Source organism: Gopherus flavomarginatus, chromosome 13 (genome assembly GCF_025201925.1).
Source record: "Gopherus flavomarginatus isolate rGopFla2 chromosome 13, rGopFla2.mat.asm, whole genome shotgun sequence".
Classification (NCBI taxonomy): Eukaryota; Metazoa; Chordata; order Testudines; family Testudinidae; genus Gopherus; species Gopherus flavomarginatus.
This window is the reverse complement of record NC_066629.1, coordinates 25,669,444-25,907,576: the sequence shown is the minus strand read 5'-3', so window position 1 is coordinate 25,907,576 and position 238,133 is coordinate 25,669,444. Positions and strand designations below refer to the sequence as shown.

General features: G+C 43.3%; 2 protein-coding genes across 5 annotated transcripts; one reads left to right on the top strand and one right to left on the bottom strand.

Annotated features, from left to right (window-relative positions):
• Positions 1-5,172: 5,172 nt before the first annotated feature.
• LOC127033583 (nicotinamide N-methyltransferase-like) lies at positions 5,173-8,066 on the bottom strand. The gene is made up of 3 exons (XM_050921506.1): positions 7,901-8,066; positions 6,165-6,372; positions 5,173-5,608 (listed from the first exon to the last, which is right to left on the bottom strand). The coding sequence occupies exons 1-3, from the start codon at positions 8,064-8,066 to the stop codon at positions 5,173-5,175; spliced, it is 810 nt and encodes a 269-aa protein (XP_050777463.1).
• A 61,020-nt stretch (positions 8,067-69,086) lies between these two features.
• On the top strand, positions 69,087-237,015 carry ZBTB16 (zinc finger and BTB domain containing 16). Of its 4 annotated transcripts, none has more exons than XM_050921805.1 (8): positions 69,087-69,237; positions 71,974-73,292; positions 76,853-76,906; positions 151,436-151,533; positions 175,469-175,555; positions 223,572-223,742; positions 232,098-232,265; positions 235,179-237,015. In XM_050921805.1, the coding sequence occupies exons 2-8, from the start codon at positions 72,046-72,048 to the stop codon at positions 235,406-235,408; spliced, it is 2,055 nt and encodes a 684-aa protein (XP_050777762.1). In that variant the 5' UTR covers positions 69,087-69,237; positions 71,974-72,045; the 3' UTR covers positions 235,409-237,015. The 4 variants fall into 4 exon arrangements, with proteins under 4 accessions (XP_050777762.1, XP_050777764.1, XP_050777765.1 ...); XM_050921806.1 differs by lacking the exon at positions 69,087-69,237 and adding an exon at positions 70,333-70,604; XM_050921807.1 differs by lacking the exon at positions 76,853-76,906.
• Positions 237,016-238,133: the final 1,118 nt, after the last annotated feature.

Below are 238,133 nucleotides of genomic sequence, written 5' to 3'. Positions count from 1 at the left end.
TAAGTCTAAGCAGAGCTGACAATTTGAATTTCCTACCCATGGATTCTAAATGAGAGATTTGGAAACAATGACAGAATTCACTCCTGTGAAGAGGGGAGATCAAAGGATATAAGCATCACATCATGTGCGCCTAAGGTTTGGGGCTGTTCTTCTGCACAGGATGAATTTCACCCAAATCAAAACACTTCTGGAAATGTGTGTTTCAAAGCAAAGAATCAAATTAACATTGACTCTACTCTGCAATGATAATGCCTCAGCTGGAGTACTTGTGTCCAGTTATGGGCATCACACCTTCAGCAGGATGTGGACAAATAGGAGAACGTTCAGAAGAGAGCAACAAAAAGAATTAAAGGTCCATAGATGATTGACACAATTGGGTTTGTTCAATCTGGAGAAGAGAAGACTGAGTGTGGGGGGGACATGATAGTCTTCAAGTATGTAAAAGGTTGACATGATAGTCTTCAAGTACGTAAAAGGTTGTTATAAAGAAGAGAGTGATCCATTTTTCTCCTTATCCACTGAGGGCAGGGCAAGAAGCAATGAGATTAAATCTCTCCTGATGCAATTTAGGCTAGACATTAGGAAAAACTTCCTAACTGTAAGGTAGTTAAGCACTGGAACAAATTACTTAGGCTGGTTGTGGAATCTCTTTCACTGAAGTTTTTTGAAACAGTGATGTCAGGGATGGCCTAGATAGTACTTAGCCTTTCGTCAGTGCAGGGGACTGGACTAGATGATCTACTGCGGTCCCTTCCAGCCTTATATTCTATGATTCTATCAAAATACGAATGACCGTGACAATGAAGCAGTGCAAGTCATATTATATCCCTTTGTAGATAACCTTCTCCCCCACTTATTCTTTAAGGGATTTATATTGCTTTCTCTTGGTGAACAACAACGAAGTAAAATCCAGAGAAATCACAGGTGCCCTCCCTGATTTTATCATCGCTGAAGAGAACATTAAACTGCTACATGATGCAGCCAGTTGCACTGAGGGCTTCCCTCAGGAATTCCTCTCTTAAAACCAAAGAAGAGAACCTTTTTGGATCAACCATGTAGAAACTGCAGCCCAAAGCTCTGCTCAGCACCAACTGCCTTTCTGGTGTTTACAGGGAGCTAATGTTCTTCAGAGCAACTTAATAAGTGCTCAGATCTTTGCAAGCAGCTTCCAAGCACAGAGATGAGACCAGGCTGTCAGTTGGAAGCAAGATGACTGTATCCAAGGAGTTGCTTTTGTGGAGATCACATTTTAGAACCTGTTTGATGATTCTGCTTAACTTTGCCTCCTTCTCAGCCCAGTTTTCCCTAAAAGAAAAAGCAAAATATGGACCAGCCTCGTTAACTGAAAATTCAATGTCTTTTTATTCCTTTGCAGCATGTGTGAATATTAGAGAACAAATTGCTTACTAGAGTGATGTCTATTTTCAGGGTCTTTGGGAGACCTTTTTTATTTTTGGTTTGTGGATCAGGTTTTAACAAATGACAAATCTCCAAGTGAAAATAAGCCCTAACTTTAATGCCAAATTTTGCTCAGAACACATCCCAAGGTTGTTGATGCATCCTGAACCCTTGCAAACTTTTTAGCAGGGATTTGTAACAATATTTTGAACTAGGTAAGGTTGCTTTAGCATCTCAGCTTAATGCTTTCCCTGTTGATATTTCAGTTTGGATACGCTGCCGTTCTCTGCCAACAGCTTCCACCCTCCTCAAGACTTTGCTGCTGAGCCCCATTGGGGACCTTAAAGAGACTCTGAACTCCTCCCCACATGTAGTTCCCCTCAATCTCACTCCCCTTTTTTTCCCTTGAAATTTCTGCCTGCATTCTGTACTGCTCAAACTCATCTGGCCTGTCCACAACAAAGTTTTTCCCTGAGGATCTCTTTGTTGATAAATTTGCATTTGATCACTAAGAGTTGCTGGCCCTGTCAAAAAACAGCTTTGCAGTACTCAGGGGATTTAAATAACAAGCTCCTTCCAGCCCAGTAACTGTCCTGTCCAGCTCATGCACACAGTTCAACCCCCGAGTCCGACTCCAGCTCCTTCTTTAGCCAGTTCTGCAGTTCCTGGCAGTTCCGGTCCCTGTAGTCTGAAGCAGTGATCTCCTTGAAGATCTTGCAAGGGCCTAGGAGCTGGTAAATGATGGGGCCACTGCCGACATTCATTAAGGCGTTTTTTACACCTCCTGGTTCAGACTGGGGAATTCTTCAAGCTCATCATATCCTTACCAGGCTAAATACAGCCGCATCTCAATTACACTGGGCTGTTTTTCCAATGCATTTTTTTTCTTCAGTTAAAATCATACTCTGCTTCCATTGCAGACAATAGCCAAACTTCCACTGATTTCAGTGGCCCAGGGCTTTGCCCCTAAGACTTTAAAGCTTCTTAGCAATCTCGGCTCAGTTGATGTTATGAGTGGTGACAGCTTAGATTCTGCTCTGGTTCTTCCTGTGACCTCCCACCCACAGTCAGAGCCAGGAATCTGAACTCTGTCTGCACTAACCCAGCATCAGGACTCTGCCTCTTAAAAGGTTCATGGCCCTACCAGTAGCAGAGGAGCAGATGCTATTGATCTCAGTTGTTCAGATTGGCATTTTGCTCTTTTTGTTTTTTCTGCCTTTTTTTTTTTTAAATCTCATTAGATTTCAAGGTAACAGGTCAAATGACTTGAAACAAGATTAGATACAACCTGTGTGTTCTGTCAATGAACCCTAGTAACATGATAGGGCAGCGGTTCTCATACTGTGGGTTGGAACCCCATGACCCAATTTTAATGGGGTAGCCAGGGCTGGCATTAAACTTGCTGGAGTCTGGGTCTGAAGCTGGAGCCCAAATCCCCCTGCCAGGGCTCAGGCTTCTGTCCCCCATCCCGGGGTCACGCAATAATTTTTGTTGTCAGAAGTGGGTTGCAGAGCAATGCAGTTTGAGAACCGCTGTGCTAGGGCTTCCAGCCATGATCCTTTAGGGTGACAAGATGTCCCGATTTTATTGGGACAGTCCTAATATTTGGGGCTTTTTCTTATATAGGCTCCTATTACCCCATACCTTCCTGTTCAAATTTTTAATACTTGCTATCTAATTACCCGATGCTCCTTCCACCACACGTGCACAGTGAGAGACAGCTAGGTCCCTGTCACAGACACCAGTACGCCAGTGTGTGGGTGCAGAGGCCTAATTCAGCTTCAGCAGCATACTCGTGTCAAGCTGCAGCATCAGGCCCAATCAGCCCTTTCTCAGGAATGAAATAGCCCAGTCATTTCATAGGGTACATGGGCTGTGCACCTCTGTCCCACCTAGTCTCTGGTGTCATTTCAGACATTGGGTTTAGTGTGTGGGCACTGGGTGGCGTTGGTGGCCTGTGGTACGCAGGAGGTCAGAGGAGTGGATTCGGTGGGCCTTTAAACGCATAGAGTGACACAACTCTCTGTTATGCTAGAGCAGACTGGACACGCTGTGTGTCCTACTGGTACAGCTGTGTCCTCTTCCAGCCTCTCCAGCCAGAGGAGTGCATGGGGCTTTACAAACACAGCGCCTCACAGCTGGAGCCAAGTGAAATATTCTCACCCCCTCTCATTCCCTCTTGATGAGCCAAAGCTGGGAGAGTGGCTGCCTTCACAGAACCTCAGCCCGGACTCATATAAGGTTGGTGGACATAAGCAAGTTCTCAGGGCTTTTTTGTTTGGGGGGGTGGGCGGAGGGTCAGAGCTGAAAGGCAACTGGCTGTGGTGGTTGCCATTGGAGGTTTCAGTTCATCAAACGTCCCGTTGAACCTGCACGTTGGTTTGCCTCCAGCCCCTACCAAAGGAACTCTTGCTCTGAGTCCAGCCCCACCACCAGCACTTTGCATACCTCCGCTCAGGCACAGAGAAGAGAACTGACTTTCAGTCGTGTGGTTAAGACCTGGAATCGTGTTTGGCAGCTCAGGCACATCTCTGAGGAGATCTGACACAACCAGGTGCTTCAACCTGAAGCTCTGAATGCCCCTCCCAGCCCTAGATCTGCAGTCCATTCAGATTCTTATCTGGAATTCTGCCCTATCTGACCAGTCCAGCCGGTGACCTCCCACTTTGTGAGAGCAGCCGCGAGAAACTGGGGAGCATAAAACCTTGGTAAAATCCAACAACATGTGGCCCAGACCCATAGAACATTACAGAATTATATGTAATATTACAGTTGCATTGTGCTTTGCTGGTAAAATAGTGTGGATGATACATGTGGCAGAGACTGGACCATGGTGGGGGTAATGACCAGACTATCTCTGGGTTCCAGTATTCCTGGCTACTAGAACAGTCCTTTGCATGCTCTTACTAGCCTGTGCAATTTAGAGTTTCCCTGCAGCTGCTCTAACTTTTGCAAAGGGCTGACCTGGCCGCCAGTCAGTTAAAGGATCAGGAGGTAAAGGGGTGGGGGAAAAGAAGGAGGCACAAAGACACGTTCGTCTCTTCACTTCAGTTGGGTGCTGCCTGAACACAGACTGGCTGGACCCGAAGACCATGCCCATGTTGTCTAATTCTATTTAAAATTACATTTCTGGAGAAACCTGAACTAGGGGACAAGAAATTAAGATTAGAGCCTATGAGCTCATGTTGATTAAAGCAATGGAAAGCCATGCACATTGGACAGGGTTCGAACAGAGCAAATCCACCTCAGTATCCTCACTGGGAACATCTAATGAGGCCAATTTTTTGCACAAAAAATACACATTTTTCATAACGTAAAACAGAAGATTTCAAGAAGTAACGCGACATTTCACTAACACAAGAAGAGCACCCATCAAACTAATATAAGATGCTAAGTATGTTTACAGAAACAAAACCATTCCTCTCAGTATGTAGCTCAATGGAGCTTTTCTTTGGCAAATGTCAAGAACCAAAGCAGAACTTGGGCAAAAATTGTTCAAAAATTGCAATAAATTTAAAAAAATAGCAACCAAAATTGTCTTTCAGAGCTCATCCTGCAGGGAAGCATTTCCTCAGTTAAGTGCCTCCTGCAGCAGCAATTTAGATGCTTATATTCTCCTGCATTTGTCATGGGCATTGTGTATTTCACAACAAAGGGTTAATGTATTTAACATTGATGGAGAAAATACTGCATTCATTTCATTGTTATGTTTATTAATAATATTAGCTCTGTTCCTTCAGAGAAGGTTTGCTTTACCCGTACTCCCCAAAGGATTTATATTGCTTCCTCTTTCCGAGCGAGAATGAAGTACATCCCAGAGAAATCAGAGCTGTCATCAATGATATCATCACCCCTGAAGAGAACCTCAAACTCCTCAATGATGAAGCCAGTTTCACTGAGGACTTCCCTCAGAAATTCCTCTCTCAGGACCAAACACGAGAACCTTTTGGGGCCAACCATGAAGAAACTGCAGCCCAAATCTCCACTCAGCACCAAGTGCCCTCCTGGCTTTAACAGGGAGTTGATGTTCTTCAAAGCATTGCGGTAAGTGTTCAGATCTTTGCAAGCAGCTTCCAAGCACAGTGATGAAATGAGGCAGTCAGCTGGAGGCAGGACAATTGGATCCATGGGGTTGCTTTTGTGGACATCACATTTTAGAACCTGTTTGATGGTTTTCCTTAATTTTGCCTCTTTCTCAGATGCCTTCTCCCTACAGAGACATACACATATACAATACAAGATGAACTCCAAAGGGTTATCTGTAATTTCATTGTCTTTCTATGATATAGGTGTGAATATTAGGAGGAAAACATTGTTTGCTAGAATGATGGCTATTTGTAGGACCTTGTGTTAACTTTATCTTTAGTTCCCTTTCCCTGGGTCAGTTTTAAGATATGCCGGAAAGCCACCACATTTTGCTCAGAACTCATTCCAATTTGCTAACAGGGTCATGAACTCTGGCTACTTTTTCAGTGGCCCCCCTGATTGAATTGTGGTTTTGCAAGAAAATCAGAAAACAGGTGAATTTACTTCAGGAACACTTTACCAGTTGACAGCTGTCTCCGATACTGAGACCCACCGGGGACCCTATGCAGACTCTGTCATGACTGAAAACCACATTCCTCCAGCTTTCTATTTTCTCCCCAAAAATTCTACCTGTATTCACCACTGATTATATTGCTGATCAGCATAAGTGATGATGCTGCATAGACAGACTAAGCAATACACAAAGGGTTTAGGCAATCTGTTTTTCCCAGCCCCTGTACCTGTTTCCCTCTAGCTCACACACGTATTCCACCACTGGAGTCCAGTCAAACGCTCCTGGCTCATTCTTCAGCCATTTCTCCAGTTCCCAGTGGTTCCGGTATGTATAGTCTGAAGCGATGATCTCCTTAAAGGACTCGCAGGCGGAGAGGAGCTGGTGGATATTGGGGCCACTGCCAATATCAATCAGGGTGTCCCCTTTCACCACACCTGGTTCAGAATACAGAATTTCTGGAGCTCATTGCATCTTAACCAGACTAAATGCAACTTTGTCTCCATTAAACTTGGTTGATTTAGTTTTAATACATCTAGAGCTAAATCTTGCCTCCATTGAAGGTAATGGCCAAATGCCTAGTGACTTCAGTGTTACCAAGCTTTGACTGCAAGTCCTCAATGCTTCTTGATATGCAAATTAACATCGTATACTCTCCTGCAAATCTAAACTAACCCAGAGAGCAGTAGAGAAGATGACAATGTTGACACTGCATGGAAGATGTATACGGAATGAGTGCTCTTTTTGTAGGTGTAAGAATACTATTGTACATTAGGCAGAGGTGTCCTCAATAAGAATTATTGACTAGGCTGTTATAGGACTTCACACCATGGACCTGATTCAACACTGACTCTCACCTTGTGTCGTCACATAAACTCTTCCTCTGCAATGTATAAATTAATTGATACAGAGCAAAGACATATTAATATTTCCAATTAGCAAGTGTTAGTCATTTTCTTCTGTCTAGTCTTCTGCATTCAGTTCCATTTCATTCTGGTTTGATACTTAGTATGTGCTTTTTATTGCACTTACATTTCTATTCAGTTTTAGTTTTTCTGTAATGCAAGATGTTCTAATTCTATTACCAGTCCCCTGAGCTGTGCAATACCAAACTCAGAAGTTGCTTTGTACTTAAAGACAATCCCCAGGCTTACACCACGTGCCTCTGGGGTTGCAGTAATTGTTAGAAATAGAAAATGTACAATGTGATGCATTATAGCTGGCATTTGCAATCCAACAGCTTTGTAAACGGTATTAAAATTTGCATCACATCTACTTCGTAATAAGGGATGCAAGCAAGTATATTTAATAATTTAACTGCAGGGCTGATTTTTGAACAGAATTGGAGCTCTTCATAAAAAAACTAATTTCTACTCCCAGGAGAAGGCTATGGGGAAATCTGCTAGATAATAACTAATAATAACCTACTTTTCTGTCTAGTGCTTTACATTTATACAGCTCCAAGCACTTTGGACCGGAACACTAATATCGTTATCCCTGTTTTACAAATGAGGCACAGAGCAGTGATGTGACTTGCCCAGGATCAAAGGGAAGGTCAATGGCAGGCATGAGAACAGAACTGAGGTGTCCTGAGTCTCAGTCCAAGGCCATACTGCATGGATGCTTGCAGAAAGGGGAGGATGGGGAAAGCTTCCTGAGGACCTGTGGTACTTCCAAAGGCTGAACAATAACATTTAGCCTATTTAATGGGCTTTTTAGCTAGAAACACTTGCTGAAGGGTTCTCAGCCCCCCTATGCCGCAAGGTGAGACTTGATGAACTGCCCTAGCATGTTTGTTGCACATCAGATAGGAGTGACCATGGAAACCAAATAACTAATGCATATTACAGAATACTTCACCACAACCCAGGCCAAAAGCAGCCATGATAATAACCTGATTTCTGATGTCAGAGACAGGGATAGACAAGCCAGGGATGAGTCCCAAATCCCACTTCCAGGTCATACCTGAAGTGAAGGTTTTACAGTATTGTTTCAGGATGAAGATAAGAAAGTCATCTCTCCAGGTGTCCCCAAACTTAAAATATTCCAGAAAGGCTTTTGGGTCAAATTCTGCCTGGTAAACGTCGCCTCCGGTGAATTCAGTCATGATGCTCACTCTGAATCTGCACATACAATGTATTGCTTTTCCCTAGGATTCTGTGCACAGTCAGTGGATCCTGATAGCCCAGAATGATCATACCTCCTGCTTTTAACTCTTTCCAGAAGCTTTGTAAACAGTGTTGAAAAATTGCATCACTCTGCCTTTTAACGCTTTCTTGGGCCTGAAACCTGAGAGCAACCGTGGATCGCAGCCCAATGGTATTTACATTTAGATGTACTGCTTTCTGTTCTTTTATACCTTTTTAATCCCATTTGCTTTTCACAACTACTGAGCAGGTTGCAGGGCCCTAAAGGAATCCCAAGCTGCAGCAGGTACAGCGTTCTGTGAATAGCTCATATCACCATGCCAGCCTCACCCCTTCCAGAGCTCCCAAGTTGGGTACGTGCACAGTGGGAGGGTCCTGAGATCAGGTGAGGGTCTGTCACCAACTTCAGTGCTCTAGTATGTGGGTGAAGAGAGAAAGGAGAGTCATGTGAAGATCAACTTCAGCTGCACATAGATGATCATACCTCCTGCTGCAGCATTAATATGAATTAATATGAATCAACCTCTCATTGACATACAGTGTGTCAGAAATATACAGTGTGTCTTCACTAAACCGGTGTAAGCAGTAGGGATTGTGGCAGCATGAGATATCTACTGAATGAACAACCTGTTTGTAGACTAAAAAACCCTGCTGGATCTCAGGTAGAACAGTGTCTGGTAAGAACTTTCATAGGAGTATTGCTGATCTGCACGTTTGGCCCTGATTTACAGTTACCTGGGACCTGTATATATTGCATAGAAGATATATGTGGAAGGAGTTCTCTTTTTGTGGAAATAAGAATACTCTTTGTGACAGGATCAGGCCAGGTGTCTACAGGAGAGTGATAGAAGGCAGATATATTAGCCCCAGATTAAGTAAGTCCCCTTTCCCTGGGTAACATAACAGGGAAGGTTCCAGAACAATCGGGAATTTTCTGGAAACAATTAAGGCAGACAGGCTGATTAAAGCATCTGCGGCCAATCAAGAAATTGCTAGAATCAATTAAAGCAGGCCAATCAGGGCACCTGGGTTTAAAAAGGAGCTCACTTCAGTTTGTGTGTGCGTGTAAGGAGCTGGGAACAAGAGACGCAAGGAGCTGAGAGGGAGAGGGAGAGAGTGTGCTGCTGGAGGACTGAGGAGGACAAGTGTTAACAGACAAAAGGAGGAAGGTCCTGTGGTGAGGATACAGAAGGTGTTGGGAGGAGGTCATGGGGAAGTAGCCCAGGGAGTTGTAGCTGTCATGCAGCTGTTACAGGAGGCACTATAGACAGCTGCAGTCCACAGGGCCCTGGGCTGGAACCCGGAGTAGAGGGAGGGCCCGGGTTCCCCCCAAAACCTCCCAACTCCTGATCCAACGCAGGAAGATCTGTGAGGCTAGCAAAATCCGCCAATAAGCACAGAACCCACCAAGGTAGAGGAGGAACTTTGTCACATCTTATACATCAGATAGAGGTGTCCTCCATAAAGATTATTTACTAGGACCTGATTCATCACTGACCATCTTGTGTCATCATATACACTCTTCCACTGCAATATATAAAATAATTAATACAGAGCAAAGACTTATGTTTCCAGTGGTTTCCTCCTGTCTAGGCTCCTAATTTCAGTCCTGTTTCATTCAGGATTCATACCCTAGCGTGTACTTTTTATTGCACCTATATTTCTATTCATTTTTAATTTTTTTCATATTGTGAGATGTTCTAACCAGTCCCCTAAACCATGCAATCCCAAATTACAAGTTACTGTACTTAAAAACCAGAATTAGGATTATGTTCTGTGTCTATTGGGCTGCAGTAATTGGTAATAATAATAATATAGCTGTCATTTGTATTGCAATGGCTTAATAGACAGTATTAAAGATTGCATCACTCTATCTTTTAACACTTTCATAGCCCAGCAAGCTGAGATCAGCTGGGGAATTCAGCCCTACTGTTTTTAATTATAGCTGTACAGCTTGTTATTGTTTTAAACCTTATTTTTATCCCATTTGCTTTGTTCAAATCCAGGGCTGGTTACAGGTCCCTAAAGAAATCCCAAGCTGCAGCTGATGCAGAATTCTGTGAACAGTTAATAGTGCTGTGCCAACATCAGCCCTTCCAGAGCTGACAAGCACATATACAGGGGAAGGGTTCTGCGATTAGGTTAGAGTCCTGTTAACAGACTGGGGTGCTCTCTTTGAGGAAGTAAGAATACTGGTGTATTCTCATGAGTGTTCTCAACATCAATTAGTTACTAAGGCTTCACATCAGGGACGTGATTCACCGCTGACCTGTACCTTGTGTCATTGTATAAACTCTTTCTCTGCAATATATAAATAATTAATATAGAGCAGAGACGGACGTTCCAATTAGCAGGTGTTATTTTCTCCTCTCTAGTCTTTTGCATTCAGTCCTGTTTCATTCATCATTCATCCCCCAGCATGTACTTTGAATAGACATATAAATGCAATACAGTTTTAGCTTTTCCATAATTGTCAGATGCTCTAATTCCATTCCCCGTCCCTGAGCCCCAGTTACTGTACTTAAGAACTATCTATAGGATTACACAATGACTGTGTCTACAGAAGGATACAAAACCTACAGCGGACTCAGATTTGTGAGACTTGGGCTTTGGGGCTGGAAAATCACTGTGTAAGTGCTCAGACTTGGCTTGGAGATCTGGGACTATGCAAAGGAGGAGGATTCCAAAGCTCAGGGTTCAGCTGAAGCCCAAATGTCTATGCAGTGATTTTTAGCCCTGCAGCCCATACCCCGCAAGCCTGAGTCAGCTGAGGTAGGCCAGCCACAACTGTGACATAGGTCCTTTATCCCTGTGTAGACATGTCCTTTGTGTCCCTGGGGTTGCAGTAATTATTAGTAATAAAAAAAATACAATGTGATGCAACATAAATGGTAGTTGCAATCGAAAGCTTTGTAAACCTGTGTTAATAATTGCATCACTCTGCTTTTTAACGCTTGTATATCCCTGCAAGCAGCTATGGAATGTAGCCCTACCGTATTTCCCCTCAGACGTACAGCCTGTTGGTGTTTAAAACCTTCTTCTAAATCCCATTTCCTTTTCACGACCACAGGGCTGGTTACAGGTCCCTAAAGGAATCCCAAGCTCTATCTGATACAGAGTTGTGTGAATAGTTGTTAGTGCCATGCCAGCCTTTGGACCTGATTTAATTTCCCTGCACCTGCGTAGACACTGCATGGAAGATATATATGGAAGAAGTACTCTTTTTACAGGAGTATGCATACTACAATACCTCAGACAGGTGTCCTCAATAATGATTATTTATTAGGCTGGTACAGAGCTTCACACCACAGACCAGATTCAAACCCTGACCTTCACTTTGTGGCACCATATAAAGTCTTCCTCTGCAATGTATCCATAAATTGAGACAGAGCAGGCATATATTAATGTTTCCAATTAGCAAGTATTAGTTATTTGCTCCTGTCTAGCCTCCTACATTCAGTCCTTTCCATTCAGGATTTATACCTCAGCAGATACTTTTTATTGCACTTATATTTCTATTCAGTTTTTGTTTCCATACTGCACAATGCTGTAATTCCATGATCAGTCCCCTGAGCCATGCAGTCCTCTTTAACATATTACTGTATTTAACAACAATCCTTAGGTTTACACTGTGTGTTTATGGGCTTGCAGCAAATGTTAGTAATAAAAAATAAAAGTGATGCAATATAGCTGGCATTTGTCCTCCAAAACTTCTGTAAACAGTATTAATTGCATCACTCTGCCTTTTAATGCGTTTGTATACCTGCAAGATGAGAGTAGCTGTGGAACTCAGCCCCTACAGTCTTTAACTTTAGATATGCATCTTGCTGTTGTTTAAAACCCTTTTTTTAAAATCCTGTTTGCTTTTCCCAACCGCAGGGCTGGTTACAGGTCCCTGAAGGAATCCCAAGCTGCAGCTAATGCAGAGTTCTGTGAACAGTTAATAGCGCTGTGCCAACCTCAGCCCTTCCAGAGCTGACAAGCACATGCACAGGGGAAGGGTTCTGCAATTATGTTGGAGTCCTGTTACAGACTTAGGTGCTCTAAGTGTGTGGGTGAAGAGAGAAAGTCACATACATATCATGCTGCAGCATTAGTGTGAATCAACCCATTGTTGACATGTCAGAAACTCTCCAAGGTGTCTTCATTAAGTCGTGTTAGCTGAAGGGATTGTGACAGTGTCAGACACTGCATGTAAGATATATACCGAATGAGCATCCTGTTCATCGACTAAAGAACCCTGTTGGATCTCAGCAGAGATGTCTTTGGTAAGGATCTTCACGAGGGTATTGCTGAGCTGCACATTTGGACCCAATTTACAGTTTCCCTGAACCTATGCAGAGACAGCATGGCATGAGTACTCTTTTTGTGGAACTAAGTACTCTCTTGTACATCAGGCAGAGGTGTCCTCAACATATATTAGTTACTAGGGCTTCACAGCATGGACCTGATTCACCACTGACTTCACCTTGTGTCATCTTATAAACTCTTCCTTTGCAATATATAAAGTAATTAACACAGAGTATAGACAAATATTAATGTTTCCAGTTAGCAGCTGTTAGAGATTTTTTTCCTGACTAGTTTCCTGCATTCAGTCCCCTTTCATCCTGCATTCACCCCCTCCTCCCGAACGTACTTTTTATTTCTATTCAATTTTAGTTTTTCTGTAATGCAAGATGCTCTAATTTCATGACCAGTCCTTGGAATCTTGCAATCCCCCATTACAAGTTACAGTTCTTAAGGACAATCCTTAGGGGTTGCAGTAACTGTTAGTAATAAAAAATACAGTGTGATGCAAGATAGCTGGCATTTCTAATCCAATAACTTTGTAAACAGTATTAAAATTGCATCACTCTGCTTTTTAACACATTTACCTCTCTGCAACCTGAGAGCAGCTATGGAACTTGTCCCCATGGTGTTTACCTTCAGGTGTACAACTTGGCCTTGTCTTAAACCGTTTTACTCCCATTTGCTCTACACAACTAAAGGGCTGGTTACAGGTCCCTTAAAAACTCCCAAGCTGTTGCAGCCGATACAGAGTTCAGTGAATAGTTAAGAGCACTAGGCCAGCACAGCTCACAAGTGGGAACCTGTACAGTGGGAAGGGTCTGAGATTAGGTCATGGTCCTGTGTCAACCTTCAGGGCTGTAAGTGTGTGGGTGAAGAGAAAAAGGAGGGTCACATAAAAATCATCATCAGCAGCATGTTGACTATCATACCCCGTGCTGCAGCATTAGTGTGGATCAATCTCTCAGTGCATTGTCAGAAACTCTGCAAGGTATCCTCACTAAACTGGCACTAGCAGTAGGGATTGAGACACTGAATGGAAGATATCTACTGAATGAGCATTCCATTCATTGACAAAAGAATCCCATTGGACCTCAGGCAGAGCTGCTTCTGGTAAGGGTCTTCACAAGGGTATTGGGGAGCTGCACATTTGGACCCGATTTACAGTTGCTCTGTACCTGTGTAGACACAGCAAAGAACTATTATATGGCACGAGTACTCAGTAGGCATACTGTTGTACCTCAGGAGAGGTGTGCTCAGGTTATTTATAGGGCTTTACACCACGGACCAAATTCACCATTGACCTTCACCTTATGTCCTCGTGTAAACTATTCCTCTGCAATGTGTAAAGCAATTGATCCAGCGGAAAGACAAATATTAATGTTTCAGTGTTAGTGATTTTCGCCTATCTAGTCTCCTGCATTCAGCCCTTTCATTCAGGATTAATACCCCAGCAGGTACTTTTTATTGCACTTATATTGCTATTCATTTTTAATGTCTCCATAATGCAAGACGCTCTAATTCCATTACTAGTCCCCAGAGCCTGCAATCTCCTCTTACAAATTATTGTCCTTAATGACAATCCCCAGGATTACACAGTGTGTCTATGGGGTTGAAGTAATTGTTAGTAATAAAAAATACAAGCTGATGCAATAGAGCTGGCATTTGCAATCCAACAGGATTGTAAACAGTGTTAAAAATTGCATCATTCAGCTTTTTAACGCTTTCGTGTGCCTGCAAGTTGAGAGCAATGGTGGAACTCAGCCCTACGGCCTTTACCCTTAGGCATACATCTTGCTATTGTTTTAAACCTTTATTTTAATCCTGTTTGCTTTTCACAACTACCAGGCAGGTAGCAGGTCTCCAGAGGAATCCCAGGTTGCAACTGGTACAAAATTAGAGAATGTAGAAATTCAGTGCTTTGTACGGACCCTCAGTGTGTGTGGCAAGGACATGCACACAGAGCACAAAGACAGGCTTTAGAGATTTTTATTAAAATAAAGGAAAGAGTTATCAGAGCCACAAAGAAATAGCACATTTCTATAGATCCTGGGGGTACCATCCCTTTACAAAAGCTATTTAAACTAACATACTCACACCCTTCCTTGGGGACCCGGTAGTGGGAGACAAAGGCCCAGGCTCATCTCTGGCATGCCCAATGAGATGTATAGCCTAAGTTCCTCAATCCCGAGATGTTGGTAATCAAGTGTTGAGTGGCTGAGCTATATTGCAAAAGCTGAGCTGATAGCTTGGAGCTCGAAGAGGGATGCCTCGACATGGTGACACTATGGAAGATATATACGGAATGAGTGCTCGTTTAGTAGATGTAAGAATACTATTGTACATCAGGCAGAGGTGTCCTCAGTAACAATTATTGAATAGGCTGTTACAGGACTTCACACCATGGACCTGATTCAACACTGACCCTCACCTTGTGTCATCACAAACTCTTCCTCTGCAACATATAAATTAATTGATACAGAGCAAAGATGAATATTTGTTTCCAATTAGCAGGAGTTAGTGATTTTCTGCCATTAGACTCCTACATTCTGTCCCTTTCCACTGTGGACTGATACCGTAATATATGCTTTTTATTGCACATACATTTCTGTTCAGCTTTAGTGTTTCCATAATGCAAGATGCTCTAATTCCATTACCAGTCCCCCAAGCCATGCAATTCCCCCTTACAAGTTACAGTATTTAAGGACAATCCCTAGGATTATACCATGTGTCTATGGGGTTGCACTAATTGTTAGTAATAGAAAAAAATGTAGTATGATGCAGTATAGCTGACTCTTGCAATCCAAAAGCTTTGTGAACAAAACTGAAATTTGCATCACATCTACTTTGTAATAAGGGATGCAAGCAAGTATATTCAATCATTTAACTGCAGGGGTGATTTTGAACACAATTTAAAGTTATTGATAAAAGATCTCATTTCTGCTCACAGGAGAAGGCTAAAGGGAAATTTGCTATATAATAATCAATAATTAATTTTTCTGTCTAATGCTTTACATTTATACATCTCCAAGCGCTTTGGATCGGAACACTAATGTCATTATCCCTGTTTTACAAATGAGGCACAGGGTGGTGATGGGACTTGCCCACGGTCAAAGGGAAGGTCAGTGGCAGGCATGAGAACAGAACTCAGGTGTCGTGAGTCTCAGTCCAAGGCCGTACTGCATGGATGCTTGCAGAAAGGGGAGGATGGGGAAAGCTTTCTGAGGATCTGTGGTACTTCCAAAGGCTGAACAATAACATTTAGCCTATTTAATGGGCTTTTTAGCTAGAAACACTCGTTGAAGAGTCCTTAGCCCCCCATGCCGCAAGGTGAGACTTGATGAACTGCCTTAGCATGTTTGTTGCACGTCAGAAAGGAGCGACCATGGAAACCAAATAACTAATGCATATTACAGGATACTTCACCACAACCCAGGCCAAAAGGTACCACTACAATAACCCGGTTTCTCATAGAATCATAGAGTTAGAAGGGATCACAAGGGTCATCTAGTCCAACCCCCTGTCAAGATTACTTCTGGAGAAATTCTGCCCCACTGCGCAGGCGCAGAATTCATATTGTCCACATATTTCTTTGCTCACTCACAGAAAAATGAGGAAGCAAAGAAATCCGGCAGCCAGGGCATGTCTGTCTGAGTCCCTGGAGCAGCTGGCAGAGACTTAAATCACTGTGGGATGGGAGGGCTGGGGTGTGGGTGCTTGGATGCGTGGGAAGATCTTAATTCCCGCCAGGCGAGTGGGCTCGCATGGGAACAAGGGAGAGAGACTCTGCTCACTGGTATGGAGGGGTAGGGCTTTGGTTTGTTTGCAGATAGGCGTGAGGCAGGCTCTGTCCCTTGAGGCAGAGCAGAAATGCAGCAGCCTGCCTGTGCAGTTGTTAAGGTTACTATTATTAGTCCATTCTCCCAGGAGCATAAAGCAGGTGTAAAAGTTTTAAGGTTCCTTTACATTGCCAGAGTGGTGTAGAGCAGTGGTTCTCAAACTAGGGCCGCCGCTTGTTCAGGGAAGCCCCTGGCGGGCTGGGCCAAATTGTTTACCTGCTGCATCTGCAGGTTTGGACGATCACGACTCCCAATGGCTGCGAATCGTCGCTCCAGGCCAATGGGGGCTGCAGGAAGCAACTCAGGCTGAGGGACACACTGGCTGCCCTTTTATAAATGACGGTCCGCTAGGAAGATCTATATGCTCTCTCCCTTTTTCCTGTGTCACCATGGGGTTAGATTACAGCTCAGGAGATATTTTATTTATCCATCTGAAAAAAAAGAATTTGGGGGCAAATAAATGTTTGTCAGTCAGTCCAAAAAATGTCCGGAGAGTCAGAACCAAGCACTTCCCAAAGTAGCCAGCCAGGATTATAACTGGAATGGACGGTATTGTTTACTAAGCATTTGTAATTTAACTTTCATGTGCTTATGAAATTCTGAATAGTTATTGTGACTTTTTTTTTCTGTATTGTAGCTTAAATAAATTACCAAAGTAATTGAACCTGGTGTGATTATATTGCATTATTTTGAAATAAAATAGCATTTTCCATTTTTTTTGGCACAGAATTTCCCCAGGAATACAAAGTGCAGACTTTGTTGTGTCTAAACCATCGAAGGAAGATGACTATCCAGCCTCCTTTTGGGAACCTCCAGGGAAGGAGCGTTCACAATCTCCTGAGGCAGCTATTCCATTGCCCTACTGTTAGAAGTTTTCCTGAGATTTCATCTAAATCTGCCGTGCTGTAGTTTGAACCCATTGCCTCTTGTCCTGTTCTCTGTGGCATGTCACAGAAACTGATAGACAAGCCAGGGATAAATCCCTAATCCCACCAAGAGGCCATACCTGAAGTGAAGGTTTTACAATGATGTTTCAAGACAAAGTTAGAGAGGCCTTTGGATTAAACTCCGCTGGGTAATCACCTCCTCCGGTGGACTCAGCCATGATGCTCGCTCTGAGAGTGCACAAACAATGTGCTGGTTTTCCCTGGGTCCCCTGCCCACAGTGAGCTGCCCCTGGTGATGCACTATCTGAACTCTGCCTTTTAACACTTTCATGTCCCTACAAGAAGAGTGCAGCTGTGGAACTCAGCCCCTATGGTCTTTAACTTCTGAAGTACAACTTGCTGTTGTTTAAAACCTTTTTTTAAAAATCCTGTTTGCTTTTCACAGCTCCAGGGCAGATTACAGGTCCCTAAAGGAATCCCAAGCTGGAAGTTGATATAAAGGTCTATGAATAGTTAATAGCATTATGCCAGCCTCTGCCCTTCCATAGGGAACAAGTGGGAGGGTTTGGGGATTTGACCAGGGTCCTGTCACAGCCTTCAGTGCGCTAGTGGGTGAAGAGAGAAAGGAAAATCATGTAAAGATCGACTTTAGCAGCACATAGACTCTCAAACTCCACGCTGCAGCATTAATATGAACCAACCCCTCATTGATATATGTCAGGGACTCTGCAAGGTCTCTTCACTAAACTGGTGTAAGCAGTAGGGATTGCAACAGTGTGAGGCTGCATGGAAGATATCTAGCAAATGAGCATCCTGTTCATGGACACAAGAATCCCATTGGATCTTGGGCCTGGGCTGTCTTTGCTAAGGATCTTCACCAGGGTATTACTGAGCTGCAGACCTGGACCCAATTTACTATTTACAGTTGCCTTGTACTTGTGTCTTTATCTCCTACATGGCTTTGAAAACATCAGGCTAAATATATATAGTCCAAAAAGATCCTGCTCAGCCTCCTGGGGTTTCATTAGATGAGATTTTACATGGCTTTCTCATGTCCATATTGCATGGGTCTCTGAATTTTTATATTGCACTTTTACCTTCTTTCCAAAAAGCACACAAAATGCAGTCTCTGCCTGGAGTTGGGACTTTTTTCCTTTTCTTGTTCTATTTTACTTTACTTTCTTCCTCAGAAATGTCTGGCTTTGTCATTGTTTATGATTGACTGATGATATTATAGCAGTGCCTAAGAGCCAATGGAGAATGGGATCCCATTGTGTTAGGTGCTGTATAGAAACAGCATAATACACAGTCCCTGCCTCAAAGATTTTACAATCTAATATCATTGATACAGCAACTAATACAGAACAATGACAATTCTTCTGCATGAAGTCCATTCGTATTCGTGACCAACTCCTCAGTACCCCGGAACATACTTTTTTATTGTACTTACAGCTTTATTCAGTGTATATATGCAAAATACACTAATCCCATTATCAGTCCTCTGAGCCACCCAAACCCATTTACAAATGACTGTGAATAAGGACAATACCTAGGATTACAACATGTTTGAGCACAGAGCGATTGGTGGTAATAGACCAATACAATGTAATTTGGTATTACTGGCATTTGTTATGTAACCGCTTTGTAAACAGTATTAAAAAGTTCTTTACATTTCCTTATTAAAAATAGATACCAGTAAATACAGTCAAATAACTGAATGGGGTGGAGGATACTAATGAATCTGGGTCTTTTAATGATAGACTCATGTATTCATTCCTTCAGGAGAGCTTGGGGGGAATTTGCCTAATAATAATGGTGATAAGAACAAACACAAACCACTTCACAAAGGGTTACAATTAAGGTTTACCAAATGTTTCTTAATGAAAAAAAAATATTGTCAGAAATGCTGTTTGGTTGCAGTAAATAGATTTAGTGAAAACAGTTCGTTTTCTTTGAAATTTCCCTTTTTTTAAGAAATAAGAAATGGTGTATTTTTACCCCCCAAAAAATGACAATCAAAAAGATAAATTGTTACTTTGCAACTTTTGGTTGCAGAGTTTGTTTTGTCAGATGTTGCCCTGTGGTGATTTTTGACTGGATGTTTGTAGCCATACATTTTTGGGGATTGTGCAATTGGGTGAGTTGATCCACATGTCGCAGAGGTCCCTTGACAGGCTAAGGGTCAAGCTAAAATGCTGCATGATCAGACTGTTGTTGCCAGACTTCTCTTAGACTTTAGCCAGAAGAACTGAATCTTTCTCGAAACATAAATCAGTAACTGATAACCTCCTGAACTACTTTAGTTCAGCCAAAGCTGTTGGGCTCTGTAATGTTTCACTTATGTAGGAGAGTGTAGGAATAATTCTTCCACTGTAGGAGTGACTGGGTGAAATTCTATGGTCTGTGTGATGCTGGTGGTCAAACTAGATGTTCATAGTCATCCGTTCTGGCCATAAAATCTGTGACTCATGAAACTTGATTGATGCTCAGTGGGACTCAGGCTTCTAGATCACATAGGCACTTTTGAAAATTTTACCCATCTAAACTAAATGTGTTTATGTTATGGGGTGATCACCCCACGCTGGCCCAGAAAGGGTCAATGCAGAGTGAGGATGGGGCTAATTAATTCAACAGGCCACAGTGGAGAGCAATCAGGTGCCTAAGCAATCCCCTGATTGAATGAGGGAGCCCAACTGAGGAGGAATGAGCTGGGCTATTACTCTGAAGATAGGAAATTGGCAGGAAAAAGGAACAGCTGGGAAAGGTGATAGTTACTCCGTGGGAGAAGGAAGGTGTGTTTGGGCTGGTAGACCCAAACAGGAGAAGCCAGGAAGATAGGACAGGGCTCAGGGAAAGGCAGTAAAGTCCAGAAGGGAACAGACTTTGACTGCTGGCCTGGAGTAGTGGGCAGGCAGGCAAGCAGGCCTGGGTTCCCCTGCCAGTCACTAAGGGAGTGGCACTATGGGGAAGTGAATAGGAAGAATGCTGGAGCCTGTTTTGTGGGAAGAGACTTTACAGTGCTGGAAGGGGAAACCATTTGAGGGCCAAGTCATGAAGAGGCAGCATCAGCTTGTGGTGCAAGAAAGGGGCTGCAGACCCAGAGAGAGGGGGAGAGACAGTGTGCAATCATGGGAATGGACATTGACCTTGCAAGCTATTCCCCAGAATGACCAGGAGGAGGTGCTGTCCTAATGGTGAGTGGAGCACCCTGTCACAGGGCACCAGTACAGGTGGTGGTGATGATGACACAGTATGAAAAGAGAGGAGTATTCCTCTTGTTCATGGAGGAACCCTATTGCTGCTTAGTTACTGCTGCCATATTGAATATGGCTTTCTTACCAAAATATCGTAGAGCTATTGATTATGAGCCAATAAATAGGCATAAACAAAAGAAGTGCAGAGTATGAGCACGTCTGAAGTATTGTAGAGGAACAACTCCAGGGAGCGGGAAACAAACTCTTCTGAAAATTAAGTAGCTGAATTTAGATGCAGGAACTGTCTGGCTTCTTAGTATACTTCTGCTAAGGTCACCTAGAATAAGCTGTAAATCAGGTCATTTAGGATATTGCACACAGCTGCTCAAAATTTTCCCCATATCCTATAAGGTAAGGTTGAGCTTTTCAGAGCAGTCTAACTCCACTGTAAAAAGCAACAAAGAGTCCTGTGGCACCTTATAGGCTAACAGACATTTTGGAGCATGAGCTTTCGTGGGTGAATACCCACTTCGTCAGACGCATGCGTACGAAAGCTCATGCTCCAATACGTTTGTTAGTGTATAAGGTGCCACAGGACTCTTAGTGGCTTTTTACAGATCCAGACTAACACAGGCTACCCCTCTGATACTTAACTCCATTGTGAAAATCAAAACCTAAATTTCTCTCCTATATCCAGCCCCTCTATACCGTATACAGAATAAGCCTGCCCTGGCCCTCAGGAGTTGGGCTAGATGAGATTTAGACTATCTCTTCCACCTCCCTGTGCCAGGGTTGTATGAGTATTTATCAGACGCCTTTCCCTTCCCTCCAGCAGAAGCACAGAAAATACAGTCTCTTCCTGAAGTGGTGACTTATCGTGTTACTTGTGATATTTCACTTGCACTCATTCTCTTTCTCTGGGTAACTGATACAGAGCAAAGACAAACATTACAGTTTTCTGTTAGAAGGTGTTAAATGATTTTTTTTCCTGTCGGTTTCTCTGCATTCTGTCTATGATTGATGTCCCAGCTCATGCTTTTTATTGCATGTCTATTTCTGTTTAGTTTTAGTTTTGCCATAATGCAAAATACTTTAATCTCATTACCAGACTCCTGTGCCATGCAGCTCCCCCCTAGCCCCAGCCAAGTTACTGTAATTAAAGACAATCCCTAGGATTACAATTATATGCCTTTGATTTCTCAATAACTGATAGTAATAAAACAAAACAATGTGATTTTTTTGTAGAGCTGGTATTTACAATCCATCAGCTTTCTAAACAGTATTAAAAAGTGCATTCTTATTGACTTATTAAACAGATCCAAGCAAGTCCATTCAACAATTTAATGGCAAGAGGGAATTTGAATGAAGTTGAGTCAATTAATAAAGTACTCTCGTGCTTTTTCCTGCAAGAAGGCTGAAAGGGAATTTGCCATGTAATTAGAGCAAGTTGGGAAACGATCATTCCCATGAGAAAATTTCAACTAAAATTTTCATTAAAATTTTCTTTGAAATTTTTCAGGTTTTCGCTGGGGATTTTTTTTAGCAACTGAACTTTTTCAGTTTGAAACTAAAAAAAAAAAATGCAGTTTTCATTTTTCCCATGAAAACCTAAAACTTTTCAACAAAATATGACAGCTTTCTCAAACAATTCCATTTTTTTTGATGGAAAAGCCATTTTTTCACTAAGAAAAGACTGTACTGGAAAATTGTTTGATCATCTCTGCAAATCGTAATAAAAAAACTTTTCTCTTGTGCTCCTCTCCATAGAATTTAAGGTGCTTTACAAAGAGAGGTCCATGCACTATCCCTGATTTAGTGGCTGGGCTGGGCTGATGCATACAGAAGGGAAGAGACTTGGGCAAGGTCACATAGCAAGTCAGTAGCAGAGGCAAGAGCTGATCCTGGGCTTGCTGGTGGTACAGTATTCCATTTCAAGTGGATACTATGCAGAAAGGGGAGGGAGGGTCAGATCTCACCAGCTAATAGCACTTATAAAGGGCTTCTCTTCTTCAAAGCAGTGTAACAAATACTAGCTAATGAATCCTCAAAGCAGCCCTGTGCAGTGAAATAAGTCTGATGCACTGCCACAATGAGCCAGACTTTTTACTACAAAGTGCTCTCCTAAAGAGATGTCTGTATATGTGTAGCTAGTTCACTGATAATGTGCTATTACTTGACGCTCAAGAATATGTAGCTTTGTACATAGGTTATCTAAGACCTAAAAAAGTTGTTGTAGTTATGCACTTCAAATTGCTTCCACTGTGCAGCTCTTTCCATCAGTACTTTTTGTTCTATAGGTTGTTTTTTGTTACAGACCAGTTGTGAGTGGACACCAGATAACCAAAGCACATGATAGGGGTAGTTTTCCCCAACAAAGAGCCACACAGAACCTGGGTTTGTGTCTCAGACAAGGATAGACAAGCCAATGACATAGCCCAGATAAATTAAGCGCTGGTGTCCAGTCCCCATGAATGGATCTGCAGGGTTTTCACTGCCCTGATCACAACACCCAACATGAGCATAGTGAGGTGGCTTGTCCCAAGATCACACAAGGAGGCAAGGGAAGAACTGAGATTAGACACCCAGAATCCTAACACCTAGCCTAATGCTTGGCCTTATAACCCCTTTGTCCTGCTTCATAAGGAAATCTTGATCTGCTGTGAAGGCTCATTACGCTGGGATCAGGCCTTCCTAGTGCTGACCACTGCAGGCATTGGCTCTGCATGTGACTTTCTTGCCACCTGTAGGCACATAGACAGGTGATTACACTGAATTAGATGAGGATGGGGAAGTAGGTTAGCTGCTTGTTGATGCATCCTATCCAGCTTTCATCCTGCTTTCTCTTTTCTCACCACTAAGGGGAAGTACAGGATCATGTTAAGGAGAATCATAGCAACTGATGAACTGGTCTCAAACATCTCATCCTATGAGCAATTACAGCAGGCACCAAAATGATCCAACTACTCTAGGTTCATTACAAACTCGAAATATATGTCATTGGCCTTTATTTTTTAAAGAGCTGTCATTGGCAATGATGGTTAGATGAGCTGCTATGTCATAGCCATACTGATGGCTCTGTTCAATATCTTCATCAACGATTTAGATGTTGGCATAGAAAGTACGCTTATTAAGTTTGCGGACGATACCAAACTGGGAGGGATTGCAACTGCTTTGGAGGACAGGGTCAAAATTCAAAATGATCTGGACAAATTGGAGAAATGGTCTGAGGTAAACAGGATGAAGTTCAATAAAGATAAATGCAAAGTGCTCCACTTAGGAAGGAACAATCAGTTTCACACATATGGAATTGGAAGAGACTGTCTAGGAAGGAGTATGGCAGAAAGAGATCTAGGGGTCGTAGTGGACCACAAGCTTAATATGAGTCAACAGTGTGATACTGTTGCAAAAAAAGCAAACGTGATTCTGGGATGCATTAACAGGTGTGTTGTAAACAAGACACGAGAAGTCATTCTTCCGCTTTACTCTGCGCTGGTTAGGCCTCAGCTGGAGTATTGTGTCCAGTTCTGGGCACCGCATTTCAAGAAAGATGTGGAGAAATTAGAGAGGGTCCAGAGAAGAACAACAAGAATGATTAAAGGTCTTGAGAACATGACCTATGAAGGAAGGCTGAAGGAATTGGGTTTGTTTAGTTTGGAAAAGAGAAGACTGAGTGGGGACATGATAGCAGTTTTCAGGTATCTAAAAGGGTGTCATCAGGAGGAGGGAGAAAACTTGTTCACCTTAGCCTCCAATGATAGAACAAGAAGCAATGGGCTTAAACTGCAGCAAGGGAGATTTAGGTTGGACATTAGGAAAAAGTTCCTAACTGTCAGGGTAGTTAAACACTGGAATAGATTGCCTAGGGAAGTTGTGGAATCTCCATCTCTGGAGATATTTAAGAGTAGGTTAGATAAATGTCTATTAGGGATGGTCTAAACAGTATTTGGTCCTGCCATGAGGGCAGGGAACTGGACTCGATGACCTCTCGAGGTCCCTTCCAGTCCTAGAGTCTATGAGTCTATGATCATTCCTATGTTAGATCCTAAGGTGGCTTTGCTTAATAAACCCCACTTTACAGACAGCATGTGGGGTGAGTCCTGCTGGTAAGAACCAGCTACCAAAAAAGGGACGCTAAAAAATAAAAGTTGCAAACCTGAAAGGTGAAACTTTGAATTAGGTTGCTGTCTCTGTAGTGCGAAGAGCACGGCAGCTCTGAGCTGCTATTCAAACGGACTCAGATGATTACAGTGACACTCATACCAAACATTATTTGTCAGTGGAACTCAGCACTTCATAAACATTCATTAAATAAGCCCCGCGACACCCAGGGGGGCTGGAGGCTGATACTGCCAGCATCTTTATCTTGTTGATGGAGAAATGAAGGCACAAAGAAGGGAAGTGACTTCCTCAAGTCTCTTAGCAGGTCAGTGGCAGGGCTGGGAATAGCCCCGCGGCCCAAAAAAGCACAAATAAAAACCGTGTGAGCTTTTCCCACACTGATCCACTGGTGAAAAGGGGAATAGGATCTCCTACACATAGTCTATTTCCATATTGGCAGTAAGTAGTATCCAAAGCAGGCACTGAAGGCCTCCTCTGCACTAGGAAAACTGCTACTCACTATTCGGCACTGGAAGAGCCAGGATAATGCTCCCAACAGTGTGCAACAGAACCTGGCCACAATACATGGATATTTTTATTCCTTGTTGTCTAGCTCTGCTCTGAGTTACAGAAGTCCCTGAAATAGATGCACCCTGAGAAAAAGGAACAAAATGAAGGTGAGATGAGGTGGCCATCTCAATGCAATTCCCAGAAGGACTGCTATCTTGCCATGAGACTCACCAGCACGGGTCTCTCAGAAGAGAGACCATAGATTAAGTCGTAGACTTGAACCTCCTCTCTTACCCTTAGGCCTTGTCTACACTGGAATTTCAGCCACTAGCACAGCTGCACTGACACAAACCATTATTGTAAACAAGATTTGCACTGTTGCAACTTAATCTGGTTTGAAACCAAATTGTGTCCACACTGGGGGCTTTGCACCAATGCCTGAAACCCCAGCACGGACAAGGCCAGAGAGGGTATTCCCTGATGGGGGAGGCATGCCCTGATACTGTGGGGTATCTCTGAGGGACTCCAAGCACTTCCCTCCCAGCAAGGGACCTTGCATCTGCCCCACAGTGGAAAGGTTCATGCATCTTCAGCTTTCCCTGCAAGTGGATGTAACACAGAGTTCCGTCCCCTCACCCCTCCATACCTTGCACAAATCCAGGGGGAGGTGACAGCACGTGCCTGGCTGCATGTGCATTTCTGGGCCGCTCAGGAGCTGCCACGATGGTCTCACTAGATGGAGCTAGAGCACTGGTCATGGTGGGGCTGGTGAGATGTCACTGTACCGAGAGCCAGAATTCATTCCAGCTGGCTAATGGCAACTGCCTTTCTCTGTGAATTAGGTGCAGCTTTCTGGCAGAGGACGGTGGGGAATCATCCACTTACACCATTTTTGGGGTGCTCCAGCTTATCCTCTGCATAAAGCAGGGAGGCACTTTGCATGGCCACGTGCCCCTCCGGCTGTGAGCACTGCTCTTTGCACCTACTCTGGCCTTCAGCAAGGAGACAAGTAGGCACCACCTTCAGCAGACGTGGGGAGCCTGCTCTCCATGGCTGTGCCTGCTCTGGAAGGGGATGCCCTAAGGCCCCACAGTGAGGCCTTCATCATGTTCGGGACAGAATGAGCACTGATGATGATGTGCCGCACCCTACAGCTCCCCCAAAGTGGGAACTTTCAAACTCCTGTTGGATTCATGGACATATCCACTGAAACGCTGCAGAGCAGGTCAAGATGCAACCACTGTCCACACCTCCAGTGCTGCCTGGGATCCGTTCTCATTGAAGTAGAAATGCCAGCAGCAGAGTTAAAATATTAAAACTGAAAATTATATTGTGGTTTTGGCTTCAGTCGGTCTCTGCCCACTGGACAGGGTGATCACTAACTTAGCCTTGCTAGCGCCTGTGCACTGGGTGTTCCCCAATGAACCCCTTATTCTACCCCCTCCTGGTTCCAATTACATTCTCTTTGAAATTGACTTGGAGCTAGCAAGTTCACTCCCCCCATCTCCTGATCCCCAGGGACAAGAACAGGCTGAGGCTCTGCAGGACTGCTCCCGACAGGGGGGACTAGCTTCAAAGGCAGCTCCAGGGGGAAGGGGTAACTCCATCAGAGTGGGGCATTAGGCAAACTCCATTTCAAACATACTGAATAGGTTCACAACTCCCCCTTCAGCATTTGTGCAGTGCTCTAGGCCCGGCTTCACGGAGCGCTCCTCCAAAGCATCGCTCAGAGTATGGACCCCCTATCACTGAGAATGGGGCAGTCACAGGCTGCGACTTTGCTCCAGGTAGAGAAATGCCCCTAAGAGATGGGGAGCTGCTAGAAGTGTGTGGCTTAATTTCCGGGAGACTCTAGGCAGGGTGAGAGAGAGCCAGGTGTTGCCTGAGCAAAGAACTGGGAGCCAAAGAGCACCTGAGTTTAATGCCAGTTCTGCCACTGATTTCCTCCATTGTGGCAAGTCACCTGACTATACTCTCTCTCTCTCTCTCTCTCTCTCTGAGTGATCTGTCCAGAGCCACAGAGAGAGTCAACAGTATGGTTGGCATTCGGGTGCCTCCTGGCTCCCAGTCCTGTGCTCAGACCAGTTGACCACGTCTTTCTCTCTGTGGTTCCCTGTAAATGTTCAGCTAGGTAACACTGCAAAACGCCAGCATTCCAAGGGCTAAAGTGCACCGTGCTTTTGAAACTATATAGAAGGGCGGGATTCCATGTGACACAGTGAAGAACTGAATGCTGGCTGTTTCCATTCCAACCCTGCACTGCAGTGCCTACTGGCCTCCTGAAAGAGCAAAGTGCTCTGGGTAGCAGGCCTGGCTCAGACACTGAAGGTTGAAGACCACCTGTTTCACCCTGTGGATGGACAGATGCTCATGTCCTGGGGGTGAAAAGGAAGCCTCCATTTGCACGCTGAACTGATGAATTGTTCAGCCACTCCCTCTGCTGCTGTAAAGGACCAGGGGAAACTGCCTTCCCTTGCCCTTGTGCACACTGCTGGAGCAGGATTCCAGAATGCGACCTGCTTGAGCCGGTCCCGTGCAAGACCAGACACTGCATCAGATCCAACACCGGAGGGTAATGATATCATGGTGCTGCTAGGGGGAGGATTTCAGAGACAGATGGGTTTCCGTGAGAGACTAGCTTCTGCACAGGCTGTGTCAGGCCTGGGTCACACAGCAGCGGGAAATGGAGCTTACTGCTGCCAGGAAGCAGAGTGCAACAAGCCCTTCTCTCTCTGGTCACGGCTCCAGTTGGTGGAGTTAATGGGCTCAGTGATCCATAGGTCCTAAGCTCATTTTCCCATCACCATCACAGTTCTCTTTCTCTGCCCTGTTAGAGCAGGAAGCAGAGAGATTCAGCAAAAGCCTCAGGCATCCCTATTCTCGGCACAGGGCAACGTAGGTCACATGACTGTGGCATGAGCCCCACAACTGAGCAGCGATGCTCCTCCAGCAAGAGCTATGCTGAGATTGTGATGTAGGTGCGTGCTGTGAAAGCAAACAGCGCTGTGGGCATGAATAGCCTTGTCTTCCATGAGTTAGACCTAGTTCCCTTGGGTATAAATGCAACGCCATTCACACGTGGTGGAGCCTGACTGTCTACACACAAGATAGAACCTTCACTTGAGGCAGGGAAAAAGTTGCTGTGTTAGCATGAGGCATTACAATATGCGGAGAGTGCAATGCAAATCTGCCGTGATACTGCATGGGCTGCCGTTTGGTTTCAGAGTCTTCTCATTAATGCCTTCAGTCTGGTGAGATATTAACGCGGCGCAATGGATCAGACCAGCAGTGAGGTTTTCTGAGCAACCTGTTTGATTGCAATCCTCTTGTGGGATTCCAAGAGGTATTTCCATCACTGAACCTTACTCACTGCTGCACTCACTGGGAAATGAGGTCAGAAGGCCCAAAAGGCATAATCTCTCCTGCACTGGAGCATAGGATAATGTCTTGCATGGGTCTGGAAGGAGATGCTCAGTGCAGGAAAGCCTCACATATCAGGCCGGGGGCACTGTGGAAGAATTCCACCTGCAATTGAAATGTCCGGTTTCTAGGCTGCACCTGGTGTCTGGTTCCTAGCCCCTTTCAGTCCTGGATCTCAATGCATCTTACAGCATGAATTAGTTGAACATTAAACCTTAGCTATGACGTAAGTATGTACTGTCCTCGTTTTACAGAGAGGCAAAGTGGTTTGGCCAAGGTGTCACAGTGAGCATGTGTAATAATCAGGAATAGACCCCAGGAATCATAGCTCCCTGAGTCTGTATCATGTTGTAGAGAGAGGTCTGAGCAAAACCTCAGGTCCAAGTACCCTTGAAGGTACCCAGATCCAAAGTGCTTCATGCTTAATGGACTGGACTGAAATATCAGATGAAAACAACCCTTCACTTTGGGAGAGATGGGAATCAGCTCTGAGGCTTGGGCTCATTTTTTGGTCTTGTCCCACAGAGCAGCTCCAGCGTTTCTGTCAGGATAGTCTATATGCATGAAATTGCACAAAAGCAGGTTGGGGATAAAAATGAATTTGCAAAAGACCAGAGGGGTCTAGTGGCATTTGTGGCTGCAAAAACTCAGTGGGCCATGGGGGACTTCTCCATCTTGGCTCCAGATCCAACACAGTGTGTCACCATTACTTGACTCTGTGCCAGCCTGGTGGTGTTATGGAACTGACCTTCTCCCACCTCTACGCAGAGCCATCCCTTCTGCAGCTCCTGCTTCCTGGAACGCTCTCCCTGTATCTCTCTGCTTCACCAGCTCTATTCAGATCTCAGCTGTAGGCATCTGCTGATTGCCATTTTCCCTAATACTTTTAGTTCAACTAAAGTGTATGATTAGGGCTCCATTGTCTTCTCCTCCTAAGTGCTTCTCTGCTTGATAGAAACAGCATTTTGATATTTACACTGTGTTGAATGGAACTTATTTCTCTGGTTAGTATTACAGGATAATGTATTAAATCTGTCATTAAAGTGGGGGGGAATCTCACCCCCCCCCATAGGCTAAGGGATCAGAGCTCTATGCGGCATCTCATCTTAGTCACATCGAACTGATGCATAACGCCATCACCCCACCCCCTGGATTCAGAAGGAGCAGCTTAAAGCAGCTTGATTTTCAGAGGCACTACGTATCTACAGCCCCCATTAACTTCAAGGAGATCTGTGAGTACTCAGCATCTGTGAATATCATGCCATTCATGACTCTCGCTCTGTCGCTGACATAGAGAGGGAGGGATAGAGAGAGATCAGAGAGAAGGATGACACTGGGAAGTCACCATGTGGCAAATCATCGATTTTTTTTTCCCAGCTTAAATTAAAAGCTCGCTAAAAAAACCCACAAGAAGCAGTAGTGGAGCAATCCAGCCCTTTTGTCTATTGTGAGGCAGTGGCTTTCCTATAGGCCAGTGTCATCAGGTCTTTTCATGTTGGAGGTCATAGGGAAGGATTTCCCATAGGTCAAAGGTGAAACCCAGCTTGATCTTGTAGAGTTTTATTATACAGCATGGACTTAAAAATATCTTTGCAGGAGGTAAAATATTAAAGTGCAAAGAAATATCTACACCAATGACAATGATGCTTTTGATTTAGATAGCACTTATTACCAACATATAATAGGAACTCGAAGGAAAGACAAATACAGATGAAATGCCACTTTATCCCCTGCTAAAGGCAATTTACTGTGCAGAGGTGCAAGGCTCTGTAGAAGGCAATTGAATGGTGCAAACTAAGTGTAAAGAGAAATGAGGTATTTGCTAAATTTGGTGGTAGAAAACGGCTCCTTTCTGTATTTTAAATTTTCCTAAATGGATTAAGATTCAAGAGCCCTCTCCTTTTATTTGCACAAAAAGCATAGATAATGTTTCTTAAAAGCAAATATTTCCATTAATAAATGTTTTTTTTTGGAAAAATATCTTTTGTTGAGTTCCCTTTCCCCCCCAAAAAAAGAATATATCTATTGAGATGATAGTGCTTTTAAAGGATACAGAGCATTTAATTTCACAAGTGAAACTCTCAAACAGCTTCTCAGGGGCTTCTCAAGAACTCCAGGTCACCCTTCAATAAGCATTGGTGGAAAGCTGCATTGCCATTTGGGGAGTTAAAACGGTTGGTCTATTGGCAATACGAGACCATGTCTAGAGGGGAGACATCAGATGTTTGTTAATTTTCATCTTTGCAAGTCATCTTTATGAGGGTGTGCTAGAATGGGATAGGGAAGGTTTCTTTTTCATTTCTGCTGAAAATTTTCAGGTTTTTAGGAAAAGTTGTATTTCCCCTACAGCTCCCCCAGCCGATTTTTGGCAGCTGACACCCCCAAACTTTTCTACAAAACCAGAACTTTTTCTGAAAAAAACTCATTTAGTCAAAAAGCAATTTTCTGTTGGAAAAATGTTTGAGGGAAGATTTTCCAGCAGCTCTGGTGTGTTCTCTCGTATGCTGCTTTGAAAAGGATAAGGAAAGCCTGATGATGCAGAAGTGGAAGGTGGTCAAGTTTGTGATGGTCCTTCGCTCCTGTGGGAGTTCGTGCTAAAGTCTTAGATCAGCCACCGAGAAACCACTGTAGGTTAAAGCTACTTTTGCCTACCCCCATCTTCTCTGTTTCATCCCCACACCAAGGAAATGACCAGAGCAATTGAGAATCGGACCCAACAAATTTTATATAATCTGAACAAAAATCTATACCACTTCAAATCAAGTTTCTTCTGCCTTGGTGTGTCTAATGTCCTAAACCTGCTCATTCTCCATTTGTTCTTAGTCAGAATAGGCAAGATCTGAATTTCTAGTATAAAGACAGAAACAGAAAAATCAAATTTAAAAAAAAATAATTTCAGGCCTTCTCTCTCCACCGTAAAGAAACAAAAAACCCCACCCCATATTCTTCACAGGGATATTATTGTGATATGATTATGGCATAATTATGATGCATTTTGTACAAGATGGATCATGTGAAGTGTCAGTGGAATAGTTATAATTTGCTGAATACTATTGTCCTCTTTGTGTTCATGTATCATTTTTGTATCTGAAGTTATGAATGTTGACTATATATCAGTATTTCAAATGTAGTTACACCTGGGCGATGCGCACTGAGGCGCCTGTCAGGGAATTCATATAGTTGCACTAGGACTGATGAGGGTACGGATCGGAGGGGGATCTCCAGAAAGCTTGGCTGTGCTGCATGCATGAATACAATCACCGTTCCACGTCCCAGCTGGTGTAAATAATACGCAGACGGGCAACCTTTAAAAACATAGCTAGACAGACCAAGGAGAAGCAGTGTGGTCTTGTGGCTACAACACTGAACACTGGTTTAACCCCTCCCATGTAGACAAGCCCTAAGAGAGCTGATGTCTGTTCCCAGCTCTGCCACTGATATTCTGTGTAATCTTGGGCAGGGCACTTAATTTCTCTGTGCTTCTGTTTCCCCTGCTACTCTTTGGCTAACCTACTTAGGCTGTAAGTTCTCTTGCTATTTGGGTGTGCAGCGCTCAGGACGGTGGCGCTCTGATGTCCTCTGCAGCCACTAGGCATCAGTGTGATACAAAGAGCTAATAATAATAAATCTGCTCCATAACTGATGTCTCGAATATCAAGACCTGCTGACGATCTGACCCAAAAGATGAGATGGTGGAATGGTGTCATAGGCCAGCACAGAGGCACCCATGTCAGGTTAGCGTCAGCGATACGGGGGGGGGTTATGACGGATAATGACAACTGTAGATGTGCTTGAGGAATTGGGGATAATCAGATCTTTCTCTCAATCTCATCACTGCAGGGCTCATAAAGGAGTTTGCAGCAATACTCAACAGGCCAAGGATTTACACTTCCCACGAAGCATCAGGTATGGGTTGCTGCTGAAATCAGGATACCAGCTGTAATGAAGCAATACTCTGCTCTGGCAAAATCTTTGTTCCTACTGTAACCCACACTTACACAGTGGGACTCTCTGCACCCCTCTGGTGGCAGGGCCACAAAAGGGTACGTCTACACAGGGATGAAAGCCTTGTGGCATGTGGCTGCAGTTGGCCTGGGACAGCTGACTCAGGTTCAGGATGTGGGGCTAAAAATTTCTGTGTAGATATTCTCTCAAGGGCATATTTTGTAAAGACAAGTTGCATCGTAGACCTTCTCCTGTCATAGGAGTGTCTCAGAGTCGTGGCTGATCTGGCGCAGTGGGAAAGCATTATTCACTCCCTGCTCCAGCGTGTGGAGGTATAAACAAATATTTATCCAGCCTCTTGATGAGCCAGAGCTAGCTGTACCGTTGCCTTTTATATAATGTTACATGACACAACCTTGCTAGGAAGTTTCAACATGCCCGCTGCTTTGTTTACCAGGGTTTGTCCTTGCTTCTCTCGCAACACAATTAGTCAGTACAAATCTGCACAGCAGCCTGATCTCCAGACAGAGCTGTTAGATTGGTGCAGTGGTCAGAAACATGACTTGTCAAGTGCTTTTAAGTGTATTCATATATTGCTGCTTTTCTGCTAACTGCAGAGCAGAGAAATGCTTCTATTACCAGCAGCGACATTAGCCTTTGGTCAGATGTCCAGGGAAGCACTTGAATAAAATGCCAGGGGATCTTGACAGCAATCCATGGATTTAGAAACATTGGTAAAACAGTTGTTTTAAGGGCCAACAGCTGGTGGAAATTGGCATCGATTCATTGAAGCCAAGGGAGCAATGTCAATTTATGTCAGCTGAGAATTTGGTTTCTATTGTTCAGTTGCCTCGGTTTAGCTAACCTAATCTGATGGACTCCCAGAAGGCAGTGGTGGTGGTTTTTATTATTAATAACCGAAAATATTTACAGCTTTTGTTTCTTTGCTTTTTTTAAATTCTGAGTCACTAGGAAGAAGGTGTGTGGAAATGGGTCTGACTTTGCTCTTGGTTACTCTGGTATAAATTAGGAGTAAGCACACTGAAGTCAATCGAGCTGTACTTGTGTGAAAAATACTGATCTGGGATGAAAATCAGGTCCACTGTGTTTGGTTGAGTTGTGGAGTTACTTCACTTTTATACAACTTGTACGTGCACATGTAGAAGAGGCATTGTTTGCATTTGGGGGGATGCACATGTTTGTGGTTCTGAGCTTCAGAGAGGAAGAAAGGAGGCAGAGGCTAACAGAGAAATAAAACGGTGCAGCAGTGTTTAAAACTGCTGAGATGCTAGCCTGTTTAATCAAAGGATTGCAAGGAAGGTGCAGCAGATTAATTGCTGTTTTCAGTCACTCACTCACTACATGGTAATTTCATCACATTAGGAGGACACAGTGGATTTTAAAAATCACTCCCCTCCTCCTCATCCAGCCAAATGGATTTTTATTTCACAAAACACACTTAAGACCCATTTGCTTAGACCAGCCACATGGCCAAAATGTCAGCAATGGGATTAAAACACAGCGCCGTGTATTGTGAATGCTGCGCAGAAGTTCTTGTTAAGGCTCAAAGTTTCCCTACATTAAAACGGGCAGGGAATGATCCGTGGATTCTGAATATCGGTGGGTTGGACTTCAAAGGCACAAAGAGCAGTTAGCTCCCCAGAGCCTATTGAACGTCAAGGAGAATTTGGTGTTTTTTGTGCCTTTGAAAATCTGCACCCTATTGTGCTTTTAAAAGCTGCATCTCTGGGCAGGTCTAGATGAGGGAAATAGCTTGTGTTTAAAAATGCGTTAGCTGGTTTTGGCCATCTCTGTGCTTTCACTCAGGTCTGACGCTCCCCCCAAGGGAGCTAAGGGAAGCAGAAACAGATGGAAGGAAAGGCCTGCCGTTGCGTGCAGTTTGGTGCCCTGGATTTACTTACTCGAGGAGGGGAATCAAGGCTGAGATGCAAACCGGCAGATATCATGGTATCAAATGTTTTATATCATCATTTGCCAGCGCCTCTATCTGCTACCAAGTCTTCAAATGTCAAAGTCAGTCAGGAGCGGGGATGCAGGTGATGAGAACAGGTGGGCTACGCTAGCCTCCTGGGTCCCACTAATTCATAGGAATTAGAGGGGAATCAGTTAACGACAGTAATGGATACAAGCTCCTGCGATGGGTGCCTGTGACTGAGAGGGGGGACAGAGGGGCCCTGTTATGCCCTTGATTTTGCAGTTGGAGCTAACCTTAAAGACCACCTGCCTTCAGTATTGCCTTCACTCGGGACTTTTGAAGCAGTGGCAGGTGTTTAAAATAAAATGAGTGTCTTCTCTAATGACATTAGGCTCCATATCTGCCATATAAACAGTCACTCTGCCTTTTCTGGATAAAAGAACCAACACTTTCTTAGCCTCCTATACATTTAGACCTAATGGCAGCTACTCTGTGGCAAGATTCAGAGCAAGATCCTCAGGTGGCGTAAATCAGGCTGGCTCCATTAGCTTCAATGGGGCAATGCCAACTTCCACCAGCAAAGCACCCAGCCCTTCTCCCTACTGACCAGATAAACCTCACACGATCACAGGTTAAAGAGGTTCACAAGCGAATTTGGTTTACGAACAAGTCAATAGCCATTTAAAGCCGGACTGGGCTGAAGACACCTCTCCACCTGACCTTTCTTCAGGGGTTTCAGGGCTCATGCTTCTGTTTCTCTTGGCATAACTCCCTTTCCAGCTCTGCAACAGCAGAGATCCATGTGCTCCCGTGAAGACTTACACGCAGTTAAATTATCACTTCAAGGCCTGCCTTAAACCCATCAGAGCCAAGACTGAGACTTCATCCTTAACTCACCTCCTTGGCATCAATGCATCAAGAGATGGGGAAGGCCAATTAAGCCTTGTTGACTCGAACTCCCAACTTGGGCAGGTGTGTTCCCTACAGGCTGTTCTCTCTTCAGGCTTCGCCCAGTCTAGTTTTCAAACAATCCAAGTAATGTGGCTCCCACTCCCTGCCCTACCCGACCCTTGCGGGTCTATTCCACAGTCTAACTCTTAGGAAACACTTCCTTGATATTAAACCTCTGCTGAGTTCCATACTATCATCCTGGTGTTTACCCCTTTGTTGCACTCTTGGCAGGTCCTCTACTCTGATGGTTTACACCCTTTGTGCAGTAGCAAATAGCTGTGTCTTCCTCTCCTTAGTTTTCATGTGGACAAGCAAGATGCATTCCAAATGTAGAGCTTTTCATCTTTGCTCCCAAATCAGTCCTTTGGGCCTCATCTGAAGCCCGTTGCCACAATACCCGAGCACCTCACAGTTTTTAGTGGATTTAACCTCCTAACCCCCCAGTGAGGCAGGGCAGTGCTATTCACCTCATTTTACAAGTGGGAAACTGAGGTACAGGCAAACTAACTGGCTTGACCAAGGAAGTCTGTGAGCGAGCATGGAATTGAATTCAGCTCTCTCAAACCCCAGTCTAGTGGCAGGAGTGGGGTAGACAGGCCCTAGACTGGCAAGGAGAGGGTTAATGAGAGTCCATGGACTGGATAGCTAGACTGTGGCAGGTGTCAGGTGCAGAGGGGGGAATTAACTGGACCTCACCTAGGTCAGGGCTGACCACAAAGGAAAGCAGTGTTCTGCTGCTTCTGAGGTGAGTTGCAGCCCAGAGACTGAGGTAGCTCACCGCTTACATGCACTGTCATGACCAGACCCAGGGAGACCAGCTAAAGTACTAGTTATTTGAAGACAAGTTCTGAATATCAGGGGCCTGCTGAAAGTTCATGGGATGACCCTGTTGTGAGCTGTGTTTGGTTTTTTTCCCCATGATTTCTTTTGGACCTCAACATCCCAGAAGGGGAAGGAATAAATCGTGCTTTGACCAGCAGCTAATGCACTGCTACATTGGATCTCACGCAGGACAGTGACCTACCAGCAGAGACCCATGTCTGGGTGAGTTGTATTGTGAGGGGCCACAAGGATGTACCACAGAAACGAACCTCTCACAACAGCCTAAGCACTGGACTAGCCTTCCTCCCCAAGCAGGGTGTTCTCTGGTTATCCTCTATTGCCTGGGTCCCACAGTGCCCAGAACTGAAGATAGTATCTGGGGAATCTTAACTAGGCACCAGTCCTGCAAAAACTTCTGCATGTGCTCACAAGTTAAACACGTGCCCAAGTGTTGGTGGGATTGTGGTCTTAATTCTGACCAAGACCTCAGAACTTCCAGTGAGAGTTGCCCCACAACGCAAGAGAGACCTGTGCACTAAAATCTTCCCTGAAAGAGAATTATTGAATCTCTTTCCAGAACCAGTATATGTTCCTCTCTCCCAATCCGGAGCCCTTACTGAGCCCTCCAGCATCATAGGGAGTGAAAAGTGAAGTTGTGCATGAAAGAGGTGGGATGGGGAGCAGTAGAATTGCCAAAAATAATGGAACAAAAGAAACTATATAGAAACAGCACTTATTTTAAAAAAGCTGTGGAACAAATCATTGTTACTTAGTGACTCCATATCTGCATGGTTTCGATTTTGTGTATGCTGTTTTTATAGGATCCTTCAGAATGGTAATATTGTGTTTTCCAGCTTTAGCTAAGATTTTCCCACCCTAGTTATACTATAGGTATTATTGTCTCAATTTTTGACTAGACCAGGAGGGGAAAGGTTAATGAACACCTGCTGTGTTACTGTTACATTCATTAAACATGTTTAGAAACTTTTTGGTCACATTAGTTCTTCGGGGTATATTAGGTCTCCCCCTGACAAGATTAGGGGCTTTAAATCATATGATCTCCCAGCAAAATATATAATGAGCCAAATGAGAGTTTGGGGGGTTTATGTTGAAATAAGGATTCAATTCAGAATGTAAAAAGGAGAATGGTTGTGTTTTGTTAATTACATGCCTACCAATTATGACAAACATTTATAGAGAGATCTATTGTGTGGTGCTCGAGCCTTTCTGGATTGATATGTTTATAACAACTGAATGGTAATGAATATTGCAACCAGTTCCATCTAACTTTTAGATTTTATGAGCAAGGTACTGTTATGTTTAAAGCTGCAACTGGTTATTAAACAGGTTGGCTAATAAGATAAAGTCATGTCACTTGAATTACTTAATGGATCATTAAAAACATTTCTTTTATAGTTTCAAATCTTCGGGCCTAGGGGAGTGTTGGCTGGACAGAGAAGTGGAACTGGAAGGCAGGACTCCTGGGTTCTATTTTCAGACCTGCCTCTGAGAAGCTCTGTGACTTTGGGCAAGTCACTTGGCCTCTGTGTACCTTCATTTCTCTGTTTGTAAAATGGGGAGAATGATACACCCCCCAGGTGATGTAGGTCAATATGAAGCTTAAATAATTAGGACTTGTGAAGTGCTTTGAGATACTTGGCTAACAGGCTTTATGGGAGGGGGAATTACTGTTAATAGATGCATCATTTTATACTATAGATTCTTATTATGGAGGACCCATTTGTGACTCCTTAGTTAAGTCTGAGTCTACGGATACAGCAAGAGAAAATGCATAGCAGGGAACAAACCTACATTGTCCCCAGCAAGGAACAGACAGGATGGCACCTGCAAGCCTTTTCCAGCTGTGATTCTGTGTTAGGAAAGGATTTTCCCTAGGAGTCTGTTCCTGCAGAAATGTTCATTATGGGGTTATAGACTTTCCCTGAAACATGAGGTACTAGCCACTGCCAGATACATGATACCTGTCCCTGCCTGCAGGTATATGGGATCTTGGGGAGCAATTACCACACAGGTGGGGTGCAAAATAAACTTTATTAAGAAAATGCAAAAACAGGGAAAATTTAATAGTGAGGGGTATGGGGTTTGTTAAGGTAGGCAATTGGGGAGGGAGTTCTTTTAGTATAGTATAGGGGGTTTCAATAGTGGGGTACAATACAGTGGGGTACAATACAGTTGGTAACCAACTAACACTGAAGTATAAATGTAACAGGTAGCTAACAATTTCTAGGTAAAGGGTGTGTCACAGCAGCATATAACCAACTAACAGTTATGGGTAAAATGTGTTAAATAACCAACAACTCTAGGTAAAAATGTGTCACAGTGGTGTAAATATAAAATGTGAGGTGTGTGAGAGAGAAAAAGGGTAACCAATGGGGTTTTATGCTAGACTTCAGTAATACAATTGAGGTTTGGCAGCAGTAGGAGCGGGGTGAACATGTGGGGGAAGGGATTAAAGAGAGAGAGAGAGAGAGAAAGGCAGTGGTAGAGGAATGAGGTTAGGGGATGGGGGAAGAGGAGCACGTGGTGGAGCAGAAACCAAAGATAGAGGCGCTACAGAGGGAGATTTAAACTCAGGGAGACACAGAGAGCAGACAGGCTGCAAGTTTAAACAGCAGAGAGACTGCAATGAGTGACTGGGGAGCTCGGGGGGGCGGGGGGATTGGGGCAGTGGGAAGACAAATTCAAATAGTAAAAACCTTATCTATCCCCTAACTTAATCAAACTTATATAAAATGACAAGCAGCTACAGAATACAACCAGGCAATGATTTTCTAAACTTATCTTAACCAACAATTAGGCAACACAACAAATATCACAGAAACTTACAAGCTCTACAATCTTAACAAACTATGACTTATTAAATTAAAAAAAAACAAGACCTATGGTGCACCTTATGCTATGGGGAGGTTACAGAGGGCAGAGTGGTATGTATCCAGGACCCAGCTCCCAAGGAAGCCAAGGGATGGTGGCTACAGCAGTGGATACAGCTGAAAGCAGAGAGCCCCAAGGCAAAGCCTACAGGAGCAGAGCTTAGCAGTGGCAAAGAGCCCTGTAGTTTAAGAGAGGTTTTAAGACACAGACCAAGGTTTAGCTTGAGTCTGTGTGCTGGGGAAACAGAGCCAGCAGCTAAAATAATAAAATAAAAGTATAGAAAGTTTTACAGAGGGATTCTTACCAGTCCCCAAGGCAGCAGCAAAGGCAGAAGCAGCAGCAACATCAGAAGAGGCAAGGAGGGTTCGGTACAGTCTCAATAATCAGGAGATCTCTCAGGTAGCAATTTGTTCTTCGTGGGGGGGGGGGCGTTCAAAAAACGGGGTTACGCTCAAAAATAAAACGAGAGCGGAGAAAGGACCCCCCAGAACCCCTGGCTGATCAGACCAGGCAGCAATGCAGGAACCTTTCTGAGGTGTGTTTCAAAAATGTCTGGTTTTAAAGGCAAACTTGGGCAGTTTCCCACCAGTAATCCTGATAGGCTCCCTCTGTCACAGGGGAGGGGGCACAGGGGAAAAACTGAAGGTAAGCCCAGAGACATGCCTGGACATAGTCCTGTGCAATAGGTGACTCAAGAGCACATGAGACTATGACTCATGCCCAGGATCTTAAAACCACAATAGGCCTTGCAGCTCTGGACATTGCCTACCCTACACCAAGCCCAGGTTCAACGAGGTGATAACAGGACTAACCCTTTGAAAAGGGCAGTGGTCCCACTTAGCATGCAGCACAAGTGGCCATCCCTTTGAGAAGGGCAATGGCTCTTGTTAAACAACTTAAGGGGCCCTCCCTTTGAGAAGGGCAGTGGCCCTGGTAAACAACTTAACAGCCAGGGAAGGGCGGCCACAGGAGAACAGAAAACAAAATGGAGTCTGGGGAAACAAAATGGAATAGGGGAATAGCTGTAACGGACAATACCAACCTATAAGGGCCATTGATCTGATCTGGTCTGGCAGTGCCTGTGTATTGGTCCATAGGATCTGTCATAAGTTTGTAAAAGCTCAGTAAATCTGCTTCAGATTGTGATGTTTTGCTAGATTGCAAAAGCAGCAAAGAATCCTGTGGCATGCATCTGACACAGTGGGTATTCACCCACGAAAGCTCATGCTCCAAAACGTCTGTTAATCTATAAGGTGCCAGAGGATTCTTTGCTGCTTTTACAAAGGCATGCATCTGACAAAGTGGGTATTCATCCACGAAAGCTCATGCTCCAAAACATCTGTTAGTCTATAAGGTGCCACAGGATTCTTTGCTGCTTTTACAGATCCAGACTAACACGGCTATCCCTCTGATGCTAGATTGCAGTTCTTGTGAAATAAAATCAACTCCAGCAGATCAACAGGACTTCCACACTTTTTCATCTTCCCTCTTTCTCCAGCTGGAGACCGCTGACCCATCTTTCTTCCTAGTGGCCTCCCAATGGCCAGGAGAAAGATGGATGAGGCCTCTTCTGCTGAGAGAGGAGCTCTGGTTTCCACCACCTCAGTCCTGAAGATGTGCAAGCAAAAACCTTCCCAACAACTATTGTATCTCCTTGTCTCTCGTCTCTTTGACAGAATTGGACTCTGTGCTGAGAGCCACACCTCTAAAACCATTCCTTTTTAAATGAAGTAAGTCTCATTTTTCAAAAGCAGCTTCTGATCTCAGATGCCTTCGTTTTGTCACCTGAACTGCAGAGATGCTGAACAATCACAGCTCCCAATGACTTCAGTCGCAGTTGTGCGTTCTCGTCACCTCCAGAAATGAGGCCCAAGCGATGTCTCAGAGATAGCACCCAAAAAATGGAGGCACCCGAAATCAGAGGCCATTCTAGCAAATTGTGGGCTCAGTGCCTGCACTGTGGAGTATGGGAGAGATGTTAACTAGTCCACACATTTGAAATTGGTGGTGGGGGAGTGTAGGGGGAATGAAGTGCTCAAGATATAAAACTTCCTGGGAGCAGGCTGCTGCTCCCAGGCCAAACGATCCCACCCAGATGGCTGAGAGATAAATGACGCCATCTTTTTACTGTAGTGCTTCAGTCATAATTTCTAAAAGACATTTATTAGACTCAGTCTCTTCCTTTTTCTCAGGGACTGAAACTCCTTGAGTGCAGGGAACTGCAACAAGCAAGGTAGAAAGAGGAACCCAATGTTAATAATGAGACCAGTGCCCAAAATCCCATCTATTCCTCTCCTCCAATTTTCTCCTGTGACAATTTATAGGTTAGTTTGATGCTTGAATAGCTGTGTCTCTCTAGTAATATGTATTCTCCGTAAGTATTCCCTGCTGTGGCATATCCTAAGAGAACTCCATCAAATAATTATCTTCCCTTTTATTTATTCACAGTCTTTTCACTCGATCTGCATCACTATAAAATATTCCAATAGTTTCCTCTTAGTACAGAGCCTTCCTGCGCTTGTAAAGTGTATTTATGTACAGTATTAAATCCACACTATGTGACTCTTTATCTTGGCACTTTCCTCATTTGATGCCACTGCCAGGGCTGGCCCCAGCCATCTTCCATCTCAGCGATAATACTTTGTATAATTAGCACATGCACCAAATCTGTTTCAGTTACACTAAGGTGGTGGCATAAATAAAAATTATATACGAGTTTGCACTTTTCCCCCAGATCCCAAAGTCCTTTGCAAACATGTATTAAAGAAGCACCCTGGAAGCCCTGAGAGGAAGAGGAAGTTAGCATGATTGTTTATTTTACAGAGAAGGGAAGTGATTTGCCAAAAACTACAGTAAGGAATAGAGGCTGGGTCTCCTGAGTCCCTGCTCCATGCTAAGGACTAACCCATCCCAAGCTGCTAAATTCCCAGTGTTGGATATCAGCTCTCCTGTGCCATCCAACCCTGAGGTTTTGTGCTCTTCTCTGAGATCCTTTAAAATGCAGAGGTCCCAGCCGTGATGCCACTGAGGAGTAATCAAAGTTAGGTAGAAGTGCAGGGAGCTATTGACCACATCAATAAGCACTGGTGAGTGTAATGAAAAACAAAAACAAAAAAAAATCCCCTTTCTAACCTGCCTCTTGACATGAGGAAAACCAAACTTGAATAAGCCAAGCTGATTTTTATGCAAGACTCAGAGCAGGGGTCCCCAACACAGCTACATGGTACCTGTTGTGTGTTATGATTATATGGTCCATGGAAAAATGAAAGAGCTTGATTGTCCTTTCCACTGGCTCTTGTATAATCCTTTCCAGTACTGCAAAGTGGTGCATAATGCTACCAAGTCAGAAGGGCCATGTTTCACAGCTGCTTTGAAAGGGAACTAAAAGGAAGCACAAGATGCAGGTCTTGGAGACTTGGACCTCTCTTGTATGTACCTGGTGGCCAAGGAGTTACAGCATGTCCACTTTTCCAAGCAGCATTCTTTTCTCTCGACATAGCTTGGTCTGCAGAGAGTGATGTAAGAAGTGCTCCAAAGTGACGAACGCTGCAGAGGCAGTCATCAAAGTGAAATCTTCCTAGAAATATTTAAAAATGTGAAGAACCAGTACAAGCTATACATTCCAGCTAGCTGTTTACTAATTGACTAGAACAGCAAAACCTGGGTATTATTCCTAGGATACTGTTTGCTCAGCAATAGAAAAGATACACAGGATGGAGATCAGGAGATCAGTGTCAGGTCAGTGCAGCTGAGAAACTTCCAAACACGGGGGTGCAGCTTGTCCAGACTTAGCTGATTTGGGCCTGAGTAGCAAACGTTGGAACTTCCGGGAGATCTTGAATCCTTGGTTTAAGCTCATGTCTGTTGTTTTGGATTTCAATAGCACTCGTTACTGTCTGACCTGTCTGCGCACCCCACAAGCATTTGTGAATTGAGCTTCGCAGCCTGCCTTGTAAGGTAGGTCTCTGTTGTTGTTACTTTTACAGAAGGGGAAACTGAGGCACCGCAAGGGGCAATGACTTGCCCAGGGTCATAAAGGGAGTCTGTGGTACACCTGAGAATTAAACCCAGAAACTCCAATTCACCTCTGAATTCTTAGTTCTTTATAGCTATTCAGAATCCAGCATTGAATAGGAACAAGGCTGAAAAGTGCGGAACTGCCCAGAAGCCAGAGAAGTTTCTTTGTGCTTCCACAGTAGCCCAAATTCTGCAGCTGGATATCCCACTCAATACCATAGGACACCCAAACCTTGGAAATCCAGAGCGAGCTAGGTTGTATTGGGCCGGGTTAAGATGTGCTGAGGGTATTGGGCCTGTTCTCTGCAGTCAATGCCATGTTCTGTCACAGTCTATGTGAACTTGGGCAAGTAACTTAGAGCGAGCTTTTGCAACCATTATTCATGCTGGTGAGCAGTTACGCACACAAATAGTCCCAATGATATCAGTGAGATTGCTCAGATGAGTGTGTCCCCTAACATGAATAAAGGCTCCATTCTAACCCTTAATCTCTCTGTGTACTAGGGAATAATTACAGCAGGTCAGAAAATCAAGTTTTTCACAGGGAAAAAAAATTTCATTGACAGTTTCAAAAATTTCAAACTGAAAAATGTTTTCAGCTGCCAAAAATCAAAATATTTTCAGATTTTATTGTTTGAAAATATTTTTTTTCACAAAACTTTTTGATGAAGCCCCATTTTTCTGCAATTTTTTTTTATCAGAAACATTTCAACAATCTCTAGTAATAATAATTTCCTCCCTCACGGATAAATCCCTTAATGTATGTGGCACACTAAATACTATGGTGATGTTAGCCATAACAAACCCCTACATAAAAAGTCATCAGCCCAAGCTCTTATTGTCTGATTATACCTTGAGGCAATGGCAGCTGCTCTTACTCATTTTCATGGGTGCCGCATACACCAAGGAAATATTTTCATTGTTCTCCCTTCTTAAATTCTTTCATTCACTCACAGAAGTTCCAGCTTTTACAGATGTTATTGCTTCTGGGAGTGATTGAAAGGAATAATGAATTATGGTTTCCCCTTCTCTCCTAGTATGCAGTGTGCCCCAGAGATGAGACAGATATTGAGATTACAGTGGAGTGTGCTGGACAATTTAATCGCAGCTCAGGTCTTGCAGAAATAGATGTGTTCACAAGGAACTCTGTCCATCGCGTGCAGGCTAAAGATGGATCCCAAACTCAGCAGATTTTGCCAAAGGTTCCCAGGTGATGCCAATGATTGGTTTTGGCAATGCATCCCAAAGGAATCAAATAACGTCATGCCTCAGCTGCAGGCATGTCGGTGGAAGATGGCCCTTAATAATAACATCTCACAGACTCAACCTGGGCTGCTTATGGTGAGGCCAACAGATATGGGATGCTCCTGGAAGTGGAATGAAGCCTGCCAGTCAGTTTCCCATAAAGGGAAACTCACAGCTCTTCACCTTGAAGCTGTTAGTGCTGTGCTTAACAGGGCCAGGTCCTGACGGGTATCCCTAGCAAGCAGCAGACAATGGCACCTATCAGGGCCGTGTCCATCCCTGGGAGTTTCCCTTGAGAGAACAAATACATACAAAACCTCTAGTCTGCTCTGGCCACACATAAGAGCGAGCACCCCTCTGTCCTTTGCTGTCCCATCCCCACTCACCCACCCACACAGGTGCCAACTTCCTCCCCCAGGCAAGTGTGCATCATATTGCATGGCCAATGATGGCATAACATCCCTGGTCTAGTTTGTCCTGGATGCCACTGTCTGATGTGGGCACTCCTGAACACAGAGCCTGGGGAGCTGGTGCACAGGTTAGGTAACACAGATGGGCTTTATAGGCTACAGTCATGTCTGCAAATGGTCAAGGGAGGGGTCTGCCACAGTCAACTGCCTGACTGTTTAAACAGAAGAGGGCTGGGGGAGACTAGTGCTGACCTCCTTGCTTCAGGCCAGCTGGGTGCATCCTCTAACTGAGGGGAGTGCACACAGGGGACAGAAGCAGGGACATGGCTCAGAGACCACAACAGGAGCACTCGGGGAGTCAGAACCATGGGAGTGCTCGGGGTGACTCTCCTCTTGTGTTCTGGCTCCCTGGAGGGAAACAAAGAGGTATGCCAGCTACTGGCCTCGAGACTCCATCGCCTGCATGTGAAAGGAGAGAGAAGGGGAAGCCAGCCTTCATCGCCTTGTCTGGAGAAGCAGAGGCAGTGAAGTTTGCCCATTAGGAGCTGGCAATCCAGCAGTTTGCAGCAGTAAAAGGGGGAGCGGACCTCGTGAAGCAAGAAAGAGCCTGTAAGGCAAATGCTGTCTGATGTCCTTATTCCATGGTGAGATCCAATTCCTCAGTGAACGTAGACTCAGTGACTGTCCATCTTTTCCCGAGATACGGAGTTTTAAAGTGGGGTTCCTGGCACCATGGAAATGAGTTTCTAATGACTTGGTCTGGCCACCTGGGTCCCAGCACCCATGTACGTGGTACAGGTTCCTCTGAAGTTACAGCAGCCAGGAACAGTGAGGCTATACACAGAGCCAGAGAGATGGCAGCCACACCAGAGCTCAGGGCCAGCCACCTTAACCCTCACCTATGGCTTAAGGTGAGGGCATGACCCATTTAAACACTGGCATCATGCAGCCCAGACAGATCACATCACTGTTAGGAGGCAAAATGAAAGGGAAAAAAATCTCCTTTGTCTTGTCTCATTAGGTTTGCTGCTTGGCTGTTCTGTGGATGGCCCATGCAGGGCAGGGCAGGGCATAAGCAGATGGGAGGAGAGTCTTAAAAAATATTCAAGAGCAGCTTGTTGTGTGTAAAATAAGTGATTTGATTGGATGCATGAGTCTGGATCTGCTGACATCAGTGAGAATGTGGCAGTTTGCTAACTGGATGAGATCAGGATTCATCCATCTTCTGACCAGCAGCTGCTTCTGAAGAAGGTGCAAGAAACCCTGCAGTTATGGGAGAACCGGTCTCCAGGGAAAAGTCTCTCCCTAACCCCTGTCAGGTAGCAACTGGGTAATGCCCTAAAGCTGGAGGGTTTTATACTCATTCCAAAAGTCTTGTTTGTTTATCTTTTAAAATCTTAACTATTATAACCTTGGATATTCTTGTCTTCAATTGACTTCAGTAGGCTGTGAATCAGTGTTGTCATGCACAGCATCTGCACATAGCTCTATAAAATCCCACTTCTGACAGGCAGAGCAGGTAACTGCGTGCGCTATGCCCAGGTGCACAGATGCCTATTTGCATGCATGACAGAGTCACATGTAAGTGGCTGTAGCTGCAACTTAGCTGCTGTGTTTAAAAAACGTAGCCCATGACGCTATGAATTTCAACAGCACTTGTGAGAGGAGGAGCTCTTCCACTTTTTGGGGCTGCAACAGGCCGAGACATTCTCCACTTGTAATATTGCTTGCACTACTTCTTTAAAGTAAGAAAATGTTTCATAAAAACTTGGTCAGCTGCTCAGTGTTTGATTTTTATGCCATGGGGGGTTATTTGGGTGCTGCAATTTGATTGCTGCTAGTTAATAACATTGAGTTATGGAAAAAAATAGCAGCAACAGTTAAGAATTGGTCCTTTTACTTGAAGACCTCTCATCATTCAACCTCTAGTCCGGCTGGCTCAGGCCCAGAGAGATCTTTAAAGAGGATTCTCCCAGCACAGGGAGATGTCTAAGGAAAAGAAATGTTTATGCTGATGACAATGATGCTTGCACCCATTTGGACCCAATATATCTTTAAGTGGCTTAATATGAAATCATTGAGCAAACTCCCTAGCAAGGGTTAACTGTGGGTATAAAATTGATTGCGATTTTAGTAATTCAGTATAATCACAGTCTACCAGCAGGTTGCTTTTCCAGCAGGAGGGTTTGGAATTATTTTCTGGAGTTTGCAATATAGAACTTAAATTAAGCCTCAGAAGTCAGAGGAGCTCTGCTGCATCTCTAATGTGGTGCTAAATTCTCAGCAGCACATTCTTTGTATTAAAGTCTTTGCTAGCAATTAGGTTCATTAACTATCACAATACCTTATTTATTACTCGGCATGCCATATGGTTTCCCAGCTAAAGAATGGCACCCGTTCTAGCACAGACCATTTGGCATCATAAAAATGTTAACAAATAATGTTATGGCTCTCGAGGGCAAAAGGGCTCGCTGGGTTGCAGGTCTGAATGGCAGGAGAGAATATGAAAACATTTTTCTTCTATAGCGAAATAAAGAACTCCTCCAGACAGAAGTATTCAAAGAATATAACACTTGCATAACACAAATTGGAGTTTTATACATGCCTATAATAGCTATGTCAATATTTGCAGTAGGCAATGCTCTCACTCATCTCCTTTCCTTCCCCCATTTATTTCTCCTCCCTCTTGCTAGGAAGCTGTTTAAGAGAAACAAACCAGGAGGCTCCAGGTCCCAAGATGCAGAAGATTGGAAGGCAGAGCTGGAGATTTACTAAAGTTCAAATGCTTCTTTGCAACTGGCTTGGGAATGACTTCTCCCTGTCACCCCCATTCTTCTTCTTGTGTTTGCTCGGAGATCAGTGAAAGCTCTTCCTATTTTGACGAGGAAATGGATTTGGTCAGCTCACTGGCAGAAATCAAGTGGGGGGGGGGTAGGGGAGGGAGGGAGAGAGAGATGGTCGTGAAAGAGAAGTGTTTGATTTTGTAATCAATGTCTTTTGTTCCCCTTTCCTTCATCCCCTTCGCATTATGTATTTTTTACCTCCTTGGAGGTTTTGCATCTCTTGCTTCATACATGTTCAGGTCTCTGGAGGCAGAATTTATTTCTCACAGTCTGGTTTAAATATATACATCTATTGCTTTAAATCGCAATTTCAGATGAGCCTGGGTTTGTGGCCCACAAACACACTTTGATGGGAGACTGCATGTGCAAAACTACCTTTAAATGGGACTTAGCTATGGGTGAGAATGTTCATAACATGCTGTTCTGACTTGTAACAATCCAACCTTTGTCCCAGCCAAAGGAATTGTGGTCCTGGTATCGAAGCACTTTGGATGATGATATTCACACTCTGTAATGATAGGATCTGTAAAGTTCTGAGCCTTCTTCACTCAAACATCCAAGAGGCAACAGCTGGCTCAGGGCCTTGTTAATGGAACAGAGAGCTTTTCACCTCTAGGTCACTGGCTCAGCTGTGACCCAGGCAGTAGAGAATAAAAGATTTACAATCTGACAGCTATTCAGTGGCCTTTGGGGAAAAAGCTTGGCATCTCAGTTCAGTTCCTAGTGACAATGTCACAAAAACTGCCATCACGGTTGATCCTCTTGTTGGCAGTCTCATCAGAAAGGCTAGGGATTAAAAGGCTCTTGGAGATTAACATTCTCTCTTGCCATTATAGGTGCTCCTTCCTGGTCTGGGGTATGACACACACACAGGTGGGTGATGTGAGTGCCCTGATGCACCTATTCTGTGGCTATTCTCCAGGACTGTCAGTCTGGGGATTTGGTGCACTCTTAGAAGGAAAAACAACATGCGAAGGAGGATGCTGATAAAGTGAAATTTAAGTTATGATAATCATTCAAGAATGTTTCTCTGTCTTCAGTATTTACTGGAAATGGTGATCACCTCAATAACCATTATCTGTCAGCATCTATGATTATTTCATTGATCCCTCATGCTGTAGTCTCCTTTCTCCTAGATATTTAGAAGACACTGATCTAGGAAAAGACATCATCATAGACTGGTTGAATCAGTGTCCTCCTGCCCATGGTGGACCAAGCTTTTTCCCCAAAGGCCACTGAATAGCTGTCAGATTGTAAGTCTTTTATTCTCTACTGCCTGGGCCACAGCTGAGCGAGTGACCTAGAGGTGAAAAGCTCTCTGTTCCAGTTTCAGTGATGGGGCCTTCCAGGACTGGCGAGAAAAATAGGATGGTTGCAGTCCCAGGTAACCCCAGCAAACAGCCTTGCGTTGGGAGGTACACACTTTGGTTTTGAACTGAGTTCGTTTCCATACTTCTCAGGATGTTCCTAATGTAAATGCCCCACTTTGTTAGGAGTGGGGGCACCATCCAAGATCCCAGAGACACTAGAGAAATTCCATGCGGAGACTTGTCATTGATTCAGAGTCCCAGGCCAGAAGGGACCACTGTGGTCATATAGTCTGACCTCCTGTATAACACGGGCCATAGAACTTCCACACAGTAATAACTGCTGAAGGTGTCTTCTCTTGCTAAGAGTTCAACTCATTTGGGAGCTGGGGAATTCTCTCCTGCTACTTGGACAACATTTAACCTGCAGTTGCTGTAACTCCCTCTCTATGACAGAACCTGCCCCAATTCCCACTGATGTCAGTGGAAGGACATGGATCACACAGCTCTCAGTAATTAAATATGTTCCCATCACAGATCCCCAGGACAGGAGGCACTACTGTGAGTGAGTGGAACAGGGCTGATGCCATCTGGCATGGACTGAGCAATTGTAGCACCCAACAGCAATGTTTAACAATAACTCCTTATGTGGATATAGAACTGTTCACCCAAAAGGACTGAACACTGTGGGGCTAATAAACTTGAGATACATGACCTGAGTTGGAATATTATGGCTAACAGCTCTATTCCTGCAGAAGGTACCATGGCATCTTTCCGTGACCACAGCCACTCAGAGCATCAGTTTCCTATTTCATCTGAAAAATGGCATATCTGGCAGCCCCGGCCCCCACTACCTTTACGAGCCTGGGCCATTGGTTTCAGCAGTGATTCAAAGAAAGAATGATCTTCTACTGAATTCACCAGCCCAACTTCTGTGACACCTGGGTTTTATTTGGAGGCCTCTTGTACAAGTTGCAACCAGCCCCGGTCATGTTTAGCTATTGCATCTGGTTAGATCACCACCCAAGGAGATAAGGCATGCTGAAATTAGATAATATGGCGATGAGCATTCTAGGCATACCTTAGATAATACAGAGCATGCTCACCTCTTATTCCAGTGAACAGGAACAATCATGTTTCCATTTCATTCTTATATAAGTATGTGTGTGTAAGCTGGGGTTCTTCTTCGAGTGATTGCTCATATCCATTCCAGTTAGGTGTGTGCGCCGCGCGTGCACGTTCGTCGGAAAACTTTTACCCTAGCAACTCAGTGGGCCGGCAGGTCGCCCCCTAGAGTGGCGCCGTCATGGGGCTTCATCTGCCGCCTTGCTGGCTCGTGTTCCTACCCACGAGATCTGTCGCGCAGCTCCATTGGTCCTCGGTCCATACCTTTGCTTCGCAGTATGCCCTGGTTCAACAGTCAAGAGATGCTGTAGCCTCTGGCTCAGCAGTTTTCATTCTGCCACATTTAACTCCGACCCCACCGCCTAGGTAAGGCTTGGGATTCACCTACCTGGAATGGATATGAGCAATCACTCGAAGAAGAAAAGACGGTTACTCACCTTTGTAACTGTTGTTCTTCGAGATGTGTTGCTCATATCCATTCCACACCCGCCCTCCTTCCCCACTGTCGGAGTAGCCGGCAAGAAGGAACTGAGGAGCGGGTGGGCCGGCAGGGGTATATATCGAGCGCCATGACGGCGCCACTCTAGGGGGTGACCTGCCGGCCCACTGAGTTGCTAGGGTAAAAGTTTTCCGACGAATGTGCACGCGCGGCGCGCACACCTACCTGGAATGGATATGAGCAACACATCTCGAAGAACAACAGTTACAAAGGTGAGTAACCGTCTTTTCCTGTTGTTAAAATGATATTTCAGGCCATAGACATGGAGAGGCCAGTGCTCTCCTATGGATATTTTGCTTTTTCTTGCTGATCTCTTTACTTCTTATTTCTGAAACTTATTTCCCTTTTGGTTCTTTACTAAAGGTTACCCACCACCCACAAAGTGGGACATTCTGGCTGATCAGGTATATCGGGGAGTGAGAATAAGCAGCCCACAAAACACTAAAAGAAAAGAGCAAGGGGTGTGATGGGCAAGTGTTTGTTCTTAGATTCATTGATTTTTAAGGTCAGAGGAGACCAGTGTGCTCATTTAGTGTGACCTCCTGCATAACACAGACATAGAACCTCATACAGTGATTCCTGCATCCAGCCCCACAACTTGTGGGTGGACTAGAATGTATCTTTTGGAAAAACATCCCATCTTGATTTAAAGATGTCAGGCAATGATGAATGCGCCGCATCCCTTGGTACTCCGTTCCAATGGCCAACTACCCTCCCTGTTGAAAATCTGAGTCTTATTTCCTTGCTGAATGTCTGTTTCCTATAGCATTGACCTCAGAAATTGGGAATTCTCTGCCTCTCTATGTTTATGCAATGAAACCGCTTCCACATCCTAAAGAGATTTACAGTTTTGTGGCCTTAGGTGCAACTTGAGGACGTGGTGGTGCAGCAGCCAGCTGAAAAGGTGGCAGTGATAAGAACGACCATACTGGATCAGACCAAATGTCCATCCAGCCCAGCATCCTGTCTACAGACTATCCAGGTGTCGCAGAGGGAATGAACAGGTAATGATCAAGTGATCTCTCTCCTGCCGTCCATCACCCTCTGCCAAACAGAGGCTAGGGACACCTTCCTTACCCATCCTGGCTAATAGCCTTTAATGGACTTAACCTCCATGAATGTATCTAGTTCTCTTTTAACCCCTCTTATAGTCCTAGCCTTCACAACCTCCTTAGGCAAGGAGTTCCACAGGTTGACTATGCGCTGTGTGAAGAACTTCCTTTTATTTGTTTTAAACCTGCTGCCCATTGAGCAAGAACAAAATACATACACACACACACACACACACACACACACACACACACACACACACACAGAGGAGCTACTTTTCAGGAACATTACACATATGCTCAAGATGAGCTGAAGAGGATTTTTGTAACTAGGCATAGAGGCTAGAAATTATTGTCACTACACTGGGCCTGGCACTTTGTCCACATTTAACTCTGTAACCAAAAATCTCCTAGATAGCAGCACTGAGGATGACTCCAGTCTGGACAGAAACAGTGCTGTTAGTCAGTAATGTGTGGCACTTTTAGAGCTTCTCAGACTAAGAGCCAGGTGTTTGAAAGCGATGCGTAAGGTAGAAATTGTGGGGTCCTTTCCCAACCCGGCTCTGTGCAGGGAACTTCACAAGGGCATTCCATATATGGCTGATGGTAGCATATGGCCCTGTGTTGAAGTGCGCAGACCCAGGGCTTGAAGAATGGATGGTCAGATTGCAAACCCAGCCCCCCTCAGATCTGATCAAATGCAGTGTTTGGAGGGCAGGGCTGGTCGGCCCAATATAGGTCCCTTGAGGAAGGGAAGCCTGATATGATCATCTCCTGCCCCCTGCTGGAAAACTGTATTTTAAGGAATGTGCTTAAGCTACAGGACTGCTGGGTGCTGGGAAAGGCTGTGGTCTACAAATCAGACCAATGAAGTTATTGGGAATCTGGGCAACTGAGTCTTAATCCTGGGGCTCTTCCACTCATGGGCTAGCTGACCCCAGGCAATCGACTTACCTCCGTACTGCCGGGGAGTTTATTCAATTCATTTATTATTGGACAGGGCAGATCCACCATCCCAGACAGGAAGGGGTTAAAGAGCTCCTCTGGGCACAAATAGCTCCAACCTGGAACACCTGTGAATCCCATCTAGCCTGGAGAGGAGTGGGTCCTTATAAGGGAGCCTCCCAGTTGAAGTGGGAGCAGGTGGCACTTTAAGGGAAGTAAGGCTGATGCTCCCCAGTCACGGGGAGCCCCCTGGGAGCCTGGACCTGCTGGGCATCTTTGGAAGGGAGAGGGGCCAGTTCTCTTCTCTTTTGCTTGTCTCTCCTGAAGGCCTTGGAGTCTGCCCTTTGTGGGCTACTTCACCTGCCCTGTGAGGGGGTCCGATGACCTGAGCGGCCCATGCTGGAGGCCTGTGCTCTGGACTTTGAGACAAGAGTGACACCCACCCTCTTTCCAAGGGGACACCAGACAGGTATAACCTATTACAACTGTCTTGTATTTGTTGGTGGGGATTAGTCAGCCCCCACAAAGCATTTCTGGCAGACCTCTTGTAACCATGTAAAGTAACAGTAGGGGTGGGTACAACTTTCAAAAGCACCAAGGCTCAGATCCTCCAAGGGATTTAGGTAACTGACTCACATTGAAATCAGCTCAGCTAAGGGGGTTGGGCACCTAAATCCATTGGAGGAGCTGAACCTTAGGAGTCTAAGCCCTGTTTTCCAAAGTGATTCAGGCACTTCAGAGCTACAACTCCTTGAGAGTCAGTGGGATTTAGCATCATAGTGGTAGCAGTGTTACTCTGTATCCATAAAAACAATGAGTCTGGTGGCACCTTAAAGACTAACAGATTTTTTGGGCATAAGCAAATCTGTTAGTTTTTAAGGTGCCACCAGACTCCCCATTGTTTTTGTGGGATTTAGCTTTACCTCCCGTTAGGTGCTCTTCAAAATATTATCATAGATGGATTTCCTCTGCTTAGGTGTATATTCTTTCTGAGGCTTGTGTTATCATTTGCTGACTATATTATGACCTAGTATTTACTCTGGTTAACTTGGAAACTTTTCTGTGGCTTCCCCTTCCCATTTCAAAGTTTAACAACTAAACCACTGGTGTGTTCTTGCACTATTAATTATCATTATTCTGGGCTGTGGCTTAAAGCCCATTTCCTGACCTCTAGGTGTGAGCACACCCCTGCACTCCATCCTGATGGAAGCTGCAGGTGCCCAAGGAATGAACATATGCATTGAAGAGCAAAAAACACACTCTGGAATCTTGCTACCAGTGCATGAGCTGGCTCAGTTGTTGTGGTTCTCATCAGCAACCACTAGAGGTCAGCAGGAGTTGCTGAGATAGGGGCCCTAGCTATCTTGAGTGAGTTTTCACTGCAGAATGCAAGGGGAGCATCAAATATTTCTCATGATTCTTTGTTCTGAGCTTGATTTGGCTTCTAGCACAAGCCACACTATTGGCTTTAAGGAGGAGGAGAGCAGGGCTTGGGAATCCAGAGAAGGGGAATAACAGTGAACCCTTTTAATGTGACTTTTTAAGTAAGAAGTAAATAAAATGAACTTCCCCTCTAAGGAGAAGCCGGTATTTATTCTTAGACTTTGTATTTAGTCACTTTAAAGATGATGGAAGCAGAAGACCAGAGCCTGAGGTAGTGCTGATGGCGTGGGTATTGCTGACGTCGATACAGTCGTGTCAATTGATGCTAGTTGATGATCTGGCCCTATTTGTGCCAATTGAGCTGTGCTGAATGTACAACAGCTCCAGTGTTTCTCACCTGTAGCTGAACCTGAGCTTTGCTATAAGCTGATTCTTCAGAATGCGACTTTGCCAGCCCCTAAGGCTGTTGTCAGGCCACCTTTTTCCCTGCTCCCCAAAGTTAAAACTCTCTCATGTGCTTAATGGGGTGAAAGATGCTGGCTGGACAGCCCTTGAGACTGAAGTCCTCTGTTTATCTACCAAACAAATACAGCATAGTGAGCAGTAAGGAGAACATCCCCCAGTACCCTGCCAGTGGGCCACTATGCATGCCTTATTCCTTCCTTGGCATCTGGACCGAGTTATCCTGAGGGTACCAGCTGTGATGCAGATACCTATCCATTAACAACTGGGCTGAAATTAGAAGCCCCAGTCAGGGATGGGGCCTCCTTTGTGCTTGGCCCTGGAACATGTCATGAAAAGACAGCCTCTGCTCCAAAGAGTTACAGTCTAATCACCAACTTGTTCCACGCCGGCCATTGGAAACCAGTCAGATGTGGAAAACTTTTATTCACGGGGCTCCTGGCCTCCTACCACATAACTCGTTGGCAAGCCCTTGAGCTATGTGGCTCCCTATTGCCACCTCATTTGGAGTCAGGGTTACGCTTTCTAAACCCAGCCCCAGCTGGTCATTTTTAAACTCTTTTTATGCTTGGCTCAGTCTGTCCCTCATGATAGCGGTTGCAATTCTTCCTTCAGAAAAGGCCTTCTGCCTGGCTTCCTCCTTCGCGGCCGATGAATGTAAGAGCTGCTCTTCCCTCCCCACCTCATCTCAATTCATCCCAGCTAGATTCCATCTGATCTTTGCTGGATCTGCCTCTCTCATTCTCCGCATCTCCAGGCTCATTCTGATTGTGTGTTCTGTTGCCCACATTAACACAGGCAGCCTGTCTGCAACCAATTATTCTCCGCACATTGCTCTGTCCCTCCTGCTCTAAGCTCTCATAATGAGCAGGGTTCCTAAAGGAGCAGCTAACAAAGAGCTTTGGCTTTGGGATTGTACTCGGCCTCCGAGGTGGCTGGACAGAGCTTACCAAACCAGCGCTTGAATTCTACCGTTCTTTCGATACGTTCAGATGTGTGCCAGGATGACAGTGTTGAGCACAGTATTATGCAGTAGCCTTTCCACACCAGTGAGAGGTGGTTAATTTAAAGTGGGGCTTTAAAGCTGAGGAAATCTTCCAGAGACTATGTACCCCTTTCACTAAATCCCAGTCTGCTTTTAGTCTCTTCAGAATTTGCCCTTCCTCTGTTTCATGCTTATCAGAAATGTTGGTCTAAATTTTCAGAAGTGACTAGCAATTTTTTTTCTTTTTTTGCACTCATCCTCTGAACGTTATGTCTCTAGTGTCAAGTATCAGAGGGGTAGCCGTGTTAGTCTGGATCTGTAAAAGCAGCAAAGACTCCTGTGGCACCTTATAGACTAACAGACGTATTGGAGAATAAGCTTTCGTGTTTTAGATGTCTCTAGTGGTTTCTCAAGTTTGGCTTCCTAAAATTGAGTCCCCACTCAATCACTAATCATGTGGAACAAGTGAGGTCATTTTTTATTTTAAAGAAGAGGTTGCTCCCTTCCATCTGGGCCATTTCCTTCATGCCAGGAGGTAGAGTTGATATTCAACTGGTTATATCCTATTCTTTTACATGGTTAGGTTTTGATGTCACAAAGCCCTTGTAACAAGGAGCCTGTGATTGAAGAAGCTCTGTCAAACAGTGAAGGAGAGTGGAGTTTTGGTCAACGTCTGACAAAATTAGCATATAGGGCATCTACAGCACTAAAGATGGTGGGCTACAGAGAGCCAGGCAAGCCAGGGTCAGATTATCGAAGGTAAGATTTATATTGGGATGACTGGAATGGGAATGAATGGAAGGAAACATGGTTGCACAGAGTTTTCCTGAATAAGAACTAATTTCTGAGGCCTAGATTTTCAAAGGTATTTAGGGCCTAAAAATTTAGTGAGATGTCTCGTGTGATTCCCTCCCCCAAAAAAAGCACAGAGGTGCCTAAGGCCTATTGAAATATCTGTACCACTAGATGTCTAAATATCTTTGAAAATGTGGCCTCAGAAACTAGTTCTTATCCAGGAAAGCTCTGCAAGAATGTTTTCCCTCCATCCCTTCCCCACTCTAGTCCAGCCATTCTACCATTGAATTGACTTGGATGCCAAACATGCAACTCACTAACTTTCCCTCCTGTATGAAAGTCAAATTTCCAAGGGCATTTTTAGAAGTAAGTTCCTTCAACATGTTCCCTCCACCGCAAATGCTGACCCACTTGCAAAATTCTGCTGCTAAGTACACAGACAAATACGTTGTGACTGATTTGGAATGCCCCAATTTCTTCCAGCCTTCAAAAGGGATTCAGAAATAGCTCTTTAAAAAATAGGGTAGTTTGCAGATTGTCTTGATTTACAAACGTTATCTAAGGTTTCAGTCACTTAGGAATTTCTAAATAGATAAGATACCAAGGGTTTGTTGTGTCTTCTGGCAATTATTAAGAAAATAAAATCAGTTAATATCTAACCCTGAATCCAAACTGTAATGTTAGGATTCAGACTCTGTTTGGAGCTTTGGAGTTCTGTGTCCTGTGTGTAGGTTTTCAGAATAATCTTGGGGGGAGAAAATCCCTTGATTAAAACACAGCTGCATGTGCTGATGGAAACACTTTATATGCTGCCCAGGTTTTTGTTATGTGTGACTCAGTCACCTAGATGTTCTCTCCTGCAAGAAATCAAGCAAATAGGAGCCCATTCTGATAGAACAAATTTCCCCAGCTGTGTGTGCATCGCATGTGAAGCTGCAGTAAACAAACACAAGTGGACTATTCTTGGCCGTGACAAGGAAAAGAATGGCTGATATTTGGAAAGGGGGTTGGATGACTCAGGGAGTTGGAAATAAGATAAGAAACTTTGACTTCCTTGGGGAGGGAGGATGGTCTAGTGGTTAGAGTGCTAGCCTAGAGCCCTGAACTCAATTCTTTTCCACCGATTTCCTTTGGGACCTTGGGCAAGACACTTGGTGTAAACTTTTCAAATGTGCCTAAGGCTCAAATCTTCAAAAGTATTCAGACCTCTAAACTCCCATTGAACTCAGCGGAAGTTAGGAGCCTTCAAACCTAGGAGGATCTGGAGCTCAGGTGCTTTTGAAACTGTTAACCCTTGAAGGGTGGGTGGCCACAGATACTGTGTTACAGGTCGCCAGAGAAGTTCCTGTGATAGTTAGGTGACCAGTTTAAATCCTGGCCTGCAGTGATCGTTAGCTGGTTGGTCACCAGTTTGAAAGGAGTTAGGCTTAGTTTGGTTTCTCGTGGACAGATGCTCCCTGTTTACTGGTCTCCTTTTGTGGCCACAGACTGAAAGGAGGGAGAACATACCCCCTTTGCCTCCAGAGTTGGTCTCTTCAGGACAAGCTTCACTATTCTGGAGGGGAATGAGGGATTGGTACTTGGAGGGGTAGGTCAGAATCCTGGGCTCGACCTGTTTGGGATAAAGAGGCACCATTGGTCTCCTGGAGCTGTCAGACCACCACTTTCCCCCAGCCCTAAATTGATTGTAAAGAGACATTTAAAACCAAAGGGGGGAAACCCTAAAACCAATCTACAACAGGATGAGCACAATGACTGGAGGGCAGTTACACTTGAGGAAAACCTGGGCTGTCTATGAACTTCTTTTGTTGAGTCTCTAATTGATTCTATTCTACTTAAAAGTTATTTTAGGATGAGCTGTACTGAGTATATGCACAGCCCCTCTGTACCATGCAGTTAGGTCTGGCATTTAAAAGCTCATCGTGTTTTCCTCCCCTTTCCATGCAAGATGTCAAATATTTTCAGTTAAGAAAACGGAAAAAGAGGAAAAATAATTACACAGTAAATTAAACCAGGGTGACCCCCCTGCTTATTAAGACTTCAAGAGTTACACATTGCTGCTTCTGGCTTCAGCTATCTTGAATGCGTACAAAGAGTAATTCTAAAAACAGGTACTGTACAAATGATTAGGTCATACACTGCTTGGCAGAGACTTTTTTTTATTTAATTACAAACTAGACCCTGGATTGTTGGTGGAAAAATATAAATGCGACAGTTCAAAGCCCGGCTGTCCGTTTGGCAGCATTATAAAGTTTGCTCTCCTTAGCTGAGTCACTGTAGATATGTTCCCTTTTGTGCTGGGGGATTTAGTCATGGAATGTGGGCAGGCTGGCCTCTGCTGTCACGGACCTGAGTCACAACTCACAATGATCCTCATAGTGTTTGCAGGCTTAGGGCCAGAAGCCACTAATTAGCCTTATTGTCTTACAGTCCTCTTGGAGTATATAACCTGGACAAAGGAGGAAGGAATGGAGAGAAGGCATCAAAATCTGCAAGCCCAAGAAATTATTATGCAAATACTAGTTTATCACATGCTTGTAGCTTTTTTGATCCATTTGATCATGGAAAGCTGACATTCCAAGGGCCAGGATAGTTCTGACCTCTTCTTTGAATGTGTTATATTTCCATGTGTTTTTATTGCCTTATTAATACTGTTGCGCATGCAGCCCTTCCCCTCCTTCTGCAACACAGATGCAAAGAGCTGAGATTTATAAAAGTTACCTAGGCCCAGATCCCCAGAGGTATTTAGACACCCAATTCCTATTGAAATCAATGGGAGTTAGGCACCTAAATATCTTTTGAAGATCTAGAGCTTAGTGCGTTTGGGTGTCTATTGTTTGGGGGTCTGATTTGAGACACCTTAGGGGGGTTGACTTTTCAGAAAGCATTGAGCCTCCTCGCTTCTGAGAATCAGGCTATTTCCAGCTGTGCCCGACTGAGCCCCCAAAGTCACTTTTGAACATCTTGGTCATTGTGTTCCTAACTCCAAAGAGTCCCAGGCCTAGATCCTACAAATGCTCTTGCATTTGGATAATAGCATAGAGTCTCGCTGGACTCGAGGCGTGTGAAGTTACTCCTCATGTACATGAGTGTGTTCCCCCCCGATTAGAATTGGAGTGTAAGAGCCTGATTCTGCAAACACTTAAGCATGCATATAACTTTCTTCACAAGTGTTGCCCTGTTCCTTTTGTGTGATTAATTTTTTAATTTTTTTTTTCAGAACTGGGTCCTAACATTAAAAGTGATGTAAAAAGCCAAAGGGGGATGCAGGGAGGAAGGACCAGGGTATGTACACATCCATTCAACTTTAATACGCACCTTTCCCTGGAGCAATAGTGGAGAACTCCTCCATGATTATATTAGCTCAATTAAAATTGTATTGCTGTAACAATGGGTGCTACTTATTTTAATACAGATTGTAATTACAGATAATCTGCAGAAATGCAGGAAACCAACAGAAATGTGTGAGAACCAACCACTTCTTATCCTAGCCTGAAATTCTCCAAAAGCAGCTCTTCTCTCCCTGTTACTCTCTGGTATTATGAGCCAATGTCACACTAAAGAGACTCTTCATCATTCCCCAACTCCAGCATGCAGCTATGATCTGCCTGGGTCCAGTATCTGAAGAGCTCAGATGGAAACTCAGACTAATCCATGGATTTCACATGAAGTTTAACATTCTGTAGATGCACATTTAGCAGCCTTCTGGGGTCCCTGTAAAATTTTTATTTTCTTCCAAAAACAGCTTTGGGGTGGTGGTTGTTTTTCAAACAAAGTCTAACACATTTAATCATCTTTTCATAAGCCGTCAGCTTGTTTTATATGTGAACTTGGAGCAGTGAATTATGCTCAAATCTCAGAGCAAACCTTGCACATGTGCCGTAAGAACTTTGCACAAATGCCAACAATATGACATCTGTGTTGGTAAGAGTTCTAAGCCCTTGGTGACAAGTTTGCAGAATCAGGGCCTAGAACTATAAAGGCAAATTATAAAAAAGGTCTGGTCTGGTCATAGTTTTGTGATGATTTTTTTTTTTTAGACCATCATTTAAAAATTATGCCAAAAGCCTTAAATTTTAGTATTTAACTCAAAATCACCTCTATTCCTTCCCTAAAGCTCATAACATTTTAAACCACTATCCCATAGTCCCTCAGCAGCAACAAACGAACAGCTCTCCATGCTAGACGAAAGCCTCCATGATTGTAAGGACAAACTGTTGGCCCTCATTTATAGAATTCCTGCTCTCTCCCAGCCCCCTATCCAGCCTAGGTTCTACAGTGAAACTTATTCAGCTTTCTCCTATCAGGTCACTTATCCCTATATTAAAAAAAAAAAAGCAGCTTTACTAACTTCCATTAATACAGCATCTTTCATACCACTTTTAAGTCTAACAAACTGATATACAGGCATCTTTTCACTCGCCACTAAGATGCAGCCACCTCTAGGGTGGAAAGCACTAGCCATTTAACAGAGTAGAGCAAGTCTGTATAATACTGACAAAGGGCTGGAAGAAGAGATACTGTATGTGACAGGGCATAGAATCTTTTCGGAGGCTAGCAAAGAAGTGGTTAATTCTGGCTAGTGAAAGGAACATAGCTGCCTGCCCTGAGTGCAAGGATTTGTAAGGTAACAGGGCTGGGCCAGTGGGAGGGAATTAATTGTTTCCATCTACTCATATGAGAAGGATGGTGCTGTGGGGCTGAGTCCAACAAACGAGGTCAAGATACCTCGGAGGAGGTAGAAATGTCAAACTGGAGGTTGACTTGCTCCTTTGGGGACCTTGGCTAAAATGAGCTATGTTCTAGATTTTTGCTTTGCCCTTTAGCAGAGCAGAGTCCTGTCATTTGCCCCTTAAGAAGCAGGTGACTCACTCCTTTGTAGTTTCTGATTTGTTGTACTATAGAGTTTACCACCCTTAAAGACCAGCATTTCCATAACCCCTCACTGTGTCTGGTCATGCGTGTTGAACATCACTGGTCAGACACCCAGTTCTAGGCCTTTGCAATGTCTAAAGGTTATCAGCTAAACAAGGAAAGTTGGGGATGGAAAAGAGCTTCTGGGTCATCTAGTTAATTCACTAGCAAGTGCAGGACTATGCTGCCAGCTTCTGGAAATACATTCTCTCCTACTTTTTACAGTTTAGTCTCAAGTATCTTGCGTGGTGGCTTTTCCACTCCTTAACTGGGAGACTATTTCACAATTTAATCTCCTCTTCAGGGGATTCTTTTACCTTTTCCTCATTCCACCCTGCTACACCTGGTTAGACCCCTTATGGAGCAACCTAAACAATCCCTTTGCCTTGCTAATGATATTTCTATCCTTCAGATATATATGGAGTGCTATGGTTGGCAGTTAGTTCAGAGACCTTCCCTTTGTGTGTCTATAAAATACTTACTGCATTGCTACCCCTAAACAAATTGATAATGTTCCCTCCAACTTCAGTCATCATGTAGCTCAGAGAATAACTCTTTCCATTGCACTGGTAACACAAGAGGTAGTATTGAAATGTTCCCTGGGTTTCCACAAGTAGGTCTCTAGGAAGACATTTTTTTCTTAATGCTACATTGCTGTGAAGATCATCTAGTGAAATCCTGGAAGTCTTGCAAGTTTAATAGTAAAGGTTAATAATAATCACAACAGGCAGCACATCATTGCCTTTGTATCTGGCTGAGAGATTTACAACTTAAGCTCATGGCAGAGGCAGAAATTGCGTCAATCACTTGGAGTAATGGCACATGGAGAGCGACTTGGGCATGACTGCTATTTAACATGACAAACCCAGCCCAGCTTCATTTCATGTGCTGGTTCTTTTCTAATAAACGTGTTACTCAATAAGATGAGGATTGTTTTGAAAAATGAGTAAATTGGAGATGGGGAAGAGGGGTCAGCGTGCAATGGATTTTTCAGGGGTGAGGCACAGTAGAAAGAAAAAAGGCAACTCGTGGAATGTAGGGGATAACTCCTTTGCAGAGAGAGAGTCCCGAAACCCAAAGATAGCCCTTGCTTTGTGGGTAGGCAGCCCCAAAGCCTGATGACTAAGCTTTTAAATTGGTACTCATTGCTAGAATATCTAGCATCTCTGTGACTGATAATTAAAGACTTGGGGATTGAGATGATATTTGCAGGGCCCGGTGGTCTTGTATATGGCTTATCCACAACAGGTGGAAACACATTATTGTCAGGTGCAGGCACAGGCTGCGGTTGCTGGATTCAATCTAGCTGAGATGTTTGGGGTTGTCTCCTTTCCCGCCATACCTCTGACTGAGCTGATGTGAGTGATGGACTGGAGCTTTGGTAAGTAGATCTTCAGTTTCTCCAGTCCTACCTGGCTAAGTCTTACTGTAGCAAGCTGTAATGAACTGTCCCTTTAAGACTTCTGTATTGTAAGAAGAGAATCCCAGGGCTGCTGGTGTTTAGTTTAGTGCAGGAAAACTTTGCGTGGAGCAGGTTGTGGGAGCTCTGCTGTTACAAAAGCATTCAGCATACTGGTGTGTGTGTCTGTGACACTGCACACGTAAAAAGATGAACCTATTGGAATGTCACTTACTTACACTCCATTTTTCTGTTGGTCTTGAAGCACCCAGCTACAAAGTAGATGGTCTCTTTTGCTTATGGTGTCAGAACTTCTAAGTCTTGTATTTGACTTGATTTGGAGAAGAAAACAAAGTTGTATTTTATCTAAATCAAGAAGACAGGAGGTGGGAGGCGGGGGAGGGTTGCTCATAGCTGAATTTGCTCTTAACATTTCCTGTGCATATTGTATATATGGGCTCACTGAAAGACAAGGGACTGACATTTAGAAGGTCACAAGCAAGGTGTTGGTTTTTTATTTTTTCATCTTCCTATTTCATGCCTCTCATAATTGCTCTGCCTTTCACTTCCTTTATGGTCACTGATAGTGTCTGAACTCAGCGTATGTGTGTGGAGGAGGATGTACATTCTGAAGGAAGTAGAGAGGCAGACTTCCTAGTGGTGTGAGTGTTTTCTGAGGAGAACTCCCTTGTTCCTGCTGTTGTCAAGCAACAGATGTTCTTGACCAGGCTGTTACAACAAAGCTAATGTAATGGTAAATATTGGTTCAAATTTTTACTATGGTCCATGGCTTCAAGCAATAAGTGACTTCTTTACATTATGTGTGTACACCCAAAGACCAAAATATGTGCAGTTGAAATACAGTTACCCTTCCTGTGATGGTTCATGGCAGTAGGGGTGGGAGAGAGGGTTGCGGGTGGATGGACATTAGAAGAGGGAGTGTGGAGAAACAGGCAGAGATGATAGATGTGGATGTGAGAGAGATCAAGGTTTGGGTCAGGATCGGACTCTGCTGCTAAGCTCACCCATTCCAAAGACCTCTTCAGATATGACAACTGTGGAAATCGAATTTCAGCTGAATGGAGCCTGCGAAATAATGTAATGCACAGACCTGACCTATTGGCTCCACTGGAATACAGACTAGAGGCCCCACTAAAGATCAGGGCCCCATTGTGCTAGCTGCTGACACAGATATGGTAAGAGACAATCAGTGCCCCAAAGCGTTTGAAGTTTAGGTAGACAAGGCAAAGGGAGGGAAAAGGAAGGTGAAGTGACTTTTCTAATGCCAGTGGCTCAACCAAGGTCTCCTAACCAGAGCTATGAAGAGAGAGAGTGTTCTAGTTTGGGGGAAGTGGGGAACACCTTTTGATAATTGGTTTTGTTCCAGTGTGGAATGAAAGCAAAAATGTGAGATTCTATGTAAGGGGATGGCCCCATGGACCCTGAAAGCCCTGGGATTCCCAGCTCCAAGGCAGTCCATCAGATAATTCATCCACATGGCTTCTCAGCAGCTTGGTATAAAACCAGGAGGGGTTCCAATGGAACTTTGTCAGAATCAAATTGTCTCCATGAAATGCTTTCATTTCAACATATTCTGATGGGAAAATAAAAGTTTCACTGGAATTTTCTATCCTGCTCTATCTGTTGATGCCTTTTATCTGCAAAAGACAGACATAACTGGTAACTTCTCTGAGAAAAGAAAGTGTCTTGAAGTGCATCCATGTACAGTGTCCATGATATAACAATGGGAAGAAGTGTGTGCCTTGGGAGGTGATTTTAGACTTTGAGTTTGTTTGGGAGTCCATGTGGAAAGAGGGTCTCAGTCAGGTTCCTACAGGAAAGGTGTCCCCCACCATAAAAATCATCCACATACTTGGTACCTTTATTAACAGCCTCAGCAGAGAAACTTGGCACTGAATGGACCATGTAGTCAGAACTCCCTTCTCACCCCTAGGTGACAAGGCCCCTCCCAGGGAATATGCAGGCTAACTTCTTAGGGATAGAGCTAACAATTACTTATTCGATGGTATGTTCTTGGTCAGGTACCATCTTGTTGTGTGTTTATACAGTGCCTAGCACCATGGGGTCCTAGCCTGACTGGGGTTCCTAGTCTCTACTGTGCAATTCAAATGATGAAAATAATAATGTGCATGAGTAATATTACATAACTCAAGTATCAGGGGGTAGCTGTGTTAGTCTGAAGAAGTGGGTTTTTTATCCACAAAAGCCTATGCCCAAATAAATCTGTTAGTCTGTAAGGGTACATCCACACTATCTGCCAGATCGGCGGGTAGCGATCGATCTATCGGGGATCGATTTATTGCGTCTCATCTAGATGTGATAAATTGGTCCCTGAATGCTCTGCCGTCGACTCCAGAACTCCACCAGGGTGAGAGGCGGATGTGGAGTTGATCCCGCACCATGAGGATGGGAGGTAAGTAGATCTAAGATACGTTGACGTCAGCTACGCTATTCTCGTAGCTGAAGTTGCGTATCTTAGATTGATTTCTCTTCCCTCCCCCCCCAGGGGTAGACCAGGCCTACGGGGTCACTGGACTCCTCATTGTTTTGGTTACATAACTCCTGCTATTGCAGTTAGGGGAACTAGTCAGATGAGTGAAGTTTATGCATGTGCATATGTGTTTGCAGGATCAGAGCTCTGGAGCTAGGACCATGTTTTAATTTGTATTTGTACAGCACATAGCGCAATGGGGGCTTGATTCTGACTGGGGACTCTGAGAGCAACTATAATATAACTATTAAGGCACAGTTTGAAACTGCGGGAGTATTTAAGTGCACTGTTGCCTGAGCTGTACCAATTCTGTGGATGAATGAGGACTTCAGTTTTAGGGTCATCAATCCAATACCTTTTGAAAAACAGCAATAGGTATTAAGTCTCTTAAAGTTAAACAGCTCAATAGCTTTTACTTTATTTTTTTAAAGGAAAGTGAAATGCACCAGTTCCCAGAAAGGACTGGGGGGAGGGGGGGTAATCTTCAGCGAGCTGCCTGAGAATTTAGCCTTGGGAGTTCCATTATTGCTAATGGGACTCATGCAGCTTAATTTCATGCAAGCTACACTAAAAATGTATGCCTAGCTGTCTGCAAAATTTCAGTTCTGAAATCAAGCCTCTTAAAAGTTAGAGCAGGATAAACAAACACCTGAAACGTTCCCCCTCCCTCCGCAGTATTTTCTTCTAGTTCACTTTTTATTAAAAAAACAAAGCAAAACAAAAACACACAACAGCTCTGCGGATTTAAGCAACTGAAAAGGGGGGAATATATATCAGGCTGGCAGCCTGCATGCCAAATTTGAGCTTGCTGCCAATTAAAATGGCAGAGTTATAACCCCTGAAAAAAATGGGGTTTAGTTGATGCCTTATCTTTAACTATGCTACTGTGAATGCCACACTTTAATACTTACCTAATAACCCTCTGTGCTGTCTCCTTCATTATGGGGCCTCTGTTATTAGGCTGTTCTTGTTAAATGACTGCTATCATCTGGTCCCAAAGTACATTAAATCCCATTATAATTATAAACACACTTCTCTATAACATTCTCTTTAGATTACATTCCCACTGCTTTACCCCTCAGGGTATCTTTGTACTAATACCATTCTTATTTGCTATTTTAGCTGACAATATCGAGTCCTACACTATTTGCACCATACAAAAGGAGAAGGAAAAGTCTTTATAGCATTCCCATTACAGATTAATATTTTGATGTCCCCCGGAAACCTAACTTATCTCATTTATTTCATTCACTCTCCCCTGTTACAGGAGACCTGGCTTTAAAAATGTGTTGAACTTTGGCACATAAGTAAGTTGGAGTTTATGAATTGCACCATTCCAGTATCTCCACTCCAAGAGTAGCTTTGTAAACAGGAAGTTTGGAGTAACCCAGTCTGTCCATCTCTCTGGCTTTTTTAAATCCTTTCCTTTTTAGAGGCTGTGGTAGGAAATCTTTGTCCTAGACTTGGCCCACGAAAGCTCATGCTCCAATACGTGTGTTAGTCTGCAAGGTGCCACAGGACCCTTTACTGCTATTCTTGTGTCACAAGAACCTGCCTTTCCTATAAACGCTACTTGTTTAGGGTTAATCTCTTTATCCGGGCAAAATAACCCATATCGAGCCGACATTAAACTCTAACAGAAACAGTTTCCAGACAAAATTTGGCATCAAGTCCATGGGTTTGTCTTTGTTACCCTCTCCTTCTCTCAAATTCAGGCTTCAATCTCCCTTTACCACTTGCTAGCAAGAGGCTGGGCTTTCAAAGCGCAGAGTTTATTAAGCAAGGGAGATTTCTTGCATAAGGAATCTTGGGGACTATTCTGGCTTTCTGTTGTTTCAAGTGGCCTTCTCTGATTTGAAGATTAGGATCGGGGGTTAATTGTGTATTTCTCCATTTGGGAAGACAGGCTCCTTCCTGGGGTGAGTCTGCAGCGAGTTAAAGTCAGTGTGAGGCAAGGCAAGCCGCCGAGGACTGAATGACAAGTCATCGTTCGCCTCAATGCACTTGTCACATTAGAAGTTCAGCAAGTTTAAAATGCATCTTTTTAAATTTGTCTGTAGCGCAATTATATCCGCCTGCTTGTTAAGCACCTTTTCGAATTAAAGATTTCATTATTAACACGCTGGGGTTTAACCCAGTCGCTGCTGCTCCCACCGCATCTCCAGCGTTAGGGTGTGTTACTAGGTGCGGAGGTAGGGGTGTGAGTGTGTGTGTGTGAAAGAGAAAAAGCAATCTTGAATCCTGTGCATTAAAGTTGGTGCTACTCAGTGCCTTGCAGTGGGTGAGCGCTGCGCGCGCATTAATTAAGGCGACGGTTAATTTAAAGCCGGCTCCTTATGATTGTGTTATGGCTTCTTGGCTCACGAACTTAACAAGGCAGCGGGAGTTGGTCTGCAAAGACCTGTGGTTTGATTTCCGCTGCTGGGTGAGGTGCAGGGAGGAGTTGGCCGTCGGGCGTGCTAGGGGAGAGGAGACAGTGTGGCAGGTGTCCAGCCTGGGAGCTGCGTTTGCGGCCGGGGATCAACATTCAGCAGCCGCCAGGTGACATACCCAGTGGCAGGATTAACAGTGAGCGGGTGGGGGCTCTGGTGTGTCCAAACAACCCCTCCAGAGCCCGGCCTCCGAGCCACGCTTCGTGCAGTGCGCTGGGGTGTGTGAACGGGTCTCTCTCGCGTCTGTGCACCCTGTCCTAAAGCCATCCTGCCTGCCCCCATCCACCGCTCGGGAGACACTTGTTCTGGGAGCGCCGCGCTCCGCAGGGCACCTGTCCACACGCTGCTCCGGCACCCCCCGCTCGTCCGGCACAGGCGCTGGCGGGAGGGGGTCGCAGGTGCGCCCTCGCAGCTGCTCTAAAGCCGGATTGGAGGCATTGGCTCCGGTTCATTGATTCCCAAAGGCAGCCTCCTGCTCCTCCATGTTTGTTGTTGGCAGAGGCCAGCAGAGCCAAGCGCTGTCCAGCAGCCCTCGGGATCCGCTTCCCCCTTCCCTCCCCATCCCCTCCTGCCAATCTCCAAAGCCAAGCGGCAGAAGCAACCCCCGCTCCCTTCCTCCCTCCCCCATGCAACTTTTCGGTGACTTCCTTCGGGATGGGACAGGAGCCGAGGCAAGGCGCCCCCCACCACATATCGCTGCTAGCATCTCCCGCTGGCTGGTACGCCTCTGCCCGGGACTTGGGGACCGATCTGCCCTGCGGAGCAAACCGGGAAGCGACCTCCCTAGCACCGCTACGATGACACCCCCCGCCCCGCCCGCATCTCCCCAGCTCTGGGCAGGACAAGCTGTCAGGAGACGCGTGGACCCCTTGTCCCTAACGCGGGTGGCTTGGGAGGGGCGGTTCAAGGGACTGGCGAAGGAGGGATGCTCAGGGGAAGCGGTTCTATCTGCGTTCGCCTAATCCGGAGCCTACTCCGGCCGGCACAGAGCTCTGTTTTGGTCCTTCCACACGGATCGCCCCGATGCGATTCCCGAGGACAAGGACCCGGCGCTTTCTGTGGCTTCCCACTCTGAGCCGCTTTCCTTCGCCTTTCGCATCAGTATGGTGAACTGGTGCCCAGCCTAACACAACGCTTCTCATTAACTCTGCAAGGTGCAGTTAACGCACAGAATACGGTAAACCAGGAGCGTCCTGTCTCCGCAATCCGCGTGAGAACAGTCCGCTCCAGCCTTGGAAAGCAACAGCTGCATTGCACGATTCGCGGACTAAATCCTAACACACGGTTCCAGGGAGACCCGAAAATCAACCCTCCCCTTCCCCCCACCCACTCAACACTGCTGACCGAGGAGATCAAGTTTGAGTGGGGGGCATGTGGGATTTGGGGGGCAAGGGCCAGTCACTATTTCATCTCCTTTCCGAAGTAGTCCCTCAAGTGTGAACAGGTTAGCAAAAAACCCCAACCCCGCAGTGTTGCAGAAACGGGAGGATGGCACCCGCTTCTGTTCCAACCCCAGCTCCCCGAGAGGAAGCCCAGGCAGGTGAAAGTTTCACTCCTCGGAGCAGCCTCTCTGGCGGGGCCCCGAGACATGCGGAGCTCCCCCAGGGTGGATGTCCAGAAAGTTTTCCCCTGCAGGCTCTCCCCCAGCCCCCCTGGCAGGGTGGAGGCTCCCAGCAGAGACCTCAGCAGCTAGGGGGGCAGGCAAAGATCAGCTGGGCTCCGAGGTGCGTGCGTGCGGGGGGCAGGCTCTGCGCCTATGGGTGGGGGGCGGGAGCAGGGTGTGGGAGGGCGGTGTGGGCACGAGCCCCGTGCCAGCAGTAAAGATGGTGCCCGGGCCGGGCTTCGCTGGGGTGGGAGCGGCCCTGACGCGGGGCGCAAGCCGGCACGTCAGTCAGCGCGGTGTTGATTTGCTAACCTTAAAGCAGAGAGGAGTTGGAGAGGATGAGAGCGGGTACTGCGAACTGCCGGGTTATGCTGCTGCTTTAATAACAAGCAACAGTTCCAGCGCCAAGCCCGCCCGGCTGCCGGGAGCCTCCTGCCATGCACTAGACGGTGAGTGCCCGGGGGTGGCTTGCAGGAACTTGCTGGGAGCTCTGGAGAGGAGGCGGCGCGGGGAGGGGGGATGTGTTTGCTCATGCATGGATGCACGGGGAGAGGGATGCAAGGAGATAAATTGTCTCGCCTGTCATTTCTGCACCTAGCCGGCTCTCCCTTGGGGAAATTGGGGGTGATGGTCAACTGGACACTGAGGGAGCAGGGTGCTTGCAAGGGAAGAGGGAGGACTGGGGACGCTTTGGGTTGCGGGGGGAGCTGGCAGGAAGATGAGAAGCAATTGTTGTGATGTTCTGGCTCATATGTATTCTGAAGGGCTCGCAGGAGAAAAATGTGACTTCCCTCCTTATTTATTTGGTGCGTGGGGAGGTGGAGCCCTGTGATGATTTCAGAGCGAAAAGGCTCGTTTCAGGGCTGGGGAGGGTTGGGGAAGCGATTTGCCCCTTTTTTATTGTTATTTTAGTTTTGCAAATAGCGTGTTGGAAAGGGTGGGATCGAGCCCGGCACTTCGCTTTTCTGTCCCTTCAGCCTTGTTTGCTTGGAAAGATGCAATTTCCAACAGAAAATGTTTGGTGCCCGGTGTTGTAAGGAAAACGCCTTTGTGCAGTCTAAAAATAAAAAATCTCCCCAACTGGGTTCCTTCCAGCCTTTGCACCTGATGAATATTTGATGCCTTGTAAATACAGCGGGGTCTGTCTTTTAATTGTCCAGCTCAAAACTTCCTTCGCCGGGTGCAAATCTCTATCCCTGGCGGTCGCTGGGCAAGTTGGGAGCGAGCAGGGTAAAGAGCCGAGCCGGAGTGTGACACCCCACAATCCAGCTTGCTTTGCTCCTCGGCCCTACGTGACAGTTCCACGGACAGGCTCCGTCCATGGTGGTGTTGCTGCCTGTAATTCAGGCTGCTCTGCGTTTGATCTGGATTATATCTGGCCAAGTGCTGTTTAGCCGAGACAAATACCGCCCCCCCCCCAGTTCCCCGAGAGTCGCGTGAGTGTGGAAGCAGCTTTTGCCAGAATTACAATATTTTGCGTCCCATTTTCCAATGTTTCCCTTTCTTCCTCTGCGCGAGGAAGTTGGGGCTTGTTCCGCGGTTTGACCATTCAGCGCAGGCGGGGGGTTCGGGGTGAGGGTGGATTTCCAACGCCGTCGGGTTATTTTATTTATTTATTCGATTCTGGTGGCTGAAGTTTGTTGAAAGCGACCCGAGCAGGGGCGGGGGGGACTGGTGATTATCTTGTGCGATAGAAGCTGTGATTTTCATTGGCTCCAAAGTGCGGAGCTGGGCTCTCGCCTCTGCCCAATAACTAAAACAGATGCGGCTGGTTTCCCCGTGATTTGTGTTGGTGGATGTGTGGGTCCCGGAGGGGGTAGGTGTTCTCTTGGGGTGCTTGCGGCGTGGGGGGGGGGACGAACACACGCTGCTGAAACTTGGTCTAAGCAGCCCCAATGCGGAGCTGATAAAGGATTTTAATAGTTCACTCATTAACCCTTCCAGCTCGCCCCTGGAAGCTTTGTTCTCGGCGAGGTGCCTCTCCCCAGGGCTGTGGAAGGGCGGACAGCGGCGGCGCTGATGCTGATGCTGAAGCCCCAGCCGTAGCGCCGGGCTGGGGGCGAAGCTTGGCTGCTTTCCCCGGGGCTTTCCCATCCTGTCCCCGATCCAGCATGTTCCTGCCCTCGGGGAGGTGCGGGGGGCAGCTGGGGCCCCAGGCTCGGAGCCCCCCGAGGCTGGGTTTGGGGGCGGGAGCCGGGCTTGGAGTCCCCCTTTGGAGGGTTTGGGGGTCTCGCCCGAAGGCTGAGCCTGGGGGTGTCTCCGGAGCTGGGTTGGGGGAGTCAGACCCGGAAGAGGGGAGCCGAGTGGGGGGCTGGCTCCAGGAGGGGGCCGATCTGAGGGGTACCTCGGGGTTCCCCTCGAGCAGCTCCCCAGTCCCTGCTCGCTGCCCGCAGCCCTGCGGTGGGCCCGGAGTCCAGGGGCGAAGCGGAGCGTCCGCCCAGCGGGACGCCTCCTGCTTCACACCCCCTGGGGGGTGGGCACCAAGCGTGCGGGGGAGGGGGCGAGTCCCCAGGGCACAGATCTCCCCCCCTTTCCCAGGAGGCACGAGGGGGCAGCGGGGTGGGGCCCAGAGGAGCACAGATCCCCCCCGCCCCGTTCCTGGGGGCACGAAGGGGCAACGGGGTGGGCCCTTGTGTGAAGGGCATGTGAGTGTATTTAGGGGAGAGGCCCTGGGGGTACCAGGTGTGGGCAGGACTCTCTGTGTTGGGGGAGGCTTGAGGGGTTGGGGCTGACAGGCAGTGGGGGTTGTAGCAGCCACAACAAGGTTTTCCGATTTAAGGAGGGTGACTGTGATTTCTTTGAGGGGCCGGGGAGATGCCTGGACACCCCCTTCTTCAGCATCCAACAACAAGAGGTCCCCCCATTCCCTCAGGTTTCATTGTCTCTATGCCATAAAGGTACCTGGAGGGTGACTCGGTTTATCAACCAGGCAAGCTTGCCTGTGCAAGGCCAAGGAGTGCTGCAGCTTGGAACCCAGCGACCCTCTCCATGTCCCCTCAGTGCCTTTCAGCCCTTGTAAAGGGAAGTTGGTTTATGATGTTTTTGGAGTTTTTACTGCCACAGTTTCCAGGCTCCAAAACTTAGTTGTAGAAACTTTGTATGCAACTTGCTGCCAGAATCCTAAACTAAAACTTCTTTTCCCCCTTTATTCCCCCACTTCTCCCTTCTCTATTTTGTTTTCACAGACAACCGGCACCTAAAGCTAGTCCCGGATTGAGCAGAGAAAGACACCCTAATGACTAAATCTCAGGCGCACTATGGATTTGACTAAAATGGGTCTGATACAGCTCCAGAACCCCAGCCACCCCACGGGGCTCCTGCAGAAAGCCAACCAAATGCGCCTTGCAGGGACTCTGTGCGATGTGGTCATCATGGTGGACAATCAGGAGTTCCATGCTCACAGGACAGTGTTGGCTTGCACTAGTAAAATGTTTGAAATCCTGTTCCACCGCAACAGTCAGCATTATACCCTGGACTTTCTTTCACCAAAGACTTTTCAGCAGATACTGGAATACGCTTACACGGCCACCCTCCAGGCTAAAGTTGAAGACTTGGATGATCTTCTTTACGCAGCTGAGATCCTAGAAATAGAATATCTGGAAGAACAGTGTCTGAAGATCCTGGAGACCATTCAGGCTTCTGATGAGAATGATACAGAAGTCAACATGACAGATGGTGGCACTGAAGAGGAGGAGGATAGGAAATCTAGGTACATCAAAAACCTATTCATCTCCAAGCATTCCAGTGAAGAGAGTAGTTATGCCAACATGACCAGTCAGAGTTTAACAGGGGCAATGGTGGAACAGAGCCCATCTGTCTCGACTTCGTTTGGACTCTCCGCGATGAGCCCCACGAAGGCTGCTGTGGATAGTTTGATGACCATTGGGCAGTCGTTATTGCAAGGGTCTCTACAGCAGAACGCCTCTGAGGACTTGCACTCCACGAGCAGCCGCCACCCCAGTCTCTCTGAAGTAAAAACAGAAGTGATGCAAGTGGAGGAGGCGTCTAGCCATGAAAGCCCACGGACGGCAGAGTCCAGCACTTCTGGAGGGGACAAGTCAGATGACAAAAGCAAGGAAGGCCCTGGTACTCCCACGCGTAGCAGTGTTATCACAAGTGCCCGTGAACTTCATTATGCCCGGGATGAGAATCCAGAACAGCCCCTTGAGTTGGGCCAAGGAGTGTCAGTCGGACCAGAGCACTCGATTTCTCAAAGTGAGAAACACCTGAGTATATATTCAGTGCTACCGAATCACAAAACTGACTCGATGCTCAGCATGCCATCCTCCATGACGTCAGCTCTTCACATGCAGCCAGCTCTTGCCGTGTCCATGGACTTCAGCGCTTACGGGGGGCTTCTGCCTCAAGGCTTTATTCAAAGGGAGCTGTTCAGTAAGCTGGGTGAATTGGCAGCTGGCATGAAAACTGAAAACCGAGCCATCGGTGAACAGTGCAGTGTTTGTGGGGCAGAACTACCAGACAACGAGACGGTGGAACAACACAGGTAAGTCCTCTGCCCTCATTTAGTCTTGATGTGGCAGCACATCTTTCCTGACATTTGATGGTTCGTGTCACAATCAGCTTGTTTTGTATTTTTGTTTAGTTGAATTTAGTGCTGGCTGGTTTGACCCCAGTAGAGGAAAATGAATTCCATCTGGGGTAATTCACTCCTGTGCGTAGGGCTCTCATGAGGCCTATGCATCACTCTTCAGTTCCTGCTCAAGACATCAAGAAGTGGGACCTTAGTGGTACATAGGCCTCTTGCTGGCCCTTTGCACATGTGTGAATTTACTGCATTCTCAACTGGGTAAAGCATTAACAAGTTGCAAACTAAATGGGCGAGGGGGTGTCCGGGGAGAGGATTATTATGGAGACCTTTGTCTGTGGAGAACTACTCTGAGCCACACCAACTTACTTAGCCAAGACAATGAGTTATGGTCACTACCCGGCCAGATTTGAGCCCACAACCCAAATATCAAAGAATCTGTATCTTCTTACCTGTTTCATAAGATGTGCACTTCCTTCTTCGGGTTGAAAAGAGAATAGCACTCAGCTCAGGCAATAGTCTGTCCTTTTCTTGCTCCATGTCCTAACATGCATTCAGATGCCAGGGCTAGGTATGTGCCGTAATTGTGGGGCTTTTTTTTTTTTTCTTTAACGTTGGGTTGAGGCATGTTGGATTCTCACATCGTGCTCCAGGGACTCTGGGAGTTTTCTCTCTGCCTTCTGGATTGATATAGAGTGTAAAATTAACAATCTCATGATGCTATTCCCCATTGAGTAACTGCGTATGAAATACTTACCTTCTTGCTTCTCAAACAAGTATCAGATGATAACTTTGGTGTCATAGTGATCAGAGTTTGAACCAAGAGAATGTCCAGAGTAACTATACTGTCAGTGCCAAGTATCGGCGGGTAGCCATGTTAATCTGTATCCACAAAAACAATAAGGAGTCTGGTTGCACCTTAAAGACCAACAGATTTATTTAGGCATAAGCTTTCGTGGGTATCTGAAGAAATGGTTTTTACCCATGAAAGCTTATGCCTACATAAATATGTTGGTCTTTAAGGTGCCACCGGACTCCGTGGGTTGGTTGGTTTTTTTTTTTACATTGTCAGTAGCATTTCTCTAGGTTTACACCAACTGTAAAGGAGATCAGAATATAGCCTTTAATGGGTCTGTTGGAGCCGATCATGCAGGCTGATCTGCACAGACAGAAGGACCCCTGTACTTGCACAGTCCTTTGCTGGCTGGTAGGGCTCGTTGTGGGTGTAAGGTCTGCGGGTGAGCATCAGCTTGTGGGGTCAGGGCTCTGATTTCCTGTCCTAAGCTGTAAGAGCAGGAACCCTAACTTGTTTCTGCATTTGGATGTGCTAGTATCACAGGAGTAGGAACTGAATGAACAGCCTTGTGAAGGGCTGCTCGATGCTCGTGCAGATATTTGTATATTTCTACTGACATGTCAGCATTTCTCTGTGTGTGGGTGTGTGAGCGCCAGGTTGCGGCCCCTCTGTTCTGTGGGGGTGACAAAAGTACATGACAATCTGATCTCCTGTTAGTAGAATTCAAATCATGGATGACGCTAGAATTCCTAGGAGCCTCTCTGAAGTATCCTCCAGTATTTGAACGAACCAACACGTTTAATTAGTTTTAATGTACATAACATGCACACGAGGCTCTGGCTGTCTGTTTCCTCACCTGTGTATGTTGTAGAAAAGCCACTCTGCTCTGAACTCTTGTTGTGCCATCCATAAATGATTGAGGATTATCTTTAGCTCATGAAGAGCCTCAGAACATCAATTGCCTGTTCAACTTGTTACATTTTAAATACAGCCTGGCAGCCTTAACTCTGGGATTTCCACCCTCACATGGGCTTGTCCGACTCTTCAGATGGCATCTTAATGTAGTTTGTGACTGTGTGCACATTGTTATGCCAGCTCTATTTAAATAAATGGGTGATAGTAGCATGCCAGCAATCCCCATTGGCAAAACAGATTTCTTTTTTATTTACTCTGATGGTATGTAAAAAGCAACTTCCTGCACTGTCATTCTAGAACATGGATAAAATCCGTGAGAGTGAGTTTGTGTGTGTGTGTGTGGTGTTTTTTTTTTTTTTTTTTTTTAATACATATTGGGCCAGGGCCTGAGCTGGTGTAAATTGGAGCTAGAGCTATACTGACTTACACCACTTGAGGATCTGGGCTGATGTGCTTACTATAAAGTGATGCAGACTAAATGTCATTGAAAAGCCTCTGCAGTGCATGGCTGGTGAGAATTTGAACATGGCTATCTGCCATGTTCTTAAATGTCTTCCTTTCTAAAGTACAAAGAATAACAATTGATGCTCCTGCACGTACCACAGAAACTATTTTAGATACTCTCTCTGAGAGGTCAGCTTGGCAGAGATTAAATTGAGAATTTCAATGCTGAATCTGCTCTAGAGTTCCCATTGTTGATCAATAATCTTCCATCGTTGCTGAGTCTCATTGGGAGGTTAGAACCTCCCTAATTCACACCCATGATTAGGAGACTCATTGTGAATGACTAAATGTTTTGAATGAGAGGACAAACATTTTAAACCAAGTTTCCGCATCATAAGATGTACCTGTTTTCTGTAGCTGCAATTGTAATTTTCATTTAAATGATTTGATAATTATAATGTGCTTCAATATTTTTTATACTGTAATAAGGTCATACTTCTGACCTATTCACAAATTTTGCACTAGTTTAAGTGTATTTTTTTTAAACAGATTGAGTTTAACCAATGCCAAACCCTGCGTGGATACTTTTAACTTGATTCAAACTTGGTTTGTGTGTCTTTAGCTTGTCAGCGAATTTACCAATGCAGGCTGAATCCATGTAAGTCAACTTTTAAACTGATAAGAACGGCCACACTGGGTCAGACCTATGGTCCATTTAGCCCAGTATCTTGTCTTCCAACAGTGGCCAGATGGTTCAGAGGGAATAAACGGAACCAGGCAATTGAGGGATCCATCCCTTGTCTTTCAGTCTTCTAGCTTCTGGCAATTGGAGTCTTAGGGACACACAGAGCTTGGGGTTGCATCCCTGACCATCTTGGCTAATAGCCATTGATGGGCCTGTGCTCCATGAATTTATCTAATTGTTTTTTGAATCCAGTTACACTTTTGACCTTCGGTTGCATAAAGAAGGACTTGGCTTTGTTTGTTTTTAAACCTGCAGCCTATTCATTTCATTGGGTGATGCCTACTTCTTGCGTTATGTGAAGGGTCTGTATCACTTCCCTCTTCACTTTCTCCACACCATTAATGATTTTATAGACCTCCATCTTATCCCCCTTCAGTCGTCTCTTTTCTAGGATGACCAATCTGAGCCTTGATAAGAATGTTTAGAATGTCTTGGCCATGCTGAAGTTGCTGCAGTGTGATTGTTTAGTTGCCAAGCTGCTTTGCAGCAGCTGTACATTTTTTATGTTTTAAACTTGAAGTGAACATTGTGAGGTACCAGCAGGTTCATTTTTAGCCCAGATGTAAGCTACAACTAAATGTCAATGGCTTCTTTTGTTTCTTCCCACCCTTTCTGCAGATTGGGTATACAGAACCTCAGCTCAAACAGAGAGAGGTCGTCTGCACTGACTTGGTTAGTGAATATTTCCATTTGCCCATGCTGTGTTTGTGAACCAAGACTGATGGTCTTTAAGGCGGTGAAGGAAGCAATTGAATATGCAAGGCTGGGACAATTACATTTGGAAACAATAACTTCTGTGTGGGTAGAACTATTTTTTTTTTTTTGAAGGATGCAGATGCCTACAGTAGACCATAGTTGTGTCAAAACCACAGTAGAAGTGCCACTGGTTTACCATAGTATTATCAAGGAATCAATAGGTCCCCACAATCTGTAGTGTTCAGCTGAAATAGATTTATTTTTTTTCCTCTCAATTATGTGTTTCCTACAACTTTTCGTTAGTATAAGGATGTGCAAGTGGATAAAGCAGGCAATAAATATAATTCCTTTTGGCTAGTCACTATGTATCTGTACTATGACAGTGTTTTGAGGCCCCAGCCTAGATCCAAGCATCTAATAAGGGATGGTCCCCATGCTTAGGAGCTTACAGTCTAAACACGTCAGAGAGAGGGTGGGAGAAAGGAAATATTGTTAGTTCCACTTTCACCGAAGGGAAACAGAGGCACTGACATTGTGACTTGTCTGAGGTCATACAGAGAGTCAGACATACTTTGAGATCCAGGATATCTGGATTTAATTCCTATCTAGTGGCATAGTGACACAACCATCTTTCCTTTCTTGACAGAGTTGTCATCTGATGATGCCATTTTATAATACAATTTATTAATTATGTCCTTTTGGAAGCAGAATCATCACAATGATCTGTTCGAGATTTGGAGTCCCAGCTGAATTTTTGTCTAGAACATCTAGGCTGTTTTAAAATCCGTATTTTCTTTACTGAGCCTTATGATTCTGACTAATTGTATATTGAGTTTGCAACTTTATTCTTTTTTTAAATAAAAGATTTCCTTCTAGGTCCAGTGAAGTTCAAACTTAATCTAATGTTGGTATTGATTGCAGCTTCTAATTGCAGGAAAAAAGCTATATTTCAATAACCTTTTTGTATTGGAAAAATCACTCCTGAACTTTGAAAATTGCTATTATACTAGATTGAACTTCAGTTTTTCTATCATGAAGTCAAAATATTTAAATGTGCTGATACTTATGGTGGTTTTTAATTTTATTTAAAACTGGATTTCTTTAAACAGTGGAACAAACTACAGGTGCAAGATAAGATCCATAAACGTAATTACTTGTAAGGTATTCTCTTCCATCCATCCTATGTTGTTGTTGGATTGTTTTCTTTCTCTGTGTCCACAGTTTTGCAAACCCTTACACCCATCAGTAGTTGCATTGGGTTCAATGGGACTACTCTGGTGTAAATATTTAGAGGGTCAGGGCTTATTTATTTGGTGCCCAAAGAAACAGCTCCTTGAGATCTTGAGAGCTACTTTAATATATAATTTGGCTGTATTTTATGCGCAGCATTGTGTAACGTGGAGATCCTTGGATGCAAGGCAGTTCTCTTTAACAAGCAAGGATTGAATGGCAATCTGTGCCATATTTTACACCAACTATATAAATTAATGGTTCCATGACTGGGACAGAGTTACTTAGCAGTTGGGACAGACCGCTGCAGAGTCTGGATTCATGAGTTCTATTCCCCACATAAAATGCTTAAATCCAAATTTTCAAAATTATTCACTGGTTTTGGATACCTGTCTTGAGGCACTTAAGGCCTGATGTCCCTTCAAATCACTTATTGAATAGCAATTGCTGTTTAATGCCAGTGGTACCATGAGTGAGAGTGGGAATTTGCCAGGGCAATTGACTGGTCACCTCCTCTGTGATCTGTGTCCAGTTGTAGCGTGGAATCACAAATCCATTCTGACGTCCCAGAATACAGTGCACAACCTATTTCTTTTTGTATGCATGCTCCCTTTGCCAAAGCTCATTTTGGGGTGCGGTTTCTACAGATGCTGTGAATTTTGGGGAAGTCCTTTGGAGTGAAGCGACCTTAGTGTACATTTTTATAGAAGTTTTGGGATATCAAATATATAAATAGTCAGTGAATCTGTATTTCTAACAATACGCAGTAGCCCAACTTACCTTTTGTACAACTCATTGATTTTTGCAGTCATGGCTGGGATAGACTCACTCCAATGTGTTTAATGATTAAATAGATTGGAAGCTCTTTGGGGCAGGGACTGTCTGTTCTGTGTTTGTACTGCACCCAGCACCATGGGACGCTGGTCTATCACGGGGTTCCTGGGTGCCACCACAGTACAATAATTAATAATACTCTAAAATGCTTTTGTAATGGGGAAAAATCACAACACTGGCTGCAAATGTACATACATTTTCTAATGCCTGGCAATTTTAATGCCACTAAACTTGTGGATTTTTTTTTTCTGACTATGGAGCTGCAACAGTAAGAGTGTAGCGTATCTTAAGCAACCGGATAGGGAAATATAGCTGCTTTTTTGGCTCGCTCTTTGCCAGGCTCACCTCCATTTATCTTTTGAGTGGATTAGCTGACTATTGTAATATTAATGCCATTAGATCCACTGGCACCGTGCAACATGTCACAGCGAGAAACAGATGTAGTATACCATTTAAGTAATAAATGTGATAAATCAGATCCCAAGTGCTTTGTGAAATGTTATTAGTGTTAATTTGGTAGCATGATACAGTAGTTGTGGTTTTCTTCTGTTTGTGTAATTTTTTTTATTTTAAGTAGTCAGCAATTCATGTCGGTAAACTCTGCAGCAATCTGAATCAAAACAATTCCCCTTCCTCTCCTCCCCCCTGCCCCCGAAACTCAGACACTGATTATTTCCAGAGTTTGAAAGACAACTTAGCAGGCTCTTGTTCCTTGCTGATGGACCTTATTAGTGGCACCTGGCATCATAACATGTTAATAGAAACCAGCATTCTCCTACTGCGTGGTCAGTGACAAGTAGCTCTGTCAGTTTGAGCTTGCCATGCGAGGAAGTTCTTATTAGCTTTATGGGTAAGAGAACTTGCCCCGTTCAGGAAATGAATGTTGCAGTTAAGGTCCGCAGCTCTGACCCTGATCATGTAACCTGTGAGCGCCAGCGGAGACCCCGCTCAGGATGCTTGGGATTTCAGGCTTTCTCTGGCTCTTGTCATATGTAAAGAGGGAATACATTGTGGTATGTTGCAGCCTTGAACTTTTGATTTATTCAGTGTGTGTGTGGGGAGAGACTTAACCATTTCCATACAGAGAACATAGCGTGAAGAGGGAAGAGTTCTTTTTAAGTGTACTATTTTGTTCAATCAATCAGGCATCGCTTTCTGCTTTCTTTAGTGGTGTGGGAGATGGATGCCTCTTGAAAGCAGAAATATAAAATTCATCTTGCCGGGAACAGCAATATTTCCCCAATTCCTGGTAGGGGTTTTTTGTAGTTTTCCCAGAGAAATGCCATTGTTCTTTCCTTGCAAAATTAAATCCCTTTGTAGTTTAAGATACAGATATGCTTGGGTGTGGGGGTGTGTGTGTGTGTGAGACTATAACCTATGTAATGCTGCCAGCAAAGTAGTCAATTTTTTCTCAACAAAAAAGTTCTTAGACTAATTAGTCTCTAAATTGTACTGTTACAATAAAGTGTCTCAGTAGAGTAAATACAAATATTTTGATTGGAAAAATAATTTTTGGTGGTGGGTTTTTTTTTTTTTTTTGCTATGCTCTTACTATTTTTTTTTACCTTGTTTAAGCCAAAATCTGAAGGTACAACAAAGATGACTCCACATTAATGGATGAGGATGTTATAAGTGCCTAGACAGCCCTTTCACCTTTCCAAAATTGTTTGCTTGCTTGCTTGCTCACTCATGATCCCTGTCAGTTGCTTCATCTGGGCAATCCCTGTGTCTGTGCAGAGCTCTGCTGACTTTAGAGTCTGAGCCCTGAGTTTTAAACCAAATATCATCCAGTTAGGAAGGCATTTGGTTTTCCAAAGTGTTCTTGTTTCATTGCCTTTAGGAAAAGGTCAGTAAGATTTACTGCATATTTATAGCTCTTAACTTGAACAGTAAACTAATATTTGGTGAAAGACAACTCATTGATTGTATGGGAAAATGGGCTGCAGAGATTGTGTGGTATTTCGTGGGTGATATCATAAATGTATTTTTCCTCCTCACTTGGAAATGTGGCAGAATGCCCTACAATAACTTCGGAAACCTTAAACTTTTGACTATATGAGCAACCTTATCTGCGTGTGTTTTGATACACACTCCATTAGTTACACTGTTTACTGTGTGTGTATAAATGTGTTCCTTGTATATAGTAAAGTGATCTGTATTTTCCTTTTAGTTCATAATTAGCAACAATTTCACTCCTACTCTTCCCCTCCCCCCCTTGACAGCTTCAAGAGAGACTTTAAATGAGTAATTACTAAATATTTCCCGGCAGCCAAACACGGGGCCATGGCATCTCCTGTTGCAAAAGTGAAAAATATTTCTGTTTTGCAGTTAATTTTAGTGGCAGGCAGATCATGTTAACTGGATGTAATTGCTTCCAGATATGGCAGAGGGTTTTGTGTGTTAGGATGAAGGGTCTGGTAAGTGCTCACTTCCTGTGTAAATTAGCCTATTCCATTCATTCTTTCATTCTGGGTAGTCCTGGATTGTGTCATGCTTCTTACAATTTTTTCTCCTGGTCTGGTGTGAGGCAGCTAAGTGCTTTATGGTAGGTTTAATTCTTCGTTTGGCATTGGTCACTCCCTCACCTTAGCATACAAGTCACCGTCAAAAGATCTAAGGTTGGCTTTGAATGCCTGTCCCAACTCCTCCAACATTTCTTTCTCGTCTAATAAAGCACAAAAGGCCCTACTAGTGTGTATGCACATTGATTGTAAGACTGAACAACTTGTCTTTCAGTCGTCACTGCAGTAGTTTGAAGCTGTGTAGGGTCTTTTAAAAAAAATCCTCATAATCAGACAAACTTACATTTTTTAAACAATGCAAATATTTCTCCTGCACAGCAGCCACAAAACTAGAAATTAGAATACTAGGGAAAGCTAGAGTATATTATCTGAAGCTTTCCCTCACTAACCTGTTCTCCAGGGCCTTGTGGGCACTTTATTTAAAAAAAAAAAATCTTTAAAATGCTTTCCAGGTAGGTGTCGCATAATTCGAATAAACCACGCAGCCGAGTAATAGGGAACTTGCACACAAGAGTGCTGACAAAACACTTCAGTTTTATTTTAGCAGAGAACTACTATTTTTGTTACTGAGTTTGAATAAATACAGACAAAATTGTTGACACTGCATGGTATTTTTTTTTATAGTTGACTAAAACGTTTTTAGAGAGAAAACAATCCAACCTAGGTCTTTTAACTAAGGCAATCATTTAGGATCCAGTGATTCCTTTTTAACTGTCTGAGTTTAGTTAGATGATTAAATACAAAACAAAGACTTGTTTTCTTGTCAGAAATGTATTTGTTTTTATTTATGAAAAGGTTAACAGTTGTAAAATAATAAACTCAGACAACAAGTAAAATAGTTTTACAACTAACTGAAACAACAAATATAAAGAGGGATGTGTGTCTAATATATAAAGACACACAGGAGGAAACAAAGTATGTTATATGGGTAAAAATACCAATGATCACCACAGGGATAGGATACTTCTATACAAATGTTCAATACTTTTGAACTTCTACATTTACCTTCGTATATGAAGCAGTTTCAGTTCAATAGTGGAGTCTGTTCTTTTATGCTAAGAATAATTATGGAACATTCAACATCTTTATCCAAACTGGATAGTAGTTCTCTCTCTTAGGGCATTTTTAAGGTACCCATTATCATGGTATCTGAGGACTGGCTAGGAATCAAGTAGTATGGGCTTCAGTACAACTATTTACGTGAGCAGGGTTGTAGACTCAAGCTCACTGTCTTGTCTTTTGGGTCCAGCCTTTGTATTGTGGATGGAGTGTAGTGTAATCCATGTCATTTTCAATGTAGTGTTAACTGATTTTTTTTAAAGTTATTCAACCATAATTTGTCCCACTATTTTAGCTGAGTTTTTATTGCCACTTTTAATGTAGTTGGGTTTTGGCACATTTGGTTAACCAAATGTGTGTGAAATTTATACTTCTGAAAAATATTTCTGTTTAAAACAAGTGATAAAGTGCAAGTTTGGGTTAAATGTATCTATTGAGGGTAAATATAAGATGCATTGCATTCATACCTATGTTAGCATAAGAGATTTGCTGTTTGTCTGTATATATCAGTTCAACTGATAACCCTGTGGTCTGTTTATCAAGTAATCTGTTCCTCGTATATAGCTAAACACCAGTTTCTCCAACATACAAAGATAAACTGCTGGGGAAGAGGCGGAGGCAGGCGAGGAGGATAAGCTATTTAAGGGTGATACAAAGATGTACAAAGCACCTGATGGCAGAAAGCAGGTACATTGTTAAACAACGGTTGTATTCAAAAAACAATTAAAGTATTTTTTTTTCCTGCCAACCCTTGTATTAACTTCCACAGTTGCCAAAGTTTTATGTTGGCCTTTTTGTCGGTATTGATAAGAAAGGAGTGGTGAGGTAGAAAGGTTTGTTTGTTTGTTTTGTTTTTTTTGTGTATTTTTGGGGGTGGCTTGCATGTAATTGTCTTCAATAAAAAAAAATTTGCAGCTATAAATACCTCTCTATAGGACTTCATAAAACACAAAGGTGTGATCAGCAGAGCTCCTGCTTGTTTTGACCTATAAGGGAGTCAGAAATTTAACGAGTGTGGGGCAGGGGGAAAAGCACCAATCTGTTTCCATTACTTGCCCAGTAAGGTCTGAAACAGAACAAAGAAAGTGCTAAAGTTAGGTACCAGAGTTCCTATAGGAATGGGCCCTTGATATCTGTGCCCTCATGTTTGCACACCTTTTGAGAGTGCTATTTAAAGAACAGTAGTATCTCCCTGAGCGTTTATTTTACTATGAAGTAAATGTGAAATGCCACAAAGTCCACTCCTTGAGACAAGCTGGAGACAGCAAATAGCAGCACAGGTGTGTGTGTAAGTAACATTATACACACTGCATTAGCTGGCAACCTGTGTAATGTGGGTGAAAAGGCTTCTGTGCTCCGAGTTCTAGTCCTGTAGGGCAACTTGCACAACTTTTTTCTTTTATGCTAAACTCCGTTGCAGAGAGGTCTATACGAACGATATGTGTCTCTTGCATCCAGGTTCTAGGGTTCTGTCAGGTATAGTTACCTTAAAAATTTGCTAGGCACAAAATGAAAATATGCAGTTCTGGCCCAACTGAAATGATGGGAATTTTGTCATTGACTTCAGTAGGGCCAGGATTTTACCCTCTAGGTTTTAAAATAACTGCACAAAAATATCTGGGTTACACTCTTAAAGGTGTATGAGAACTCATACACAAACTTCACGCTCTCAAATGTACATTTTGTAATTGGATTAGTATCCTTTGAATTTTAATTCCAAGTTCTGTACTTTGTTCCCAGAACCACTCCTATTGTTGCAAGGAGTTTTTATTATGCTTACGCCGACAAGTATCACCAGAGCTTTTGGGCACCTGTATTTGCAATGGTCCATATTCTGCACGCTGTTCCCTCTTTCCCCCTCTCTTTTCTAATATGGTTTACTATAAATAATACATGGTGAGGAGTGTTAAGGAGGAAGCATGAGTCATTCTCCTTGAAATCATTGATATAAATAAAAGCAAAGTGCTTACTATGTGTTTTTTTTATATGGTATTTAAGGCCAGGTTTTGCTAATTTAGGAGCAGCCGAGCCAAGCTTGTGAACTATAAGTATCAGAGAAATTAGATTTAACCACAGCACAAATTTATGCTTTTTTTATAAGTCACTCTTCTTGGAAGTGCATGCACCAAGTTTTCAGGCTGACAATTCAGTTTGCAGATCTCTTAACTACATGTGTTTGTTCTCCTCATTTTACAGGGCTAAGTTTTCTGGTTGGTTTCTTTGGGCACCCCATTCTAGATTAAGTCCCGAGTGCTGGGAAGTGTGGCCCCTGGGAATCCAGAGTTGTTACCCATAACCATCCTCTTCCTGAAAACTACAGAGTGAAAGCAAAGGTGCTGAGCATCAGGTTTTTATTGCTGCTGGGCTCTAACACTTGTATCTAGAAGAGATCTAGTTTCTAGTCAACCAAACCAATACACAAGTGTTATGAGTGCTAGAATTTCCTCTGGTCAGGCATGAAAATGTTTGTGCATGTTGAGTGCCACCCTAAATTAGACACTCCCAGCTACCTCAGAAAGCCAGCTGGGTTGCAAAATGCAGACCAGAGTGCTCACTTGGGTTGCTGGCGAACTGGTGCCTGTTGTTGCCACAAAACTCCTGAGCAGTAACACTACTTGACAGAGGGGGTTACTGTCAGTGCCTTCACTGTCTCCTGGAGTAGAAGGATGGTCTTGAGATTAAGATACTGAATTAGGGCTCCTGAGAGCTGTGTTCAGTTCCCAGCTGTGTGATCAGTTCCTTGTGTGACCTTGGGCATGTCACTTGATTGCTCTGTGCCTCCATTTCCCATCTGTTGAAGGGGAATAATATACTTCCTTTCTCGACCTTGTCTATTTAGCCTTGAAGGTGGCTGGGCAGGAGACTCTTGCTATTTATTCATACAGCACCTAGCACAATGGCATCCTGATCTCTGCAGGACTCCTTTGTGCTTCCATCACATTTATTTTTAACAACTGCTGAAGCAGCAGCTGCTTGGGCTCACATGTGAATGGCTATGTGTGAAAGGGACAGGGGAGTGAGACCTGATGAGCCTCTGGTGTGGTTAAAGATCTCATGCTGCAAACCACTGTCCATATTCCCCTCCCTTGGACCAGATCCAACTCCGTTTTTCACCTCTCTATACTAGATCAGTAGAAATATCTGCTATCCGTGGCAAAGGAAGAGACTCACACTGGCTAGTGTGATTTTTATCTTTTTTTTTCTCTAAAAGAGTTCCTGAATTGTTTAAATTCAGGTTAGCTGCCGGGGACCTGCTTGAGCTGCAGGAGTCTGCTGCTAAGCAGGGTTAGGTAGCTAACGCCAGTGACGGATATCTTATCTATTGCTGGGTAGGGGTTGTGGTTGTAGTGTGCTATGCAACATATACAAACTGCCTTTGCGTAGGAGAGATAAGGCAGAGGCATTGTGTAATATCGGTTCATTGTCTATTTGCCAGTCCTCCTTCCCCAGCTCTCTTGTAACTGCTAACCTCAACAAAGGAACCAGCCCCTCTGCACTTGCCTAGAAAACTATTTTGAAATGCATTTCCATGGCCCTCCGTCGCTCTGCGTCTACACGCTTGCGGCTGGCTGTAGGAAACAATGATAACATCACACATCATGGGCATTAGCGTGGATCCTTTTTTTAAAAAGAAATCATTTTACACTCTGGCTCTGTGTGTGTGTGTGTGTGTGTGTGTGTGTGTGTGTGTGTATATGTGTATATATATATATATATATATATATATGTTTTGTCAGTGCTGACCAATGACGCTTGACAGTTGCATAAAACTCTTTTGGCTTCAGTCAGACTGAAGCAGCATTGCTGAGTCCAGAGATGAGGAGGGAGGTTACTGGCTCTGTGGATTCTAGGCAAAGGAGGAGGGGGAAATGTCACGAAGGTTTGAAGTCGTTTGTTTTGAAGGCTTTAGAACTTGAACCGGTTTTTTTAAATCTTTGCCCATTTTTTTTTCCATATTTTTATTGAAACAGTTTTGATTTTTTTTTTAAATGAGGGGAAAAAATGAAAAATTTCAATGGTGCTGACAACTCTGCGGAAAAATGCTTTGAAAAAAGGCCAGTTTTTGGGTGCTGGGTGGAAATCGCAGCTCAGAAAAATTCAGTCAGCACCACTGTGTTTGTTTTTTAAAAACAAAAAAAAACCAACTTTGCTTTGAAATCAGGGTTGACCAAAGAATGGGCAACGGGTCTAAATGCAGTCAGACACTACTTCATTGGGAATGCCGGCCCATGTGGAATTTGATTGTTTTCTCCATTACAGTGGTGTAACTCCACTGAAATCATCGGCATGCATGGAAAATGACTTTTTTTCACTAAAATGAAAATTTTCACTTTGGTAAAAATCTCCCAGTTTTTTCAGAGAAAAAGTCAAGTATTTTCACAGTTTAAATAAAAACAATTTTTAGTTTTGGTTTCCCACCTTTCTCTTTTTTTCCCTGCTTCCCCCCCCCCCCCCAAAAAAAAAACCACAAAAACCGAGGTGGAGCAGGGGAGAGGATGGGAAAATGGAAGTAAAAGGAAATATTTGTTTTTGTATTGTCAAAAAACTCTTCTAAAGTGGTGGGGGCTTTGTTGTCTTGTTTAAGTGTTTTGCAGAAAACTATTTGTGTCTTTCCATAACTCTAGTCTTAAACTGGTGTAATGAAGGGGAGAATTGGGCCATTCACGTCTTGGCATGCCATGACCCATAAGCCTGAGTTGAACTCACAACAACTCTCTATTTAAAGATGCAGGAGGCTGCAGTCTGGCCACAATTTGTGTGTGGCTTGCACTCTTGATTGCCAGTGCAGCTATTAGCTAGACAAAATTTGGGGGCCCTTGCTTGAAGTGCTTGGTATACAAAGCAGAGTGTGATCTCATTGCACCCCCTCTGTCTCCCACCCCTTTCTGTTTTTGCTTAGGTGCATATTAGCTGAGAGGAGTCATGGGTCTGTGTGGTCAGACTGGGATTCCCATAGTAATGCTGTTGAGACATACTCAAGTCTTCCTGCATGGGCTCCTCTATTTACTCTAGCTCTCGGGAGAGTTTAGAATGGGGGTTTCTGATTTAAAGCATTCAGAGGCAGTTGCTTCTATTGATTTTTAGCTTATCTGACCCTTTAGCTAGCGGCTGCTCCTTTCTGTGTCTAAGCAGATGTAACTTAAAGCAACCAAGAAATGTGTATCATCCTTTTCTTGAATTAATTAGGGCTGGTAAATGCATTATTTAAAGTGGTAAAAGCCGCTGCAGCCTCCTCAGAAACTAATGCAGGGATGGGTTGGTGTGTGCATCACAGTTCACAGGTATTATGGGGCAGGCATGGTGTGTGTGTGTGTGTGGTGGTGGTGGGGAATGGAGTATGAGGAACTGAGAACTAACCAAGTAAAGTGATACCCATATGGCCTGAAAAGCCACTGAGCGTCGGTGGGGAGGGACAGATGCTCTTATCATTGATGTGGTCCCATAAATGGCCGTGGAGAATGCTATGGAAAGTCTTTGGCTCTGAAGCGCTTACCGTCTAATGCAGACAGGTCTGATCAGAAGCCAGTGGTTGAGATGTGAGACGTTGCTGAGACCGGTAGTGTTGAAAGCTTCATCGGAGAAGGGACACTTGTAAAGGTGAAAGGAGAGGGGTGGAATTTGGGGGAAGTCCACTGAGGGGCTGTCCCCGTCAAGTAAAAGTATGACACCAGGAATCAGGGCTGCCTGGGGGGGGGCAAGTGGGGCAATTTGCCCTGGGCTCCGCAGAGGCCCCCACAAAAGTTTTTTCGGGCCCCTGGAGTGGGGTCCTTTACTCGCTCTGGGGGCCCTGGAAAACTCTGGTGGGGCCTGGGCTCCCGGAGCTTTTTCTGCTCTGGGTCTTTGGTGGCAATTCAGCGGCGGGGGTCCTTCCACTCTGGGACCCACCACTAAAGTGTCCCAAAGACGCGCAGCGGGGGGTCCTTCCGCCCGGGGACCCGCCGCTGAAGTGCCGGGTCTTTGGCAGCAATTCGGCAGGGGTCCCGCGTTGCTGAAGACCTCAGGCCCCCTGAATCCTCTGGGTGGCCCTGCCAGGAATGGGGGAAGATGGCAAAGGGGACCGTTAGATGAGAGGGTTCAGAGGTGCATGGGAGCTGGGGAGGTGAGAGAAGGGGTGTTGTGTGCTAACGTAGGTTTGTGTCTTTGTATGTAGGCATCTTATCTCAGGGACTGACTCCCAAAACTCCTGTTGGCTTCAGTGAGAGTTTGGACTCTGGCTAGGAATACCAGACAGTTGACAAGCTCATCTTTTGCGCCTCATTTTAATTGCTGTCCTAGCAGGCTCATGGGCGCAAAAGGAGCTTGCCGGCAGCCACGGTACACTAGAATACAAATGCCCAGAATCGGACCCTCCTCCTTTCTTTTATGCTGCCATGGCGCTTTCGTTAGGATGCACTAAAAAAATTAACTCCTGATCTGTAGGCATTGGTGAACAAAAGCCATCTAGGCACAGGGACCTGCATCCCAGTGTAGCTGAGCAGAATCTTCTTCCAACTTTGGGTGGGAAGCAGCCTTTTAATTAGAAGGAGCCTCGAGTGAGTGATGTGCTTCCTGATAGTGATATGTTTGTGCAGAGGGCTCATAAAACAGCACACCCAATTTCTTGTTGTGCAGTCACAGCTATTAATGTATCAGATCCCTTATTTACTTGCTTTGTCACAACCATCAGGTAAAGCAGGCCAAGGACAAGAAGCAAATTGTCTCCCTCCCACTCTCATTCCATTTGATTGGCTAGCCTGGAAATGGAACTGATGAACTCCAATAAGCAGCCTTGAGCCAGAGCAAGTAGAGGAATTTGCCCTTCCCCCCGCACCTCCCCCAACAAACATTTATAAGCAGACTACCCACGTGGTCAGGGCTGAGTGTCCTGAGCTTGGCACTGGCTTTTTGGGCGTGTGTGTGTGTGTGTGTGTGTGTGTGTGTGTGTTGTAACAGCTAATTGTGACCTCCATGCCAGATTGTGTACGTGCAAATCTTGTGTGGTGATGGTTCTCCCACCACCTCTTTATTGCAAAGCCATCTGTCCAGTTAGTGGTGGAAATCAGAAAAAGATAAAAACTGACTCTTTTGTAAAACAGACCTTTGGGTTACAGATGGTTAAGGAAAGTGGACCAGTTCCTCAACTGCTGTAAGCCACCGTAGCCAATGGAGTGATGCTGTTTTACACGAGCTGAGGGTCTGGCCTAGTGTATGTAAAGCTTGAGGTCCTGTCTGCTCCTGGCCAGTTAAAGACCCCTATACTAGAGCAATGCTCCTGATAATGAAGGAGTTAATTCAGGCGTCAGGTTTATTTTGTTTCCCTAGAATCCACCTGCGGTTTCAACTGGATCCAGTGTTGTTCATTCTATGTCTTAAGCTGGGGGCTGTTTAAACAGCTGCCACATTCCATCACAGAGGTGGCTGCACTTCCAAAGCAGGTGAAGCTATTCCCGAGCATGTGCTGATATGCGCTGCAAAGTGCATAAAGATCTTTCCAGGTGGAAGGCATTACAGCAGCGTACTAACATTAAGAGCCAGAATTCTGCTGGGTATACGCTTCCTTCCAGTAGCAATTGTAGCAGACCTGTACCTCACTTCCTGTGGCCAGAGAGCCTTGAAAGAAGTATGCTGCTGCTCTCCGCAAAGATGATTCACACTGCGGATGTCGGGCCTAATAGTGAGGCCGTGGGCCTTGATGTCAAGCATTTTGGGGACACCCAGCGGATCTGCCACAGTGAGAAACTGTAGCATGAAATGCTGACGTCCCGTAAGGTCAAACCAAGGCCGAGTGAGTGAGCGTGAAGAGGTAATTGTGGACTCTGGGCTGGTGCCGTTTTGTCAGGAACAAGGTGAGGCCACCGAGGAGAAGATTGAGATGCTAAAATGTAATGCAAGAGCCAGGATATGAGTCTCGCCTGCCTAGCTGTAAATGTTGTTTAGTTTATGTTGTCATGGACCAACTCCTGTGGTGCTGGGCACTGCACAAATACCGAACAAGACACGCCCTGCCCCAAAGCACATAGTCTCTGTGAAGTTCTGAGTGCAGGCCTTGGCACTGCAGCTGATCAGTGGCTCCCATGCCAGCCGGCTGACATGCTGCTTGCTCGTCTCTGAATGTCTAGTGATGGGGATTTTGAGGCACTAGATCGATGTAAATGTGGCTCCGGTATCTATTACTTAGTCTGTCTGCAACAGTGCCCTGCTACGTGCAGCAATGGTGATCCTTCCTCCTCCTAGTAAAGGTTGAGAACACACCCCTCAGTGCAGCAGCCTGGTCTCCTTACCCTGTGGACCGGAACCCCCAAGAACTGGCTCAGAGGGCCTCATGCAGACTTAAGTGCCAGAGACAGTTCTGCCCTTGGCCCAGACAGTAGGGGAGAGTGTCCCATCCAGTTTGACTTACCTTTGTTTTGGCTCTTCCTAACACTGGTTGAAAACTGAGGGTAGGTCTACACTGGAGCTGGACAGTGTAATTTCCAGATTGAGGAGTCCTACCTGTGATCAAGGTAGCATGCTAAAAAGAGAGGGGTGGCCATGGCGGAAGGAGGAGCTAGTTGTCCTGAGAACAATCCATTCCAAGACCATAGATGCATATTCTTGCCATGGCTATAGCTCTATTTTTAGTGTGCTTTGTGAAAATATCTTCTTTACGTCTTCAATTCCAGAGTAGGGGATGCAGGCGGGTGGGAGCGAGAACAGTGCAGGAAATACTAGTTGTCATTGTAAATCCAAATTTACCAGCTAGACTGTATTGGGAAGGGCCATGTTTAATCTGCCACATCAGCTACCAAATAAGATACAAATTCTTTCCAATTCTCAGTGTATTCAGCTTTTTGGTGCGTAGAGTCCACCTAATGAAAATGCTAAGAACCTCTTCATGGGCAACTGATTGCATGTGAAGTAAACACTGTAACTGGCACAAAATGTTGTAAACCCACAAGTATTCATCTGTACAAAGAGTTTGAAAAAGTTGCGTTTTTTTAAAAAGTAGTTTTAAATCCCAGATATTACTTTACCTGCAACCCTCTCTTCCCAAATTTCAACTTGTTCTCACACTCCCGTGAGCTCTTCATTGCACAGGTAGGGATTGGTGTGTTTCACAAGTCTGGGTGGGCTGGGAACAAGTGTCTAGTACTTTTATTTTTCTATGGATAATTGGCTCATTGTTTTTTAGGCTGTGACTAGCAACCCTTCACCTTGTAAATAAATTTGCCTTTGGAACACAATTCAACCAAAACCCAAGAAATATCTTCTTTTTTAAAATAAAGATCTTTCTCTAAGAATAGAAGGGAAACAAATGGTGTTGAAATTTGTCCTACAGGGTCTTCATTTAATTGAGAACTAGTTACTGCATCCAAAGGTATGAAGCCTCTCTAATCAGGGCAGGGGCTGATGATGGAAAGATCTCATCAGACCTGTGCTCGATTGGCACAAACTGAGCAGCTGTAGTGTAAGTAGTGGTGGCTTCTATGTGGGTTATGTATTTAGTTCTTTGTCCAGGGTTTCAAGCTGTGGAAACTGTTACCCACAGCTTCTTGTGCAGAACCTTCTTTCAAAAGGTGCATTTGGCTGTGGCAGTTCATACCAGGACAGTATTCTGTTTCTTAGAATCAGAGTTTTTTTTTTTCCTTTAAAGGCGGCAGTAGAGGAGTGTTTATTTTGAACCAAGTGTGTGTCTCCCTGCTAATTACCTTCAGTTTGAAAGGTCGTCATGCGGAACAATAAAACCTTATCCTATCAGTCTAGTAAATGTTAAGGATCTTAGTAGTTCAGAGTTTTGGTTCAGTGTCTTGGCTGACTTCCCTGTGAGCAGCATCCTGCAGGCAACAGGGAACTGAATCTTTCCTGGACTGGATGTATAATGACTGAAAATACTGTGTGTGTGTATGCGCACATGCGTGCACGTGTTTTTATGCAAAAAAAAAAAAAATCCGCCGTCCTGTTGTTTCTGAGATTGCTTTGCTGCATTTGCCTCTGCAACCACTTTATTTTAAATTGCCTGAACTATCTTAGTTGCTTTAGCCACGCTTGCGGATGCACTGTGCGCCTCTGTTGGTTTTGTTTGTTTTCTCAGGATACGTGGCAGACTAGTCTCTTTGAGAGACAATTTCCATGTCTGATGGGTTGTGCTGAAAGCATGTTACATACAAATAACTGGGTGGCAAAATATACCGAAACTGGAGACCAATCAGAACTACATATGGATGATGTGTAGCAGAGCTCAACCATGCAAACGAGAGCCGTGGGTGCTTGGCCGTGAACTGGAGTGCTTTTAAACCTTGTGTAGCTGGCCTATAAATGAAGGCTCTATATTTTAAAGATTTAAAACCTTGACTCTTCTCTCTTTTTCTCCCATGCCCCCCCATCTGAAACTCAGTCCCAGTGGGTGTACCCCTCTGAGGCAGAGAAGACATCAGCAGGGTCTTTGTGAAGAGCCGGCTCTGTTACAGTAGGGTGGACGCAGGGGTCTGGGAAGATGACAATGGGCAGGTCAAGCGGGTCTCTTTTATTTACAGTAGTCCCTTTCATTGGCCAAGTGAAGCCGGAGCCCCAAGAGGCCATATTGAAAGGGTACTGTGTTTGCTCAGTCAGGCCTTCATGGGGCTTGAGAGCACAGTGTACAAAGGTTGGGGGCATTACAGTGGACTAAAGGGATTTATTGTAAATTGCAGCCAGGCTTGACGGAGGTGGGGGGGAAGGGCAATAGTGTGAGGCCTTCGGAAGGTTTTATGTTTGTTTAGACATCTTCTGCCGTCTCTTTAAGCTAATTTATGGTTCATGACTGGGTGTATATTGCATACAGGGTTTTTTCTTTAAGTACATTGGGTTAATTCTTCCCTCATTCTCAAGCTGCTTTCTATATTTTGCTTTGAGAGAGATTTTCATTGTTGATTTTTTTCTTCTCTTTTTCATACAGGAAAAATATATATAGCTATTTAAAAAAAAAAACAAGTCTTAACACCATAGTTCTCAAAAGTCAATCAAGGCCTGAATTTACAATTTTCATTCATAAATATATGAGGTTTATCACGCTTTTTTATTGATGAGGAATTACTCTGGCTGGAATTGCTGAATCATGGAACTGTAATCAAGAATGTTTGCATGCATTCCTTTTTTTTTTAAAAAACTGTTCTACTACTGCTGGACAATATTCTCTGAGATTTTGTATTAAGGGTGCAATATAAAACTTTTTGTTGTTTGGTTTTGTTCCCCACGTTTGGATCTCAGAGATTGAGAGCGAAAGAGGGCCAGATCCTTGCCTGGTATGAATTGGCATATCTCCATTGAGTTCAGCAATGCTATGCTGAATTTCACCAGCTGAGTATCTGACCTGGAGGATTAAGGCTAGACTGTCTGTTTTAAAACAAAACAGTTCCCTGCACTGTAAATGTTAAAATAATTATGTTGTTTTCTTGTGCCTTTCTTCCTTCTCCCCCATCTAGGGAGACCAGATATCCTGATTTTATAGGCACAGTCTTTTTCTTGTATAGGCTCCTATTACCCCGCCGCCCGCTGTCCCGATTTTTTTCACACTTGCTGTCTGGTCTCCTTACTCCGATCCACTCTCTGCCTTAACTTCACTTTGGCCAGGTCTATACGGCCGGCACTAAGATGACACCGCTATGGTGCCATAGCTGTGTTGCTGAAGCATATGTGCTTCCTACAGTGATGGAAGGGGGTTTCTCTGTTGCTATAGGTAATCCACCCCTTGAGTGGTAGTAGCTAGGTCCACAAAAGCATTCTTCCAGTGACCTAGCCATGTCTACACTAGAGGTTAGGTTGGCATAACCAGGAGTAGAACCAGATTGTCTGAGTCCCTGTCCAGTGTCCTTTCTGCTAGGTCCCACTGTCCCAGACTCTCTTGCATTTTCCTTTCGCAGGGGGTATAGGGTTAAGGGACTAGCAACCACAGTGAGACTGTGCTGCTTGCTGGCCAGAAGAATAAGGCAGGATATGATAGGTCTATAAAATCATGAATGATATATGGAAAAAGTGAGTAGAGAAATGTTTGCCCTTCCCTCCAAAACGAAAAACAAGAGTTTCCCGACAAAATTAATAGGTAGAAGGTTTTAATACAAACAAAAAGAACCTGTGCAATTTGTTGCCGTGGGATGCTGTGATGTCCAAAAGTATAACTGGGCTCAAAAAACAATTAGATAAGTTCATGGAGGATAGATCCATCAATAGCTATTAGCCAAGATGGTCAGGGATGAACCCTGTGGTCTGGGTGTCCCTAAACCTCTGACTGCCAGAAGCCGGGAGGGAAAGACTGGGTGGATCACTCCAGCTGCCCTGTTTTGTACACTCCCCTGAAGCTCTGATACTGGCCACTGTCAGAGACAGGATACTTGGCTAGAGGAACGAGTAGTCTGATCCAGTATGGCCATTCTTATGCTCTTAAGAGTAACTTCCATCCTACTCCATAGAGTTCTATACATGCCATGTGATTGCTTGGGCTCTCTGTGGGAGGAGTGAATTTTTCGCCTTTTATTGATTCCAGTTAGGGCAGCCTCACAATGTTGTTGTTGTTGTTGTTGTTGTTCATAGTTGCTTTAAAAGCCTTCTGTTTGCTTTTAGTCCTGACAGCCCTTCTGTAAAGAATTGCATGGGGCTGGGCAAAACTGAGGTGCGTAAAGTTACAACCCTCAGCACTTGTTAAACAAAACACTGTTTAGATTGTCAAATCCCTTTGATTCTTCCTGGATCTTTTCCCGCATTCTGGCTCAGCAGCGTGGTGGGGCAGGATTTTTATTATTTTATAGGTGCCATAATGTTCAAATAATGCTATGCGATGGTCACTGCTCAGACTCTTCTCAAACTGGCTTGCTTTATTGGCCCAAATTAAAAATGGTCCATTTGTTAAATGTAGTGAGCAAAATTGTGGTATTTTCTTTGAGAAAGGGTGGGAAATGTATTTTTAAGCTGCCAAAAAACATCAAATTATTTTAAGGAACAACAGTTTTGAAGGGTTGTTGTTTTTTTTGTATTATGGTTGTAGAGTTGATCTAATTTAAATATTCCTAATTGTAAACTTTGTTAAATTATCTAATGGGTTAAGAGCAAGATATCCAATTTAGTTTGCCTTTTAACAAATTAACGATAAACTTGTGACTGACCTACAAATGCTACAATCAACTGAAACCAAGAGAGATCTCTTATTTATATATCATTCCATTTGAAAGGGGAAAAGTTTTGTTTACAGATGTCTTAATCTAGTATTGCATTTTAATTAGTTTCTTCCTATGGCCTCTGGTAAATGTGCTGGTAGTGTGGTATATTTACTGGTGCTCTTGTCTCTTTTTTTTTTTTTCTTTTTTTTTCTTTTTTTCCTCATGAGATCTCTGCCTATTGATTTGAAGCATGTATGAGAGAGAATCTTTCCTCCAATAGAAAATGACCCATATCGCATGGGAAATAGGCATATTTCAGTCTATCATCAAATGACTGTTGCTTAATTCTTTGGACACAGGGTGAGTCCAGCTCAGCAAAATATTTTCTTCCTTCAAAAAATGTAGGTCTATTTCAAATCGTATCGCTACTGTGTCAAATTACGCACATTTATATTGTATTCCCATTCCTGTGCTGGCTTTAACTGTGGTCACTTACCAGTCTGGCAGGTCAATAGCAAGTGTACTTACTCACAGACTTTCAATGTGCCAGCATGACTTAGGAGTGCAGGTGGGGCTTGTATTCCTAAATCACTTGTGCTTTTGGAAGTTCCCTCCAGTGTTGTTAATTGTGTTTGGAGTGTCTGGGGAGAAAGGATGGAGTACAAATTGGATTTCCGGTGTTCCGGACATATTTTTCAAGTAGACTCTCATCCTGTAAACACACAGGTTTAAAGTGAAGCATGGAATGTGTCTGGCTGAGTTCACATATGTGCTTAAAGCCATACATATACTGAAATGTCTGAGGTTTTTATTGTAAATTCTCAGGGGCAGACTCCATCCCCTTCATATGTCTGTACAATGGTTTTGATCCTTGACTGGGGTTCCTAAGTTCTGCCATAACAGAACTTAACACATGTGAGGAAATGATTAACCTACACAGAGAAGCTATACTGCCATCCACCCAACCAATCAGTATGTTACTTACTTATTATTTTGAGGACTCTCACATCAGCATTTCACTGAACTGGCCATATAATCTCCACTCCCTTTCCAGACCATAGTATCTTGGCCATAGAAAATTTTCTTATGACAGAAGTTGTTAGCTTGGACTCACAACTGTTTGTGTAACCTCATTTTAAATAAACTCAGTGCTTTAAGTTTAAAGCTGTCAGCAAGTGAGCAGAACCCATTGCCCTGCCCTGCCATGTTGGCCCAGTTTTTTTTTTTCTTAACGTGCTAGTTAAATGAGGTCTGTCTTACTTTTATTGAATTTTTGGGTTCTCTTGATAGAAGGTTTGCTCTTGAAAGGCCTAAACACTTGTTCTCTTGAACGTAGGCTCTGTTCTAGGTAGAGGAAAGTGGAAGCTGCTGACGACACAGGCTATTTAGTATTGATTTTAATATAAACCTGTGCTTGGATGGGGACTGAATGGCATTTGGAGACTCCTCTGACGCAGGTGCTGTTGGCGTTTAGATGATGGTGACTAGGAAAGGCTAGTGCACAGGGCCCATTTTGTGTCCCTGAATGAATTACAGCAAAAGGAAAAATTCAGTACGCACACTATTAAAACACCACCTATTTGCTGATCGCAGCCCATCTACTTCATGTTCCTGTAACCTGTACCTTCTGACTGCTGATCTTTAGCCTCTCTCGGTTGCCATGTCTGCAGTGGCTGTGGTCACTCATGGAAATGGCTCATTCTGGACTGCTCAGCCTTGATTCTGATACCTTGAGTTCTCATGTTGCTTTTGCTGGCCTTTTGTGCAGAGAGAACAATAATTACAGATGGAATGTGAATGCTAAGATCGGCACACCCTCAAAGCAAAGATGCCCATGGCTTTGGAAATGCAGTTCAATCTTAGCCTTGCACAGTAGGTGGACCTGCTGTCACCAATTTGGATGTCACGCAGCACTCAGAAATACTCATACGAATGACACGGAATGCCACTTTCCCCAAAATAAGCTACCAATTTGGGCTGCTGATTATCTGTACTTTAATTGCACATAGATGCCTCATTTGAGATCAGAGCCTCACTGTACCACATGCTGTAAATACATCTGAGAAATCATCCCTACTTCGAAGAGCTGGTCGTCTATCCAGAACAAAGGTTGCAGAGACTGGAAGGATATTTAATGCTATCTTACTGTTGGGGGAACTGAAGCAGAGAAATTAAGGGAAATTTTTCCCTTCAGCCCTATTAACTTTCCATGGGAGTTGGATGCTTTTGAAATTAGGACTTGGGCTCTGAAGGCATGCAGAGCTTTTGAAGAGGTTACTTTACGTGTCTTGCCCAAGGTTGCAGAAGGAATCTCTGGCAGAGCCAGGAGCTGAATCTTGCTCTCTAAGAGTTGTTGTCCTGTGACTTAACCATAAAACTGTCCTTTTGCTCTGGTTTAGTGAAGGCAGGTAGACTTGGCAGAATTTAATTTTTATTTTTTATAATTGACAGATATTGATGTTTTAAGCATTTTTTCATGTTTTTTCTTTTCAGTTATGCAAAATAATGAGTTAAGCATTCCCCTCCCTCCAATTTTTATTGATTTTTAAATTTTCACAGTTATGGGAAATTATGGTGTGTCAGAAGTTATTTAATTCAGTAAACATTGACAGTAGATGTTCAGGTTCCAGAAAGTTAGCTTTATAATCGTTAAGAAATATTGCCAACATCACATTGTAAAATAGACAAAATAAATATTCTTAAACTCTAGTAAGTTCTCAAGCAATATTTATCTTATTTTGCCTACTGTAAATTTTGATCATCAGTGGAAACAATAGGTCATTGGTTGTGTCTGAGGAAATCAAAGTTTAGCACTTTTACCAATAGAAAACTAATCCTGCCAAGCCTAAAGATAAGTGTTTGTTTGCACTTTTTGCATGGTACAGTTTTACTTGCCATCAGAGAAGCACGCAGCAAAGCTGACATCACCTGAGCAATTGGATGATAAGAGTCTCTCCTGACCTATATGCTATATTTGGTTCATGTTATAAATATTGCTAGAATAATTTGAATGCTATTTTCTTTTGAAATTGAAATGTTACTCACTTGAAATAACTAACTACTTTTTTTCTTTTTATTTAAGAAGGGTGTGTGTGTAGGGTGTGCATAGGAAGAAAACAATCATTCTTTAGCATAAAGATCTGATTACCCAGATTTTCTTTTCTTAGCCTTGGTCTCAGAAAGATTGGGCAGTCTTAAAAAGATCAGCAGGCTTACACAAAACGATCGCAAATGGTACGGACAATTGACTGAAGTATGTTCAGTGTAGCATTGATAAGATTACAAAATGCACGTTAGTGGGCACAGAATAATTTTCACTTAACAAATTATTGTTCTTACAAGAGCAGATCTGAAATCTATTTAAATTTTCACTGTCCCATACCCTTTTAAATGCTTCCAGTGTATTCTCACTGATAGGTTACCTTTTCTTTCCCTGTAGGCTATAATTAGTGTCCTTTACAGAGAATTGGCTTAGAATTGGATTTGGAGAAGATAAGAATCAAATTACAAGTATTTATCTTGTAAATTCCAGAAGATCTACTTAGACACTGTATAAAAAGGATTTTTTAAAAACTTTACATGATGAAAATGTAAACTCTTAATGGCTTGAACAACTAAAGAATGCTGTAATGTTATACTCTTAAAATATTCTCAAGGGAATGTAAAATTGCCTCCATTTTACTTATGTCTTATGTGCATCTCTCTGAACACGTTTAATTTATTTCCAGATTTCAGAGGCAGATTGCGGATAAAATTTACTGGGCTTTATGCATAAACATTGCAGACCATTTTATTTTTAATAAGTAAGTAAAAGATAACACAGTATCTATTTTTCGAATTAAAGTGCAGTCTCAGTTTTAAAATATTGAGTTTGTGCGGATTGATGGAAAAGCCAGTAGAGTCCATGGACTGTTTTTTGCATTGCAAAATGTTACTTCTAATGCACTAGAGCTTCTGTTAGAACTAAATAAAAGCAATGGGTTTAATCTGAAGCAATGGGGATTTAGATTAGATATTAGGAGAAATGTCTAACTCTACCGGTAGCTAAGCTCTGGAACAGGTTTCCAAGGGAGGTTGTAGAATCCCCATCACTGGCGGTTTTTAACAACAGATTGGACAAGTTCCTGTCAGAGGTGGTCTAAGTTTAGTTGGTCCTGCCTTGATGCAAGGGGCTGGACTTAATGATTTCTTGAGGTCCCTTCTAGCCCTACATTTCTATGCTTAATTTCCCAGTAGGTGTAAAATCATAGCACTGGAAGGGACCTCGAGAGGTCTTCTGTTCCAGTCCCCTGCACTCATGGCAGGACGAAGTATTATCTTCTAGACAATCCCTGACAAGGTGTTTGTCTAACCTGGTCTTAAAAATTTCCAATGATGGAGATTCCACAACCTCCCTAGGCAATTTATTCCAGCGCTTAACCACTCTGACAGGAAGATTTTTTTTGTTTTTTTTTTAATGTCCAACCTAAACATCGCTTGCTGCAATTCAAGCCCATTGCTTCTTGTTCTATCCTCGGAAGTTAAGAATAATTTTTCTCCATCCTCCTTGTAACAATCTTTTATGTACTTGAAAACTGTTATCCATGTACCTGCCCCCCACCCCACCAGTCTTCTCTTCTCCAGTCTAAACAAACCCAATTTTTTCAGTCTTCCCTCATAGGCCATGTTTTCTAAACCTTTAAGCATTTTTGTTGCTCTTTTCTGGACTTTCTCCAGTTTGTCCACATCTTTCCTGAAATGTTTTTCCCAGAATGGGGGACAATATTCCAGTTGAGGCCTAATCAATGCTGAGTAGAGCGGAAGAATTATTACTTATGTCTTGCTTACAACTTGCCTGCTAATATATCCCAGAATGACATTTGCTTTTTTTGCAACAGTGTTACACTGAATCATTTAGCTTGTGGTCCACTATGACCCCCAGATCCCTTTCCACGGTACTCCTTCCTGGGCAGTCATTTTCCATTTAGTGTACGTACTACTGATTGTTTCTTCCTAAGTGGAGAATTTTTGTATTTGTTCTTATTGAATTTCATCCTATTTACTTCAAACCATTTCGAATTATAATCCTATTCTCCAAAGCTCTTGTATCCCCTCCCGGCTTGGTATTGTCCACAAACTTCAGAAGTGTACTCTCCATGCCATTATCTAAATCACTGATGAAGATATTGAACAGAACAGGACCCAGAACCGATCCATGCAGGACTCCTCTCGTATGCCCTTCCAGCTTGACTGTGAGCCACTGATAACCGCTCTCTGGGAACGGTTTTCCAATCAGTTATGCATCCGCCTTATAGTAACTCCATCTAGGTTGCATTTCCCTAGTTTGTTTATGAGAAGGTCATGCGAGACAGTATCAAAAGCTTTACATCTACCACTTTCACCCCCAGCCCCCCATCCACAAGGCTTGTTACCTGTCAAAGAAAGCTATCAGGTTGATTTGACATGATTTTGTCTTGACAAATCCATGTTGATTGTTACTTACTGCCAAATATAGTTTAATGTTTTAGCACTGTTGTCCCATAAAGGGCCTTGCTCTGTTGAAACATGTTAATTCTTCCATTAAACTTAGATTTATCATACCCTACAGATCCTTGCCTGCACACTTCTGATACTGAACTCTAGTGATCTCCTAAAGTGAAGGTTTCAACAACAGCAGCATTGCACAAGTACTTCTGTAACGTTATCTCTGGCTGGCTTTTTGCTGCGGCAGCATTCATGGGCTTTATTTTGGTAACTTGACAAATTGCTCCATATTTCCTTTTTAATTCTGGGCAAATATGGTGTGGATGATGATGACTTTTACACCGTGATGAAATGACTCAGACTTCTTAAAACTTGAATTGTTTCTCATGTGTTAGTCTAGTAAACAATTTTAACAAGTACCTGAGTCCTTAATAATCCGGATTCTCTTTTGTGGGGTTGGGGGAGGCTTCCAGGGCTGTGGAATCTATAGGTTGAGCACAAAATTTTGGAATCCACCTCCTCTAATATTGATGTATTCCGCTGATGTTACTTAACTTGCTATATACGTAACACACAATAATCTAGGATAGCAGTGACTTTGACTTGCTGCTGTAAGGGTACATACATCCAAAAACTTTTATATCTCCTTTTTCACAACTGTTCAGTAGAGACAGGGCCTGGGATAGGCCAGAGAAGGGTTTCAAATGCAGCATCGTTCCCCACTCTTCCAGTTGTTGTTTTATTTAATTTCAAATCCAGGTGGGCTTTTGAATGACGGGGGGCCAGTTTAGCACAAGAAATAGATGGAGGTAATTTCCATGGGCTCTGTTTTGACAGAAATTAAGCATCTGAATTTACATTAAGGAGATGGAGAACTCAGGCAGCTGAGACTATATTTTCATAGTGTAAACAGTTGCAGAAGATTAATAGCATCTGTGTAAACAGTTCATTGCAGAGAAGATTTTTTTTTAACAGTTTGAAAATACTAATGACTGCTAGAAGCAACAACTGCAGTATCTGCCTTCATATTTGCTTAAATATACAACAACAAGCCTGTATGCAGTCACTCTTCCCGTTGATTCTACAGTAAATATTTCAGACATCCTTAGTCTAGTTCCCTCTTCTTGCAGTAAATTACATATTAAAGTAGCCTGGTAACTGAGCACTGGTTGCTGTGCGATAAGGTTCAGGAAATCAATATGTTTGCCATGTGCCTGCTTGTTTATGACACCTGCCTCTAGAACAGTTGAGCAATGTTCTGTTTGTTAAGGCTACATTTCAGAAGCTTGTATTCTCCTAAACCCAAGTCATGAGCTTACAGGAAAGGGTGCAACAACAGCTATCGATTTTTTGTTTTTCTAAGTATGGTATTGTGCTCTTTGAACACTGCTGTCTTAACAGCAGTGGCAGAGTCTTCCTTTGTCCAAAAAATGTAAACAGTAAAATATTGTGAGTGATTTATATTTGATTCTACTGTACAGTCAAGCTGGATGAAGGATAGGCTAGCCTGGGGTAGGCAACCTATGGCACATGCACCAAAGGTGGTACGCAAGCTGATTTTCAGTGGCACTCACACTGCCCGGGTCCTGAGCACCGGTCCAGGGGCTCTGCATTTTAATTTAATGTTAAATGAAGCTGCTTAAACATTTTAAAAACCTTATTTTACATACAACAATAGTTTAGTTATATATATTAGACTTATAGAAAGAGACCTAAAAATGTTAAAATGTATTACGGGCACGCAAAATCTTAAATTAGAGTGAATAAATGAAGACTCGGTACAGCACTTCTGAAAGGTTGCCGACCTCTGGGCTAGGCGAATGAGAGACCGAGCTGCATCTTCATAGTTTCTCCCTTGTCATCTTTTAAAAATAAGTCTGGGAGCCTCTGTCTTATTTTTAAATATTCATTTAGTGTGTGGGTGGGGGGTGGAGGAGGGAGGTTGCATAAATACCTGAGAATTGCATTACATTTTATTTGATAAAATGTATATCTTGTAACTTGTCAATTACTAGAATAACTTAATCATTAACTCACTTCTAGGTGTAGGAGGAGATCTGTTATTCCTGGCACAGTGTCAAAGACCTGTCTTTCTCCTTACAAAACAAAAGCAGATTTCCTGCCTCAAATAGCTTACAGCTAAAGGCCCTGATCCTGCATACGTTTAGGCCTGTGCTTTACTTGATATACTGTGACTTATTCTATCAAAGTAACAGAACTACTCTGTGCACACAGCTGAACATAGTTGCTTTTCCAGGAACTGATCTTAGGACCTTATCCAATGGTCATCAAAATTAGTGGAAAGACTCCCACTGACTTCAGAGGGCTTTGGGTTGATCCTAACAAAGGTGCCCAATCCTGAAAACATTTAAGCAATTTGTGTAATGTTTCTTATGTGAGTATAGTTATGTAGATACCGAAGTTCCTGCAAGATTGGGTATTATTTAAGATAATGCCAGAAAGCATCAACAGTCCAGGGGAATAGGAGGGAAGATGAGGGTGAAGGCTGTATGAACATGAGGTCATGTATAGGAGAAAAATACATGCGGGAGGGAGAAGGGGGTGTTGTAGGTGAGTGGGTATGTATTATATACTATAGATCAAAAATGTTAATTCTAAATGTTTTTGATTTTTCAGAAAAGCTATTTTTCTTTTGTCTAAATAGACACTTCCATGAGAAACATCCATTTTGATAGGGGTTTCTCAGGTTTTTGTACTAAAATGGAAATTAGAGGGGTTTTTGGTAACCAAAAACTGCAGGAGAGGAGGAAGGGAGGGAACTTGCAATGTTCAGGAGGTTTTCTTTTCATTTAAAAAAAAAAACAAAAAAACTTTTTGTGGAGAGTGGAATCTTTTCCCAATCAGTTCTAATAGACACAAGCATGTGAGAATTTCATGATTATTTTAAGACTGAGTAAGATTGTGTATGGCTGCATGCTCTCTAACTTCTATTTTTTTCCCCTTAACTCATTTTATGTGGTTCTGAACTCCTTAACTTTTGGCATTTAGTGGAATTCTGAGGGTCTGCAATGCTTGTACAGATCAGTTTTTGAAATCCGAGTCTCAAGACAACATCCGTGAGGGGCAGCAGGTAACGTGGAGAAGACCGAGAATGGTGAAGCTCTGCACAGACTGGGCTCTGTCCTCTCGCAGGTTAGGTTGGGACAATAAGTGGCCAGGGACAGGTAGTTCTTTTATGTCTCACTTCTGGAAGTGGTATTGCAAAGTGAGACTATGCCCCCACCCCCCTCAGTCCACCATCCTAGTCAAACCAGACTTGAGGCTCTGTCAGCTATGAGGAGGCACAAGCTGTCAGACTCTCCCTCTGAGTGGCCCTGGGCTGGTAAGAGTCTCTTTCTGTGCTTGGGCTGCTCTCTCTCAGCAGGAGCAGATGCCGGAAGGTCTTGAGAGCTCTTGCTGAATAGTGGAAAGCCAAGTGAATCCTGTGCGGCTAGAGAGAGGTGCCCTTCCTGGGGAAGCTGTCCACGTGACACGGCCTGGGAAGTGCCCACGAGTAGTGCAGATGCAGTAGCAGCACTGGATGATCTCCAGTGAGACCATCTTTCTTGTTTCCATGAGCCCCCAAAAGCATTTTTCTATTTAATTTTTGACTGGCAAATGCTACTTAAAAATGAATTTTGTGGATGGCGCATTCCACCCTCTTAGGTCAAGATTTCAACCAGGGATACCTTAAATTGGGCTGTTAAGAGCATATTTAGGCAATTGAATAGATTTCCAGAAGTGCTGAGCGCCCACCAACACTCAATGACTTTAGTGAGGCTCAGCACTTACTTAGTTGCCTAACTATGCCCAGAGGAGGTTAACTCGATGCAGTCATGCTTAAAAATCTTGGTCGTGCTGTTCTGTTTGTAAAGGCTGGCACCTATTTAGTTCTTTTGATTCTTGTACAGTGTGGGATGATACTTGTGGCATAAGAGTGCCTCAGAATGATAGGGTTGGACATAGAGAGATGACTGTCCACTGGTGTATTGGGGGCTAAAAAGTAATTCGCTTATGTCACACGATGAAATGTTTGAGTGGGCACCGTGTAGTATTCTCTAATGACGTACTGAAATAAAGCAATAAAATTTGGCAGCTACTTTCTTGTCTGCAATTTAATCTCAGGATCAGAAGGTGAAATCAAATTGAATTACTCATTTTATTTTTGAAATCTAAAATTAGCAATTGAAAGTAATTGACTGTTTGACCCAGATATGAAGTTGGGAGGCAAATAACACGACTTGCAAGATTTTTCTAAAACCGTTGACCTCTTACAAGATTAAGTCAGAGATAATAGTAATTATAAACAGATTATGGTGGGTCCAATCAATAGTGAACTTTACCTCTTTCCTAAACTGAAGGTCAGGTTTTTATTGCATTAAGATAACTGATGCTAGTTTTCACACCCTTGTTAGCAAGTGAATGCCTTTGTATAAAGCAGATTTTTGTGTGAGACTTTTAAATTGCATTAATATCCAGGGCAGAGGGAGCTGCTAGATAGATTCCCATCACGTACTAGTGAAGTTTGGATTTTTTGCCATGGGAGTTGAATATTCTGGAATTTTAAAATCCAGGTTGTGTTGTGGTGTTGGAATCATTAGAAATGAGTATTTCAACCCGATTCCCAGTACACAGTTTCCCCTAACACAGGTTTACAAATCCATTTAGTGAAGACTGTATTGGTGGCCTCTTTTAAAAAGATGATGTAAGCCTCAAAATCTTGGTTCCTAATTAAGACATTAAAAAAGCACCTTTTGTAAGATGGAATAGTTACTGCTCCAGAAACTGTGTACGACAGCAGAATCCCACCCAGTCAACTAATGTAACTGTCACTGAATGAGCATCATACATAAGACCCAATGTGAATGCAATGGTATGTTGTGATTCAAGGGAGCGGTCTTCATAGCAAAACTGATGAGAGGAAGTTGAGATATGGGATATGAGACATTGATACAATGGTGGGAACTTGGAATTTGTACTCTTTGTATCCACATCGGAGAAGTGGTGATGAGGCAAGAGTCTTTAAAGTATCAGATGGTATAATCTGTTCTGGAAGCACTGTCAGCTGGTGGTATTATAGATGACAGAATTTACATTCCAAAAGAGCAAAACTTCTTGTGATGGCTGTGGTTTTTTTTTTTTTTTAAGGCATCTTTGAGTATGGAAGTTTCTGCTTGGTTGTTTGGTAACTTCATGTAATGCAGATTAGAGCTGAACCCATTTTGTGAGGAAAGTAGAACTCATTTGTGATTGTCTCTACAGTACCTGTTGATGTTAGCCTCAGTCTGTGTCTAACACGCATAGGATGTTTTTTTCAGTGCTTATGAGATTCTTTGGAGAGCTGATGAGAAATAAAGGTAACGTTTAACCCATCCTAAATTCTTTGTGTTCCTGAGGCCTCAGCAGAAAACAGGAGGTTACAGATGCGGCTATGATGGAATGGTGAAATGTCTGTCTTCATATTCTGAAGTAGCTCTCGGCAAGTAACCTTTTTAAACAAAAAAATAGTGAGACAAGATGGAAAGCTTATTGAGGGCCTGATCCAAAGCCAAGTAAGGTCACTGGGAGTCTTTACACTGATTTGAGTAGGCTTGGTCAGACCCCAAGAGAGGGGTTCCTCCTTGAGCGTGGAACTAAACTTGATTACGGTCAGAAAGCAGAGGTGTCATCAGCTGCTTGTGTTGTCTCATATACTGAGCTTATTAACACACATAGGGTGATCAGATGTCCTGATTTTATAGGGACAGTCCTGATTTTTGGGTCTTTTTCTTATATAGGCTTCCATTATCCCACCCCCACCCCATCCCAATTTTTCACGTTTGCTATCTGGTTACCCTATTAAAACAGTGTGTTCTGATTTAAAAGTACTTTTTTGTATTGGTAAGACAATAGGTAGTGCTGAAATGATAGTGTGTACACACACACACACACACACACACACACACACACACACAGTTTGTGATACTACAGAACTTTTGTAGCACAAAGGATGAAGTGAGAACTATGCAATTGGATGACAGTGTATTTTCACTGGGAAAAAATTAGTCTTTGGTAGTGTAGCAATGAGCAATTATTTAAACAATAAAATAAAAAATTTCTGTTTTTGTTTCTCTTACATATAGTTGTTGTCTTCCTCTTTAAGTGAACAACTGCTCGTGCTTCTGTAGTTAGAGTTAGATTCCTCAGTAAATTCATCACTATAATAGCAATCCAAAATCCTGAAAAGCAGAATTCCTGGCTGCTGGCCATTCCTCACTGGATATAACATTTGGAAACATCACTTTATTTCCTTCAAGGTTTTATTTCTAGCCTTACTATTGAGGTACACAACAGTCGCCCTCTATTAGCTTCCAGTCACCTGATATCTCAGACCCTCCTTTATGAAATGCATGAGTCTGGAATATTAGTATTTTTCTCTCCTTTCTCTGCCGCTCCCTCTAATAATTAAAACTGGAGCAGTGCCAGTGTTTTAAGCCTAGAAGAATTTATCTAAACTGTGAGACTTAAAGGCAAACAACTTCCGTGTACGAAAAACTCTCAACTGTCATTTGTCATGGGGAAATTACACTTTATGTATTTTTTTAAAACATGGCTAAGGAATGAAAAAGTCCTTTTAAAATGGTCATCATTCTAGCTGGTATTTTTTTTAAGACCGATTCTCTTCTCATTAGACTCATGAATAGTAAAATGTAACTTTCATGTTTGGCTGCAATGTATAAGAATGTTAAGATTGTAAAGTCAAGCACTCTTGTTAGGAAATGCCAGAATGAAAGTTCCCCTTGAAACCTGAATTCATCCCTCTACTATGTGTGCATTAATCACATGATCATATGCTCTTTCTTATCACTTCCCACCTTTCCTTTTTCAGTGCCAGGAATGGATCAGCTGTGGGAATGAACTGGGGTTATGTAGCAAATGGGGCTGTTGTGAAGCCATGGTCCTTTACCAGTGAAATACAGCCTAATCCCCTATGAGGTACCAATTCCAGGAATTCAACCCTTGGAGAGGTATAGGCAGGAGGCCTGAGGCAGTGCACTCAGACAGCAAAGGAGATGGAGGGGCAGATAGCCCTGCACCCATGACAGGGGTGGTGGTGATGCCTTGGTAGGGGATGGACACACATGCATATGTGGCAGGGGCAGGGAGAAACCATCTATGGAAGAGTCTTTCCAAACTACCAAAAGGACACAAGTGTCTGAGGTAGTCGAGACCCATCCTGTCTTGAAATGGGAAAGTGCATCCTCCAGTTTCCCAGGGCAGAGAAGGAGGAGTCTGAACTGGTTGCACTATGGCTTTCCTAGGCCCTTCAGTTCGGATTTCTGATTTGTGAGCAGGTTGCTCTTCTACTGTTACACTAGGCCTTGGGCTACAGTACCCAGCAGGTCTCACCTGGCTGGGGACAGACATCAAGCAGGTGGACTGTCAGCTTTCACCTGGCTCCAGTGGAGTCAGAAACTGGAACTACTGGCTGTATGTTTTTTGGAGGCCGATAGATCTGCCTCGTTTTGTTACACCTGTTGCTGCTGGGTACATCTGTGTCATGATGGGATCTCAGATCTCAGGCATGACTCCATTCCTGGATCCTCCAGCGGCCCCTCCTGCTGTCCGTATGGGCAGTGGGAAGAGGATTGGATCCTAACAGAAGTTCTTGCTAAGCTGGTGCCTAAACAGGACAATGCCTTCAAGGGAATGGACACAAAAGAGCATGGATGGCGGCCTTCTGGGCTGGAGAACCTAGATAACATAGCTGGACCAGAAAGACCCAATTCCCTTGTCACGTGGAAGCTTACTTTTCCCTCTTGTCCCAAAACAAACACATGCATGCACCCTTCCCCTCTTTGCTTTTGTGGGAATACCTTTTGTACTTGTCTGGGTCAGAGCCATTTTGGAGTCAACGCAGGCCCAAACACATAAGGAAAAGGGATTCAGAGTCTAATGCAGACTGCTGCTCCTGCCTGGAACGCTCAAGCTCTGCCCAGGCATTGCTGTGGTTTGAGATCTGTGGGTGACCTCCTGTACTGATCCTGAGGGCGTACCGCCATACCAGGGGCCGAGCTGCGGGTGGAGGCCGAAGTTCCACTTGCCTTGCCATGCTTGACTTCTGTGGGACTCCCTTCATAGAGTTTTTTGTTGCTGGTTAGTAATTCTAAAGCTACAAACCTCCGTGTCTTCCTTGTCAGTGAAACGCTGCCCAAGTGAGAATTTTCTTGTTGTTCTAAGTCCCGTAGGCAAACAGAAGGAAAACAAATACTGCTCAAATGGACACCAAGTGTGCTGAAAATGCCATATTTGGACAGTGGCACTATTGAGATGCTTGTGTTCATGAGAAGTTAAAATTAAGTGATGGGGTAATGCACAGCTCTGAAAAGGCAGCTTTTCTTCGTTTAGCTTTTAATTGCTTCCTTTCACTTTTTATGTGTGAAAGATTGTCTATTTAATTAACTCAAGAATGCAATTTCAAAAACACTAATGCTTTACACATGATGACTTTTAAAATAAAAGTAGCATTCTAATATTGCATAATGCTTTTTCATGTACATATTAACCTTTAGCTGCAAAAGCTCCATTTTAGAGAGAGAATGAATCCGTCACTAGCTCCTTGAAGAGTAAAGTGAGTGAATAATCTAAAAGATTTTAAGATTTTGATCCTCAATTTAGTGTGACAATTTTGGGCTTGTATTTTTTGCTCTTGGCAAATGATGCGGGATTCCTTCTATGTCTTCCACTTCCTAATCTTTCCCACCCAGCCCACAGTGTTGTAGCATCCACAGACGCTGACTTTAGTTTTTACCAGGGGATGCTCCTTTCCACCTCCTCCCCTGTGCAGATATAGGGTGGAGCGGCCAGGTGGTTGCTGAGCACCCACTATTTTTTTTTCCAGTGGGTGCTTGAGCCCGAGAGCACCCACAGAGTCAGCCACTAGGGCATTATCATTTCTTACAAGACTCGTGCCAGAGTAAGTAGTTCTGCATCATTCATGGTGGATACCGTCTGGATGTAAGGGTCTGAAAAGCACAAGATTTTTTTGCCTGATTCTCTAGTCCTTTATATCACGTTTTACACCAGTGTAGCACTATGTGAGGTCAGTCATTACACGGATGTATGTGAGTGGAAAATCAGACACTTGGACCCCGCTACCCCTCTTACACCAAAATCTGGAGTAACCTCAGTGAACCCACTGGGGTTACACTACTTCACGTGAGAATATAATTGGGCTCTCTATTATTTTATTTTATTTTATTTTATTTTATTTTATTTTGTAACACTGAGAAACAGTGTAACTCTTTCTTTTAACTATTCTTCAAAGTGCTTGTGGCAAGGAAGGGAAGCAGCATCTTTGTGCTGTTAACATTCACAGAGCAGAGCAAACGCAACCTCCAACTGTGAATCACCAGTTACTGCTGTGCTCCTGGATAAAGTCTCCAAGCTCCACACTCTTTATGGTGCTGCTTTTGTAATGGATGCAGTTCTGAGCATGGTGCACACCCTCCACACGACCTCTCGCTTAAAATACCCATTAGGGCCTTTTAAGGTTTGTTAGCTTTTAATGGACATGTTTAATCTGCACCAAATGGACATTGAAAAAGTTGGGGGGAGGGTGATGTCTGCTTAACCATAACCATAATCCATCCAGCCCCACTAATGCAGATACTGTGAGACAGGAGGTATCTTAGCCACTTACTGTAGCTCAGCATTTATAAGTATCCAAACACAACCCATATTTTAAATAAATCTCTGTTAATTCACTTTATTGATGTTCCCTCAAAGAGGCTCTTCTTGCTCTTGGTAAATAGAATATTTGAGCAGAAGTTAAAACCTTTGTGACTTAGAGAGAGTCATTCAGTTCTGGACCCTGGAGTGAAACCCAAGTGACTTGGCAGCTGACACTTCACAGCATATTGTGCTCCAAAGAACTGAATCTATTGCTTAATTCATTCCACATTTTTCTTCCATGATGATTAAAGTGGTGCCTTTGGTAAATAATTTTGTTAATCTCTAAGGTGCCACAAGTACTCTTGTTCTTATTTTGGTTCATAAGTTAGCACTTTTCCCTGAAGTCCTCATTCTCTAGCCTTGAAATGAAGGGGATGGGGAAGAGGGATATTCTTTAAAACACTTTCTAGGAAAGACTTCTGGTAGGTATGTGTACACAGCTAATATGTAATGTGTTGCAGTTATGATTTCTGCATTCTGAAGTTATTCAAATTTCTTCTTTCAGGGCCTGCCTTCCTTGTGGACACATGTCTTGCAGACACAAACCTATTAGTAAAGTCAGGTTTTTTTTGGGGGGGTGCGAGTTCTGCCCTACATTTTTCTTTGAAATACTTGTTCTGAAATAAAACGAATACATTAGTATTGATGACTAAAACTCAAAACACAGCCTTTTGGATTTCTGTCTATTGATGCTGCTTCATATTTGCAGCTGGCTCTGCGAAAAATCACCAGAGTTGTTTTTGTTTTGTTTTTAATTCTTCTCATTCTAGATCAAAATGTACCTTTTTCCAAATAACTTGAGCAGGGTAATCTTGTGAGAACTTTGTGACAAGTTGCTGGTTTTGTTTTAAAAATCTGCTTTTTTTTTTTTTTTTTTTTTTTTTTTTGTAGCTTAGAAACCTCTCATTGTAGCAGAAGGCTGGGAGGGTTTGAATACCACATGCAAGTGTGGGAGGCTGCTTGAGGCCATACGGCTTTATCATTCATTAATTCCTGTGTTCATTCATCCTTCTATTTAAACTTCTCTGTAAAGACGGTAGCTACAGATGGTCTTTTGGTGCACGCTTTAGCTTGAAGACCTTGGACCTGACAAAGGGGTACAGAGGGAGCAGCAGAGTGTACAAAATATTTCCAACCATTAGAAATCAAGTTTTTATTCAGTGGCAGCTTCTGTCTTGAGAACCACCTCTTTATTATTTTTTTTAACTTGAAATTTAATACTTGAAATTTAAAAAAAAAACATAATAGGCAAATATTGGCATGCTTTATGGCCTTGTAATTGCATTTTAGGAACCTGAGAACTAGCACTTTATAAGTTATATAGTTGCCTTTTTAAATATTAAGATCTGACTGCTTATATTTTCTTCACTGACAAACACAAGTTTATATTTTGCACAAGGAAATCAAGAAGTTTGAGATTCCTAATAATTTGTTCACTTTAAATATATAACCTTTGCACCAGATCACGCTTTTGTGACGATCTTAGAATGTTTTCACAAAAACTGATCAAAACATTTTGCTGGTTTTTTTTTGTTTTGTGCTTTTTTTGTTTTTCCCCTCCCAAACTAAAATAGAAAATTTTACGACAGATCCACTGGAGTTTTTTGTTTGTGTCATGGGGTTTTGTGTGTGTGTGTGTGTTGTTTGGAGCTTTAGGGGACTGTTGTGCAGTGGCTTATTTCTTTTTAAGTGTGCATGGTGGAAGAAAGGGAATTATTGTTCAGCTTCTGAGTCTGTGTTTGGAAATGAAGTTGCAGTATCTAGTCACAGGAGTCTCAGTCCCTGACTTGAGTCTTTCACAAAGTAGACAGCTGAGAACAAAACCTGCTCCTACCTAATGCCTAGGAGAGATGCCTTGCAGAGCATTGGTTCGGAGATGTCTTGTTATAAAATCCTGAATCCCAGTGTCTGAGTAAATGACCTCATGGGGTTAGGCTTGTGGAGGAGAGGAGGAGGGATTTGTGTAGTTAGTGGTCAAATTATTCTGACTAGAAAGGACAGACAGTATACCAGAACAGAAGTAATCTTGCAGGAGTGGGTATGCATGTGTAGAAAATAGTAATAACATGGAATACGGTATAGGTTATTTCAGTTGTACGGTCTTTCCATAGCTTCGATTGACATGTATTTTTGCTTGTCTTTTCATTTGTGTAAAAGCTTGCTTACCCAGGCATCTGCAGCATTCGTTGCATGTGTATGTATTCATTTTACATGTGGCTGTAATGACGTGCTGTGACTGGGATATTTTGTAGATGGAATGCTAAGTCATTTGTGTAACTATAGCAACGTTGTGTAAATGTAACTATTTGGGTCTCTCGCTAAATAAATAAAGGGGGTATAAATAGATATAGACACCCCCTTTACAGGGGTAAAATAACTGATCCCACACTTCCGGGTGCTCTCTGTTCTGGAGTGTGTACGTATGCAAATTGATGTGCCTCGTGAGGCGATTCGTATCCCTTTGTCTACATGACTTCTTCATCTTTTTCCTTCTGAAGGTACATTTCTTTGATTCATTTCTTTGTAAATGTTTTCCTCCCTTCATGCCACTTCCCGTCTCCCTCTCTCTTCCTCTCGGCACTTCTCCAAGGAGGTTTGTTATGTTGGCATTTTTGGAAACCCCGCTTTTGTACAACTTAATGTGCCCTACAGGCGACTCCTTGTCCAAAGGGGCTCTGTTCCTCAGCACACGCTAGTCTTGTGTGCTCCTCGTGCCCAGATGGTTTGCATACCTTGTACCATTGCTTTAGTCAGGAATGTATTCCCTCAGGATGGGTGAAGGCCTGGAAATGAGGCTAACATAAACATCCTTTCTTCCATAGTTCCCGTTAATCGAGTAGAAATGGTTCAAGGGGGGAAAACGACCTCCCCAAATGGATTTTCTTTGGTGTTCTCGACATACAGGACAAACATGAGGAGCATTGTCCACTGTGTGTGTAGGGGGCGGGGGAAGAAGGTGAATGGCAGGGGAAGAGGGGCAGCTATGCATCTTGAGTTAAAACAACAACACTGGGACTAGTCCCCAGATGGCTTTGGGTGGGAAATTACATTCTGATCTTCATGCTATTAACATGAGTTAGCATTATTAATTTAATTTCTCTTGGATCCTGATGATGATAAATTCTCATACATGTCTGAAGAGGGTGTTCGTTACTTTCTTGGCTGCATGCTTCTTAGCTTGTTTTTGTGTTGGCTGACTCCCTCGTTACAGCTTGAGTCTCCAGGAGCAGCATTATGCTAAAGTAAAACAATTTGGCCAACTGCTCTTGCTTCCTTAGCCTAACAAAGTGCCTTCCAGAGCTTTGGGTGGGGTTAAGGTTATTGACTGTTGATGGCAGCAAAAGAAACCAGTCTGGTTCATTTTATAAATACTATTCTTCGTTACTAAATAAAGCAGCAAGCAAAACTGGAGAAGAAATGTTGTTGTCTAGTAAGTTACAGCAGGAAGTCAAGGCTCTTGGGTTCTATTCATGACTCTACTGTGAACTTGCCTTGTAAGCTTGTGCAGGTCATACCACTTTTTTGTGCCTTAGTTTCCCTGTTTTACAAAAGGATATCACAATGCTGCCCTACTCAGAGGGATGCTGAAGGTATCAGGTTCATTGTTCATGAGGAGCTCTGAAACTGGCGTGTTGGAGGGCCATATAAGTACCCAGATGTATATATGGGGAGTGCATCATAGCTCTGAGGAACTTGTTGACTTCCTTTTTATATAGGTTTTGGATCCCTTGAATTTAAGTAAGAGTCTCTAGTTCATTACAACCCAATATGGCAAAAGCACAGCATAAAAGACAACCAGCAGATTGGCAGCCCTGTGTATGGCTTTGCAAGGGTTCTTTTAGTTCACATAGTTCAATGGCTTCTTAGTTGATGGTACTTTCAGTGGACGAGGCTTAAAAACTAATATGTCTTTCAGATTTTGGTGTATATTTCAGGGCAGAGGAAATCTCTCATTTGTTAAAGGACGTATTGTAGGCTGGATAAGAGCTGGTGTCCAGACTCTGTCTCCAGTTCCAGAAAGGCTGGATGGCTTTCTACTCGAATGGGTAGCAAAACAGGTAACTCTTGTAACTCGTAACCTCTAGGTTTCAGGACCAGCACTCTGTTGAGATGACTCTGGTGTTTCGTCCCTCCCGCAGATCGATTGCTCGGTAAGGCAGCACAGGATCAGTTCTTGCTGGAAAGGTTTCTTGGCACTGTAACTTGTTGGCCCTTGCGTAGCTTGGGAAAGTGAGGTATAAAAAATGATGGACTTAAGAGTTTTCCACCAGTGTTGTTGTAATGGGTGGGAGGCAAACTGCACAGCGGTCTTTGCATGCCTTGGGAGTGGAAGGTTAAAATCAGTACATTGAAAAATGCGGCATCAGTGGTGCATTTTTTCAGGGGTGGGGCTGGAAGAAGGGTTTTTTAGTTTCTGTAGGGGGTGGGAAACTCCTTTAGGAAGGGAAATGCATGGAGTCAAAACCAGTGAAAGCACAGTGGGGCTGCCCACCCTTAGGTGCCTGGGGAAGTGGAAGAAATGGAAGTGCTGTACTCTGAATAATAGCACAATATGCAAAGGAGAGGTGCAGTGCTGATCAGAAAGGGAAATTCTGGAGCCTTCCTAGATTACAGTGGGATGTGCCAGGTGGGTGGGAGGGGCAGAAAGGTAAATGAATTTCTAGCACTGAAATGCTAATTTACAGGCTTCCCTGCTAAAGTCTGAAATAGGGAAAATTGGGTAGTAAAATGCAACACAGTGCAAAAGTGGTGAAACAGAACCTTTTTAATAACCAAAGTCTTCTAACCCTGAGTGTAACTGACTGAGTCCGGGGTAGGAAGAGGTAAACAATTTTGTTTGCCTCTAGGATGCAGGATCTAATCTAACCATGATTAAGCTGATTTCATTTTATAGACTGGAATTTCTATGCGATAGAAACTGATGAGGCTAATGTGAAAAATTTACTTAATGAAAAGCTTCATTACCTAGTGCTGAGAGGGATTTAAAAGGGGGAGGAAAAACACGCAAAAAAAATGCTTAATGCGTTTTATCTTTTCTGCAGAAAAGTTAGAGCTAAAAGTTTTCTTTAGGAAAAACTGAATTCTGTGATCTTGTTTTTACACATGCTGTGCTTAAATATTAACACCAATTGAGCAAATTGCCTTTTAACTGCCTTTATTTGCTTTCATTAACAGTATAATTTAAAAGCTCCAGAATTTGCATGGAACCTGTTGTGCCTGTTGAGGGGGGTGGTGGGGGTGGGTGAAACTATTCATAAATTAATTAATCGTGAGGAAACTGCTTTAAAGAAGGTCACAAAATGGAAGGACTTGTTAGGAATCATTGTTTTTTCTATTAGGTATGGATGTACTTTTGGTTGAAGCCTTTCATGGGGGGAGAAGTTGCGGAAATAGCTTTTTTTCTTTCGCGCGCGTGTGTGTCTATACTTTTTTTTTAACTGGATATGGTTTAAGTTGGGTGAAACTAATTGCACTGCATTTTTCAGTGAGTTGAAGGCAAGGCTGCTGGTATTTAAGCACCAGGTTTAAAATTAAAGCCAGGCCTTATAATAGGGCATATTCCGTAAATGGTCGTCTCTGCTGCCCACCCCCTCTACCCGTTGGTGTGCAAGTGAAAGGAACTGGCTCCAGCCACTAACCACAGGGTTCTTCCAGCAGTAACATTAACTGTATTGTTCTTTCATGCGATTCCTCTAAATATGTTAAGTTTGCAGAATGACTTCACTGAATCTGTTGCTTCCTTCTGTACAGATGTTTTTGTGGTTTTAGAACTGAAGCCAAATCAAACATTATGAATGAGATACAGAGACCACCGTGTACCATGTAATATTGAAAACTCCTCTGGGAGTTAGTTTACACAAGCAGTTTTGACACCTCCTGCCTTGACAGCCTTTCCCTAAAATTATGTGTTGCTTAGAAAAGCTTCACTTTATCAGATGACTTTCTAATGGACTTAGCCTGAAGTCCTATCTTCCCCCACATTACCAATGCCAGTCACATAAATCACATCTACTTTTTCTCCTCCCCACCTTATGTATGTGGCTTTTTTTTTTTTTTTCAGAGCAACTTTTGCCAACGTTGGTAACAAGCATTTTTTTGTTTCTTTCTTTTCCAAAGACTTGTTTGAAGAAAGGGGAACTTTGTGGAATGGAATCTGCTAGCACCCAGTGCCTTCAACATGCATGGCCCAGATTTTCAGAAATAAGAACCAGGGGCGGCTCTAGGTATTTTGCCACCCCAAGCGCGGCAGGCAGGCTGCCTTCGGCGGCTTGCCTGCAGGAGGTCCCCGGTCCTGCAGATTCAGCGGCACGTCTGCGGGACGTCCGCCGAAGCCGCAGGACCAGCGGACCCTCCGCAGGCATGCCGCCGAAGGCAACCTGCCTGCCGCCTCACGGCGACCAGCAGAGCACCCCCCATGGCTTGCCCCCCCAGGCATGTGCTTGGTGTGCTGGTGCCTGGAGCCGCCCCTGATAAGAACCTAAAATTATGCTCCTAAATAGTTGCTGGTATTTGAAGAGTGCTCAGTGCCCAGCAGCTCCTGATGACCTCTGTGGGTACTCATTGCTATTTAAAGGCAGACCAGTTAGGCTCCTACATAACTTGAAGTTCCTATTGCCGAAAATCTTGGCCTGTATTCCTCATTTTCAGATTATGTGGAGGAGATAGCTGAGGAAATTGGAGTTGGTTGGATGGCTGCCCTCTGCCCCCTCCCTTGTAAATAAAAGCGGCTCCTGGTCATATAGTTGGTGAAAATCCATGTTTGGGTTTTCCTTTCCCTGAGCTTGATTCAAAGCTCATTGGCCTTAATAGGAACGTTCTCACTGACTTCAGTGGACTTTGGATCAGGCCCCCAATGTATTAATGTCAGCCAGGGGGTGACCATGGAAACACATGAGTTTGTCAAATGGAATCATTCTTTTTTATTTTTAAACAACAAGTATTACTGTGGCACCCACGGGGTTGTTTCATGCCGTGTTGGTGACACTTCTTCTAGATCCTCAAATTATTACTTTACTTTAAAATGACCTATGCTTATAAAAACAAGCAAGTTCTGTAGTGATGAGCCCTGTGCTAAAATAGTGTCTTCAATATTAGTGCAGAGATCCATAACCTCCTACATATACTAACATCGCTGTTACTAGCTAATGTACATGCCACACAATGCCAGGATAATATTATTGCCATTACTTCAGCTGCCCAGTGCTTGACCTTCAGTCAAGCTCTCGATGTCGTTTGAAGCATGCTGTCAAGAACTCAGTTGCCATCTGCAACCCAACACTTGAATTTGGCTCTGTCGCCTGATGGCTGCAGACTCTGGCTTTAGGCATTTAAGCACCACTTGCTGCCACCTCCTTGCTTTGGGCATCATGGGCTGTCACTGATCCAGTGTAGTTCAGAACCATTAATTTGCTAGTATACGACATTCCTCTTCCAGTTTCTCATTGGAAATAATTAGTTTTATTGGCCCTTGGAATTTCTGAGGGAATGGTGTTGGTCCAGGTGTAGTCACAAGGGCTGGGGAAGAGGGGTACAGGCTTTCTTGATTACTGGGAACAGAACATCCTGTAAGATGATAGTTTGACACCTTCCCTTCTTTTTTTTCATTTGTAGGGTCAACTTTTTTCCAGTCAAAATTAGCCCAGGATAAAGTGCCCATATTTCTTAGCAAAGATGAAGCCTACTGATGTTTTATTTTCAAATTGTTGATGGTATCGTTAAGGGGAAAAATTGTTTTGTTGCTTATAAATTCAATGAGGTTCTCTATCTATTTGAAGTATTCTGTCTAAAGAAGGTCAGAATGCTTTTATTTTTATTTTATATGAAGTGTAAACTCTGGAATCTCTTACAAAATGAAATGACTTGCAACAATGTTCCTTTGATTGGAGGGTTCCCTAGAACAGGAATTGCGCTTTGCGGTGCATTGAAACAATTTGGGAGTCTGCTTCTGCTCGACCCTGGGGACGGAGTTGCACTAGGTGAGAGTTCTTTATAAGCCTGTTCCGTGATAGAAATGAAAGTCCTGTTAATGCCCTTCTGTATTTTTTTTGAGCACCAAAGATGACCCAACAAACACATCAAATTTAGTTTCTTCCCAAACACCAGACTGTTACCTGAAGAGTACAATTTTCAGTGTCTTTCTTCATCCAGTTTCTGAATGAATGAGTCATTGTGTATGAAAGCACAAGGAAAGCCTCATGAAATGCATTAAGTGTGTTGGTCAGTCTCTGAACCAGACTCCTAAAGGTGAGTTTTTCTTTAGGGTTTTTTTTCTGCCTGTTTTCTTAACCTCCAAAACTATTTCTTTGATGCATTGTCAAGACTTGAAGCAAACTCTCAGCACATCAGCAGGCATGGCTTTTAGTGAGATGACAACAGCATTCTTGCCCTTAGGAAGGAACTGTGTTGCATTCCTTCTCTTTTCTGTAAAGAAGCCTGAAGTGTAATGTGAAAAGTAGGAGAGAGAGAAAAATTAATTCCTCCAAGAGTGAAAACAAACTACACTTGTGAGAAATCTTTCTCTGGGATCCTTGGAAATCATGATATTTTAAGTCCGTCTGAAGGGATCTATCTTCCTGGGGCTGTCTGAAGAAAGGCTGTCTAACAGCCAAGTATTAAGGTTTCATTAATCAAAATCACTTCCACTGCCCCTTTACAGAAATACAACTGCTTTGGCTGTCCTCTGCTGACAGCTTGCTAATTTATCTTCCGAGGGAAGAAATGGGGGTGGGGGGAAAGAGGGTGCTGATGCCCACTTGCTATACAAAAATGTAAGCGATTGCTTGTTTCCAGTGCTGGTGTGTACATGTTTACTGTAGAGGTTTAAACCCTATGCTTAGCATATTTTGCACAAAGTGAAGTATTGTGTGTTGCCTCTCTGCCCAGCATGACGACCAAATGGTTCAATAACCAAAAGTACATGGTTATCTATTTTTATTCAAAGAGGCAATTTTCTCTCTTCCTGCTCTCGGTCCCGAGTTTGGGAAGGAGAAAGACACATTTTCATGGGAAGCCTGGCTCAATAAGGCTTCAGAGTAAATCACTCACCAGCGATTCAAGGAAAGAGGATAGTATTTCAGCTTCCTGCAATGAACTGCTTTCCAAAGATGCAAACCTCACATATACTTTGCAAAAACCCTTCAGGCCAGGTGAACAGGATAATCACTGGTGAGGCAATTCCATCCCCTCTAGCATCCATAGCACAGTATGCCAAGGATAGATTTTGGCTTAGCATCTAAGATGCTCCTTTGTGGTACTGATGCAGCAAAACGTTTGAGGGCGCTTAGCGTTAGTCAGTGGGACTTAAGCACGTGTTTAAGTGCTTTGCTGAACTGGGGCCTTGCACCAGAGTACTCTGTTAGTTGTCTTTGCCCAACTCAACTCCTTCCTTACTAGTTTCTAGTTTCTACTGATTTCTTTACTGCTTAATGAAATAGCTGAGTTTGTTCTTGTTTCCCGGGGTGGCACAGAGAGAAGCCATGGGGTTGACTAGAATGTCCTTCAGATGGCATTACTTTAGAGTCCTATTGCTTTTTTCACTGGTTAGATGCATCTTATTTTAGAGTTGGAAGACTTGGCAAAAAGACACTTGCTGTGTTAGCCTGAGGCTTGGCATTGTGGAAGCTGGGCTTCTTGGCCTCTCCGTGCAGGCTAGGAAGAGTTCATAATGGTTACGACAAAGTAAAGCCTTTTTCTCCCAAACTTTGGGTTGAGAAGTGTATTCACTTTCCTCAATTTTAAAAATAAGTAAAGAAAACCTGGCCTGAATTTTGTGTGCACATCAGCCTGTGCACAGTGCACCAGATGACCAGATTCTTGCAATGTGCAGAAGAGAGCATGGCCTGAAATAATCCTTCTCAGGGAGAGCACTTGACTAACTTGTTGTGTGATATGGAGCTGGTAGTTAAAGGTGCTGTGTGTCAGCGCTTTTGCCACTTAACAAATTTGAGACAATAATTATAAATACATTGCTTTTAATCATGGTAAATACGTTGCTTCTGGAATTTTGATGACTCTACTATTTAAATCTAAACCCTGAGTTTGGTGTGTCATGAACCCAGGAAATCATCTTTCTTAACTCGTTTTGGTATGGTAAGGATGTTGGCGGCACCAGTGGGAAGAGATGCCTTCTCTTTTATTCAGAGGAAAGCAACTAAATCAGAGCCTCCCGACCCTCGTCGCTCCCCCCAGCCCAAGTCCTGGATGAAGAAATCGGGAGTAGCAGTGGCATGGAAGAACTTGCTGTTGATACTTTAATCATGTGGCTTGTCATCCTCTTCAGTATAATCTGTGATGTACTATTAGTAGTCCTTGGGCACTGGTTAGTAATTTAGTACCTGTGAACTAAATTGACCTATCAAGTGAAACTGGGCCATGTGAGCTGTGCAGCAGGAACCTTCTTGAGGCCTGTAAACGCCTCTGGGTCCAGCAGAGCAAGGCCGGGGGGGTGGGGGGGAGCTAATACATTTTTTAAGAAGTTTGATCATTCTGGTTCACTGAAAGCAGTGATGTTTCAGGTGTGTGCATGCAAGAGAAAGATAAAACTCTGCCCACTGGGGTATAACCAGACATGTCTGACCTTAAATAATTGTAGGCAGGACTCAGGGTGACATCGCTGACAGTACTTTACAGCTTCTGTTCTTTTTACAATATGGAAATCTTCAATATACCAATATGCTGTTTGGAAGCTTTGACGGATATGCTATGAGACTTGGGCCATGCTTCTCTGTAGCAAAACAGTTCTCCCTTCCTCTCCCCACCTCTAGTCTGTCACCTCCTCCCCCTCTCCTCCTTCAGCTTGGCATATTCCATGTCTCTAATATCTGGAGACTCCTTTCTCCCTCCTCTCTTTCCCCCCCATACAATGGCCACCAATCGCCACGATACTCCGAGATCTGGGTTGTAGGCTGAATCCCAGACCAATACAGGCCATGTTTCAAATGCTATCTCAGGGGCTATTTTTTTTTGAGGGGGGGGGGGGCTCTGCCCCCTGCTTTGCATTGCCTGTCTAGCTGTTGTGGGGAGTTGAAGTGCACTAGACCAACTTGGGTTCCAAGCCTGTGGAAGATAATGTACCCCTGAAGCAATGAATTGAAATTGCTCTACCTAATACCACAGTAGTGACTTTTGGTTTCCAAATAGTCTTGCTTATTTTGGATGGCTTTTTCTCCCCGTTCTCTGTATTGGCACAAGCTTCTTATGTCCTTATTTCAAACGGTCTTTATCAAGCTGACCTGAAGTTCTGTATATGATTCTCTCACTATATTTGTTCGGAAGCTGCCCTTTGGGGGAAACGCTTAATGTTGTGCTCACAAGAGCTTTCAAAGCTATTTGGGGGTGGCAGGTAAGGAGGTTTTCCTATCGTATATTTGGAAGGAGGGATAACACACAAATTCAAATGCATTTTTAGATTTACTAGAGATTATTTAGAAGAATTTGGAACTAGACACATTTTAATTCTAGCTACAGAAACAATATTTTGGAGTCTCTAATAATAAAGAAATGTTTTCATCAAAGTACTTTATTCATATATGTGCTGACATCTGGAGAACTGAGAGAGATATTTTCCTTAAGACTGTATTTTCAGCCCATGAGCTCTTCCCTTGCTGTTAATTAGTCCTTTGTAGTTTATTGACTGATGAAATCATGACTCTATGAAATTTTAATCCTTGCGCTGTATAGACACAACTGACATTATCAGAGGACCCCAGGTGTGTTCTAGAAATTAGTTTGTTGGATCTATTGCATATTTGATTGCCGTATAAAATCCTTAGGATCTGGGCCAGGCATTTGAAGAAATCATTTGCTCCTAATTTCTGAATGCATTTGGATACCGTTTTAAAGTTATGCACCTGACTGCAACTGGGGAAGGGAACCAAGGGATAGAAAATAATTACAAACAATGTGTAAGGAGTAGGAGGCAAAGAACAAAAATCTTTATAATGAGATGAGTGGCTGGGAAAACACATGTCCCTCCAACATGACAGAGCTTCTGAGCATTTGATGGATTTATTTCATGCTGTACAAGTGACCAAAAATGAGCTTGGAGGAAGGGGACAAATCGCTGTAACAGGTTAACAATGTGGAAACAGGAATCATTTCAGCAGTAAATTGAGGTCCATAACAAAATAAAATGCAAGATCAGGGTCCTGGCAATGCACAGCCTGGAATCCAGGGAGACCTGGATGAGGGGGTGGGGGTGGGTGTCTGTGTATGTGTTAGTATTCAATAGGTTTATAGCTGCTCAGGTGGTATAGCGTAAAGAGACTGTGGTGGGATGGGCTTTAGCTATGGCTGTGCCCTAACTTTTTCCTCCTGGGTTAAGGAAAGGAGGAAGGGAGGGTATAAAGCCCATTGCGAGAATGCAGCTGTGCATAGTCACAGTAGGGCCTGGTTATTGGCGTCCATTAACAACCCCGCCTTGCTGTTCTGTAGAGGATGTTTATCGCTTATTGAAAAGCCACTGATAAAGGAGGAGAGCAAGGGAGCGCAGGGCAGAGATGGGTAATGGACTGACCCAAGTGGTCTCGTCTGTCCTTATTTCTGCCAAGCTCTACCTAAGGGCTTGTGCCTCACACTCAGATTCGAGAGACCTAGGGTTCGATTTCTGGCTCTGCCCCAGAGTCCCTGAGCAACTCCCTTTACTGTCTGTCTCCTCTGTTTAGATCATCAGCTTTTTGGAGCAGGGTTTGTCTCTCCTGACGTGTTAGTACAGCGTGCCATGCGCCATGAGGTTCCAGTCTCAGTTGGAAACACTAGGCACTACTAAAATACAAATAATAATGACTGGAGGAGAGCAGAGGGGGAATAGAGACTGTCTGAGAATATTAGACCTTTATGCTGCGTTTCAGGTACTGTGCTTGTCTGAACCAGCCAGAAAGCCAGTGACTTAAATGCGAGACCGTATTCCAGTATATTATTGTCAGCTTCCTACCTCTTCTTCCTGCATCCCATTTTTGTAGATTCTTTATTTTCTTAACTTGTTTTGCCCCTTCTATCTTCATTTAATATGTGTTGTGTTGCTTCCATGGCTTTCTCAAGTATCCCCTAGCCCTTTCTTCTGCAGCCTGCCCTCCCCATTTCCACGGTCGGAGCATGAGAAGATGTCTCGCAATGCATATTGGAAGCCTTGTGACCAGGTCCTGGGAATTGTTAACCCTCTCCATGCAAACTTTTTACACCTTGTCAGCCAACGTGCTGTGTGTATCCATATATAACATTTCTATCCCTTTGTGCATCTGGAAGGGGCCTAAAGAACAATTTTCTGGTTTTGAAAATGGATGCCAGACCGAATGATGTGGGATCAGGATTCTACAGTCTCAGATGGAAGCTTTGGCCAGGTCACTGGAGCAAACACCGACTCTTCTGTAGCGACTTAAGACTCTCGGTATCGTGTCCGTAGAGAGTAGAAAAGACCTTGTGGTTTCACAGCTGACTCAGAAAATAAGACCCTTATCTGGCATTCATGGGCCAAATACCCGCTGTGCCAATTGGCTGGTCTTAATAGCTCTATTGAAGTCATTGCTTCAGGATTTTGCCAGCTTACTCACTTGAGGATCTGGCCCAATGTGCTTCACCCAGGGAGACTGGCAAACTTCTTTGATTTCGAGGTGGTGTTAGATGTATTGCTGTCTGCCTGTTTAACTGGAATCTTCTTGCAGGTAAGAGGTGCTGGGTCTGAATACGGTTGGTTGAAGTTGGTTTAAGGAAAAATAACTGGGGCTTCTGCAAAAGTTAGCACCATATTTTTCATCAGTTGTTCTCACATGTCCCCCAAAGGCCTCAGTTTTTTTTTGTTGTGTTTAAAGGGCTCAATTTAATGAAGCAGCCACTGCCTGCTTGGCCCTCTCAGAGTTCTCTGAGAGAGCTTTTTTGATTAGCAAGATCTTATCAGTGAAAACATTGAACATTTTCAAACTTTAAGACTTCATTTTGAGGATTTTTTTCAAACTTAAAAAAAAAAGAGCAAATTTAACCTCGAAGCTCAGGTATTGAGGTTGCATTTCCTGCTGCATTGGAATATTTTTAATGTCCTCAATTACTCCCAACAGCTCTTCCAACATCCTTGTGAATTATTTTGTTTGTATGCTGATGCCATGGTGTCTAGTAGAAATACACCTTTGCTAGGAGGTCTGTGTTTGGTGCAAAACTCAGGGTTTGAGTCTTGTGAAAGCCTAATCTATTTCCAGGCTGGTAGAATTAGTAAATAGGTACTTCTCTGCTTTGCTTTGCTTTGCTTAACACTTTTAAGATACTGTACCCGTTCCTGCACTCCCATCACTTACGACTGAACTAATAAATAGACAGACCCAGCACTCAGCTCGCAATTTGTGGAATGTGTTAATGCACCAATGGAATACATGCTGCTAAGGAAACCAGATGATGAATATATATTTAAACTTGGAATCCATGAACCACTTATTATTTCTGAATTAGGAATCAAAACATATGAATAATCGCTTCATGGCCTCAGCAGATGTATTCTGCTTTTCAGGTCACTTTGTTTTTTTGTTGTTTTTATTTTATAAAATAAGTTCCTCTGGTTCCCTCTGACACCTATGACATCCATGTCATGTTTGCTCAATTTACTAGTCAAAGCAAGTGCTATGATAAGCTCAGCCCTGCGGGGTCAATGTAACCCATGAAAGGAAACACTATATATTCTTTTAGTTTTTAATACATTAGTGTCCTTAGAGGCCCAAAGAATATAGATGATGTTTCTAGACTCCTGAATTAGTGCTGGTTATTCTAAGTAGAGCTGTATGAATCAGAATACATTAACCCATTGCTGCTTGCACCTTGAGCTGCTGATAAAATGCATTAGCACTTAAGCATTGCTGAAATCCCCACTTCCATAGCCCAGGGGTTTCAGTGAAGAAAACATCTTGGCAAGTTGTGATACCTCTGCATTAACTCTTTTTTAGTGCCTGATTTCTAGCAGCTGGAACTTCAGGATGTCATGGGCAGACGTGGCTCTAGGGATTTTGCCGCCCCAAGCACGGCAGGCAGGCTGCCTCCAGCGGTTTGCCTGCAGAGGGTCCGCTGGTCCCGCGGCTTCGGAGGACCTCCCGCAGGCGTGCCTCCAAAGCCACGGGACCAGTGGACCCTCCGCAGGCACACCTGCGGGAGATCCGCCGAAGCCGTGGGACCAATGGACCCTCCGCAGGCAAGCCGCCGAAAGCAGCCTGCCTGCTGCCCTCACGGCGCCGGCAGAGTGCCCCCCGCAGCTTGCCGCCCAAGCATGCGCTTGGCATGCTGGGGCCTGGAGCCGCCCCTGGTCATGGGCCCATTCAGCAGATAGGTAGCAAGACAAATAATTGATATTGGCAAACTAAGTTTTCAAAATGAATATTGCAAATAGCCAGGAAAATTCAGTACTGGAGTAGAAAAGCCTTTAAAGCCAAATTGGTGCTGTTTCGGGGCCTGTGAGTTCCCTAACATTCAGACTTCAAAGTGGCTTATTTGTGTTGTATTTTTGACTAACGTACCTTGAGGAACAAACCCCGAGCTGGGAAAGATGGGGAGGCTTCTTTTGTAATCTGATAAGGTAACACTAAGGTACTATCTTACCTGAAATATACAGTGTAGGAGATTTTCTGCAGCCCGTATGGCACAGTATTGTTGAGTGGTTAGAGGGCTGGACTGAAGCTCTGAAGACCCAGGTTATGTCCCCAGCTCTGCCGCTGATTTGCTGTGTGACCTTGGGCAAATGGCTTCCCCTGTCTACTTTTCTCTGCAGACCTTCTGCTGTTCTGGCCTGTGAAGATGATAAAGTCTGTAGGGCATGAGCTGTGCCTTACTGTGCGTGTATGTGGCACCTAATAATGCTATTCCATGATTTGTATTTGTAATACTGAGAAAGTCTTTAAGCCATACTAGCAGGACCCTGTACCCCAAAGAGCCCCCGCAGGCTTCTGATCCTCTGTGAGTGTGGAGTAGATTGAAGGGTTCTTGGGCTGAAACATGAAAAGAAAACAACTACTGCCTAAAACACAAACTTTGTAATGGAAAATCCTTGCCGGGGGGGGGGGGGGGGGGGTTATTGATCCATGCAGATCAGACTTCTCAGTGAGTGTCTGAGGACTTATTTCACTATGTAATTCCACAGACCGATTGGGGATAGCTCAGTGGCTTGAGCATTGGCCTGCTAAACCCAGGGTTGTGAGTTCAATCCTTGAGGAGGCTATTTAGGGATCTCGGGTAAAAATCTGCCTGGGAATTGGTCCTGCTTTGAGCAGGGGGTTGGACTAGTTGATCTCCTGAGGTCTCTTCCACCCCTGATATTCTATGAAATGAAATAAAATGGTAGTGGTTATAGGGACTGCAATGAGAAGAAAGCTACTATTTAAACGTGCCCATACTCTTAAGGAAATAACTGGCATATTTTTATTTGCAGACCATAAAACAATCCCTCTGTTTTGCCTGGCTATGTTCTGCTGGAGGCTGTGGGCAAGGGCAAGGTGGATCCCTAGCCGAGATTTAATTTCACTCAACTGTAGCAGAGAGCATTAGGCACAGAAAGCCACGTTGCTTGATCACCACAAAACGTATGCTCTCTCGGTAGGAAGAGGAAGACCAATCCTGTCATGATTAGCAACGTGGCTTTCTGTGCCTAACACTCTCTGCTACAGTTGAGTGAAATGAAATCTAGGCTAGGGATCCAGTGTCAGATTTTTAGCAAAGATTTTATGCAGACGAACCCTCAAAGCAGGATTCATTATCTCAGTAAAATAAATGTTGGTGTGATAGTAACGGTGCCACTGCAGAATGGTGTTTCAACCTTCTGATTTTGAGCAGGGTAGAAGTGGCATTTCTGGCCACGATGCCAGCGGCTGGTGCTGCTTTCAAGAAATGTTTTTTGAAATTTGGGTACAGGAAAAAGGAAGCAGGCATAAAGGTGGTCACCTAAACTTTTAGGTGACAGTATGAGCAGCCCCTAGTCCAGATTTGCCAAAACCCCAAAATATCTTGTCCAGTTGAATTGACTATCCCATCTCCTCCCAAATGGGTATCTGGTATTTTTATATTAACTCACAGCTTGCATTGTGCAGCCACTTGTGAGTTTCCAGATATTTAATGTGTAAACTGCTTTCTGGAAAGGGGGTGTTTTTCTTCTGGTGTCTCTGACTTGCTCAGTTTTTGACTATGTCATCCAAACTCCTGAAAATTGTCTCCTTAGCTCAAAGTTGATATGCTGAGCTGTTTAAGTGCTGGGCCTATTGAGACTGATGTAGAATAGAGCCAGGGTCCTGATTTTTGCAGAGCTTTTGTTGTATTCCACTACCGCAAAGTTGTGTGCGTGTGGGTGAATGTCTTGAGATCGACTCAGAGATGTTGCTGACTGCACAATACTACAAAACAATTTAATTTCAGCTTTGCAAGAAACTACAGAAAAAATGTCTGGTTCCCTTTAATACATTCCTCAAAGGCTCAAAATTTTTATTTCAAGGCATATGAACAATAATGAATATTGAACAAAGAAAGCTGACCTGAATCCGAGGCATTTGAATAAATTTAAAAAAAAAATCTATGCAGCCCAATCTGCTTTTACTATGTTGTCCTCTTTTCTTTGGGTGATATTACAGTCTAAACACATGCAATTTCTCAGGAAGTGGATTTAGTGAATCAGGGTGGAAATTGTGGCCTGTATGTACTACCTGCAGATGTCCATCAATTGGAGCATCTGCCTATGCTTTATGGGCATGACAGTGGTTGGTACTGTTTTCTGAGAGTGGAACCTAGGAGCTTTAGGGTGGTTGGTGTGGGTGGGACAGAACAACTGATCTTTTTGAAGATTTGTAAAGGGAAGGGTATTGTTTGGCAAATGTGAGTGTATCGTAAGTGGAGAAGAGAAATCATAGCATTTATTTTAAGTTGCAAATATAAATATCACACAACCATTAGTCTCAAAATGTTAGTGCTGTGGTTTGATGGCTATTTTTTACCCTTTAAAATATCAAGTTTAGAAATCAGCAGGAAAATCCTTACTGCCATACGCATTTGCTAGCTTTTTCTTTTAACAGCTGAGTCCCAACCCAGCTGTTATCACTCTTTGTGCTATTTTAATTGGCTATGTTTAGAGATCAGAGGGCAGAAGTGACTGTGCAATTACCAGGTATATTTGATGCATAGTCTGATCTGTTCAAGAAGGCTCAGAGTTTGTCACCATGTGTTTTAAGTAAATCGCGTAAGAAAATAAATGTCCCTTCTCAGATACAAAGATTTATCTGAGGTGTGTGCACTGATATTCTCCTTTCCACGAACTAGAAACATTTTCTTTATCCTGCCTTCTCTTTTTTGTGCTCTTGATTCTTTCTTCTCTCTCTGAAATGCTTTGCGTTCTGCAGGTTGTATACCAGTGAAACCATTCTCCCCACCCCCATGTTTTTGGAGTGCTCTGAGGAAAATACTCTCTAATTCCAAACCTAACGGTTTCACATTTAAACAAGCTTGGCAAGCCAAGCCGATACTCAGCCTTCCCAGCGCAATAATTGTTGCATCCCCAGGCTCCTTTTCTATCTCTCCTCCCTGTTCCATTCACTCTTCTATTTGCAGCCAATATATAACCCTTTTTGCAGACTTACTATCTAGTGACCTTGGGTTTCCACAAGATCTTCACTGTAAACGAGATGTGGCATCGCCACATGTATCTTGATAAAGTATATCAGTGGATGAATTGATTTTCATATTGATTTACTCAAGCAAGAAAGGTGTGTGTGAAAATCAAGTATCTCTTAATGACCTCACCCAAAGATGGCTTGGAAAGTTAGAGAGCATCTACTGTAAGAAGCTGTGGCCTGCCTGCCTGCCTTTGCATATAATTCATTCAGATCGTGGCTCTTGGCAAACTAAGTGGAATAAACCATTGCTCAGAGCATGTAAAATTCAGGCAAATTAACCAAAGCAGGCTGGTCAGTGTCAAAACCAAATGTTCACATACTGTACATACCTCAAAAATCCACCAATTTGATTTATCTGAAATTGAAATGCATGAGTGTGAATCAGACAAATCCTGCCATGAAAATAGAGATATTGTGTGTGTCCCTGTGTATACACATGTGCTGCTCACCTGAGCACCTGGTTATTTGCATTTCTACTGAGAGAACTGTTAAGGCATCACCAGTTCTTATGGCTACAAAAGCCCAGAAGTAAACTTTCCATAGAAACAACATGATTCTATCCATGAGACGCATCCATATCCTTTCAGTCTGAGCTATTTTTAATTTAGGTTAAGAGTAGTAAGAGAACCAGTGAGATCAAGAGTCAGACTTTCATGGGTGAAGGGAGCACAGTGTGTGTGGCTACTTTTTAAAATGCTGCATCACATCTGCCTCACAAAATGATAGCTAGGTAGAGTCTTTAGAAATTTAAAGGGGACATAAGCAGGAAACGGCTATAACCGTGTAAAGGTGCGCCACAATACTTTGTGTGTAATATGTTCTGCGTGTAATCTCTTTCCTCTTTAAATCTGTTTTATAAGCAATAATGAATAAAAAACTGGAAAGTGAAATAGCACTATTCAGCAAAAAGATACAAAAATATCTTTTTACTTTGGCATCTCTCCTTAAGCTGCTGCTGCAGCTGCTCCCCAGGTCTTATAAGCAGAATAGGTGTTCTCAAATATTCTCTTGATCCAAGATCTGAACTGACAGTTGATTTTGTTTTATTGGGATAAGTGAGCTTAACCTAAGGGAGTTATTGTTCATCTGTTGAACTCACACAAAACATTATAAGTGATGATTAGGCCTTTTCCAAATGAGCCTTTTCCAAAAGCCATGATTTTCTTTTGCAGATTATTTTGTCCGCTTCAGTTCAAAATGCTAAAGCAAACCAATTCTACTTGCTTGACTTACATTTTGTCTGTGTGCTGTATAGCCTGAGAAGGGTAAGTACATGCCCACGTTTCTGTATCGGATGGAACAACGTATTTATAGCCCGATATAAATAAAATCAGAAAGTTCCTATAAAACTCTGTTATTACTGCAGTACAAAGTTAGAAATGCTTGAGGTTTCTGCTACTTGGCTCTCACATACTGCAATGAATATTTTATAGGAAAGGAAATACTTAGTGTCTGAATCTTTTTATAGTGCTGCTACTCGTAAGGCTGGTAACCTTCCAGATCTCTCTCAAAAATCACAATACGCCCCCCTCCCCCCCTTTATTTTGTTTTTACATCTGCACAAAAACTTCCACTGCAAATGCTCGTGCTTTTTATGTCCCTGGAACTTTATCAGCTGCCTGTTGTGTTGGAAAATGGTCTTTATTAGCATACAACCTCAATATCTTTCTACCTTCCTTATTGCCCATGATCTGGGGGCATCACAGTTCAGTTGGTGCTTAGAGTAGTGGCTCTGGCAGAGACGTGGACATCGCTTCAGACTAACTGACCTCCCTCAATTATACCTCAAGCCTTGGAAGGTTGTTGCTGCTTATGGCTGCACTTGGCTTGTTTCAAGTATGCTTGTGGCAGTTCATCTGAAGTACAAACACTGGGATTCAGGGGAATGGACTCGGTGACCTGAGGGTTCAGTCTGATCCTCGTCTCTTTAAACACAGGAGAATGTTGGTTTGCATCTGTCTCCTTTGAAAGATGGGGTCACTGTCCAAGCATTATGGCATCAACACAGTTGCACTTAGAATAGTAGCTGGCTTCCAGATAGGAACTCCTGTTCTGCTGCTACTGGATTGTTGCAGTCAGCACCTTCAGGATTAAGGTGCTAATTTTTACTGGGAATTGCTTCCAAATTCCTTAGGTGACTTAGAAAAATCTCATCCTAAATATCTTCCAGTGGTGACAGCTGCGCTGCACCATTGTCGCCAGGTGAGTAGGCTGAGCAGAGTGCCTCTTATTGAAGGGTGTGTTGGGGGCAGTGGTGCTAGAAAGACAGTTTATCTATAGCCCATTGCACTGGGTGTGAGAGATTCAGAAACCATTTTGGGAGTCTTGACTTGTGGGTCCACTGCAGGGCTGCCCAGGGGCGAGCGGGGGCAAGTGGGGAAATTTGCCACGGGGTCCCCGCAAGCCCTGGCCTGGCGGCAGTCTGGGTCTTCGGCAGCAGGGGGCCCTTCAGTGCTGCCAAAGATGCGGAAGGGTCCCCCACTGGCGAAATGCCGCTAAAGACCCGGACCACCGCAAGATGAGTACAAGCGCCACAGCTCCCTCACTTTGCCCCAGGCCCCCTGAATCCTCTGGGCGGCCCTGGTCCACTGACTCTGAACTATCTGGTTCTAGATAATGGCAGGCACTTTCCTTCAGTAACAAGCCTGCTCTAAGGGCATTGTGAGTTTGCACAAGACCCTGCAGTCTATCTGGGGCAGCTGTAGTTGTTTTATCATGAACCTCTCAGTACCCTAACTTGCTTCCACAATGATCTGTAAGTCTAGGGGTTCAGAACTACAAAATCATCTTGCATTAGAGTCACTAAGCAGTTGTGCTCAGCCATTGGAGAAACTAGGGAATTGGTCAGTGAGAAGAACCTAGAACCCACAGTAGTAACATCTGTGGGGTTTGGATACTCACATTCCTTCCTTCCTTCCTTCCTTCTAGGAAAGATTTACTTGCAAATCCATTAAGATTCCATTATAACCACTTTCGCTCAAGTTATACCAGCTCTTGCATCACACATGGTCCTTGGAGGGCTCTATAACCCTGGCAAAATATTTATTTCATTTAACCTACAATATTTAGATAAAGTAAATATTTTACCAGTAACACTTAGCACAGCATGGTGTGTGGGGCTTGGATCCATAAGTGCTGTGCTGCTCAAGCAAGGGGACACAGATAAGCACATGGTGGAATTTGTGGCTTTTTTGGGTCTATGCAAAATCCTTAATGTTAATGCATGTTTTCCCTTTGGATTTAACCTGTGAGGACTCTGAGATCTTAGTTTTATCTGCCTTATGATTTCCCCCTTGTGTTTTTGTTGGCTGCCAAAATAGGTACAGGGAAAAGAATGATTTGCAAATCTTGGAAAGCTTTTGGTTTCCAACTTTCAATTGCCTTACAGCAGAACAGAGCCATATATTTTTCACTCTGGAGGCATGTTCTGGGTCAGTTTTCCTTGCCCCCCCACTTCAATCTTCAAATTTAACAGCAGGAAAAATGAGAAAAAATTGCTAGTCTGTTAGAAATTGAATAAGAAATGTCTTTCTGGCTCAAGGAGTGATTGATGCAACTCAGGAATGTTTTTTTATGTTTTGTTCATGTGTTTAAAAACAAGAAACAAAACACGAAGAATAGCAGAATCAAACCCTATCAGTGTTTCCGCATACAGTTCTGGGGGAACAGGCAGTGTTCTGAAGATACTCTTGATCCAGTATCTGACATACCAGGGGCTTGACACCAAACTCTTTTGGGTATTTTTCTTAGCTGGTAGGAAAACTGTAATTGCCATGCTGAATTTAGACTGGTGGTCCACTTGTCTAGTACCTTGTCTCTGACTGAAGTTAGAACTTGCTACGTTAAAAGATGATGAAAGAAAATCCTTTAGTAGACAGCTATTGTATAACCTACTCAAAGAGCAGTTTCCTTCTAACCCCTGCCATAGCTGGTGACCTGAATCCTAAAATTCTATGTTGCTTTGTAAAAATATATATTTTCCTATCTAATGTGTCTGTGGAGTTCTGTACCTAATCCTTGTTTGAATCCTCCTGAGCTCATCACCTCAGTGACAGTGATATCTTGTGGTAATGAGTTCCACAGGCTGTTTATATACTGGGTAAAATAGTAAGAAGTGCCTAAGTCACATTTTCAAAAATGGCTAAAATTTGGGCCTAAGTGCCCAAATCAGTTTTCAAAAACTGGGTTCAGATTTCTAAGTCTCATAAGGACTTTTGGAAAATTTTACTTGCTGTCTTTATGAAAATGAAACAAGAGGATTCTTTTTTGTGAGTTTTTTGATGTTGTCTTTGAGTTTCATTTAATGCCCTTTTTGTTCCCATAAATCATGGGAATCTGCTGGTGGTTTTAGGATTTTTTTTAAATTCAAGGTTGAGTTGTGTGTGAAGTCTTTGGAGGTCTTTGTCATAGGATTTGTGGTGGGATTTTTTACAGCTACCTAATTTAAAATGAATGGGACTTGGATATAGAAATTCCCTCCCTAAGGGTTTAGAAAATCCCACCTAATAGAAACCAACCTCCCTTCTCCTCCAAGAATGCACTTTGTGAGAACCCCATGTATCTGTTTTTTTTTTTTTTGTTTTGTTTTGTTTTTGTTTTTTTTTTGTTTTTTTTACCATATTGTCTTGTCTTCCCATTCAGGTTGTGTGAACCAGGATCACCAATGTTGTGATCTGCTGGCTCTGCTCATGGAAACAGAGGCTGCAAATGCCATGTGAAAGGAACATGGATTTTTCATTTAAATGCACATGGCTGCATATGTCACTGGAAGTATAGGGGCCTTAAAAATACTTGAGAAATAGATGCTTGTTTGTTTCAATACAGGGGTAGTCAGAAAAATTAGTATCTTTGCTTTTACTGAATGAATTCAGTTCCCGAACAGAGGGTGTGGAGGGGAAATAGCCCATTCCCGTTGGTCCCTTGCTTTTGGGTAGTATTCCCAACTGCTCTTTTTTGCACCATCAGAGAAAGGACTTGGCTTGTTTGTTGGATGTGCTACATAAATCTGGAACTAACATCATTGCTTTTGTCGTTGGCATGAGATTGTAATAGCAGTAATTGTGGGCTGTGAATTCGAGTTGCCCTGCTGCAGAAAATAGACACAGATATTTGCTTTGAGACTTGAGGAACCCATAATATTGAAATATACCAAACAGCATAGAAATGGAACTGCTATAACATGGGAAAGAAAAACCATCTCTTACTTCCCTTGCATTCTGTTGCCCACCATGGAGGTATATATTTTGATTATTGTTGACTTCTGTTTTCATTTAACAATAACTAAATGGACATATTGTGTGATTAATGAAGAGTTCTTTTGAGCTATAAAGCTCTTGACTCACTTTATAGATCTTTTTCTCTCAAACCACTTTTTGTTTCACATTCCAGTCTTGGCGCCCTGGTAGTAAGGAGGCACACCTGGTTAGCACTCGTTTCACACCATTTCCACATACAGAAGACCCTAAGGGGTTTAATACTGCTCTTTTTAAGTATTAAATAATTTTTGTAAAAGTTTATAACTATTTCCCAAATATCTTTTATGAACTTTGGGCACCAGCCAACTCTGTCCCACCTCCCAGAGTTTATACCGACCTTGTTCACCAAAAGAGAGGATGGAGCAAAGGTAAAGTTGAAATACAGAGCTCTTTGGCAAGCCAGCATTGTGGGATTATTACTTATAATGTCTTCAAATACAGTTTTACTCTGAAAAGTGACTTGGTAAAATTAGCACCTTGTTAATCAATAGGTCTGCTTCCTGTGTAAATTCAGAGATGAGCCTACTGACTCCGGATTAGTAACTGAAATAAATGTTTTACTCCTCCTGGAACTCCAGAGCCAGTACAGCTCTAGGATTGTGAAATTCTTTTCTGTTGGCGAAACAAACTTAACAATGATCCTGTTGCAGAAACTTGTTGATTCGAGAGTCAGATAGAACCTAGCTTGGCTCAGATTCTAGGTTGAGTTTGCAGGGCTATTAATAAGAAAAAGGAAGTGACAACAACTGACTGGGGATTGGATAGTTATATTTGAAATTGGTTAAGAGGAAAATTTGAGGCACTGGGTAAATAACCTTAAAGTAAGTGGAGGGTATTTTGATGCAAGACTTTTAGGGTGCATCAATCTCTTCTTGACCGTTTCAGTGAAGCTACCTAGATTCATAGATTCTAAAGGCAGAAGGGACCATTAGATTATCAGCTGGCCTGTATGACGCAAGATACAGGATTTTACCCGGTTACACCTGCACTGCGTGCAGTAGCTTGTATTTCTCTATCACATATATCTTCCAGGAGGGTGCATCCAGTCTTGCTTTGAAAAATTCAAGAGATGGAGAATCCACCAGTGCCCTTGGTTGTTTGTTCCAATGGTTAATCACCTTTGCTGTTGGGGGTGGGGGGAGAATCACCCCAAAAAAGTGCTATATTTCTAATATGAATTTTTCTGGCTTTATCTTCCGGCCATTGCTGCTTGTTCTGTCTTTCTGTGCTAGGCTAAAGAGCCTTTTAGTACCTGGTATTTTCTCCCCATGAACAGATTATAATCAAGTCACCTCTCAATCTTCTTTTTAATAAGCTAAACAAATTGAGCTCTGCAGTTCTCTTTCAAGCCTGTGGCCAGTTTAAATTTAGAATGTAAAGTCTCTCTGTGATCCCTTGGCTGCTAAGGGAAAGTACCTGTAGTCCAGTGAGGCACACCCACCTATAAGGTAGAAAAACCTTCTAAAGATCTATGCTTCTGCAAGGCGTCCTGGTTTCTGTGGAAGTCTGTAATTTACTGATGTCTCCTTATTTCCTTTAGTGGAACGATTTTAGGTTTCACTCAATACTGGTGAATTTTTTATCATTAAGTAATCAGTGCCTGCTAAGGAAATGTAGAACTTCCATGAGAAGCCATCTTCTCCATGCGTCTTCAAATGATAGCAAATATCAGAACATTGGTTTGAGTCATAAAACACCCACAAATTCCCACGCTTACCTGAACGGGCCCCATATTAGTCATTAATTTTGAGCATGGATACATCCACTAACGAGCTGCAGTTTACTGTATTTCATTTCAATTAGGTGACTTTTGAAGAAGGTGGGAAAAAATTGTTTCTTCCGGTGTCTTCTGCATTCCATCTCTCTGTCCATGCCAGCAAAGAAGTGTATGCTTTCTGTAAAGTATTATAACTTGAATGTTCAGGGGGCTACTAAATTATGACTACACTTGAAAATTTCTTAACCAGTGACACTTCCAAATATTTGCAGCTCATGTGGGAAGGGCCTAAAGGCTTGCATAGTGACAATTTTGTGTATGAATTCAGTTGTGCCTTATGGAAGGCAAATGAAGTTCTTTTCTGTCAAAGGGTAGTCTCTGCTCTGAGCAAAGAGAGCCAGAGTGGTGTCTATTGAGATGGTGTATGTGGAAGGCACTGCACAAGAAATTTGACACTTGAATGATCGGGATTAATGTTTGTGCCCTTTTCTCAGAAAATGCAGCACTTGGGTGTGGCGTTCTGGCCAATTCTATCCCTTCCCTTTGGCCTGGTTGAGCGTGCAATGTCAGGAATGATTGATCTGGATATCAGTCATTCTAGGGATGCTTTTTGCTGTTCCTTAACTATGTATTTTTTGTTTTAGTAAAAGTCACTCGTCTGGCTCTGGATGAGTAATTTATTCAGTGAGAAATGAATTTTCCAGCATTCTAAACAGTAAGATATCTCTACTGATGGGTCCAGCCTATAAAGGAAAACCGTGGTCTGTAAATTAATGGAAATTACTTCATTGTTTACGTGCAATGAGGAAAGAGCGATAAAGACCTGCTGCAGTCACCAGTTGGCAATTGCCCAGAAAGGAATAAGCAAGATGTGCAAGAAAGTGACAAGGCCCGTGCATTATCATGTCAGGTTTCTTTTGGTTTATGCCAAACATGTCTGACACCACCCTTCCCCAGTGCTTTTTACTTCTCCCCATTCATGGAACTACCCCAGATGTAGTTGTCCCTAGAAAAAGTTGTCTTGACCCAGCTTACTTTGGTTTTGACCAAAGTCAAATACTGGATTCCAGGGTTTGTGGCTTCTAAGGAGAGAAACAAGTGAATAGATGGTACTGGGTGCTTCTTTGGCTTGCATCACAAATTAAATCTGCTGGGTGTTGAGTAACTCTTAAAGGCAGATTGGTGCCCTGCTTCCATTGACTTTCATTGGGAGCTGGGAATTTGAAAATCTACCCTTCTGTCATAATTTTTGGAGTGTACCAATGTTTTGGTACATCTGGAAATCCCTTTTTATAGCTGTAGGAAGTAGCATTCCTGTGTGGTGCATGTTGAGATTATTTAGTTACACTGAATTTCTCTGCAAGTTTGTCCTCTATCACAGTGAAAGCCAACTAGAGTAATACAACTCTACTACCATGCTAGACCAACATTGAATCTTGAGAAGTCAACATCTGTGAATGCCAGGGATGTTGTCAAGGTTTCCAGATAAATAAATTCATCTGCCCTAGCTGGACAGTTGTCAATACTTTTTTTTTTTGTTAGGCATGACCAGTTTGGAAGGGGGGGAAAATGGAGGCAAAAACTTAAACAGGATCATTCTTCAGAGGTCAGGTTTGGCTAGCCAGTCTTGGCATTGCCCTTCAAAGTTCTTGGCTGGTACCCATTGGATGCTGGCAGTGTTGAAACAGGTGTTTCACTAACACTGTGAAGCAGGCAGATAGGAAAATCATTTCTGCTACTTACCTGGCGGGTGATGTGACTGCATTGGCAGTTGGCATGGTGGAAAAGCTAGTGCTGAACACAATAAAACTCTTCTTTTCAGAATGTCAGACGCCGTTGCTACACCAACTGATATCTAAATAACAGAGAAGATATTTCTCCATTAGCCCCTAAATATCTCCATTTGATGAGAGATGCTGTAGTGAGGGATCCTTACAATGCACTTTTTTTTTTCTGTTCTCCAATAGTGGAAGTGAGTGGTTAACCTTGTTGTGAATGTCAAGTTATCCTTATGTATTATTTGAGCTCAGATAATGTTTCTTGGCACTGTATAGAACATAAAATGAGACATGCACCAGGGGTTCTATACTCAAAGAAAAATGATAGTTTATACGTCTATCGTGTGTGTGTGTGTGTGTGTGTGTGTGTGTGTGTGTGTGTGTGTGTGTGTGTGTGTGTGTGTGTGTGTGTGTGTGTGTGTGAGAGAGAGAGAGAGACTGAGGCTTTTCTACAGTAAAGGGCTTGCATGGTTGGGTATCCGCAACATCAAATTTGTGTAGCAAATGTTTGGGTTTTCTATTAGCATGGTAATTCATAGAATTAACTGGTTCAACTGGTGTTTAGCAAAACTCTGCAGTGTTAAAGCTGTTGGTAGCCAATAACTTTTTTTGCCTTTCCCGAGTAGCTGTGTGCCCTGCCAAGTCTGTGCACAAGACTTGAAATGACAAAGTACCCTTTAGTTAATTGCACAACGGATCGCCTAGAGTTAAAAGTTCTGATTTATATGACTATAGCTCTAACTGCTCAATAACACAGGCCTGTAATCTACTTTCATTTCAAACAGAACTGTGATTTATGGGGCAGCACGCCGCTTTAGCTCAGAAATGAGGTGTTCAACATATGCTCTGTTGACATAAATTTGGAATTTATCGCTCTTGTCAAAACTGCCTGTTGGACAAAGGTGCGTATTAAGGCAATAAATGGCTCAGAATAGCTTTCTGTCAAATTTCCTAACCATTGTATTCAGTCTATTTGAGGGAAAAATATATACTTAAAAGTAATCAAATGTCCAAAATCCATACATCTTGTTTGGAATGGTAGGGGGAAGGCAGGTTTGGGATGGGGAGTGGGGAGGGCTTCCCACAAAGTTGCAATCAGTTTGGAAAGCTAACCCCAGGTTTAGTTTATCACTTCTGTTAGGAGGCAGGCTGTTGTCTTCCCCGTTTAAAGAAGGGGAGTTAAGTGGAGATAGGGAATGAAAACTCATTAAATTTAAAAATAGTAAAAGACATTTTTATGTATGTTTTTAAGCAGGCAGAGTTAGAGTGGGTCTGTAAACTGAACAGAATAGGGGTTTGTTTATGGCAGACTTGAGTTGCTTGCTGTTTATGATTTTTACATATTAGGACTGTACACACATCCCATCTCCCCTCTTAGAGGGAGAGAGAGAGATAAATTATTGGAAGGATAAAGGATTAGCTATTGTGTGACTGGGAAATAACAGAGTTAAGGCTGAGTTTAAAAAAAAAAAAAAAAAAAAAAAAAAAGGCTCCTGTAGGAACTTCAGGAAAAAAAAATCAGTATGATGAAATAACTAATGCAAAAATGTGCATGGTAGTTCATCACGTGTTTTGTGTCACTTATGTAACTTTACAGTAAGATTTGTGCTTCCTAAATCCCAGGAGCTTTTGGAAATCTCCCTCCTAGCTACCGCGGTAGTCAGTGTGTAACTAGTCCTGACTCTATGGGCTAGCTTGTGGATTAGTCTGGAACCTAAGTATGGTGAATTCACTGCCACAGAGTTGGAACAAAGCCCGTAATGAGGAAAGCCTTTGGTAGTTTATTTCCCCTTTCCTCACACTGTTCCTGTGTACACGTGGATAAAGTACATATTGATAAATGCCTGCACATGCCCATTGTACGCAAGTGAACATAAAAATCTCCTGAGTGGTGCAGAATCGCTTGCCACCAATCCTGTCCTTTTCACACAAAGCACCCTGTTGGGAAAACTCATAATTTTTACACCACACGCTCTTGACTAGCCATTGCTGGAATTACTGTCTCTTTGAAGTGCTTTTTGCAGGGCATTTACAGGCCTTTTTAATTACTTACAGCTTGTAAGGGGCCAACTTCCATTCCAGCTTTTGTTTGTTTGTTCTTTCCAATGCCTGTTGGGAAAGGAATATTGCTGCATTTTTTTTTTTTAAGTATAGGGAACTTGTTGGCAAACCTGTCTTTGTGGTTCTTTCTTAGGGAAGGGCTCCTCCTTCAGCAAGTTTGCTTTGAATGATCTATAGCTACTCCTCAAGGTAGTGTACGCTTCCTGGCTTTTAGACCTTCCAACAAAGATTGTTGCATAATCACAGCTCTGTGCTACCTCTCCACAAACAAGGTCATATGTTGATTTTTCATTTCCTTACTTTGAGGAAGGTTGGAATAGCAAATAGACAGTTTATTTCCAAAACCAAAACATTCTTCAGTAATATCTGATGACCTGAAAACTTTAGCTCCAAGCTGGTTTGATATTTAAATGTGCATTTTTAGTAAACTATAATTAAAGGGAAAACCACACTTAAAAACCTCTTTGGAATGTTCTCCCATGAGGGCAGGTGCTTTCTGATGGTGAGGTCTTCTCAACAACTTCACTTTATTTACTTGGCTTGATCCTCCCCCCCAAAAGCAGCCTGGTGCATAGTGTTTAGTGTCAAGTATCAGAGGGGTAGCCGTGTTAGTCTGGATCTGTAAAAGCAGCGAAGACTCCTGTGGCACCTTATAGACTAACAGACATTTTGGAGCATGCATCTGACGAAGTGAGTATTCACCCACGAAAGCTCATGCTCCAAAACGTCTGTTAGTCTATAAGGTGCCACAGGAGTCTTTGCTGCTTTTACAGTGTTTAGTGTGATTGAGGTTACATAGATGCTCTGTTGGTGGGGTGTATGCAGTTGTCATGGTCAGCAAGTGACCCACTTGTATTTGGGACAGAACTGGTAAATTTCCCCTTTTCTCTGTGCTAAAGGAAAAGCTACATTGTAGCCCCTGTAAATGGATTGTATTGGCCGGAGTAGCACGATATTTCTGGTCTACTAATCTTCAGCAGGGTGTCCTGCTGTTGGGAGTTAAAACCCAGACTGTGGCACTGACACAGTTTGAAATGCATTAGACAGCTTTGGAAGGTATTGAACTAATAAAACGGTTACCCCTAGACACAGAAAAAGAGATGGTCCCCAGCAGGCCACGGACAGAGGGTGGGGAATGTTGGAAGACTGGAAAGGCCATGACGTTCTCTTGTCTTAGAGGTTCTCAGAAATGTGGTTCCTCTGGGACTTGGATGAACTCTGAGGGCTATAATATTTCAAGCACTAATAATTGAATCCAGTGGTGAGGCAGGAAAACAAACATTTACAAAGAACTGGAAGAAAGAAGCTTCTTTAAGCTTTCATAGAAACGTCATCCCCAGAATTCTCTAGCAGGAGACCAGGGAAGGCACAGCATGCCCCACCAATGAAAAGCCAGGTTAGAACTATTATGTCACCAGGCCAAACTCTCTTTGGCTGGCCATACCCTGAGCACATGATGTCTTTTCCAGCTACTTCTTAAAGCCTCTTTCAACCAACTTAACCCTTTTGTAGATATTACATCCATGTGACAGAATTGAGGTCAGATCTTCAGCTCCCTCTGCCTGCTGGTAAAGAGGGAGGGAAATGGAAGCTTTAATTCTGGAGTAGATCATGTAAAGGTGTTTGGAGCTGGGGCCGGAATCCTTATCCGTGTCCCTCTGTTCTTCACTCCTTTGCAGTAAACCCCATTTCCAAGAGGAAATTTAATTGTACACCACCACTTGCTATACCTCTGGACACATTCCAAGGCTGACGCATACTCTTGCATTGTAGCACAATCACTTCCAAATCAAAAGAGCTGGATTTTGAGCCATTATAGTGTCCTAAATCTAGGATTTTAGCAGGAATTTATTATGGGGCCTTTGTTTCTCCAGCAGTTGCAGCAGAAAATTGTATATTTTGAGACGTGCTCATTGAAAGTTGCACAGTAAAGTAACTTTGCATGCTGTAAGTATTGACTAGCGATACTATATCGAAAAGCCTGGCATGATTGTATAGAAAGAGAGACCTTTCCAGATTGCTGTTCGTTTTAATCCCTGAATATCCTTTGTTTAGTTTAATTTGCTTATAAGGACATCTCAGGACAAATGGAAGAGTTGAAATTTAATTTCAGCATCAAGCTGTCATCATAAAGTTCAGTCTATCTTTCTTTCTGTACCCGAATTTGGACAATATTGGTCAGGAGAGAGCTATTTTAATGTTCTTAACACCCTCCCCCCTCCATTTTAAAGGTACAGCTTCAGTAAAAGTGCAGAAACATGTATTGATCTCCTCTCTCAGATCTTAACAGCCTGAGCGGCTGTAATACCTTGCTTACATCTGCCAGGTTTTTGTGCAGTTTTGCAACATCTCCTTAATCCAGTGAGCATAAATAGAACATTTCAATCATATTTTGCTACCAGGAACCTAGAAGATAAAGCGCTTTTAAGACCTTGTTGAAAGAGACTGTATAAGATTGTGCACGATAAGATCATCCTATAAGTAGACACCAAATGAGAACTTTTTTGTGCTCAGGTGAAATTTGTCGATAAAGATATTTCAAATAAATTACTTAGCGAGAACTCGAGCATTTTAAAACAATGAGCAGATTATGTAACGGCTGGAAATATCAAAGCTGAAGTTTGATTGCCATGTAGATTTCTATGTAAGCTGTTGCACTCGTAAGATTAATGTGTTTTTAGTCATTTCTGACACCCTGTTCTAACACTTTTTCTGGTGGGAGAGGATCGGGGGGCAGGGAGGGAAAAATCTTATCTGCAAGCGCTTTACTGGAATTGTGGTTAGCTTCAAATGCTATTGTCTGTCCTTACCGTTACAAGAACCAGAACGAATTGCTCTACTCCAGAGCCTGACTAACATCCAGCCTGACTTGCAGACTGTGTACATACAATGGAACTGATGTTTTTTAATACAATTGTGTAATGCAGGAAACAATGTTTTTTGTTTTGTGTTTTTTTTAGTTCACCCTCCCTCCCCCCGTTTCTCAAAGTCTAACTTTATATAGCACCATTCCAATATGAATGTGATAGATTCTGGGGTAGATCACAAGATGTGTAAACTTAGCTCCAATCTCATCAGTGGGGTCCCCTCGGGTAAAGCCCTGAGCTCTTTCATTTCCCACTGATTGCACTGGGAGCGAGAGTATGCTGCATCTTGGAGGATCCAGCTCTGCGAAAGGGACACGTCCATAGAGCTTGAAGTGCAAGCCCCCTCAAAGGGGAAAGGCAGCAGCGGTTGATTAAGGCAGGAAGTGAAAAAGACAGCCGCTAATGGAAACTCAGTGGGCTTTAAAGTAGGTAGAAGGTGGTAACCTCAATATTCTGGTTGGAAGCCAGTTTGGTAACATCCTGACTCAAGAGGGTCCTTTAAAAATATAACAAGTGTCCCCCAGTACTGTGCTGTGGCATTGGTTCAGAGCTGACTCCAAGAGGACAGGGCCCTCTACCCCAGCACACTCCCTGCATCACCTTGATGTTTACTGAGAGATCTTGACTTGGCCCATCCATGTTAGCTGGAGCCTTGACAGGGCTCCAGCAGAAGGCAACGTGGCTGCAAGCATCTGCTTTTCTGGCAATCTCGGGATCCCTCACATTGAAGTATTTTTTGTTTGCTGTTGTCCAAACTGTCTTTAAAACCTCAGGAACACTGTGTTCTGGTCCCTGTACAGAAATCGCGATCAAACACATCATTTATCACTTGAGGGTAGGATACTGTTCAGTGTAGTAAAAATGCCCTCCTGGCATGCCTTATTCACCACATCCTTACAATGCATCAGCACAAATGGATCTAAGCCATGCACCTGGTTCTGTGGTGGTGGAAGGGTTAAAAGAAGTTATCTAATGAACGCCTATATTTCCTCTCCTTAACTTGTCTAGTTATTGTTTTGCTTTATTATTTTAAATCTGATTGAAATTTCTTGCCTTTTATTGATATATTTACTTTATGGAGAGCATCAAATGCTGTATTAAACAAGTAAATTTGTGCTGTAAACGCCTTTGGAAATGTTTATTAATTAATAATTGACTAATCATGGAGCAATAAGCTCTATTACTAGCAAGCATAATATGTGGCAATACCAGCGGAGCATTAACATCTTGTCAAATAGCTCTGCGTAATACAAATTTGTACCAAAAAAAGAAGAAAAGAAAAACCTGATGGTGTGTTTCACATCTTTTACTGGGTAGGAAGGGGGTATAGCTGGCTTGCAGGCTCCAGATGCTCATGACGTGTATCCACTGCTGTTCTCTCTACCGATATACCCTCATTCCCCATACACATGCACCACACACACGCACCACCTTGTCCCACACATTGGCCCAACCAGCCTTGCTCCCAATGGGCCTGGCTTAACTCTTGGTATCTCTGGTCAGGATAATACTTTTCTTTTCTGTCAAGGCACCATGTGTTTGGCTCCATTTATCTTGACATTCCAGTCTAGAAATCGGCAAGGAAAAGTTTTTGTTGGCCAAAAAACAAAGGTGGTTTTTTTGGTTTTTTTAAGATAAACAGATTGTTGGCAACTTGACAAATATTCCCCTTCATTCTGCAGTAAAGATGCCCTAGCTTGTGTGTTAGTGACTTGTGTATCCACTATGGTATAATACCTAGCTCTTACATAGTGTTTTTCACCTGCAGATCTCAAAGCATGTACAAAGGAGGTCAGTATCATTATCCCCATTTTACAGATGGGGAAACTGAGTTACAGAGGAAGTGATTTTCTCAGTGTCACCCAACAATCCTATGGCAGAGCTGGGAATTGAACCCAACTCTCCATATCCCAGTCCAGAGCTCTGTTAGGAAAGGCAGCAGCAAGACTTGTTGGGACTGAAATCAATGGGAGTTTCACCATTGACTCCAAGATGAGTTAACCATTGTGCCTCTTAAAGATAATAATGGAGGTGGTGGGTTTATGTGAATGGCAGTAAGGACCATGGGATTCAAATGGATGTTATAACATGGGAGTGCTGCTTGACTGAGTGATGACTCAAGATGAGTGCAAGAATGTGTGTTTGTGTTTTCAGGGTTTGTCTCTCCTTGGGAGAGATCTAAATTGGACACAGTGTTTTTGTTTCAAGCTCCTGACAGTCTGAGCACAGGCTATCTTTAGGTTTTCCCCTGAAAGCAGCATTTGCACTGTGTATGTCTACTGTGCCTTCTTAGCACCCGCCGTGTGAGGGGATTGGGTAGAATCTCGTACAGCTGTGGGACATGAGAAATGGCAGAATACAATTGGCGCATGTGCATCTGGGAGACACTGTGGAGCTCTAGATAAGGGGAGGGTCTGGAGGAGGGGTGGCAGTTTTGTAGTAATGGTTTGTTTGCCATGTGGAATTGCCCGTACTTGGAGGTTTCGTGGTTTGTTGCCATCTGTATATGGGTTGTAGGGAAGGCTGGGATTCATGTGCCTTCCCTCCCCAGCAGCCGGGGTTAGTCGTTGTCCTTAAAATTGCCTGATAGTAACACCGTGCAGTAATTATACAGCAAAGATTAGTGCCTAACAGTGTTTTATGGTCCCAGATTAGATTACTGATTTTTAAAGAGAGACACTAGATTTTTTCCCCTCATTTTATTTCTCCTCTTACCACGACAGAATGGAGTTAGTTGTTTTGGTGCCTTACTTGTGCTTTCTGGACATTAAAAACATGGTTGATAATCACCACATCCCTGTGAAATGTTTTTTACCTGGAAATTAGTGATAAATCCTCATCGTCACGCCAGTTTAACTTAACGTTTATCTGGCAATTTTTGTTTAAATGATTGAAGTTGTATAAATGAACACTAAAGAAGAAGATTACTTTGTGATATTGCTAATGGTCTGAAGATGTGTTGTCTCAACCTTTAAAACCTGATGCAGTCTGGGGCCACCATCTTCCCTGAGCGCAGCTTGGCTTTATGCTCTTCGGAAACAATGGCCATTTTGAAAAAGGGCCACCTAACTAAGAGGCTCCTGTGAACTCAGTCCCAACTGGAATAAAAGATGGTAGGCATCTGGGAAAAGGGCCGTTCTTCTTAGACTTCTCTGGAGAAGAACATTTATGAGCCTAGTTCAGAAAACTTGTCAACCAGAACAGCCTCCCAAAAAAATGACTATTCATTCTAAAATAAAGATCATCAAATGCAGCCAATGCACATGATTTTAGTGTGTTTTTAATGTTGAGAAGTTTGAAGAGTTTGTGTTTATTCTCAAGATCATTTGGGACAAAAAAAATGTACTGATACAGGGTGCTAAATTCCTTAAAGGGGAACTATTTTAAATATTTTTCACTCAAAAGTAAATTGGTTAATTAGTTTATTTTCCTGTTGATCCTGTTCTAAATAGAACTTCTCTAAAGAGTCCTTTAGTATCCAGGCTCAAATACCAGCAGAACCAAACATTATTTGATCCAGAATTAACACCTCTCAACAAAGCCATATTTTTACACTGTACATTGTCCCCTCACAAAGATAATTATAATGGGTTTGCTCCATTATCAGCCTCTCGTCAGAATCAAGAGAGGCTAACTGGTCACAGCTTTATTTTTACTTGCTGTTCAACTTAATTTTAATGGCACAAGCTGTTTTAATGGTTGCCAGTTGCCAAGGAAATTGGTAATAGGGTATGGAACCTTCCTCCATTAGGGCTTCTTAATTCAGATTGGTAAATATGGCAAAAACCAAAAAGCCATTCCTATAACATTTAACCTAATGAGTTGATGGCTTTCTTTCCAGTCCCTGGAGGTTTTTAACATAAAGGCTGAGGGCTGAATTGGGTCACTGAACTTACAATAACATCTTCCGGTCTGCCCAGGTTAAGCTGCACATTGGGGAGGGTAGCTTGCATGGCAGGTGCCTCTGGCATGTCCGTTCTGTTGGTAGACATGGAATTCTAGTCTCTAGAAATGGCAATCAGTTACTCTTTCACCAGCACAAAATTAACTGCAGGTTACTTTTAGTTTAAAGTTTGCTGGAGGATTTAGCCAAAGGATGACTAGAGGAAAGTTGAACTTCATCCTCAGTAAAGATAACAGTTGTCCATAATGAAGTATCAGAGGGGTAGCCACATTAGTCTGTATCCACAAAAACAGTGAGGAGTCTGGTGGCACCTTAAAGACTAACAGATTTATTTGGGCATAAGCTGAAGAAGTGGTATTTTACCCATGAAAGCTTAGACCCAAATAAATCTGTTAATCTTTAAGGTGCCACCAGACTCCTAATTGTCCATAATTTGTGGCTTGGTACTAGGGCCAAGCCATTGAGTTTAAGGGTCTTCTGATGCTGGATGGCCAACAAAAGTGTCAATGGATCCCTGCTTTCAGGGATACATATTCCCTGCCCAGTTCTGCACAGAACTGTTTCATACAATCAAAGGACTGGAAGGAATCTCGAGAGATCATCTAGTCCAGTCCCTTGCACTCATGGCAGGACTAAATATTATCTAGAGTGTGTAGTTTATATTTGGCACCAATGCAGTAAAACATGTTTGTCGTGTAACGAAGTGATGATAAATAGTGGATGTGATTAGAAAGCTGAGTGGGTCATTTGACTGTGTCATCTGATGAAAACGTCAGCAAAAACCTCTTTTTATAGGATCTTATTTTGAAACTTGCATGTGTTTTTGTTGTTAGACTCTTCTACTTCCATCTGTATGAAAAGATCACAATAAATGGGTGTGCATCTCTCTTAGGAAAATGTAGCAAACTTGGCTTGGTAGTTTTTCAATGCTTGTGTCAACTACAAAGCACGGGCTGCTTCTAAGCAATACATTTATCAACCTCTGACACTCTGAAGTAGACATAGAAAAGAGAGTTCATTTGCCATGTTTTCTATTTAATGTTCCTGAGTTTAGTTGGCTCAACAGTAGATGATCATGAGTTAACTTTGGAACTTTGCCTTGCAATGTCAATGTGCGTGAGACTTCGGATTTGAGCAATAGTTGGCCTTACAAGAGGGTGGAGGAAAAGATGGATTGGGGGTGGGGGTGAATGAATAATAGAAAACTGTGCTTGAAAAAATTCTGTGGCTATAGCAGCATGAGACGAGGAGTGGAAAGAAGGCTCTTGTTTGCTAGGATACTTAGTCTCTTGTCAGGGTCATGACTGTCCATAGACTTCTGAGTTTAGTGCATTCGTGTGCTGCCAGGGAGCATGTGCCTTTGACATATCACTTGCATTTTAATGATTACTTAATTTTTTTCTGGCTTAGGCAACGCTGCTGTCCAGATCTTCACAAGCAGTGTCGGCGAAATATTCAGGGCCACCCAGAGGGGGGGACAAGTGGGGCAATTTGCCCCGGCCACACGGGTCCCCCATGAGAATATAATATAATCTATAATATTGCAACTTTTTTCATGGAAGGGGGCCCCGAAATTGCTTTGCCCCAGGCCTCCTGAATCCTCTGAGCGGCCCTGTAAATATTACTTAATCTAGTAGAGTGCACTGGGACCTATTGAATTGCTCTTGAATGGGGTCATTCCTTTATGAAGAAGAAGAATGAACACCCTTCCAGCAAGGAATGGTTTGGGTTCTGAGCTGGATCATGCTTTCTTCACTGCCTTGATGCACTACCCATCTCCACAGACTCTCCAATCTGGGCTCAACAGGAATCCAATTAAGGAATCCAAAGGGGAATCCAATTAAGTGAAATATATGTAAGGATTTTAGTGCCCTAAATATTCCCTACTTTTTCCCCTGTAATGCCCACCTTTCTATTCAGATTCTGAGCAAGGAGTGAAGGAGAACGTTGTTTAGTGCCACTTGTCATTAAACCTGTTGACTACATTTAAGCAAAATTGAATGGTAAAAATACTAAATAGAAACTCTGCATCGTGCATCTGCTGCTTCATTCTGGGAACAGACATAGCTTTGTTCTCTTTCTGGGGGTGAACTTGCAAGAGATGTAGCACCCTCTCTTTGCTCCTACTGAGATAATAGGAGTTAAGGATGCTCATCTCGGGACCAAGGATTCTGTCCCATCTGTACTGCTCTTGGGAGAAGCATTAGTGAGAGAGGTTTGATTTTTATTTTTTTTTATTTATTCTTTCCATCCTCCTCTTTCCCTTTGGTACTTAGCCTGGAGATTTGTGGAGTGTCCTTAGTGTGCAGTATTTAGCCGGAAGAGTGAGCTGTGGTTCCTCTTCATCAGCATTCCAAACATCCAGCAACATCTGGGTGGCACTTCTCAGCAGGGACCTTGCAGCCTATCTCTTGTCCCCCAACATGGACTCAGCTACTGCCATAGCTAGCAGTATTAGGGCAATGGAGTTCCTGGTGTTTGTTTTAGAGAGTGGCCACTGTTCTGATCTGCTTCTGAGCTCTGCTGCTTCGGCTAGTGCTAGTCTGTTGCTGCCCTTGTTCCAGTTGGTGTGAGATGCATGAACACACATAATCGATGTACGTATTGTAACGTTTTCCCCTCAATGGAAAGGATAGCACAGATGTTCTTCATGAAGTATTTGTAGGGATGAGCGCATCTCTAGCTCTTAATCTCTTCAGGGTTGCCAAGTGTCCAGTTTTCAACCAGAACGCCCAGTCGAAAAGGGACCCTGGCATTAAAAGTCCAGTTGGCGTGGGGTTGGCAGGCTTCCCACTTGGCTCCACGCAGCTCCTGGGAATCGGCAACATGTCGCTGCAGGCCCCAGGCATAAGGGCGGCCACAGGGCCTCCGTGAACTGCCCAAGCGCTTCCCTGAGCACTGGCTCCGCAGCTCCCATTGGCCAGGAATCACAGCCAATGGGAACTGTGGGGGAGGTGCCTGTGGGTAAGGGCAGCGCGCACACCACAAAGCTGCCTGGCTGCCCCTATGCCTAGGAGCCGAGGGACATGTTGCTACTTCCACAGAGCTCCCTAAAGTAAGTGCAGTACAGGACCTGTCCTCACACCCCCACACCCGTTCCATAACCCCCTGCCTCAGCTCTGAGCCCACTCCTGCACCTCAAGCCTGTCATCCCCTGCCCCACCCCAGAGCCCTCACTCCAAGCCGTACCCCTTCCCCCACACCCAAATCTCCTGCTCCAGCCCGGAAGCCCTACCCATACATGCTGAACCCCTCATTTCTGGTCCCATTAGCTCTCTCCTGCCCCAGCCTGGTAAAAATGAGCAAGTGAATGAGGGCGGGAAAGAGTGAGCGACGGGGAGGAGGGATAGAGTGAGCGGAGTCTCAGAGAAGGAACAGGGCCTTGGGGAAGGGGCGGGGTAGGGGATGAGGCAAGGGTGTTCGGCTTTGTGCGATTAGAAAGTTGGCAATCCTAGTAAGAGTTCTGATCCCTTTATTACCAAAGGGACTTGAAATCTCTCCAGAAATTTCACAAGAGTAATCTTTCTCATTAAGCTTTAATTACTTCATGGTGTCACTGGGGTTTTCTTGCAAAGTTTCTGTTTCTGGACAAAGGCAGGTAGGATAGGTGCTTCGTAAACAAACCAGTTAGGGCAGTGGTCCCCAACCTTTTCGTCTGGTGGGTGCCAGACAAAAGACCATGGCGACCGTCGAGCATCTGCCGAAATGCCGCTGAATTTTGGCGGCATTTTGGCGGCGACACCTCTCGATGGTGCCACTGACAAGCGACGTCATCAAGCGGCGTCATCGAGAGGCATCACCGCCGAAGTGCTGCTGAATTTTGGTGGCATTTTGGCGGATGCTTGACCGCCGGCCAGGACGTGGGCACATTTAGATGCCCCTGCGGGCGCCATAGTGCGCGCAGTCACTATGTTAGCGACCCCTGAGTTAGGGCAAGGATCCTAGAGGATCCTTCTTCCTAAAATGCAAGACCTGAAACTTTCTGAACTTCACCAAATCAAGCTTTGGGGAGAAGATTCAAGCAGGCTTCCCACGTGCTCCCCAGTTAAAGCAGCTCTCTTTTCCTTTTGCTCAAAGGACACTCAAGAAATGACTTCCCTTCTAGCAGCCTCTGTAGCTGAGTAGGCCTCGATCTTTGAATATTCTGGGTGAGCCTCCTCATTGCTGCTGGCCAGCAGAAGTCTCATTTTTACTTGTGTCCCTACGGCTGTCTAGCTTTATATAAAACAAGTATGTCTGTGATTTGTGTTCCTACCAAGCTAATGAGAAAATTCATGGGTAATGTGTAGATTTCATGAAATATTCAAAAGGTCTCAGTGTTAACATTTTAAATAAAAACTTTTTCCCTTCACCCCCAAACAAGCAAGAGGACTAATCCATCTCTGTTTTTCCTTAGGAAGCTGCACAGTGGTATGAAGACTTATGGATGTGAGTTGTGTGGGAAACGATTCTTGGATAGCTTGCGGCTCCGAATGCACTTACTGGCTCACTCAGGTAGGTTTAGAGACATTGATGCTCCGTGAGACGAATGCTGCTTCTGTCATACTGACCCAAATCCATTGAAAGTCCCAGACAAACTTTAAGAGTGTGCACGTGTGTAGGGTAGGGGTGGGTGTATTAACCATTTTAGGATGGTAAATTTATGAATATATTCCCTTTTTTTTTTGTTTTCAGCTCTTTAACTGGGGAAATATTTGCAGGTCCTCAGCAGTCTGGCATAACAAACTTGGACTACTACATTGCTGAGTGCTATTCGATTGCCTCCATCCACTTCGGCCATCATATTGGAGTGGTTTTCCTCCGTGTGTGCGTGAATACTGTATTTGCCACGTACAGGCACCCTCTACGGTTTCATTAGCAAAACTGTTGCAGAATTAGGCACTCTGTCTAATGAATCTAACTATTGGGTTCAAATTATGCAAGCCCTTTAATTAAATAGATATAGAAAGGTTGGAATGCTAAACTAGTGAGAAGACGTTGTGTTTTGCAAGTTAATTTAGTTTGAAATTCCTATTGGGCATACAACCCCTTATGCAATTAGTTTTTGTATTTAAAAAAAAAAAACGCAAGCAGCCACTGGATCCATTTGCTCAAAGGTAAAGTGTATGTACGAATCCATATTGCATTCATTCAAGGGTAAATCACTTAGGATATGTTCACACTGCTCACTAAGCCTGGGCATGCACTCAGATTTGCACTCACATCCCACACTTCCATCCACACACACACATCAGTCTGAGTCGGGTCAGCAAACACTCAGGACCGAGGTCCTGCAATACTGCTAGGAAGTTGGGTCAGAGCCCACGTCCCACTGTGACTCGGGTCCAAGCTCTGTCATTTTGCAGGTCTGGATGCAGGTCAAGTTGCAGTCCTGAGTCAGAAGGTCTCTGTAGTCCAGTATGGATTTATTAGTACAGCTCTGAGACCTGGCTCCAGCAATCGTAAAGCCAAGTTTACAGACGCGCAAGTGCAGGCTTGGAAACGCCGAGTCCACCAGCCAGACCTAGGCTTAGTGTGCAGGTTAGACATAACTGAAACACTACCAAAAAACCCCATCCCTGCAGCGGTGAGTCTGAGCCTGCGTCAACTGACTCAAGCTCACAGGGCTTGTGATAGGGAGCTAAAAATAGCAGTGTAGACATTGTTGCTCAGGCTGGAGCCTGGGCTCTGAAACCCAATGAGGGAGAGGGTCTTCGCCAGAGTGTGAACATCTATATTTGCGATTTTTAGTCATGTGATGCAAGCCTGAGTCAGCTGACCTGGGCTCTGAGATGCTGCTCTGGGTTTTTTTTTTTGCAGTGTGGACACACCCTTAGGGTCCACATGAGTTTACAAAGCTGCACATTTGGAGTAATTTTGGAAGGATGCTAGCATCATTGTAGAACTTTCTGCCATATGGTCTGTAGGAATAAGCATTGGGTGGGGAATCAGAAGGCTGTGAGTTCTAATCCTTCCTCTGCTATTTCCTCCCTATGTGGCCTTGGCAAGTCACTGCACCTTCTGTTGGTTTGTTTTATCTTAGAGAGTAGGAGCCCTAGTCATTGACCAGGCCCTCATTGTGCTAGGCACTGTACAAACACAGAAGAAATGGTCAGTTTCCCCACCTGTAAAATGGCGATAATTAACACTGGCTCACCTACCTCCATAAAATGCTAAGTGGTGGTATCCCTGCCAGTGCTTTAATAGTGAATGGTAACAAGTATGAGAGACCAGATACAGGGATAATTCTCTAACTCATGTTCCTGCATCTCATGGAAGTGCTGCCGCCGTCCTTGTTTGTTAGGCACTGAGAGCTGCTTCTGCCATTCGTGGGCACTGAAGCGCACACATATCTCCTAGTAGTTGATCCCTGGATGGTTGATCATGGCTCACTGAATCTCCCCTAATATACACCAGCAGCACATGGACTCTAGAGGTCCTGACAGGCCTAGAAAAAACACAATCATCTGACCATAGACATGCAAACATAATTGGGATAAGCCACCAATAAAGAGATGGTGCACAGTAAATACAATCAGTTTTTTCAAATGCTTCACAAATTGTTTTCTGTGGAGGATGAGCACGCAATGTCTCTCTCTTATTCCTCAGGGTTTTTTTCTGCAGTGTGTGCTTGGTCCTGGGTATTGACCGATATATTTCTTTTAATCTTGATTTATGAGAAATCAGACTCTGAGAGGGAAGAGGGCTGCATGGCACATGAGGAGTAAGACAGCAAGCGCTTGGGCATGATTTCAAAGCTGGCATAAGTCACCAGTGAACTGAGTTTGAGAGGATCTCAGAATCGTCTCCAAGCGTCTTTTCTCCATAGCACAGAACTACCCAGCAACATGGCATAATTGGCAGCCATTGCTTAAGGGGGAGGTGTGTGGCTGGAATAGGGGAAGCAAGTCCTGTGTGAGGTACTCTAGCAGGTCTGGTCATGTAGAGGTTTGCACAGAGCTAAGCTGTGTTGCTCTTGGCTTTCCCCATTGCTCTATGTTGATGAAGGTTGGGCAGCTAGACTCCACAAGAGGATTCACTGTGCACATGGTGAGAATGGTTGGTTGAGGAGGGCTGGATTTTCCCATTGTGAAAATAAGGGATGATCCTGTTCCATTGTATCCAAGCCACCCAAGTCTGGAGGGTTGTTTGGGACTGTTCTAGTCTCTGAAAGAAATTCTCCTGACCCAGTAAGAGCTCACACCTCTGAGTCCCAGCTTTGAGAGCCTGGTCCTAAGTTAGCTGAACTTCCAGCTGTCCTGTGGGGAGGTGTTGGGTGCAGCTTAGTACCTCCCCCGAGAAGGGCATGGATTGAGGGTGTGGTGCTGTTGGGAGATGGATGACAGAGACTGGAGCCAGGAATCATGCAGCTGCTGAGCAGGTTTCTTCCTAGATCTCTGGCAATTCACCTTTCTCCCTTCCTCTAGCACCTCTGCCCCTTTTACATATGGGCCTCTCCTCAACACTCGGTGTCAAGTGCATGAATGGTCTCTGGAATACCAATGCACCACAGAACCCCCCTGCACAGTAATCTGGCACAAATATTGAATGGTATTGCAGTAATGTGCTAAGCGCTGTAGAGACCGAGCGAAGATCTATTCACTGTTCCTCTGCTCCAACCTCTCTTGTCACCCAAGGCTGACTCTGGTGCGTGATGGTGATAGTAGTCAATGTATTAGGCTCTCTGCCAGGCCTGGATCCTCCCACATGCAGGAGTTGAGCATTCCAAATGGACATGAATCCAGCTGCTGTTTAGTTGTATTTCCTTGACACCCCACCTCTTAAAAAATCCAACAGCAATAACTCTAGTGCTGCTTCTTTCTTATGTTTCCTGTACCGAGGCTAGTTAATGTTCCTTCATTTATATCGGAGAGTCAGCTGTGACTGGCTTTATAAAGAGCGTCTGGTTATCAATTTTGTTCTAAAAAATACTACATATAAATCAATGAAAAGAAAATGGCCCCATTTTATTTCTGCCTTTAAGGCCTGATCCTGCACTCACTTAACTCAGCATGGTCCTTATTCTCAGGAGTTGGCAACTTGCCCCCAGCAGTAAGTATTTGCAGGATTGGATCCTCTGACTTGATGCCATTTTAATTGGGCCGGATTCTGACCAGCGTTACAATCGGTGTAGATTCCCTGAAGCCAACGGAGCGAATCCCGGTCGCACTTGCAGTGCTCTAGGCAATGTTGCCAGCTGCCTGGTGATGAATATACAGTGTCCGGGGAGGGTGCGTCGCTTGCCACCTCTGAGGCCCTGGTTAATGCCTGGCATTGTGGCAGGCCACATGGACTGCACTTAGTGTCTCAGCTGTGTGTTCCCTTCCCCCTCCTTCTCCTCCTCCCTCCCCCCCGTTTTTTGGCTTGCGCTGCCTGTGTTTGTTGTTGTCGTTTTGGCCTCCTGCCAGTCGCTGGCTGACTGCCAGCCTTGTGGGTACAGTATGTACAGTGAACGTTGAGCCAAGTTTGTCATCATACAAGATTAATTTTTTTTCTAATCTGTCTGGGGTTGGGTGAAATCGGAGTGGGGAGGGAGGCAGAGGGAGCGGTTTGAACGCTCGAAAACAGCCGCATTAAATTCCAGCGCTGTTATTTATTAAAACATGAGACCTTTGCGCCTCTTATTTTCCTTTTTTCCCCCCACCCCGACCCCCATGAAATGAGGTTGCATTGGATCCACAACATGAGTTCATATTTTCAGTGACTAGCAGACTAAAATTAATCTCCTAAATCAATTTTCACTGTCCAAACTGACAATTTGTTTAATTATAAGTTTGCCCTGTAGGAGACCCTTACAACTTGGGGTCCCCCTGCTCCTCAAAAGGCCTTAGATTATGGCGGTAGTAAATGTTCAGTTTAATTGAAGCTTTTTCATTTCAGTTTGAATGTTTGAGGGATACCTGATGATAAAGAGAAGTTTAATTAACAAACAATAAACTTAATGAATTAACTAACGAGATTGTTCTGGCCCTTCCCGGTTCTGTGACTCCTATTGAGGTCATATTGCACTGTAATGGCGAGAGGGGCTTGGGGAGGGATGAGCACTAAATTGGTGCTTATTTTAGACAACATGCATTGAACTGCGTGTTATTTCACATAACCCACTGTTCGTTTCGGTGATGTGCTGGGGGAAATCTTTTTGTGGGGGGTTTCCAGTCAATGGGAAAGGAGAAATGCCCTGAGGCAGCTTTGGGAGGTTAGTTAGAAAGTTTTTCCTCTCTTTCTCCCACTTCTAGATTTCTCTGGGAAGCTGAGAGACGGGGACCAGATCCTCAGCTGGTATAAATAGACATAGCTCCAGCATCTGGCCTTCACTCTCTGGCGCTCGGTTCAGTTTCTACCCGTTTTATTTAGCGAGGAAAAGAGCCAGGGGGTGAATTTGCATTGTTGCCACCTCTCCCGATGTTTTCGCAAGCCCCGCAATATTTGATGGTCTTTCTTAAAGCTCCAGCTGCTGAAATTAGATTGCTTGACAAGCTCGGCTTTGTTTATTTTTAAGTTTTCTAGCCCTCATAGTTGTGGAGAAAAGCTGGAAACTGTGATCCCTAAATATTCCAACGCCAGAAGGCAAACAGAACCCAACTGTTGTTGTTGTTGGTTTTTCTCATGATTTTTAAGCAAAGCACATGATTTTTGAACATTTGGAGTTGGCAGTTTTGAACATGTTTGACCCATGTCGTCACTTTTATATAAGGAGAAGAAAACACTTGAATTAGAAATGAAGGCTGCTGTGTCTAACGTCATCACCTTTTTCTTTCTTTTCAATCCAGCTATCCATTTTCTTTAGTCTTTTGCCGCAGTCTTGTTTCTGAGGTCTGGTCATATATTCCATTTTCCTACTCTTATTAATAGGCTCATGGAATGCCTTCCTAAAAATAAATTTTAAAAAGTGCTTGGACTTAGTTATGGCTCTATCTATGAAACACCGGGAGGAATTCTAGCCCCTGTGCTGTGCAATTAAGTCTAGAGGATCCCAGAACTGGTCTAAAAGCCATTGGCCTTGCCGTATCAAAACCCACCTCTGCTATGACACCTGCTACTAGTGGCCAAGAATGGGTGCAGGGGATGGCTTGATATCGTTCTGTTTTTTAATGCTAGTTTTGTCCCTGTCCCTCCTCCCTTTGCATATGGTTTTCTTCTGACCTGAGAGCTCTTTGGGACTTTGGCTAATATATTCCTATCCACTCATATAGGCCATAGCATGCTACTGGTGTATTGCAGAACGTGGCAATACAGGCAAATAGCACTACAATGCTTACATGTATGGGGGTTGTTGTGACATTGTGAAAAGCAGAGAGAGAGCGAGCGAGTGGGGACATGGTCTGGGAAAGTGCCACCCTCCATTTAGAGGTGTGTTTCTCATGGAATAGTGCGTGCATGAGTATTGCACGTATGTATAACATAATTATGATCGTTACAAAACTGCAAGGCAAACTCTATTGTTAATACTGTGTTAAGGGTGTTCTGGTAGAAATGTAGTTTATTTAAGTTTACATTTAATGAAGGGCAAAGTAGTGAAAAGCCTTACATGTGTTTCATGGGGTTGAGTTAAGGTTGCTCTCTTAATAAGAGGTGGGTCTTAAGAAATGTTAAAGTTTAAATCCTTTTCCTCCCAGGAAAAGAAAAAGAGGGCAGGAAGCGGGAAAGGAAAAATCTCAAACTATTTGTAATATACAGTTTACGTGCTCCATTGACTTAATGAGCAGAGTTTGAGTTCTCTGAACCAACAAATGCTAGCTGCGCATACATGCGTCTCTCTTTTTAAGTGAATGTGTATAGCCTTGATCCAAAACACCTCTGAATGCTCACGTTACAGTTAGCAAGTCGCCAACATTGGGCTTCAGTGTAGACTTCAGTTTTTTCTTCAAACCACACCAAGGCCTAGTTGTTACAGAGAAGGATGGCCAGGGCAAATTCCATACTTCCAGCTTCAGCTATTGGTGCTTGTAACTTTTGTATATATGAGAATGGTTCCCCTTCCCGAGTCCAGAATTGGAGATGAGGAGAGTACAAACAGAGCCCCTATTTCCTTCCCCCTCCTCTCCCCCTGCAAACAAAACACTTCTCCATGTAAAGACCAGTTATGGACTTAGTGAGTTCAGAAGGGGAATGTTTCAAAAAGTTAACAATGTATTAAAATGAGGGATTGCTTCAGGGGGCACTCACTGTAAAGTGTGTGTTGTGTGTGAGAGAAAAAAACCACACACTTTCTAATTCACTTTGCAGTCACAAACAGGCAACGCCAAGGAACACTCACAAAGGTGTGAGTCCTTGTTTTTAATTATTGTTTTGAACGCTCAGGTGTTTGTTCAAGTTTTTGTAACCCCTCACTGGCAGATTCTCAATCTTAACATAATGCCCTAAGCATGGCCGTGTTGTTTGTTGACTTAATTCCATTGTGCTGCTTAGCAGGTTGGTGTCTGTGACGTGGCCCAGGGCAGTGGAGAGTCACATTTCCAGCCAGATTGCTGCTAATGACACAGTTGTGACGAGGAGACAAAGATGGCCAGACTGGGGCTATGTGGCTAGAAGTGACTGCTAAGCTGCAGGCGACGTTCACCTCTGAGCAAGCCTCAGATGTCTGTTGATTTCCATGAGGGGAAGACAAGTCTGCCCGCAGCCTGGCCCTACTAAACTAAATCCCATTTGTGGCACATAGTGTCACAGTCAGAACTAAAATTCCATAGCCTCTCATCTTTAAAGAGCACAGGGATTCTTCCCCCCGGGAGAGAGGGGGTAATTTTTACCTTGCACCCTGTTTTTAAGGGCAGCCAAAATCTGAGTCCAGCGTTTTAGCCATTAAGAAAAGTTGACCTGGCTATGGTGTGGGGAAGGGTGGAATTGGCATTAGAGACCTACAGGGGGTTAGAGAGTTCTTGCGGATGAGGGGAAGTCAGTCCCTGGCATGTGCAACTGGGTGGTGTACAATTGGGATGAGATTTTGGGGTCCGCTTCTCCCAGGTTGCTACTGCTTGAGCACTCGTAGGATTCTGCAAAGCCGAGAAGCTGCCTCTTCCTTCCTTCCTCCTGATGTATAATCTGCATGACAGGAAGGTAAGGTGATGCAGGCTTTCTGACTTCAGCTGCTGATGTGACAAGAGTAAAGGAGCACCCTGACAGCTGAAATCTGGGGCCTGGCATGAAGGAACAGAACTGCTGCAACACAACCAGTGGCAAAATGCGTGGAGCAAAGATGCCCAAGGTTCACTAGCCATCTCCTTTCATCTGCTGTGTTGTGCAATCATCAACCCCTGTGCCCTCCTCCTCTCTGCTAGCATGTCCCACGATCGTTGTGTGTCCTAGTGGGCTGGTTTTATCTAGCCAAGATCTAAAGCTGTGGTTAATTCACTTGCTACCTGTCTCTAATAAATGTAAACTTTTCTTCCTCTTCATGTTCCGCGCTTATCTCCTTATTAAGTGTTGAGCTACAGAAGTATCTGAGATGGAGCAGATAGTTCATCTTGGAATTAAGCTGCCTCCCTCTCCGCTGGCTTTTAAAAAGGTTATTGTTTGCTGAAGTCGGGGTGCGCATCAATGCGAAGTTAAGAAGAAAGGGCAGCGCTGAGATTCTTTGGAGATTGTTCAGCCTCCCTCTACCCTTTTCCCCCCTCCTTTTTTGAATTTTGGCTAGCATCCCAAATTTATTCCCAGAGTGATGTCATCGGCTTGCCGGCAGGTCTGGATGTTCTGCCAGCATTCCAGAGAGTTTATGATCATTCGCAGATGTGCATCCAAGAACACACTGTACCCAAAGCAGAAATTAATGCAGGCTTGAATGCTGTCCAACCCTCATACACAGGAGAGAGGAAAAAAAGAAAACAAACTGTTTAATGCTGTTTATAAATTATACACTGACTGATGAAAAATACATTTAATTTCCACCAACCCCTCCCTGCCTTCCTTTTCTGCCTCAAGAGTCTAAGCTGAGACTGGAGGAATATGGTTTGCTTTTTAGCTCCTGTTTTGGCTGGAGTCCTAGCCCCTGCTGCTGATCCAGAGCCAGGGTATTTTTCCCCTTTACCTGACGAAATACATTTATTTGCAGCCATCACTACTCCTCCCCCTCTTTTGGATGCTTTTTGTTATTCAAGGTGTTCTGCTAAGCATTGTGCATAGAGTGTAATGCCGAGACCCATTACACCATAGTGTGCTCTGTAGCAAATAAATCTTATGCACATCTGTCTACATTAATACTGCTAAATTATATGTGATCATCACACTGTAACCCATTTTCTCTCCGGTTTCTCATCATGCATGCGAGATGGGAAAGTTCTGAAAGTTCACTGTAGGCTGGGTATTGGAAAACATTCCGTAATCTCCCCTCCCTCCCTCTGAAAAGGACATAAACATGCTCAGGACTCGGCATCCAGATTTGGGGTGACGCTGATGATCAAACCATCCTCCCCCTCACCCCAAGATGAAATTCCTCCCCATGTTGCGTGCAATCCATTTACATGGCTTTTGTGTTTTTTAATACTGCTAATGTTTATCATTTGCCCAACAGGCTTGACAGATTTTGTTTCCTGTAGAGTATCACAGCTTTAAAGCCCCCTTGTTGCTAAGTAGCAGCCTCCCTGTACTGTAATGGGCTGATTTTGTATTCTGTTCAGCACTGTATCTTATTTTTGTATGCAAGACAAAGTGTTTTGATGGAGGACGATTGCAGAAGTGTCTGGAGGCTGTTTGGAGTTTTATGGGCTGTACAGTACACTGTGTGCTTTCTGAACAGAACACAGGCTGTTGAATTTTGGATTGGATTTGTCATTTTTCCCTTCTGAGAGGAGGCTGTCAGATAGAACATTACTTGAAGGGTGGAGAGAAAAGTGGAAATTGCGTAATAACCTCTATTTTTCGATAAACCGAAATTATTTTTTAGTCCCAAAATAGTCCCACAAATTCATAAGCTGCTATGGGGGGAGGAACAGGCTAATGAAGTTGATGATATGACGTGGTTAGTGCTTAGTCAAATGCCTTTCCGTCTCATGTATTCCTTTTCTCTGAATTCTAAGCTTTCCCCTTCATGTGGGGCTTACTTCTTTTAAATGGCTGGCGGGAGCACTTTTTTAGAGGCACGACAACAAATGGTCAAAATGGTGGAATGCTCCAGACTTTACAAAAGCTCTTAACTTGTTTTTTCTTGCTCTCCGACCATGACGGGTAGGGACGTTGGGAGGCAGAAGCCATGTTGTGGGTGACACCCAGACATGCTAAACTCCAGGACTACATCTCTAAAATGGCATTCAGGGCAGAACACAAGCCAACCAAAACCCAGGAACTTGGGAGCAGCCAATCCATCACTCTGTGCTGACCTTTGCCCTGCTTGCAGGCAGGTGACTCAGAGTCTGGTGCGATGTGGCACAGAAATGCTTCAGTAACTAGGCACAAGGGAAAAGTTGGATGGACAGAATTTGCAGCCTGACCTCCTTGCCTTTCTTAGTTTCAGTTGCACCCTGGCTGATGGCAAGATTCTTGCATCACACCTGCACAGCCCGCCTCTGAATGCTGAATCCTTCATGGACCTGAATGTTTTAAGGAACAAGCCCAAACATTTAGATGCCCTTCTTCCCTCTTCCTCTATCCCAATTTGACCTATTAAAATATGATTTGGAATGCTGATAGTTTTTTTCCTTTGACCTAGCACTTGTGATGCTTCTTGTTTGACATGATTTGTGGCAAAAGGGGTCACCTCTTAAAAGCTCCACTTACACATTGCATTAAAAAGAAAACTAATTTTCCTGTTTTGGGAAGAACTCGCTTCAATCAAATTAAGTTTGTGGATGAACATCTTGTCAGAATTCTTCTAAAATCAGCAAGTGTAAAAAGCTGCTGAAATTGTTCTGGGTCTATTCAGATGCACTGGCTATGTGATATTATAGCTGTATATGTTTTGCTGCCATTTACTGACTAGGTGTCAGGAACCATTTGGAAAAAGATTTTTAGCCATATGTCCCCCGAAAGTGCCATCTCTCCTCCACCCAGCTATCAATTTTCAGCTTTGTGAGGGGGAAAAGAAAAGGGGAGTTGGCAGCCCCTCAGAAATCAGGAATTCCCAAAGGAATGTTTCTTCAGGGAGCCCCAGCTCTAGTCCACAACACCCAAAGTCTTATTGAGCGAACATAAGTGATTCTTCTCTCATGCTGGTGTAAATCAGGAGTTACTGCTTCATCAGTGCGGAGATTAGAATCAAGTCAATGTGTTGCATCTCAGTAGCATGGAAGGGGATGGCAGCCAATGACAAAATTTTTGCTGGGTTTATATATTTAACCCTATGCTGGAAGCTGAGAATGGAGAAACCATAAAGGCCATCTTGAGAGGGTCCCTCTTGGGGAATGCCAAAGTTTCTGATTCTGAGCATTTGTCCTTTAGACAACTACAAAACCTGGGTGATGGTTCTCTACCCATAGTCCTAGACCACACTAGGTTTTCACAGGCGTTCCTGGTTGTCTGTGGATTGAAAAATCAATCGATGGATAGGAATTGGGGAGATAGAAAAGTGCAAAGAGTTTTCTCTTGCAAGGGGCCTTCGCTTCATGTAGGGGAGGTTGCCGGGCCTTTGGCCAAGGGAGTTGGTCCATGCTAGGGCATTATGAAATGGACTGTGGAATAAAAATGTCAAATGCACCCCTAAATTTGAGATGCTGTCAGAAATTTAGGTTGTGCACTGTGCCATTGCTGGGGTAATGTGGGAGCACTGGCAGTGTCCGGGAAACGTGCTCTGGTCACCCCGTCAACCTCACAACATGTGAAGGTGGTTATCCAGATGCCCTTTATGCGAACCATTCAGGAGGCTTTAACAATTGTCTAAATATCTATAACAACTTGCTACAGATCTAATTGTGCGGAACCAAAAGCACCACCACTGTACAAGGCTATTTGTGGGGCGTCTTGGAATCTATCTCTTACAGAAAGAGGACTGTGTAGATTTTGAATAGAGGGTGGGCTGGGTGTGAGTCAGAAGCCACAGGGTTTTTTAATCTACATGGCCAAAATGTCCTTATGGATGTGGTGCTCTCTCATTGAACCTGGATGCTATTTTTCTTCCCCAATGATCTTTTTCCTCCTTCTGAGAGCAAATAAGAACATTCAGGCTGATTTGAAATGCATGTGCTAGTCAGCCAGATTGTCCCAAAGATAACAGTAGATGTTTATAAACCTGCTTTAAGCAGCATAAACCACTATGATTATGCAGGAAACTGTATTCAACAAGCTCAACTTGGGGTGGGTGGGGGCTGCTTTTATATCCCAGACAATTGTACAATGAGGTTTACAAGAAAGCTGAAAATTATTCCTTTACTCTAATAGCACAGCACAGACCATTACCTTCCAGATTTAAAAACGAAATGAGCTCATCATATTTGGTGACTTACCCTGACATTCATGCTCAATTTAGAAGTCTGTCCTTACCTTTTTAAAACCTATGCTTTGTAATTTTTTTTTATATTCACTGATTCCTTTTTTTAATACTAACCCCCACCCCACCCCCCAAAAGAACCTTTTGCATTTCCCGATCACAGAAACTATTCTTGTTTTCCTTCTTTTGGCCCTGGGATGTATTTTTGACATAAAATACAAGACATTTTTATAACTGTCTCTTCCACTTTGGGTGAAATAGGGGAAAAGGGAAAAAATAATAATAAAAAATCCCACAGCGGCTTTATGTGGGCAAAAGAAGAAAACAAGAGATTGGGGTAGAGAACAGGCTAAATTTAAAATTGTAATTGGCTGACTTCCACAGGCTTGCGGGTGTTTTAATGACTCATAATAACTTCATTTAAAACCAGCTGAGCAGAAAATAGATTGGAGAGGAGCCTCAGGCCATTATGGATTTGTGGTGTGTGTGTGTGTGTGTGTGTGTGTGTGTGTGTGTGTGTGTGTGTGTGTGTGTGTGTGTGTGTGTGTTTTTTGACAAGCTCTGTTTTCAGCAGCCAGGAAGGCCCTCACAGAGGGCTTGGCTGTTTTCTCTCTCCTAGAGTTGGTGTTCTGCCCAAGAAAGATTGTATAGAAACCAGTTTTTTTTAACTGATTAAAAATAGATGCCTTGAGGTATTATTTTAGCATCAGTGGTTTTTTTTCTTTGTACTTTTGATGTGGTAAATGGAACATAAATACAATTGTTTTTGAAATTACTGAATTAATTAGGTAGTAAAGCGACGACAACACATAAATTTACTTTGCAATTTTTAAAAAAAAATCTATATTTCCCCTCCACGTTCTTGTCATGTGCAGCATTTCAAAAAATGGTAGTTATATATTAATCTCTTGTGTTTTAGAAGGGGCTGGGAATATATTTATTATACATGAAACGCTCACTGATGAGTTGTGGAAATACAGCTGGAAGGGAATCCGGTATTCACGTAGTCATTCAGATTCCTTTCAACCTCCTTGCACTAGACACAATGCCAGAGAAGTGTTATTGCCTCCTTTTATTTTAAAGTAAATGGGCTAAATGTTTTGAAGGAATGCGCTCTCCAAATGCTTGCTCAAACTCAGGTACGTAATATGCCACGCTTTAGGATTAAAATGGAACACCTACGTGGCAGTCAAGTTTAGTGTTGAAAACAGTGGGTCGAGGGTTTTCTGGGCCTTCAGGGCAGAAGTGGGTCTAACAGCTGTCATTTCCCAAGCAGCCCAGCCAAGACTGCAGCTTTCCCCTGTCAGAGAGAAGAGGTTCCCCATTCTGCTTACAGATGGTCATTGGTGGCTGTTACTTAAGAAACCACAGGAGCCTATTTCTGTAGCTGTGTAGGTTTTTTCTATTGACTTTTAATGGGAGTCAGAAGACTTAGAAAACACCCTGTGCAATTCACTGAAAATTTACCCCACATCTGTGAAGAGAACCAGTGAAGAACGATGGCCTGATGTTTTTGAGGCAGGCTTGTAACCAAAAAATGTGGTTTTGGTAGTGTTCAAATAAGGAAAGCTCTGGTGTAAAGCCTACTTTGGAATCTCACAAGCATACTGGATGCAATGCGTTGAGAGGAAACAGAAGTCCAAGAAATCTGGACTGCTTTGGTGATCTTGTTAGAGTGCCGTTAACATGTATGGTAGCTTTACTTTTTTTTTTCCTGTTTATATGGTAGTAATAAAGCACTTAGTGGCTGCATGCGAGCCCTGCGTTGGGTGTTGTCCCACCTGATCCTGGTGGAATAGGGTGAGGATGGTACCTATATGCAGTTGCAGTTTTCAGGTCAAAGGTCTTAAATGAGTACCATAAGCAAGACTTCATGCAATCCTGTTGGAAAATCTCTCTCCCACCAGGCAGAAGTTTTTGATGAATTAGAGGGGCTTTTCCTGGGCTCTGAGATGAGCTGTGGGGCTGGGCTGAATTGAAGTAACACCAGGAAGGTGAGAAATCTGGAGAGAATTCCATTCCTTCAACACAAGACTAGCAGGGAAAGTCCTGGTCAGATTCATCTGTGGCTTATGCCCTTCATGCACCTGCGAGTCAGGGTGGAATATGCCTTGTAATTGTCAGAGCATCAAAGAATCCTGTTGCAGAGAGATTCCTGTAGACGGGAAGACCTCTGGTAGCCCTTTGACACAAAGACGCTGCTCCTGTCACTACTGTTCTCTAAGGCTGTGCCTGTCATCCAGTTCCTGTGGATAAAAATTGCAAGCCTTTAATGCGGAAGCATGTCGTTGTCTGTTAATCTCTTCCCCAGTCATCACCTGTCTTCTGTCTTTCTCCTCTCTGCCATCCCCATAAAAGTTTATCACAGTCAGGGATGGTTAAATGGGTGCAGGAAAACAGTGTTTTAGTAAACTGTAAAATTAGTTTGGAAGGTTAATGAGGCATTACTTGTCTGCCTTTCTAGGAAAGGCAGGTTTATGAAGGTAGCTGAACACCTAAGCGGAGGAGTGGACTCGCAGCATTTAAAGGCAAAAGGGTCCTTTTATAAAACCCTATTTGAAAAGATGTGCTCGGTCTGTCGTCTTGATAACATTTATGACTCTAAATTAAATCTAGTAGCAGGGAGGGGGTGAAAGATTGCTTAAAACACGGTGTTTGAGGTAGGAACAATCGGTTTCATCTTCATGTTGTATGTTGGAAACACATCTCTGGATGCTTTGTGCTGCCAAGTAGCAGAGAGGCATGAGAGTCAGTTACCAATAGTGCATTTCCATACCCACAATTTTCAGGTCCTCTATTACATCTCAAACACTTCTGTTTTCAAGCCCCAATTTGAATGTCATTTTAATGTTCAGGACATAATACAGTAAACACTTACACACCCGGACCGTTCTCCTGGCTAAACAAAACAACACAATAGAAAAAGCTAAGCACAGCCATTAAGCGCGATGGGGGAAAAATTCTGTCTTGTAAGTCAAGCTTCTCAGAATATATATTTTTACTCTGAAAATGCCACTGCCATATTTGTAATGCAACACCTCAATTATGGTGAAAGGGGGGGGAGGGTAGAAATCAAAGCTATGAAACAGCCCAGGATCTTTAGATCCACTGCCCGAGCCACAATTAAGGTTTCAGAAACACCAAAGGCAAGCCAACGAGTGTCATTTTTAACCAGTTAGAACATTTTACTACTTCCTAACATCAGAAGTGTTAAAACTGGAGAGCCTATTTCTTGTCCTCAATAAAGTAATTAAACGGAATGAGTGTTGGGAAGTATTATTAGGTTGATAGTGACTAAAAATAGAAAAGCTCTGTTTTCAGATCAGCTGAAGTTTTCTGAAGACGTCGCGCTATCCTAGTGGTATCACTTAACCAGGACCTTTAAGCTGCCTCTTCGAGACTCGGGATATTTTACAGAAGATGTAGTCAAATGATAAGGCTTGCTGCTTGCTTTATTCTAAAGTCAGAGTTGAACCAGACAGCTGGTAGTTGATCAATTGTCTCTGCATCTTGCAGTGTAAATGCCCAGGGGAGTCTGAAGGATTCTGTTCTTTCTTTTAAATGAAATGAAAATAGTGAGGGCTTAGTGAGTGAAATTCTTGGGTGCCTTTTGGTTTATTAAGCAAAAATCATCAAGGACATTTTCATCTTTATCTGCAGCTTCTGGCAGGTACAATGGCCAGATCTCAGCTCTGTTGGCAAAGCTCTGTTGAATTCAGTGGAGCCACACAAGCTAAGGGCCTGGCCCTGTACTTGTAACCAACTCTTTTAGTGAGTCTCTCTAAGGCCTGGTCTACACTGGGGATCAATCTAAGTTACTCCTCTTCAGCTGTGTGAATAAAGTAGCTGAAGTCAGTGTATTTAGATCTCCTCACTGCAGTGTCCTCACTGAGGTGAGTTGACTTCTGACGCTCCCCCAACAACTCCGCCCCTGTCTCTCGCTCTGGTGGAGTACCGGAGTCAACGGGAGAGCGCTCAGGGGTTGATTTATCACATCTAGAGTGGACACGGTAAATCAACCCCCACTGGATCGATCGCTGCCCACCGATCCTGCGGGTAATATAGACATACCCTAAGGTAACCACCTCTCCTGTGGAAGGAAAGGAACAGGGACTGGGGTCGGGCAGACAGGCTGGGAAACTGTCAAATGCCCGTTTACATTGTGAAGGCAAGTGGGTTACGTAGGCACCTATCCCATCGATACTGGCTGTAGAGGCAAGGAGGAGTTGAACGCCTGAGTAGCATCCGGTTGTATTGCACAGGAACCCACAAGATCATCTAGAAGATCTACGAGAGACCAGTTTTGTTGGTTGTTTTTGCATTTTGTCTTTCATAATCATTTCTTCACATTGATGCATGCAATTTCCAGATCTCAGCTCAAGGTGGAGAGTCCAAAATCAAACTGGATAAAGCCTATTTGAAGAATTCTAGCACAGATTAACTGAACAGTCAGTGAGATTGGTGTGTTACCGCTGGCTCTGCGCAGAACTTGTGTGAATTCGGTGAATATCCCAGTCCAGACTGATATGCCTATTTGCCTGCATCCTGGTGGTTGTGTGGGCATGGAGAGCTATAGATGGAGGAGGATATCAATAAGCTTATATTGTAGGAGGAATGCAAAGGGTCAGACTGCCTGGTAATCAGTAATTGGAGAGGGACAAGTTGTGTGTCTCTGTAGCTTTTCTCCTATCTGCAGGAGCATCGTGCACCAACAGTGAGTGTAGCAAACAGAAAACTCTAGGTACTAGTTTGGGGATCTGGTTTCCTATGAGGCCCCATAAGACTGAAAAAGTCACCATGCAGTGTCATTACAAGAGTGGGCCTGTCCCCATGAGCGCAGCTCCCTTGGGAGGTAAACCTGTCCAACTAGAACCAGTAAAGTCTGGAAGAGCATAAAACCTTCTTGCAAGTAGAAGAAGGAAACTGCCTCAAGGCTTGAAGCCATGTTACAGTGGTCTGAGGCCTTTGGAAGTTTTTGGTCTCAATTCCAGGAGGCGGAAAGAAAAGCTGCCAGAAACTCACCACCGTTCTACAGATCAGCACCCCAGATGAGATAAGGAGCTTGGATTTGTTCTTCTTGTGTCACCTTGGTAACATCCAGAGAGCAAAAGACCTGGGGATCGTGTTTGATTTTTTTCTCTTTTCTTTTGTATAGCTATACCAGTAAAGTTAAGTGTAGACTAATGCTCTCTCACTTGTAGGGAGACAGTCTGCCACATTTCCCCAGTAATTTGGTAGCTAGTCGACAAATCATTAGACCTGGTTCCCAAAGAAAAGTGACATTTTCTACATGAATATTAAGAAATGACTGTGTTTGGGACACATTTTGGTTGTTTTTTTGATAATCCAACCTCTAAATTTCTCTTCGAATTCTATGTCTTGGAAGAAGCCAGTTTGTAATAAGCAAGTCACCTGTGAGTCCATGTCAGCTCTGTCTTAAGCCTGTGCTTTTCCTATGTGCCCCTTCTTTGTTACCCTAAGAATATCAAAAGCTGCCAGTCTAGCTTTTGATTGTTTGTGGCTCAGGCTTACTAATCCTCGCTGCCTTGCCTACTTCTGCTAGAATGGCTTTAGTGTGGTCTTGCTGCGCTGCTGGAACTGCCTGGGTTTGAACACATTCAACTGGTGCTAGAAAATCCCTGGCTGCCAGGTTCCCGTTGGAGTTTGCCCAGATGTGCTAGAATGCAGTTTAAAACTTGGCACTCCTTGGCCAAGTATTTTTAATATGCTCCATTTCAAACATGTTCAGCAATTCCAGTTTGATCTTCTTAGCCATGTGAGAATGAACTCTTTTCTCTCTCATCCACAATAATTGTAGTGCTTCCTTTTATAACTACCTTTTGCAGCCTTGTCAGAAGAGTCACAGCTTATCAGAGATCTAGTTTCGGGGAGCTGCTCCTGTATAGGGTGACCAGACAGCAAGTGTGAAAAATCGGGATGGGGGTGGGTGGTAATAGAAGCCTATATAAGAAGAAGACCCAAAAATCGGGGCTGTCCCTATAAAATTGGGACATCTGGTCACCCTACTCCTGTAAACCTTCTGAACCAGGCTATTCAGTCTGTCTGTTCTGGTAGCGCCTAATAAGATGCAGAGGTCCATTGGGCAGGCACTGTACAAACCCAAAGTAAGACCAACAGGTTCTGAAAAGTGTTGGGAGGTTTTGCCTGAAAAAAGTGTGTGTGTGTGTGTGTGTGTGAGAGAGAGAGAGAGAGAGAGACCCACCCACCCACCGGCACATTTGAAGGAAACTATTGACTGTCACAAAGCGCTACTAATAAACAAATATTCAGCGTTCTGTGAGGCATCTTCCCTTCTACCATCTTTTCCCTCTGTACGTATCTTGCACAGTGGGGCTGAGATGCTTCACGTGGATGTCTAGATACTAATGCAATACAGACACTAGTTGGTTTAGTCAAGGATTCACGCTTAGCCTTCACTTTCTCGATGTTTAAAGTAACCCCTTCCCAAATGACAATCTTCCTTAATTTTGACCAAGAGAATAACAGGTAGGGGCAGTATATGGACACACAGGTTTCCTCTGTTGGCTACTAAGTTTCATTCTTCCATGGCCAAAAAGTGATGCTGGCCAGTTACAAGGAGGCTTATGTGCTGATACCTTACTATGTGGTACTTGGTGCTCAGCCTCTTTCTTGGCTACCAGACTCCCTAACCCTAACGCCAGCAGTCCTAAGGCACAAGGGTTTTTCGTGTTCAGGTTTTATGAGATAATGGAGTTCAAGTGCTGAAGCAGGCTTCGCTTTACTGTTGAGTTTGGAAGCATCACTCAAAAGAAGCAGTTCTTAATTTTCATCCACATTTATGCTTGGATTATTTATCTCCACTGCCACCACTCCTTCTCCAAAAGGCAGCAGAAGCTGTCTCGTATCTCTTGTTCTTTGTGAGCGGTGGTGACCACAGTGGGTTGTTTTTTGGGAGGTACAGTTAGTGTCTCGGGGCTGTGGAGAAGGCACTATCACTGTTTGCTACATTCAGGGTAACAGAATAATGCTGAATGAGATGGATGAGGAGTATTGAGGTTTGCAGCCAGTCTAGAGGACAGCAGTGACTATGCAGAATCCTGCTGAATGGAAAAAGCAGCCGCTCTGTTGTATGTTTATGCCAGTCCTTTGCAGCATGGACCTTTATTAGGCAGGGGCTATAAATGTACTTGTACAAATATAAATGTAAGCCTCTGAGAATCTGTGCCACTTACAAAGCATGTTCTCCATCACAGCTGACCCGTAACAGCATGCTAAGTTCCGTCCTGTTGGGTAGATCATCTGAAGAGAGAGAGATAATACTGTAGGCAATGCAAACCCCTTACTAAAAATACCCCAAACAATATTTACATTTTAATGGACTAATAGTTTCTATAGGTGTTTTCTTAAGTAACACCAGAACGTTTTTGATGTATTGCTCTTAAGCATGGGATCTCCAGAGCTCTTTAATAAACATCTCCATTTTTTTCTAAACTCTGTTATAATAAGCGCAGATGCTGGATGACATTTTTCCTGGTGACTCACATATTAAAATTAACCTTGAACTATTTACATGCTCAATCACTGCATTCTCTTCTCCTCTCTGCCCCCTTCCCCCGCCTGATCATGTGTACATTACAGGAATTCTGGCTCTGTATCAATTTTTGTTTTGTTGGTTTAAAAAAAAAATTCCCTGCCTGGAGTACACATCTACTTGAGTGAAAGAACACACAGTACTGGCCTTTTGAAATTGGCAGGCAGTGTACTGTTCCCTGACTGATAAGAGGTACTGTAAATAAAACTGTACGGCATAGCCTGTTGTAAAATGCCCTATGTCTGTACTTATTGTTCTGACAGCTTATGCTTTTTTGGGGTATGCTGTTTTGGTACACTCTGTACTTCCTTATGTAACCAAGCATGCATATCTCATCAGAACATTCAAGATGTTTATTTTAAAATCTCAAGGAATTTTTCAAACCCTCCATTAGATGCTGGCAAGCTCTTGATTTTTTTGTTTTGCTTTTATAATATTAGTCTTTGAGATTTTCCCCCTCCCCTTTCTCATTCCAGTTGCATCTCACAATTTTTGTTCGTGGGTTTTTGGGTGGCACATGGGGGTTAGCAGTAGCCATACTCCAGGCATGCCCAAGTACATGAGCCAACTTCTCCCAGAGGGGGAGCATTTTTCTGTTGCTTTGCAAAAACTGCCTATTGAAAATGAATAAGATTTTTCTAGTGTTGTCTGTCTCCCATCTTGTCTTGATGGTTATCATCTCTTTTGAAGATGGGGTGGTGCCGGTGGGCTTGTTTGCTTCTCCAGCCCAGCAAGACTCTGCAGTCAGGCTTGGTAGCATCGCAGCCTTGTGGGTTGGTTTGTGTCCTGGTCACACAGCATTGTAGGTATCAGTCCCCAGTCAGATTTCTTTGGCAGATTTCTTTGGTGACCCACCTGCTCCTGACCCTTGATAAACATCTTGAGACTAAAGAAGGACCTACCCAATCAGGAAACTTCATCTTCCACATGGGCAAAAGAGACAACACTGCTACGCTTGGGTCAGGGAATGCTGCAAATACAGCAGGTTCAGAGCCATAAGCAGTGAACATCAAGGTTTTAATGGTGTCTAGGACAAGCGGAAAATGATCTGAAGGTGTTTAAGTGATGACCTATTTACTGTGCTGCCTTAGCTGATGTGGTACGTTGGTGAAACTTGCTGCTGTATCGGGTTGATGTAACTTCTGGGGTGGTGCCTCCCATTGGGGGCTAGAAGGAGTTTGACACATCTGAGTAGTTTTGTTGCCCCCAGTGGCTGTTTACTGTACATCATGTACAAAATTTCCCGAAGTGCCTATGTAACTCGGGAGTTTAACGCCCATTGACATGAGTCATGTAAAGTGGCTTTGAAATTTTTTGGCCAATATTAACCAAAGGAATCTGTGTTCTAGGTGCAAGTTAATACATGCCTCTTACTACAGGCTTTGGCCAAACTTTCCTTTCATTGCACGTTGCTCAGTGGCTTCATATCTCAGGATACCGTGGCCTATCCATTGTTCACCCATTGCTTTCCCAGGAGTTTATAGAACTGGGCTGTGTTAATTTAAACCTGGACAGTGCAGTGCAATTGCTTATCAAAGCTGCTTTTATTTTAATAAAGAACAGCACAGAAACCTAACAAGGTGTTCTGTATATCATAGGCTCCAGGGAAGTGAAAGACTGAAAGGGTCTATTAGACCAAAGAGTATGTCCTTCCCTTCGAGTTCAGGATATAAGCCTCCAATGGAGGTAGCCAATACTAAACTGATACAGTGCTTGACTGAAGCTGGAAGGCAGGGCTGCATTGCTAGCAGTGCATGTCTGTATTTGTAAGCTAGGGCAAACTATTATATCTGATCAAATTAATGGCCTGATTTTTCAGAGTTGCTGAGCATTCCTGAACTACCATTGAGTTGAGTGACTGTCTGGGGTTTTGAGCACCTCCGAGAATCAGGCTGTTAAGGCCCTACTATACATCTGCATGCATGTTTTCATTTTTGGCACGCCATCTGCTCAAACTGGTTTTCTGCCCACTGCATGTATCATTTTATCCATTTTCTAGGTATGGCAGGAAGTTGTCCCAGACTGCCCCAAACTTGTTAGCATTCTTCCTCCTGTCATATATTGCTGCTTCTAGTGCAGTGCGGCCAGCCAGAACAGCAGAGCAAGTACAGAAGTGAGTCATTTCAGACATGCTGTATTTGATGTGCAGGAACCCAAAAGTGCATCTTCTTTAAAAAAAACAAAACCTGCCACAAATTAGCATAGCTTGGGGTTGAATGTGGACTACATGCTTTTTTTTCTTTTTTCTTTTTTTTTTCCTGTTTTAGGAAAAAGTAAATGGCTTGAACGAGCTGGCATTTGTCTACAATCAGACTGGTTTACCTTAAGTCTCAGAGATGTCAGCTTTTGGCTATTCGGTAAATGTGCAGTACCAATAGGAACTGTACTGGCCTTTTGGGTCATTGATCCAGGAACAAAACATTCTCTGAGTAATCTCTGGCATGACAGACTGTAATAGAACTGACCTTTCTAATTATGTTGGTAAGAGAGCTGTGTTTTGTTATTAAAGCAGTACTTTGTTAGTGGAGGAAAGGGGCAGCTGGCATCCTATCCTTGCTTGTTCTCTTTATCTCCTTCCTCTTTGAACTAGGGTAGCGTAAGCTTGGCTGGAAGTCAAGTTGGCCACATCCATATTGTATTCAAGTCTTATCCCATAAAGAAGCTCTTATGAAATAATCTGCCTGAATAAAAATATATACACTTAAAAAAAAATTGCATGTACCTGAAAGGAGCAAGTGCCCGTTAATGGCTTTCTAAATGTGTAACCAGCTATATGATGTCACTGGCGTGCCTTTTTTTTTTTTTCTTTTCTTTTTTTTTAAAGGGAACAGCCATGTGGTTTATGCACAGTTGAGTTGTTTTGAATGCAAACTTGACATCATACCGAAGGCAGCAGAGAACAACATATGCACAGTAAACAGGCAGACTGTCTTATTGATTAACAGATGAGACCTCTATTATCGATCAAAGCTTGGCGAGAAAATTTATCACTTTTAATTTCACTGCTGCCAAATATTTCTGCCCGTGAGCCAGCCGTTACTAAGACAATTTAAAGGCAAAGGAATTCTCTCTTTAATGGATCTCATGGCACCTCTGTCTTTCTGTACCTGTTCTGCCTGCAACTTTCTCTAAAGCCCTGTATTTTTGAGGGGGGCAGTGAAGTACTTTTCTTTGTATTCCATTTGGAGGGACAGGATGAGGATGAGAAATGCCATCTGAATTCCTGGAAATAAGCCACATAGCATTTTGGTGTCTCATGATGGGAACGCTTTCAAATGTAGCCGGTGAAGCTATGTAGCTAAGGTATAAACAACAAGTGAGGTAGCTGGCTTTTTTTCCCCGCATCATACCAGCTTGAAGGTTACCTTGTCATACTCTAATCATTGTTTAGTTTTCTTGCAGCAGATGAATCAAACTTCAAAATCTTACAAATGCGTTCACAGCTTTGTCCTGGCAGCATATGCTTAGAAGATTGTGAATATTGTTAATCTATTTTTATCTGTAAGTTACTTATCTGCTGTTAGACATCCTGTTTTTTTCTCATTATAACTAGAGCCTCTGACCCACTATATGCAGTACATGTTGATAGCAATTTTCTAAGAATTCCCACAAATACCACATCTCTCTAATAGTCAGAGAAATATCTGTGCCTTTCACTAAATTGTGTTGTTTCTGCCACATTTCTTATCAGATGGTGCTGCGTTCTTTCTTTCCTCTCTTCTTTAGATACTGGTAATAACTGCTACAATTGGCAGAGAGTGCAGGAAAACCAATTAAAACTAGATCAGTTACAACTCTGGTGAAAGTCACTGATGTCTAATGATTTTTTAAACAAATATCTAATTTGTTGGAAAGCAGCTCTTTGGTTTTAAAGAGCAATGTAATATTAATAGTGTATTTTATTATGAAGCTGTTTTTCTGAGCTACTACAACCATATGTTTTCTTTTGTTGTGTTTATTCTTTTGGTGCTGCAAAAGACCCACTGCTCCTGGTTAAATTGGGATCTGTGGGTTTTCTTACTAGGTATAAAATATTTGATCCTTCTGCTGGAATGGATTTCCTGGTCTACAAAATGAACACTTCTTCCCTTTTTGGGAATTATCCTAGTTTGTATCACTTTCACAATGATAGCACAAAATGGTGACAGAGAGAGTTGCTCTATCCTGTCCTCGAGCATGGATAATTGGTATTGCATTATCAAATACTGATTCAGATACTGCTTTAGTTAGCAATGTTAAATATAGACTTGTTCAACTTATTCTGGTTTGGCTTATTACAAACAAAATCCACATTAATTGCAGTGTTCTGAAGAGTCTGACACTGTTTTACTTGGCATAAAGACTCTTACCTTAAAGTCGTCTGTGTCTGTCTTTCCTTCCTACTGTACATTAAATGGTCTCTGTTGCAATATTTTCTCTGACAAAAGGTTTTTACAAATTCTATTTCCATTGGATCATCTGAAGCCATATATTGTGCCTGGGTATCTTCATAATATGCTCTTTCTTTATTTTTTTCCCCTCTCTAGCGGGTGCCAAAGCGTTTGTCTGTGATCAGTGTGGTGCACAGTTCTCTAAAGAAGATGCCCTGGAGACCCACAGACAGACACACACCGGTATGTTGACTTGTTTTTTTTTTTTTAAACACGTCCTCAAAAAACATAGTTGATTTGCACAACGCCACCTGGTTGAGCAAGCAAAACTTTCCAGGAATTCTGGAGAAACCCAGACAGAGGAATAAATGATACAATTTGTGTGATGTTCACCTGTCCATTAGCGCCAACTGGAGATAGCAGATCATACCCTCCCTCCCCAGGTTCACCCAGAGGTTGATACAGCAAGATTTTTCCTTGTCAAACAATTTTTGTTAACTCTCAGAACTGTTCCCAAAAGCTCTCTTCTATCAAAAGCCAAAATCACAGTTCTTTCTACCAAGAGAAAAGAGGGTTTTCTTGGGGGGAGAGGGTGAACATTCCCCCTCCCGCCCTTTATCTTTTCCCATTCAGTTTCTAACAGGTGATCCTTGCAAAGGGGAGGGACAGGAGCTCCATTTCTTAAAGATGCTCAAACTTCTTCTGTAGAAGACTGTACAGAATACATAGGATTGGAAGGATTGGCTTTTTTTTTTTTTTGGTAAATGTTGATTTCACTGCACATGCACAAACAAGCAAAAAAAAAATCCCTTAGTGGTAATCAAAATTTAGAAATAGGCAAAGTAAGAAATCTTGCTGAGAACTTACTCGAGTCCTGCTTGAATGTGTACAAAACATGTTGTAACGAATGCTGCCTAAAGCAGGTATTTACACTTCAGCTAAAACAGCCAGCTTATAAAGCTTTAATTGTTTGAATGTCAATGTCTGCTGTCATTAAATAATTTTTGTCTGATTCCCCCATAATTTCCCACAATTGTTGAAATTTAAATAGACAAAATATTTGAAATAAACATTGCTATTATCTAACAATATTATGAAAAACAATTGAGTTCTGCCAAGCCAAAGAATAAACAGGAGCTCGGCCTGCCCTGGTTCCACTAGTCAGGAGGTGGAGATGAAGTGTCCTGACTACTTCTGTGAAATGGCTCAACGGGGGAACCACAAGTTTACGCTTGGTCCCTATTGGGAAATATTGTCCATGTGTCTTGTGTATCATTCAAATACTGTTCTGGAACACTGAGAAAAGTTTTTCCAGGACAATACAGGCTGCTTCTTTTTGTTTAGTTACCCAGGTCAGAGCAGGGCAGTGGGGGTGTGTGGGATTGCCTCTATCTATTACCAGCAAGAGGTTTCACTCCCTTCTGATAACTCCTGTTGTCTGAGTGTTGTCTTCCCCTTGCATGCAGGACTTTGCTTTCTAGGCATAGCCCTCTCTGCTTTAGATTTCGTTTCAGCTCCTAGGGCCCTGTTTGGCTCTAAAGAGGTGAGGCATTGAAAGGACAAGGTTTTAACGAAACAATTGCTCTTAACTATTTTGGCTTCCTATTAACTAAAATCCGTTTGATAACAAGGCATTTAGCTGAAGTCTCGTTACCTGAGAAGATTTAAAACTAAGCCAAATGAAACACTAGATATGATGCTGCAGGGAACAATCAAACATTGGCTAAGGCAGGGAAATGGATTGACTATATGGGGCTTTCTAGCATCGCCAGTTTATATAAGCCACTGACAGTTCTTTAGGAGTTCTTACCCAACGTTTCTTTTCTCAGTGCCCTCTGATGGTGGGGGGACAGTATGGTTCTGCTGGATATTTCTGAATATTTGTGTAGTATGACATTGCACCTGCCTTTTCACCATCATGGCCATTCTGGGAAACACTTAGAAGAACCTGCTGTCTGACTTGTGGGATTTGGCTGAGACTTGCAGTGAGACCTCCTATTTCATTACAAAATCTACAAAAATGAATTTTCCAAGGCTAAATGTTTTTTCCCTCTCCATTCCTTACTTTGAAAGCTCTTTCTGCTTGTACTAAATTCCACGTACAGCAGTTGAAAGCAGAAAGCTCAGAGGTCTTTCTGAACGAAACAGAAAAATCTGGTGAAAGACTAATATTTCCTGTCTCTCCGCTAAGCTAAGTGTGTTCTGAAAGATCAGATTGTATTATCAGCTGTGACCTGAAACCTTAGTGTAGAAAAGGGTTGGCGGCTACACACGCTGGACATGAAATGATCTGTCAAAATGTTACTCGGTGCTCAGTTTTCAAAAATCTGTGATGATTGGAATCTAAGAGGAGTCGTCTTGGGATGCTGTTGCCAGGGAGTTAAAACCTCTTGCATTACAGAAGCTGAGTTGGGGAGCTTTCAGTCTTTTACCTGATAGCATATCCTGCCTCAGAGCTGTTGTCCTATTGCATGAAGAACATGTTGATAAATCCATTACAGGGTCATGTATACCAGCTATGTGCTTACACAGAGCTCTTCTCCAGGTCTGGGAAAGGTACTCAAAGTGTCACAGTAGCTGGAGAAGAGCTCTGTGAAGCTTGTCTCTTTCAAAACCAAAGTTGGTCCAATAAAAGTTATTATCTCACCCACGTTGTCTCTAACAAAGGATGGAGACATTCTCATTTAGGGCTTGTCTGAGCGTGTGCTGCTGAGAGGCGTTGCCACCACCAGAGAAGTGGAAACTGACAGGAAGCACTTATTAACTGCGTCAACATTTTTCTTGCTGAACTTTCTCACCTGCTAGCAAAAAAACAAACCAAGAGGTGTTGAGGGTGTTGCAGTAACTCATGAGAAAGGATACCATTATTTTTTCCTGTTGGGTGATGGCTAGTAATGCCCTTATCATTTCAGGACTTCGAATACAGGGGTTGAAATAAATGCTGTTGCTCAGTTACATTTCTTAGTCACTGGTTGCTCTCTCTGTTTAACAAAAAATTTATTTCTGTTTTTGTTGAAATTGGACGTTGACCAGTTTGTTTGGGTTTTTTTTCCTTCAATGTGTTTTATCATGATTATAAATCCAAAATTCAGATGACATATTCAGCAAGAAGATTTGGAGGAAATCTGACCATCTCCATAATAAAATGAGTAATAAGATGAGTAAAGGTTTTTCAAAAATACTTATGTGCTATTTTCAAAAGTGTTTTAGGAGTCTGACTCGAAGTCCATGGGACTTATGCTCCTAAATCATTTAGGCACTTCAGAAGATTCTCATTCTTAATTGACATATCGGTGCCCTTTTTCATCCTGTGTGTGTGAATAATTAATTGTCCTTTATCTTGACACTATAGAGGTCATGTTTCATTGGCATAGGACACGTGTAGTTGATATCAAGATGTTGACTGGATCGTCACCATAGAGTGAGTGCCTAGTCCCGCATTGCAGAAGAGAGACTCTTTGATATCTGACTTAAGAATATATCCAAAAGAGAGAGAACCAGGTTCTTAGAGGGCTTGGTCTGTGGTTGAAGATCTGATGAGCAAAACTGGGGCTCTTAGTTCTTTTGAGTGCCGTGGTCCCTGAGATGAAAGCCGCTCTGAGTGGCTCCTAGATGGGAGCTCCTAATTCTTTCCCCCGTGTGAGTGAGTCATGTGGGACTCTTCGCTGAGGTGCTGTTCCCCACACATATGGGCTTATAAACCCAGAGAGAGTCAAAAAGCTATTGGCTTTTGTCTTCCCTTTCCTTTCCCCACAGTGGCCAGCCACTGTATCTCCCTCTTGCGTCTATACTTCCTTTTCCTACCAGATTGACAGCAGGCTTGATAGGTGGCTGATGTGGGAGATGAATCCCTTGGAGTTGTTTCTTTTGCTCTGGAACATTTGGAAACAGAGTAGCCGCAAGACAAAATTACAGCCTGCCATTGAATGATGACTCCTAGTGGAGATCGGGAGCATGACGAGATGCAGGCGTTTCTGGGAGCTGTGCATGGCTGTAGGTGGTGGTGGTTGCTTAGTGACCTGGAAGTTCAGCCATTGACTTGTTTGGCTATATGCCCTGAACGCTTGTTGCTACCAATAGATAGTTGGTACTTTTATTGCAAGGTATACTGAGCCTGCCTCTCAGTGAAACTGTATTAATAACTCTGAACTCTTTTTTTGTTTGTCAGAGTGCTTTAGTTTTATTGTTAATAAATTGCCTGTTTTAATATGAAGCTTTGATGGCTCTGAGAAATCTGTATATTCAAAACCAGAATCCATCTGCTATCTCAAAGCACAAGCTGAGTACGCAGTGATTCTAACTAGCACACGACGTTCAAGCAAAGGCAAGGAAAGAACAACTTATGCATATTGAGTCATTTTTTGAACCATTGAAGGGTACGCTAAATGAACAAACAGTAATATGTATATGGCAGTGTTGTCTTAATTCCCTTCCAGTTCAGTTTGGTTTGTAAATGCACAATACAGCAAAAGGATCTATCAAAACAAACAGTGGTGGCAGGCAGTGATACATGCCATGTGTGGTTAAGGCTTTGTTGCATGCATTGCTCAGCACAAAGGATGGGGATGTAGAGAATGGTATTTCCGATTCATACATAAGCTAACTTGACCATTTATTTCCTATCGAAATAATTTAGTGGTGGGTAAAATGATGGTAGCTCTACCAAAGAGCAAACGGTTTTTATCATGTTTCCTTTTATTGTTGTGCTTTTGCAGGTTCGTTGTTTTGTTTGGGTACAATAATAGGTAAATGCAGGGAACTCCTTGTGCGTTGTATATTGAGACAAATACATAGTGCAAACACTGTAGTTTCTAGCATGCTTCTGTTAAAGAGCATTGAAGAGTTAACAGCTAGGCAGCTTCAATGGGAGCATGTATTTCATTTGTAGTTCAGAGTCTTTACCCAGTTCTCTAAAGTATAACTAAAAACAGTGTGTGGGGAGGGAGCTCTCTTCTTTTTGTACTAAATTAAGCTGTTCCTAATATAGTACAAGTGTGTCTTTTATTACTGATAAACTGATAAATACCATTAATGTCTTTATTTATACTCAGAGGTTGAAATTTGACACCCGGATACTATGTTGGCTTGGAAAACACAACCGGTTTTGTGCCAGAGGTTTTAAAGACCAATCAGTAATATAAATTGCTGCATCACTGAACAGGAGTAGGTTCACTATGTCATTTGATCTGGAAACTTCACTGGCCAAGCAGCAGTTAATAAATTTTCAAATAATTACCCTCCTTATTCAAAGTCAAACTAATTAGGATTGTTTTTTACAAATAATGTTGTTTAAACAACTGTATATACTGGATTAGGAAGAGGGTGGGGGAGAATTTGGAATGTACGGGCTACCAAAGCAGGAGGAATTAAATACTGACAGTACTTTATATTCAGTGCTATTACTGCATGTTTGTACAGCACCTGACGCAATGAGATCTTGACCTGCTTGGTTATTGGAAATGACTACAGCATAAATATTTAATAGTAATGGTATGGCATATGTGACCCATTGCATGCTGTACAGAGTTGACTTTTCAGTTAGCAACACCTGAAAATTTGTACCTACTCCACGAGTTTGGTGGTGGCTGCTAGTTTGGAGACAATGAAGATTCCTCCTGGGTAGGACAGAAGACATATGTTAATAATCTATTCAAATATTCTCCTCAAACCCCAAACATCATATTATAATTGTAGGTAGAATTTGATTTAATCAGTTTTCACATGCAAACGTAGTTTGCCAGTTCCATGGGAATCCGGGCATAAACTAGGCTCCAACAGACAGGGAATGGAAAGAAATTTATTGTGGTTTGTGGGATTTCTTGCACCTTCCTTTGAAGCAGCTGATACTGACCACTGTCAGACAGGATGCTGGACTAGACAGACCATGCCTTTGATCTGATCTGATGATTCCTGTGTTTCTGTGCTAGAATTGTGCCGTGTATAATCTGGAATCCTGGTCAAACATGTCACATTTTTGTCTGTATCCTTAACCTGCTCAGCTAACTGATGGGGACAGAGTTGTGGCTTGCAATGACAGTTCTGTTGGGCTAGAATATGAGAGCCTTTCCTCTCGCTCTGCCTAGATAGCTTGGATGGATCCAAAGACTTTCTCAGATTGAAGGGAGATTATGGAGTCAAAGAAATAAACTTACACTAGTACTTGATTAAAGGTCTTGTAGCAACCAGTTCATGGCTTAATATTTTTTTTGTTTTGTTTTTAGAACTGTTGAGCACTCTGCACTCCCAGTGAAATAAATGGGACTCTATGGCTGGTCAGCACCTTTTGAAAATCAGGTCATTTATGATATCTGACGAGAAGGTGCAGCATTAGGAATGTGTGTTGTTAAGAAGGCATTTAATGATGACTGAAGCTCAACATGTCCCATGAAAATAAAGTTAAAACAGGTCAGCTGCTAGGTTTCACTAATAACCTTGAAAAATGTGAGCCGATTAAGTGTATTTGATTTGAAGCCTTGGGACTGGAATGTTCAAGACTGCCAAAGAGAGCTACGCTCATGCCAAAACTCAAATGGTGACATGAAAACTTAGCTTGGTGGAACAAAAATAGGACTCCTGGGTCACAGGGACCAAAATTAAACAGGTTTATCATCACCTCCTCGAGATGTAAACATGTGCTTCTCAGTTACACATCAGAAATGGGCTTTATGGCAAAAGGAACCCACACTCACCAAGAAATTGATAGCTTCCTGTTGTTGAGCAGCTCTTAAATAGTGCTGCCTCTGGTACAAAAACATTAATTATAGAGGCTGTATTAAAGAAACTTGATTTGCAAATAACTCTCTTGCAGAAAAGATTTCTTATATCCCTCCTTTGTCCTTGTCAGCTGGTTGTTTGACAAGCGTGGTGAAAGACCTTCCTTTTGCAGAGGTGCAGCAAGTTTGTATTACTTCTTGAAGCTGCTCTGGCAGATCATTGCAAGCATGCTGCTATGATTCTTTCTAGAGAGAAATGAGAAAGAGGCAGTGTCCAGGGTTGGCTGACCTGACTTGTTCACGAATGCAATTTTTTGAGAAGGGCCACAGACTGAGTCAACTATACATCAGTTACTTTTTACATCTTTTAACGAAGTGTACAAAGTATTGATGATGCATAGCATTTTTCCTAGATCAGAAGAAGATGATTTTACAAAGGGTATGGGTAAGATAAAGGAATCTCATAAATTTCCATTTAAGTGTGTAGACAGCTCTGGGATGGAACAATTTAAAAATATGGGAAAGTCACCTTATCTAACGTACATTCACATTGCTCCCTGCTTCCTAGAGAGAGGTTATCATGCTGCATCCTAACTTGTCTTAAATTTAAGACACTGCTGACTGCTATCAAACTGACCCTCTCAATTTTATGATAGAAAAATGAAACTTCTGTTTTGGATACAGTGAGAATTTTTTCTTTCTTTAATGTTTTCCCCCATAAGTATAGAGACTTCTGTATGTCCTGCATAGCTCAGTTGATTCAGGACTGAAAAGTTCTTTCTGGGTGTTCACTTGACTTGGCCTGAATCCTACAGTAACAGAAAAAGCAGCAACTGTTTTGGCTTGTCTTCAGAGCAGTGGAACCATAGTGCCATGCCTCTGGGAAAGTGTGGAAAAGTAGGCAGCATTTTTCTAAAATTTAAAACAAAAATAAAAACTTTAAAAACTGCACACATATTCCCATGCGTTAGGGGTATGGGAACTCATTCTGTGGGTTCATGTGAACTGCTGACTCTAAAATATAATAGCTGTTCTCTTTTATAAATATCAGAGGTGAATTGTATAGTATTTCCATGAATGTGCCAAGATGTTTAACATGAGAGAGCTTCAGATTCAGAAGTGCTGCGTAACCAGTGTCATGTGCGTATGTTTGGACTGTCAGTATGCTAGCATAAATTTACTTTTGACCTAATTTCACACTGATATTACAGAGGCATGTTTTATGCCTAATATAGAATTTATTTTTGTAGCATATGCCCTCACCTCCATCATGGCAAGCAGCCCACTTTTTGATTTGTGGGGTCAGCGCTACTGTTCCCTGTCAGGTGTAAGAAGCCTCAGCAAGGCACTTCATTCTTGTGGCATATTCGATATGGGCCAGGGCTGCTCCTCGTTACTGGCCGCCCAGAGTGTATTCTGCCCATAGTGGCAAGAACTGAACTAAGAGGAAACCTGCATTTGGACTTCTAATGAGAACCCTTTCACAATGATGAGCGATCATATTGTCCCAGTGAAAGAGGGTGGATGGGATGGGAGAAATTCACTTAAAAAAATGAAATGAACAGGTTGAGACACAAGGGTGGATGAGGTAATATCTTTTATTGGATCAACTTTGTGAGTGAAATACAAGCTTTTGAGCTACACAGAGCTCCTCAAGTATTACCTCAGCCACCTTGTCTTTCTACGTGGCTACAACAACACTGCAACATATGGCTGGTTCAGTGAAGAACTGCCAAGAAAACAGGCACAATGTGTGGGAGTTCTCTCTGTCCTGTTCCTGCGTGGCAAGGGTCCACCCACTGTTCCCAGGCACAACTTCATGCTTCAGCTCAGTTCCATTCAGTGGAATGGCTGCTTGCAGGTCGGAGATGAACAGAACAGTTGAATGACTGCACCTGATCGGATCTGCCTTCTTTATTGTGTGTAGTTCTGCCATGTTCCATGTCATTCATTTCCTCTAAACTAAATGCCAATATTTTCAGTTACTCATACAGAAATCTTTCCATGACTCTAATCACTTTCATCCTCTGTCCCCCTTCTATTTTTGCTATATCCTTTTTCAGAAAGGGTGCAGAGACCTGAACACAGCATTCCAGGTGAGGACAGCCACTTGATTTCTACAATGGTATTATACTTTCCATGTATTCCTCATGCATCTTAAGATTTTGCATGCTTTCTCGATTGCCACTTGAAAGGAGGCGTGATTTTCATGGAGTTGTCCACAGTGACAACCAGATCTCCTCTTTCCCAGAGTAGTTACATATAATTTAAAACCTGGTAAGGTGTATGAGTAATTGAAATGATTCTTTCCAGAATGCATTACCTCGCATTTGTCAACACTGAGTTTCATCAGCTGTTATGCTTCTCGTGGCCCTGAACTGGTTAGGACTCTGTGAACTTCCTCAGAGTATATCTACCTCTGAGCTGGGTGCTTGGAGCTAGTGGCTAAAGATAGCACTGTGTCCATAGTGGCATGGGTGGCCATCCCACGTACAATCCCACCTGACCCCCTGGGTATGTGCTCAGGCAGCTAGCCCAACAGAGCTATTTTTAGGTGCTACCTTGAGCAGAGCTAGCACAGGTATGTGCAGGCAAGCTGGGAATCATACCTCACAGTTCAGATGTAGATAGACCCATAGTCTTCTGTGCTTTAGATGAAGGGTAAAATTTTCAAAAGCACCCAGCCTTAAAGCCCAAGTCCCATTGTGAAAAGTGAATGAGACACTCAAGAGCCTAAGTCTCATTGAAAATCAATGGGAGTTAGCCTCGCAGGTGCTAAAATCACACTTAAAAATGACTCTGAAGCGTCAAAGTCACTTAGGTTCTTTTGATATTTTACCTTTATAATATGACCAAAATGATTTGACTTATAAATTTTGCAACCTTGCTGTTCACCTGGCCCAAGTCAGAGCACCAATGAAGACATTAAATGTCATTGGTCCTAACAGTGAATGCACTTACTCCATCCCTTCTAAGAGGAAGTTGTTGTCTGCTTTAAACCTGACTACTGATCATTGATTGCTGCCCCATTACATCCTTTAGCTAGAAAAAAACTCCTTTATGACATCCAAACGTCGGTGCACACACAATAGAACGGATTTAATAAAACCAATGTGTAAGTGAAACTAGAAAAGCTATAAATCACTTTGGTGTTGTTCACGGGATGTTGGTAGCATTTTGATTTAATAGTTGGACAAACACAAGGGTCTATTTTAGTCAGAGTTTACAGGCCTCAGGGCTGTTATTCCTCCAAATTTAATAGCATTGAAATTGCAGGGTTTGCGATAATTTGCCTATCACTTTCTGCTGTGCCATTGATGTTTATTGTTAGCGGGATGGAATCTCAATCTGATTCACTTAGATAACATGTCTGTTAAACATTTAGATAATTGTGCCATCATTAACTTGTCACATTATTTTAGAAATTCAAAACAGTAGTGTGGTAAGTGGAGGTAGAAGAGGGGGTAGATCCTACATGCGCACAAATGGGGAAAGGAGAAATTGACAATGCATACGGCTTTCACTCTGGAGATCCTTACAATGTATTCGGGAAAGGTATATATGTTGTAGCCAGTTGCTGATAAGCTGCAGAAGGCTCTAGTGCAGTGGTCCCCAACTTTTTCGTCTGGCAGGCGCCAGATGAAGGACCGTAGCGGCGGTTGAGCATCTGCCAAAATGCCGCCGAAATAGGGCGGCAGTTCGGCGGATGCTCAACTGCTGGCCAGGACGCGGGTGCATTTAGATGCCCCCGTGGGCACCGCGTTGGGGACCCCTGCTCTAGTGTTTCACAGTGTCTGCTTTATACAGGATGGAATAGCACAAGGAGTGGGAATGGCCGCCCATCTTCTTAGTATGCATGCGGATTTTGTCCAAGCCTTTTTGGAGCTGGGGTCCTAAAGTTAGGCTTCTAAGTCCATTTTTAGGTACCTATGTAAGTGGCCTGTTTTTTGTTTTTTTGTTTTTTCAAAAGTGCTGAGCACAAGCCAGTTCCCCCTGAAGTCAATAGAAGCTGCTGGGCGCTCAGCGTTCCTGACAAATCAGGGTGCTATTTAGACTCCTAAATACGGATTTGGGGGTCAAATGGTAAATTATTTATAACTTTGCCCTTGTTTTCTCGGTGTCACTTAGAATTTTGCTCCATGAGCCCAGGAAATTTGAACTTAATCTTGATATTTGTGGGGTTTTTATCCCTCTGTCACCCTCCATAAAAGGTTAATCTCAAAATCAGGCTGCTTGGTGGGTTGTTGTGGGTTTTGTTTTTTTTTTTAAACATTTATTGAGCTATTTTGCAGCAATCAAAATAAATCTGTTGGGTGAAAAGAATTGAAACCTAACATACATGTTTTTTAGACCTAATGATACGTTGCGCTAAAAATCTTAAAATGAAATTAGCCTTTTAAAAAATTCCTTTGTTGTTTTAAATTTCATATACCCATTAGTTCCAGGACAAAGCCTAATCTCTGGAATGTGAGAGGGAGCTGCAGTTGAGCCCTGAAAAGCGCTGGCAGAATTCTAGGGAGGAAGCGTGTATGTGTTTGCATGAAAATTTTGTGCTGATGCCATATACTGACATCAAACAAGAGCTGGGCCGGAAATGGTTTGCTTGTTTTGGTCCAATAAGAGCTTTTGAGATTACACAATTTTTCCTATCCTGAATCAGGACAAAAAATTAAGATCTCAAATTTACAAGAACCAAGAATCGGAGGGGGTGCATTTTGATTTAGGTTGTTTTTAAATTTTTTGTAAAAAAATTGTTTGTTTCAAACCAAATCCTTTTTGGTTTAGAAATATCAAAACAGGACCTTGTGATAGTTTAATAACTTTAAAAAAAAAGTTCAAATTAGGAGATTCCTCAAAACTGATGCTTTTCCACAAACAAGTTCGGTTTAATCAAATCTCCACTTTCTGACTCAAAAAACCCCATTTTGCCAGAAAATTCCCAACCACCTCTGCATCTAGCTATTGAGGGGTTAGGAGGGTAAATACTGCAAGGTAATATAAAGCTGTGTTCTCTTGTGATATAAAAGAAACCCCTTTTGCTTTCCTTCAGGTATACCCATTCACGATCTATTCAGTCAACATCTTGATAGATGGAAGCTGTCTACATGAGTTAGGATTACAAATCATAAAGCTGAGCATCTCCGTTTTTAAAAAAATTAAAAAAAAACCTCAAACAGACAAGCTATTGGGGGTGAATGGGATGTTACGGTCCTTCCTGCGGATCTTCATCTTAACACCTGTCCAAATCAACTGTACTATCAGTGTATTTTGTGCAGAGATATTTATGCTCGCTGTTGAATGGCACATTATCAGTTATCTATTGGCTCTTCTGTCAATGAGATGAACCGGTTCCGTTGGGCAGTTTTTCTCTGAAGTTATTCATTCTATTCTTATACAGGAGCAAGTCTACGGTAGCTTCTGTTTAAAACCTGTTTGACAGCTGACCCATCTCAAGGGCTGTTCAGTGGCAGATTGATATGGTTATTTTAAAGGAAGGAGTTGGGATGCTGGAAGGACAGCTAAATTGTGTGGGGAGGCAACCGGCATTGTGACTCTCTGTGCCAGATCACAACACTCACTCAGATTTGACCCAATCATGGCAGCAGGGAAAGGGCTCTCCCTTATACCATCCAGCTCTGGTCAGGAGCCAGAGGGGGTTCCCTACCCATCATTTGTGTCCCCTATGAGTTCAGGTTCTTAAAAGTTGGATGCATGGTCCCTCATCTGAAAAACAGAGTGGCAATGAAAGGCCCTTAACCCCCGCTCCCCCCGCCACCCTCTCTGGCACCTATGGAAGGAGGCTTGGGAATGGATTGGAAGGGAGGTGAGAAACCTTGAGATATTCAGTTAAGCACCCAACCCTTTGAATGCTTTTCTGAAGCTCTGTGAGATCTGCAAAGTGAGGCTGGAAAGCTCGGGATGATAAATTTTCTTGTCTACTTTTCCTAGGTTTCTGGGGTGGGTCTTGTGATATTACCAAAAGCCACCTTCCATTTCCCAGCTTTAGTCCACACCAGTTGGAAGCATGAATTACCTTTCTTGACTCATCTTGGTTTTTCCTCTTTCAAGGCTTGATCCAAAGCCTAGTGAACCCAGTGGGAGTCATTCCATCTACCCATTGACTTAAACAGGTTTTGGATCAGTCCCCTGAAAATGCAAGTGTGTGCAAAAACGAAGAGAGAGACTTCATATTATAAAATATATCAGGAACTTCAAAGATCACTTTATGGTTTGGGCTGATCCATGTGTTCTCAGCATCAGTTGGCCCATTGGAAGTAAAACTCTATAAAATAGCACAATTACACATGTAAAGCAATACTTCTCAAAGTGCCTGCAAACAGTCAGCACGTTTTCCTCAACAAAACAAATATAAAATCTTCCCAGACTGCCTATGACTTCTATTACTGTTTCACAGTACTCTGGAGAGTTTTAAGATAACAGCTTGATTAAGCATATGAGGAAAAATACTATCAGATAACATTCTTCTCCACAGATAGAGATAATGTACTGTAGCATTAAGTATGTTTCAGGGTAATTATCTTTCCTGTAGTTATTTTAGTTACATGAGCAAAAAAGGGAAGGAGGGAAGGCTCAGCAGGTGCAGAATAGAATGTGGATGGATATGGTAACCAGGCATATGTTAGTTGACTATGAGCAGTAACAGAGCTAGGCTTTTGGGGTCTCATTCTGGCTCCCCGACTGTGGTGTAAACTTCATAGACTCCAGTGGAATTCCTTTTGATTTATGTTGGTATGGGAGGCAAATATCCAGCCCTTCGAGTCTGTACACCAAGCTCTTTTGTCACCAGGTTGTTCTGGTAGCAACTTTTCTGATATTTAAATATGTTGCACATCAGTTTCTCCCCTGTTAACCACAGGCTGATTGAATTAGGGTAGGACTTTCCTATTTCACTGTTTCGATCATCATTAAACTGTGCTAGTCACAGCAGAAACAGTTAATTCTGAGATTGTACTTGAAGGCTTTGGTGCACGTTGCCTGGCTGCGTGAGGAATTGGCATGTCTGCCCTGTAATCTCTCCAATTTCAGATGGAAATATGGTCAAGAGAACAATAAACTTTTTTGCTTTTCAGTAAGAACAGAAAACTTCCATGAATTTAGGGAGCAATTCAAACCACTGGACAGAATTCTTCCCTCAATCAGACGTCTGTTCTATTCCATATGAACCCCTGAGTTCAACAGCAATGTTCCTGAATCGTTCTTCCATCAGGCATGGGGGTGTGATGATGTATAGGACCAGCCCAGAGGTCAACAGGAAAAGAGATTAGCCATCTTTTTTTGGCTGGAGCACTGATGCCTATCATGAGTGAATGCTGGTAGCAGAATTGAGCCAGCTGTGGAAAATTATTTAATTCACCTCACTCATCATAAGAGGGATGGTGATGCTTGGGGACGGTAGAATCTGGGTTCAGCAATGAAAGCAGGATTTCCAAAGAGCTAAGAGGAGAATCGAGATGTGCCTCCCTCTTCTGCGAGGCTGCAATGAGCCACACTCTTGATTTTTGCTTTTGGCTTTGGTTAAGAAAAGCCTTACTCCATTTCTTTTTGGCCTTTCCAGGCAGGGCATTCTTTGCTTATTTGTTTTCCAAGTTGCTCATGCTGGTGAGCAAAGTGGAAATGGCAGAAGAGTTAAGTAACTTTTGTGTTTTGGTTTTCACCAAATTGTTGTTCTTAACCTCTGAGGACAGGACAAGAGGCAATGGGCTTAAACTGCAGCAAAGGCAGTTTAGTTTGGACATTAAGAAAACTTCCTAATTGTTAGGTGGTTAAGCATTGGAATAAATTGCCTAAGGAGGTTGAGGAATCTCCATTATTGGAGATTTTTAAGAGCAGGTTGGACAAACACATGTCAGGGATGGTCTAGATAATACGTAATCCTGCCATGAGTGCAGGGGACTGGACTAGAAGACCTCTCGAGGTCCCTTCCAGTCCTACACTTCCATGAGTCTATGAAAGTGCTGCAGCGTTCTGAGACAGCTGCAGACAGTAGGGAAGCCTGCAAAGCAGGAATGGCAGAGTTAAGAACTACAGGAGCTGGTAGAAATGTTGACAAAGTGACAATTTTTCCCATGAAATTTTTCATGAAAATCTTTACTATTTTAACTAGTTCTAATTTATTATTTATTACTAATTTTGTAAGTATCATTGTTGGGACTTAACAAATGTAATAATAATGGTAAAGATAACATTGTGGCCTGAGTAGATCAATTGGATGATAATAAAAAAAAAAGTCTCAGGTTTTGTACAAAGGTAACAACCATGTTCTTCTCGTTTTTTGTGTGCCAATGAAGAAAGTTTAAAATAGTGTTGCCAACTCTTGCAATTCTACTGCAAATCTTGAAAATCTGGGAATTTTTCTAAAAGCCCGAAAAGCTGGAGTCCTGTGGATACAGCAGAATCCCAGTTATCGTTAAAAAGAAGGAGGGGGCAAGCAACAAAGTATATTTCCAGCCCATAGGGCTACAGGAAAAAAATCTGGAAAGCATGAAGACTAAACATGCATTAGCCATCAGTCAAATAAAAACCTCAATGTTTTTATTTTTGAAGTGTAATGATTTGTAAGCCAATCTTATGATGATTTGGGGCCTGACTCATCTTTAAACACTTGGGGGTAGACAATATTGAAAATATTGCTGCTGTGCTAGTTTAATACACCAAGATCCTGATCCTTCCAGCACTTCCACATGAGAGTAAAGAATTTCATAGAATCATAGAAGATTAGGGTTGGAAGAGACCTCAGGAAGTCACCTAGTCCAATCCCCTGCTCCAGTCAGGACCAATCCCAACTAAATCATCCCAGCCTAGTTTGCCGCATCCAGGGCCTAAATGATTTGATCTTGGTGTTGGTTTCTAAGTAGAAGTTGTGTGTGGATCTCAATGAATTAGAGTGAGGAAAAAACTGACTTCCCATTGTGGGACCCTGGGGTTAGAAAGAATTGGTAATCTCTAGCAGATGAACAACACATCTGGTATCGGGTGGGATGCCACCATCAATAAGGAAATTTTAAGCACCTCTTGTGAAGGTTCAAAGGACATCTTTCCTGATGTCTTGAATCATACATATTGCCCAGGAGTTGTTTACCAGGTTAGAGAAAAGAAAAGAGAAACATTTTGAATTTGGCACAGAGGATTCATCCTGGGATTTGTTCTATTTCAGTAAAACAGGGATCTCTAAAAATAAGAACAGGTAATTGTGAAGTTGCTTTTGTGGTTTCTTGGCAGGGGGGGAATAAATAGGTGGTTGTGTCTGTGTATATGTTTGTGCCTCTGTACGCGCACACATGAGTGTGTGTGTGTGTGTGTGTGTGTGTGTGTAATATTGAGTTGTACTTCCACACTCCCTCCTACAAAACATACACTAGAATAGGCAGAAAATAACTTCTCATGAGCTGAGGAGAATCAACAGAACATCCAGTGTCTGAAATTTTTGCAGCCAAACTGACGGTTGGATTTCCGAATGTTCGTAAAGTATTTCAGTACACAAAGTCATCAGTCCTTCACTTAATTTATCTTAAACTGGACAGTGTCTATTGTGAAAAACTTAGTTACTTTGGTGAAATGTTGCTTGTAGCATTTTTCACTGGTGAAAACTGCCGTTTGCTCATGGCAAAAACGTACAGGATCCTAGAAATTAGAGGTGGGAAGGACCTTTCTAAATCAGCTAGTCTAGGAGTTCTCAAATACTTCCCAGCTTGCTTATGTGTATTGGACCATCTACTATTAGCAATCAGATAATATCCCTCTGGCAACACCCACAGCTTCTCACACAGAAAAGTCCTTTTAGGGAAGCAATATTAATTCATTTTCGCTTTCTTTAGTGCAATTTTATTGACTTAAAATTTTAAAAATAAAATATGCTATCCTAAATTCCCCTGAAGTGCATTAAAATATATTACGTAGCGTCAGAAGTCAGATACTATCTCACAGGATAGAGCAGTTAGTTTGCAAACCTAGTCATGACAGAATGGTCTGTCCTGTGAACAATACTGGACAGATCCTCAATCCGGTTCCACCAACATCGGAAGTCAGACCATCCAAAGGCAGCCCAACTGGGATGGCTGTGACATGACTAATATCAAATGTAAACACCAGATGCACAGTGTGGCTTGGGTTACCATGGATCCTGGCCATCAATTCCTGAGCCATCTCAGAAGAACCGCTGGGGATATAGTGCTCGGTAGCCTTCATGTCTCTCTGCTTCAGTGCCTCTATCACCACAGCAGAGGAGCTTTATCAGCTCAGGGAGGGATTTCATAGCACAGCAGACATGATCTCTACCCAAGTTTCTTCTTGCTCACTGAATAGAGAGACTCTTTCAAACTGAGTTTGTGCAGGAGACCTCCACCAGCACTTCAGTTCAAATGGCAAACAATATGACCCAAAGTTTACCCTCTGCCTCAAGCAGTCAGCTGGAGCCAATTGTACTGGTCCTACTACGCCCAACAGCCAGTCTCTTGCGGGCAGAGCTGGTTCATGATAGTAAGCATGTTAAACAAAAACTACAAAAGGTTGTTTTTTTCTGAAATTTTCTGAAGGGAGGAAAAAATATCCTAAAACCCAACATCTACTGGGAACCCAATGGAAAAGAGTGGAGGAAAGGAGAAGGAAATTAAAAACAGAGGTTTAAAACTGATATTTTTCATTTTAAAAAAAATAAAAGATTTTGAAAAAATAATTTCCACTAATTTTTTAACAGGCAATTTTTCTTCCAAAAAAACCTTCCAGACAAAAGCCAATTCTATGTACATGCAGACAGCAAGAGGCCTCAACCTGATCATGGCTGAGTGATATTTTATTAACCACAAACCTTGTATTCAGTAAGTGGATTCTACAGCTGAGAGCAAAGAGGAGACCAAACAATGTGATCAAGCAGTGTTCTGCAAACCATTGGTGACACACAGATCATACTTTGGAAACCTCTTGGCTGTGCAGACTTGTCCCCTACAGGGTAATTCCCCTTCCCCAACCCCCAGCTCTTTCCATTCCACTTTTGAGTTCTGCAGAATTGTTCTTGTGCAAATGTATGGTCTGTTTGCACACACAACCCCCTCTAAGTTCACCAGTATTACTTTCCATGTGAAAATGCTTTGCACAGGTCTGAGCTGCGCACTGCAATCTCAGATTCCAGCAGTTATGAACTGATCTGTTTGCTAGCAACCTAAAGTTGCAGCAGGAGGTAGCAAAAGATTTTTGAACAAAGTTTATCAGTCTAAGGGACCGAAAACAGCACAAATGAGAGAAATAACAGTATACTTATTTTACTAGAGAATATCTTCTCCTTTTCTTCTCCCTTTGCCCGAGCACTCTTTATATGTAAGCTGACTTCTTCAAAGGGACGGTTTTTTGAGGATAAACGTTTATTTCTGTAAAAACAATGCCTGCGACAGCTAAACTTCCCATCGGAAGCCGCCTTAATTTGGGAGCATAATTCACAATGACAGTTTAACAAACGGGCAGCCTTTAAAGATAAAAATGAGCATGGGGTGGCAGTTATTTCATTGACATTTTTGAACTCTTTGACTGAAATGTACCTTTGTGAGCCTGTAATCTTGGTGTGCTTTATGTGAACATCTATAGGGAGAGGGGCTGCAACAGAACTAAAGGGACCCTTTTTTATTAGAACATTTTGTTTCAGACACACAGCCTGTTTCATAAGCAACTGGCCTGACGTTTTAAAAAGCAGGAGCCTAAATCCATATTTAGGCACCTAAATATGTGGCGGCGGCGTTGTTGTGGAAGGCTGAGCATCCAGCATCTCATATTGAGGACAGTGAGTGCTCAGCACTTATGAAAACCATGCCATTTACTTAAGAGCCTAACTACAGACACAGGAACTACATTTAAATCATGGACTTGCTGTATTCAGCTTTACGTTTAAACAAGTCAGGTCTGAGTGTTGCCTAGTGTAACAGAATCTTCATAAGGTACTTGGAACTATGCCATTCATGTGTTTACAGAAGAACAGAAAGTACCAAAGCTAGCCTTTCTTGAAAGGATTAGTACATAATCAGAGCCCTATGATGTACAACCCAAATGTTTTGGTGTGTATTTTGGCTTTGTTTTAAAAATGAAATGCCTAAAACAAGACCGACACCTCCTGAGGCTGTCCCAGCAAGCACAATCTTAGTTTTAAATATAGTATGTGTTGTCTTAATGTTGTAGAGCTGAAGGATTTGTATCTGTTTTATAGCGAAGGATTCTTGTGAAGGACTTGCAGGAGTAGAAGCACTAATTATTAATGTTAGTGACTTGTTTCCATAGGGATGCATTCAATTTAATTCTGTCCTGAATTATATTAATTACAGTAGTACTTAAAAGCTCCATCTGAGAGTGGGACCCAGTTGTGGTAGGTACTGTCCAGACATACACTGAGTCCCTACCCTGCAAAGCTTACAGTTTAAACAGGTTTATTTTGGAGTAACATCATGTTGTCTCAGCTCAGCCATGCTTTCTGTGACTGCTGTATGGTACATGTGTTCCTACCAAACATAGGCCTGTCATGTGATGCATTTGATGGGAAAAGCCCATTTCCCAGGCTTGGTTACCGTATATATTCTGGGTAGATTCACCCGTTAATCATTCATACAAACTGAGCTGTCAAAAAGAATCCTAAATTAAAGCTCGGTCAGCCTTTAATCAGCTCCACACATCCCCAAAAAAGCAAAACAAAGTGCAAATTTAGACATTGATATGACACTTCCAAGGAGAGATTTGAAGCTTGTAATTGTGAGGGGCCAGCACTTCTGCCCTAACACACCCCTATGCCTTTAAGTGATCAAAATGAATACATAAAAGAGAAATGTTCTAGTGATGTCCGGCACTGGCCAACAGTGTCATAGCAAATGATATCAGCATTTCTGTTAGCCTCTCTTTCTCCCTTCCCTCTCTGTGAAATTCAGTCCTTAAAGCTTTCAACAGGCTGAGAATGAGTGCATGTTCTTGATTTGATTCAGATGCATTTTTGCTATTAAATACACATTTCTGAAAGATGCTTTGGGCTTTTTTAACTGTGGGAAAGACACCAAAAAAAAGTGTGTGTGTTTAAAAAAAAATAAACTCACTAAAACCCACCCGTAATTGGTTTGGAACATATTTTCTCTAATCCAAATACATCTCTCTTTCCCAACATGTGATTTTTACAGGCAATGATTATCTCACCTGAACTTGGGTTTCTAGTGGGGTTTAAGCTACATACCAACAGCTGATGATATAATGTTAACAACTTGCCTGTATTAGAGTCACACTTTGTCATTCCCCTAACTTCTGAAACCTGATTCTTGTGCTGAATGCAGTGGACCCAATTTGGGGAAAGTATGTAACTTAACCTATTAAATATGGCCTTTTGTAATGGCCGTCAGTGTTTCCACACTAAGCAGGCTGATGACATCCACTCAGGTGGTTGCATAAATTGCTGAAGTTGCCTGCAATCTGTAACTATACTAAAACTTATGGTACATAGAGACTGCCCAAACAGGAACGAAGGGTTAAATTTTCAAAGAATTGCACTCTGCCATATCCTATTAAGATCATCAGGAGTCACATGGCTATAATATCCCCACACTTGAAATATTTACTCCTCCACTTCACCTCGCTGTTTGGCTTAATCTTCTCCACCCGGGGGTAACTGTAGCAATGTTAGCACGGTGCTATGGTGTGGAAATCTTGGGTCTACTATTGATCAGCAGGGGAGAACTGGAAATTTCAGCCATTTTGTCATTAGTCTTAGGTATTGCAGGTGTCTGAGTGCATAGCACACTTTTATTGAGTATCACGTGCTGCACTCACACCCGGGTGAAGTAAGGTTACAGTTTTATTCTTCCTTTAACTCAGAATTTCTTGAGTTTTGCGAGTTTTTTGGTTCTTCAGTATCTAACACAGAGCCTCTTTGTCTGACAGTAATGTTCTGTGACTGCTTGAAATTTGAGTCTGAACACACATTCCTAAAACTGGGAATCTCTCTGGCTTTTAAACCATTTTTAAAAAAACATTTTAATTAAAAAAAGCTAATAAACTTCAAAGCAAGTTTGTTTGTAAAGATCAGGTTGTCAGGAACTGTAACAAGAATGAGGCTCACCTGATCAGACGTGCTTACCTAAAAATAAGCAAATAAATAAAAATATACAAGATCCATGAACCAGTACTTAAATGGCCAACGGTCTACATTTAATTTTCCTGTGCGAATACTGTTTAAACTCTGATGAGAGAACCCCTCTTGCTAAGCTACAGAAAAATCTTTCTTGTCCTTTAATTCTAGATGAAGGGGATTAGTGTGAACATATTTAACCTCTGACCTTCAAACAAAAGCATGATCAAATTTAGTTGCCAAGTGGTTCCCCATTTAGCTGAACTAGTTTAGTATCTCAGCAAACTTTTTTTGCAGAGCAAAGCTTTAAAATCTATTGTTACCTTAGAAACATTCAGAGATTTAGCAGTACTCTCTTCTATTTAGATTTGAGATGGCTGTCAGAGCATACATAAGAGAACCAACTTCTGTACAGTTGGTGTTAGAACTTGCCTAGGGTTCAAAAAACAAACAAACACACTCCAAACAAACAAAAGTTTTGGTGGTCTGGAAAGCTTTAGACTAGTTGGTTTTTTAACCTCCTTTTTATTATATTTTACTTCATGTGGGTGATGCACCAGCCTGCTTGGAGGATTTAAATAGTTTGTCATCATTCCATAGCATTTGCTCTAGCAAAGAGAACAACTGCCCATGTCTTGATTTTGTTTGCCAGCGGTAATTACACTGCATTTTCCTCTGATGATAAAAAGTGCTCATTGATTTCAGCTTTCCAAGGCATGGAGTCAGAGCACTAGCAGCCTGAAATATTAGCGAGCATCTAAGTATGCGTTTTATTTTGAGTGCATGATTGTTACGCCATCCACCTTCAGTTAACCAAGCCCTCAGTGACTTTAACAACTCATTTTTAACAATCTCCGTTGGCTGTTAACTACAGCTTTACATTTCCCCTGCAAGCCACAGTGGTCACTAGGTGGTAGACACTGTCTAGTGTGCCTGAAACACAGCTGTTCCAAGCAAGCTCTTTATAAATTAGCGATGAAATGTGTAAAACTAGATGGTCAAGGGTCTCTCAGTCCACAGTAAAATATTCCAGCTTGATCTTGGAATGCCGAAAGGGGCCTCCCTTAAGAAGCTGGTGTCCATTTACAGTGCATCTCTCATAAACTCGGCCACTGGGGTAAGGGCAGTGAGACCAGCCCTCCTGGTATGTGATTGATTATCTGGTATTTATGCCATTGAGGACTTTTCAGCAGTTTAGGGTCAAAGGGTCATCTCATGTGTCTTGCTGCAAATCCGCTTCCTTTTGTACAGTGAGGGCTGGGTGAGCAGACACACAAAACCAGCTTTTTTCTTTTCCTTGGGAAAAAGGGGAGGGGGACGGGTTGGTGTCAATGAAATTTTTTTTCAGCTTTTTCTGAATAGTGTCCTTTTTATTTCTAAAGAACTTTTAATTAAAAGTAGCAGGAAAGTTCATCTTGACAAGGTTTAACTTACCTTAACAGTTACTTTTGTGTCCTCGGATTCTTGCCTCTCTACTTTAAATAAAAAAAAAAAAGGGGAGAGATTTTCCCCTCCATTACTAATTAATGTCTTTATGATTTTTCTGAAAGGTCTTTTTTAATCCCTTCAAAAATACAGGGGTTGGAGTGGAAGAAAGAATTAATAATCTGTCTAAAAGTTATTGGTAATTCTGATACTATTAGTCTGCTCAGTATTTTCGCACTAACAAATTTAATGTGCTTTAAATTTTCAAAGCATAACCTTATTTACTGATGTGTAAAGCAGACACCCCCAGTGTTTCTTCATTGCAGCTAGATGATAATAGATTTAAACAAAAGTTATTATGAGTCTCTCCCCAAAGGCTCCCAAAGTGCTTTATTAAATTGATGAACTATATATAAGGATTGCTTCACTCAATGTTGATATACTGTTATCTCTGGGGTGAGATGCAGCAGTTGTTTAACAGCACATAGTGACACAGTTTAGGGCAGGAAATAACTTCTATACCCAGTGAAAACCAAGAGGAAATTTGTGATGGACTGAATGAGATTACACAGATTGGAGTTTATTCAGATTACCAGGTTTACACACTACTCTTCCAAAAAAAAAAAAAATCCATGTTTTTTTTTTGTTTTTCATTTGTATTACATTAGTGCCCACAGTGTGCTAGGCACTGTACATGCATACAAAGAGACAGCTTGGAATACTAATGCCCAGTGGAGGTCAGGAGCTTAGCCAAATGTCAACCACGCAGTTTCCCTAAACCCATGTTGGGGCATTCGCTGCCTACAGACACAGAGAAAAGAGTACCACCTAACAAATCACCTTTGGAGGTCTCTCAGCCAAACCCTGAACATACTCTCCATTTTCTTCTTAACGTGAGTGCTGAAACGGTCATTGCAACGGGACTGCACGTAGCTCTCCAGTAATTTCATTTCACTTGATAGTAGATTTGTGGCTTGGTACAGTGGAGAAGTTTTAGCAATTAAGGGTGAAAGGTTTTGAATAACCTGTTCTTAAAAAATCAGCTTTGCCACATTGTCAATATTCCTCTTGTCTGTCCTGATGTCCTGAGTTATTTTCCAAGAGCACAAAAGGAAAGCCAACTATACCTGTTGTCTACGTTAATCAATTTCTGTTGAATGGATGTTGAGGGGCAGGGGTTGTTTGGTTTTTGAATCCACAAAAAAGTGGCAATATTAGGTTTTTAAATTTTCATTTCTTGCTGTCAGTTTCATTATGTGCAAGATGTGGAAGAAAATGTGTCAGAATGTCTCATTTAATGTGGCTGGCCATGTGTAATTTGCTCTCGTGGTGTCTTAAACCTAGTGTACTGGACTACTTAGGAGAACTTAGACCCCCCCCACCCCCAACTGGAACATGAGGAAAATATTCTGATTCTGCAAATCAGTAATGGTGAAAGTGTTGCCCTGGCAGCTCTTCTATCTGGTGTAAACAGGGAAGTTGTTGCATTGAATTCACCTGGCTACATGACCTGTCTACCCACTTGGTTAGCTCAAGTGGCTGCAATAGGGACATACGAACAATGGGCAAAACTAGGTGGGCATCTCCAACTGGAATGGGACTAACGTGGAGGCCCAGTGAGAGAGGCACTGTGTGAGGCTTTGCAATTAAAACGCCTTTCGTTTGAAGACCTTAAAGTACATTACAAACCTTAGTTAAACTTCAGTGCTTTGCATTAGCATTGACTTTCAATGGGAAACTCAAAGGTACAAGCTAAAGGTAGGTGCTAATAAGTGAAATGGATTGTTTTGGCGCAGCATCAAAACTATCCCTGTGAGGGCTCTTCCTCTCTTCCCTGATGTGTCAGGAATGCAGCCGGTGTAATGCAGCTTGACTAGAGTAAAGCCTTTAATACCGTGTCTCACAAAATCATTCTTGAAAGGAAAAATTCAAGCTAGCGCTGATATGACTGTTGTCATGTGTGCTGAATGCCGACTGCTGCTGAACTGCAAATAAATGGCAATGAATTAAACCGTGCTGAGTGTGTGGTGAGGGGCCGAAGGCCTGGAAATTGAGCCTTGTTTTATGTAACTTCAAATAGGGGGGTTAACACCACATGCAGTTGGCTGAAAGTATTAAATCAAGGAGGTGTTCCAAACCCCGTTAAAAGGGAGTGAATACAAAGAAATCTAGACAAGTTAGAAATGAGCAAGGAAGAACAGACTGTGATTTTTCAAAGCTCTCTGAGGAAAGTATAACTAGACATAAGAGCTGGTTGATATTTTTGACTAAAAAATATCCTTTTGACTAAACAGAAATTGTTGGGACTGTGTTTTGTTGTTTTTTTTTTTCATTGAAATATTGAAAACCAATTTTTTTTGAAAAAATTGACAACTTGAAAACTGAAAAAACTTTGTCATAAAAAATCTGAAAATATCAGTCGAATAAAACATTTTAAAAAAAATTGTTTGAAATTTTTCACAGAAGATGTTTTTTTCCCCGACCTATTCTACTTGAAATACTGAACTGGAAGAAGATATCTGGGAAGCCATAATGTGTGCAATTAACTAGATGGGTACATCCAGTGTGACATGTTGGCCTAAAATGATACAGCAGTTTGCTTTTGGTTGAGCAGGGAAGAATACATGTTCCGTGGAAGGGGAAGTGATGTTTCCTCTTTATGAAACTTTGATGTAACCTAAAATACTAGTGATGTTCAGTTCAGGGCATCTCTGTACCGGAAAGATGACCTACCGGGTGGAGGTCTGAGAAGCGCAACAGAAATTGAAGCTGGAAGGACCAATGTGTGGTGAGATATTGAAAGATGTAAATAGTTGTAGCTTGACCAAATAACTTTTGCCAGGAGGTAGAGGCTAGTAGAGACGTTGATGGTTATTTTCTCTGTATACTTGCGTATATACTGCTCTCTTCTTCAAGTTTGACTATATGTAACCAAGCTTCCTTAGCTCACTACCAGGAACACTTCCTAGCAGAAATTCCCATTCCACCAAAGAATAATCTCCCAAGGGAACGTATGGAACTCCATTGTTTGAGTCATTCAGAAGCAGACTAAGGTAATCTTTTTGAAAACTATACAATCTGGAACAATTGTGCATTGGCAGAGGGATGGATTAGATGTCTTTATAGTCCTTTTTCTGTGTGTACTTTTTTCTGGTTCTCCTCTTATTCAACTCAAAGTAGTTCAGGGAATCAAATCCTGTTCTTGCCTACAATAATTAGTTGAAAAGGAAGGGTTTTTTTTGTTGTTTTTTAATAATGCAGTTGGCATGCATTACATTTATTGAACCACTTCTTGTTGCTCTGAAGGCCTTAAAGTTATAAAATATATGGGATTTTTTGGAGAATTTGGAAGTGCAGTCCAATTAGCATCACTACTACTTCTTAGCATATGTGCAACATTGCTCAAGTGATATGTGACCAGGATTCATCACGGAATTTGATCCACTGGTTGGATCATTGGCTTTTCTCTGGCTTGAGCCAGGTACTGACGGGGAATGCAATGTGAATGCTGATCCTTTATATTTCAGCACAGACATTCTTGAAAGCATAACCTTTTATGCTCTTTGAGTGCTATAAAGACAAGTGGTAATTTTAAGAATAATACTTTGACTTCACCTGATCGCCAGCATTGTCATGTACAAGACCCAAATAAATTCCAAGCCTTCAGCTGTGATATTTTGTTTTAAATCAAAGGACTCTTGCTCTAAATTAAAAATGAGCAGTTCTGGTGCCTTGGATGACCCAGGATGGACTTTTCCTTCCATTTTACCCACTCTCAAGCCACTTCCATAAAAGCACATGTCCATCTTCATATTTTTCCATTAGAGACTAGAGCCATGATTATCAAAAGTGATTTTTTGCACCCTCTATCCCCCTACACACATCTCCTGTAAACCAGACCCCATCGAGATGTCCTTAGCTGAGAATCCAAAAACTTGTGAACCCAAATTCTCCAGTCACTTGTTCAGAGGGGAAGTGGGGGGGGGGAGTCCTAGATCTCCATCATATTGATGGCTCTGCAGCCCAAGCCAGCTACTCTCAACGCTTGTGTCTCAAATGCTTTGAGTAGGAGGAATGAGAGGATAGAACTGTGTGAGAACATATGTGAAGGGGAGACACTATATACTGATGAGCAATTGCCCATCAGCATCTTTGGGAACTTCACCAGAAGTTGCATAGCTGTTAAAATGCTACACCATTCTTCCCATCCCCAGCTAGGGTTCATAGGCAAAGCAACACCTCATGTAGTACCAAAGGCTGCTAACAGATGGAATGGAATCAGCATGGACACCTGTCCTATCTCCGCTGCCAGGAGATCAAAAACAACAAAACTGGAGCAATGTCCACATGTTGCCTAGGAGAAACACCAGATCCAAAGGAGTTTAGAAACCTGAAAATTCCAAGTGAGGCCAACATTACTTTCCCACACCCTGCTTCCTTGCCTTAACTGAAAGTATGAGTTGGTGATCCTGAGAAATAAGACAAACAAATATTCTCTCTTCCACGTGTGAGTAATAAAAATTTATTTCCTGAGTAGTTTCATGCAGAGTTTGTGTTTATAGTAATACTTTAACTACGAGCACATTTTGTTTTAAAACTAGGAATTCCATTGAGGAGAATGCTGGTTATTGAAGAAACAACTGTAATTCCAGACCAATATGGATCACTAGCAAAGTTTCACATGCTGACAGTGCGAAAGCTGAATTTATGAATGGGCCTGTAGCTAAACTGTTGGGTATGCACCAAGTCACACTTTACTGAGCCAGAGTCTAGACCTGGAATCTGATAAGAGGTGATAATGGCTTTGGTTTACCTTAGTTCCCACCTCACATTTTGTCTTATCTAGACTGGAAACAGGATTTTAGAGGAGAGATTCGTCACTATCCTGTTAAGTTGTGGACACGCAGACCTAGATAGGCATAGTGTGACTATTGCTTCTGCATTAATATTGGACAAAGAATTGCCGTGCTCAAATAACAGAAATAATTCTGCACCACCGTTGTGTTTCAGTGAACTACGCACATAGAATTGTCCTTCCTCTGAGATAAAAACTTTCTTCTTAAACCTATGATCCATCAATCAATCAATCTTTCATACCTGTTTTAAGTTGAAATATCATTGCTGTCTTACACGTATCTAAATTTAGATGAGTTTGAGTGTATTGGGTAATATCACTAAGCTTTTCCGATTCAGTTGCTTGACCAGATGAGACTCTTCAACTACATTTATTTCAGTTGAAAACTCTCTAGTCAACTTTTAAAGAGATCTTTTATAACTGACTCAGTTCAGAGTTTGCATTGGTTAGCAGTGCCAGGGTTTAAACCTCTTTCTGACATTTATCATTGCCCAGAAAAGAACAGTCCAATCTCTGCAGGCAGATTGTATTTCTGTTGCTACAATTCTTTTGGTGGTTCTAAACTAAATGGGACAAGATTTTTTTAATTAGGGCCAATGCTAAAATGTGAAGCTTTTTCCCCTTAACCCTGCTTCTGCATTGCTGGGCTTCTGAGCATTTTCACTGTTTGACCTTTGCTTGGTAAAAACGTGAGTAGGTATGAGCCTTTGCTAGCTTCCTAAAACAAAATAGCAAAGGGAGGGGGAGAGGGACTGGCTCTAGTTTAATTTTTCTAAATGTCATTTATTGAAATAAGTGCATTGACCTAACCTATAAATGGAATTTGAACACTCAAACCTCTTTAAATGTGTAAATCTCTTTGGTGCAATGTGTGGTTTTTAGACTTTCCATGCCATTTGGAATTTGGGAAACTCTGATTTCCCGACCGAATGTTGAAGGTGCAGTAAAATGTAACCGGTCCATAAAAACGTTTGATCTTATTTTCATTTCAAAACATAAGGTTTGTGTGATTTGTTGGTTTCCTTGGAAAGAGAAACTTGTTCTTATGGTTTATGTAGATGTGCATACTATTGAAAATACATATTAAATAAATTCCTTGCCTCCAAATTACAGACCTAGATTAACCTAGGATTAAACTCTATCATCTGATCTGCTGGGGTTGAGTTAGTGGAGAGCAGTCCCTCTTATTTTGTTCTATGTAGCAGTGAGGGACATCTTAGCAAGGAAAGCAGGTGTCACTAGCAGAGATAGAGGTGTGCTAGGAGGCTTTTATCCGGCACCTACCCTTGAGCAGCTCCTAGCAGTGGAGCTGTGATGGAAGCAAAGGCAGCAGTGAAAACACTGCCAGCCTTCTGCCAGGCTGAACCTCGCATCCGGCACAAAGGTCTTAGGTGGCTCAGAGAGGACAGGATACATCTCCCTGTCCCCATTTTATCCCAGTGGGTCCAGTTCTGTCCTCTGATGCTTGGGTTCCACTCACACTGAGAATTGGACCTGTCAGTGTGTGCACAATACAATCTAAAGAGAGGATTTCCACAAGAGGAGTTGGGTACTCACTTTGGTGGTGGAAGAGTGCAGTATGATACAAGTGGGTGAATTCCTTCCCCAGGCCCCTCCTGTATACTGGGCACACGTGTTTCTCTGAGTATCTGATAAGGGAAACCCACACTGTAAAACAGTTTCCCAGTCTTTACTACAATGCTAGGAAGATCCATGGTTTTTCAGTCCAGCATAGTTCACTTAGCTCTGCATCTTCTTCCAAAAGGCATCCTTTAATATTATCACCAATAAACATGGCATCAAGTGCCTAGCATATTTTGGGTGGGCGTTTTCGGCACTATATATATGATTTCCCATTAATGAAGACCTCTTGCAATCTGGTGCTCAGATACAGAGATGGGCACCAGTTCAAAAACCTGCGAGATTGTACAATTACCATGGAGAACAAATAAGTTGATTGGAGGGTAGACACTTGTTCTTACATAGAAGGTAGAGCAGTGGATTATCTTACGCCTAGATGTACTGTGCTTTCAGAAAGCGCCAAGATGGCTGATACAGCAGGCGCATCCGTGCACAGAAGATTTGCATGCTTTTGTGCTGTTGGACATGTATGTACAGCTCCAAGTGTGTGGTTGGCTTTAGCGCTACGAGCATTTCTGAAGGCAAAGTCTGGCCTGCAGTGGCTATTCTATTGAGTGGAAGGTGTTCTTACAGACAACCCCTTAGGGATTGAAGAGTGACCATCCTTTGCAGCCTTCAGCTTTAGGCATCGAAATCAGTCTCTGTAACATATTTGTATCCCTTGGGCCATCTTTTACAGGCCATTGTCTTCAAAAGCAGGCAGCACTATGTGCAGTAACAACAGAAGTGGTTTAATGCTTCTCTGGAATAATGTTTTTGAACCAAATCTCTATTTTTGTTGACAAATAGAAATTGCAGCTCATTTCTAACCTAAGGTCTTGTGTCGTAACCTAGCTCACAAGGCTGCTAAATACATGCACCCTATCCTTATTTGGAATGTAATTTTTTTCCCCAAAAATCATATCCGTAAATTAACACTTTGAGTATGAACCTGGACCCTCCTTGGTGATTTTTCACCTTGAATCCTGCTGCTTCAATGATTGACACAGAGCCATTCTATAAATAGTATTTTTTTCTTTCTCATAAAGACTGTGGTTTAGTTTGCCTTCAAGGTCAAGATCAGACCTTTCTAAATAAACACATATCAAAGGATCATTAGCAAAGCAGCACTGTTAAATTGAGATATTAACTTCTGTCAACTGCACGTTTCTTTTTTGTTCTGTAACTCATGACTGCAGTGAGTTTTTATTATTTTGGCCCTAGGCGGTAGCATCTGGCTTCTGTAGAGACTGTAAAAATTAAAAAGCAACACAAATCATTGTGAGAGAAAAGCAGTAAATTCAATGATAAGAATTTAAAATTAAAATGTTTCAGTGCTTTTATATTCTACAAAACATGAAATGAATGAGTTCTGCGCCTGTTGCAATAAAGCTACCACTGCTAATAGTCACTTGATTTTTCTCCCGCTCCCTCGTAATAATTCTTCCCTGAGCAATTACTGAAAAGTGTAATAAAGTAGAAGTAAACTGATGATGATGATGATGATGAAGGGCAGCAGAGGGGCACAGAGCTACTTGGAATAGTGACTTTCTAATGCGTGTCAGACTAACAAAGGATTTAAAATTGGAGACGCTCTGTCCGGAAGGGCCAATCAAGTTTTCTGAAACCATAAAATTATATGCAGCCTCCTATTTGGATCTGGCTATTTTTGCAAGCACTTGCGACTCCATTTGTCGTGTTTAAAAGCAAGCAGAGCAGCGATTGTGCGCACACGCACACACGCACGCACACACACACACACGCACACGCACACACACACAGTAATAAAGGAAGCAAGGCATTTTTTAACACCCAAGTTCAGCAGTGTGATGCGACTGAGAGTAGGGGTAAAATGTCTCCTCTGGGGTGGGTTTCTCTTCCCTGCAGTATGAGAAGGCGGAAGGATGGACAGCAGCTGCTTGAGCTCCATACACCAATTGTATGAGAGAGAATATTTTTGCTGGGAATCTTGAAGCCAGACTTTGAGGTGGAGAATGGGAGGTGGGAGGGAAGCCACATATGTCATTTTTATGCAGCCTGTCGTTTTTGACTACTGCACCAACATGCACTGAGGCTCAGGGCCTTTTGTCTCCTGTGAACTTCTCCAGCCAAAGGAGAGGTGAGAAACGGATCCGGTCGTTTTGCCTCACTAAAAGAGAATGAGAGAAAGTGTGAAGATTAGGGACTGAGAGGTCGAGTGAAGAGGGTGTGACTAATGTGCCCGGTCATTCAGATATGGGACCACATTGTTCCCAATGTCCAGATGGTCCTTGGAATTAATCAGCTCAGGCATAAGCAAACTTCCAGTACAAGAATGTTTGTTCAACTGCTTGCCTAGTATAACATAATGACATAACCAAGTACCCACCCTTGAATAATAGCCATTCAGATTCCAAAATATATGCTGTAAAGTCTTCTAACAAAGACATCATCCCCCCTCTCCCCCATTTTCTGTGCTGGGAGTCTTGAGATTTGAGAATGGATTTGGTCTCCCACGTGGATTCTAAGGTGCTCATGTCTACCAACTGTCCTGTTTTATCCTGGCTGTATCTCTGACTCACCCATTTCAGCCTTCAAGTGGGGGTGGTACCCTGCCGGCAGCTAGGGCGTCTGGTTATAGCTTCACACGTGTGCAGCCATGGGCAGGGGGAGGAGGAAGAGTTTGATGTCTCCTTATCCTGCTCTCTCCTTCAGTCAGTGCTGTAGAGAAAGACAATTGAGATTAAAAATAAAATCGGAGACTCTGTTACATGCATGCACCATGGCAGGTGCATTCACAGTGCTGGCCAGCCAAAGACACAAGAACCCTGATAATTGTTCTTGAATACAAGTCTCCCAAATGGCATCTTCACTGGTTTCTAATGGAGGTTGCTTCTAACAAGAACTAGTCAAAACATTCGGGGTGAGGGGGGAGAATTTCACCCTACAAAAAATAAATCCTAGCAATTCTCCTCTCCGTATTTTTCATTATCAAAATTTTGACTGTTTTCCAGCCAGCTCTGCTCATATTTGTGTAGGGAAGTTGCATATAATTTGGGTGAAAAAAGACAACGAAGCACCTACTGTTTAAAGAGAGAGAGGTTTCCACTCTGGAAGTTTCCATTACAGAGAAGGGCTCTTTTCCCCCAGTAGCTACAGCATGAAACAGGCACAAAAGGAAGGAAAATCAGCAGCCAAATAGGAGGTGGCTTGTGCTGTTTTTTAAGAAATAATTATCTGTAGTCCGTTAAAACTTGAGAAGAAAGTTGTGGTATCTGAGTAAATAATAATAATCGAGCAAATGCCCCCTTGAGAGAATTTCCCTTCTGTAAAGATGTTAATTAGTACGAAAGCTCAGTCCTTGAATCCAGAGGCAGGCTTTGAAACTGGTTTTGGATGAATGGTGATTCTAGCATATAAGGAATTGTATCTTTGGTGGTTTATTGTGTGTTCTTTTCCCATCTCTTTGAGCATGTTGTTTTGTTTGGTTGGGTTTCCCCCTCTGGGGAAATTAGCTGTGTCCCTGCTTGGTCACATATTATATACATTTCTCTGGACAAAATTCCATTTTCACTGAAGACCAAGACCAAAATATATCTGCAAAGAGAGAACTGAAGGATGGTTTTTCTAGTCCAGGCACACTCCACTGAAGTATGGATTCCAGCTTTGGCTCTGTTGGAGGCTCGTACTCTGGCCTTCATTGAGTAACTTTGAGCTCTCTGCTTCGGTTTCCTATTCTGCAAATGGAGATGGTGCCCGACTGAGTGAATTGCGTTGGAAGGCTGCACTCACTGTTTATAAAGCACTTTGCAGTCCTTGGAGGCTAGGTGACTGAGACCGGCAGCAGTGCATTACAATTACTTTTAGAAGTCCATAGTTCAATTCTGCTTCTGTTAGACTGCAATAAAGACATGACAAGAAATGCACTTGGATGGTTTGTCCAAATGTTAACATAGACTACTACTTAGCATTTAGGTCATGCTTTGTAATGTTCAAAGCATTGTACAGACATCTTCCTCACAACATCATAGATATCCTCGTTTTACGGGTGGGGAAGCTGAACCAGACCGGCTAAGTGATGTGTCCACGATCCCACAGCAAGTCAGTGGCTGAGGCAGGATTAGAACTCAGGACTTCCTGACTCTCAACCCTGTGCTCAGCTAAAATAGTATTTATCAGACCCCTTGAGTCTGGGTGCTCTGCGTTGTTCTCTTACTCCATGTGCAGCACAATCTTGTGTTTTTTCAGCAGCTCCAAAACCATGCTGTTGTGTTGCCTTTGAAAGATTCTTCAAATACAGTATCCTTTTTTAAAGAATGTGTTTTTAGCATTCCAGCACTGCTACAGTATTAATGGAAAACAGCAATCATCTCTCAATAGGGTCATTGTTTCATGCAGAAGTGTTGCACGGGAGTGACGTGGGGGGGGGGAATTGTAAAAGGATGAGTTTGCTGAGTGCTGGGATGACACTTTTTTTCTCTCTTCTTTTTTTCAATAGAAGAGTTTTCAGAAAAACTGCAATTAGCGTAGGTCTCTTTCATACATTCCGTTCGGGCTCACTTTGATGTTGCCAACTAATAGATGTCGTTCTTGTCATCTTCATCATAGTTCATAGCATCGCAGAAACAGACATTGAAATCAGGTGAATCTCCTTAGCCTTAGCAATGCAAATCTACCAAAGTTCTGGGGCAAAGTACAATCTTTCCTATGATGCCCGGGAGCAGCTTTAAAGGGCCACTGACTGGGAATGAACATCCCATTAGACAGCTCAGGTTCTGTTTCAAAAAGCATACACTACATGGTTACTACTGGTTTTGCCACCTTTTGCTGTATTGCTGCTCTTCATTGGATAGACACTTATTTCTCCTGTAATGGCAACATGGTAGAAAATGCACCAAGGCCCTTTTGTATTGCTTTTAACTCCATGCTGGGGAAAGATGCAGAGTGGGGGGCTGAGTACCCACATTTTTTCCATGGATCAATCGGCGCATAGGCGGTGGAAGTACACATCTCTCCCTGCTGCTTCAGGCGTCTCTTGGAGGGTAACCTCTAAGAGTGGGAATTGTCTCAGGTGTGCAGATAGTCCTTGGTACCAAGTGGAACATCCAGTGTGAATAGATTTTACTGCTCAAGGCCCTGATTCAGCAATGCACTTCAGCAAGTGCTGAGGTTCCTCTTTATTTTGATGGGATTTAAGACGTGTGTAAGTGCTTTGTTAAATATGGGCGACAATCATCTGCCCCTTTGTCACTGGGCTGTGACACAGCAAATTATTTCATCTAGGACACTGGATTGCAGTCAAATGGTCATGACTTGGGCCCAGTCCAGTGTCTGTTGAAGTTAGCAGGAAAAACTTCTCCTGGCTTCAGCAGGCTTCGAATCAGGTCATTGTATGCCAGCATCAGATGGACAGGCTAGAAATAAAAAGCCCACTACCAGTAGCCTACTAAGCATCACAACTATTACGACATTGAAAAGTGATCATAAAAATGGGGGTGGGCGCAGGATAACCTTAGAGGTAGCATAAGATCAGGAGAAACCTAAACTTAGGTCATTTAAGACCTAAGAGAATCTGTTATGTAGACTCCTCAAGCAAAACATCTGTCCCTCAATAAGCATTCTCACCATCTATAAGCTGCTGCAGGTTCAATGTGAAACAAGGGCTATTTTGTAGCTGAGTGGTTCGCAGACTGTGGTCCGTGGACCACTGGTAGTCCATGGACATCTGGCTGAACACATGGTGCTGGCTCGTGCTTCTTGTTTCCAGCTGTTGCATTGCATTAAGATGGCTAAAAATACATTTACTTTCCTAATATCTCTTTTCAGTGTAAGCAACCACTGGGATGTCGTGCAGTTGCAAATAGTAGCAAAGTTGTCCATGAGATGCTTTCTATAAAGTAGTAGTCCACATGAAAATAAATTAATTAAACCACTCTGAAATCTAGCATTGCCAGAACCAGGCATCTTGTCTATTTTCTTAGCAGGATTATATCAGAATCCTGATCTTCTTTGCCTACTTTAGTGAGTACATAGTTGGCATTTCTGTTATGAAATCACGTGTTTTATAAAGTTTGTTTAGACATACAAACTGAACGAACGCTGAAACTTGTTGTACAAGGCTCCTGACTCAAAGGGTGTGTGTGTGTGTGTGTGTGTGTGTGTGTGTGTGTGTGTGTGTGTAATATATAAAAATAGAGAGAGAGTGTTATGGTTTAATCAGTTTCACTACATTTAGGTTATTAGTGTGGCAGGAAAAAGTTAACCTCTATGTACAAGAGGTGGCATAATGTGGTGGTAGAAAACAGGACTAGGACCCAGAAGCTGTGGTTTCTATTCCAAATTCTACCAGCAAAGTTGCTGTTGACCTTGGGCAAGTCACCTTGCCTCTTTGTGCCTCAGTTTCCCCATCTGTAAAATGGGGCAAATGATACTTACAGAAGATGGGTATCAGAGGGGTAGCCTGGATCTGTAAAAAAATGACAGAGTCCTGTGGCACCTTAAAAACTAACAGAAGTACTGGAGCATAAGCTTTCATGGGTGAATATGTCAGACCCATGCGTCTAACGAAGTGGGTATTCACCCACGAATGCTTATGCTCCAATACTTCTGTTAGAAGATGGGTAAAATGCTTTGAGGTTTTTCGGCGAGAGCCATGTGCATAGCATATTGGTAACAGTGTCTCAAACTGCTGTGAGCTTTTTTTAAATGTCACTCTTCAAACAGCATGCCCCTAGCATAGGCCAGAATCTCCTTTTCTTTGTGTAGAACCCTCCGAACATGTTTTACAGCCAAAGAAGTGTTTAAAGTTATACAGTCTAGTGGCTGAGTAGCAGCCCCACCCATGACTTTGTGTGGATTTTAGTGCCACTCATGCTTACTGTGTATTATTGGGCTTAGTGTCCTTGGTTTTTAAATGTTGATACATAGAATGTTTCTGGTTTTTCATCCTTGTAAATTGCTGATTAAGGATCTCTGATGCTATGTAGTGATTTGCTGAAGTTTGGGACAGGTAGGGTTCTTAAAAAGATGAACAGAGTGTTTTTAAAAAGGAAACATTGCCAGCTAGTACAGACAAAAACTGCTAATATTAATTTAGACTTGAAGTTGCATGCAGAGGACAATTGAGAGTTAAATGGCCTGTAATTTGCCCTAGAAAACTTGCATCAGGATATCCAAAGCACAGCACAATATCCCCATGCTGTTTGCACCCTTCAATCCACACACTTGGGAGCTTACTGCTGCTTGGGAGACGCGGGGAGTTAAGGCGATTTGTGAACCTAAAAGCAAGGAAGCCCCTTCAAAGAGAGGCTGAGCCTGGCTTTTCTGGGAAACAGAGGAGAAGAGAGAGAAAATACATGTGCTGTCCTCTGGCCCCTACAGTAGTGCCAGGGCTATAGAGTGAAACTCGCTTAAAAATGTAAGAATGAATATTTGATAAGGAGATAAAAGCCACTCATGATTAAAGCCCCACACATTGTATAGCTGGAGATGTTTACCCTGCTCTTCAAGGGGCCGGCTCGGCATGCATCAGGTTTTCTCTTGCTATAGGGTATACTTGATCTCAGAGTGATCTAATGTAGGGAGCATCTTCTTGTTTATTCCTGACTTCGGCTGAGCCTGGGAGACAACATGCTTTTTTGTATTCGTAGTAATGTTGTTGTCTTCATACATCCCTCCCCTAAAGATGGTGCCTGATCAGCAAGGAGACTCCATGTGGCCTAAAAATCCAATATGCTTCCCCACCCATAAAATGCTCATTTTTCCCAGTAGACTTCATGACACCATTTCACTTCTCTGCTCTTAGGCAGGTGTGTAAATTTCACACCCCTTCCCCTCGTGTGCACATTTCTTGCATGATCTGCTGGGGGAAGCAGTAGGCATAGTCATGGGTTGTACTGAGACAGCTGGATTGCAGAAGACAATGGCAACGCAACTGTGGTGTTGATGGGAGCTTGGCAGAGACCCTAAAGAGATGATATCGCTTCCCAAAACCATAACTCGCTAAGAACCATTGCTTATTCCCACCCCTCCTCTCCCATCCAATCCCTTCTGCAATTGGAATAGCTGTAGTTGGCCGTTTTGATCACTTTAAACCATGCAGTTAGGAAAACCCAATGAGGGTCCAAAGTACTGTGGTAGATCCAGCCATTCCAACATGGTAATGATGCATGCTTCATCTGGCTGGGCTTTTGGTATCAGCTGTGTTCCCCGTGTCAATTTAAAGCCCCACGTCAGGCGAATGGAGAAGGAGGGTGAGAATTGGGGTAGGGGAGCTATGATAGGGGTGAGGAAGAAGTGCTTCTATAAAACACACACATGGGGTGGAGGGGACTTGAAGTCAAATGTCTCAAAGTCAGATCCCTTTTTAGTATGAATTTGCTGTATCTCATTCTGAGCACTAATTCCAATTTAATTGCAAGTGGCCTGAAGCCTCTTCAATAGGAGTAACAAATGGTTTGATTTTGTAAACTTCATCAGACTGCATTTTAAATGCGACACACTAGCCCGGCTCGAATGCCAATGAAGCACTGAAGTAGCTCTCTGTTTACTAATTATCCGTTTTTACTTCATGCCACGCTGGCTGGCTTGTCTGATTAAATCGGATTTGTGGGATAGAGAACAGCTAGCAGAGTTTTCTCTATAGTAAACGAGATTGAAACTATGGACCGCCTGGCTGCACACTGTAAATTATATTTCCTTTTAAAGGGGACGTGTCTTTTATTTCTTTGACGTACCTCCTGCATATTAAACTTTACGGTACAGAAATGTACATGGCTCCTGTTGTTGTGTTTTTTTTCAATCCTGCATCCTCCCATATGCTTGTGTCCAAACAAATCTTATTTTTATTCCATTCTCTGCAGACTCAGAGGGAGAGGGGGAGGATTACTAGTTTTCACTAACCTTGTAAAACATTGAATGTTCTTCACCAGGAGTCTGAAAAGGGAGAAAAATTCGTAAGTGTATTTGAAAAATACTTCGTTTGTTGTTAAATCTCTGGTGATAGGTAAATGAAAAATGCTGCTTTTGGGAGAGTAAAGAATAGTTTTAACCTTACACCCCGCAAATCTCTCCACTTACAGCCACTAGTTTAAAGTTTTTTCCTCCCTTGACTATGTATCAAGCCAGTAAAAATCAGCTTTCAAATAATCTGTTATTTAAGCGTCTTGCACATATCGGATACCTCTCTCTTCCAGACAGTTAGTTGCATCCAAAATCTAATCTAAATGGCAGGCTATAGCTTGTCTTTGAAGTCTTCATCACTTATACACATTGTATTAATTGTTTACTACAGCAAGCCTTGAGAAAACAGCACATAGTCTCTCAAAAAAAAAAAAAAAGAAGAGAAGATGGCTATTGAATGTAGTGTAATAGGGCTATGCTTAAATCTCTACTGTTGCTAAGACTTTAATTCCACAAGCTTGACCTATTCTGCCCTCTCTCTTGGTATCTATCTTTGTGCCTAGAGCTTTTTATATTTTAATTTGCTTTTGAATGTTCTACAAAATTAATGGTATACTTTTTGCCATTGTGCAGTGTACAGTACAGGAAGGACCCCTTGGTGTTCTCTGATAGCACCGTTACCGTGGAAATGAATGGCCACTATACTTTCTGTTCCATATTCTCTCTTTTTAATTGTTGACAGTAAAAAGCATTTAAATGCTGCTTAATTTGTGATCATCTTCCTGGAAAAAAGGAGAGAAACCCCATTAATGTCAGTGAAATGAATAAATTCGTCTCCCTCTTTTATTTGTATGTGTCTGTGTGGTGGTGGTTTATTTATCTGGGGGTGATTTTTCTTTCAACACTGGAACGTTCAAATGTCTAACTGGCTTGGAAACAATAGCGCTGCGTTTTGTTTGAGATTTTGGTTTTATGGGTGTTTGAAGTCGTCCGGGACAAGGAGGTCGGGGAGAACACCGCCGGCAATACATTTGGGGTCTGAAAAGCAAGTATAAACAGCATTCTCTGTCCTTGTGCACTGGCTCAGTCCCCAATGGTTCTTGTTTTATAGTTGAGGGAGTACTGCTGAGCCAGTCTTTCTCCTGTGCGTATTAGCACTGGCAACTTAGGTGCATCAGTTGCATTTTGGTTCCTAACTCCTGTTGTCCTCTAGCTTTCTAACAATGATAGGCAGAGATTTCAGTGTCGTTTATGGGCATAGGTGCTTTTTAAATAACTTGGCTCTGTTTGTCTGTGGTTTGTTTTCCTCCAGCCTTTTGGTGTTTTGCTTCTTGTGCTGCTCAGCAAGTTCACTGTCTGTCTGTGGCCAGATGTTCCAGTCATCGGGGCCAAATTTTCAAATGAGCTCAGCTCCCAGTTAAGCAGCAAAGCAAGTGGTCTGGCTTTTCCAAAGAGGGCAGCACGTTGCATTCTGAGCTCTTCTCGAAATCTGGTCATAAGCGCCAAGGTGGGAGCTACTGAGTGCTCAGCACTCCTGAAAATCTGGCCCTTATTTAGGTGTCTGAGCTGTCTTGGTGTGACCTGTCGGAGTGCTGGCTGGGTTCCAGTGTTGTGTGCCATCTTCACATTTTGTTCACAAGGGGACGGCGGCATATTGCTAAGATGGGTCTCAGCCTCATGGATAAAATTACACCGACCTTGCTGTGTGCCTGGTGAAGGGACTGGAGCTGGCAGTCTCTAGTGGCTTGGGAGTCTAGACATATCCTTTGGCAATTGCCATCAGTTGGGTCGAGTCCCTGTGTCACCTCCGCACAGCTTTACTTACAGAAAGCTTGTTATTCCTTGGAGGGATGCCAGCTAGCCTTTACTCATCCACACACACACACACACACACACACACACACACACACTCTCTCTCTCTCTCTCTCTCTCTCTCTCTCTCTCTCTCTCTCTCTCTCTCTCTCTCTCTCTCTCTCTCTCTCTCTCTCTCTCTCTCTCTCTCTCTCTCTCTCTCTCTCTCTCTCTCTCTCTCTCTCTCTCTCTCTCTCTCTCTCTCTCTCTCTCTCTCTCTCTCTCTCTCTCTCTCTCTCTCTCTCTCTCTCTCTCTCTCTCTCTCTCTCTCTCTCTCTCTCTCTCTCTCTCTCTCTCTCTCTCTCTCTCTCTCTCTCTCTCTCTCTCTCTCTCTCTCTCTCTCTCTCTCTCTCTCTCTCTCTCTCTCTCTCTCTCTCTCTCTCTCTCTCTCTCTCTCTCTCTCTCTCTCTCTCTCTCTCTCTCTCTCTCTCTCTCTCTCTCTCTCTCTCTCTCTCTCTCTCTCTCTCTCTCTCTCTCTCTCTCTCTCTCTCCTGAGCATCTGCCACTGTTGGGCAGGGATGGAGGGAGAGGAAGCTATTGATTTCTATCTTTTATGTCACTATGATCTCTGCTCCTTCCACCACATAACCCCTACCCCTGAAGCCCTTTCTCCAATCTACCAGGCCCCACTTCTCCTGAAAACACACTGATTTCATGAGGCCTGTAAAATGTGGTTCTCTCCCTTCAAATAACTGTCAACCCAACAGGCCACAGGGAGAATGGCGGGCAGGGGAGTGGGGAGGTCAGAGGAATGTAAGAGTCTAAAAATCCTTCCACTTGGGGCAGGAACCTGGGTTGGGAGATGTGCAAACCATTACTGCATCGTCACTTACTTTTGTTCTATCCCATCCCTCATCCTTTGTCTCTGTGGATTGTAAATTCCTTGCATCAGAGGCCTCGTCGGCCTTGTCTAAAGCCCTTCGCGCACTGCTGATGCTATGAAAATAATACCGAGGAAGAAAGGTGGAGCTTGATGTATCTAGGCTTGTTAAGGTGAACCAGGGAGGAAGAATGGAACTCTGGAGATCTGGGTGCAATTTCTGCTCTGCCACAGACTGAGATACACCGTGGCCCAGTCAGTTTGCCTCCCCATGCCTCACCTGTACAATGGGAATAATAATGCTTCCTTTCTGCCACCCTTTGTCTTATGTATTTGGTATGCTGTAAACTACTTGGGGCAAGGACTCTCTCAGTATATGTATTTACATCTCCAAGCACAGTGTGGCCCTGATCTCTGCTGAGGCTTCCAGCCCTGCTGTAATTCAAAAGTAGAATGCTAATCACCCCTAAAGTAAGACTTTTGCATCATAAGTAAATGATCAAATCAGATGGCCCAAGCCTTGAAGCTCAGACTCTGATCCAAAAGTCAGGTGGATTTGAGACGATGCAGCAATGTATTTACAGGGGTCTGTATTTTTGCCAGCTCCTCGTTCACTAATCCTGCGAAGGCATCCTCCTGATTTACTGATGGTTCAACAAATTTTCCTCCTTATTAAAAACCCTTCATTTTACAAACTTTTGCTGAGTGACAGTGGAAAGTGCCCCGCAGAGCCATGCAAGCCCTCTTGTGTATTGCACTGTCCTTAGCCATTTGAAAATGTCTCAGTTCTGCCTCAGGACTGAAAACAGGTTGTTGTTTTCCCCCCTGCTCCAAACATGGATTGCATCCTGCCTGTTAGAATTCTATTCAGTAGGTCTGGACAGGACCTCCTGGGTCTTCTCTTGTGTCTTTCTGCTTTAGTGCTGGATTGTCTTCTGCACTTAAACCCTTTGGATTGTCATATCTAACCGCCTCTTTGAAGACCTCTAGTGATGAGGAGCCTCCTTGACCTCTCTCTGCAAACTATTCCATTGCCTAAGTGACCTTCTAGTTAGAAACACTTCTACTTTCCTAATGCTGAACTTAAAATTCTCCCGACTTCTGTTTTCAGGCTGCTCTGTTCCTAATTTATAGTCTCCTTTCACTGTTTTCGTTAATGCCTCCCCCATCTTCAGTATTGTTAAAAGGCAGCTGAGACGTTACTGTTAACTTTTAAGCATCGCAACACAGAGGTGGAGGAGTTCAGAGGCGGAAGGGGGTGTAATTTAAAACTATATTTTGCCGGCACTATCTGTTTCCAGAAAGTCACCCCTCCACCAGCATCTAAGGAACCTCCTTTGATCATCAAGTCCACACAGTCCCACTCACTGGGAGTGCTGTGCCATGTGTGTATGTGAGCGCGCGTGCATGCACATCGATCTCCTTTCCCCCAGATATAAATTAATTTTAATTCACGGGCTTAATTATGGACATCAGGTACACTTGGAATGTGGGTGCGTTTCCCCTTTAACAAGCCATGTGTTGTGAGCCAATGTACCCTTTAGGTGTAAACAACCTCCCTGATTTTGTGGGTGCATCCTTGAGCGTATGCAGTTCTGAGTGGGGTTTTTTTTCCCCTGCTTCCAAAAGGCAGCTCATCTCTAACACTCTTGCTGTTGAAGTTAGTCCAATTTTTCAATCGGGGGCCAATTAGTTTCACAAATGAGGGTCCTGTGGTGCCATCGAGGATTTGTTACGGGTCTGCGCACTGGCCTGGCTGCTTTGTCCTCCCTTCCACCCCTGCTGGAGACCATTGTTCTCTCTCTCAGCGGGTGCTGCTTATTGCAGATTTATATGGGCAGGCGTCCTGCCGGCTCAGGGCCTCCACTCCACAGCTGGCTGTGGTACTTAAGGCCTCAGACCCAGTGACCTCTGACCCAATCCTGCTGTCATTTTGAAAGTTACAGACCAGAAGGCTGCATACCTCTCGGGATTTACTTTGTGCGACCCATTTTGTTTTGGTTTTTTTGGACACTTCGGAGAGTTTTGTCAGTGGCCCAATTGGCATTCGCCGGCCCCCCAGGAAAAAAGCAACGGAGAGGGTGAAATGGGCTTTGCTTACTGATGGTTGGTAGAATGGTTGCGTCACTTTGTGCGTGTTAATTCTTTGATTCGTAAAATCTTCCCTCATCGGATTCAAAACATAGCCTTTGCCTGCCTCGCATATGCTCCGTCAAAGGCAGAATAACTGAGACTTTAATACACACAAACACACGTGCCACCTTGTAATTTGAGCTTGTGGCAGAGATCCAAAAAGTCACACTGTCATATCAGTCCTTTGTGCTGAAAATACTTACAATGTCCAAATGTTCCAAGAACGTTTCGTTTCACGCTTTTGTTTGTTTTAGTCTCTGCTTCCAAAGTCCTTTCTCTGGAACGTTTTTTTTCCCCCCCTCCTCCCTTGAAGTGATTGACAAAATTAGTAAATCTATTCATGTTACTTTTATTGTACGAGTACCAATAAATCCCACATGTACTGGGGCACACACCTTAATGAGCTAGTGAGCTGACAAATTTGTTTACTGTAGCTGGAGGTGCTATATAATGAAATGCACTTGTGTCTGCTCACTGCAGAACAAATACAGGAGGCAGCAATGGTGAGCTTGTCTTCCTTGGAACGTGCTCACGGAAGTTTGGCATATTCATTTGCATTTAGAGTTTTAAAATGTAATCATTCTGTTTGCATTTTGTTTAATCCATAATACAGGGAGCCTTTTTCTTGAAGATTCATGGGTCTCCTGGCTAATGAATATGAGATCATATCATACCTTCTCCTTGCCCAAGCTTACATTAAAGATTATACAGCTGTAAGGTTCTTTGAAGACTTTTAATCTTAGAAAGAAAAGGCCATCTCTAACAACCTAGCATTAAGAAAGGAACTTTGTTAATGTGGAGGGCTTACCAAATGTGTATAGTGTGTGTTAGAGAGACTATTTGATATTAATGCATGGCAGAAAACTATTGAAATACGTCAATGTCCTGCTGCAATTCATTCGGAATGGCTGGAAAGGGGGAGAGGACAGAATTCATCAAGGTTCTAAATCAGAAGTTAAGGGCAATATTGCCACATATAGATGGTAGGAAGGGGAACTGCATGTCCACTATCCTCCCTCGACTGCTTTTACATCTTCTTAAGATGCAGACAGAAACCTGTCTCCCTGCGAGTCAGCATGCACCTGTATATCATATCCAGCCCATCCTTGAATGAAAGTGGTGACTGTTATTGATGAATGTGGTGATGACTCGTAATTTGTGAGAACTGTATCCTATGAGCACGAATGCAGGCTCTCAGAGGGGACCTATTTCACTGATGAATAGGGGAACCAGCCCTACTGTAGGGAGTTTGGATAGGACACCAGCTATGATCGGAAGGTCAGAATCATGTAACCACGATCTTACGATTATTCAGTGGTCGGCTGACACCTTCTGTGGCGCTCTAATGCCTGTGCTAACTTCTTTACTGTTACCAAAAAAGACACTGTATATTTAGAGGCTCTGCTCCTTTGATTAGGGAAACGCTTATAGCTCAAGATAATAAGAGCCTTGTGTTGGGAAAGGTGCTGCACCTGAAATCTTCTCCAGCTGTGTTCAGCCTTCTCGCACTCTCTGTTATTTCCCTTAAAGATCTAATTGGTATGGAAGCAGCACAGGTATAAACATAGCAATTTTGTTGTGATTCATGATCCAGAAAGTCACCTGGGTTCACTGAAATTTCTGCTGCCTTTTTGACAGCCCCCTGGCTTCACCTCAAACTAAACATCTTTCTTTTTTTATTTTAAGTATTTTCTGAGGGCAAATTTAGTGCCTTTCTCTGAGAATCTGAGGCTAGCATCACACAGAGCACAGGCAGGCACTGTTAAAGAGTCCCAGGTCTGTCTTGGAGCAGTGGGATATGGGGGGGTGGGGTGGGCGTTGTGACAAGCTCAATGGATAACAAGTAGGAAACCATTCATATTTCCCCCCACCCCCTGGAGATCAGAGGCGGGAGGCATGTTCCAGAAAGAGAGGTCCCCATGTCCTGAGGCCTGGCAATTCAGTGTGCACACATTCCCCTTCCCCTGTGCAAAATTATGTTTCATGTTGGGGAGTAATTGCCTAAATTTAATCCACAGCAGTAAAAGATTTCTGAGTTAAGGTTTCCTTCTATGGTACAGTAGGAAAAGAATTAAGAAAGTAATCACACGTACTCTAGGGAACAACACATTTGGAATCAAGGGGGACACCAGATAACCTAACAAAAATTATAGACCAAAAAATGATTAGGATTTAAATACAAGGGGTGAAATCCCAACCCTATTATTTTCAATAGAACCTTTGCCATTGACTTCAGTGGGGCCAGGATTTCTCCCAGGGTGCTGAAAATCAACCACTAGTGGGAGACCCCAGAAATTTCTGAGTACAACCAAGGGAGTTGATAGTACAGTGCAAGGTAATTTCCATGTATTTGCTGGGTGCTCAAGGGGGAAACTGAGGATAAATGAGCACCAAAATGTTAACAGCTAAATTTATGGCCCTACAGTTCCTTTTACCTGTCATCTTGTAGTTTTGATTTTTAAATATGCATTCGATTTAAGCACAATTTCCTTAAGTGAGCACAGGATGACTTCTCTTTAATAAAATCACAACTTTCCACCAGTAATTAGCATTTCTGTTGCCTTCACCGCCATTCAAGTGGAGCTTAGAGGCCTGTACAATGCTCTGCTCCTGTTGCCAGGGGCCAATTGATAAAATTGTATATTAGTGATATAACTTGTAAGTTTTCATTTACTTCAGATGTTGTTTTTTAAATAACTAACTGAACGCAGTGTCTGTTTAGAGCAAGGAACAGGAGACGAGGCTCCTGGATTCTGTTCCTGGCTCTGGGAGGGGGAGTGTTCCCTAGTGATTGAAGCAAAGGACTGGGATTCAGAACTCACTATTTGTTTCCAGCACAGCCAATTACTCACATCTTGACTGTGGTCATACGGGAACATCTGGGCCTCAAGTTTCCTCATTTGCAAAATAAGTGTTCCTGCCACCCTCACAGAGGTGTGGCCTGTTTAATGTTAGCAAAGTACTTTGCAATCCACAGGTGAAAGGTGCTAGAAATATGCATGGTGCAGTCTGATTTATCATTAATATTATCCCAATGTTACAAACAGGACAGCTGTCTGGTATCTGTTTCACAATGCGTTAATCACTGCTGCCCTCATTCCTTGGCCAGCAGTTATAGTTACTACCTACCCTGGTTTCCTAAGAGATTGGGGACCTGACTCTGACGCCCACAGACAACCCTTACCACTCTGGTGGGCTGCTTTCTGAACAGTCTGTCCAGGACAACAGCTCATGTCCTTGCAATGGCGCATCCTGCTTAGTCTTTTCAGATATCCTGCTTTCTTGGGCCTCCCCTGCCAGCAGCTTCCATCTAAGCATGCAGAGCCACCCCTGTCTCATGCCTGGCATGGAAACCTGCTGCTTTGTTACCATCTCGATTGCCTCTACCCAGCCATCTGTACCAGCAATCGGAACAGATTTGCTGCTTTGGCCTAGGCGTGCTCTAGTATACTGACCCACCCCGCAGGTTAACTTTTTAACAGGCAGCCATGGTGGCTTTTTTGCCTGAGAAGACATGCCTGGCGCTTCTTGCTTTGCAACAGTATTCCTGCAGAGTTAATTTCTGGCACATATTATAAGCAAAATGGACTTTTTTATTTTTTTAAGAGCAATGCACATTCAGTGGTTACCTTGCACATCTTGCTCCTGCTAATGAATTGCTAATACAATTTTCTAGATAATTTTATCTCCATAGTCCCCACATTTTAATGGGTCTCCAAAAAGGTAGCATTTATTGGCTTAATCTTCCAGCATAATGCAATTTGCACTGACTCATAGGTTCTGAACAATCAACTATGCATAAAATAAAAAAAAATATTTAGTAACACAAAAGTCTTATTTTTACTGGCAGTGTGTAAATATCTGGGGGGGGGCTTTCTTCTGTTGGTGCAGCCTACTTTATAATTGTGTGTGGTTCATAGGATTAAGTTTTGGTTTGTATTTCTCTTAAGTATCCCAAGCAATAACAGAGATGTTATTCTATTATATTCAACCCTCTAGCGTCTAGGGCAGAATTCTGAGCTACCCCCCATTAGCACTGTCTCTACGTCCCACATACATCAGGGTTTAAGGGGGAAGAGATAGTCAGTGTCTTGGGAGAACTTCCTGCTTAGATCTCATAGAGGTGTATAGGCCTAGTGTTTAAAGCATGATCGTCGTTTTAGAGGGAATGCAGAAAACTATTAAAAACAGCTACTTTGTAGTTAGAGGGATAGGAGGCGTCTGACATGAGAGATTGCAGAGCCTGTAGTTAAAGGGCTGGGCTTTAGATGGAAGTCTTTCTCACTGTATCGAGTGCACCATAAAACACCTGAACTAATTGCATCGTTCCCCAAGCCCGCATTTGTTCTACGTGATGTGTGGTCCAGTGGATGGAACAGGAGTCCTGGGTTCAACTTCTGACTCTGCTGCTGACATGTGACCATGGGCATGTTGCTTGCTCTCCTCCATCCATAAAATCAGGACAATTTCACTGACCCACCCTGTGAAAATCACTTTGCAATGTAAAAACTGCTATATACAACACGATTTGCATTTATCGTCCTGAGGATATGTTTCCATAAAAGGTTTCTGGTGAACTTTCCAAGACTTGTTTCATCAGTTTAGGAGGAAAGAATCCGAGCTTGTCGTGGTGTACTGATTTGGCCAAAATTTCCCCTCCGCTTAACTGTACTGCCCCAGCTGCCTTATAGGTAGCTGCTACTATTCCTCTGTAGCACATGAAGCTCTTGTCGAATTCTTTAGGATGAAGGATTTTATCTTCGTGTAAAGATTTTGTTATTAGTGTCAGATAAAGATGAACCAAAAGCACTTTTCCGGCTTGGTCCATGATCACCAAGGAGGCGCTTTCAGAATAGTTAAGTGCTTTTTATTTTTTTCCCCAAAATTACTTTTTGTGTTCCATATTCTATATGCACATTACAAAGTTATTTTCTTCCAATTGAAACTGGTTCAATCTGAAAGCCATCATATATACATTCATAACCTTTATTTTTTAATTTGCTTCTCAGCCAGTTTTTAATCAGGTAGGGTGTACTGTGATAATACATTCTTGGTATTGCATTTGATAGCTATCTTATAGTTGCTACACTGTGCAGTTTGGTATCTGCTTAGATATGAAGGAGTTAGAGTCTCCCTTTTGTTTTTGGCCATACTGCTCTAGGACTAGAATGGAAATGTTGCCGTGTATTGTTCTGCAACCCAGCAACGGAAAATTCTTGCCATTTGCTTTACCATGTGCTACAAGTTTCCAGTGCCCGATACAACTGTAGATGTCTAGTTTCCACTGAGTATGTGTCGGGGAAATAAAAATAGAGTGAGCTTCAAATCGACCTTTAACTTGTTCTACGTTTTTATTGGGGATTGGGTAGTGATGGGTTTTCCATTTGAGAGTACTAAACCGACACACCAGTTTTCTGTCAATGCACCTGAGCCGTTTTGTCTGCTCCTCCTGAATGGAAGAGTCATTATAGGGAATAAACGGAGATGGCTTTGGCTATTGAGGGGTTATGAGCTAACATGCAATATGACTGACAAGCGCTTCAGGAAGCATTGACCTGACATGATCAGTGCCAGTAACTCCTCTTTGGTTGTGCCAAAGTACTTGTGAGTTGATGCTCTCTCACTAGTCTGTTTCAGTGGCTCGCTCAGGTCTGTCCCTTCCTATGACAGTTTCCTTGAGTTGAATGGTGCTGCGTTTGAGCACATGTTGCCTTGACAGGACAATCGCAAGTAAGAAAGAATGGTCAAAATTCTTCAGAGCAGTGGGCCGTGTAACCCGGCATCCTGTCCGCAGAAGCGGCAGTGTGTCAGAGGAATCTGCTGCAAAGGTTGCTGACGAGAATGTCTCCCTTTCTCCTCAGGTACTGACATGGCCGTCTTCTGCCTGCTGTGCGGGAAGCGGTTCCAGACACAGACTGCCCTGCAGCAGCACATGGAAGTGCATGCGGGAGTGCGTAGCTACATCTGCAGCGAGTGCAACCGTACCTTCCCCAGCCATACCGCCCTCAAGCGGCACCTGCGCTCACATACAGGTAAACTGTCCCAATGACTAGCTGCCACTGGGACGCTCCATGAGCTGGCTGCCTGCCCTTGTGAGGGGATAGGGAGCGGGGCTTAATGCAAGCCCTGGACCTCAAGACAGGGAACTCTGCATTCATGAGCCATTGCATAGGGATCTGTGGAACAGCCCCAGTAGGACCCATCTAGTGGATCACTTATGGGATTGTTCGCTACAGTGCATCCCCAGTTCGTTGTCTAGTGTAGACCTACGTGTGTCCAGCGGCGAGGCTTCTGTCACTTCCCTTGGTGGGCCTAATAACTCTCCATTAGGGGTTTGGTTTTGCTGCTCTTTAGTATCAACTTTCCCAGTTTCCTCCCTTAGGTAAATTAGTGTAATGGCTGGGCAGTCATTATTATAGGATGGTGCCTGAGGATCTCAGTTAGGAGTTAGGATCCTGTCGTGCTAGACACGGTGCAAATTCTTATTAAACGACAATCCCTGTCCCAAAGAGCTGTGGACTGGGTCTAGACTTAAAAATTTGATTGACCCAGTTACGTTGCACAGGGCTGTGAAAAATGTTGCATCCTCTTTGACATAGTTAGCTCAACTAACTCCCAATGGAGATGTAGCTAGGGCAACGGAAGAATTCTTCTGCCAACCTAGCTACCGCCTCTGAGCGATGGATTAGCTACACCAATGGGAAACCGCCTCCTGTCAACGTAGGATGCTTGTACGCTACAGCGGCACAGCCACAGCACTGTCACTGAACCACTGTAGCCTGGACATCCTGAAAGTTACAGCCAGTGGTGCAAGTAAAATCCATGTCTTACCAGAGCCAGGTAGGCACCAGCTAAAGAGGCACATGACCCTCCATGTGACTCCTCACTGCCCCAGGGCCCCCTTGCTCTCCCTTTCCCCTCCCCACATCCATCCCATATTACCTGGGGTAGGGGGGCTGCACCAGAGGCAGGGCTGGGGGGCAAGGAGCCGCTAGCATTCTGCTCCTTTTCCCCGCTGCTGCCCCTCCCAGTGGGGAAAGGAGCAAAGCTCCCAGCCCTGTCCCGCAGCCCTCTTCTCCAGCGGGGCTGCTGCTGTGTCATTGCAATACGCTGTACCGGCTATAGCTTGCTGGTACGGCGTACCGGAGCATACCGGGGGCCTACCTGCACTGATAGAGAGGATGCAAGAAACAAATTGGGGGAGGAAGAAGGAGGAGTAGGGCAAGACACCAGCAAAACAATCCTAGCTGGATACACCAAGCATGGGGCATGGCTCTCACGCCGTTAAGTGCAGTCTTTCATAGTAGTGGATACGACCCTTCCAAGGCTTGATGGGTTCTAATCTAATTCTAATCAAGGATTTCTAGTGGAGATTTATTGATTAAGAGAAGTGTGGGGGCGGGGTTTCAGGGGTTGGGTTTTCTCTCTGATTTCCTTTAAATATAAATGAAAGCTAATGTCATTCCTCAGTAGAACTCATCTGGGCTTTTTAAGCGGTGTGCAGTAAGTTTGTTTTCCTGTGTATCGTGGCATGTGACCTTAATAGTGGAGGTGTGAATGTGTCTCATCGGCTTAAAGCACTGGATGCACGTAATCGGCCTGGTGTCCTGCCTTAATGGGATTATAGTGACCTCTGCTATGTGTACGTGGTATTTAAACTACATCGGGAAATGTTCCAGTCAAGTTCTCGTTGCTTGGAAGAGCAGTGGGGCAGTCAAAGCACTGACATGGGTGGGCTGTGTGGTGGATTCAGACAGTCTTCGAGACCCAAACAAGGGAAACGGATGCCTGTTCGAAGTTTGCTGCAGAAGCTCCTCACCCCTTCCCAGCAAGCAGCATATATATACCAGGTAGTTTGCACCAGACTTTTGACAGGAACACATTAAAGATGACACCTGCCCACTGTGGCTGTTGTTCCCTTGTGGAAAAACTGAACACAATGTCATAGACATCTCTTTAAACAGTGCAGCATTCTCCGAGGTGTAAATCAAAAGCTCCTTTTCAAATAAGTTCTTAGCGCTTGCGTTAAGACCTTTCATCGGAACACCTCGAAGCACTTCCCAGCTCTGGGTCAAGTGTTGTTACACCCGTTTTATATCTGGGGAAACTGGGGCACCAAGAAATGAATTAACTTTACCCCAGGCCACAGAACAAGCTATTAACATAGTTTGGTATAAATCCAAAGCGTCCTGACTCCCAGTCTCTCATGGACAACACTGCCTTCAATTTATTGGAGCAGTTTGCTGTACCATAAACCATTCATGTGCAAATATGGAACAGGTGGTGGTTGATTGTTGCTCATAGCTTGGCTTGTTCTCTTGCAAGAGATGAACAACATGGTGTAAAAGGGAAGGAGGTTTTCTCTAAGCTATGATCTTTCCTGTCACTCATGCCCCAGTGAGGATCAAAGCACTAACCCTCACCCGCCCCATGAATGTGTAAAAATACTATTTCATGAATCACAGGAGAACAATGACTTATGTTTGGGCTCACTAATTAGCTGGACTGTACCACTCCCTATGGTATAGTGGCTGATGTGTAGTTTGCAGGCTTGTTTTGAATCATGGGGTTTGAAATGACCTTGTCTGGGAATGGGAGAATTATTTGTAGATGTGTGGAGGAAATGTTTTCTTCCCATCATTTTCCAGGTAAATAATTTTGTTCCTTACTTGATCTGTTTGCAGTTTCATTTCTGGGTGTGGTAGCAGGTGAATTTGGCCTCTAGATTTCCCTTTCCCTCCTTGCTATTGATCTGGGGTCAGATGCATTTGTTGCTTTAGCCAGGGGATGTTCCTCTCTCAGCTGGAAAATGAAATTTCCTGGTGCCAGCAGGGGGTGAGTTTTAGTGGGATTTCACACACCTCTCCCCAGGGTGGCCAGCCTCAGGCCAGTGCGAATTGTGGTTCAGTGTTTTCATTCAGGCACTGTTGAGAGAGAGGATTGTCTCCTTCATGTGCCGGGCCAGGTGTGTTTTCACAGTGGAAAGAGCAGAGTCCCAGGTCTGATGCCAGTGGGAGTGGAGAGTACTTTGTGCATCTCAGGATGGAGAGGCTCCTGACAAAACCCTTCTGCTTAGCTAAGTTTTAGAGTGGGGAAAGTCAGCAAAGTATGTTCAGAAATCAGAAAATAAAAAATCTGGGTGTGCAAATGCAGGAACAAATCCTGCAAGGTGCTGAGCACTGACCACTCCCTTGAGATCAGTGGGAGATGTGGCTGGTCATCCCCTCTTGGGATTAATTTAACCAGGGTAATTGCATGATGGTCCCCTGCTCAAGATATTTCCTGAAGGTCTCATGTTTCCTTACCAGCAATGAGATGCTTGTGGGGTTTGGAGCCACAAGAAAGAGCGGGTTGGTGGGAGTGGTGCGTGATATGCCACTCACAACGAGGCTGCCCACAAACAGGGAGGTTTCTGTTTCCACCTGTTTTAGTTGTCATCCTCCTGAAGATGATCTCTTTTACCAGTAGGAAAGCTTGGCATAAGGTTTTTGGTCACATTTAAATAGAGTACGTTAATAAAGGATGGTTGATAGATGATATAAGCATGTTAAGACATTAGTATAGCCTATAGATGGTTATAAGCATGTTAGCAGACAGTGTTTAGACGGTTATAAGACGTGGGTATAGCAAGCAATCTGCTGACTTGTTGGACTCTCACCATCAATAATTAATTATCCATTGATTAAAACATCTATTAATCATGTATTAACCTCTTCTGTGCTTAAATTGTACTTCTAATGTAAAATGTAGCCACTTTTTATGTGAGTGTGTTCACACATCTTTTTAAAGGTTAAAGATCAAGCAACAGCATTCCAGTCTTACTTTATCCCTAGCACCCAAAACATTGAGTGCTGAGGAAAATCCATGCAATGGTTTGGAACCTCCATGAGATACATAGACAGCTGTGCCACAGAGAATAATAGGAACGTGGGGTTCCCACTCTAAATTAAATAAAACCAAATAGACACAACCCTTACTATATCTAGCAGCATCTCTGCAGTGTCCCATTGAGGCAGAGCTACTTTTTCAGTGAATAATCCTGTATTGAGATGGGAAAATAGGGCTAGATGATGGAGGAGGAATGGTGGGGGTTTTTTGGTTAATGCTCTGGATTGGGACTCAGGAGACCTGCATTCTATTACCAGTTCCTCCTCAGGCTCCCTATGTGATCATATGCAAGTGACCTAATCCCTTGGTGCCTCAGTTCCCTACCTGTAAAATGGAGATAATTAACACACTCTCTCTGCTACCCTTTGTCTAAGGTACTTTGAATGTCAATTCTTTGGCACAGGGACTCTTACAATGCGTATGTACAGCACCTACTCAATGGGTTGCAATCTTGGTGTTTAATGCTTGTGTAAAAATGATGCAGGAGGTCTTTTGCCTCCAGCTTCTGTTACAGCTCTTATTAGGAACTCTTTTTTACGATATTTTCGAGATACAATGTGATTTATGTCAGTGTCTTTTTGCCATTGTTGTCTTTTGCTGCTTCCCTTCCTTTTCTTCATCTCTTGTGAACATCAGGAAACCCAACTTCTTTCCCTTTAAAAACGTCCCTATAATCTCTCTTCATCACTCCAGATGGAAAAGGTGAAGGCAAGATCCTTAGCTGGTGCCAATCAGCATAATTCCATCAACTTCAACTGCGCAATGCCAATTTCACCAGCTGAGTGTCTGGCCCAGAGGTTTTTTGTCTTTAAATCAGACCTCTTACTTACTAAAGATGAGCAAAAAATAAATAATTTAATGCTTGAATTGCCATAAGCCTGGCGCACACTCTTATGTGTGTATGTGTGTTCTCTCTCCTTCTCGTGTATGTATGTGTACACACACACACACACACACACACACACACACACACACACACACACACAGGCTTGCCTCATAAATATTCCGTTGTTCCTAGCCCGTTTGCCACCAATGCTGCGTGTTTAGTATCAGCAGCTGTGTTTGGTAGTGCAGGCCAGCAGAGTCCTTGGCATTGATGGATCCCTGATTTACACGGCTGATCATATAATAAACTCTCAGCTGTGTAGAAAAGGCATTTTATGGCTTTGCGATTGGTTGTTCAGTAGACTAACAAATACACCAGGTAACGATATAAAACCAGGGTCACAGGTGCAGAAGGCTGGCCAGAGGGGGCTCTAATTAGTCCTGTTTGTCCTGCACTTAATGTCAAGCTCATTAAGGGGCCCTACAAAGTTAATCAACATGCCACAAATTGGATTCTTTGAGTTCTGCTGCCAGTTCTGCGCATGCTGCAAGGCTGTGGATCTGATCAACTCCCTGTGTCAGGATTACAGGCCAGGTGCTGCTCATTTCCCTTCTTTCTTTTATTTGGTCTGATTCTCAAGATTCCATATTTAAGCTCGTTTAACATGTGATCAGGTTGATAATGAAATTCACTCAGATCCTGTCAAACTAGCTCCTGAGTTTAACACTTCATTTAAAGTACCAGGGCTCTCTGAAGAAACAACCGTGGTGGGGGTGGAACAAATCTACTCAGGCCAGTGGCTGGGTCTTAATGTGAATTATTCACCTGGTTTCTATTCACACATCCAGCACTCCAGGGTCTTTTATTTTTAAACAAGGCGCTGAATGGAATATTGAAACGGTGATTCTGAAATTTAAATACCGCCCCCCATACTTCCCACTTCTGTCACAGAAAACTCGTGGGTCAGATGCTCAGCTGGTGTAAATCTGCAAATTATGTGTGTTTTCCAACAACAGAGGTTCTGGCTGCATGTTTTCAAACCTGAGCCCCATCTTTATAAATGGATTTTTTTAACCTCAAAATTCACCATTGTTTCACCATTCTTCCCCCTTCAAAAAGAATCTATATTACTAGATAGATTCATATACGGAACCCATAGCCATAGTGCCAGTGCATATAGAGATGGTGACCATAGTTAAACATATTGATTCTGTGTTAGAAATTCAGGAATTGTCAGATTTTCAGTTGATGGACGGACTTTGATAGAACCAGGTTCATTGATACCAGTGAGCGCTCTGACCCAACATAGAACAAAGAATAAATGCAGCTTGACTTCATTGGAGCTACCTCGATTTATACTAGATTGGGCTCAGTTTTTGTGTACAAATGAATGTTTAAAAAGCATCCAAAGAGGGAAACCCTCTCCCTTCTTTCTTGTCACAGGGGAAACTGCCATCCATGCTTCAAACCACTCTCGTGAGCTGTGTGTACGTAGTGGTTTTCAAGGATCAAATGCATTTAAACCTTGTGAGCTCTCTGCTAGTCTCCTGCAATCAGAAAATAATGTGAAATATCAGAGTTGTTCTACATAATGCTTTAAAAAATCATTTAGTGCTGCCTGAAAGATTTGGAAACGCTAATGTAAAATCAGAATTTATATGAGGAAGGTCTTCATTTGGGAGGGGCGGATTTTGTTGGAGGGTCTAAAGAGAAAAGAGAATGAAATATTTTAAAGAGGAAGTGAAAGCACAGTCATCTGAGTATATAACTAGAAGGACAATTTATGCCCAAGCACGAGTGCAGTTTGACATGGGGATAATGAAAAAACGTAGGTCATTGTGGATGACTTAAGCCTTCAGCAGCTGAAGAAAATGTATGAAATGCGAGGAACATTACACGCTTGGCAGCTCTGCACATCTGCAATAGGACAAGTGAAATACAGTTGGCCATTCTTTACCATAAACTGTGGTTGTAGGATATGCAGCACAGAGAAATTGTAATTACAGTGACAAGACAAATCAGTGATATTTAAATATTCATGAACAAAGTCTTGGGCAATCAATCTATCTTTATTGTCCTTGCCTTCACTTCTGTAATAAATAAGTAGCTGGAGCCCTCACCTTTCATTCAAATAATTCTGAGTTTGGTGCTAAACTGAAGTACATTTATCAGCCACCCAATCTGGAATATTTAAACACCTCTCCAGCTCCCAAAGTTTTTGGCCCGGGATGGCATCACGTTTGTCTGGAAAGTGAGACAGAAGTGGCTTGTGATTGCTCCCCAATATAAGCATGTGTAAGATCCTCTCTTTGGCAGACAAATGAGCTCACAAACCCCTCTGTTGCAGGGGAGCGGTGGGCCTTCAGTTACACCTCTCCGTTGCTGGAATTCTTATGCCTTAGTGAGTCTTGTTGAGGTGAGGAGGGCTGTCTCCCCAATTTGCTTCCCTTCTCTGCTGATGGGCACAATGCCTGATGAAGCAGCCGAACCTCTTCGCAAGCTTGTATGGGAATGAGAGCCTTTACCTTCTCTGCCATGGCACTATTCCCTGCAGCAAGTCAGAAGCAGCTCACTCTGCGAAGCTTCCCCTGCAGTGCTGAGATGGTGAAGCGGGTTGCCTCATTAGCACCTCTCCAACCCAATCAGTGAGGTCGAGGGTCCCCTGTGCGTAGTGGGGCAGCAGGTCCTTCCCACCCTGCTGAACTGTAGGAAGAATGGCTGTCATTCTGTCATTCCCCTTGGACAGGCCATTTCTGGGGGTGAGGGAATGAGAGGAACAAACATGGGGACGGGAGGGGAAGAGTTAGGGCATGGTTTGATTAGAGGAAGACTGCTGTACTGGACAGCCCGTTGGTCTGCTCCCTGAACGGGTCCTCCTCTGCCCCCTAAATCCACAGTACCTGCAAACAATCAGTCAGCCAGAGCAGGGGCAGTGAATAACTATTAAATCATCCTTCCCATGGTTAGCCTAAGTAACAGCCAGATCTTATCATTACTCTCCTCCTCCCCCTCCCCTTGGCAAGAACTGTCTCTCCCTGCTGCGTTTGTGCAGCACCTGGCACCAGGGGGTCCTGGGACCTTAGGATGGTGGTGGTATTATTATTTGTATTATTGTAGGATTTAGGAGCCATCGTCATGGACCAGGACTCCAGGAGCGAGGCACTAGACAAACAAAACAAAAAGAGAGTCTAAATGAATGCCAAATAATAACAACATACAGCAGGAGGTGGTGTTGAAGTTTCATTAGGTGGCCTCTTATCCTGAGTATCTCCATCGCTTCTGGGTGTTGAGCTTAGAAAAGAATGTGTGTAACCCCACTGCTCTGGATAAATTGCAGCTTGGATGCTTACTCCCCCTGAATTTCCACCTGGGTGGAGGTTTCTTCTTCACTTCTAGTCCGAAGGTGCTGTGCAGCATTGCTGTACATTGCTAGGGATCTATTGTGTTCCACCACAGAGCCAGCTGCATGTCATGGGTGTGTGAAGTGACCACTATCTATTCCTTCCCCTTGACCTTCTGTGGTGGTGGTGGTGGTGGTGAATTAAGACCTTGCAGATGGCTTTTCGAGAGGTGAGGCGGGGAGGAGAGGGTTGTGCTGGTGCAGGCTGCGGGGTCTGCATAATACTGTGCTGTGTTCCCCATTGTATCTAACCGTGTGCTCGTGTCGTTCCAGGTGACCACCCCTACGAGTGTGAATTCTGTGGCAGCTGCTTCCGGGATGAGAGCACATTGAAAGGCCACAAGCGTATCCACACTGGAGAGAAACCGTACGAGTGCAACGGCTGCGGCAAGAAATTCAGCCTCAAGCACCAGCTGGAGACCCACTACAGGGTGCACACAGGTACCGTCCCGCTGCCACGCGTCTGCAGCTGCCTTAGCAGCACGTGAGTCAGCCGCTCCTGCAGCCGCGCCACCGTGGACTTCACAAGCTAAAGAGGGCTGGGCTGATTCAGCCCTTGGATGGAACTCACAGAGCCAGGGTCACAGTGAGGGGTTTGTTAGGGAGCATTCCTCCCTTTAGCCGGTATTGAACTGTTGCCCACAAGTGGTGGGATGGGATGTCATGCTGCTGAAAGCACGCAGCTTTCAAACCAGTTATTTAACCACGGTTTTCTGCCCAAGATTCAGGGCATTAATTCCTCAGCAAGTTCTAGGCTGGTAATTGCACTATTTCCCTAAGCTCCTCCTGCAGTTTGATGAATACAGTATCTTCACTTCCTGCCCTGCCATGTGTGCTGTTAGACAGCTGCGGGGCCCCAGCCCAGGACAGGATGATGGGATGCCTGGGTCTAGTTTAGATATCAATTCAGGATTCTTTGGGATAAAAGGTGCTGTGGAAAGAACTACGTCTTGCCTGGGCATTTGACAGTGGAGGGGCGTGAGAGCAGTATAAAGTTGGGACAAATGAAATACACTTGAGACTTTCCGCTTTACTTTTACTTCATGGCTGCCTCTCCCATCTCCATCCCCTCATGCCCTGAGCCACCAGCCCCTTTTCAAAATTAATCCTTCCCCTTTGCCAGCCAAACGAAAGCTGTGCAAGGCGCCTGCATGCGTGATGAGCAGGCTGGGAAGGAATAGGCAGACTCCTCCTCATACTGAAATGATTAGGGCCGATTAGTAACAATTGCCCTCCTCTCTCTCTGGAGAGATAATAGAGAGCTAAGCAGTGCTGCTCCCTCTTCCTGCTTTTACTATATGCGGGAGCTGCCCTGGCTGAAATACCCAAGCTGTCAAACGGTGCATGCCCACCTACCATCTGCCTTCTGCGTGGCAGGCTCAGAAAGAGTTGAAGAGGGACTGCAGACCTTTCCTCGGTCATTGCAGTGTGTGGTGACTGTGGCTGGACAGCTACTCCACTGCCAGTCCTTGCTCTGCTTTCCCCAGCTCTTGCCTGAAGGATCCTGGCAGGATGTTTGGGATCATTTATCCCTCAACTCCTGCTGCTCACATGCACAAGCCGCTTTATTGCAATTAAAAGTCCCAGGGTCCCAGTCCCTTGCCCACGTAAGCAGGAGCTCAGCACCTTGGAAATCCAGCCATAGATTTACAATGCCTCCGACTCTCAAGTCACTGGAAGATGCAGGGAGATGCAACCGGAAGAGACCCCCATCTTCAGCAGAGCCATCCTCACTTCCATTTCTACACGAGGATGTGGCTCTTCTGCCCTATGCTGGCTAGGTGCTAGGAGTGGCTAAAACGAATGGCTATTAAAAGGAGTGGCTATTACTAGGTCTAATGATAACTCCAAGTGGGAGCCGAAGTACCCAGCCATTCTTTGGTGCATGTCACACCTACCCTGGTGTCCAGGTTCCCTGTGTAGCTCATTGCTACCCTGTCGTTTCGGGGCAGCTGCAAGTCTGGGAGGCACTAGAGAGTTTTCTTCTCCTATTTGTCCATTAAATACTTGGTTATTTCCCACATCCAAAGCTGCCTGAATCATGGGTGCTTGCTGTGGTAAGGCTGCTGCAGTTCCTTCAGAATCCAGGCTTGTTGCTGGGGATAATGAATCACTGCATGCGTCAGCATGTAACTATTGTAAATAGTGGATCAATATTTAGATCACTTTTGCTGTTCATTACTTCATTATTCGCTGTGTCTGTGCACAGAGCAAGTATCAATATCAGAAAGGCCAGGCAGTTAATTACTGCATTGAAACGAGTCTCTGAAATCTCAGCTCCAGCCTCATATGTTATCAAAATGTTTCAAAGGCTTCTGCTGAGATTCAGTAGCCCAAAAAAAAGGCAGCTGAGCTGGAGCAGAGATCAGGGACCCAGCTTCTGGGTAGCATCGGGGAACATAGCAGTTACCAGACTCGATCAGACTCAGGTCCATCTAGCCAGCATCCTGTCCCCAACAGTGTCCGGCTCCAGCTACTTGAGAGGAAGGTGCAAGAAATACTGCAGTGGTGAGATAACTTGCTCCTGGGGGAAGTTTCCGCCTGACTCCTATTAGTCAGAGTTGGGCTCATGCCCTGAAGCAGGCAGGTGGTTTAGCTCTCCCAAAACTTTTGCTGTCTTCGCTGTTGTAACTCTGCATAGTCTCAATTTTATTTTTCATGTAAAGGCCCAATTTTTTTGATCCTGCTAAATATGATATCTTGTGACAATGGATTCCCCAGGCTAATAGTGCACTTGATCATAATGCCTACCACACTCAGGTTGGTTTAAAAATATTCAGTGGAGACCTCTAAAAAATATATAACTAGAGGTTATATAGAATTTTTCACCCGAAGATCTCAAAGTGCTTCACAAAGGAGATGAGCATCATTATCCCCACTACACAGAAGGGGGCTGAGGCATGGAGAAGGGAAAGTCACGCAGCAAACCAGTGGAAGAGCTGGGTCTAAAACCCTGCTCTCTTGAGTCTCGAATCCAGTGTCATGTCCTCTAGGCAACAGCCTCTAATGCCCTGAAAATCACCTTACCTTTCCTTCCCTTCCCACATTCCAAGGCCATAATGAGGAAGGAGGGCCCAGCATTTAGGGCATAAGCCTGAAATGTGGGAGACCCAGGTTTGATTCTCTGCTTTACAGCAAACTGTCTATGTGACCTGGGGCAAGTTATTTAACCTCTTTGTACTTCAGCTCTCTGGCTGCACAATGGGTCGCCACCTCACAGGGGCATGGTGACGATAAACACCTTGAAGACCAAGAGGCGCCCAGATACTGCAGGGCTGGGCAGCTGCATAAGTACCACAGACAAGTCAGCATGGTCACCACCTCACCCTTCTTTTGTCTCTCTTGCCTCTGCAGGTGAAAAGCCTTTTGAATGCAAGCTGTGTCACCAGAGGTCCCGAGATTACTCTGCCATGATCAAACATCTCAGGACCCACAACGGCGCTTCCCCCTACCAGTGCACTATCTGCCTGGAGTACTGCCCCAGCCTGTCTGCCATGCAGAAACACATGAAGGGCCACAAGCCAGAGGAGATCCCCACTGACTGGAGGATAGAGAAGACCTATCTCTACCTTTGCTATGTTTAAGGGACATGGAGGGGGAAGATTGAAGTCAGGAAGGACTGGGCAAAAAAATGCATCATCCATGGCCTTTTATTCTGTTGTTGTTTACTAAAAGGGTTCTCCGTTTTTGTTTCTGGCTCATGAGGTGTTTGTGTGGGGGAGGGGGAATAATTCCCTTTTTAATTTGGGGGTTCTCTGTGCAGTCAATGAGAAAATGCATCAGAATCGAGCCATAGCCAAATATCTGCTCGTGTTTTGTGACAATGCACATCAAGGGCTTTGGAAAGAGCAGGTGAAATGTCACTGTAGGGGAGGGGAAGGGGCAGTCCCGGCGCAAGCTTTGGGGTCTGAGATTTTGGAGTTTGAATTTTTTGTCCTGTTTGTGCCACATTTGTTTACTTAATTCAGGCCTCATCTACATTTAAAAACGAGGGCAGCCTAGCTACATTGCTTAGGGCTGTGAAAAATTTTGCACCCTGAACGTTGTCGTTAGGGTGACCTAGCCCCTGTTGTGGATGTGGCTAGGCTGACCAAATTCTTCCATCGACCCGCCTGTCGGAGAGATGGATTAACTATGGCAACAGAAAAACCCCTTCTGTGGCTGTAGCAGCTGTAATGTCAGACGTGCCCTCAGTCACCAGCTTTATTCAGCTGCCTCTTGTGCAACCTCACCAGTAGGTGGCAGTGTAACGCCTATTGTTAAAATCCCCCTCAGAGGATTCCCCCCAAATTAGATGTAACGACCCAGTTTTGGGGGTACCCAGAAATACCAGGGCAGATGATGCGCAGCATGACGGGCTGGATGATCTGGAGGTTAGTTAGTCGTGCTAATAATGTGGCAGGTTACAATGCAGTCCAGATTTCCCCAAGTAACTAGTGATTTGGGGGGGCCTTGGTGTTTTTGCTTGCCTGACCTGAGACACCCTGAATTTCAGAACATGCTGATCAGCCTCGTCGGTGACTCCAGCCAGGCAGCTGGAATCACTAGTCAGTCTGGCACAGCTTGGCATAAGTAAAGGCACAACCGGAATTTTCCTCAGGAGGGGGCCCAGGGAGATGACCCCTTTGGAGCCGGCATTTGGAGCCCCTTTGTCCCAGGTGGAGAAGATGGTGGGCTATAGTGCCCTTTGGCACAGCTTGGTATCTCAGAGAGCAGAGCCAGCAACAGGCAAGTTTTTGTGGCGTTGCAGCCAGGGGAGGAAGTAGTGGGATGTGCCAGGGCAGGGTGCATCCCAGGCAGCACGAGGCGGGGAGGTACCATGCAGCCCTGTGGGCATCGTGTGCCCCCATTCCCCATGAAAAGCCCTGGCATCAAGGCTGCACACACACCGCCACTCGGGAAGTGCCGGGGCCTCCCCTCCCAGCCAGCAGCACCAGGACTCTGGCCGGGGTTCCCCCATTGGGCACCCCACCCATTACCTCCTGGGTGTGTGGCAAGTCCCTGGCTGCAGGGCCCCCCTGCACTGCTATCTGGAGCATGGGTGGCCATAGCTGGGTCTCTGCTCAGATCCGCCAAGGGAAAGCTGTCCCCCTGGCCCATGTTGCGCCCGCTTGAGCATAAGTAAAATAAACCTGAACTTTGCTACAGTCCTCCCCCACCCGCCCCTGGGCTGCTGTGTTTCAGAGGGCAGATAGTTTCCTGAAAACGTTTTCAATTTATTAATAAAATCTGAAAACAAAAAACAGTTTTGGAGAAAATGAATTTGAATAAAAATTCAATTTGAAGGAAGATAGTAATTATCCTGCTGTATAGGACAGGTAGGGTGACTTCTCAACCTAGTGTGGAGCATGCCTTCAGAGTGCCCCCTCAGACTCCTCAGCTAGCAAAGTTCTTGTCATGTTACCACTTGGAACGATCAGAAACTGAGAGCTGTTGAGTCTCTCATTCATGCACAGAAAGTTGCCCTAGATATTTTGATCAATGTCACTACTCCTCTTATGGCCAAGTCTGTTGGTGCTGGTGGTTGTCTCACTATAATAAAAGCTACTTGGGTATTTTGGGCCAACGCCAGTCTGTTCAAGAGCTTAGAACTTGGCTGCAAAAATTGCCTCTAGGCTGCAACCCTCTCTCCTGACCAAAGACCTTTCTATGCATTTTTTTTTTATTTTATTTTATTTTTAGGAGAGGGAATTAGAACCAGATGGAAAGGGCAAAATCTTTCAGCCTGTTTGTCAAATCCCAGCTGTTGGACAAGTGTGTCTTCAGATGAGGGAGTCACAGTTCAAGATGCTCTTAAACTGCCCCCTGGTGCCTGGGCATTGCCAGGGGTCTGAAGGAATGATGAGTGAGCTCGTATTCCCTTCTCCTGCAAACACATGCAATATATCCCCCTGGCTTGCAATGCATTACAGTGACTCAGGCTGGTTAAATGCTAACCTGTCAGCTTGACCTAAATTTGTCAGAGATTTGAGGATTGGGGAGTAATTCACAAGTTCAGGCAATGGATTTTGTATGTACCATGCTGCTCAGTAGCTTACTTTTGAGTCTCCGTTTATGCCACGCCTTGCAATTCAACAGTGCTCTTCTTTTTTAAAGTAAGAGTCCTTCAGAAACCATCCCGTCTGGCTGCAAGAGCTTTGCTCTGAATGGGGAGATGCGTTTGGTTTTGGTTTTGTTTTCCACGTTTCATAACAGAAACATACCAGTTATTTTTTTTGCTCAGCCCTCTGTCCAGGAAACTATGAAGGAGTGAATTGTAAAAGACGGCTTTTCTTTGTTTGGCTTTGGGGGCTTTCGTTTTTGTTTTAA

Coding starts and splice junctions, on each gene's coding strand:
- ZBTB16 (XM_050921805.1), top strand. CDS start 72,046: ATGGATTTGACTAAAATGGGTCTGATACAGCTCCAGAACCCCAGCCAC. Junction 151,534..175,468: donor GCACTTACTGGCTCACTCAG/GTAGGTTTAGAG, acceptor TCCCCTCTCTAG/CGGGTGCCAAAGCGTTTGTC. Junction 232,266..235,178: donor CCACTACAGGGTGCACACAG/GTACCGTCCCGC, acceptor TTGCCTCTGCAG/GTGAAAAGCCTTTTGAATGC.
- LOC127033583 (XM_050921506.1), bottom strand. CDS start 8,066: ATGTGCAGATTCAGAGTGAGCATCATGACTGAATTCACCGGAGGCGAC. Junction 6,373..7,900: donor CTGTAAAACCTTCACTTCAG/GTATGACCTGGA, acceptor ATTCTGAACCAG/GTGTGGTGAAAGGGGACACC. Junction 5,609..6,164: donor TGTGAGCTAGAGGGAAACAG/GTACAGGGGCTG, acceptor ATGTCTCTGTAG/GGAGAAGGCATCTGAGAAAG.